This window comes from Aulonocara sp. 'chitande type north' Nkhata Bay, linkage group LG3 (genome assembly GCF_057382095.1).
Source record: "Aulonocara sp. 'chitande type north' Nkhata Bay isolate Kocher_YH1m ecotype deep benthic linkage group LG3, A_spYH_male_GT1.1, whole genome shotgun sequence".
Taxonomy (NCBI): domain Eukaryota; kingdom Metazoa; phylum Chordata; class Actinopteri; order Cichliformes; family Cichlidae; genus Aulonocara; species Aulonocara sp. 'chitande type north' Nkhata Bay.
The window spans coordinates 41,990,895-42,237,798 of NC_141346.1; the positions used below are offsets into that span (position 1 = coordinate 41,990,895).

The following is a 246,904-nucleotide window of genomic DNA, read 5'->3' on the forward strand; positions in this document are numbered from 1 at the left end:
ATCCCCCACACCATCACGCCAGCAGCAGCCCGAACTGTTCATAAACAGCAGGATGGATCCATGCTTTCAGATTCTGACCCTCCCATCTGAATGTCACAACAGAAATTAAGACAACATTTTTCTAATCTTCTGTTGTCGAATTCTGGTTATTCTGTGTTAAATGTAATACTAATGGATTGGATTTATATAGCGCTTTTCAAGGCACCCAAAGCGCTTTACAATGCCACTATTCATTCACTCCCACATTCACACACTGGTGGAGGCAGCTACAGTTGTAGCCACAGCTGCCCTGGGGCAGACTAACAGAAGCGAGGCTGCCATATCGCGCCATCGGCCCCTCTGGCCAACACCAGTAGGCGGTAGGTGAAGTGTCTTGCCCAAGGACACAATGACCAGGACAGAGAGCCCAGGGATCGAACCGGCGACCTTCCGGTTACAGATGCAATTCCCACCCCCTGAGCCACGGTCGCCCTAGCTTTGGTTTCCTGTTCTTAGCTGACAGGAGTGCCACTAAGTGTGGTCTTCTGCTGCTGTAGTCCATTCAAAGATGCTCTTCTGCATACTATGGATGTAATGAGTGGTTATTTGAGTTACTGTTGCATTCCCATCAGCCTTTCTCCTCTAAACTCTAACATCAAGACATTTTCACCCACACACACCTGCTGCTCACTGGATATTTTCTCTTTTTCTCGTATTCTCTTAAAAACCTTTGAGATGGTTGTGTGGGGAAAACCCAGCAGACCAGCCTGTCTGTGAACAATGAACAACATAAATCAACTATATTTTGAAGACTTGATCTTCACATCAGCAGCTGTCATCTCGCTGATATATTTGATGATACAGATACTGGAATGATATATTGGAGCATTCATGTTTATTTCCACTTTCTGTGCATTTAAATAGCTCTGAAGTTTCAAAGGGTCATTTCTGCCATCTGCACACTTATGAAGACAGTCGAATCACCTTTTTAAAGTTAAAGCCCTGACGCAGTTCAAACGCTGTGAAACATCGACGTGACTTCCTCCCTTTAGTCCCATCTGTTTCCCCCCAAAAAAATTTTAAAAAGGAAAGGAAATAAAAGAAGTTTCTCCCCCTGAGCTCCGTCCTCTTGGCTGATAGCCAGAGACAAAGATAAGATGTAGGGCACTTAGCCTGGCATCAGCATGGGAGCCCTGTCGCCCGGAGGCCTGAATAATTCAGCGCCTGAGATAAATTTACTGCTCATGAAGTCATGCAGAAAAGACATATCAGAGCAGCGTTATTACCTTTACTCTCTTTATTTGAATACCTAATTAGGAGATTTCCTTTTTTTGTTTGTTTTGTTGGTGTGAAAACCTCGCAGAGACCGAACCTCGACTCTAATAGCAAAAGTAAACACACATGCAACAGGAGTCCATATTTGTGCTCTTGTGCAGCTTACTCGCATTTTGCACCGTCATGCACAACCTTCCTGACAGGTTTAACACTCTGAAGGCATCTTTGTGCTTTGCGTTTATCAAGGGCGGGTTAGCTTTGAGTCATGACTCCAGTGTAGTTCCGTTTCGTTCCTTCCCACCACCACACTGTAAACATCTCCGGTCGCTGTCAACAGCCAGAAAGTCAGTCGTCAATCCAGCGCTGTCGAGCGGCAACAACGTGTCACCCAGAAGCCTCGTTTAATCACATCCTGGCTGTTGTTCGGAGTGAAGTTATAACCTGAATTAACAGATTTGTATCTTTTTCCTCAGCTCTCCTGTGCCCTTTCTTTTAAGGTCACCAGCTCGGGCATCCTTTGTGTCTTTTTTGCACGACCTAACCCGATAAGACTCAGAAGGTCAAGAGGAGACAAAAAAAAAAAAAAAAAAAAAAAAAAAAAAAAGGAGTCGAGCATTGTTAATCCTCCGTCTAGCGCTCAAAACACCCCTCCATCTCCATCTCATCTCCATTATGTGGAAATAATATGATAGAGAGCCGGAGGTCGACAGACTACCTCCTTGAGATGAATAAGACAAATCATCTTTTCATTACGGCGCCGAAAAAGAGAGAGAGAGGGGCAGTGAGCAAAGAAGGAAATGAGACAGAATAGGATATGAAGACGGATGGTTCAGTCGCACGAGGGAAGGGGAGGGAGACGTCAGCCTGCAGGTCAGCGGACACTGGCTTTAATCATTGCAATGCGGCGGCGATGCAGTGCAGGACAACACAAAAAGAGGCGACTTCATGGTTTAAAATGTGTTAGTCGATTTTATTTTTGTCTTTGTACAATGAGGAAAAAAGACAGACCCATAATATCAAGAACAAAAAGTGCATGCATGTTTAAAAGAAATAAATAAATAAAAAATGAAATGGGTGACACATCTGCATGGCTCTCCACTCAGGGGAGGGACTTTTGCTTTCTGGTTTTAGTCACGGTCTAAAAACTGAAAGATGACGTCACACTGACAACAAGTAGGCAAACAAACTTTTATGTCTACAACTGGTGGAATTACCCTTTAAAATGTGCTTAAACCACCACATGAATCAGCTGTTACGTGGTAATCGTAGAAAAAGTAAAAAAATTACAACCTTTACTGTGTATTTCTGTTTAAGATCTTCTAGGAATAACCTTTGAAGTTCATCTTCATCAGAAGATAGCGAGAGTGTTCTCTGCCTCTGCAGCGACCCTTGGAAACTATTCTAAATGTCATCAAACTACAGCTTTATTGTTGCACACTGAGGTGTCAGACGTTGTCATTAAAGGTACAGGGGAGCTTATAAAATGTCTTTATGGGGTAAAAAGAATAACTTAACACATCCTTCAGTAGTTCAGCTTCTCCCCGGGTTGTATGATTAAACTTTGGGTGCAGTCAGTGATGCTGACTAGATGGGAAACCTTTGACTTGGGTGAGACCAATACTGGAGTTTTGGGGCAGCTGCATATTTTTGAAGTAAAAAATAAGTTGGTGTTAGTTCAGGGGCCAATCCAGCAGTAAATTCTGAAACTAGCAAAAAGCTTAAACTGCGTCCACAAAGGACGCAACCGGCTCATCACTTTGAAGCTGATCATTGGTCACAAGCAGTAATTTCAGGATATGGTTACCCGGGTAACCCCCTAATGTCTTTGCTACCAGGAAGTATGTCAGTCATAGGTATTCTTTATTCTCATTGGTAGTTGTTTCAGTTGCTCACCTGCATCTTTTGCGTGTAATCTCCTGAAGTTGCCAAGTAGCATTCACTTTCTACAGTTTTTGGTCGTCACGTCGCTGCTAATTGCTTCCAGTCTGCACACAACTCAACTGGAGCGATCGCTCGTCTCTGAGCCTCTACTGTCACGCTGTCCTGCAACATGAGCTGCAGATGCTGCTGAGACTGTTGTAAATACTAAATCACTGACACCTGCATCATCTTCAATACGATTTAGAAAAGATGAAAAAAATCTAGACTTTAACTGAAACATCTCTGATACGAACATTGTTGCTATAGGACTACATCAGGTGCTAAACATCAGCCAATCAATACAACAGTTTTAACCACAGGGGAAAACGTCTCAATAATAATAACATCTTTCTTTAAGGGGCGTCCACACAGGAAGTGACTAAAAGTGACGTGGAGATGAGAGACGACTGAAAGTCAAAGACACATTGAAAAGTTGGCGGGTCCTGAGTTAAACTTTTCTCTGCCTGGACATTAGCGAGAGAAGCGACTACCAATGAGAGCACAGGAAACGGCTGACTGACATTAGATAAGTTAGGTAACCCTGTTGTATGTTTTTACTAAGCAACAGGAGCCTGGAACGGCTGCTCATGACCAACTGTTGTGGCGAGCACTTCCTGTGACACCGCTTAACCTTCATGTAAGCACTTTTTTCTATGCTTAAGTGCTTTTAACCTTATTTAAGGGGAACTCGGGGTTCAGCATCCTGTCCAAGGATACTTTTACCTCCAGACCAGTAGAGCCGAGGATAGAACCGCCAACCATCTGATTGGTACATGACCAGGATCACCATTACAGAATCACGATGGAAAAGCGTTACATTTACATTTTTCAAATATTGTATTTGATGACATAACAGCATCATATGAAACTCTGATATAACATCATATTTACGCTGATCTACGTTAGTGCAATGTTCCAGAGACGTCTTTGGTTTGGTGACCACAGAGCAAACCTGCCGAAATTATGGCCACAAGCAACATGATCCACTGTGTTTATAGGCTTTTTGCCCACTTCCTTAGAGGTTAAGAGCAAAGTTAGCATGGCCACAAAAGTGATAGGATAAAGAGTGAAAATGAGTACACACCTCATCTTGCATCAGCCCATGGCACTAGGCCATCCTCACGTACTCACTTTAAGAGGTTACATTCACAATAAGACTATTTCCTTAAAGATGTAACTCACTCAGTACTCTGCTCTACACAGTAAACGATTCTTGATACAGTAAACAGAATGAATCACAGCACCTACCATCTGACCTTTGCCTCGACACACCTGTGCGAGCACAAGCACGTTTAGAAACGAAAGGCACATCTCATTAGAAAGAGAAAATAAGGCTTACATCCTGGTGGGCCTGCTGATAACATAATCCACAATGGATTAAACCATTTGTGCAGTATCTGCTCTCAGGATGGAATATAATAAAGGCAGCTCACGCTACAATACAATAAATCCAGGCTAAATTAAAAAAAAAAAAAAAAAAGGCTTTGATAAATTAAGTCAAGGCAGAACGAAGTCGATAAGAAAACAAACAGCCTCATAAAAACCAACAGTTCATACTGAGGCTCACTACATCACAGCGTCGCCCTTTTTACTTTAATGTGTTTACAAAAGGTTTTAACTCAGAATGTGTTTCATACGTGTTCTCTACGCTAATATAACACAACACTGATATAAACTGTATTTTTGTTATTAAGGATACACTATAGCACAAAAAAACAAATCTAGAGTGGGACCAGTGCAGTATGTGTATCAGCTGCTTTCAGTTTGTCTTTTAGGTTTTGCTTTTTCATTTTAATTCTCTGTCACGGTGGTGGAGACCAAAAACGGAGCTAAAAGGAGTGATTACCAGGCTAGACTCCAAATGTATGCTAATATCTTCCAAGTTGAATGTATTAGCAGGATGCTGCACAGGACAAAAAAGAACAGAAAAAACAGACTAACAGAAAACATCCAGCGAGCGGCTCGTGTCTGAATATTTGAACCGATTTGCTCTTTGACCCGGAGTTCTTATTAAAAGGGACGATCAGGTTGACATGCACTGTGAGGACAGTTTGTCATCCTGTTCATATGATTACAGGATGTGAGAACCTTGCTTTGGTCACGCCTGCTAATGTTCCCGTTTAGCGTCTGGCCACGATATAGTCCTTCCTGTTTGGTTAATGATGACCTGAACTGGTTCACAGACCTGTTCCTGGGATTTAGTTCTACAAATAAACCAAGTAATACGTGTTTAAAACCTCCTTGTGAAACTGTAATGCACAAGCATCACGGACCAGTTGCTTTTTGAGGAGTACGGCTGTAGTTTTTGGGAGGGACAGCGCTGGTCGAGCCTCCATCGTTACATCAAGCAGTTGCCCGGCTTTTTTTTTCCATTTACTTTTTGACACTCCTGGGCGAGGCACTGCTGTCCAGCTACCATTTCAAGTAGACACACCTGAGCCATCTCTACTTGTAAAATCACCACCACCATCAGCAGCAGCAGCGCATCACTCCTTGTGGAGCGACAGGACAGGGGGACGATTCCCGGATCCATCTGTCCCTCCTGCACTGATGTTGAAAGTTCTTATTTGGGTTTAAAAAGTGTCCAGATGTTGCTCCTCTTCTCCTTTTTTAATAGCTGTAAGAAATATAAAAGAATATGTAAACAGCTCTGAAAAATTAAGACACGCGTGCAGCCGATGCAAACACACTTTACCTGGTTTTCTATCGTTTCCCCTGGTCCACGCTGTCTGTCTGCTCCTGGTAGAGAGAAAAATACACAGACTAATTTACACATTGAACAAATAAAATAATAAAAAATTATAAAATCCATCCAAGAAAGGTAAAAGTCAACATGAAAGCTGACAGAAAATGAAACAAACACAAAGACCTTTATCAGCAGGAAAAACTGTAGAATTTATGAAAATACAGTTAAATGTTACAAATTTATACCCTCTTTCACATTTCCAAAGCTGTCCGCTGGGACAGAATGGAGTCTTTCCTGGGCCAATCCTGGCCCCGGGCCCTTATGTTTGACACCTTCTAGTTTAGTGCTTTGTGAAGTAGCCCTCATGTCTCGTTCATCAGCATGTGCAGCCAGTTTTAAAGAATGATCGTACTCAAAGACTTCAAAACAAAAAAGTGTTGAGGACTGTGCACTCAGTGTGTGGCGAGTTCACCGATCCACTAATGCAGAAGGAGAAAACCTCTCTCCTTTTCATCTCTGGCGTTGCCTCTGCAGCTGATATTGATATTTCTGCACTTTTGTGTCTCTGGCAACATTTCTCAGAGAGTGCATTGTCTGTATATGGCTGTAAATATACAGAACATATACGTAGCTTTCTTTTTTAAACAGCAACTTGAGCCAACTGCCCCCCGTCAGAGCTGGTTACCCGTCCAGTTCTCATGGTCTGCTGCCAACCTCAATGCTACTGGAGTAGAGAACAACTCGTCAGGTTGCTGTTCATGTTTAGGCACATCGCTTTGAAGCCGATCCTCGGTCACTAGCAGACATTCCAGTCTCTGGTTGCCTGTAAAGTATTTACCACCCATGTCATATGTCACTCGGCGGTATCTTTCACTCTCACTGGTTTTGCAAACGAGCAAAAAAACAAAAACACAGCCATGTAAAACAGAGTCGTGTGACGATTAGCTGTTTACGGCTAGCATCCATCAAGAAGAAATGCTCACATGTGTGAATGAACATTAAATGTGATGATCAAGGATTCACCTTGATGGCTAATTTCACAGCAGGAGCACCACCCACCCGATTTCTCTAAAGACCTTTGCCGTTTGCTGCAAAGCGCCTGAAAGCACCTTTTTTTGTTGTTCACTGTTTGTTTTTGTTTGAAGAATATGAAAACACGTTATCTGCGAGGAAATTTCTGTTGTTTAACGGCAGCAACAGGACGACGCAGCTTCCTGTTCCTGTAAACACTAAATTAGACATCGAAAAGAGACGAGTGGATGCTGCTCACGATCACCTGGAGCACAGCATTTCATAAACCAGACTTCCTGTGATGTAAACAGAAGACAGCAGGCCGGAGGCCGGTCTTCTTTTTTTCTCCAGCTCTGCATGATGAATTTTTTAAAGACTCGTTTATTCGTTTTTTCTTACAGCCACTGCAATAAACAGCATCAGTGAACAGAAACTAAAAACTACTGTCCATGAATGCAGCTTTTACTCCATCTCATTTATTCTTATTGAAAATACTAGAAGTAATATTTCTCTTGTGCCATGTGTTTATATTTATTCACTAGAAGTCTCCATCTGGACCTGAGTGTTTGCAGACTTCTACTTTAAGTGTTGCAGGCATTTTACTGACTTGTTACCTAAAAGCACAAAGTTTAGAGCCGAAATGACAGGTCGCGTGTAGTTCAGTACCTTCAGGCATTTTCTAAAGCTTTCCACAAGGGTTAGGAGTGTTTATGGGAATTTTTTACTGTTCTTCCAGAAGCACATTTGTGAGGTCAGACACTGATGTTGGATAAGAAGGCCTGTCTCTACTCTAATTCACCCCAAAGGTGTTGGATCAGGATGAGGTCAGGACTCTGTGCAGGCCAGTCAAGGTCTTCCACACCAAATTCTCTTATGTCTTTATGAACCTTTCTTTGGTGCACTGGTGTGCAGTGATGTTGGAACAGGAAAGGGTCATCCCCAAACCGTTCCCACAAAGTTGGGAGCGTGAAATTGTCCAAGATATCTCGCTATGCTGAAACATTAAAGGGCTGAGACCAACTGCTGAAAATCAGCCCCACACCATAGCAGTGATTTTATAAACCTTTGGTTATTGAAGTGACTGAAACAACTAAATGCAATGATGTGGATGGTTGAGTAATATAGTGCATATTATAAAGAGGAATGTGAGATATGTGCACGCATAGATATTTATGGATACATAAGAAACGGAGCTCTTCTGCAGGGAAGACAAAAGCAGAAACAGGTAACATTTTCATCACACACACACACACCTGAGGGGACTTGGATGTTGGTCGACTGTTCGGCTCCACCGCTGTGGGCGATGCGGGGACGCTCCCATTAGAGTCTAATATCAGCAGAGTTCGCCGCTCCCTGGCTGGTTTTTCACACTTTGTCACGCGGAACCTGAGAACGATAGAAGGGTTTGAATGTTTGTGCAGCCTGCGATCCAAATGAGAGAGCTGGTCCAGGTCGCAGGGCTGGCTCAAACCCCTGTTCTTAAGCAGCTGACATGACAATGACTACATATATACAGTAGAGTGTATGAAGAATCATATTTTTACCTAAAAATAAAAGAGAATTTAGGTGGCACTTCATAAATATTATATTTACATGGAAAAATGACCAAGTTAAAAACAGAAAATGGTCTGTTATTGAGTGATCTAGGACAGAAACTCAGGTCATAAGCCATTCTTAGAGCCACACACACACACACACACACACACACTCTTTCTTGGTTTCTTACTCACCTAAACATGACATCTCTCTCATCCGCCCACTCTAAAGCTTTAATTAAATCAGCAAATGAATATTTGTATCCAGGTCATGCTGACCCCTGTGCATACGGCGCCATTCATCTAAGTGCGCAAATGAAAAGAAACCTCTTCGCATCCCAATCAGCTCTCAGCGGGACATTGAGGAAGGCTGCGTGACGGCGAAGAGGCTGCACACTTTCCCGGCCTCACTGGTGGATTGAGAAATGGTCTCTTTACTTTAAACTGGATCTAGGACACAGCGGCACTAGATTTATGATGGGAGTACACTGCCAGGATTTAATTCTCACTGTGGTGAATTCTTCTTATAATTACTGAAACTAAAAGTCTGGACATTGAACACAAACACAAGAAGAACCAGAAAAATTCCTGCACACTGCAGGATCATTGGGTTGATGATGAGGGTGTCCAAATTCCCTGCACAGACATTGTAAAAGATGGACATAGCTGAACCCGGTGGAGAAGTGCCTTAAAGCTGCATGCTTTGCCCTCATGACCAGTAGGGGGCGACTTGTCCGCCTCAACAGCCCTCGGCTCTCTTTCTGATTACATTATGCGCTCAGTTGCCAGTTTCAGGTCAATGCCAGAGCCAGAAAATAGGATTATGTTCATTGACGAACAATTTTTCAATCAAAAGTTGTTCGCCAATGAACATGCAGTGTCTATGGTTTCTCACAGCTCAGTCAGAGCAGCTCCTTGCCATGTCCAGTTTCTAAACAACAAGCAGGCAACAGCGAAAATGCTTGATACTTTTACTTTTTTTTTTTTTTTAAAATAAGACACTAACCAGTGACATCACTGTGATTACACCGTTTTATCTGTCTATGGTACCCTCACATTTGTTGCAACATTGTCCGCTGGTTTAAGAAAGCATTTTTGCTAACACCATTTTATTTGCAAAAAACAAATGTGATGGAGAGGGGCGGGTCGCTCGCTTAAAAATGACTTGTCAGCCACAACTCATCAGCCAATAAGCATGTGATATCAGAAACTAATTTTCTTACACACTTCTACAGGACCAGAACTCTTTTTGGAACCACAGCTATCGCCATCTGGTGGCTTTAAGAGAGAATGCAGGTACTTCGGGATTGGCTTTTCCAACCTGAAGCTAGGTCATGTTTTATACTGATTTTCTACAAGGGGACCAAATACACATGCTTTCTGCAAGCAGCTTGATGTCTATTAAATTGTAAGAATAGCTCCTGTCATCGATTAATGCTTTAGAGTTGAGTGAACACTCACTAGTCAACATGACAGTCCTGGTGATATCCTGAATAAGATATTAGAAGTCTGCTTATTAATGTTCGTGTCTCGGTTTTGTGAGGACCTGTGCTGTTAACAGTGGCACGTGGAGCAGTCTGACCACAAGTTTCTGACCTCCCAGTGTGGTATCAAAGTGCATGAGATGCTTGTGCCTTTTAAATGAAGTGTGAATATTTTCAAGAGTTAATGTTTGATTGTTAGCGCCGTGTGTGTGTCTGTGTGCACTCAAGCCTAGTGTCCCTCTGGGGCAAACAGTGTGTCATTTTTCATTTACTTCTGCTAATTAAACCACCTCGTGATGCGATTCTGAGAACATTTTAAAGGCAGGAAAATCATCAAAAGGCAGTAATACACCCAGGCTTGTCCTTCAGTTATGATTCAAACACACACACACACACACACACACACACACACACACACACACGCCCACCTGCCTACAGCCAGGACTGTGACCTCCACACAGTTACTGTGCCGCAGCTCTGCTTTGCGGGCTGACGGCTTCCTCATTAGCGGCCATTTCTTCTGGTTGCAGCGGGTGCAGATGTTCTTGTTGCCTCCCAGGCCCCCGATGGTGTGCAGGTGGTTACAGGTGTGCTTGGCTGCTCCCGGGGGCGCCCCCGGCGATACAGGTGTCATTGGAGGAGTGGGAGTGCCGGGGGAGGTGGGGGTGAGCGGAGGACTTGAAGATAAAGGAGGAGAAATGTGTGATCCTCGCAGCTCTTTCTTCAGATTGCCACTTTTTAAAAGCCTTCATGAATTAATTACACAATATTATTGTGAAATGAACTAAGAAATCTTTTATAGATCAACAACTGTAAACATCCAAAATGTGAGGTAAGAGGAACAAACCCCAACACGAGCTAAAGACTTCGGCCCATTTTACCCAGAGCATTTAAGCTCGCTGGATTCTGCAGTGCTTCCCTTATCGCAGCCCGCCGCTGCAGAAATGACACATCAATATTTCATACTTCAAAACAATTACTGACAAGCTCTTTGAGAACAATCACCCTCAGTGATTATCTTTAAAGTAAAAATGGAAGCAGTTTACTGCGGCTGCAGGTGAAGTTTCAGACACAACATAAGTAAACAATTAGATAAGCCCACAAATAGAAGCAACGCAGACGCGAAGGGTGTCGCGTCACATGATGTTTGTCTCCAGCTTCCTCCTCTGAGAGTTTCTTCTTCATTCACTCCCCGTGTGTTCACACACCACTTTGCATTTAATCATTAGTTATTATTAATCTCTGGCTCTCTTCCACAGTGTGACTTTTGTCCTCCCTCCCCTCACACCCAGCCCGTCGCCTCAGATAGCTGCTCCTCCCTGAGCCTGGTTCTGCTAGAGCTTTTAAAAGTAGTTTTTCCTTTCAACTGTCACCAAGTGCTGCTCAAAGGAGGCCATCTTTGTTGAGGGTTTTTTTCTAATACTGTGGAGTCTTTACCAGTGCTGGAACAAAGTTACATATTTGAGTAATGCAGTATTGTAATGCGTTATCTTACTAAATTCAGTAATCATGCTACAGTTAAAATTACGTTGTGACCTGTATTACAAAGATTATCCGTGCCTGGCAAATAGAAAAGAAAAAAAAACATGTGTACTTGCTACAATCAGCTGATTTCAGTTCATGTGTGTCCAGGACAGGAACAGCTGCATTCCACTGCTTCAGCTCTTTGCAAGCCTCTGCACAGACAGCACGCTAACACTAAGCTAGCCAAGAACCCAGAGTGATGGTAAAGCCGAGCACATGCAGACCCCAGCCCAGCAGCCAGAGCCTGAACTTCAACAGGTAACAAAGGCAGTGATGAAGCTTAAAGCCTCAGCTTCTACCTCTTCATGTTTCTATAGTAGAATCAATCGTCATCTTTGCTTTGTGCTGATACCTGCGCTCATGGCTCTGGTAGCTATGATAGCTGGGATAGGCTTCAGCCCCCCCCAGGACACTGATAAGGACAGCGGAAGAGAATAGATGGATAAAAAAGGGTCTTTAGACGAGAGTTGTTATTGTTGATGTTGATACTGCACTATATAAATAAAATTTAATTTAATTTAATTTAATGAGCACTATGTACTTTTAAGCCTCAACAAATCTGGTTATTGGGACATTGAAAGCCTTTAATGCCTTTTAAAAATTATTCCAAGAAATGTGACAGCTCATAAACATATGCAGCCACTGCAGATTGAGTCATTGGCCAATAATAGGGTACAAAATGTGATTTTGGTCCACCGGAAGAACAAAAGACGTGATGTTGGCGATAAAGTGACGAGAACAGGAACTGCTGTGGAAAGATGATGAGAGGGACTAAAGGACGGTAGAGAGGTGGTGGAGGACTGATGGCAGGAGAACGGAAGTTAAGCACTGAAGCTGGAGAGGCAGATAGTGAGCTCTGGCGACACTACAGTCAGTCACTCTCCTCCTTGAAGCCTTTTCTCCATCCCTCTCTCCTGCTTCCTCCCTCTCTCCTTCCCCAAGTATCCAATAAATTACCCCCACCGATATCCTTTCTTCCCCTCCTATTCTGCCATCTCTAAGTGATCCACTGGCAGGCTGCCCATCCTGGCTGAGAGCGCGCGAGAGAGAAAGACAGATGTGGGACATAACAGCAGGAGAAACTACCACAGAGAGCCATCTGAACAAAATGAAAAAGCGAAAGGCAAACTAGGGGTGGAAATATGTGAAGGAAAACATTTGGAGAGAGAACTGAAGAAGTGAGACACATGAAAGTGACGCTGGGGATTGTGTGTGAATTCACAGTTTTCTAGTTTTTTTCCCTTTTATGTATTTATATGTTTGTTACAGGACACTCTGTGTGACACAGCAGAATACCTCAGTACCTAATCCTTGGCAGATGCAACACGGCTACCATTTATCCACACTGTTTTCTCCCAACAAAAGAAAACACCTTTCCTCTCTTATCTCCTTTCCGCCCAGCACAATATGAAGCGGAGAGAGAAAGATGACAGCAGGAGAGAGAGAGATACAGAGAGGGGGGAAACATACTCCACTAACTCGATTTACTTAGACTCCTACTGTCACAAGCATCTCCTCCTCTAATCCATCTATCTGCCCAACTCCTTCTCCCCCTGTATTAGAGGCAAAGCACCACTACACTTGTTAATGTGCACTCCTCTGCTCATGGCTCTGTATGGACGGAGGTGGGACGGTGAGCGGTGTTTCCCCTGCACCGATTTTCTCTGTTTGAGGTATGATTGCTCCAAGGAGTAAAGACATTAAGTTACAGGCTTGCATGCGACCTCACCAAAATACGTCTGCTAGATTATAGAGGAGTATTAGGCCAAAGCCCATCATCCTGTGTTTGCTGGTTGGGGGAGTCCAGTTGCAACGCTATCAGCAGGAGAGCTACTGGTGCTCTAGCCGTGGCTTGTTTCCCTGCTATCAGCAGCTTTTATTGCACTTAAAGCTACACAATAAGCTCTTATGAACCCCCAGTAATGTCTTTACGTCACCTCCACGCTCCACCGTGTCATAGCTCTTTTACGGGTGGTGGGAGACACTCCATATGCATTCAGGCCATCGGGTTTTATACTACTGGGTGATCCTGGCCACAGGCAGCAAGCTAAAGCTGCTTTAGCTCATAACTGCCCAGTTTTCACATGGTATGCTAGACATGCCATTTAATCTCAAGAGCAGCTATTAGAAGTGATTTAATGTAATAATTCTTGTCACATTCTGTATATAGTGTGATTTCTAGCAGACCAACAGCTTCGTGTTTTGTTAGCCGCAACACACGTTTAACATGGAGACCTGCTATTCAATGAATAATGATAATCTTATGATAAAAAAAAAAAAAAGTATGTAGCAGAAATATATCTTTTACCACCATCTACATTGTAAAAGTGAGTGATGAATACACAACAGTATTCTTTCCACATTTACTGGTCAAAACATCTTAGGAAAAACATTTTGAATGTTATTTGAGGCAGCTCAGATCAAATGGCTAAACAAGTTTTGACTGCCGATTCTTTAGATATAGCTTTTATGCTGTGGTGACCTTCAAAAGTAAAGTTAATTCAAATAGTCCAAAATGACCACCAAATAAGGAACTTCAGGTATTTCATAGCACTGCTAAGTGGCAAGACTCAAAGGACTTTAGCTAGCCAACTTAAGCTAACTTAAGCTAGTTAGCATTATGTTATATAAGTTTCTTTGTATTTTCAACTGACCCTAAAACAACTTAAAGGTTTTTAAAACGGGAACTAGATTTCTTTGTTTGCGACATCAAGCTAAAGCTAATACCAAACAAAAGTTTAAATCAGATTGGAGTTTGCTTGGCAGCCTGATTTACACACAAGGGGAACCACAAACAAAGGTAACATCACATTTCAGATTAGAATGGCCCTTTACTATCATTGTACATGTGCAACAAAATCTAATATTTATTCTATTCTATTTTCAAACTACTTTTTATAGAAAAGACATTTATGATGATCAGTTTAGTTGTCATAAAACTGTTTTAATAATGCTACATATTACACTTTTTTTTTTAACTGTATAAATTACAAAAGTTATACAGCCAATATGCTAATAACTCAGTTTAACAGATTAGACACTATATATATTAAATACCTTCTAAGGTTCACTAACTTCAAAAGTTACTCTCACTTATTTTGTCAGTTAATTTAATTTAGTTCAATACCATTTTATTTATATAAAGTCAATTCACATCAATAAACACATCAAGATGCTTTGTATTGCTTAGTCAAGTCCCTTCGATACCAGAGAGAAAATCCCAACAATCCCTTTTGGCCAAGCACTTGGTGACAGTGGGGAAGAAGAACTTACCTTTAAGAGGAAGAAACTTCCAGCAGACCCAGGCTAAGAGCGAGGCAGCCATCTGCTAAGGCCAAGTTTTTGTTAACCAACAATTAACTGTGGATTTGATCTATAAATGTCTATAGTTCGATATTTGACCAGAAGTTCAAAGTCTATAGTGAACATTATTCTTCTAACAAGTGATAAGTGGCTCGACTGACTAACCATCCAAAGCTTCTGCTGTTCTTAAGCCTCCAGCATTTCTTATATTTTCACTCTGTTTAATTACTTGATTTTACAGCCAAGAATCTTATGAGGAAATATGTCAGCAGCTCCAGTTACTATGTTTTAATAATCCCACAATACAGTGAAGTGGCGCACAGTGGCTTTTTGGGAATGGTCTCCAGCTACGTGTCCCCAATCGGACCCTGCCAATGTGGATAGGATCAGGAGGAAACTGTGGCCTCATTGCCTTGACTCTTCTTGTCCTGCTCTGCATGCTCTCAGTTCAGACACACTCAGACACAGAGTCTCAAGGAGGCTTATGGTGCCACCTGGTGGTCAAACCAGTTAGTACACAGAGTCTTTGCCCAATTAATTTAAGATGAGCCCAACAAAGACAGAAAGCCTTTTTAATAACAGATGGACTTGTTCTTCACAGCGTGAGATCACACTTACCCATCCGAATCAATGCTGTTTTCATGAATCATGGCATTTAGGGCATCAGAGTTTGCTAAAGAGGGAGAGAGAGAGAGAAAGTTATACGCTTATAAAGACGGGGGAAAAAAAGGGAGAGAGACGGAGGGAGATAAAAGTCGTGTTTGGAATTAGTGAGGAGTACGCTCCAGTGACTTCAAAAACAGAGCGCTTATTGAAAGATGGCTCGAGCAGATTAACTCTTTAACACAGCGAAACGGCACATCACATGCAATCACTGAACACATAACAACTGTACACAGAAGACCTCGGGCTGGGTGGGAGGAATCTGCCAGACCGTGAAAACTTTTGTCTGGAGCAAAGTTGCTTCAGAGTGTTACTCGGAAAAGTTTCAAACTTCCACATAACCGTCGAGAATGCAGCCTTCGGAGGTAAAGTTTGAAAAATTCTCACAGTGCGCACGATCAACAGCGCCCGACCTCTGCTTGCAGACAAAGTAGCTCAGGCGTGGATTTACATAATTTGCTCCCAGAGACACATTTCCCCAAGGCCAGGCCTCGATGCATTCACTGACTTCACTAACACACCGCTGTGTACACAGATAAAGAAATCTGTGCAGAGTTTGTGACAAATGAGCTGCACACACACAAACAAACACAGATGACTCATGTAGGTGGGCGTAGGAGTTTCATGTTAAGATTTCACATCAGCGTTCACAAACGTCTGCCTCAAACTTCCTCCTCGTGTCATGAAGGAAGCCTCGGTGAACGGATGTTAATTTTAGTGCAAAAACATTATCTACTTGTTTTTGCCAGAAGAAGGCCCTAACATGAGTAGTGGTCAGAAGAAAGAAAATAAAATGTTGGCATATTGTTGGTTCATGCACAGCTCTCTTAATTTCAGTCCTTCCTTTTCTTTTTCAGTCATTCTGTTGTAGATTTGCTACTGTGCGATCATAGTGCATGACCAGTTTGAGCCAAGCTTTAGCTGTCAGACAGACGGCCTCGCATTAGAATAATTTGGTATTCAGAGGAGTTCTTGGTCGACTCAGTGGCTGCCAGGTGTCCGGGTCCTGTGGCTGCAAAACAAGCCCAAATCATCACCCCTGCTCCACCGTGCTTCACAGCTGGTATGAGGTGTTTGTGGTGATATGGTCGATTTGGTTTCCTCCAAACATAGCGCTAGCTAGGTCTTGTGGTTTTTTAAGATGCAACTTTACAAAGTTAAACATTGTTGTCATGTGCTTTTTAGAAAGAAGAGGGTTTCCCCTGGCAACCTGTTCTGTTTTTCTATTGTAACTAATTGTAATTGTGTTGTCATGAACTTTAACATTTAACATGCCAACTGAGGCCTGTAGAGTCACAGATACAGCTTCTGGGTTTTTGTTTCTCTGAGGGTCTGACCTCAGACTGAATGACTGACAGCTGAATGTTTTCCATTTGTTAATAATCTTTGATGGATATCAAATTGTTTGGAAATGCCCTCATAACCCTTCTCAGACGGATGGACAGGAACAGTTGCTTCTTTAAAATCGTCATCCTTCCTCCTTGCTACTGTGCTAACAAATAGTTAAACACACCTGATGTGCTCCAGAGCAGCAAACTATCAAAACCTCTGCTTTTATAGAGGCGCTCACACTTGCTGATGGTAAATTAATCATGTGTATTTGACTAGCAGCAGTTGGCTAACCTCTAAACTCGTGGAAGTAGTGAACTGTGTACTGCTCCTGAATTTTAGCTTAATTTTTGCTAACTAAATAATGACACCCACTCTGGAAACCAAGTGAAACTAACCTGGAAAAAGGGGTCACTATGTCATCACTTTAGAAACGGATAATGTTCCTTTACGTCTTTTACAAAGTAAACTTTTGGATGAAAAAGGATAATTTTGAGGAAATTATTTTTTTTGTAACCCTTTACAAAACATTCCCTGAAGATCATTGTGAAGATTTCAACTTCAAAGGCAACTTTCCCTGAAAGACTTTCTGAAATATTCCTAGAACATAATCTTGAGGTTAAAAACATGCAGTTATGTGCCTAAATGTGAGGTAAGGTATGTGACACTGCCGAAGCAAACTGCAGTAAACATTTCAGCAACTCTTTAGCTTTCAAACTCTCAAACATCTTCTTCTCTTCTTTACTTGTCTTAATAGTATAGCTGAGTGGTTCTTAAACTGTGGAGTGGGACCCACTACTGGGCGTGGAAAACCAGGTGGAAAATATAAAGTAAAATTAACTTCAAATAATGAAGAACTTTACTTTTAAATGATATCTGACCAACAATACCAATAAAAATGAGTAAAGTTTTTCCACACTGTACATGTTCAAGTACTTCCCACTGGTTGCAAACATGGTAGTGACTTTTCCTTTGTTTGATCAGTAGAGGGCAGTGTTTTCCTTTGTCTGATCAGCCATCAGAGCGGTGCACGCTATAGCATTCAATTCCTCCTCTCTTTATATAGACTGAAACGGCTGTTGCTGCAAAAATGTTGAGTGGACACAACAACTTCCTGTTTTCATTAGAGAGAGAGGGGGAAAAAAACAGCTACAGAGATTTCTTTTTTAAATCTTAACCATCGGCCAAGTTTCCATCAGTTGAGCAATGTTGAAGGGTGAGAGAAGGTGTAGTAAAACAGATATTTATAAATAGAGAGCACAATGACATGCTGACTCCACAGCAGACTGACACAGGCGAGTCACGATAATCAGAATCCTACGAGCATGACTGCTTCATAAAACAGCCGTGAATCAGCTCAGAGCAAACGTACAGCTCAGGACAATGATGGCCAGTCACCAACATGGGACGATACAGCCTTTGTGTATCACAGGATTGGGTCAAAGTGCAATATTGAATTACACTTAAAGAATCAATAGTGACATGGCACATTTTCAACTCTTATATGATATAACTTCTTATAGATGGGTGCTATACGGCAGCGGTTCCCAACCTTTTCTGCACCATGGACCGGTTTAATGTCAGACAATATTTTCACAGGCCTTTAAGGTGTCGCGGATAAATACAGCAAATTAAAATGATACGACCAAGACAAAAACTGTGGTATTTTGTAAATATAATAATAAACGTCATTTCACTGTGTAACTGTGTAACTTTATTAACAGTGTCCTCCAACAACATTGAGAGTAACATCCTCCTCTCTGCCCCTTAATGCTCTCTGGTCGCTATGGTAACGTGTAAATATTTCTTTAAAATAAGACGCACAGCTACAATTCGGGAAAAGACCCAGGGAAACCGAGTTAACAATAAAAACCGTGAAAACCATAAATTTCACGCCTCAACTCTCGAGACTCACGGACTGGTACCGGTCTGTGGCCCGGGGATTGCTATTTATAAATTCTCTATACAGAGCTTACATTTAGTAAACAACCTGTCATAAAACCAATAAAACAGAAATATTTTACAAGCCTGTCAAAAACTTCTTTAAAACAAAAAATCATATTACAGTGGAACCCCGACTTACGAAATTAATTCGTTCCCGAGGGTCTTTCGTAAGTCGAAGCACCCATCGCCCGTTTTGACTGAGGCGATGCTGAACGATAGGCTATAGGTTAATTGCTAGCTAGAACAACAATACGTCGTCTAAGTGGAACAGCGAAGCGCAAGTACTGAAGCCAAGGGGTTGTCACATGATTCGGAAGGCATTGTGGGCATTGTAGGCTCAGCCAATCAGAACCAGCAGATTTTGTTACACGGGCATTTTGCCGTAACACAGGCAAAAATATTGCCGCTCAGTGCCTTCGTAACTTGAATTTTTCGTGAAACGGGGTATTCGTAAGTCGGCGTTCCACTGTATTATTATTATTCATTAGGCAAATATGCATTTTATATCAAATTTGAGCCGGCACACTGGAATTCTTGTCAGTAATTAATTAAGCACAACATTAAACCAGTAAGACTAATTTTTCGCGTTCGAGAATTCAAGTAAATAATTGTCTCAGTTATGGTGGCGCTCTGATAAATGTGTTAAGCGCTGTGTCCTGCTACCAGTACGTTTGGACAGTGGTGTGAGGTAACAGTGTTGGTGGAAAGTTTGAGCAGCGCTGTCAAAGACCGAGTCCTCTGTCTGCCCTCAACCCTCCAAACACCGGGGTGAACAGCTACTTTTCCAGCCTCTTAGACTACACACGGCCTCCTAACAGCTGGTGCAGAACGCTGCTAACTTTTACTGTATAATCTTCAAAGTATAACCGTCTCTTTCTTCTCTTTCCTCTCCTGCCTCAGTATAATTCTCTGCCTTAGCATTTAAAAGCCTGTTTTGACTCTTAGTTTGTACAGACATATATCCTGAACTCAGACTGGGCTCCGCAAAAAGACTTGAATAAATCCTTTTGTCCTCCTCCGCTGCAAGAGGTAGTGCCACTTCTGTGTTAAACACCTAATTCTTAAAATGCTGATCAGAGCTAACGGCAAATAAATGTCTCAGTCGGTCTGTTTGTAGCAGGAGAGAAAAAAAAAAATAGAAAACCTATGAAGTAAATATTTCGTTTGAAAAGTTCCAGATTAAAAATGACCTAAAACTGAACTTTAGACTGAGTCATCTGCATTTTTTCAACTTTTTAAAAAGACCATATCGTGAAAAAAAAAAAACCAAACAACCCCAAAACATTTTTGTTCCTTTGCCCTGTGGTGCTAGTTGCCATCCATAGATCGGTGTGAGATGCCAAGTTTTGGAGCCATCAGCTGTCTTCTCTTTAACATAATGGAACTAAATGACACCTTTCTTGCAGCAATGTCTCCTTGCAGAAGCCATGACCTGGTTACTAAATATATAGGAACTGCTGTCTTTCACCAGTCATGTCACTGTGCACAAGAAAGCGTCCATCTACCTGTGAAACGAGGCTCAAGCTGTGACAGGATGGAAACACTGCTCAGTCCAAAAAAAGGAAAATAATGCTATCGCTACCTTGTGCATTTCTTTTTTCCTGAGTAATGGGGTCGTGACTTCTTGAAGAGATGCTGTTTTCTTGAGCACAACAACGCAAAGTGCTCCTGCAATTTAGTTTCATTTTATTCACAAGCAGGCAAACATCTACAGCCAGTATTTACAAAACCGGAGCAACTCAAAACTAAATAATCAAGATGGATAAACTGCTCTGCAGGCCAGTGGAAAAAAAATGTGCATATTTGACTTTGGTGGGGGTGAACAAGTGGAACAGGGCGTCTTCTATTACACGAAAGCATCCTCTCTTAAGGAGTCAAGTCACAGACAGCTGTTACCCTTCTTTAAATTCAACATCGCTTCACAGTTATGGGAAGTTTATTGGTGCTGTGGAAAACAATCCACACTGTCAGTAAAGACCTACGATGCCACAAATCAAGCTGGTTTGTGTTTCGCACAATGCTGCCATCGATCCTCGTCTCTGCTGCTGCCGCGTTTGAACGCGGCTCAACAAAGGATTACAGAGGATAACACGCTACAAAGCGTTTGCAGTGATTTATCATGAATTTAGCTTCCTGCAAAGGGAAGGAATGGGATGAAATCGCAGATGAAACACTCGTGTGACTTGTACTCAAAAGCGTGAAAACCCCTACGTCATAACAAATGGTCTCAGATTCTTCTGCCGTTGTCCTGAATGTGAACTTCCACTAAAAGCTTCATTTCTGAGCCAGACTCGTCTGAGAAAACACGCACGGCTCAGAGTCCACAACTGACTTCCTTCCCGAGTAGCGTGTGACAATGTACCAAACAATAATGCCAGCTGTAATCGCTTCAGGGAAGGAGGACAAACAGGGGCCATTTCCCTGAAGTCACAGGTTCACACCTTCAACCAGAAATGACAGGTGCTCTTATGTAAAAAACAAACACAAAGCCTTGAATACATACCTTCATTTTTCATGATGTAGTGGACAATCTGTCCAACTGTGTCATTGTAGTCACTGAAGGTGTCATTGAGCTCTGGAAAAACAAACACACACGAATAGAAACATCAGTATTATTAAGCACTGAGCTGAAGGGTCGCCCGCTACAGAAACATGATACATGTTGAAAGAAAGTCAGCCTCACACAACTATGCCAGGCACTGAGGAGCAAACAACTCCTGCAGATTTCCACTGTTTAGTTTTCTACATCAGTGAAAACAGAAAAAATCTCCAAAGTGAAAATCCTAATCTTAATCGGACACTTAAATCACCCTCACCCAGAATTTTAACAAAGGCAACGTGGCTGAAGCTAAAGCTATCCAGAGCTCAGAGCTAGCCACAAGCAGCCTCGGTATGAGCAAACGATCAAAGCAGTTTTAAGGAAAATTATGGAGACGAGCAGAAAAGAGAAACTGGTCCATGTAAGTGAGTAGTGACAGCTGGGGCAGGCGGCATCCTTGAGTTGGATCAGAGGACAAAAAACAGATGGCGCTTCAGTAAATTTTCATATAAAAGCTGGTATTTAAATCGTGGGTAAGTAGTGGTCAGCAATATACAAATCAAGGCTGGTAAAAGCACAGCACCAGTTCAGTCAGTGCAGTCTCCTGCTCATGCTGCACTGAACTAATTCCAGTCACTTTCTCCTTTACTTTACTGTACTATACACATTACACACTACAATGTTGTGTGTAGAGTATGCATAGAGAGAATTAGAAGCGCAGACTTTAGTAAAAATACTCTCTTCATGCATGTTCTTCTATTCTTGGCTTTACAGGATGGCACAGAGAGAAGTTAGTGGATTTCTATAACTTCTCAGGAATAAAGCTTTACGTTTGGAAGAAGAAGAAGAAGAAGAAGAAAAAAGAAGAAGAAAGTCTGCTTAAAGGGGAAGGTGGCCTTAAAGGAAAAGGAGCATTCAAAACAGCAAAGTAAAGCCGAGCTGATGCTAAAAGCCTCCGTACAGCTAAAGGGACGGGGAAAATTCACAGTGGATTTTTTGTGGCCCTTATACCGTATCGCACTTTGATCCATTGTTGACATCAGAAATATGTTTTAGCACAACTATAACGCTTCTGTGGCAGATGTTTATCGATCACACACAGAGCTAAAATGTTCCTTTTGAGTGATTATTGCCAGGAAGAATCAATGACTGTCCCTCGCTCACGCCGTCCCCGGACGTTACTTCCTGCCATTTCTCAAAAGGAAATTGTCGGATTTCTATAATATTGCAAATTCGTCGCAGTAATCATTCAACTATGCAGAACAAATCCACTGGTCAGCACACACCCCTGTGAGGCACTTCCTGGAGTTTCCTTTTGATTGCTTCCTCAGTTCTTCCTCGCTACTGATAAACGTAAATTGGAATCCTCTGGTATGCAGAGGCTGACTGCGAGCAGGAAACCTGACACTGAGGAGGAAAAAAAAGGGAACGCTTGACTGACTGACCGAGCGAGGCCGCAACACAAAGCAGTGTTGTGTTTTTGTTCTAACGTACGATAGGGTAGGGCTTTTTGAAGAAACAAACACACACAAACAAATAGATGGCCGGGAAAAACCCTAATGGACTCATGACTATTGTGCTGCCAGCAGCAGGAGTTTGCACTTACTCAATGAGCGAAACCCGCTTCACGCCTGTACTTTCCAATACCAGCTCTTGACATAAGAAACTGAGTTGTAATTCACACAGTTAACTGGAAAGATTAATGGGAATGGTGGGGACATCATATGTAAGGGAAAACACTGGCGTGCGGTGCATTGCGTGATGGCAGGAAGTTGGACAGCGCAGCGTAAACAGCTTATTCTTTCCATAACATTTCTCATGCCTGCGACAGAGCCAGGGTGATTGCAGAGATTTCACATATGCGCTCAAGAATTACTAGAACGACAGACGAGCAGGCACGGCAGATGTAGAAGGAGGGAAACTGAGTGAAGTGCGCACACAAATCCCACAGTAATTACGTTTCACCTCACTGAACTCCACATGAATGGATGAAGGGAATGCTAAAAGTCTTCCTGGTTTCTGCTTTCCTGCTTCCAAATAAAATGACAGCCCTTCTAAAAATGCACCCCAACCTCCAAAAGAGCATTCCTAAGCTCACGTTTGTCTATTTCATCTTCTGAACGCATAAACACCGAATAACGTAAAGTTCAGTCTGTTTGTCTGTTATACAGGAAGAGCTTGAAATGCTATTGCTTTGAGATGCCATTCACGTCACACGCCACCGCCTGCGTCTACGTTAAGTAACACACACAAGGTAATTAGATTCAGGAATGTAGTCTAGGGTTGAAAGCACCAGAACGAAGGTGATTTCTGCCTTCTAGACGTCTTATTACCACATGACAGGCAAATGGAAAAGATCACATGGGCCGATGACTAATTTGGAAACTCGTGCAAAAAAAAAAAAAAAAAAAAAAAAAAAAAAAAAAATCATCTGCTGTGCGACAGCATCGCAGTGGATTTACTGAGACGTGGACAGGCGTGATCATAAATACTTTAAATCCTTTAGATTATGAAACAGTTAACGATAGCATTTATGACGAGCAATGCGTATTTACGCAGTGCCTCGAATCATGTGGACGTTGGATGAGTAAGGGATTTGAGGTAAACAATGCACACAATTGAGCCTCTCAGCTCTAATCGCGCTGCCAGCTCAACATGTCATGAGACCTGAATCACAGTCTCAAGCTGGAAATGGAGCGTCAGCGGGGTCCAAAAAGATGACAAATGTTTAAAACAAAAGAAAGGGGAAACAGAGACAGTGGGTGAAGAGAACTGATTTCATTGTTTTCTCGGTTGTGCAGAGGCTAAGCTAAAGGACCGACAACACTGACACTGCCTGCAGGAGGCCGGGTACGCCTGGATCTGCATCATAGTCATGTTCTGCTACTGAAACTGTGAAGCCAGGTCCCAGTTTTGAATTTGGGAGACAGACACAATCTCTACATTTAAGATTAGGCTTGAAACTTTCTTCTTTGATAAAACTGACAGTCAGGGCTGAATCAGAAGCCTCCCTTTGTTATGCTGCGACAGGCTCGGTCCGCTGCGGGACTTCACGTGACACACCGAGCGGTACTCCTCCATCAACCTCTTCAAACTGCCCGCGTGTTTATGCATCGCTGCAACATATCATTACATTTTTGCCCTCTGTCTCCCTCAGTCTGGGTTTTGTCCCGTCTCCCTGCGCTCTCTTTTGTCTTCTTTTTTTCCCCCTCGTTTTCCCCGCATCCGCCAAATGATCGAGGCCCTCGCTGAGACTGGTTTTGCTGGAGGTTTCTTCCTGTTAAAACTGGGTCAAAACTAAATTGAATCTGTAAGGCTTGTTTTAATTTAACCGGTCCTATCTTTGACAATGAACTGGGGTTACCTTGGCTTGCCTTATTTAAAGAAGAAAAAAAGGCCCTTTTTTTCTGAGAAGACACATCAGCAACACAACGACACGTCCACTTGGATTAATATGAGCCTGGCTGTGGGATAATCTTTGGCTTGTATTGTATATAGGCGATGGATGATTTAAGCCTTAGACTCAATAAAAACATAAATCCAACGATACTGTCAAATTTCTCAGAACCTCCAATGACCTCCCAGAATCTCTGAAACCTTACCTCCGCCCAGCTCGGGATCTTTGACCTCTTCCTTACACTCCTCCTCGTCATCATGGTCTGTGGTGCACCGGTAGCCCTTCCTTTTCAGCACATGACAGATCACCACACCGAGCAGGCCCAGAAGGAAGAGAATAGGCACCAGCACAAAGGCGATGTAGTACGGATTGGTCCCGCCGCTCGTTCCAGCACTGTCACCAGCTAGAGGATGAGAAACAATTTAAATAAAAAAAAAAAAAAAAAAAAGCAGTAATTCAATACATTTTTGTAAGGCGGCGCAGAAAAACAAAACCCTTTTTAGTTTCTGTCTTCGACTGTTTTTTTTCCCCCTTTTATTGATTTATTTCTGAGTGAGGGAGGAGAGCAGGCACTCCTGTAAACCAGCTTTACAAGGGTCCCATAAACTGTGATAGCAGTCAGTCACATGTTTTATTTAAGGTGACTTTAATGCATGTTAAACATAACAGATGTAACCCAACCTGGGCGTAGCGGGCGGTTACATCATCAGACAGACGACAGCAGAAAGCAGACGCAAGGACCACAAACATCTCACCATTTTAGCTCAATCTGCCTCTGCTCCCACTCCTACCTGCCTACCCGGGGGTCTAAAGTCCAGATTATTGGATTGGGTACAATAAACATCTCCTGGGCTCCAAATCCTGTACTTTCAATTAAAACAACAAAAATATATTTTGAAGATAAAAAAAAAAAAATTCAGGAGGTCTTGCCACTGTCATCCAGGGATGTCAAACTCACTTTACATCATGGGCAACACACAGCCTACTTTGATCTCAACTGGGCCAAACCAATTTACTACACATTCAAACCCTGAGACGTCTCCATATCAGAAAAAAAGAAGTGCACTTTCAACAGAATGTCTCCGTTTTTCTACATGACAAAGAAATATTGCTGCAGTAAATCAAGGAAACCTGTCAGCAGGCCTTGCACATGTATTTCTTACATTTAAATTGTAAGAAATAAATGTGCAAAATTTAAGAAGATGCGCTGGTAGCTCGATGCCCAGATTTTCAAGTAATTATAAAACAGAAAGTTTTTGTTCTTCACAAAAACAAAAAAAAAGTCCTTTTTCCCAAAACTGTGGACTTATTGTAAAAAACAAACATTTCTAAAGTAGATTGTGAAAAACAGGCACCTATCTGTCATTTAGTTGTGTATCCATTACTTAATTACTTTGTTAAAAGACACAAAGATACCACATTTCCTCAAACAGTAACATTTACCTTAGTGGTGGTAGGCCTGTACTTAAAGCAGGTAAACAGTGTTAATGTTTACCTGATCTAAGTAAGTTTTTACTGTAGTATTCACATGATAGCAAGTGATGACTCTTCCACCGAATGAACTTATAAGCTCACCCAACCCATATGGAAAAGAAATAGTAAAAACTTATATGATTTACTCATGAAAGTGGCCACTTTCATGAGTTTTAATGAGTTTCATTATATAATTTTTCAAGGGATCTTATATCTGTTTTCACTCTTATATGCTTTTCATACAAGTTTCACACAAGACAGATACAAACTTTATAAGATTTATATATATCTTTTCCATATGGGAAAGCTCATGGGGAAAAAAATTGCTTAAAAATCATAATTCATTGTATTTACGCTGCACGGTCAACAGAGGACTGCTTGCACTAATCTGTGACAGCAGGGATGCTCATCAAACCAGCCACCCACTGCACCCATGGTGTCACCGCTAATTATGATAAATAAAACACACCATGAGCAAATTAACTTTTAACCTGACTTCCATTAGATTTGCTGTTGCAAGTACAAAACAAGTCCCTTCAATTCAACTCAACTCAGCTTATATAGCACCAGTTTACAACAGCAGTCACTTCAAGGTTTTTATTATATCGTAAAGGTAAAGACGCTACAATAATAGATAGAAACACCGGCGGTCACATCACCCCCTATGAGCAAGCAGTAAGAAACCTCCGGCAAAACTAGGCTCAGGAAGGGACAGCCATCTGCCACAACCGGTTGGGGTTGATGGGAGGGGGAAGCGAGCACAGAGAAGAACAGGACAAAAGACACACTATGCGTGACAGAGCCACAGTTGAGTAATGAATAACTGCAATACTGGTGTATAATACAACAGAGAGTGAAAAAGAAATGCTCACTGCATCATGGGGCAACCCCAGCAACCTAGGCCTATTACAGTAAAGTAATATCACCACCTTAACTACTCCACTCCCCATTTTAAGCCATGGAGGAAATATGAAGTGTCAATAATGCTACTGATGCCAATATTTTCAGAACACAACTTTTGTAAAACTGTAAAATGACTAAAACTGTAAATGTTTGAATGTAAAAACACAAACAAAAAAAAAAGCGTAAGTGTGAATAAATCAGATGATACTATGAAATATTACATTTTGAACCAAACATCTCGATCAGGTCAAAGTTCAAAGGTGAGGTACCACATGACGCATTCCAGCTCTACAAACAAGAGAGCTTTTGTCTGCTCAGGTCTGTGTGTGCACAGCACAAAGAGACTCGGGGTGGGTCTGATAGAGAGACGCAGCACGACAGCTAATCTGCACGAACTATAGAACAGCACCACGCGCGGAGACATGTATCTAAATACTAGCTTATGTGCACCCGATGCATAAACACATTAGTGCTCCTCCATTGTCCCAGTTCCCTGGTGCCCAAACCTGAACACACTGATCATTGTCTGCTGACTGACCAGCCTGTTACCAAAAGTTGCATGTCTATGAGCTTGCAATAACAGTGACAACCACACTGTTGGAACAGCACGGTCCTGTGCGCCTCTAAAATGACTCAGAAGTAATCACGGGCCAATTAGATGACTGTTTTAAAATAAAATAAGACTGGAGACTAGCAAATGGCTTGAACGGGGTCACTGAGGAGTTTCTGAATTGGAGCCAGACATCTTTTCTGTAACCACAGCTGGTGCTGTGGTGGAGCTCCTATAAAAGAGAGAGAACTACAAACTAAAGCTAGAGACATGAGCACTTCACAGAAGGGGATTAACAAAATGAATTTAAACGGCAACAACAGCGGGGCGGCGGTTACATTAGTTTCCAGCTACAACTTCTAAGAAACATTTGGACTTTTTGGATTTTCTGTTGAACGAAGAGGTTGTTTTCTTTTCGTTCTTGACTAAAGTTGCAGTTTTGTGAGCTTTTTTTTTTTTTTAAATTACTGATAAAATATCAGCAGTGATAACCATTTCCAAGAACCCAAGCTGATATCTAAAAGTTTCTCCTTTTATCCAACCGCTGTGCAGACCAAAACATATTCAATTTTCATGATTAATGGTGCAGATGTGGAGGGCAACGAGAGACCAAGAACAGGCCATTAAATTGGGGTCATTTGTACAAAAGAGCAGCACGCCGGCTGTCGCTGCATTCTTTGAGCCCTGCTAATCACATGGGCTGATTTTTAGTTTCATTTTAGTTTTTCGTTTTAACGTCAAACTCTGTGAGTCACTTCTTGGCAACTGGGCATTAAAAAGTGTAAGCTAGGGAATCGGAGACGGCTGCAAGATTTAAAGCACTCAGCTACATTCAGTTAGTAATCTGACCCTTTGTGTGCAACACCATCACACGGGTGGAAATGTAAAGTGCATGTCATCTGATCGCTGACCCTTGTTCGGCTTGTGAACATCCACTAAAACAGGTGGATCCATGACAGACTTTAAAGTAGTGCTGTAATTGCAGCCACCTTGGAAGTCTATGGAGCACACTCTGCTGATAGAGATAACTCTATTGTATGTAATATTGTAGCATTAATTAATAGCAAGACTTTGTTGAACAGCCTAAGAGACACGTGGATCATTACAGGAAGAAATGATTGAAGTTAGTTAAGAAAGCTCCCTAGGAGAGAAAGAGTCTAAAGAGACATTTAATGATGTCTTTTTGAGTTCTTCAGCTTTGTTGTTAAGCAGCAGGGACTAAACCTTGAGAAAAACATTAAAACCGTGTCTATGAAGCACTCAGAGTATCCCAGACTTTATGCTGACGTGTTAGTTTAATTTTTAAACTTTACCAACCCTGCTATCGCAGCTCCTGCCGAGTCACTTTTGTCTTGCCTTTTATTGATGCTCACCTCTTCCTCAATTTTCCAGCTGTTTTCGTGTCTCATCAGTGTGCTGCACTCTTAATTTTCCCTGCTCCTTCCACCTGTTCACTCTCCTGTCCTGATTGCAAACACAATGCAATCAGCATGCACCAATCAAACTCTATCCAAATCTCCCATTTCTGATGTCATGATTGGGTTTTTAAACAAGTATTTACTTTATATATTGACTCAACCAAGAATTCAAACACCTCAATAAATATCAGATTGCGAAAAAGCACATTATTAAAGCACTTTTCATGCCATTTATGGATATTCACACTATTGGATGCCAGCTACAGGGAAATATTTACGGCAGGCGACCACATGCAATAATCAGCCTTCTGTTGCTATTTATTCCTGTGGATTCGGTGCCCTTTCAGTCCAATGACGTTTACTCCACATCGCTTCCTCTTTGCATTTTGTCTATGTTTGATGATTCATTGTATTCAGAAGTCCACAGGATTTCGTGAAAACACAATGAGTAAGGAGCACAACGTTGTACATTAACTTTTAAATATCCTCTCTTTCAATGGGGGAAATTCCACAGATTGCACTCAAATTGATTCATTTGGTTTTCCTAAATAGTCTCATACGTTTATTGGAGTAAATAAAAATGCACCATATGTAATGATTCCTCACTAGGTTTCGGTCCTGAGTTACTGACATGCATGGACATAATCGCCTGAGACCATAAACATGGTTACTTACTCTTTTTCTTTGGACATTGGCTGCATTTTCAGTCCATCATCCATCATTTTAAGAGGAACGCTTGTTTATTAAACCACTTAACACTGACCTGTAAATCATTCAAGTATTAAAAGGTCACCTTAACTCAACAGATGACTCAGTGTTGTGTCTACACATAAGAGACAACTTAGCACACACACACACACACACACACACACACACACACACAATTTCACCAAAATCTCATATCCCGGTATAAGACATTTATCATTTATCGACAGCCTTCGTCGCCTGGCTGTGACGTAATCGGCCTTCAAATGCGGCCTCCGGAGGATGCAGCCGACGTTTTGGGACTGTCACAAACAAGTGGACAGCGGAGCCATGCGATGGTGTTACCGTCGTTGTGGCTAACGACAACACGTGAAAACAGGCTCTTGTTCGTCCATAGTGTGGTTATATTAAATATAAGAGAAAGAGAGAACTTTAAGAAATTAATATAGCCACTGCAGTGACCATCAAAACGATGAAAAAAAATATTGCTGTAAACTGTGTATTTTACGACACCACGAAACAAACGATAGCGTAAAATGAAATGATAGACGTTTTTATATCGTCATCTGATATATATTGTTTTGCCCGAGATTCACAGAATTTACAGAAAAATATTACATTTTTGTGATTTATATCGTTGTCAGGACGATAAATGTCTTATGTGGATATGAGATTTTGGTCATATCGCACAGCCCTACCATGTATGTTTGTACAAGTTTTAACAAATGTGGAAACTATTTCCCATTTTCCCAGCAAAATAAAGAAAGAGCACAGTACTGCTACTGTTCAGGAAATTAAAGAGACAGAACTTTATGTATCCCTCGGATAAGTTACGGGAAATAGGTTTTCAACTGAATGCGATGCAGTTCTGTTCACTGTGGCTTCTCATTTCCACATACTCAGGAAAATGCATGACTGTCCACACAGGAAGTGACAAGCTGCGATGTGGCAACCAGACAGCGACAGATGATAATGAAATTTAGCAACTTGTATTGATGAACTTGTTTAATGTTTAACACACAAAAAATGCATTTGTTGTTCCTCACCTAACTCCTTGACACCAAAGTGTTTAAAAAAAAAAAGAAGCTTCTAGCTGACCAAAAGTCACTCTTTCCAACATCTTGGCTCAAGCTTACCCAGCTGGATTGAAGGATGCTCTTCGTTGACATGTGAAGAGACGATAAATACACTGGAGGGTTGCCTCATTGTCCCTGAGCCACTCTTTCACAATTTAAGCCCGATGAATCCCGGCAATTACACCACAATAATATGGCTGACGGAAAAACTTGGTCATTCAGTATATTCAGGCAGTCAGCTGACCACATTTTTCAAGCACACAACAACATAACATTACCCAAACTTAGACCTCCAAACCAGTGGAAGGGTTTAAGTATTTGCTTAGTTAAATCCAGGTGGTGACATTTGTGTGTGTGTGTGTGTGTGTGTGTGTGTGTGTGTGTGTGTGTGTGTGTGTGTGTGTGTGTGTGTGTGTGTGTGGGGGGGGGGGGTAATCTTCTCTGATGTACGTGGCTAGAGACCAGCTATGTAGTACAACTTATAAGTCACTTTTAATTTGAAAGATCACTAAGAGGTCGTTTAAACTCTGTGGCTGACAGCGAGAAGAGCCACCTCGACAGGACAACACTCAACTCTCAGGTGTACTCAACACTGTACACCTGCACCTAAAGGGTAAAGGTCACACGTTTGAGTTTGCCAGTGTTCACATTTTAGCCCGAGAAGACCAACGGTGTGAAAGAGGAGTAAAGAAGGCAATCTATGTGGAGCAAGGTGTCACAATGGTTTCACTCCAAACCTCTGGTGGTGATTACCCACGCTTTTGTTTGCACACCCTGGCTCATGTGAGGACACAAATGATTAATTAAATCAAGTTCAGTTAAAGAAGAAAAAAAAAAAGAAATAAAGAAACCTCTTGGGTGAGAGGTGAAACATCTTCAAAAACCTAAAAAAAAAAAGTCCAGTTTCGTTTTTTCCTTCTAGCTTTTGAGACAAACTTTTCTTTTCTTTGAATCGCTTTGGGGGAGTTTGCTCGACTAAACTGGGAACCACTCTCAGACTCACACACCAGTGACTGCCTGAGTGTCCAGCTGAAACTGGAGTGAGTTTACATTCTGCCTGGTAATTAGGAAAGGATTACTGCACACTCACACATAAACAAACACATGTGATACGAGTGTTTTCCTGTCTCCAAATTAAGGGACTGGATGAGTGGGTCTAATTGAATGAGCTTTGGCCTTCTTCAAGCCACAGACCTCTCATGGAAAGATGGAAATAGTCCCCACTTTTTAAAGGTTATGAAGACATCGGCTGGAACTAAATGAGCGAGACTGACACTACAGTACTCTGTCGTTCAACAGGCATCGCAATAATCACTGCTTATAAGTTATTCATCTCCATCGATCCTCATATAAAAACAGAATACTATCAGAGTTAGCATAATGAAATGCACAGATCAGATTGTGAAGACATAAAGTGACAAAAACAAAAACCCAAGCTCATTATCTGTCTAAGGAAATGCCTCAGAAGCTGTTGCAGTCAAACAGTCAATATTTTAAAGATTATACATAAAGGTTTATGTAAGACAGATCAGCTGTTTTCTTCCTACTCACATCTAGTCTCTGACACTGTAAATAAGGAGCTTCATGGTTGTACACAGTGTTGGAGGATAGTGAACTGCACATCTGATTTGTATCAGGGTTTGGTGCCGTTTTGTGTGTTTTCATCTAACGTCAAAAACTATAAATGATGTGGAACAAAAAGAATAAAAACTGCCTACTGTAACTGAACCCTCCTTGTGGCTGTGACTGCAAGCCCGAACAAAGCTTCAATCAGGCGGTCAGCGCCACACTTATGTAAGGCAACTTCAGAGGGGTGAAGTCAGCAAGCATATAACAACAGAGATCCATTTTAAAAGCACAGATTATTGGTATATGCTAACAAATTCGGATAAAGTTCAGAGAAGCAGCTGCACATTGATCTAGGGGCAACCTACTAACTAAGCACTCCTGCTTGCTGCAAAGCTCCCACCTGGACTTTCTGGTCTTTCTGGAAGGCGTGGTAACCATCTCAGTCATGGGCACAAACCCAAGCACTGATATTCACTGAAATTTCCCACAGGTAGAAAGGTATTTATCAATCTATTTTTTATTTTGTTTAATGAACTATTACCAATTTTTCTAAACAGCTTTGGTTAACCAAATGAGATGTCTTCCTATGTTGCCCAATATTACGGGTAGAGATGGGAACTGAGAACCAGTTCTTACAGAGAGCCAATTTCTATCTACTTAGCACTTTTAATTCTTATTTTTATATCTATTTAAGCGTTTATGACAGTATGTTTACACTAAGCACCACAGCAATTTCCTAATGTTGTAAACCTGCTCAACATTTGGCAATAAAACCCTTTCTGATTCTGATTCCAGTAGCTCAGTTCCTTGGAATTGTAAGTTTGCCTGCCTATTGATTCGAGGAAAATCGGGGCACAGTCTGCAGCGTGCATATGGACATTTATATTTTGTTGCATAAAAGGAGGACAGAGTAATTTTATAGTGCAAACATCCAAGACAGAAACAGCTGCATTATGCTGTTAATACAAAATCAGCTCTTTGCAAGCACCTTGCACAGATAGCATGCTAATGCTAAGCTAGCCAAAAACCCAGAGCAAAAGTCGAGTAAAAGCCGACCGCTGCCCAGCAGCCAGACCATGAACTTCAACAGGTAACAAACTGATGAGCAGTCAGGCATCTATTTCTACCCGTCTATGTTTCTAAGGTAGAATCACCATGGAGATCACTTTGAAGTCTCTGTGCTCGTTTTCATTTTTCCTTTTTGTTGTCGGCTTTGTGCTCATACCTAAGTACTAAGAGAAAGAGTGTGTCCTCGTTAGCATAGGGATTTATGTTAGTGGTAATTGTGCATAATGCTTTTCAGGTTATTTTATGGCGAAACATGAGAGTAATCTAAGGAGTAATACATTTATAGACTTTGTCCTGGGAGAAATTAAGTAAGGTACTGCGCTATTTTTTTAAAAAGAAAAAGCATTTTGTGTAGTAATGACTCCAACACTGATCACAACACAGAGGGGAAATATTGCCAACATGCACAAACATTTTACTACGTGCAAATTATTTAAGCGAATGTAATGTCTTTATATGCTGCTTAGAAACTCTGAAAGCACCCATCCCTTTTGCAGCAATGATTTATATTTGCCCCGAATACTCTTTTGTTTTTACAGAAAATAATCCAACAATAATTGCTTCGGTTTATTTAGATGTGACGGCGTCGCACTGATGGCAGTTCAGTGTTGATCTCAGCCCTCAAACATCCAGGGTGAGCCTGGCTCTGCTTTTGAGCTTTTAAAGCAACCTTCACACATTTAGGCACAGACATTCTGACATAAAATTAAACTTGATGCACTTTTGGAGAAGCAGCTGACATTTATGGTTAATATTTCTTAATCTGCTGATTATTACAGTAAACCACAAAACTCATGCTTTTCTGTTTTATACCAGAAGAAGAAATAAATAAACATTTTCTCACGGGAAGCAGTAAAGCGTGATCTGACATTGTGAAACCGTTATTAACATAGCTCGAAGAGTCCTTATCTGATGAGCAAATATTCAACTGCACACTCAGTTTATCAGTACTCAGTTTAATCTTACAGGTTATTCAGTCGGCTTTGAGTTTTGTGATGGAAAATCTGCAGCAGGACAAACAGTGAGTACATTTAAATGGTAAATGTATAGCGCTTTACTTGGTCCTAAGGACCCCAAAGCTTTACACTATACACAGTCATCCACCCATTCACACACTGGTGATGGCAAGCTACATTGTAGCCACAGCCGCCCTGGGGCGCACTGACAGAGGCTGCCGGATACTGGCGCCACCGGGCCCTCTGACCACCACCAGTAGGCAGCGGGTGAAGTGTCTTGCCCAAGGACCGAGACTGTCGGAGCCGGGGCTCGAACCGGCAACCTTCCAATTACAAGACGAACTCTTGAGCCACGATCGCCCCCTTACATCTTGAAAGAGCTATTATATTAAAAAGCAGAATAGGTCAAGTAATACAAAGAGTTAACTTAACATAACACGTTAACTTTGCAAGCGCCGTAATGATGCCGAAATACCACAAACCTGCAAAAACATATTTCAATCGCTCAAACCCAAAGTTTAACAGTCTTTCTGTGACAATGGGACAGCATGTAAGTCATTATAACTAAATAAAGCTTAATAAGGTGTGTCTGATTATTCAAAAGCAATAGTTTTCCCAAAGCCTCTAACGAGACTCTACTAACTTTTCCTTTTCCTCTGCCCTGCAGCGCATCTGATGTAGGTGCGCAATATCCTCCTGAAACTTTACACGCGGGCTTAACAAGTTCGTTTTCCAGGAAGGCTGACATCAATGTCACGACATGGAAAACTACAGAGGTCTTTTCGCAATATATGTACCATATACCATGAACTGCAGCGGTGAAACACGGTTTCATCCCCACACAAGTTATAGAAAGCTCAGAAACCAACCGTCAGAAGCGGTCGTGTTGCTCATCGCTGGGCTGATATCCAGCAGGCTGGTGTCGGTGTCGATGTTCTAGGCAGCCGCTGACGGTCAGCACTACGGAGCGATTACACTGATCAAAATAAAGCGGAGAGTTGCAGCGAATATCAACGTGTTTCCTGATTCTCAGAGAGCGGATACGCCCTGTAGTGTCCCCGACAGAGAGTCGAGCTGGAGCGAGAGCACTCACTCACCGACACTTCCGCGTTCGTTGCCGCCTTAAGCGATGCCGTGCCTGATTGCACATTTTTTAAAATGCCGATACCAATAACTACTGATGTGTCATGATTTATGAGATGAATCATCATCAGTTTGCAAGCTTTAAACACACTTAGTGACCACAAAATCACTAGTTTATTTTTCCCCACAATTATTAGTTAACACAACAAAACGCACCTTTCAGCTTTTCGTGTATTTTGAAACTGGGTTTGTTGTTGTTTTTTTTTGTTTGTTGTAAAACCTGAAATGTAAATGTGCCTGTCGCTGAAGCACTTTGGGTCAACTTATGCTGTTTAAATGTGTTGTTTGCTGCAAATAAAAAAAAGATGGGTCACAAAAACAATACAAAAAGGTTAAAAAAAATGTTCACAATGCATGTTTGAGGTTAAAAAAAAAAATTTCATTTCACAAAATGTGACAGATGTGTGGCCCCTGGCTCAGCTGCAGAGGAGGGGTGTCCGTGAGTTTAAGAGGCGGTGCCAGGCAGGTGAGAGAACAGGTGGTGGTGATGGCACTGAGAAGCTCTCTACTGCTTTTAGTGAAGCTGGAGTGGAGAGGATGGGAGGTTTTTCCTTCAGAACGCCGGAAGAAAGCTAAAGTCAGAAGTGTGTTCCAACCCAAAAAGGATTGCAATAAAGCAAAATCCTCAGTACACTGTGTGTGTGTGTTTTATTTTTTTGGAGAGTGACTACTAAGTGACTACTTTTTATTTTTATTTTAATTTAAACATACTTATTTCTGTTCAATTATCAGTCATACACTTACTATCACTTACTATAATAAGTCTCCATCAACTACCTATACCAGAGCACTTTTAATTAACATTTACACACACTCCACCAATAAATGTATGCATGTAGAAAGAGTTGCTATCTTTTTCTAACTCCTGTGGTTACTAGATAAATGTGGAATATTCTGATGACTTATTTTTATGATGGTAATTTTAGGTTCAACATGATTTATTTTTTGAAGTTAGCTGTGAGTGCCAGTTAGCTAAAACAGCTGAAGGCTGTTACATAAACTGACAGAATCTTTCAACAACTGTACAGGTAGAAAGGAATAGTTTAAGACTCTAATAAAAGTCCCGATCTCTTAATTTATGTTTTACTTCCACCTTTAGATTTCAGTGGAGGAAGAGCCCAAGTTGTAGACTTATTTTTACTGTTGAGTACAAACGCTAACGTTAGCCTCTGAAAACAGTTGGAAAAGTAAAGCACATTTGGGGCGATCGTGGCTCAAGAGTTGGGAGTTCGCCTTGTAATCGGAAGGTTGCCGGTTCGAGCCCCGGCTTGGACAGTCTCGGTCGTTGTGTCCTTGGGCAAGACACTTCACCCGTTGCCTACTGGTGGTGGTCAGAGGGCCCGGTGGCGCCAGTGTCCGGCAGCCTCGCCTCTGTCAGTGCGCCCCAGGGTGGCTGTGGCTACAATGTAGCTTGCCATCACCAGTGTGTGAATGTGTGTGTGAATGGGTGGATGACAGGATGTAGTGTAAAGCGCTTTGGGGTCCTTAGGGACTAGAAAAGCGCTATACAAATACAGGCCATTTACCATTTATAATTGCGTACATATTGAAACAGATAGGAAGGATTAGTTAGTATTTGCAGACATACATTAGCTGAGTCCCAATTCATAGGCCTTCTAAGACTGCCAATAACACGAATGCCAAAAGTGAGAGGTACATGAGACGGTCTAGCCTTCAGATTTGCATCACCTGCTGTTCCCAACTGTAATAATCAAAATAATGATTTACACATAAAATCTTTTTTTAAAGAACCAGAACAGCAACATTCATAATGATGACAAGAATAAAACAATTTCTGTTATTTTCCACTTTTTCCTTCAACAGGCCGGACCACTGTACTGCAGGATTAAAGTGAGTGTCCCAGTCCTGGACAGATTTTTTAATAATGAGGACACTAGACCTGATTTTCGCCTGAGCAGGGAGTCTCTAAAAGTGTTGCTGAATCTGATTAACCAGGATGGGACACATGGTTGGGGTGCCACAATTGAGGTCTTGTTTTTCTTTTCTGACTGACACGTGGAGCGTCCTACAGAGTTGTTTCCATAGCTCCATAGCTCCAGCAATAGCTCATTACACAGTTCACTGCATCATCCACAGGGTCATAGACGGGGGTGGTATGCTGTTCGTCATCGGGTCATCCGCCTCCCTCGGAAACCTGAAGAACTAGATGTCGTGTCTCATGGGTTAGCAGGGCTGGCAAGACACAGAGTCTTTTTGAAAGCTGCTGGTGCAATTGACGGCTGCCATGTCTGCATCAAGCCTCCCAGTGGCCCTGATGGTCAGTGCTACAGGAACAGGAAATTGTTCCCCTCCATAATCCTGCGGGCAGTTTGTGACCATCAGGGCTGCTTCGTGGATACATATGTGGGCTGGCCTGGTTTTGCCTCCTGGGTCAGTGCATGACTCCAGGGTGCTCCGCAACATCCCACTGTACCATTAGGTCCGTCACCCTCTTCCAGGTCATTTCATCCTTGCAGATGGAGCCAATTTTCTTTACTACTATCAAACACAACCTGTTTAATCAGTTTTTGATTTAGTTTTTCAGGCATTTTGTTTTTGTTAGAAACTCCTTATACTTTTATTAACTGCAGTTAAGTGCTTATTACTCATCCTCGTACACATCCACAGTGTCTCTATAGGCACATGCATGTAGAAAACCACCTGAAAATAAATCATAAATGTACAGAAGATCTGACCGAATGTGCATAATTCTGCTGTTCATTTCTGGCTTTCAGTGGTGGAAAGAGTATAGAAATCCATCAAGCACATACATGAACTCATGTGCTTTGCATGTGTTCCTCTGAGTTGCAGGTCAAGAGCCTGTTTTGTGTTCAAAAACTCAAATTAGCCTTATTGTGCAAGATTGGGACACACTGGTCCAGAATGTAAATTGGGTATCGGTGACAATGAGTCAATGCACTCTGTTCATCTCTGTGTTGTTCCCCACATGACAGTAACAGTTAGTGACGGGTAGATGACGCCTCGTGGAGTTTGTGGCACATTCCCCATGCTGTGTCGACACTGTGTTGGTGTGCCGCTCAAGAGCGACATCTGCAGGATTTCAAAAACCACTGCAGGCAACCTGGATAAAGAGCATGGGGAGAGACTGAACTACCGGTAAGTTCATTCATTCTGATGTCTGGACACCAAATGAGTGATGAATGCTTCACATTACCAGGTTGTGATGAAGTGCTATATTGTGTCTATATTCCAGTGAATTTGATCTTAACAAAAAATATATAATTGACTAACATAGCAATTTACAAAAAAAAAAACCCCCATCTTTGCAAGGAAGTTAAAGTGAAAAACGTGAAATATAAGTTCTCGTGACAGTGGGAGTGCTTGTGTACATGTATGTGAGAGCAGGGTTTATGTATATTAAGGATGAGCGGTTTGAATGAGTTAAAATTAAGTTTATTTGTGTGATATAGTAAAATGAATAATCAATTAATAATAAACTAAATAACAATATTCCTTCCTGAAGATTCCTTCAGGGAGGAATTGGAACATAATTCACTCCAAAGACAAGTGAGCAAAAATGGAAACAGGAAAGGGAAAACACTGACCTAATTTGGCATTATGAGATCAAAATGTTTACAGATTGATGAAAATGTCCTTTTTCTTGGAGGTTCTATTGTACAGTGCCAAAAATGTAAACACACAAACAGCACCAAAGACAGTCCCCCCCCCCCCTTCCCCTGAGCACAAATGCAAATGGGTTGAAAGTTCCCCTTTCCAATAAACATAATTTGGTACCTCGCAACTGTACACATCAGTCAATGATCTACCTAAAAATTTTGGTCCACACAGACACTTCAGTTTTGTTTAACCGATCACTAAAAAAGCCCAACCCCGATCCAATGAGCATAAACGATCCCTTCTAATGTTCATTTTCAAATAGAACTGCACATGACTGTACACAAGATGGCGCACTTTACCCATAATGAATGAACACTGAAAAGGGTACTTAAACTAAACAGCAGAATAAACAGAACCGATGCGGTTATTACTTCATTTACAGATTCTTTTATTTAAAAAAATACAATCAGCATTTCTTAACAAGAAATAAAACACAATGCAGATTTGCTCTGTGTGATAACATGGTGTTTTGTCAGTTGCACATATCTGACACATATTTACATGCAAATTTAAAGCACTGACTCCAAATACGTGATGCAGTAAGAGAGCAGCTGGTTGCAGCACTTGGAAAACTGACTATTTGACCGTATCTTGAATTTAAACAACCAATTACAATTCACGTTTAATTAATTAGTAATGAACTGCAGTGCCTCCCAAGGGGCTGGGTCTGGGTATACAGTAGGTTTGTGAAAGCAGCAGAAAAGTCATTTTTAGTAACCTGACTTCCATTTCTGGTACATTATGGCGTAAGATGAACTCTGAAGATGTTAGATATACGTACACGTGCACAATTTGAAACAGAAGTATTAGACCACCAACACGTTACACCTCCAGGAGCTTTTTATGACATCCTTTCCATTTCCAGCTGTAAGGGAGGCGAGATACTTCTAGCTGGGGTTATGTCTGGAATGTCTCTGCTTATGTTCAAAACTTTCTGCACATTCAGGACATGTGAGTCAAATCTGTGGCTTGAAATAAGTATCTTTGGGAACATTTACATTTGTTTTGAATAAATAAAGCTTTAGTTTTGGTGGGCTCCGTCAGATTTTTAATTGGCCTCCGCATTATTCACTTTGGCAATGGCTTTCTTAAATCCACAGATTTCAGTACTTCCGCCGTTCACTTTAATACTTCCGGTTACTCAAAGCGAGAGCTAGCATTCACTTGTTGCTAACAACACATTCGGTTATTTTGTGCTGTAATTAGCGGCTTTACCTATTCGAGGATGATATCGTGTTCAAGGTGTGCTGTTATCGGCTGCCCTAGTAATTCAAGAAAACTGAAAAACGCGTTAGAAATATTTTGCTTAGAGCATCAACAACTTCGAAAGGCCTGTCCGTGCCCAGCGCCATACCCACTGCACGCTATGCCTCGGAAGGAGGATCGGAAACTAGCGTGGCTGGAAGCCTTAGACTCAAACACCCTCCGAAGAGAATCGAGAACACATCCGGGAATTTTTCGCGTTCTTGGAACAGTACTTGGTCTCCGACTGATGACGTATCACGAGTACACGTGAACGCAAGTACGCCAAGTACGTACGAGACAGCCCCTATGTTTGCTCCCTTCATTTTATAGGGCTTTGAGCGTGACGTCGCGGGAGGGGGCGTGGATAGGAGTTTTGGTTGAGGCGCCATTTGTGTAGGCCAAACAAAGTGCTAACAATTGAGAGAAGCTAAAGCACACGAATAACATCAGCCATGGTTCGTACTTGCTGTGTGGTCTTCTGTAATGTTCGATCGCATGACCGACAAGGAAATAAGCTTGAAAATGGGCTTTCTTTTCATTCTTTCCCCGCCTGGAAGCAAAATGAGGGAGCTCATGTATCGGATGTTACCAAAAGAAGGCGTCTAGCATGGATAGCAGCTGTGGGACGAGCGGATATCCAATTCTCTGCCATCCCCAGATATCTGCTGGTGTGTTCCAGACATTTTCATTCGGGTAAGTTCTAAATAAGTACTCTTTATAGCCTAATGGTTTTATTTTCGATGCGCTCCGAGGTCATAGCAAATTAGAACAACGAATGACTATTTTCGCAGAACGACGTTCTATTTATAGAGTTGCTAATTATTTGGCATTATTGCAGGCAAACCAGCCTATGAAATGGATGAAACTAATCCTGACTGGGTTCCAACGCTACGCATGGGGCACTCTGAAATCCCTGCTTCAAGCTTGGACCGGCACCGTCGGCGAATGCAACGAAAACAACAAAGAGCAGCAGTCGGAGGAAAATACAAACCCCCCACTTCAAAGATAGAGAAAATTCTCTCACTGTCCGGTAATCAGCATATAGCTTTTTGACGATTCATGCACTTTTCATTGGACTTCTGGTGAACATTTACCTCATATGTTTGCACTCATTGTGTCTCACAGGCTTTGGTAATGAAGCAGCAGAGTCTGAGGGTAAGGCCTGCGCACAAGAGCTGCCAGAGATGGACATGATAGAAGACCAACACCATAATCACCACGTGATGGAGGCTGTGGGCAAGAGTTGTGTTGGACAAGTGGAGGCAGAGGTAGTAGCAGCAACTCAGCATTGTCTGGGCTATGATCGGCCCCCACCTAAGAAAAGAAGAAAGCTCACTCAGACCACTGTGAGTCAGACAGCTTCCAGCAACACAAACAAAGACACAGAATCTTTACCTGGTGAGTGTAAATGTGGTGTGTCCACGTTTCACATTTTAATCATGCAATTCTAATTCTCCTAAATAGTAGGCTATGGTGAATGGCGTTAGTCGGCACTAGCTGGTTATAGTAACAAGTGTGTTAGGTTGGATGTTAGCAGGTTATTAGCAGCTAATTCTTAATTTTAAAGAAAGTTTAGGCCCATGGTTAGTAATTAAGACCAGCCGCATGCTGACAGAACTATGTCTTCATTTATTTGTCCCATAGACATTAGCCCCAATGGCCTTGAAAGTCTCAGGTTTGGGTTTATAAAGAACATGCTAATGAGTTATTAGAGGCAGTTATTTTATCATGTATTTAAAGCAACTGCAACTGTATGAAAACCAAGTAAAATAATTTAAATGCAACCTTTGCAAACCAAAGTTTGTGATTTTTTTTATTTTCATTTAAAAATGAAAACTAAAATTCTGACACATTTTCAGGGACTTATAAATGTAAACAAAATGTTTCTGATTTTCCGTGTGTGAGAGATTATAGAATGAGAAATTCCCCTCAAAAATATAATACGTGCGACTCGACAGTTTCTCTTATTGCTTACAGGTTTTTTTTTGAGTGCACATCTGATTGTATTTTTGTGTTATTCAGACTGCGCAGTGGCACCTTCAGTCATCTTAGACCAGGCCAGCATCTCCAAACAACCCCCTGAGCTACATGTGCACTCAGTCCACACACAGTGGGAGGATCCTTCACAACAAGATCACCAATACTGCAACAGGTCTCCCAGAAAAGAAGTGCAGGATAAGATGACTCAGTGTGATGAAGTTGCATATTTCATTCTTCAAAATGATGCAGACGCTTTGCTGTACACTGGGATAGCCTTGGAAACATTTAACATTCTTGTGTCGACACTGGAAGGATGTGACGACAATGAATTTACAATGCCTGTGCGAGATCAAGTCCTCATGACTCTGATGAAATTAAAGAGTAACCGTGTAATAGGTGACCTAAGCCGCCAGTTTCGTATATCACAGAGCATGGCCAGCAAGATCATCTTACACTGGTTGGACAAACTGGAGGAGGTTTTCCGGCCATTAATTCCATGGCTGCCAAAAGAAACTATTAAAGCAACTATGCCTGCAGCCTTCAAGAAGACCTTTCCAAATACTACGTGCATTGTAGACTGCAGTGAGACCTTTTTGCAGAAACCCAGAAATCTGGACTCAAGAAGGCGATCGTACAGCCATTACTACTCATGCAACACGGTCAAATATTTGGTTGCTGTTGCACCATCTGGTCTAATCATGTTTGTGTCTGCAGCATATGGCAGTCAATGTAGTGAGAAATTTATCACAATGGACTCTGGAATGTTAACATACCTTAAACCTGGTGATGAAGTCATGACAGGTGGAGATTTAACATTAAAAGACTTGCTCTTTGAGAGAGAAGTTGGATTAGTAATACCCTCTTTCACAAAAAAACGTGGACAACTAACTAAGGAACAGGTAACAGACACGCGTCGGATTGCAAATGTAAGAATCCACGTTGAACGAGCAATCAGACGTTTGAAAGTCTACAAAATACTCTCACAAATCGTTCCCATAAGCATGGCTCCTAAAATAGGAAAGATTCTAAGGATATGTGCTGCTCTAGTCAACTTACGAGAGGATATCATCCGTGATACAGAATAACTGTGCATGTTGTAAACGAGCGTAAACTCAGGGATATCAAGATTGTTACCCAATGTAATTTTATTTTAAGGTAGAAATTTGATGTACATATTTGGAGGGAGTAAATGATTCCAGGTCTGTTTTTATCTTCTGTTCTACACGATGTAAATATTTTTGTAGAAGAAAGGTTACGTGTTTAAAAAGTGCACATATAGTGCAATCAACTGAACAATTAGTGCTTTTTTTTTTATTCAACCACAATGTGCTCTTCAAGTGGAAACAAATGTTTTTCTCAAAGCTACAATAATTAGTTGTGCATTCTTGACATTTTGTTATTGTCTTGGAAAATTACAGAAATACAGAACTATTTTCAACAGTAAATGTTGTCAGTTTGGTATTTATATTCCACCATGTGTTAAAATGTAGTTGTTGTTGCCACTGAATGACAAAATGAAAGACCCAGTTTTACGACCTACTGAACGACCCATTGACCCAATCACTGAACTGAATTTGGTGGTGAAAAATGTTTCTTATGTTAATTTAAGAGCAGTTAAAACTGACGGGGAGCGACCAGTGGAACAGAGACGGTGGTTTACGACAACGGTTGTCTGCCATCTAGAATCCAGTTTTGAGATCCCTTCCCAGATGCCTTAGCGCCCACTCACATCCTGGGCCATTTGACCCGATAAGTCAAATGATAGGGTGGGGCTCGGTTTCACAATGGGTTCACCCGAAACCATGGCTGATTGTGACCCACGCTCGTTTTCATACCTTGGCTCATGTGATTAGGTTGAGGATCATTAGGGGGTCCGTTGTCCCTCTCAGGTGGACAGTCCCACAGGCTGTAATCTGGGGCTCTTCACCATTTGACCCTAGAACCGAAGAAGCTTCTCAGATGAGGTGAAACGTCTTCAAGCCACCTAAAGGTATCCAGATGCTTTTCTTTCCAATGTCTCCTTTCATTCACAAGACAGACCAAACTCTGCCATCATGTTAGTGTTTATCCCGTTTATAGTTGTCACATGAGCAAATGTGCATTAAAGCTTGCCTATTATTTTGAAATATCTCTCATTTAACTGAAACCTGCTGTGTAATCCTCTACAAGTTGAGATAAGAAACATGAGAAGTAAAACCCTCTTAAGGGCTTTACTTGTTCCTTTACAGATGCCTCATTATGTTGCACTGTAAATGAAACATGCTCACTAGCACACAAAGCATTGTACACTGCACTTCCATGTAATAGCCTCTGCTGCCAGTTTTCTGCAGCTGCAGATCTCCATCTACCAGTTTGATATCGCTGCACTTCTGGCTAAGCTGCTCAGTGAGCGAAGGATGGGTCGGCACTGGACATTTTATTTCTATCAGCTCATCTGAGTCAATGACCCCGTCAGGACTAGCAGAGCGCAATGGCTCCTGGATGCTGATAACACTACCCATGTGAGGAATGTTCATGCCCTGTTCTTTCAGCTGATGACAATTTCTAACTTCATTTTCTTTACCATGGTTGCTCTTCAGAAATTTGAAAGATAGAACGCCCTGAATGGATTACAGATTAGTTCATAACTGTGTGCTTGGTGAGGCTGAAAAAAATGCTTATCAACTTTACTGCTGCAGTGGTTTCATTGGTGTTTTGCCCACACTGTCTTGTGTGTGTAAGGTGATATTATGTGCTAGGGAGAGTTTGTGTCACTGCAGTCTGGGAGTTCACGTTGTACTGTTGCTCTACCCTGTGATGTCTGAAGTTTATCTGGCTTAGACGTTTGGGTTCAAGGTTCTTTGCTGTCCCTGCATTCCACCTTTCTCACTGTCAATCCTCGAGATTTAACATAATGAGGAAATGTACACTAACAGAAGTACTACAGTGTCTGTTTATATCAGTGTTGGACAAAGGGCCAGTGTCCTGCATGATTTAGATATGACCTTGGGTCAACACACCTGAATCATAGCTAAACCACTGAAATAAAAACACTGGCAAAGTCACTCATATTTTTCAAATTTCATTGATGCAGAAAAAAACATCCACATTCTGTAATTTTTGGCTCATAAGGTGTCAGTGCAATCTGAATGGAATGGTGAAGCGTGTTGTCAGTCAGTGAGCGAGAGCTGCTGAGTTCATGTGTGAAAAGCTTGATTCACGCGTGTACGTTGACCCAAACATACTGAGGATGACGACTGCTACTTTCTTAACGTTAGGGAACTGCTGTGTATTGACATCAGTCCAAAACTTTGCAGGTCCGTTAGTGCGAAGATCCTGTGCCATGGCTAAGGATGACTGCATGTCAACAACTTCAAGTATGAACTTCCCCTCGTCAGTGGAAGGGACCACTTCCTTTGCTCTGATGGAGTCGCCTTCTGTTGAAACACTAAATGGGTCTCTGGCAAAACTCATCACCTCTGTGGGTAAAGCAAGTCCATCTAGTCGACCAGAAAAGTTCTCTTTCAACTAGGGCTGCCACAAACGATTATTTTGATAGTCGACTAGTCACCGATTATTTTTGCGATTAGTCGACTAATCAGATCGTGCATCCATTGGATGTAAAACGTACAGCTTATTGCACCAGCATGCGTCTGCTCTTTTAGACCTATCATTAGCTTACAGCTATAAGTGTTTAAGGTATGTGAAACTAAAAATAAAGACAAGATAATAGTTTATTAGACTTTTAATGAAATTTCTAGTTTGAAGCAAACCGAAAACAAATATAACAAAATAGCATTTTGTGCTCAGTCCTCACAACTATATTGAACTTTGGGACTATATAGTCAGTATAGCAATCTACACGAGATTATTGTTCATAGCCAGGAAAGTTAGCTTTTCTACATGTTCTGCAGAAAGGCTTGCTCTCTTTTGAGTGTAGATGTTCCCTGCTGTGGAGAAGATCCGCTCCGATGGGGTGGAGGTTGCAGGAATGCACAGAAAAGATTTAGCTAGCTTTGATAGTGTGGGGAAACGTCCCTCATTTTCGCTCCACCATTTAAGAGGATCATCCTTTTTATAAAGTGTGGCTTCTTTAAAGTACAGCTGAACTTCACTTCTAACAACTTGGACATCTTGGTCCTCCTTAGATGCTTCTTCCTCATTGTCACCCTGACTGTCTGTGTCAGACTCAAGGAGGTTGTCCAGAGCAGTCTTTTCAATTCTACCTGAACCATTGACTGTCTGCATTTTTGGATGCTCATGTGTTTGCTTTTTTGACAGCAAGCACTTCAACAGTCCCCTGCACTCTGATGACATCTTCAGGAGCCAAAAACTTCAACTTTCTGTATCTGGGGTCCAAGCCAGCTGCGAGAATAACAGGGTTTTCTTTGTCTGCTGAGAAAGTGCATATATTCCCACATCTCTGTGTTATGCCTTTTTCTGCACTGGCAATGAAAGATTTTCCTGAGCTCGTCTCCAGGTGGCTTTGGTGTACAGCCCGTGTCAGCCCTTTGACCACCTGTGGAAGACCTGAAACAGTTGTGTACTGCTGTCCACTAAGGTAAACAGTAGCAGTCTCAAAAGGTGCCAAACCTTGTTTCAGTTCTTCAAGCAGCACCCACTGCTCTGGCTTCAAGTCGAAGTAGTGTTTCCCCCTTGGTGTTACCTCGGGATCTGAAAGAGTGGCAGTGAGAGGCCAGCGCTGTTCGAGGAGTCTCTCTATCATGTGGAATGTACTATTCCATCTTGTACTGACATCTTGGATCAGTGTATTTTCTTCACATTCATTTGCTCCCGTTTCATTTTTAGTCTTGTACTAGCCAGCTCGCTTCTCTTAAAGTGCTCCACTAGCTGCCTAGCAGCACCTAGTGCTCTGCTGATGGTGGTTTCTTTGAGAGCAGTATCGACTATGAGCTGGAGTGTGTGTCCAGCACAGCGGATAGAGGCCCATCCATGTTTTTCTTCAAGCAGTCGCATTGCTGCCACCATATTGGAACCACTGTCATGTACTACTGCTTTTATTTTGGCAGGCAAGATGTCAAGCTTTGTTAGCACCTCTTCCATCCATGTCACTATATTGGCACCAGTATGCCTCTCCTCAAGAGGCATGGTATCAAGGATGAAGCTCTTCATCTTCCAATCTGTTGCAAGACTGGTCCAGATATCAGCAGTCAGGGTGAAGAAACCTTTGACACCACCAAGGGTCTGCTTTACCTAAAGATATGAGATGATTTGGAACAATAGTAAGCATTAGTGAAATATATTACAGTATATTTTTTCATTATTAATAATGCTTGTCAGTTTATGCATCAAGATTTAAATTTACCAATTGAATAATTCATTTACATCAAATACAGTTACGTATGTTAAACAATAAACATTCAACATATCAGTAAAAAACAAAAAACAACAACTTTCCATTACATGCTTTAACCAAGATTAATTTATTGGTTGCTCAGTCAGCAAGCTCTTAATATTATTTCATCATGAAATGTATTAAATTCTAATACAAATTGCTATTTTGTGTTTGTGGTGTGAGAGAGTGGAGAGAAAGAGAGACCAACCTTCTCAAAGGTAGCATCATATTTCTTTTCCATCAATTTGGTGAAGTGGGATCGGCCTGGTAGGTAGTTAGCATGTTAATCTGGGTTGAACTGCTCGATCATCTCTTTGAAACCTTGATCATCAACCATAGACAGGGGTCTCATGTCCGTCACCAACATGTTCAAGATTGATTCAGTCAGGACATCTGCTTGTCGAGGTGTACATGTTGTTGGCTTAGTGACAAAGTCGTCCACTGAAGACGAACGTATTTTTTTAGCAGTCCTGTAACGTCTCAGCGTTAATCTCGTCAATACGATGTTAACGCGGCAAATCCCCGTTAGCTCAACAACGCGGTGCGAGGGCTGCACGGGACTCGCTAACGGGGATTTGTCGCGTTAATGCGGTTATGGCGTTAACATCATATTAACGAGATTAACGCTGACAGCACAAATAATTAGCTTGTTGTTTACGATAATGTTAGCAGCTAACTAGCCAATTAGCTTACCAAGATGACTGTACCACTTCGTCGTCGGATGCCACGACGTGCTTCTTTTTTAGATGCTCGTGCATCGCCGTCGTACTGCCATGGAAGGCAAGTTCCATTTTGCAGATTTTGCACTGGACCTTCTTTTCTTTTGTTTTGTCAAAATGCTCCCAGACTTTCGAGTTCTGTTGCTGAGTAGCCATGATAACGGAGACTGCTTCTTCTTCGTCTTTGGCGTTTAACGGTATCCTTGTAGATGCATTTCGGCCATCTTCTGTTTCAGTCTGTTATTACACTCTTGAATCCTACTGTTATTCCTGCACCTTTCAGGATTTTACGGCATTTAAACGACGCGTCGACTACTAAATTAGGCGTCGACGTAATCGTGACTAGTCGACTAATCGTGGCAGCCCTACTTTCAACCTCGCAATGAAATCAGTCATCACATCCGTGATTTGTGTCGGTGATGAGATGCATTTGCGGAGTGTTGGAAAATGCAGCAACCGGCCTGCGCTCAAGTCAGTTTAGAAAAGGTTCAACTTGACTTGGAATGCACGCATCTGTTCCACAAGTTCAGTGACAGTTTTGCCTCTGTTTCGTAGTCCCACACTGAGGTCATTCATGTGTTTGAATATGTCAGTCAGAAAGCAGACATTGGCCATGAAGCTGTTGTCCATTATGCGATTCAAGTATGTTTCTGCTTTTTTTTTTGCCTGCTGTTGCAGAGGAAAGCTGTGATCGCCTCTTTGAGATCACAGAAACGCTCGAGTGCCCTGCCTTTGGACAGCCACCTGACATCATTGTGCAGTAGCAGCTCATGGTGCTCACCAGACATTTCTGAGAGCAGCATGCGGAATAAGCGGTGCTGGAGGCTTGATGCTGAGCGAATAAAATTAATTGTAGCCATCACGGTGTCCATTGTCGTTTTGAGCTCTGCGCTTAGTTTCGTGCACAACACAGTCTGATGAACAATGCAGTGTAAGGTTCTCATCTGAGGTGCAACAGCCAACCACCGCGCTGCCAAACCACTCACTTTTCCTGCCATGGATGGAGCCCCATCCGTCACAAGCATACAGACACGCTTCAAATATCCAGACCAAAGCTGAAATCTTCTCAAACATTATTTCGCCAGTTGTGTGTCCCTCTAGTGGCAGTAAGCCGAGCAGTTCCTCTTGGAAGCATTTGCCATCAAAAAAATGGACATATATGCACAACTGTGCATTATCAGTTCTGTCTGTGGACTCATCTACTGCTATAGACATTACATCAGTTTTCTCCAGGTCATCTAAGGCTACGTTCACACTGCAGGTCTTAAAGCTCAATTCCGATTTTTTGATCAAATCCGATTTTTTTGTCTGCTTGTTCACACTACAAATAAAATGCGACAGCAAACGTGCTCTAGTGTGAACCCTCAAAGCGGCCCGCATGCGCAAAAGAAGACGTCACACACAACGCGCTCTGTTTTGACCCAGACCAAACAGTATTGTTTGACTGATGGCCTTAATATAAAGACTTCGGACTTCATGTTTCCCAATTTTTGCTTTAAGTTATTTTGTTATTTACATAACAATGTAATTAACCTAATAATTATCCTTATTGCTGTTTTAGAGAGGAGCGTTGCTTCAAAGGATAGCTGCAGATTTCTGTCAGAATCTGCAGATTATACAGTACAAATAAAATGTTCACGTTTCTCCAACGTTGTCTTCCCAACAGTTTCACTGACATCTACACTGGATGGCCAGGAAGCGTTCGCGATGTCTTCTCCGGCGCTTCTCCTGGAGCTGATAATTGGCGTCTGTCTTGTGTCAGTGACGTAAAAGATGGGTTTAATGCGACATGACCGTTCAAACAGCAGTCGCCTTCTAAAACATCAGATATGTGTCGGATTCAGTACCACATACGAAAGTGACCCAGATGGGATTTGAAAATATCGGATTTGTGCCGTTCACACTGTCATACCATGATCGGATATGGGTCGCATAGGGTCAAAAAAATCGGATTTGATGCGCTTTCGCCTGCTGTGTGAACGTAGCCTAACAGCATTTCAAACACATATGAAGCCAGAACTTCAATCCTACGAATATTTGAACTGTCTGACAGGGGCACATTTTCAATAGCAGATGTCACACTCACTTTAATTTTTTCGTCGTTTATCACCTCATCCACCACGGCCAGTATGCACTCTTTCAGAATCTGTGTAACGTCTTTTCTTCTTTGCCAGGATCCAGCAAACACGAAGGGAAGCTGCTGCAGCTCTCTCTTGGGCTGTACATGACCTCACCATGGTAGTACAGCTCTGGTTGTAAGATGCAATTAAACTCCGTACTTTTGCAGCTCTCTTCTGAGATCCCTCTGGAAAGTTTTTGCAGAAAGTCTGGTGTTTGTCATTGTGGTGTCTTCGTAAATTGTAATCTTTAAGTACCACAACACACTCACTGCAAATTAAACACATTGGTTTGGCATTTGGATTTTGCGGTAAAATGAATAAGTACTTGTCAGTCCAGGCAGGGTTAAACCGACGGTTTTCATTGTCAATTTAACGCTTGTGGATTGAAAACGACATGCTGTTGTCGCATCATACATTACGATGATAGCTTGATATGTTTACAACACAGTGCATTGTGGGTGGAATATTGCTAGGCTACTAGGAGTGTTGCATTCATAGTCCACACTATGCTGTATTTTCTATATATATATTTTTGTTTTCTCTGTGTTTCTGCTAGGACCATGGGCAGGGCCACTCGGAGGTTGCTTCTGGGCCGCATGTGGCCCGCAGGCCACCATTTGTATATGGATAATAGCAAACACTGAAATACATTTTTTGCACGCAGCAATGAATTTTGTTCACTCAAATTTAGCTTTTCTTTGCTCAAAATAAATTTCTCCTTAAAATGCAACACTTACACCTGAAATTTTTTTTACGTGGGCTCACATTTTTTTTCACGTGCGTTCAGAATTTTTTTATTTTTATTTAACCTTTATTTAACCAGGAATGTCCCGTTGAGATCAAAGACCTCTTTTTCAAGCGAGTCCTGGCCAAGAGGCAGCACATTTCAAGACAAATACATACGAACAAACAAAGTTAAAATTACACAAAACAATTACACATTATTGAGGCAGCCTGTAGGCCTTTGAGTTTAGTTTTAAAAACATTTAAAGACAACAATTCAGTTAGTTTCCAGTCTTTCTGTAACATGTTCCACGAAAAAGGCGCAGAGTGGACAAAGGCTTTCTTACCCAGCTCTGTGCGGACAAGGGGAACAGACAACAGCAGCTGATCATTTGAGCGCAAGGAGTAAGAACCACTATTTGTCCTTGTGACCAAAGTACAAATATAAGGAGGCAGCAATCCAAGCATAGCTTTGTAAATAAAAGTGTACCAATGCCCCTGTCTTCTAATGGCCAAAGAAGGCCATTTTACTCTTAAGTACAAATCACAGTGATGGGTCAGGTATTTACAATTGGTAATAAACCTCAAGGAAGCATGATACATCGTGTCCAACATTAGAAGACATGAAGAAGAAGCGTTCATATACAGAATGTCACCATAATCTAACACAGATAAAAAGGTTGCAGTGATAAGACGTTTTTTTACTGCAAAAGAAAAGCACTGTTTATTACGGAAGAAAAAACGAAGTTTAAGTCTCAGTTTCTTTACTAGTCTCTCTATATGTGGTTTAAAGGTGAAGGAGTCATCAATCCAGACACCAAGGTATTTATATTCATGAACTATCTCTATGACATTTCCTTCAAGGGTGGACACCACTGGAATAGGCTCCGGGACCTTCTTTGACTTGGAAAACAACATTAGCTTAGTCTTGTCAGCATTGAGAACTAATTTTAGCTGAATAAGTGAATGCTGGAAAGCAACAAAGGCTTTCTGTAAAGTTTCAATGGCCTGAGCAAGAGATGATCCATAACAGTAAATAACTGTGTCGTCAGCATAAAAATGCAAATTTGTGCATGTTCTGACAATCCAAGGCTGAGCAGTCTGTTTTTTAGGACTGCATGATCAACAGTGTCAAAAGCTTTTGAGAGGTCAATAAAGAGTGACGCACAGTACAATTTCTTATCAAGTGCCACAATAATATCATTTATCACTTTCATAGTGGCAGTGTTAGTACTGTGTTTTTTCCTGAAGCCTGACTGAAATTTGGAGACAATATCATTAGAGTACAAAAACTCTTTCAACTGGTCACAAACTAGAGATTCCAGGATTTTGGATAAAACACACAAATTTGATATTGGCCTATAATTAGTCAACACCGATGGATCACCTCCTTTCAATAAAGGCAAAACGAAAGCTGATTTCCAAACCGATGGAATTTCTTTGGTTTTAATTGAAAAATTAAATAGAATTGAGAGTGGTTCTGCAATAAAATCAGCTGCCAACTTCAAAAAATAAGGTTCCATCAAGTCTGGACCAGGAGGTTTTCTGTGATCCAAAGCCTTTAAAGCTTTATGCACTTCATAAACACTAAAAGGTACAAAGTTAAAACAGTCTCCAGAAAACATAGAGAGTTCTGGGCAAGTATTTGTTAAAAAAGTTTCTGCAGAAGCAAACAAGGAACCCACTGATAGAAAGTGTTCATTAAAACAATTCAAAATTTCAGTTTTATCATTAATTGAGACTGAATCTTTTACAACAGATTTAGGAAAGGTTTGAGTCATTTTATTGGCGGAAAAAGACTTGATTACTTTCCAAAATTTCTGTGGATCATTGAGGTTCTCAGTGGTGACAGACAAAAAGTATTCAGATTTGGCCTTTTTAATAAGAGAAGTACATTTATTTCTAAGCTGTTTGAAAACAGACCAATCAGTGGAAGTATCTGTTTGTCTCGCCTTGTCCCATGCTCTATTACGCTTGTGTATGCTATCTGCGAGTGTCTGCGAAAACCAAGGATTTTCTCGACCTTTAATTCTAACTTTCCGTAAGGGGGCATGTTTATTAACAATTCCCATAAAACTTTCCTTAAAATATGTCCAAGCTAGCTCTACATCTGGTAATAGTCCGATTTTTTCCCAATTAACTAATGACAAATCATGATGAAAAGCCTGTTCATTAAATTGTTTAAGATTCCTTTTGCACACTATGCGTGGCTTACATTTTGGAATTTTAGCATTTCTGCAAACAGCAACAACACAGTGATCACTTAGGTCATTACAGAAAACACCAAGTGAAGAGAATTTATGAGGTACATTTGTTAAAACCAAATCAATTAATGTAGACTTTTCAGGGCATTTAAGATTTGGCCTGGTAGGAAGATAGACTAGCTGGGTAAGATTAATTGAATCGCAGAATTCTTTAAATTCACCAGAAGTTGCATTTAGCCAGTCCCAGTTCAAGTCTCCAGCCATTAGTAGTTCAGTATAATTTAGTTTAGCCAAAAGGTGCTTTAATGAAGATAATGCCTCTTTTGAAGTAGATGGGGGCCTGTAACACCCAGCAATGGTTATCGAAAAAGTATTAGCAATATCTACATTCAAGGCCAAAAACTCCATTTGTTTGCATATCGATTGGGACAGAACAATCGAAGCATTAAATCTTGATTTGACATAAATAGCTACACCGCCTCCTTTTTTTGGCCTATCAGTGCGATATACATTGTACCCATATATGTTAATGTCTTCATTAGTAATAGATTTAGTTAACCAAGTTTCAGAAATTATAACAACATCTGTATCTGTAGATTTAACCCAAATTTTGACCATGTCCATCTTCGGTAGTAGGCTGCGCACATTAAGATGAATATATTTGACACCAGACATTATTTTAAAATCAGAAGGAGTCTGGGAATATTGCAGTTCAGGGCCAGGATTTGGTTGCACATTTCCTGACAAAAGTAGAAGCAAGACAATCAACAACCTCTGTTTCGCCTTTGATTTGGGTTCAATGCTTTGATATGTTGAACCCGAGCTGAAACCTCCATTAAATGGGCAAATGAAATAAGTATGCAAGGCCAGAATAGACTGAAGTTTAGGTAAGTCTCTGGGCAAAACATGCATGAAACTAATGTCATGATCCAACTGAGTTGATAACTGCTCTGATTTTTGCAACATTATAGAGCGTGTTCCTTTTTCAAAATTCTCTTGTAGATAAAAATCATTTTCAGAGGTTCCCCTGCTATGTGTCCATGAGCAATTGCTTATCCGAGGGTCCAAAAAGGCCAAGAGGCAAATTAGAATAGTAAATACTGCGGAAATACTGTGGAATCAGAATAGAGGCACAAAAATAACGCCACACTACTGAACTGTCCTTACTGCTTTTAAAACATCTCTGTGTATCCACCAACCATGTGTTGCCATTGATGCTGAGTAAAAGAAACTGCAGTGAGAGAAACCTTTATCGACAGTGAAGGTGTAACCCCGCAATTGTCAACAATAACGCAAGTGGAAGTAAAAAGCCATCTTCTGCTATGAATCAGGGGTAATGGTGCGAACTTAGGAATACTGTGGATAAGAAAAGACAAATCTTTATTACTTCCACGCGTGGAAAATTTCTTGTTCATGGCAGAAAGTACAAGTTAAAGAGCAGTAAAAGTTAAGAAAAACATAATAGAATAAGATAAAATAGAATAACAGACTTTACAACATTAATAAAATACTGTATAAAATAAAATTAAACAGTAACTGTTATAGCAGGAAAAATAAACGCGCTTGGTATTGGACCTAATATTGCATACAAGGGAGACTGGGCGAAGGCTATCATGGTGTATTGGATGTTTGTGTGTGTTGCACATGTGTGGTCATCTGCAGAGACCATGTTGTAGAATCTGACAGCAGTTGGAAGGAAAAAGGGAGAGAGAGAGATGACACTGTGGAATCAGAACAAAAAAATACACAATTGTTCCAAGAGAAGGAAGACCGGGAGGCAATACAACAACAGATGCACTGCAAGCTTCAAGACATTGAAGCTATACACCAAGAGGTGCATTGCAAACTCCAAGCCACAGAGAAAAAATAGTGAAAGGCTTGAGAGTAATGTTGGATGAAGCGACAAAATACACAAACACTGAAAGACAAAGAACAGCAGGAGGCAACATGCCAGCTGATGAAGTACAAAATTCAAGAAATGGAAGCTGTAAATCAAGAGATGCAATGCAAGCTCCAACACATGGAAAAGAAAAATCAAGGCTTTCACACAATGTTTGATGCAGCTCGTCAAAAAAAATTCACAAATGCTGAAAGAGAAGGAAAAGCAAGAGGCAACACAGCAAGATGAAGACATGGAGAAAAAAATATGAACAATGTGATGTTTGATGAAGCACTCAGAAGAAACAGAGATGTTGAAAGAGAAGGAACAACTGGAAGAGACACAGAGAGAGATGCAGGATCTTCTCCACGACTTTGACAAGAAAAATTCTGACTTTGAGGTATTTTATAATGAAGGAGAAAAACATTGGATTTGAGCAGAGAAACAACTGGAGACAAAATGCACAGAAATTGAGTGCAATACCCAAGAAATGGTGACCTAAAATACACATTTGCAAGGACTCTATGATAAAGTCAGTACACAAATACTGAAATGTGGGAGGAGAAACAATGTCAGGAGAAAAAACATAAAGACATGCTTGAAGAAATGCAGAAGAGACGTCAGAAATTACAAGCCATGCATGAGAAATTACAACTAAAAAATGACAACATCAAAGAAAGCACAGGATAAGAATTATAAAGAACTGGAAGAAAAACAAAGAACTTCAAGAAAAGGACCAAGAGAAGCAAGAAGCACTGAAAGAACTGGAGAAACGGTCCCACACACTGGAGCTGCAGCATGAGGAACTTTTCAGTGAGATGACCAACCTCAGTACAGAACAAAGATCTGCAGGAACGGTGCCTGAAAAAGAAGAGAAAGTGCTTTGGGCTTTTCCGGAAGAAGACTCTGCTGCTTCGTCACTTCAGCTCCTGAGCCTAAAATCTCCTAACCCTAAAAGATGTACCTGAGAAAGAACCCGGAAAACGGAGGTTTTCCGTTTTCATTTTAAAAAAGAATCCCGTCCACACGTAAACGCAAAAATGAAGCAAAAACGCTGCTAGGAACATGCCAAAGCAACAGGTGGCGATATATTCCTAACCGTGTAGAAATGTTGGCCAATCAGAAGTCTAGAAGCCTCAGTGGGAAATAGTAAACAAAGATGGGGCATAGAAGCAGAACCGAGTCGTATGTGTGGAGGGACAGTGTGTGTATATGTAAGCATTTAAACACTGCAGAGAGTACATTGATGGATTGATTGATTGGTAATTTATTTCAACATGTGAACAATATACAAGTACATTTAGAAAAGAAAATAAGAGAGAAAAAAATACTATACAAATTACATACAAAAAAAACGTTCTGATTAATTTACACGTTGAAAAGGAGTGGGAAGAAGTAAACACTTATTTAATCCCACCCATTTGCCATAAATTATCAGTTAATATTTAGTCAGCTTCCTTACTGATATAATTTGTAATAAAAATAGTGAACAGATTTCTGATATACTATATACTATAATATCACATCATGAGTTTTTTTGTGTTTGTTTTTAAATAGAGACATTTACTTAATTTAAATAGTTTCCTTTTCTTTATAGTTCAAGAAGATCATATTTTTATAACTCTTTTTGAACAGTTTTATGTTTGGACATTGCTTTAATTCCATATTCAGACTGTTCCATAGTTTCACTCCATGAACTGAAACACAAAAGCCTTTTCTTGTAGTACGTACCTTCATTGTTTTGAAGTTACAAAAACCCCTTAAATTATAACTTCCTTCTTTCAAAAAAAAAAGTTCTTTATTTTTTGCTTTGAATAGAATTTGTGCTGTTTGGAATTTCACTAGATCGTCAATTTTCAATATTTCAGACTGCAAAAATAGTGAGTTTGTATGTTCCCTATAACCTGCATTGTGGATGATTCGAATTGCCTTTTTTTTTGAAGAGTAAAAAGTGAATGTAATGTGGTTTTATAGTTATTGCCCCAGACCTCTGCACAATAGCTTAAGTATGGTGAAACCAGTGAACAGTATTCGGTCGTTAAGTGATGACGTGACGAATCCTACTTCCGGGCCTAAAGTAGTCTGCGTTTAATATGGCTTTTGTGTTGTTAACATGTTTAATGCTTTGTATTTTCTTCTATTTAATCTCAAAAAGCTCCTAAAACAGTCAGTGATCACTGTTGACCTCCCTCGGCTTTTATTACCGCTAATCATTTATTTAAGCTCAGTTTTTAAAACCTTAGGATGTAACTACCCATATGGAAAAGATATATATAAATCTTATAAAGTTTGTATCTGTCTTGTGTAGGGATGGGTATCGTTTAGGTTTTATCCGATACCGGTGCCAAATCGGTACTTTTGAAACGGTGCCGGTGCTTAAAGAATGGAGAACACAAAATTGGTCCAAAAACCTCTCATATTCAGCTGGTTTTTTGTAAAAAGATAACAATGTTAGCCTTCTCTGCAGCTATGGGGCATATATGGTATCACTCTTGGCTGGAAGCAGTGCTTAAACAATGGAAAAAATACAAACTTCATCCAAAAACCTCTCATGTTTAACTGTTTCCCTCATTTTCTTTGGTCATTTTAGCCTTTTTGGCCAGGGTGAAGGGAGCATCTGCCATCAAACAAGAAGACAGCCGCATGTAGCTATGATGATGTTTGCTAGTTCACCTTACATGCATTAATGTAATAACGTGGTTAGCCTACTCAACGTAAATTACACTGGAACAACATTAAGCTGCTCACGCAGAGAAGAACGGCTGCTGCTGCCATCAAATACAGCGCATTTCTCGGCTTTAAAAAAAAAACGCTATGCGTCGCCAGGTGTTTCATCAGATTTGAGGTGTTACCTCCTTTGACAGTATCACAGTATCAGCTTAAAGCACTTGTTGCAGGCTGCTGAGTTTGCATATTTTGCTGTGAAGTACAGCCAGAGTTTTGACCGCTTCGCCTTGGACATTTTTAATCTGTAGCTCTGCTCTAAAGGAACGTACGTACCTGGCCCCGCCTACTATCCTCGGAAACATAAAATGATTGGCTAGAAGTGTATCACAGCTCAGGAAAAAAAAGCACCGAAATAAAGCACCGAAATGTGCGCTGCTTTTCGGTCTGGTTACTACCGTTTATGTCAGAACACCGGTACCCATCCCTAATCTTGTGTGAAACTTGTATGAAAAGCACATAAGAGTGAAAACAGATATAAGATCCCTTGAAAAATTATATAATGAAACTTGTATGTTTTGGATTCTTACTAAAACAATGTATGAAAGTAATGAGAAAGTGGCCACTTTCATGAGTAATCACATATAAGTTTTTACTATTTCTTTTCCATATGGGTACAGCCCAGCCCATGCAGCAGTATATGAATGACTAACCTCGTATTGTGGATGGATTATCTCAGTTGGTCTCCTGGCTGAAGTTTGGTCCTTTTACAGCATCCTGCCATGCGATTACATTTGTTCCTGACCACCGAGAACACTTTTATCGAGTGGAAAAAAAGTTAGCTTGTTTATATTATGCTAACATAGCTGTGTCGCTAGCGGTCACGTAGCACATCATTATATACCAGCTAGCCAAACTTCAGTAACCCTACAAACATCACTGCTGTTTAGTTTTCTGTCTTCATTTATGTTGGAAGTGATAAGAAAGCTGTACGTTTTAATTTGTTTCCAAAACCCCGCAGTCAGGACATGCTATATTGTATTTAGATAGAAGCTAGCGAGCTAACTCCCTGCTAACTTCTAACTCCGTTAAATGTCATAAATTCCGTTTTCATGGATGCCTGGATGTTAAACTCAATTCTTACACCTGGTAGAACAGAACGCTGATCATTTTATTAAAGATGAAAGACTTTAGACAGTGTTTCAACTCTCAGTAATGCCATAGTGATCGTTTGATATATGGACCTGCAGCGGAGTTTAGGCCCAGACACGGCTAGTGACGTCAGACTGAACAACCGGATTGGTGTAAAAGTGTACCATGTTGACAAACAGAAATGATTTGGTAACACGTGGGATTTGGTTATGTAGGAAGGGGGGAAAGCTTTGGTAATAACATTTTCATACTCAGTTTTAATCTTTCTGTGTGATTTCATATCAGTTGTGTTAATTCAGCATGTCATTGAAAAAATAACTGTAAATTCAGACGTGAGATTGTGCTGAAAAGAATGATACCAAACGAGGCAGGGACAACAAAAATTAAAGGTGAAATACAAAGGTAAAATCAAAAATAGCCAAAATTTTGAAATAAAACACTCACACTGAATTTATTTGTATTTTCTTTGCAGCAATATAAAGACTTCAGAGAGTCTGGACACAGATCTGCAGCAACACATTTCTTTCTTCTTTTTTTTTTTTACGTACACCACCTCTTTGAGGTAACACCAGCCAAGAAAAAGGCTGGGCCAAAGGAATAAATAAAAGATTTCATCATTTGCTGAAAGAGACTGTCTCTGAGGTTATTTATTAATGACATTACTATTTTTAAGACTGTGTACACCCACAGACCACTTTATTAGGTATACCTGTCTATTGTTCATTATGTCTCAACAGCCAGTCACATGGCATCAACCTAACGTATTTAGCTATGTGTGTGTATATATTATAGTGTTCTGTGCAATATGTGTATATTACACAGAACACTTTTCTTAAAATAATGCATTACATCACTTAATTACACACAGGAGAAAGACATCTGTTATGTTTTCTTCATGTTACTATGTAAAATGATTTGAAACACACTGTCTCATAATTACCACATAACAACATAAACCTACAGGCTACAGCCTCACACACCAACACAAACCCCTATCCTAATGGATGTGCAGCCAACAAAGCAACTGCGAGATGCTATCCTGTCAACATGGACCAAATCTCAGAGGAATCTTTCCAGCAACTTGTTAAATCTGTGCCATGAAGCATCAAAACACTTCTGTAGGGACAAGGGGGTCTAGTATGACGGTAGCACAGTGTACCTGATAAAGTCCCTGGTAAGTGCTTATACTTCTAAAAAGTATGTTGATGTTACTGGTTCAGTGCTTCTTGGAGTTTTTACTCATACATTATAATTGTTATGCATCGCTGCCCTCTGTAGGACACATTCCTAGTTGCATTTGGTTGTGAGGAATCAGATTTATTTGCAAATCTAAAGCGATGGAGGCCAGACTGAAACTCTTGCTGCTGCAGTGCAACGCTGACGGCCACAGTCTGGGAAATATAAAAACATTATAAATAAAACCTCAGTGGAATCAAATAAATCTGTTGCTGATATGTAACATACAGAAGAGCCCTCGTGAATGCATATTTAATATAGGTATACGGCACGCCGTTCTGCTGCTCTCTCCAGCTGCACAGCCCCTCTGACGTTCCCAGCAAATGAGCTCACACAGGACATGTGCATGTTTCTTTCCACCAGAGGCAGCCAGGCAGAGAGGCCAACTAAACCAGTGACTGAGAAAGAAAAGTGGAGCATTTCAACAGCAGGATTGTGTGGGGGGTTGTTGATCTGTGCAATGCACAAAGGTGTAACTTGTATTAAAATACATTCTTTCAGTTGTATTAAAGATCCATTTTAAACTGTCTAACTGAGCTATGAAGATAAGGGTAGTAAATTAATATTTAGATACATTTTCCATAAGAAGATGTGATAAATATGATGTTAAAGCCTTAATACACTGTTTGTTGCTTGTTTACTAATAATCTGAGTGACACCACTAGATGAAGGGCTCTGTCTGATTTTTTGTAAATACTGTGTAAATGATAGCTTTTTGCATGGGGTGGGAGTGGTCGAGTGGTCACTGGTCAGCAGCAAGCTGTTCTGGTGACATGTAAAGTCTCACTTACACGCTTTATCGTGTGTTTTCCTTTGAATTCGTCTCTGATTTATGGGAGCTGCACACGGACCTGTGCCCTACATTTGCGCTGTTTACAGACATCGACACACCATCCCGCAGCCTCGTGCCGCTGGAGAGAACATACGGAGCGAATGACGTCATCGTCCATGGAGCACGTTGAAGTGTACATGTCTGGGCCTTGCCGCAGCCGTAAATACGAAACAAAAGCGCACCATGAAAGGCGATTCGCGTTTCTCAGCGTTGGGTGCAAATAACTTGGGCAGTTAAACTTTTATTGCATCTTTTCTATATTTGCACAGGTAGAATTATTGCTCAGCTCGGGCTGTCAGTGGTTTATAATTCATTTGCCAAGTCATTTGAATATTCGCCTGCAATCTGACAAAACAAACAACAAAGCTGAATCTTTTTTTTTTTTTAGTTTTGTGGCGACACTTTCATAAATAAATATTTTATTAGATGCTCCACTATAGCCTGGACTTTGTTTGATCTGCTGGTCAAAGTTCATTATGACTTAAATATAGATATGATGTTATTGATTGATACCGGATAAAAGTAACTTGGGTTGTCTGTTTCCAGGATTAAGCGGTATTGACTGTAGGGCTGAACTCTTCACAGAAAAACCTACGGATAAAAAGTAGTTGTAAATAAGTAACTTTCATAGTATAACAAAAAATATATCTAAATATAATAAGAATATAAAACTACTACTACACAGATGCCTACAGATGATGAGGAATAATTTCTGTTGGTAGCAGCAGTGAATTTAATAAACAATTACAAAAAATCACAAACATAATATTTCTGGAACTACACAAAATTACTTATTAAAAACAGGTAATCTCTTAACCAGCTGCGTGCTGAAACTATAATTGCGCTGCTACGGCATCCATTACGGCCAACTGCACCAACTGTGGGCAGTGGCTACGCCCTCTCGTGTTCCAATGTGTTTTTTGAAAGGAACTCAGGACCACTCACTCTGCAACGTGACCGCCAGGCCCCGTGCCGCTAACCACGCCCCTCATAACCAATCATATCGAGCCGAGGCGGGCTTTGGGCGGAGAAACCGTCACCTGTTGTCCAATCACAACGGCTATTTCAATATTACTTACCAGACCATGTACTTGCACGTGTGTCCCTGCGTGTAAACTACAGTTGGGGGAAGAATAAAAAAAATGTCTGGACATTCAGTACAGACCACTAAGCGAAGGCTGTCGTTGCTACCTGGATTTATACCGTCTCTTTCAAGAATTTTGAGTTCCCCACCGCGGGATATTGAAGCACTTGCGTTATTTTGAAGCATATTTAAGGTAAGCTGGCGCCTTTGGCACTTTGTTTTACAAGAGTTTGGATCTTTGTAGCTAGCATATAAGCTGTTTTTGTGATTACTGAGCATCAGTGTACAAATTGGAGAGATGAATACATTTAACTGCCTCACATTATAGCTACAGTACATAACTTAATATCAACTACAGTCTGTTCATCTCACAGATCATACGCGAGCTTTTTTCTTTTAACCTCCTCTGTTAACTTGATGTGAACTGATGACTTCGCAGTGTAAATGTATTTAGAAGAAGATGCCAACACTTTGAACTAATGTAACACAGCAGTAATCTACATCTACTACATCCCACCCAGTTTCCAAGACCTATTTTTCGTGAACTGTGTGAAACTAGCCCCTTTGGTTTGTGCGTGGTGGACTTGCATACACGAATATTGCACCGTGTGCTAAGAGGGGAGGAAATTTGCCCCCATGTGTTTACGATATGCTTGCTAGCGATGGGGCATTTATTGTTTTTCAGATATATTGTGACCGATCATCAGTTTAATCAGTTCATTAACTACCCATATTTTCATGATTCCCAAAGTAACCCCCCTCCTTTTTTTATTACTTTAAGGGAGGGGTTTGTGACGTGCGGTGATCGTCTGGCAGACATGTTAGTTATGTTAAGCATTGCGTTTGGACTCTGATTGAGGTACTAAAGCAACATAGCAAATGTTTACTCTGTGTTTTAGCCAGACTAGTGTAAACTGCACGTCCAGCTAAAAGGGATTCTTAGAGGCCTCTCTCCTAATGTACACATACTGTTCTTGGTGCTGGCAGATTTTTACTGAAAGCCAAACACAGTTTTTACAGCTCTGCTCTCATTTGATGTAGGACTATTTGACTTGTGCATTCACTGTAGACAATTGCATGCCACTGCTCCTGTGACTGAACAGTGGTGATCCACTCATGCCTGTGAATTGTATTTTGTCGCCCCCAGAGGCTGCATAACTTTGTCATTGCATCATAATAATATAAGAAACCATCACACGGCGTTGGTGTTTTCACTCAACCAGTTTCAGTTGACACCTGTGCCAAAATCTTGTGACATTTGCGATGGTGTCCTGTTCCAGGCTTGTAATCCCCTCTGAGTGGCAGTTTTACAGTAAATCTTCCATAAACAGTGTGGCGCACCGCAGAGGCTTGAGGGTTAAACATGAGCCTGCACAAATGCAAGCCTGCAGCTTCTTTGCACTCTTACCCTCCTGAGTGACTGAGAATGCAAAGAAGCTGCACAGAATCTACTCTGAGCCGCTCCCTTATTCACAAGGGGTTGCCATAGTGGGTAGATTTTTATATGGAATGCCCTTTATGACACAACCTTAAAAGGATTGGTGTCTCTTTCCAGGATCAAACCAGGAATCTTTTGCTTTTTAGGAAAACGTGTCAACTACTTATTATTACAGAAGAAACTGTAGAGAAAGAAGACTCCAAAGTCAATGTCTTTCACCCAATAAGTGACCTATCAGAAAGTCTGAGAGCGGACCATGGATGGGCAGGAAACAATGACTCTCCTAGCTCATAAAGAAAAGTCAAACTTGATTTCTGGCAGCAGCGAGCTGTGCTAATGTTGCACAAGGTTGATAGAGGCAGAGACATGCAGTGGCAGCAGGGGTAATTTTCTTCGTGCTGCAATCATTTGATCACATATATGTGGGGTAATGACTCAACTCATGAGACAAGTAAACAATCTTTAGTTTCCCTCGCAGTGATACATCAAAGCACGAATGACTAATTTACCAGCGGTTTAGTCAGCAGAAACAGAGCACCACGTTCTTCCCGTTATGACTTCACAAAAAATAAAAATGTTTGAGATGAATCTTTAGTTCGATGTAAGTTATTTCTTTATTTGAACTATATACTTTTAAAATGGTCAGGTATGTTTGGAAAGACAAAGAGGGTTTGGATATGAGCAGATAGAGGGACCGTGTCTGTCTTAGTTTTGGATAAGAGAAGAAAAAACAAAAAACATCAAGGTTACCAGACTGACCGCAAACTGCTGGGAAATGTCTCAGGTTTTCTTTTTAAATGTCTCTGTTTCTGATTTGGTTTTGAGGTTTTACACTCAAAGCTGCCATTGCCTCGCAGGGTTTTTTTCACTCTTGTATTACATGTTCATTGTTAAAAGTTTCCAGCTGAACTTGTTACAGAGGATGTTCACAACAGACACGTGGACAAGTCTGTGGATGTAGGGTTTTTTACCTGCTTCTTACAGGCTTTTATTTTACCCTCTTCAGGAGCTTATGTGCTGAGGTTTGTTGGCAGGCGGTCCAGAGTGTGTGCAGTCATGCATATATTCATGCAACCGGTGCTGTTATTAAATGATCAAGTTGCCACATGTTGATGTCTGAATGTAGTAATTTACACCACACACTTGATTTTTTTTAATGTTAGCCAGTGACACTAATGAAAAGCATTTTTGTTTTGGGGATTTAAGTGGACCTATTGTGCTTTTCCTTATTTTCTGTCACATATAGGTTGTTACAATGGAGGATGCTCATATTAAACATGGCCAGAATTTAATGATGATGATGGATGTGGATGTAATCACTGTGAACCAAAAGCTTGGGCTTCAGACCGTACTTAACACATGGATTGAGTCTGTTTCTATTTTTGTTTTTTTTACTCTTTGCTCTGTGTGATGTCAGACAGAGGGGATATCCTTTATATGGTCCTGTGTAGGAGTATGACAACCCCACCACCTGCTGTTAAAATCTTATGTTTTCCAGCAGGAAGAAAGTTCAGAGAATGAACTGAGGGACTGGATCAAGGCCAGGAATATGAGTGAGAATTATTTTGAGATGTGTATCATGCAAAAAAGACAATAATAGAGTCCAAGAATTAAAAAAATCAATAGCATTTGTACCTTAAGGATCACCTTTCTGCATAGAAACACTGGGAACCTGCAGTAACACCATCAGCAAGAAGGATTTAAGGCAGGCTGGATTTGTTTCTGGAAAACCTCAAGACTCTCTTTTTGGGTTGTTATAAAATTTATTTTCAAAAGCGTCTTAGCTCATAAATGGAAATATTTCCAGCTGAATCTAGGCCGCAGATCACTGCATGGAAGATTTACTGAAATCCATGAACAAGTGTTTGGCAATCAATTTTGTTAGATAAAGGGGCCCAGATTTGATGTTAAGGCTGCAAAACTTAGACTTATGACATTTTCTTTGTCTTCTTTTTATGTACATTTTTGTGAAAGTTTGCTTGGAAAGGGTAATGGAGTCATAAAAAAGTACATGTTGATTCTGTGCAGTACTGCTCTATTATTTTGCAGTATTTGATTCCAACTAGTCCCATTCCATGTTTTTACTGTCATGACCCCCATACACAGTTTGACTTATTTGTAGGTCTAAGCAGAGATATCTCAGATCATACTTTGTGCCATTGTGCCATGAATCAACCCACAGGCTACTTCCTGTGTACACCAGTGTGCATAATTGGTTAATGTGATAGCTTTGGCCATTATTGCCATCAGCTCTTCTGAAAACAGTGTTTTAAAATGAAAACCTGTTCATGCAGATGCAGTTTGAGAAAGTTCATGGCTGGCTGTTGTTGTGTTTTTTTATTTTATTTGGTTGGCACATATTATATTAGAGGCAAAGATACTAGTAGTACAGGTGTGGTCCGGCATAATAAGAACACGAGCCTTCTTTGTGGTTGGGTAGTACTAGCCAAAACAACGAGTGCTAATTGAGCTTCCTGCCATTTGTTGACAATAGACTGACAGTATCTTGGAGAATGATGAAGCTTGCAATGTAAGCAAGACCCAGTGAGAAAGTAGCCAGATGTTGTGCATGTAATGCCAAGATGAAAAAGAAAATAAGCAGAAGGAAAATCAAACTAGTTTACAGAATATTTATCAGGCTTTATTGCCATTTGTTCAGCTGTTGCTGAACCACTTTATTGCACATTTATAACCTTCCAACTAGGTTATTGCAACATAGGTTTGCACAGCTTAAATTTGAAAGTCCCCTGCAGGCTTTGCAGCTTGGAAATGCAGTCCGAATATACCTTTCGATTATAGGCTCAACCTGAAAGGTTTTTTATTATTTTATGTTGTTGCTGTTGTTTAAATCAGCTAATGGTGAAATAAGTTTATTAAATAAACATACTTCAAGAGGTACAGCAAATGTAAATAAACATAATGAAAGCCCATATTTCTGTATTATTAGTGTAATGAAGTTATTATATTATAATGCGATCGTGTGGCAGTGATGTGAAGGGGCGTGCCCGTCTCACAGATGTACACCATGTACTTTATTACTGTCGCTCATAACCGCTGGTCTAGAATCGGCTCGCGCGTCTGCTCGCAGCGTTGCACATTTAATAGGCAAACCTATGTGGGCGGAGCTGAGACCAGTGTCTGGCAGGCCGTGTGGGAGCCCGGACTCCCTACGCTGCAGCCCAGCCTCTGAGTAGCGCGCTCTGCGATTGGTCGAGCGAGCAGACCAATCAGCGGTCGGCGAGACCTGCGGAAAACACCGCCGTGTACACGTGCCGCATGTACACAGAAAAGCCAAGAGAAGCGGGGATGCTGAGCCAGCGCTGTCACACTGCACTGTGCTGAGATGTGGAGCAGTGGGCGCTCATGCCGGTGAGGGGAAATTGAACTAACACACTTGTTTAACGCGCTCGCTGGGTTTGCAGTGATGGAGCTGTTAGCTTGAGCCCAGAGGAGTAGTTCACACATGTCCGTGCACGGAGCGTCGCCACACCTTCCTGCAGCCTCCATCTGTGCTTTACAGCAGGGAAGTATTTCATGTTACTGCCAGCTTGCGTCAGGTGGCTGTTGTTTGGTAGATACGCTGGTCTGTGTCTTCTGATATTGTCCCAGTGCATAGCTTGGAGTGTCATATAGTTTGGTTAATATACAGCATCAGAGGTTCTCATGCACGTTAGAGCTGCTGGCTTAATTTGAGGAGTTTTATAGAGTCTTTAGGATATGAATTTTCTCTCCATAGTCTACTGTTGGAAAACAGTAATGCAGTTACAAGAACAAGTGCTGATTTTTTTTTTCTTTGTTTAGTTAAAATGACAGAAAAATGGTAAACATTTTCTATGAAGCTGACAGTTTCAGATTGTTAGTTTGGTGCAGGCAGGCATCCAAATGAGCAAATATTCACATTTGAGGAGGAGCAAGCATTGAGCTGTGTGCATTTCTTTTCCCTTAAATCCGGTTTGTTGTAGATAATTATTGTTTCAGTTTGAACTTCAACCTGCACCATACCCTACCTGCAGTGCACTTCATGAATGCAACAAAGAAGCCTCCTCTGGTGTTCAGTTTCAGGCTCAACACATTGTTGTCAACTGTTTGCTTTTACAGCCCCAGGTGTTAAACATTTGCAGGTTTCATTAGAGATGTGATTAGATGTTTTAGGCAGCTTATCTTGTTCAGATGTCCAAAGTGTGAGATTGTTGTGCTGATGCTTCAAATAAGAATTTGGATAGCATCTGATGCATTTATTTCTTTATTCATTCTCCATATGAATAAATAAATCTTTGTCATAAAAGCTACAGACAGGTTTATGGTTTGACATGTCAGTGTGTCTTTAGTGTTAAGCCTTACAGTTACAGTGTTTGAATCAGATCACTTGCTTCATTACCATCACAGTGAACAGATTTATGGCCAACTGTTGGAGCAGAGCCCAGCCAGTGTCAAGTGGAGAAGTGCTGTTTTACTGGCAGGAAAGCTGCAACGCTCCTTTCATTGGCTGATCTATATTTGTCACCATAGTGAGCGTGTGGTGTATTTATCCCGTGCAGACATGAGTTCTTTGCATTTTTGTTTACAGTTTATCATTAGCAGTTATTTTCTGCCCGAGCACTTTGCCTGAAGGATTGTGAACACAGCCATGCTGTCTGTTAGGTGACATCTCAGAAGTATTTTTGTTGGTCCAAACATCAAAGGTGATCAATGTGCAGTGATTTAAGACAGAGAAAAGCAACTGAGAAATTCAAATTAGGGTGTGTCTGACATTTTCTCCTACTTTCTCTTCAGCATGTGTCCTGTTCAGAGCAGTCCCAGTAGGATTAATGCTGTACTTTAAGGTCTGGTTATGTAACGCTGTGTGAATGAAGATAAATGCAAACTGTTGAATACCAACACTTCTGCATTTCCAGATCCTGGACATTCTTGTGTCTTTTTATCTGTCATGCCACTTGACAGGTACTAGGTCAGGACATGCTAGTTCACCTAAATTGGACAGGAAATTACGCAGAAACAAGTGCTGCTGTGATTATTATCACACTTTTCGAGCTTTACCTGTCATTCAAAGCGATTGTTCATCTGATATAATGTGGTGACTGCCGGCCTTCACAGTAGGTGTGCACCAGTATATCAGCCGAACATTGTTACTGGCCTGTCAGCAAATGCAGCTTTTGATTCATAAAAATCTGGGACGACGTAGTTTCTGCTTTGCGCTGTGGTTAACTAATATGTTTACATATAAAAATAAAGCAGATTTAAAAAAAAGAAAAGAAAAAAAAAGAAGTATATCTGCATATCATTTGCATTTGACAGAAATCTAAATTAAATGAATCTCATCCCACCTCCTATGACCCGGCTCTGGATGTCTTAGAGACTCGGGTCTCACAGGGGTAGGCGAGTGATTTTTGCCTCTGTGTCACGCAGACAGAGACAGAATGATTCATTTAACCTTTCTGCTAAATGTGTACAACACAGGGCAGTCGTGAGCAGCGCAAATCAGATACAGAAAATAAGAAGAAACCGAAGACATGTTTTTTTCCAAGTAACGTGTTAGTCCTGTAGTCAGCACGCCTTGTTACATATTCTTTCCCACAGCACGACAGACATATCTTGCATAATCAGAGCTTGGTCCTACAGCGTGTATTTCCTGTGAATAATTCGAAAAAGGTGGGCGGCATACTGGTTCAGTGGTTTTTTGCAGCGTTAGCTAGTGGTCATGGGTTCAAAAGCGATCTAACATTGCGGTGTGGAGTTTGCATGTTATTCTCGTGTCTGCGTGGGTTTTTGCTTTCCTCCCACAGTCCAAAGCCATGCATGCGCCCCAATCCTGACTCTCTATCAGCCTGTGTTTTTACTCGGCATCTGATTGGCTGCGGAAACAGAGCTGAGGTTTAAAGCTGAGCTTTAAAGAGTCCACCGAGTGGACTGGGATGGTGCAGGCAGGTACTGTAATAGCCTGAGAACAGTTCTTCACCACCACCTTTGCGTGCGTCTCTGCCATCACCTGTGGAAGCATGCATGGATGCCAGCCTGCCTCACACCCACTCACTCCCTGCTTGCATATTTCTTCATCATAATTGGTCCCTTCCCTCCGCCCAGTCTGGCCATAGCACATACAGATTGTCATGTGCAAGTGTGCATCATCCATCTGACCAAACATAATGCTGATTAGCATTTCATGCCCAGAAAGGAGGGAGCTTAGGCGCAGCGCATGAATTTGTTAATCTCCTCTCCCCAACCACTGTTTGTTGCGTTTTAAGTTATTTATGAGTTACCCTCGTCACAGGCCCTGACTTGTTATCGCCTCCTGTCCCCTCAGCTGTAAAGGGCCATTGCGTCAGCACAGGTATATCTGAGCATATTTAAAGCCGTCCTGAACAAATGCAGCATCACTGCACACCTGTCGGAGGCAGGTAAAGAGGGTTGTGGGGCAGCCAGGTGTATAAAGTTGAGAGGATTGGCGACTGAATATGAGGCTGTGTCGTCTTTTAGTTGCGTCTGCCGGTCTTAAAGGATTAAGGGGTATCACCTTTGCTCAAGGAATAAATAGCACTAGACTCTCACTTGCGTAGGTGGGCCGTATATATATACTTGGAGTTACCTTTCCCAATTATTCTTAGCGCTCTCTGATGTGAGCTTTGTTCTCTCCTCCCAGCCAGTGTTTGTTTTGACTGTCCCAGGGGTAAAAAGAGACTGAGCTTTGACGAGCGACCAGTGTCCTATGTCACACTTTGGCACCAGCACAAGTTCACCTGATCTATATTCAGATCTATGCGTACGCACTTGGAGCATACAAATAGAGACAGGAGATTACTGTTATTCCGTGGGCAGGATGAGGAGATTGTTTTTGTTTCCCAGATAATCTGAGTAAAAGGAGAACAGCTGGGCCCTAAACAAGAGCACACTCTTCTATCCTGACACGCAGCCCGCATCGCTCGGCAGGGAGAATATTTCACGCCGTATTTGATTCGTCTTCTGAGGTTGACATGATGATAAACTGATGATAAGCTTTTTAAAGCCGCAGTCCTGGAGAGATGCTTGAGAGAGACCATGACAACCAAGTGTTTTATAATCCTAATATTGCTGTCCTTTCTCCCCCTCTCCCTCTCTCTGTCCATCTCGCTCTTTTTCTTTCATTTCAGGTGGCCTTTAGCGCCTAGAGCACCACATCTCTAAAGAAGGGAGAAAACCAGACACTGAGTGAAAGGAATGTTTTTTGCTCTCACCGAGAGCTGTTTTTCTCACTCTCCCTCACAATCTCTCATCCCATCTGTTGGAGCATTTATGCCAAGGCTGTTTCATAACCACAAATTCATGTCTTGTCTGCAGCGCTTTGAGTGACACTTTTTTTTCCCGAGATAATTACTGTTCTGTTTGTTTAGAAAGGCAGCTTTGTAGCAGCCTGCACCTTTTTTTTTTTCTTCCTGAAAATTCTCAAAGAGGGGTCTACAGCGCGCGCACCCCCCCCCCCCCCCCCACACACACACACACACACACCCAAAAAACCAAACCAAACAATGATATGCTCTCTGTTTGATTTGTTAAACTAACAGCCAACAACTATGATTCACATGTGCATACGTAGTAGTCCCACTTAAAGCAAAGTTCAATTTTTTTTGTTTCGCCTTGGCTGACTCCCTCAATCAAGCTGTACCAGCCTCATCCTACTCTAGTATGAGTTATGACAACTCTAAATCAATGCCTAGCAGCAGCAGTCGGGGGCGATTGGCAGGGGCCAACGGGAAAGACCCCGAAGCGGATTCACAGGGGTTAAATGTGCACGAAATCTGCAGCAGTGGTCAGCTTGGTGCCAGTGTCACCCACAAGGACCAGGAGAGCGGAGGGGGAGGAGGTTCATCCCCCAGCGACGGATCTCAGTCTGGAGGTTCGTCCAGAGATCAGAGGTGTCCGACTTCAGACGATATGGATGGAATCTCAAGCGGAAACGACTCCGGGGAGAGGGAGAGCGAGGGCGGGATGGAGAGGGAGAGCAGGTCTCGCGGACATCAGTCCGCACGCAGCTCCCACAGCTCTTCAAATGGCAAGGACTCTGGCATGATACTGGAGACTACAGAGAGCAACAAGAGGTAAGAGAAGTCACCCACAGCTCATTTTTTGTGTGTGTGTGTGTGTGTTCAGGGTGAAATCAGTATGATCTTAGTCAGATTACAATGAATGAAATGAGTGGCTGCACCAAGGCCAGGCCTAAAGAGTCTAAGAGTAAAAGCTGGAAATGAGTAGAGAAAGATTAAGATGGTAGATAGCTGGATGCTTTTATTATAAGACAGATGTCAGCATTAGTAATGCTGACGATTACCACTCTGGTTTAACTGAGCGTGTACGGTGGCTGGCGAGGACCAACGTTGTGTGGCATGCAGAAAGGATGTTTCAGCTTTTATTGCACCTGTTTTCAATGTAAGTGCTTTAAAATCAGAAATGTAATTGTATTATTCATGTTTGCCATAAAAGTGCCACAACATTAAAACTGCCTGCCTAATATTGCTCAGGTGCCCCTTTCGAATAATGGCATGGACACAGGACCCCCGAGGGTGTCCTGTGGCGTCGGCTTGTGGCAGAGTGTGGGTTGCAGAGTCGAGCCTCGGAGGATCGAGCTTGTTCCGGGGCATCCCACTGTTGCCTTATTGGACTGCTGTCTGGGGAGTTTGGAGGCTGGGTGCACACTTTGGGCTCTTTGTTACGGTAGTCGAACTGGCTGTGAGCAATTTTTGCGGTGTTGCAGGGCGCATTGTCCTGCCGGGAGAGACGGCTGCCATTGGGAGTTTCGTTGCCATGGGGGGGTGCGCCCTGGAATAGGTGAAGTTGTCGAGAAACCTCTTCTCTGCTTATACCCATTTTCATCTGAAAAGCTTCTTCTAGCTGTCAGAGTGGACACCAGTAGCCGAAACTACCTATTTAAAATAGTTTCTTTGGATTTTTTTTAAATTTATTGACACTTATGTCTGCCTGGTCGGCAGCAGCAGTGTTCACGCACTCACCTCTCACTTTCTGAATAATCATTGTCTGAAACTGTCCTCCTTACCCAGCTCCAACTCCCAGAGCCTGTCACCTCCCAGCGGGTCCCTGGTCTACAGCCTGCCATCGTCCAGCTCGGAGCACGACCCCCTCTCCACCTCCGGTTGCAGCAGCAACCAGTCAGCCAGGGTCCAGACCCAGAAGGAGCTCATGAAGGCCATCAAAGAGCTCAAGCTCCGACTGCCAGCTGAGCGCAAGGCCAAGGGCCACTTCAGCACTCTGAATGCACTCAAATATGCTCTGCAGTGTGTCAAACAAGTCCGAGGTGAGGGTCTTTTTTTTTTTCTTTTCTAAGAAGGTGGCTGTTCTTATGTGGGAGGCAAAACACAGATGATGAATTTTAGGCCCATCTTAACTGAGAAATGTTCAATGTTTCCAGCTAACAAGGAGTACTATCACCAGTGGAGTGTGGAGGAGTGTCACGGCTGCAGTCTGGACTTGTCCACCTTCACGATTGAGGAGCTGGATAATATCACCTCAGAGTACACCCTCAAAAACACTGTGAGTTTAAATTCGTATCCACTTCTTCCTGCATCTTAAAACTACTCTTAAAGGCTTTTAAAGGAGTGGGGCTAGTACACTATTACTGTTGTTAATGAGCCATGGGCATTATTGTTTTATGACTTTCGGTACCTCAGAGTTTAACACGTAACTCAGAGGAAAGGAGGGTTGCCTCCTGGTTACTGTCAGAGCATTTGATAAATCTACGCTATCCAGAAACTGAAGAAGCATCTGAATGTCCTTCAAGGCACACTACTGATTTTAAACTGAGATTTAGAGGTTCAGTCGACCCTCAATGAAACTACTACACAGGCGGTTTGGGGTACTGGGGCAGATGTTTAGATTTGTGCTGATGTTTGAGGACAACCAGTACATACAGGCATGAAATTTCACAGGATTAGTAGCCCAGAGCTAAATGAATTTGAAGATGGGTGTGGCCTTCAGCTTTGTGCTTGTGTTCAAAAATATCCATTTTCACAGTTTTTTTCCTGAAACAGGAATTGAAATGCGCCCCAATGAAAGATCCCAGATTGTTGGAGAAGATGGCTCATTAAATTCCTTCTGTTTTCTCCAGGACACATTCTCCATGGCAGTATCATTCTTGTCAGGGAAGGTTGTGTACATATCGCCCCAGGGCTCATCCGTGCTGCGTTGTAAGCCTGAGTGTCTCCAAGGAACCATATTCTCTGACCTTTTGGCTCCGCAAGATGTCAGCACCTTCTACAGCAGCACGGCACCCTGCCGCCTGCCCCAATGGGCCTCCTGCATCGGCTCTGGTGAGCACACGCTGACTGAAAGCGCGAGCAAGTTTAGCTATGTTTCCTTATGTTTCCTGTGCTGACTGACTCCGGTCTCCTCCAGCATCTCCTCCAGTTGACTGCACCCAGGAGAAGTCCATGTTCTGTCGGCTCAGTGCTGACCGGCCGCAGGGCGGCGAGATGCGCTACTACCCATTTCGCCTCACGCCCTACCAGCTCACCATCAGAGACTCGGATGCTGCTGAGCCACAGCCCTGCTGCCTGCTGATCGCAGAGAGGGTCCACTCTGGATATGAAGGTATTTGATACGATCCCCTGTTGTCTGTAATAAACAAGTGTTTGTGTATATATGAGTTAAAATTACACCATCATCAATTTGACACTGAGAGTCACACAAGCTAAAGAGATGTAACATAGCATTTTAATTATATCGACACTTTTTACACTGTTCTTTCCTTACTGTTTGGACTGATTATGTGAGGTGATGTATGAATATGATTCTTGTAACCAGGCAGGCCCCACCTGTTTGAGTAGAGTAGCAGAACGCAGGGCAGCTTTTGGTATCAGAGTCGCTTCAGGTCTGACATGTGACAGGTTACTAGTTTGGTTTCAGAGCGCGTGTTTGTTTTGGTGAGACAGGATGAGTGGGCGGTGCGTTGGTGTTAACTCTGTGGCAGGATGTTTCAGTGGAAAACAAAGCAAGCGAGCCTGGGGTTATCAGAAAAGAGCGAGAGAGTCTAGTTTGTGTAGTTGCACTCTAACAGGTGCAAAGTCTGCTTCCACTATAGCTCTGGAGGAAATATAATGAAAGAGACTGGAATACCATATTCCTTTGAATATGGATAATGTAGACCGTTGATACTGCATGACTGTCAGAACAGTGTCAGACACAAAGTCTGTTTCACCCTCCAAACATGCTCCTCATCTGTTCTGTTTGTGTCCTCTGTGCCCATCAGCTCCTCGCATCCCACCCGACAAGAGGATCTTCACCACCAGTCACACTCCCAGCTGCCTCTTCCAGGAAGTTGATGAAAGGTCAGTTATCTTTGCTCTGACCCCATGCTTACTGCTGTGTCGCCTTCTGGTAATTGGTGTTTTAAGCTTAAGGCGTGCGATCGACTCATCGTTTCACTGTGGATTTGGAGACGGTTGTTAAAAATAAACAGCTATAACATGTTTTGCGATTTCACTTCTCTGAATGTTAAGGTGTGTGTGTAAAATGATAACTCTCAGTGTGGAAATGTGATGTGTTTGCAGGGCAGTGCCACTGTTGGGTTACCTCCCTCAGGACTTGGTCGGGACACCGATCCTGCTCTGCATCCACCCTGAGGACAGGCCCATTATGGTGGCTATACATGAGAAGAGTAAGCCTATTTAAGCCTTTCTTCAAAATGTAATCACGACCAAATTCACACAGGGCTAATGTAAAAAACACACTTTAGCTCGAATAACAGGCTTGTTAGCAGAAGACCAATTAATTGGGAACCTGTGCAGTAGGAGAGAAACGTGGACGTTAATCTGCTGATGTAACGACAGCTGCTGTTAAAATGTATAAAACCTAAGCAACCAGGTTCTCTGTGCACTGTGTGTGTCAGAGCTGCAGGTGGTGTGCACATAGACACACAAAGGCAGCTACAGGGGACAGGGTGACGCCTACATTAATCCAGCAGAGGCAATAATGATCATTTATTATGTGATCTTTCTCTCTTCTTTTACTTCTGGAAAAAATAAGGGTCCTCATTTTGACGTTCTAGTTTTGTGGCTGTTGCCGCCTGTATCTGGGGATGTTTTTGGTAGGAGCTTATGTCACACAGAAGCGTAAGGGCTGTGTAAACCGTTCATGGCTTTCATATGTTTTATTTTGTTCTTTCACAACTCAGGAAACTCACATGTGTGCTTTGTCATCTCTCTTCAGTCTTTCAGTTTGCTGGGCAGCCGGTCGACTACTCGCCCCTGCGGATGTGCGCCCGCAGCGGGGAGTATGTCACCATGGACACCAGCTGGTCTTCCTTTGTTAACCCCTGGAGTAGAAAGGTGGCGTTCATCGTGGGGCGGCACAAAGTCAGAACGTAAGCGTTTTCTGTCTCACTTCACCAAAAGTTTTATGTAATTGTTCAAACTTTGTGCGTCGGTCATCTGTCCTTAAAGCTCATTAGATGCACGTTTAATACTGCCTTTAGTGACTAAACAAGGATCTTCTTAAAAAGTGGCACTTTTAGAAGACCTAAAAAAAACCACAGATAAAGAGTTTGTTTCTATTATAAACAAACTCTCCTTGTCTCCAGGAGCCCGCTGAATGAAGACGTGTTCACCGCGCCGCAGGACTGTGAGAATCGGGTCACCACGCCCGACATCGTCCACCTGAGCGAGCAGATCCACAGACTCCTGGTGCAGCCGGTGCACAGCAGCAGCTCTCAGGGCTACAGCTCTCTTGGGTCCAGCGGCTCACGGGGCTCCCACCGCTCCAACCAACAGCACCTCAGTGCCTCGGCCGCCTCGTCCAGCGACAGCAACAGTCCCGTTGTAGATGAGGCCGCAGGTGCATTCCACAAACCTGTGAGTCTGAGAAAGAAGTGCTTTTGTGTTGTTGTTTTTTTTAGTTATATAACCACAGTACAACCAGCTTTGCAATCAGTTGAGTTTAATCCTCTGATTGCAAAGAGGCACATCATAGACACACGAGAAGAGCCAGAGTATAAAATTCATTCATTCTAGCTCGTTACCTGATCCAGTCTGTCTGGCAGGTTTTTTTGGATAAAGGTTGCCTTGTGATTGAAAGTGGCTGCCGAGAGGTTGGTCACTGCAGCTGCTGAAACTTCAGTTGTCACCAGGCAACCACCAGTGTTTTGTTTCCTAGCTGCAAGGGGGTTGCTGTCCTTTTACTGTAGTGTGGCTAAATGATAAAATATCTGGATTCAGACATTAGATGACTAAAGGGGCTGCATAGAGGGTTAGACTAATAAGGATTCTTTTTAACTATGAATCATGTAAGGCTACTCAAACAAAAAAAGAAATCCATCTGAAAATGCGCACAACATGTCCCGCTTTGTGAAATGCTTTCTCACAAGATTGTTTATCCCCTTGTTTTTGATACAGCCGCATTTTCCTGGGTACTGTTGCATCACATTTAGACTGTAGTGTTACGCACGAACAATATGACAGGTTGGCAGAAGATTCAGTGCAGTGTCATTCTCTCGTTGGTTAGCTGTGATGTTTCTGGTCTTCGTTTTTCTCTAGATGACGTTTCAGCAGATTTGCAAAGACGTCCATATGGTGAAAACAAACGGGCAGCAGGTTTTCATCGAGTCTCGTAACCGCCCACTTCCGAGGAAAAACACCAGCACGGGTAAGAGGCTGGAGTTGTATTTGAACTCAGAATGTCACGGGAGAGTAAATAGTTTGGTTTTTTTAATAGTTTTAGTATTCCAGGAAAGAAAAAGGCATAAAAGAAAGTTTTTTTAATAATAACAATAATGTCCAAAAGCCTTCACAGAGGACGATTTTAATTTCTTGAACCTGTTTGTATCTGATCCAGACACGGCGGCTGTCAGAGCGATCAACAGCGATCCAGTCAGAAGTTTGATAGCAGACATGACAAAGCCATCCAAAAGTTTGGTCCCTGCACCGCTTGTACCCAAGGAACCATCTACGAGCTACTCCTACCAGCAGATCAACTGTCTGGACAGCGTCATTAGGTTTGTACACAAACCTGAAGTCGTTTCTGTGTCGACATTTGCCCTTTGACCTCCCACTTACCCAGCGATTTCTCACACAGGTACTTGGACAGCTGTAACATTCCCAATACAGTCAAAAGGAAGTGTGGTTCCTACTCCTGCACTGCCTCCTCAGCATCTGATGACGACAAACAGGAGCCCAACGGCAACAGCAAAGGTATTTCACTATGATCTGGAATTGATTAAGTTGTTAGGTAGGTAATGATGCAGCTAACTAGGTAGAAGACAACAAACCTGGTTGATGTTGTGTCTGTGCGACTAAATTTCTGACCGTATTGTCTCTCCAGGTGGTTCAGTTAACCTCGTAGGTGAACCACCTCCTCTGCCTCCTCTGACCATGGCCACAAAGGCAGAAAGTGTAGCCTCAGTTACGTCTCAGTGTAGCTTCAGCAGCACCATCGTCCATGTTGGAGACAAGAAGCCTCCCGAGTCAGGTGGGCCTCGTTAACACTCACGCTCTCCTTCCTGGAAGTTGCAGGACGAGTTCCTTGCACACCCTGAATGGAGTTCTTTTTTTTGTTTTTCATGTTTAACAGTGGCGTTCAAGTTGTGCTTTTTATGTGTTTGTTTTGCAATTAAACTCGCTTTTGTTGCAGGCATACTACCTGGAACATTTCTGGTTTGATGTGATGTGTTTCATTCTTCTCCTGTGCACACTGTTTTACATATTGTAATTGTTTTTTTTTTTCAGTGAATGTTAAACTTTAATGACACAACAGCTCTAGCAAACACGAGGCTTCAGCTAACAAACTCGTGTTTATCTGCAGCTGTAGATTGTATAAGATATATACGTGTATGTATGTATACCTGAATCTTTTGGTCCTACCTGCCTAATGACAGCACTGAATTGTGTCAGTTAATTGCAAAAAGAGTGATCTTTATTTCTTCTTTATATCGTTACATCCCGCCTTCTTGTCCTCTTCTCCTCTTCTTCTCTTCTCACAGACATCGTCATGGAGGAAGCTCCTACAACTCCCACACCGGCTGCACAGACTCCTCTCGACACCACCCCGACTCCTCCCGCAAGCAGCTTAGAGCTTCCCGCTAACATCGCGCCTCCTCCACCTCCTCCTCCGCCACCTCCTCCTCTCCCTCAAGCCAGCCAGCCTGATAGGGACAGCCGGAGAAGCGGAAGTGTAGGAGCCGGAGCAGCGGGAGGTGGAGGTAGCAGGCTGGGTCTTACCAAGGAGGTGCTGTCCGCCCACACTCAGCAGGAGGAGCAGGCCTTCCTCGACCGCTTCAAGGACCTCAGCAAGCTGCGCGTTGTCGATCAGACGGTGTCTTCAACTGTGCGCTGCCACGCCGCAGCTGTCAACCCCCTGTCACGAGGTAGGAGCACACTGTCACAGTCTTAGAAATGGTTTTGTATTGAATAGCTGTTTTGCAAAGTGAAGAAGTATATTTGAACTTCATCTTTGGGAACCTGTATCACCTTCGATACACTAACGTCTGTGAAACTGTTGGTGTGAAAGCTTCAGAATATTTTATGTGAAGCACCAAACTGATTGTAGGGCGTCTTCTATCTTTTGCAGGGGTGCGTTGTTCCCGTGACTACCCAGCTGCAGGAGGTAGCAGTGGTCACAGACGCGGCCGTGGCGGTAAGAGACTCAAGCACCAGGAGTCTTCTGACCAGCACAGCTCTCTGGGCCTGAGCGGGGGTCGTCAGGACCTCAGAAGCAGCACTGCTCCCATGCCCCTCAACATGCCTCTCGGCCCTCCAACAACCTCATCCTCCTGGCCTTCTGTAGGTTCCCAGGCTAGCATGCCACCCGCTGCTTTTCCCCCTGGTATGCTTCCAATCTACCCCATCTACCCACCTCTTACTCAGCCCTTACCCGTCCCAGATCCATCACGTTTCCCCCCCACCCAGATGGTTCCTCCCATGATGGCCTTCGTTCTGCCCAACTACATGTTCCCGCAGATGGGAGTGCCCATGTGTCAGCCAGGCTCCACCCCTGGACCATTTTACAATCCCAACTTCGGTTACCAAGGGGTCCCCACAGCCGCTGTCCCCACAGCCGCTGTCCCCACAGCCGCTGTCCCCATTACAGTTTCCAACCCCATGCCCACACCAGGCACATGTGCCCTGTCTCGCAGCAGCACGCCACAGTCTTACACTCAGACGCCAGCTGATCGCGAAGGCGCGGAGTCACCCCTCTTCCAATCCCGATGCTCCTCCCCTCTCAACTTGCTTCAGCTGGAAGAGTCGCCGAGCAACCGGTTAGAGGTCGCCACGGCACTAGCAGCATCTCAGCAGGCATCGCCTTCGGTGCAGGGTGGGGCAGCCAGGGGGCAAAGTTCCACCAATCAGAGGAGCTCAGATGACACCTCCAAGGAAAATGAGAATGTAAGTGTTCAGGATAGGATGTCTGACCTAAAAATGTAGCAATTGCTCACAAAAGACTTAAAAAAAAATTAACATTAATGTTTTCCCCATTAGGGTGAAGCTAATGAGTCCAACAACGATGCCATGTCCACCTCCAGCGACCTGCTGGACTTGCTGCTCCAAGAAGACTCGCGCTCAGGCACCGGATCAGCTGCCTCTGGTTCAGGGTCTTCGGGAACAAGATCCTCGGGTTCGGGCTCCGGTTCCAACGGCTGCAGCTCCTCTGGCACCAGCGGCACCAGTCAGTAGATTTAAATCATTAGTGCCATTTAAAAAAATAAAAAAAACATCTTGTTCTCGGCTGTTGATGGAATTCTTTTTAGTTTAATGGTTTCTATCAGGGACGCAGAGTTCTGGGGCACTCTGACATTTAATTTAGTTGATCGTGATATGACTGTTATTAGTAAAGTGAGATGATACCAGATGAAATAAATCAGATGAACTCTAAAAGTTGCAGTAAAAAAAAAAATGTTTTGATTGAGATTGTCTCTAATTAACACTGTGATGGTCTTTAATTCTCAAGTACAGACTGAAAACTCTTCTAAACTTTTTGTGTTTTTCCCATCTAGTCAGCAGCCAGGGCAGCCACACCAGCAAGTACTTCGGCAGCATCGACTCATCGGAGAATGACCATTCCCGCAAACAGCCAGCAGGGGGCAGCAGCAGCGCGGGAGGAGACGGTGGAGAGGAGCAGTTCATCAAGTGTGTGCTGCAGGACCCCATCTGGCTGCTGATGGCCAACACAGACGACAAGGTCATGATGACCTATCAGCTGCCTGTCAGGTACAGCACTGGGCAAAATAACATACACGACTTTGATTCACTCATTCAGCTCTCAGATGACAAACTGGTTTAGAAAAAGTGAGGATTGTTTTGTTTCTCAAGACATGAAGTATAAGTGGGACCGATCTAGTCATACTGTAGAGAAATACAAGCAGCTGTTAGTCCAGAAAGGCAGCAGCTTAATACTTGTCCACTTTATTTGTCTTCGTCAACAGGGACTTGGAGACGGTTCTGCGAGAGGATCGTGAGTCCTTGAGGAACATGCAGAAACACCAGCCACGCTTCACAGAGGAGCAGAAGAGGGAGCTGAGCCAGGTCCATCCCTGGATCCGCACCGGACGCCTGCCGCGAGCCATCAACATCTCCGTGAGTACAACAGATCCACCCTGTACCATGTCAACGTGCGATGTACGATCTGTTTTGTGGCAGAAAATACAGGAAGTCGCTTCTCTCTGTGTTTTCAGGGCTGTACCGGCTGCAAGTCTCCCCCCGCTGTGCCCCCCGCCGCCCCATTCGACGTGGAGATCCACGACATGGAGCTGTGCAGCGTGCTCAAGGCCGAGGAGGAGAGCGCCGGCGAGGTGATGAAAAGCCTCACAGAGGCGGCTCACCCTGAGGACGAAGAAGAGGAGGAAGGAGTTGAAGATAAAGGAACAGAAAAACAGGACAGCAGCCAAGACATGGCGGCAGAGGAGGAGGGAGCGAGGTCAGACACTGTGGAAGGAAAAAGTGAGACTTAGCCACTGGAGTCTGACGGGACTCACCTCGCAGGTGGCCCAAAATGAAAAGCACTAGCGCCAATCATGAGCTTCATCATGAGACAATATGCGCCGTCCAGGACTTCCTGTGCTCAAAGCATCATTACAGAGGCTGTAATCCAATGAGCTTGCGCTGGGATGCTGAGGTGCGTACTGATGCAGACGACTGCCGTTTATTGTCGGACAGCAGGTCAGGCGGGACACGTTGATTCTTTGAGTCTGATTTCGATGTCAGCGGTCCAGGCACCCACTGGAACTGATAATTAAATGCCTTGGACACCACCGGACACGCACACTCAGTTTTAGAGAGTGAATTTGTCCTGTTTTCTTTCTTTTTGTCTATTTTTTTTTATTTTATTTTAATTGTCCTTGTAGTTCATGTTATATTTATTTAAGTTGTAAAATAATCAAAGGAGACTAAGGTTAAAAAGTGCACCTTTACATAAAGATGGATGTGCTTCACTTGTGTTTTCATCTCTCCTGCCCAGAGTTCTCAATCCTCACTTTTTCTTCTTCTTCTTTTCTTCTTTTGTATGAATTGTGACCCCAAATAATTAAACTACTTTCACCTGATAGAGGAAAATGTACAGTGAGAACCAAGTAATTTTGTAAGCATTGTGTATATTTTTATAATTTGATGCACTGCAGATGGAGAACACCCAAAAGAGGGTGTGTACTGTAAAAAAAAAAAAAAACAACAAAAAATGTGTTTAAAAAGCTATTTGTTATACGATAGATCGCACTTTTTGGAAATGGAGACAGTGTTTGTGACTCGGCAGTCGAGTTGCTTTACTTGTGGACGAGCGTGGAAATCAGCGGGAGTCTGACCCACACCTTTTAAAAGGCTTCTCATCTGCCAGGCATTAGTTTGAGCACGACAACAGTGAACAAACACTACAGACAGCGTTTCCCAAATTATCAACCCCCCTACGGACCCTGCAGCGCTTCTGTGTTGCTCGTGGTGGTGAGAAGATTTGGAAAAAGGTGGATGTAACTCTTAAAAAGTCCTCAGAGTTCGAAGAGTGTTTTACTATCTTCTCTATTCCACTCTGTCCCTTTTCCCTGTCTCTTCTCTGTGGCACTGTTCTGGTCATGTGATATCCTTTGCTTCATGGCGTCAGTGGTGTCTGCAACAGTTTAATATTTTTGAAGTTCTTTGTATAAAAAAAAAGACAATAAAATGACTTTAAATGGGTTTAAATGCGAAGTCAGATTTTTCTTCTTTTCCACCTCATGATTACATCTCTTTGCAGTCTATTTTTGTTGTCAGTTGGCGTGGATACACAGAAGCGTCCAGAGCGAGCTGGAAGCAGAGAGCGGATCGGGGCAGCTGCTTTCTTACCCGACCGCAGTCTCCTGCTGTTCTGCTGTGGTTTCTACCCAAAGTGGTCACCGCAGCTTAAAAAAGACAAAAGGCACGTCCTCGTTCAGACAGGCTCAAAGTGGTGAAGCTGACTTCAGTGCATATTATGATTATAACAATGGCAGCAATGATTGTAATGTGCGTGGGTCTGCTGGCAGACCGGCTGGTATTAATAACACAGCTGAAGATGCTCCATCTTTTATTATGCAACAATAAAAATGAGTCTTACTGTTGTAATAAAACATTTTACTGTAGAGTTCAGCATAACTCACGTTTTTAATAATTGCTTTTACGAGCCCTGTATGATTTTTATTCTGGTTCCTGCAGTTTTTTAAGCTTTCCTGTGCTTACACTGGATCGTTTTGTGAGGCGAGGTTAATTCTGTGGAAAGAATTTAATCTTTTTAATGAACCGTCACCTAAATTGTGCTTGTGTGCCCATGATCTTTAAAAACAGCAGTCAGGATCCACGCTGGCAGCTGTGAGATCGCAGCAGTACAGAAGTAAATGCTAAATTTGCATGCTAATGTGTGAGCCAAAAGAGGGACTACCATTATATTGAGATTTAAACACCGCAATACAAGTGCTGTTACAAGAAATTTTATTATATGTGGGAAATAGAAACCAATTAATGATAACAAGAAGAAAGATCCACCAGTCCTGATAAGATTAAGCTAGCAAACAAGAGGACAGACAGAAGCTGCACCACAGTTTGGGCCATGATTAGAATTACCACTCCCCCTGACCAAGTGATCACACTCAAACATCAATACACTCAACTGCATTAAAGTTACCCCAAGGGTGCACACCGGCTGCCATCAGAAAATCCTGTGAAAGACACACCAAGAGAAAGCTACATCCTCCAAGCTCCTCCTTCTTATTCCTCTTTCGGCCGATCACCAACTATCTGCATATCCTCCCTCCTTCGCTATATCCATAAATCCTCTGTGGTCTTTTCCTCCTGCGTGGCACCTCCATCTTCAACATCTGCTTCACCCTGTCTGCAGTTTCCTCTTCACCTTTCCTTTGCACTGTCTATTGCGTTGTATGGTTAACCTTATGTATTCAAACTCGTCTACTTTTACTACATCTATTACTTGCATGTTCACCTTTCCACCTGTTTCCCTCTCATTCACACACATGTAATCTGCCTTGCTTCTCCAGTGCACACCTCCATCTCTCCAGGCTGTCCTCCACCTGCTTTCCACTCTTGCTACAGATCACAGAGTCATCTGCAAACATCACGGTCCTTTGCTAGTCCGCATTTCACGAGCTTGTACAACCAACTTTTCATTTCTTTATCAGTCTCTCACATGGTTATGGAGGAATTTTGGGAATCCTTTACAGCCCATTGAGGTTTATTCACAGTTGTTTTAAAGTCCCACCACAGCATTTCGGTCGAGCTGAATTCTTGACTAAAAGTCCAACATGTAAACCTGATGGTTCCAGATGAAGATGGCGAACAAAAGCACGGCTTGTAGCCGGCAGCGCTGTGAAGTGGTCATTATACATGCTACAACACAGGCCCTCTGTAAGCACACGCCTACAGAAACTTACCTTCTGCATATACTTCATTAGTCTACCTGTTAATGAGCAACACAAGCACACTGTACAGATCCACTCTGGCTGTGAATCAGTGTAAACAACACTTTTTACTGCTAGTCACCTGCATTAACCAACTTCATTCACGCACCCTTGCCTTTCTTCGCCTTCCCTCCGTAACACCCCACCATCCAACCATCACTTCCCCTCCTCTCCCTGCCTCCCCTCCCCTTCCCAAAACCTTACCCCTCTCCACGCCTCTGCGCTGCTTCTCCCTCCTTCTTTCCCTTCTGCACTCTCGTCTTTCCCAATCCGGGAGGACAGCAGGATGGAGGACTGGGTGTGGACCCCCATGTGCCTTCTTGTCATTTTGTCCTTGGGATGGACTGATGCTCAGACTAATGACACTAACGCAAGGTAAGGTGTGCGCAGCAAAGTTATTCTGTATGTATGAGCTGTCAATGTGCCCTTTGTGAACCAATTTTCTTTTCAGTATGTGCACATGTGGCAAGCAATTTTCAAGCCCACATCAGTCTGGATTAACTACTGTGCATGTGTGAGACTGTTTCCTCTCCTGGTCGCAGTATTGTGATTACCGAAAGTTCGGTAGAAATAGAAGGGTGTAGCGTTAGAAAGATGTGGTCGGCATCCCATAAACACACAGACAGGCAGGCGGACACATAATGACAGCGTGCTGTAATTTATTGTGATTAAATCTGGGTAGATGTACCAGCAGCAGTGCTCTCGTGTCATATAGTTTGTTTTTCTTGTTGCAGCTGAGAAGTAAATCTTCCTGAAATTCTTTGTTTGTGCAGAGTTCCACACAAACAAGGTGTAAATTGAACATGAGAGACAAACAAATGCCTGTGGCCTGCTAAGCTCCTGAGGGTCAGAAGGGAGGGGACTCCAAAACTGGAATATTTTGGCCAAGTGTGGCCTTAGAGTACCACAAGAGACACACCATGCATGCCTGGAGAACTTGAGAGACAGAAAAACAGCTCTGTAATGTAAGGGATTGTAAATTTTGCCTCACTGGCTGCTATGGAGTAAAATTTAAACCTAATTTCCAGCTGCAGAGTTTCTGGAGGAAAACCAGATGCCAGATCAGCCAACATCTAAATTAACGAGTCTGGGCCTGGCCCGCACGGCAAAATTAAAAGTTGAAGCTGGCGCTGCTTTGATGTGTGTTTATCCGAGTGCGAAAGAGTGGGTGTGTGTGCCACCAAACCGTGTGTGATTGGGCTGCTGTGCGGCGGTGTTTGCAAAGCGAACGCGTACAGTTTTCTTGCGGTGCAGTCAGAGTGTGGCGATAACACATATACTGTGTATTAACAGTCCTGGCTTGGTTTGGCCAACTTCTATGAAAAAAAAAACATACCATGAGAGTTTACTGGGAACTTTCCCAGCCTTGGAGAACAGAGAAAGACTGTGTTTTTCACATCTAAACGTGTGTGTGTGTGCAGGTTTTTGCCTCAATGCTCTTCAGTATAGCTGCATAAGCAAAAGCAGCATTTCCTGAAGCCCACGGCACATGAAGTGAAGGGCAGGATTTATTTTTCTCTTTCTCTTTCAGGCCAGTCTTCCACTGTGGAGGCCACCTGGTCATAGACTCCGGCATCGTGGCCAGTGAAGGTTTTCCCAGCTTGTACAAACCCAACAGCAAATGCACCTGGTACATCACTGTGAGTCACTGAAAGTAGCTGTGATGTTTCAGTCTGGGACACGGGGATAGCGAAACAGTGGTAGCACCTATGTAGATGACTAAATGTTTTGAACTGAAGCCAAATCATTGTAGTGCCAAAAGGATGTGATTGCTGTGTGGCACTAGAAAACTAAAGAAAATGTGATTTAGAAAAAAATAGAAAAACATTTAATGAAAGCAAGGTCAGGTTGACTACAGTGCTCTCAGATCAGTATACAATCTGTGCTGCCTCCTGAGCCACAGCCGCCCCAAAAATGATCAAACCACCAACAACAGGCTCATATTAAGTTGCCTTCATCATCCTACTATAAACCAGCTTGGCCCAAACTGGACCGTACCATCTCCTCATAGCTACAGGGGGAGCCAGACTGTTAGAAAGTGCTTCAACAGCACAGAAACAAGAAGCAAAACATTAATTTACAGTTCCTCTGTGAGTCCTGACAACTATTGGTTCATCCACATGTAAATAAACATGTTTCAAGAACTCCATTCCATTTACTGAAATTCAATTCAGTTTTATTTAAATGGCTCCAAGGCTCAAGGAGCTTTCTGTAGTAAAGTAAAGACAGCAGCACGGAGAAAGCCCCAACGATCAGACGACCCCCTATGACAGCGGTGTCGATCTCCAGGCCTCGGGGCCGGTGTCCTGCAGGTTTCAGATGTGTCCTTGATCCAACACAGCTGATTTAAATGACTAAATTTCCTCCTCAACATGTCTTGAAGTTGTCCAGATGTCTGGTAATGAACTAATCATTTGATTCAGGTGTGTTGACCCTGGGTGTTATCTAAAACCTGCAGTTCGGCACCCCTGCCCTATGAGCAAGCATTTGGCAACAGTGGGAAGGAAAAACTCCCTTTAAACAGGAAAAAAACCTCCGGCAGGACAAGGCTCAAGGAGGAGCAGCCATCTGCTGTGACTGGTTGGGGGTGAGGGGAGGAAACAGGAAATAGTGAAATGGGACTTTTTGGGGAGAAGAAAAAACAAACACTGCAGTGTTTCCTTTTGTGTTGATAATTCAAGTAACACCTGTGCTATTCCCTTTTTTTTTGTCATTTTAACTGTGAAATATATTATTTATTTTTATTTAATCGGCAGGTCCCTCGAGGATAACATCTACTTTTCAGATCTGGCCAACAAGCCACATTATTACAATGTTACAAATTCAGATATAACATCAAACCACATGAAACAAAATAAAACAAGTCAGAGTCAAAATAATACAAATACGAGCTCGGGGTTGTGAATAACAGTTGCATAGATGATCATTTTCAATGAAAGGACATTTTCAAATCTGGTTATTTTATTTTGGTAATCTATTTTCTTCTGGATCTATTTCCTTCAAAAACACATCTGTAGTTTTTACTCATTATTGATATGCTTCACTTTCAGCATTTTCTTGCTGTTTTCAGAGTAACACAAGCAGTATCAATGTTGAAGAAATAATCTGCCTTACATAACAAAAAACCAGGTTGTTCCTGTGTGTGGGTCATACTGAGTCTGTTGTCCCCTCCAGGTCCCCGAGGATCATGTGGTCATGCTGTCTTTCCGCCTCTTTGACTTAGAGGCTGACCCCATCTGCCGCTATGACTACCTGGACGTCTACAACGGTCACTCCCGCCTAGTGCAGAAGTTAGGTCGATTCTGCGGGACCTTCAGGCCCGGTGCCCTCATCTCCACCTCCAACACCATGATGCTGGAGATGGTGACGGATGAAGCCACTGGTGGAAGAGGATTTCTGGCTTCTTTCAATGCAGGGAAGCCACATATGGAAGGTGAGGACAAGTAATCCTGCAAATATTTTACTGGGGCTCCAGGACACAGTTTTGTTATTCTCCTGCAAACACAGGGCAGCCTCATGCTTTTATTGTATCACCTGGCTTTTGTCTCACCTTAACATATTGTAGCACACTCTTATTTTTTAACTCCATCTTCTTTTTCATATTTCCACAGAGAACCAGTTCTGTGGAGGACGACTGACCAAATCACAGGGCTCCGTAAAGACGCCCAACTGGCCCAACTCCAATTACCCAGCAGGCATCAGCTGCTCGTGGCACATCTCCGTAGAGCCGAGCAATGTAAGCTGATCACACTACACTTCATACAGATTGAGAGCGGTTCACATCCGAATTTCTGTTATTATTATTATTAGATTCCTAATGATCGAGTAGCATTAAAGACCTGCTCGCTTATATTAAAGAAAGCTGAATTTATCATTTTATTTATTTATAGCATATCAGTGCCTTAATATTAGTTTATCTGTCAAATTATTGTGACACGTTTAAGTGAATATTTTTACCATTTTACCGTATTTTTTTTCCCGTTATTTATACGAAGAAATTAAACCGCAGATATCCAAATATTAAGTTATGTGTAATAATGAGAAATGACACAGAAAAAAATATCAAAAACGCTTACTGAAATGTATTTAATGCTTCATACAAAAGCCTTTGATGACACCTTCAAGACGCCTCCTTTATGGAGAAACTATAGTCACATGCATTGCTCAGGCATGATTTTGGCTCATTTTTCCACACAGTCTTCAAATCCTGAAGACACCTTTATGAACTCTGAGCATCAGAGCTTTCCATAGATTTTCAGTTAGATTCAGGTCAGGTGGTTGGCTGGGTCATTCTACCAGCTTTATTTTAATCTGTGAAACCAGCTGAGTTTCCTTGGATGTGTTGGGCTCATCGTCTTGCTGAGATGTCAAACCCTCGTGTCGTCTTCATCATCCTGTTAGATTTTTATCAGGTATGTGAAGGGTGCCCGCGCCATATGCTGAAAAACAGCCCTACATCAGGATGTTGCCACCTCCAAACTTCACTGGAACCTTCAGTAGTTTAGAAATTCTTCTGTAACCAATGCCATCGGTATGTTTTGCATAATAAGGCTGCGACGGTCTTAAGAAAGCTCATTGATTTTACCCTTCATTAGATGTTTCTTGTTGACACCTTGGTAATGAGACACCTTTTTATTGGGACTGAACCACCTGATATTAATTTGCAATAAGTGGAAGGATTGCTTTCTGATTACTGAAGATTTCAGCTGGTGTCCTTACTTTTTGTACCTCCTTTTCTTCATGCGTTCAATACTTTTTCTCTTTGTCATTATTACACATAACTTAATTCATGGACTATGGTTTGATTTCTTTGCATGTGTGGATTTGATAGGTTGTTACCGACATCGGGTCAATTTCATGTCAATAGCACCTTTAGAATAATATTTACTTAGAAAACTGCTGATGTGTTCAATACTTATTTTACCCGCTGTACATATATCTAGAATGAAGCATCAACATGTTGAAAAAAAAAAGTCAGATATCTACTGTTCCCCACATGGCCCACATATCTCTTTTGGTTATGTCACCCTAATTAACATATTAATTTGAATTCTGACATTTTCTACAGCCATGCCTAAAAGTGGCATTCTTCACATTCATATGCATTTGAAAAGACTGTAAAATATGTTGATTTTTGTGGCTATTCTGAACTTGTAAGTTAAATACCACAAATTAGGCCGTCTACAGATAGTTATTGACAAGAACACAAATTAGAAAACGAAGTGACATAAGTGGAAAGTAACATCAGAGCGGAAATAAGGACACGTGTAGGACTGGTTCACTAGCTAGGCTAGCTAGCATAAATTTTCCCGGTGGAAAAATTTGACAGCATGATGTTGCACTGAGGAACAAATGCTAAGGAATATACGCTGTACATAGCCTTCCAACTAGCGTAAAAAAAGAGAGCAATTAATCCACCTTATAGGGTTTATTTTCCAAGGGTTAAAATGTTGTACCTGGCAGCTAAAAGCACCTAATTGTTAGCAAACACCAAACATGTATTACCTACTCACGCAGGAAAGTGCCCAGTCAAATAGTTTAGATTGAATGATTTATAAATACTCTAGTTTGTCAGTGGGTGCTTCAGTCAGTTTAATAATAAAATCCAAAGGTGTTTTCTGTATCTTCAACACTTTAAATAGTTAACTCTATAAAAACGAATAATATAGCCAATATTTCCAATCAAAGAACAAATAGATTCTTGTGGATCTAATCTACATAACCAGTGAAGCTGACAATGCACCAGGAATGCAATAACCTCAAAACAAAAAAATTTGCACATGAACTGGGCTTAAATCTTTGTGAAATATACAATTAGAAAATATGCACGGGCGCTGAGGTATCATTTTAATTTGTATTTCTATAATTTACGTGCACCAAATATTAGTCAAAATCAAATTTCAATTGACTGCATGTGCAGTTGAGTATGTTAAATGCCTTGTGTTGGAAATAAATGGCAGTAAAGGGGCCCATCACAAGGAAATGTACTTTCCTTGTAGGATACTTAATGCAGTTATCGTGTATGAGTGTGACAGCGGCCTTGTGCCGAAGTTAAAATGAAAGACCTCTTTGAGTCCCTGCAGGCGTGATCATGTGTGCCAAGAGATTGAACTAAAAGAAGGAGGGAAGGAAGCAAGGGCAAGAGAGGGAGTAAATGCACCTCTGTGTTTCAGAACTCCACCACCACCTCCTGATGGCTGCACTGTACACGGCTCATGAAAATTAGTCAGAAGTAAACATGTGCTAGCGCCATGCCCTGCCAAGACTTTCATAGCTTTCTGTTTCCACCTATTTTCCAGGTGATTGAGGTACAGTTTGAGAAACTGGATCTGGAGCCTGACATGTATTGTCGTTATGACTATGTGGCCTTATTTAATGGGGGAGAAACGGATGACTCGAGGAGGATAGGGAAATTCTGCGGAGACAAGCCACCAGGGTGAGATACTGTTCAGATATAAGCTACTTTGAATTAAGCTAAATACATGTATACATACCTTACAGCAGAGCTTTGCTGACGTGTTTATACTGTCACGTCCCGTTTCTTCCACGTGTCTGTCGCTTTATCCTTTCTTTCTACTTTCCCTGTTCCTTTCATAGCACTATAGTGACAAATGGGAACGAGCTGCTTCTCCAGTTTGTGTCTGACCTCAGCGTGACCTCAGATGGATTCATGGCCCACTACTCCAGCGTGCCTCGTGGGTCCCGCACACCCACTGCAGGAGGAGACTTTATCCACAGACCTCAGATAACCTCCACGACAAAAATACCCACCAAACCCACCCCCAAACCAGTTCCCAAACTCAGACCAAGCCCCAAGCCCAAACCCACCCCCAAACCAGTTCCCAAACTCAGACCAAGCCCCAAGCCCAAACCCACCCCCAAACCAGTTCCCAAACTCAGACCAAGCCCCAAGCCCAAACCCACCCCCAAACCAGTTCCCAAACTCAGACCAAGCCCCAAGCCCAAACCCACCCCCAAACCACCCAAAAGGCAACCAGGAAGGCCACCGCTAGTAAAGAAACCTCCACTAAACAGACCCACTACTACTAACATCAAACCCACATCTAAACCTAAACCTACACCTAAGCCTAAACCTAAACCTGAAATTAAACCAACACTAAAGCCTAAACCTAAACCTGGAGTTAAAACTACACCAAAGCCCAAACCTACACCTAAACCCAAGGTCATTAAACCAACTCTTAAACCAAGAGTCAAGGTTAAACCCACACCTAAGCCCAGTATAAAACCCAAAGTGAAACCAGTGAAGCCAACCACTAAGGCAGGAGTTAAACCAACAGTCAAACCTAAGATGAAACCCACAGCATCATCTCAACCAGGAGTAACCAAAGCAGTGACCAAGAAACCCAATGTGAGCAAGAAACGTAAGTACAATAAAATGAGTGTTGAATTTTTAACCTGCTTTTTACCCCCATGTATGTATTTGTGTTTACTTGTACTAGAAAGTGTTTGTTGCCGCATGTTTTTCCTACAGCTTTACCACTGAACCCACTGTGTACACAACCCTGTAAGCGGACTGGAACCCTCCAAACCAGCTTCTGCCCTCATGACTTTGGTGAGCTACAAAACAAGCTGCAGTCTGGGCTTTGCATAACTCCTCTCCATCTATTTTCACACCTTTACACCTACAAAATGTCACTTGGTTCTACACATTTTCTCCCCATTGAAACATGCCTTTTTTGTGATTCTAGCCCACTCTACAACTAAGTGCTTTCTAACATTCAGACACATTTATACTCAGACGAATGCATCTGAGAGCAACTTGTGGTTAGTGTCTTTCCCAGTCTTTGGCATGAAGACTGGGGCACCCAGAGGTCAAACCACCAATCTTCAAATTAGTAGCGACCACTTTAGGGTGGCTTTTTAGCAATGGATATTTCACTCATAAGCAGATTCCTCAGATAATCACTCAGAAAGTCTTAAATTTTTGACCAAAGTTTAAAGAAGTCTAAACACCTTGCAATGATAACTTTTAAAAAAATCTTAAATTGTTTCCCTTAGTGACCACATCTTTCTTTTTTCTTTATTTTAGTGATTACGGGTAAGGTTACGTTTATAGATCCTGGTCCAAGGGGCTCAGCAACCATCGAGGTGTCACTGATCAAGGCGTATAAGACAGGAAGCCTCACCGTCACCAAATCAGGACCCGCCAAAACAGTCACACTGACTTCTACCTGCAAGAAATGCCCAGGACTAATCAAAGGTAAAAAAATGAGACAGTTTTCTTGCTCTCCATCTTACAGAAATATTGCCACATAATACAGTTAGAGCAGGTTTTCAAACGTCTGTAAATACTGTGTACAAACTGGAATTTCTTAATGATGGCTTTCTATGTTTCGGGTACTACCAGTGCTAAAATCCAGTTCAATGTCAAACTGTATGCAGATGATATGATTTTGTATTTAACCAATAAAAGTCAGCGATTAAAGGCAATAATGTAGATAATAAAACCATATAGAGGTGTCATATTGCAGCATATATCATTGGTGCCTCTGGGATTATTGTAAATAAATAACCACTACATAAAGAATAGGAGTAAAACAGAGTTCTGGATTGGTATGTTATTTAACAGGAATTGTTCATTTTCAGTGTTGTTCCTTTAAATGTTTCCCTTTAAAAATCACAAGCTGCTCTGATGTAAATGATAACAACTTGCTCTGTATTTCTTCATTGTCTCTTGTCCAGGCCGTAACTACGTGTTGATGGGAAAAGTGGACACAGAGGGCAATGGCCATTTGAGCCCCTCCAGCTTCACCCTCCTCTTTAAGCCCGTTCATTCAAAAGCACTGGATGTCCTTTCTCGCAAATCATGCTGACATCGTGGCCTAAACCACCAATCAAACTGACAGCCTTGACTCTTTAGAAAATGTAACATTGCATAAAGAGTGAAAATATTATAAACAATATCCTGCAGAATTTTTTTCATATTACAATATGGTTGTGAGAAGGAGTTACATTTTAAACATACGATATTAACATATTACTTTTGTATTTTCTATGTAAATTATAAAGTTTCTGTGTTAAAAGATACATAATAAACACAGTTTGGGGGTAATTTTAGTCTCGACTATCCATTACTTTCCCTGGTACACTGAAGTGCTATACAACATAAAGATCTTAGAGACCATAAAACAAATATGACATTTATCACCAGCAGCAACATGACACATGATTGTGAGGGACTGTTGTCCTACATGATGACCTCCTGAAAAGCTTGCAATGGCCTTCATATATCAACCATGCTGTCACAGATGCCACTTTAGTGCGAAGGCAGCAAATCGAACAAAGTGCTGGTCTTCAGTGATTTTGGTCCATATTAACATCACACAGTTGCTGCAGCTTTTTCAGTTGCTCATTCATGATGAAATATTTTGTTCTATCACATCCTGAAGGTGTTTTATAGTAATGAGATCTGGTGATTGTGGAGGCCATTTGAATACAACAAACTCATTGTCATGTTCAAGAAACCGGTTTGAGATGATCCCATGAACTTTGCAAAACATGGTTTGTCATCCTGCTGAAAACAGTCATCAGAAGATGGGACCACTGTGACCATAAAGGGACATGATCAGCAACAACACTCAGGTAGGCTGTGGCTTTTAAATGATGCTCATTAGTACTAAGTGACCCAAATTGTGCCAATATCCCCCACATCATTAAACCACAACCACTAACATTAACTGTTAATATAAGGCAGGGTGTATCAGTGCTTTCATCTTGTTTATGTCAAATTTTGAACATATCTTCCAAATGTTGCAGCAGAAATCGCGACACATTAGACCATTTGACAATTCAATTTTGTAGCCTCAATTTTTGCTTCCACTGCTTCAAGGTTTGACATGTCGTGTGTTCAGAGATGCTCTTCTACATAGCGTGGTTAACAAGCGGTTGTTTGAATTACTTCTGCCTTCCTATCAGCTCAAAGGAAGGCATTCTCCTGGCATAAACGAGTCATTTTCACCTAGAAAACTGCTGCTCACAGGATATTTTCTGTCCATCTGACCATAGAGATGTGTGAAAATCTCAGTAGATGAGCATTTAAAAAAAAAAGAAAAAAAAAAGACTCAGACCAGTTGTCACGTTAATGGGTCTGTTGACCCAGCGTTTTAAGTTTTAGTTTATTTATGTTGATGTTTATGTTTAAGTTTTTTAGGTTAGCTAAGTTCATTTGTTTATCAGATTCCCTTTGTGTTTTTCTACCCCTAAATTTAAGTTTCCCTCACCCTTTATGTGTTTCATGTCTTATGTTGTCAAGTTCGTATTGCCATGTCTGCGTCTCATGTTTCCTGTTTTATTTTGAAGGTCTGTGTCCTGTGTCAGTGTAGTCGGCTTTGCTTCCTTCATCTCGTAATGTCAGCTTAGTGTTAGCAGTTTCCCCATGTGTTTCCACTTCCCCTAATCACCCTTGTGTGTATTTAGTCTGTGTGTTTCTTTTTGCTCATTGTCAGGTCGTCTGTTGTCCTTTCTGCTATGTTTCCAGGGTCCAGGTACCTTTGTGTCCATGTCGGGTTTCATGTTTTGATTTTTTTTAAGTTTATCTTTAGTTTCCACAGTTTAGATTATCGTTTAGCTTCATATTCATCAGTTTTGTTTTGTAATATTTTACCTGCCTTAATAAACGGCTCGCTTTATGTTAACATTCAAGTTTTATTCCACGTCCATTTGTGTCTGCATTTTGGGTCCTCTTCGTCACTCTATACACTCTGCCTGTGCCAGACTGTGACACCAGCCCATTTAGCAGTAAAAAGCATTCAAAGTCCCTTAAATTACTTTTCTTCTCCATTCTGATGCCAGATTTGAAATTCTGTAGATCAGCTTGACCACGACAACATGCTGAAATGCACAGAGTGGCTGAAGTGATCGAACGATTGCATATTTGTATTAATGAAAAGTTGAACATGTCTACCTAATAAACTGGTGATCAAAGTAGGAAAACCTGAGATACAGTGCCATCCATAATGTTTAGGACACCATTTTTGTAGTTTTGCCTCTGTACACCATCAAACAATCAATATTTGACTGAAGTACAGATTTTTAGCTTTAAGGGGTTTCACAAAAACTTTGTAGGATTTAGTTAAGAATTACAACCATTTCACATCCCCCATCTTCAGAGATTGTCACAGTGGTTTTTTTTTAAATTGGGCTTCCACACTAGCTGTCTTACTGTGTAATATATTTTGTTATTAAGATTGGATTATGAGGTATTTCAGGGTATATTTTCTGTCAACATCTTTGAAAAACAATTTCACAACTCATTTTTGTACTTTTTTGCTTCTTTATTCTCATATTTGCAAAAAGAGGATGAAGTGCTGGGATTTTCTGAGATAAAGTACGCAGGTCTAAAAAACTGAAAGCATTTTAGGTGATTCAGGAGTGGAAGTGAAAAAGCTACAGTTATGATGGACAGCCTCCTTAAGCTTCCCGTCATGATATATACAGAAAACATTTACATTAAACAAGTTTATTCAGCTTCTGCACCTTCTCTGGTAACTTTCCCTGGGCACATGTGAAACAGCCTGAACTTTATAAAACGAAAAGCCTGTTTTTGTTTTCCTCTCATTTTTAATGACTCTTCTCTGAGGTGTTTTTGTGTTTGTTTTAGCCGCATGAGATTTGAGTTTCTTCAAAATGCATAATTCCTGTTTTCAGTTCTCTCATTATGAAACAGAACAAACCCACCATGGATTGGAAACTTCTAAATGAACACTGTTTCAGAGGGATTTCTTTAGAATACAATACTGTGCAAAAACTTAGAGCAACCCCTGATTTCTTTATATTTTGGAAATAGGTGGAGTGATTTTTAACTGTACAATCATATGATGGAAATGGTCAAAGGAGCTTGCAAAGAAAAGCGTCTGGACTTCTTTAAGTTGCTTGAAGACGTTTCACCTCTCATCCGAGAAGCTTCTTCAGTTCTAAGGTCAAATGGTGGAGAGTCCCAGATATAAACCTAGTGGGAGTTTCCCCCCACAGAGGGACAAAAGGACCCCCTGATGATCCTCTAATCGCCTGAGCCAAGGTGTGAAACTGGGTGTGGGTCCCAATCAGCCAGAGTTTCGGGTGAGTTCATTGTGAAACCTGGCCCCACCTTATCATGCGAATTTCTGAGGTCAGATGGCCCAGGACGTGAGTGGGCGTTAAGGCGTCTGGGAAGGGATCTCAAAACTGGATTATAGATGGCAGAGAGTTGGTGTCGTAAACCCCCGCCTCTGTTCAAAGATGGTCGCTCACAGTGGACATAGATGGCTTCTTTCACTCCTCTGGATGGTTTGAAAGAGGAGTGAAAGAAGCCATCTGTCCACTGTGAGCGACCATCTTTGAACAGAGGCGGGGGTTTACGACACCAACTCTCTGCCATCTATAATCCAGTTTTGAGATCCCTTCCCAGACGCCTTAACGCCCACTCACGTCCTGGGCCATCTGACCTCAGAAATTCGCATGATAAGGTGGGGCCAGGTTTCACAATGAACTCACCCGAAACTCTGGCTGATTGGGACCCACACCCAGTTTCACACCTTGGCTCAGGCGATTAGAGGATCATCAGGGGGTCCTTTTGTCCCTTTGTGGGGGGTTACTCCCACTAGGTTTATATCTGGGACTCTCCACCATTTGACCTTAGAACTGAAGAAGCTTCTCGGATGAGAGGTGAAACATCTTCAAGTAACTTACACAAGTCCAGACGCTTTTCTTTGCAAACTCCTTTGACTACGATGACCTGGATGACTGAGAACCTTCACAGACATATGATGGAAATGCAGTATATAAAGAAAAAAGTGTTTCTACAGTTACTAACAAGCTTGGAAGTCCATATTTGCTGTGACTGCGTTTAATCCTTAATCACAAATATGACAAACTTTGTCATTTCTGTAAGAAATCTTCAGGAATAGATCTCCAGACATCTTGAAGGACATTCAAAGCTCTTCTTTGGATGTTTCTGCCTTCTGTTCTGTTCTCTGTCAAACTGATCTCACACTGCTTCAATAATGTTGAGATGTGTGCAGATGCACTCTCACCTGCCTGCTGCCACTCCTGAGCCGCCACTGCACTGGTGGCACTGATCCCATAGCTGACGATCCTGGTGCTTGCTGGACTTTCTTGGGTGACCTGAAGCCTTTTTCACAACAATTAAACCTGTTTCCTAAAAGTTCTTGATGATCCGACAAAAGGTTAATTTAGGTGAAATCTCAGTTGCAACCACCTCCTTGCCTGTCAAACCCTTTTTATGCAACGCAATGATGAATAAGAAGAATGATTTCAAGAATCCCCTTTTAACACATCCAGTGTGCTATTCCAACTCAATCAGCATGACATGATCTCTAGCCTTGTGCTCATCAACCTTCTTTCCTGTGCTACCGAGAAGATTATTGAAGCGGTCTACTTTTATGCCAGCGATGAAATGCAGTGGAAGTGGGTTTTTTGGGATTAAGTTCATTTTCATGACAGAGATGAATTTTGCAATTCATCTAATCACTCTTCATAACATTCGAGAGTATATGCAAATTGCCATCATAAAAACTGAAGCAGCATTTGGCCACGACTCCACTGCTCAAGACCACTTTAAAAAAAACAAAAAAAACAAAAACAAAAAAAACTCTGGTTGCTTGGAAGCCAAATATGAAGAAACGATGGGTGGCTAAAGACTTTTGCACATGAACATTCAGAAAGTAAACAAGCATTTTGATACACAACCAATTTACCCTCTGACTAAACAGCTCTATCCAATAAATATTCTGTTTTGAGCTATTTTAAATATTCTTGTTCATTATTTTGCCTAACATTATATATATTATTAAAAACATCCAGTCAAATGTTTAGATAACAGAAATCTGCCGTGAAAATAATAATAATAAAAAAAAGATTAAACATTTTCCACTAAACTTTGTATTTTACCTGTAAATTGTGACATTTCTCTGAAAAGAAAAAAGTGTGTTGTGTTATTAAAAGCTCTAAACATATATAAGACACATATCAAAGCCAAATTCCAACATGTTCAAAGCTTCATTTTTTATTTATTAGTTTTCTTTTCATCCACGCAGCAGACTCCGAGTGTTATCATCATCAGCCTCTCGTTGCTTACGACAGCAATAGGACAAGAGGAGCACACCTAACAGGATGTAGGTCAGGTTGGTGCTCCAAAATGCAAACAGGTAGAGCGTCTTGTTGCAGTATGGATCGGCTTTTGTTGTGTTTTTATTGTAGTTCGGTTCGTAAATGGAGTAGATCATCACATTACCTGGAGAAATATTAAACAAAAGAGACTCAAAGGTGCTTGCTCACTAAGAAAATAGTGCTGTAATGCATTAATTCTCATGCCACGAAAAAATCAATTTGCTCCACAACATTAACAGCTTCTCAAATGTGCTAACTCATTATTTTTTGCTTTGGTGTTTAAAGCTGCACAAATCCATTTCTGGCCCCATGAGAGGGGCTGAAAACCCCTCTTTATTTCTCTGTTGTGAATGATCTATTTTAACTTTTAAATCAGTGAACCAGTTATTAAATGTCAGTCAACGGATCTGTGCAGAGCTGAAGTTTTCACGTACTTGAAATAAAATAAGGAAATAGCTCCTCTTTAAATTTCTTTTGAATAAGCATGTCTTACACTTCCAGTAAACAAAGGGAAACGATAATATAAGACTCAACAATTAATTTTTATTCTTTGTCAGAGACACGAGTCTGAAACCTCTATGTCACGTATCCATTCATGCAATCAATATGAGTACTACTGTACTATCATGGGGACATTCAGGACTTTCTGTTGATACCACATTTGTGCGGGTTGTGCTAACAGAGCACATGGACTTTGCAGCTTCCACATTTCATGGCCACAGCTGTCATGATTCTATTGCAGAAACTGTCTTTATCAGTTCAGTTTCAACTGTACTGAAATTACCTTCAATTTATTTATTTATTTATTTTTTTAAATTTACATAACACGAAACATGAAAACAACACAGCCGCCACAAACATGTGGTCCTCTGATTACATCTCACAGAAAACAGACAACCAGGTTTTAGGAAATAAAAATTCAGAGCACACAAACCAGAGGGAGGCGCTCATTTCTGAAGGTATCATTAAAACTGAAACCATTCTTCAGCATATATGTGGTCACAGCATTGCTACCTCAGGCTACCTAAGATATGAATTTACTGGTTTAAGCAGATTCTTGAAGATTAGGCTCTCTAGAAAGCCCAAACTCTTTTAAACAGAATGCAACAAGGCTGCCTCGGTCTGTAAGACCACGGAAAGATCATTGATTTAACAGGCTGGTGTGCTGCAATATATCGTTACGTTACACCCTTCTGTGATCAAACAAGACCTGATGCATCACACGTCTAAAGATGATAAGGAACAAATAAATAATAATAAATTTTAAAAAAATGATGGAACATGTTTCTTTCAAACACAATACTTACATTACCTTCAAAAATCTAAATCTCAAAATATGTTTTTCTGGCTCTCAGGAGGTTAATCTTATTTTCCCCCACATGCACTGATAGATGGTTCCTTAACAATCGTATTATTAGCTCTAGTTTTTATTTTAGATTTGCAACATCAGCTACTCTTTTGCTCTTTTGTTTTGCTACTCATCTAACTTGGTTGGGAAATAAACAAAAAACAAAATAAAATCTGCTTTGCTTGTGCAGGCTGTCTGTAATATTTCTAAAATCAGCTGACTTTTGCTGTTAAGAAACTGGATTCAGCTCTCAAAGCTCACCTGTGATGAACCAGCAAACATAGAAGATGATGGCCACAGAGCACAGAACGATGTTGCAACAGTTGTAGCACCAGCTCAGTGCCAACAAGATGGGTACGAGTATGAAAAAACACATATAGACGGGGATGAAGGGCTGCCTCGGACAGTCGGTGCTGTACACCAATCCTACAGGGCACAAGAATAAAGATGAGTGTCTTTATTAAACACCTTTGATTATTTGATTTTTCAAACTTTGTTTCCAGCATATAAATTAAATTCAAACATCAGTAGATTCATCTCTCACTTACCAACTACCCCTTGAGCAATGAATATGATATCGAAAATCACCAAGGTACAATCTGAAGGAAGGCAGTGATACTTTTAGTCATAAATGACACCATGCAGCAGCTGCAGATGTGCAAAAATGTTTCAAATTACTCTCTTACTTAATATTACTGCCCAAGGCCGGCAGATGTGTTGTGACCTGTTGCTGTCTGGCATTATGCCTGGAAAGAAATCAAACATACGAAGACACAAAGAGAGCCACATGATATTCCTCCGCCAGTCGTCTCCATTTCTCAGTTACGTAGCAAAAGAAAAGATTTGTTGAAGGACCAGCTCACCAAAGAAAAGTTTCATTTAAAACTTATTTATCACTGCAAGATCTAAACGCGTGTCAGTATAGTCAGGGAATGAAACTTAAATTATGTGAAAGAATTAAAGTGAGATTTTTTTGCAGGCCTACCTGTTTGTGTGTCACCGGACTCCTTTGGAAACATGACAAGGACTGTTGTTAAAACTTGGTGACATTTAATGTGGCTATGTGGGCAAGAGCGTATTGTCAAACTTCCTTTTACAGCGTTTTCACGTTAGTGTATGCCTCTTTGTGTTCCCTTTCCATTATTGTTATATAAATTTCACAGATTTTAGAGTTATTGGGTTTTTTGGTGTATGGGTTTCTATAAGCTTCACGTTGGATAGAAGAGCTCACAGAAACATTTGCTTACATTATCACAAAGCTTCTGATAATTATTCCTTATTTATAGTTTTCCTTTTGCTGTGTGTTTCTCAGCAGAAATGAAATCGTTTGCTTTCCCAAATCGCACTTTCTGTTTTCAGTTCCCAGGCCGATGTTCTGTGTTTTTTTAAAATATTGGTTTAGTATGTGAAATAAAAATATTTTTCCCCGATGCAACAATTAACAGGAAGTGAAAAAGATGCAGTAAGCTATTAAACTGGACGTCTTTTTAAAATCATCTATTTTGAAATGTAAAAAACAAAAAGCCAAAACGCCACAGATATTGAAAAATTAACACACTAGAACAGGGGTGAACAACTCCAGTGTCCCTGCAGGTTTTAGATGTGTCTTTGAACCAACACAGCTGATTTAAATGGCTAAATTAGCTCCTGCAGTTCTCCAGAGGCCTGGTAACGAACTAATCATGTGATTCCGGTGTATTGACCCAAGGTGAGATCTAAAACCTGCAGGACACCGGCCCTCAGGGCCTGGAAATGCCCACCCCTGCACTAGAACATGGAGTGTATGTAAATAGCCTTAATAGTAGTCTAAACTATAAAAAGATGGCAAACGGTAGTTTGTAAAATAATTCAGTTGAATATTTTATTGAACAATTAATTATTAAATCAGAATATGGTCATCTGTGTCAAGGTTTGACTGAACAGACTCAAACGCAGGACTCAGAAGTGCAAGTTTAGTTAGTTTACTTACAGTGAGGGGAACATTGTGCTATTATAAGTCTTTCAGCAGTTCTTAGGCAGCAATTTTGTTTTTCTGATCTTTAGCGTTTTCCAAAAAAAGACTCCTCTCTCCACTATGCAAAACACTCTCTCACAGGGGCTCACAGGGTGGGCCGTCTTAAACAGAGGAAAGGATACATTGGAAATCTTTGTCATGATAACAGGGAATGAGACTTACAGACAAGCGAGGCGAATACTACTGCAGTCAGACCACACTCAAATGAAGACTGAAGGTCAGGTCTCAGCTTAAATAGTAGTCTGCTGATTGCCAGATGATTCACAGGTGCTTGATTGCTTCAGGTGCCTCAGGGAGAGGGTGGACATCCCAGGAGGATCCTGGCCTTGCAAGGTAAGTGAACACATACACAGTAACCCCGCCTTAACAGGAGCCTCCCGGGGACCCTCCGGGTTTATGTGGATGACTATGATAGAAGTCCCAGAGCATGGTCTTATCCAGAACTACCGACTGAGGGATCCAGGAATGCTCTACTGGACATACACCTCTCAGTGCACCAGATACTGAAGAGCCCTCCCACAATGTCTGACATCCATGATGCGTCTCACCGAGTAGGATATGGGATATGGGACAAAAAGGCTTGGGCCACGGTTGGGGAATTGGTGATGCTAAAGGGCTTGACCAAGTACTCGAAGTGGCCCTGATGGGTGTTAAATCTTTCCACTGTCCCCCCCTCTCGTATCAGAACCAGGTGATAGGCGTCACGGAGATCCAGTTTTGTGAACACGGCTGCTACTTGTAGTAGCTCGAAAACAAAATTGTGAAAAGGCAAAGGGACTGGAGGACCATGGCGGTGTCCAAATTCAGGGGTTGTATCCTTTGAAGGCTGCAATTTCAGGCCGATTAAGTCACAGCAAAATGGCTAGGACTTTCCAAATTCTCTATATCAGTCATCCACCAAGGACATAGCTGCTACTGTTTTCGTTGCTAGACAATTCACGGCCTTCGAAGGACTCGGTCTTACATTGTGTACTTAAATAGAAGTACAAATACTACTGTTAAAAAAATACTCCAGTAGAAGTTGAAGTACTGTAAAGAGTAGCTCTTTGGAGGATGTTTCTATTTTTTGGTGAAAAGCTAACTGAACTTTGTGCTTTATCAACATAATGATAAATAATATCAGTAGATAGGAATAAAAACTTTAGTCTATTTTTTTTATTCTAATCTTCTCAGCTTGAATCTGATAAAGGGGATGAAGGAAAATTAAAAATATATTTGTATTTTCTGTTGCCTCCAGTTTAGAGGACTTTGCCTCTGAACAGAAAAATGTGTACAGTCAGGGGTTTGGTGGATTTAGCAGGTGGGGAAAACTGGTTTTAATCGATCAGTGTGGGGAAAAAAAAAATCATAACTCACATTAATTTGTACTGAGAGCTCGAGTAGATTTGCAGGCTGTGATCAGCTGACCTGCTGCTCTTTGAGGATGTAAACACCTGAATTATACCTGATGTGAGCAGATGTTTCATGAGTTGTCCTGGCTGATTTCCATCCTCTACACTGCCAGTAAACTGTTTATGCCATCTTTTTTCTACATGGTATGAAGGTGGAATTCATTGAATGAATTCAAGGAACTTCAGCTAAAATTCAGAAGAATCTCTGCTGAATCTCAGTTGACGTGACTTCACTCTGAGCATGAAACCACAGCCACTATGTACCTGACACTTAAAAAACGTCACTCCCTTTATCCTCGCTCCTCCTCAGTAGGGTTAGCTAGATGCTTAAATACTGCAACTTACAGATACCAGCCGTCATTCCTTTGTGGTGACAAAAACAAAACAAACAACAAAAACACGCGGTCCCACTTTTAACCCCTGACTTTGGTCTTCCATGTGTTTCTGTTCAGGCTCAAATTAAAGGCTCAAAGGCTTCAATTCCTCTTTCACTCCCTGATTTGTAGTTAGATACTAAGTTGTTCCCGCACAGAGCTCAGAGATCTGCAGAAAAGGTAAGACAGATATTTTATACTAACGAGCAGCTTAAAAGAGTCAGTAATCTTTGAACTCATGACACTTTGGTATAAGTGTTATCAGGAAGACGTGCAGCTGCAATGATGGATACATTATTAATATTATTATTATTATACTTCAACTGCAGTAACAAAATAAGCGGACTTAATGATGCATGTCACTTAGGCTGGATGCTAAATAAAAATATCCATCACCGTAGAAGTGACAGCTTACATCTGTTTTACTTTCTGTGTTTGAAACAGTGTTCTTCTGGTATTTAATATGTTATATAATTTTGATATAGCATTTTACATTTCTGGCTTCCTCAAAATGCTGTATCATTTTCAAAATGCTGCTTTCAGTTTGTGTGAGTTGTGTTTTTAAGCAAGTCACATCAGGCCTCTCCACGCCATCTTGTGGAGAGGCCTGAGGTTACTTCACCTGCTCTGCCTATTTCTGAAGTGATCGGCCATGAATTTGAATTTTGGCATCAAAGTTCAGACCTACGTGCACAATTACAGCAGGTTTTATTACTGCAAAATGCATTTTTAAATAGTCAAAAACTTCAATTTAGTTTTATTTATATACTGCAAAATCACAGTCACAGCTTTCTCAAAATGCTCATGTGGCCATTAAGTTCTGCATAGTGACGTATCTATTGTTCAGTTGCACTCTTAAAGTATAAAACACATACTAACATCTGTATTTCACTGGCAGCTCATTCAGTTATTATAAGGTTATAAACACCACATAGACTTTATCAGACACCAGTTTTAAAGATGCAAAGAACACATGCATGGCCTTTATGTATGTATATATATATATATATATATATATATATATATATATTCTTAGTAGTTTCTTGCACAGTGAACTTTTTTGTCTGTACTGCACATAAATAAAATGTGCCTCTGGTCTGAGGTCTTCATAGTGCTTTACATGAAGCTAAAGATCCTGTTATCTGTATCTGTATTTGTGATTTATCTCCTCCAGCCATGGCTGTCCGACAGCAGCCCACCCAGGTGATGACAACTGCCAGTGCTGGGCAGTGGACCACCGGCCTTTGTGAATGTTGTGTTGATATGGAGACCTGTAAGTCAACCAACCTATTTCTGCAAACAGCAGCGATTAGTGCATCAACCGTCTCCTTAGACTTTGCTTCAGGCCTTCTTTGCAATCATTTAGCAGAGAGTCTAAAGTCAGCAAATATTCAAGAATTTCTAAAAGCATTGAGACTATCTCACCAGAATGTCCAGGTAGTAGTATTATAGAGCAACAAAGTTTAAGTTGCTTTAATGGGAACAGGAATTTAAATGTTAAAACTGACCTAATCTGGTCTCTTTGTGGTTTCACTCGGGGAAATCTGAAATAGCTCCCCCTGGAGGATGCCAAAAACATCACAATGGTACACCAGTGCAAAATTTAAAGTGGATCAAACTCAGTGGAGACCTTCATGTCACAGTGTCACACAGGGACATACGTAACTGTGCTCTTCAACATGTTTTTTTTAATGGATTATTATATCTCTGTATGTATGTTTTAAGATCTTCTTTCCTTTTTTACAATCAGGTAAAACATTTGGAAAAAAAAAAGAAAGAACATTAAAAGATTTAAACAACATATCAATTTTTTCCCCAAAGTGACTTTTTTAAAATCAAAGACAATAAAACAAAAGATACAAGATTTTTCATTTGATGTGATCACATTCATGAGACTTTAGAAAACTTCTTGTAAAATCTACTAGCGTTAACATTCATAATGCCACACACATAAATGCTGTGGTGGAGGTGTTTCTGCAGGTAGACAAGCAAAAGAAGAAATGCTGCCCTGCTTCCTTGGTACTCTCACAGAGGAGCATCAAAGGACAATTTGACTGACTGGAAACTGGAACAAAAGCATGCAGTCAAAATATGAAGAAATAGCCACTGAAACTTTCATAATGTACAATGAGCCATGCAAAACATGATGTAGACATGAGAAGAGGAAGATGGGCAACAAACAGACAAACTGACAGCACGGAGAAGGAGAAGTGCTAAACAATGAACTCTCCATGTCTTTATAAAACAGATTGAAATAGTAAAAATCTATGTTGTTTGCATTGTGATTTAAAACATAGTTATTATATATGAAACGTGGACATTTTATATATAATAACTCTGTACGTGTTTCTCGTCAAAGGTTGCTGTGGCTTTTGGTGTTTCCCCTGCATGCAGTGTGATGCAGCCAGTAAACATGGATGGTGCTGCGCACTGCCACTGCTGGATGTTTGTGGTGTGGTGTCCTGCTTACTCCGTGGGTCCATCAGAGAGCGCCACAACATTGTTGTAAGACTGCTTTCAGATGGAGGACACTGTTACAAACTACATTTAAAAGATAGATGAGGTCACTGGAGGAGGTGCAGTTTTAAGACTTCCTAAAAGTCCTGGAGGTTTCTGCTTGGAGTAATAAGTTATGATATTTTCAGAATATAGTAAAAGTCCTGAGATTGGTCTTTATTATTGAATGTGTGTATTTCAGATGTGGTTCTAAAATGAAATTCATTGCATAAAATGTGGGAAGGAACCTGCACATGTGGCTGCAACTCTCAGATATTTGGTTACCAGCTCCACACAGCATTTTTAAAGGACATGTTACTCTCAGTGCTGACGCCAGCCTGTTGTAACAGTTAGCTGTAGCAGGTTCCTGCCAGCATCAAAAAGCTGATAGTTAGTGAATATAGTGGAGCTTTTAGCAGATAAGGAGAAAGAGACTGTCGTCATTCATTTACGTCTTTATTGTTAGTAAAAACAGATGAATGTTGAATGTTGTGATGTGAAATTTACTGTCTGGAAATCACAGGAAAACCTCCTCTGCATGTTTCTGTTACTATTCATGTTGGTTTGAGTTCAGAATAATCAGTGCCGTACCTACACAGTGGCAACCACGACAGCACAATAATATTTGTTTTTATATAGCGCCAAATCACAACAGCAGTGGCCTGAAAGTGCTTTATATTGTAAGGTGAGGAAGCTGAAATACTGCAGAGACCCCGTAACTCCTGCTGCTTCATCCTCTCTTTCTGCTTCTTCTCCTCCATCCTGCAGGGCTCGTTCTGTGATGACTGCTGTAAAGTGTGCTGGTGTTACCCGTGCGTTTGGTGCCAGATGCATCGTGAGCTGAAGATCAGGCAGTAATAGCAGCCCGCCACCTCGACTGCTGCCAGCACGTCTGTGGATGCAAACATTTCGGCTGTGTGTTGAGGGCCTATGTCACTGCTGAAGAAAAATGCTTTAAATTTGTTGTCATATTAATGTGTCGAATCCTATTTGACTTTTTCAGGCCAATAAAATCCTTTAATTTTATACAACATCATGTGTGAGATTAATTGTCCCAGTGTTCAGATATAAACTAGTCGTATTCACTAATATATGCAGATGAAGTAATTGTTTGTAATAGTGGAACCTGTCGGGCTGAAACTGTGTTTTTCTGTTGTGCTTAATTCATTATAACATTGCATCATATAATGCTGCTGTATTAGAGCATTACTACTTCATTTAGATTTATTTGACCTAAAACATTTGAAAGAAAATCCACTGCTTCTGTAACAGTACTTTATCACCTTATATTATTTTTCCCTTAGAAAATTTGTTAGAAAAATAAAAGTGCGCCATGCAAAATAAATAAAAATATCTAGCAATGAAACCAAGAGTACCCGAAATCATAAACATTTGAGTTCTTTGTCTAGTAAATCTTTGAGATTGGGTTCTTCTTATTCTGATGTGCCTAAAGCTTTGCAGCATATCGTTGCTTCCAGTTGCCTGAGGCCTCTCTTCTTGCTACACTGATGTAAGCAAACGGTGGACCAGTACACTGACACTGTAGATGTAGTCCCATTCGATACCTGATCTTTGTTTACTCTTGCTGCCTGGGTGAAAATGTGTAGCGAAGAATCGCTGCAATAGTACTTATCGGCCACTACATGCCCCCTTAATGCCTCTACATCACAGAACTCATGGCTAAACAACAAATCTGAGATTCATATTTTTTGACCAGATCATGCATGTACACAACAACGAAGCCTTGACTGCCTTAGTAAAGGTAAACACTGAAAGGTAAACACTCTTATTTTTGCCTACCTTATTTAATTACTAAATACTACAAACTGTTCTATTCACTTCATTTACACAAAGTTGTGTCCAAGGCAAAAATATGAAGAGTTCAAGAAGTTATTGGGTATCCAGATTTTTACAGACCCAAAATGGGACCTAAAATTCCCAAACTGTAAAATAATGCTTAACCTTTCACATGAGGCATACTGAGCGTCAGCTGAACAATATGAAACTGAGGCTACAATTTGATATTCTGGTGTGACGAGTCTCGATTTCTGCCAAAACATTCAGATGTTAGGTTCAGAGTTTGCTGTAAACATTATGAAAATATGGATCCATGCTCCATTGTATCAACAGTTCAGGCTGGTGATGGTGTGAAGATGCTGGTGATATTTTTTTTGGCACACTTTGGGTCCCTTAGTACTAACTAGCATGCTAGTAGTTAGGACTAGCATCATTTAAACACCAGAGCCTAACTGACCATTGTTATGAGATGTCAGAGGCTAACCTCCACTGAGGAAGTGTCGATAGAAATATAACACAGAATTCAACAACAAGTATAACTGTATTTGAATTTGCTGAAGCTAATCTTTGTAGGAGCAAAGATATATTTTATTCGATGTAACAAACATACATATTTTGTTCGATGTAGTGAATAAGCAGAAAAGTACAAAATGTGTTGATTCTGAATACTGAAGTGTCATCTGAGTTCTGAGTTAGGCAACCGGATGAGCCATGGGGCATCTGCAGGGTTAGGGGGGGTTACTGTATTTATAAGTAAATATTAGGAGGTATTTCAGGGTTTAAAGCATGTGATTTCTTGGCCAGCATCATCTGCCTGATTCCAAGTACAAATTTCGTAAGTCATGCCATGTACGCAGTTTGCAGATTTCTTGCTTCCTCATTTTCATGTTGCCGATGTGCATGTTACACAGATGTTACAACAGACAGTTTCTCATCATATTGTGTATTAGAAACATTCAGGTTACTATAGACAAGTTTATTGAGCTTTTACCCTCTTTGATAATTATTCCTTACATTTTTGTGGTATTTTGTTGTTATGAATTCTGAACAAGTTAGTACATTTCAAACAGGCATTTGGGATCAAACATTTTTTGGAGATTCAGAACAGTTCCCTTTTTGAGGTTTGGTTTCTCTTTTTTTGTTTTTCTCAGCGTCTTAAGATCCTCTTTTCAAAAACTCAAACTCAAACTCAAACTCAAAAGAAACATAAATAATAAAACAGAATACAATTTTAGATTTTTTGTAGAGCAAGTCCAAGTGGAACTGATAAGGAGGATCGGCAGGCAGACTAACAATTCCAAGGAAATGATCTACTGGTGCGCAATTCCCATCCCTAGACAGGACTATTTATACACATCCAGTACCTCACTACAACACCTGCCTTACTTCACATAAAAAACTTCTAAAGTATGTAAGCAGATACAAGTGACCATAATATTTTTTACTGCAGTAATGCATTGCTCCTTTTATTATTGTTTTGGTGACGGTTCACAGAGAGGCAAAAACAAAATGGTCTTCTCTGATAAATGAACCATTCATGATGCCATGGTAGAAGCAGCAGACAGAGAGGTCTTCACTGACACATGTGCTTTCATCGCAGTTAACCTTTAATGATATGATTTACATTCGTTTTGATTCGCTCAAAACTAGACGAAAACTATTTTTTTTGTTTGGGAGTTCTCCCTCTACATTTTTACATCTCTCTTGATCTATAAAGGCCTGACCGGAGGACAGGAGACAGTTGCCATGGTGAAGTGGGAAGAGTGGTCTTCTTATTACAGAGAGAAGTTTGTGCCATAAAGGGCGAAAGATAAACCAAGTGCAGTTCTATTATAATGCATAATAGAACTGTTTACTGCCTGGGTGTTGTGCTCTTTGTTCGTTTAGGTTTGCTAAATGAAGTAAGAGACACGGTGCTGTTAGTAACTCTCACCTTTAACTGTCTAATAAATTTAAGAAACGTGTACTTTGAGTTTATGTTGTCTTCTCTCATAAAGAACCTGACAATACTTCAGATACTGTTATCTTCTGCCAAGACATCAGCTGCCTTGTCCTTCCATACCTGAGAATAGAAGCTAACTGTTGTGTTGAGCTTCTTCTTTAATCACTTACATGTAAAATCTACAAATGTGATGACTTGGTCCTCACGTTTCACTAGCTTTACACCAGATGTGTGCGCTGTGTGTACTCATTCCTGGAGCTGTCAGTAAAAATCGAACATGGTGACCTATTCTGAGTTTATACTTACACGGTTACACCGTGTAACAGATTGCAACTACCTGAGATTTCGTTAGTTTTATTGAGTTTTGGTCTCACCTTCTAATTCATTGTGATACCCGTGCAACCCATGCAGGACATACACTAGTTATGTACTTTACTGTCTGGGCCAAAAACATAAAAAACCAGCTTTGACAGCACGACACTGCCTGTGAAATCAACTAAAGACCCAAGCTAGCTCGTTAGCAGCTAAAAATGGCATCTTGTTAATTTAATTAAACTGACAACAACTGTCTTGTTTCTTCAGACTTTAATCATCTTCAATAAATATCCTTACAAATGTGACACTGTTTAAGGGGAACTAACAGCAATATTTATAACAGCAAGATTTATTCCCAGGAAGCATTTTTACAGCAAAGAAATAATCAACCAAACACAAATTTCCTCATCTTCATGTAAATATCCAGCAGCTCCATTTAAAAAAGCAGACATCCCTCCAGCCATAACAGTAAATAAGTGAAATAAATTGTGGTAAAAATACAGATAAAAATACATTTGAGCTAAGTCATCTTGTTTCCTTTCCCAGAAGAATTTGACTCCTGAAATGTCAAGAGAAAAACCTGAGGTAGTGACCAGTTTATAAAATACTACATCATCTCTTGGACATTTACATTTTTTGGTTGATGGTGTAGTATTCAGTCCATAAGAATGCATTAATATGCAGGGTTGGTTCTTCTCCAATCTACATGTTACTATTATTATGATTATTATTATTAGCAGTCGTATTACACGTTGAAGTATCATCGGTGCACTTACTAAGCCTCAGGTTGCCCTAGGTGTGTCCATCAGAGTATGTGTCATGGTCCTGCGACCATGACTCAGTGACTTTATGTTTATGTACTTTTTGTTATTACTTTCATTATTATTCATGGCTGTTTTGGGATGGTTTGTGTTTGGGATTTTAGACACTGGGTTCTGGGTTTGTGCTCCCTCTGTTGGTCCCTGGTGTTAGTGTTCCCCTGTCTCGTCAGGTTAATCAGGTCCAGCTGTTTCCCCCATCTGTGTGTGATTTCCCAGTGTCTCTTTGTGTATTTATAGCGTGTGATTTCCTCTGCTCCTCGTCGCGTCGTCTGTGTTCCTACCTGGTGTAATCCTCTGCGTGTTCTCCCTGCTGTTCTCCCTTCATGTTCAGGTTTGCCCCTCCTCTGTGTAGTTTATCCCAGTTTAGTTTCGTCCTTAGTTCTGTTTGCCATCTCCACTTTGTGTTTGTTATTAACAATAAATCACCCTCACACCTGAATAAGTGCTGCATTTTGGGTCCTCCTTCCACTTTCCACACGGCCGCTGCCCCGGACCGTGACAGTATGAGTGTGAATGTGGGACAAGGTGCAATGGAACAGTAAAAAGCAGTGTTTGGATGTGTTTATGTAGTAAAGAAACACTAAGTACTCAGAGTAGAAAAGCAATATATAAGTACCAGTCCATTTGGCTTTCAAATGTCAGTGTAAGTACTCTTAGACCTGCTGGTGACCAAATGTTTGGCTAAAGTACAGACTTTCTGCACTTAAGTACAAATAATACTGTTAAAAAATACTCCAGTAAAACTTGAACAACTGATTCAACTTCTTTACTCAAGTAAAAGTAAAAAAGTACAAGCTCTGAAATGTACTCAGAGTAAGAAAGTAAAAAGTATCCCTTTGGAGGAAGTTTCTATTTTGTGTGCAGAGCTAAGTGAACCGTGTGCTTTATTGCAACCGCCCCCCAAAAAACACACACAAAAAAACACAGTCCCACTTTTAACCCAGACTTTGGCACAGTCATCTCTTGTTATGCAACATCCTCGGGTCATTTATAAAAAAAGCCTGTCATATGTTTCTGTTTAGGCTCAAATTAGTTCGATGTTTGGAGGCTCACAGTGACAGAACTGCGTTAAAGCAAAAGTAACTTTTTTACAAAATGTAAGGTGTAGAAAGTACAGATATATGTAGTAAAAAGTAATCACTAAAAAAACACTACTCAAGTACAGTACAGATACCTGGAGTACAGTAATAAAGTATTTGTACTTCCCACCTCTGGTGTCAAGTGTGTTTGGATTGACAGCAGAAGTACTGATGGATTCATAGAATAAGTCTTGTTGCTGCTCATCGGTTAAGCAGTGTGTTTTCCTTTCCCAGCACTGAAGCAGGGGCTCAGTGAATTCCTAAACATTCGTCATAGCAGTTACTGTGCATCATTACAGTGATTGGTGTGGACTTCCCATCAGGCTCAGCCCTCCGCGGCTCTTGAGTAATCCGTGTGTGTGCGTACTCTCGGCACCTCCCCTTCCTGTTATTGGTCTGTGCTTAAATGCTGGTGTTTCCAAACTTTTTCTCTTGTTTTGAAAGCTCAGAGAACCAGAGAAGACAAAAGAAGGTAAGAAAAACATTTTACACTGATGAACAGCTTAAGAGAATCAGAAATCTTTGTAAAATCATGAATGTAATACGTGGCAACATTTTTCTGAGGAAGTCAGAGATAATAAATCTGTGCTTAAAACCGGTGTCAGCTCTTTTGTCTGGGCCGTACATAAATCATTTGTACAGCTGGCCAAAGGTATTTGTTGTCATTTATATGAACCAGGAATCATCCTGTTATAACATGTATCAAAACCAGTCTTTCACCTTTTTCATGTTGAATTTCTCTAACCAGATAACCACTACAGCATTTCAATCTGTGTGTGTGTTTCCTTCAGCATGGTGTTTCCTACAGGCACGGCTGTCCACAAGCAGCCCACCCAGGTGGTGACAGTCGTCAGGACCGTTGAAAACTCTGGCCAATGGAGCACCGACCTCTGTGATTGCTGCTCTGATATGGAGAGCTGTAAGTAAACCCAGGAAACCCTACAAACAGCAGTGATTTCTGCATGAGCGATCTCCTCAGACTTTGTTTGCAACAAGCTAACCGAGTGTTTGAAGTCAGTAAAAAATCAAGAATGAATGAACTATCTGAGACTACATGATAGCAATGATCATTTAGCAGCATTATGGAGTTTTTCATTATTTTACATTTTTCACCAGAAAACCAAGTTTTCGCAATTGGAGTGGAAATGTCGCAATAAGTTGTGAGATGTGATGATTCATGTGCTGAGGTGTCTGCTGAGGTGTCTGTCTGTCTGTAAAATAACTCTGTACCTGTTTCTCCCCAAAGGTTGCTGTGGCCTTTGCTGTTTCCCCTGCATGCAGTGTGATGCAGCCAATAAACATGGATGGTGCTGTGCAATGCCACTCCTGGATGTTTGTGGTGTGGTGTCCTGCTTACTCCGTGGATCCATCAGAGAGCGCCACAACATTGAAGTAAGGCTGGATTAGAGATGGAGGACACTGTTACAAACTACACTTAAAAGATAGATGCGGTCACTAGAGGAAGTGCACTTTTATAACTTCTGCACTGGCTTCACTTTTAAGCCCTGGAGGTTTCTGCGAGTTGAATGTGTGTCTTTGTGATGTGGTTCTAAAATTAACTGACGTAAAATCTAAATTTTATGAGATTCATATAAAATGCACACAAATTGTGCTTTGTGCAGATCCTTCTCACTCACCGTCACCTCTTCAGTAGCTCCCAGATGTCTCTGTGTCCTCATTATTTGTTTATAAGTAACCACATCATGTAGTGCCACCATAAAAGTGACCTGGATAAAACTTGTGGTATTTTACAATCCGTGGAAATTATAAAGGAGTAGCTTGAGTTGAGAAAGAGGAACTGTAAAGTTCTTCAAATCTGAAATCTCTTGCCCTCATCGTGGGAAAAAAGTTGAGGTTGCTTGTTTTGACAAACTCTCAGATATTTGGTTACCCAGCTCTACACAGGGACACAGCTGCCGGATGAGGGGATGACAACACCCCACTAAACTTTTATGTCTGAGGGGTAACAACAGTAACTCCTGCTGCTTCATCCTCTGTCTATCTGCTTCTTCTTCTCCATCCTGCAGGGCTCGTTCACTGATGACTGCTGTAAAGTGTGCTTTTGTTACCCGTGTGTTTGGGGCCAGATGCATCGTGAGGTGAAGATCAGGGAAAACAAGTAGCCCACCACCTCGACTGTGATCAGCACGCAAGTTGTCTGTGGATATGATGCAAACATTTTGGCTGTGTAATGAGAGGCTATGACTTTTTCAGGCAAATAAAATCCTTTAATTTTATACATCATCTGTGAGATTAATTGTCCTCTTCTGCAAAACAGAGTTTAACCATTTTTCAGATATAAACTAGTCATATTCACTAATTGTGAACTTTGATAGGATAGTGAGAAAGACATTAGCTTTTCTGAGTTGGCCAGACATCTGGGCTATATTCTCAGCAGCATATTAAACATATCAGGTCCCCATAAGGAGAATCATGTGCTAACCGCTGTCTAAATGACTCGGGTAAAGTTTGTAGCATGCATGCTTGTTGTTTTTGTCTGCTTCCACTTGTCTTTGCACTAGGATGATGTCGGCGTAAATGTGCAGTCATATTCTTTGTGTTCCCACTAGTGCTGTCAGCGTTAATCTCGTTAAAATGACGTTAACGCCGCAACACGGCAAATCTCCGTTTGCGAGCTACCGCGGATCGCCCCGTGCGTGGGGCTGGACGGCGTCAACACGTTAACAAGCTAACTGCGCTAACGCACTAGTTCCTACCAATTGAGCATTGCTTGGCACATCCGACATACTGTTTTACTTTTGTCCATGACGCACTTACCTTCAGGGTCATACTTCACATGAAAACCAAGATAGTTCCAAAGGCCAGATCTGAATGAGGATGGGGGAGGTTCAATTTCGGGTAGCGTTGAGGCAGTTGCCATGTTGCAACGAGCTTAGCTTCTGTCTTGCTAGCCTGTGCTGCGCTCAGTGGATCTGCACTCGACAGTGCAGCCTATAGTCGAACGCAGATTCACTGAGTGCACAAGACAGACAGCATCGTCAGAAGAAAAGTTGATAAAATAAATAAAAAAATTTGTATTGTTTGATACATATGCGTACCGAACCGAAAGCACTGTATCGAACGGTTCAATATCGATACGAGTATTGTTGCACTATGTAGGGGTGCAACAATACTCGTACTTGGACGTACACAACAATAAAGCCTTGACTGTCTTTATAAGGGTAAACACTCTCATTTTTTGCCTTCTTCTTTTTGTCTGGTGAGTTGTTCAGACGAAATCAACCAACAAATGGTCAGAATTATAGATAATTGATAAAACAGGAATTAAATACCCCCCCCCCCCCCCCCAAAAAAAACCAAACAAACAAAAAAAACAAAAACACAAAACTAAATAAAAATGTTTGAAGTTTAGTCTTCCTACTGTTCTATGCATTTGTAATAGTTGTGTCCAAGAGGTAAGTAAGAAAAGTTTAAGAAGTTCTTGGGAATATTGTCTCCAGATTTTTACAGACCCAAAATGGGACCTAAAATTCCCAAACTGTAAAATAATGCTTAACCTTTCACATGAGGCATACTGAGTGTCAGCTAAGCAATGGAAACTGAGGCTACAATTTGATATTCTGGTGTGACGAGTCTCGATTTCTGCAAAAACATTCAGATGTTAGGGTCAGTGTTTGCTGTAAACATGAAAATATAGAAAATATCAACAGTTCAGGCTGGTGATGGCGCGATGATGCTGGTGATATTTTTTAGGCACACTTTGGGTCCCGTAATACTGACTAGCATGCTAGTATTTAGGACTAGCATCATTTAAACACCAGAGCCTAACTGACCATTGTTATGAGCATTGTTATCACCTCCACTGACTAAGTGACTAAGTGATGATAGAAATATAACACAGAGTTCAACAACAAGTATAGCTGTATGTGAATTTGCTGAAGCTAATCTTTTTAGGAGCAAAGATATATTTCATTCGATGTAACAAATATACATATTTTGTTTGATGTAGTGAATAAGCAGAAAAGTTTCAAATTAAAATGTGTTGATTCTGAATACTGAAGTGTCATCTGAGTTGCTGAGTTAGGCAACCGGATGTGTGAGCCATAGGGCATCTGCTCAAGAGAAGGACAGAGAGATGGTAAAATCACGGAAAAATATATATAGTTGTGGTCGGACGTTTGTATCCACTCATCATTGGTCATTGGTCAAGGCCAAAATCACTCATTGGTGATTTTGGTCTTTTAATTATTTCATCCACTGTTCTTTTGCCAGCATAGAATAATTGCACAGCACACATCTTTGATGACTTTGAAAACTAAAAGTTGTGTGCATAAATTTTAATTTATAGTTTGCAGATTTCTTGCTTCCTCATTTTCATGTTGCCGATGTGCATGTTACACAGATGTTACAACAGACAGTTTCTCATCATATTGTGTATTAGAAACATTCAGGTTACTATAGACAAGTTTATTGAGCTTTTACCCTCTTTGATAATTATTTGTTACACTTTTGTGGTATTTTCTTGTTATCAATTCTGAACAAGTTAGTACATTTCAAACAGGCATTTGGGATCAAACATTTTTTAGAGATTCAGAACAGTTCCCTTTTTGAGGATTGGTTTCTCTTTTTTTGTTTTTCTCAGCGTCTTAAGATCCGCTTTTCCAAAACTCAAACTCAAAAGAAACATAAATAATAAAAAAGAATACAATTTTAGATTTTTTGTAGAGCAAGTCCAAGTGGAACTGATAAGGAGGATCGATAGGCAGGCAGACTAACAATTCCAAGGAAATGATCTACTGGTGCGCAATTCCCATCCCTAGACAGGACTATTTATACACATCCAGTACGATTGATCACCTGTTGCAAAAATGGTAGAGTTTATACTTACACGGTTACACCGTGCAACAGATTGCAACTACCTGAGATTTCGTTAGTTTTATTGAGTTTTGGTCTCACCTTCTAATTCATTGTGATACCCGTGCAACCCATGCAGGACATACACTAGTTATGTACTTTACTGTCTGGGCCAAAAACATAAAAAACCAGCTTTGACAGCACGACACTGCCTGTGAAATCAACTAAAGACCCAAGCTAGCTCGTTAGCAGCTAAAAATGGCATCTTGTTAATTTAATTAAACTGACAACAACTGTCTTGTTTCTTCAGACTTTAATCATCTTCAATAAATATCCTTACAAATGTGACACTGTTTAAGGGGAACTAACAGCAATATTTATAACAGCAAGATTTATTCCCAGGAAGCATTTTTACGGCAAAGAAATAATCAACCAAACACAAATTTACTCATCTTCATGTAAATATCCAGCAGCTCCATTTAAAAAAGCAGACATCCCTCCAGCCATAACAGTAAATAAGTGAAATAAATTGTGGTAAAAATACAGATAAAAATACATTTGAGCTAAGTCATCTTGTTTCCTTTCCCAGAAGAATTTGACTCATGAAATGTCAAGAGAAAAACCTGAGGTAGTGACCAGTTTATAAAATACTACATCATCTCTTGGACATTTACATTTTTTGGTTGATGGTGTAGTATTCAGTCCATAAGAATGCATTAATATGCAGGGTTGGTTCTTCTCCAATCTACATGTTACTATTATTATGATTATTATTATTAGCAGTCGTATTACACGTTGAAGTATCATCGGTGCACTTACTAAGCCTCCGCCCCCCAAAAAACACACACAAAAAAACACAGTCCCACTTTTAACCCAGACTTTGGCACAGTCATCTCTTGTTATGCAACATCCTCGGGTCATTTATAAAAAAGCCTGTCATATGTTTCTGTTTAGGCTCAAATTAGTTCGATGTTTGGAGGCTCACAGTGACAGAACTGCGTTAAAGCAAAAGTAACTTTTTTACAAAATGTAAGGTGTAGAAAGTACAGATATATGTAGTAAAAAGTAATCACTAAAAAAACACTACTCAAGTACAGTACAGATACCTGGAGTACAGTAATAAAGTATTTGTACTTCCCACCTCTGGTGTCAAGTGTGTTTGGATTGACAGCAGAAGTACTGATGGATTCATAGAATAAGTCTTGTTGCTGCTCATCGGTTAAGCAGTGTGTTTTCCTTTCCCAGCACTGAAGCAGGGGCTCAGTGAATTCCTAAACATTCGTCATAGCAGTTACTGTGCATCATTACAGTGATTGGTGTGGACTTCCCATCAGGCTCAGCCCTCCGCGGCTCTTGAGTAATCCGTGTGTGTGCGTACTCTCGGCACCTCCCCTTCCTGTTATTGGTCTGTGCTTAAATGCTGGTGTTTCCAAACTTTTTCTCTTGTTTTGAAAGCTCAGAGAACCAGAGAAGACAAAAGAAGGTAAGAAAAACATTTTACACTGATGAACAGCTTAAGAGAATCAGAAATCTTTGTAAAATCATGAATGTAATACGTGGTAACATTTTTCTGAGGAAGTCAGAGATAATAAATCTGTGCTTAAAACCGGTGTCAGCTCTTTTGTCTGGGCCGTACATAAATCATTTGTACAGCTGGCCAAAGGTATTTGTTGTCATTTATATGAACCAGGAATCATCCTGTTATAACATGGATCAAAACCAGTCTTTTACCTTTTTCATGTTGAATTTCTCTAACCAGATAACCACTACAGCATTTCAATCTGTGTCTGTGTTTCCTTCAGCATGGTGATTCCTACAGGCACGGCTGTCCACAAGCAGCCCACCCAGGTGGTGACAGTCGTCAGGACCGTTGAAAACTCTGGCCAATGGAGCACCGACCTCTGTGATTGCTGCTCTGATATGGAGAGCTGTAAGTAAACCCAGGAAACCCTACAAACAGCAGTGATTTCTGCATGAGCGATCTCCTCAGACTTTGTTTGCAACAAGCTAACCGAGTGTTTGAAGTCAGTAAAAAATCAAGAATGAATGAACTATCTGAGACTACATGATAGCAATGATCATTTAGCAGCATTATGGAGTTTTTGATTATTTTACATTTTTCACCAGAAAACCAAGTTTTCGTAATTGGAGTGGAAATGTCGCAATACGTTGTGAGATGTGATGATTCATGTGCTGAGGTGTCTGCTGAGGTGTCTGTCTGTCTGTAAAATAACTCTGTACCTGTTTCTCCCCAAAGGTTGCTGTGGCCTTTGCTGTTTCCCCTGCATGCAGTGTGATGCAGCCAATAAACATGGATGGTGCTGTGCAATGCCACTCCTGGATGTTTGTGGTGTGGTGTCCTGCTTACTCCGTGGATCCATCAGAGAGCGCCACAACATTGAAGTAAGGCTGGATTCAAGATGGAGGACACTGTTACAAACTACACTTAAAAGATAGATGTGGTCACTAGAGGAAGTGCACTTTTATAACTTCTGCACTGGCTTCATTTTTTGAATTAAAGCGAGTTGAATGTGTGTCTTTGTGATGTGGTTGTAAAATGAACTGACGTAAAATCTAAATGTAAATTTTATGAGATTCATATAAAATGCACACAAATTGTGCTTTGTGCAGATCCTTCTCACTCACCGTCACCTCTTCAATAGCTCCCAGATGTCTCTGTGTCCTCATTATTTGTTTATAAGTAACCACATCATGCAGTGCCATCATAAAAGTGACCTGGATAAAACTTGTGGTATTTTGCAAACCGTAGAATTTATAATGGAGAAGCTTGAGTTGAGAAAGAGGAAGAGTAAAGTTCTTCAAATCTGAAATCTCTTGCCCTCATCGTGGGAAAAAAAGTTGAGGTCTCTTGTTTTGACAAACTCTCAGATATTTGGTTACCCAGCTCTACACAGGGACACAGCTGCCAGATGAGGGGATGACAACACCCCACTAAACTTTTATGTCTGAGGGGTAACAACAGTAACTCCTGCTGCTTCATCCTCTGTCTATCTGCTTCTTCTTCTCCATCCTGCAGGGCTCGTTCACTGATGACTGCTGTAAGGTGTGCTTTTGTTACCCGTGTGTTTGGGGCCAGATGCATCGTGAGCTGAAGATCAGGGAAAACAAGTAGCCCACCACCTCGACTGTGATCAGCACGCAAGTTGTCTGTGGATACGATGCAAACATTTTGGCTGTGTGATGAGAGGCTATGACTTTTTCAGGCAAATAAAATCCTTTAATTTTATACATCATCTGTGAGATTAATTGTCCTCTTCTGCAAAACAGAGTTTAACCATTGTTCAGATATAAACTAGTCATATTCACTAATTGTGAACTTAGATAGGATAGTGAGAAAGACATTGTGAGATCACACTGTCCACTCACATTACTTTTCACAGTATTATAATATATGCAAATGAAATAATTGTGTATGATGGTGGAACCTGGCAGGGTGACGCTGATCCTTAACAACAAGGAAACAGACCACAGACACATAGACGTCTGAATGTCAGTAAGTGCATCTCTCACCAACATGAACATTGATCATAATGAAAAAGACCAGCATGGTACAGCCTGAAGAAAGCCAGACACCATGTGGCGCTTTTACAAATGACAGCTGCAGATGTGTGCAAAGAACTCTACGTGTGGGGAACAATAATGTGACTCAAAGCATCTGTTATGTGTATCTGCTGTCCAAGTAGGTTAAACAACATTAGCCAACATCAGAGTTAATAAGCTCATTTTAGCTCTGTGAGGCACTGGTCTGCTGCCATGTCGTTTCTAGACAAAAAGCTGACGTACTTTATTGTCATAGTTGATAAAGTTTCTTCATCAAGCTTTAACATTTACAGAACAGCTCAAGATCCAGATGAGAGCAAGTCAAATGGACATGTTATGGCCCGTCTAGGCGCGGCCAGACCACAACATAAAGGGTGATCCATCCCCGTCCAACCCCAAGCAGCACGTCACACACTTAATATTTTGTGACAGTGATTTATTTACAACAAGGTGCAGTTAAACCTAGGAAGGGAGCATCATAACTTCAGGGTGAACCCAAGGCCAAAACAACAAACAAAAGTAACCTATCTCAGGAATAAACGCAACTTAGGGGAGACCGGGGATAGTTCTAACGTGGGTCAGTTGTAACACTTCCAATTTCTCCAATCAGGGCTAAGTTTCAAATGATGTGACTCATCCTGTGCATGCCCAATTCAGTTCTGCTATCACATGTGAAAAATCAGCACATTTCGTCAAACACAGACAATTTAACACGAAAAAAAGTGATTTGTATGCCAAAAAGTAAGTTTTTCTTCTTTATTTCAATTTCTAATAGCATTATTTGCTTTGCAGTTAAACTCATCAAACTTAAATTATGTTATTTGTATGTCTATGGGGATATATTCTGTGTAGGTCTTTAGTGCTAATGTTTTAGCCGTTGGCTGTAATGTTAGCTAGTTCATGGCTATAGGAGTCTGGGTCAGTTGTAACAGCAACAGTCTGGGTTAGTTGTAACAATAATGCAGATGTTACAACTTACCACACTATTAATTTAACTTATATTAAACAAGTTGGGGCGACGACATCAGCAGAGAGAGGTTCACTGGTCGCATTTGTATGCGGTTAATGCCATTGGCAACACAATTACTTCACTGTTTGTGTTCCCCACACATACATTATGCAGACCACTGTGTCAGAGATGGACCAGTAGGAAGTACTGGTAGTGGAACTAAATCAGGACGGGTGCAAGAAACAGATTTCCTCATCTTTCTGAAGCACTCTGAAAACCACACCAAGGTAAACCAGGATAAAAAGTAATGGAATTGCGATGTTGGTGAACAACTACATTTTTTCAGCTTCATTGTTATGTTTAAAATTGGTGCAAGAGCTGTAGGTTATAATGCCCACTGAGCCAATGAGGCCAAACTCAAGGAAGACCAACCAAAATTAATGAAATATTCAGTTGCAGAAAATTCCATAATTTGTCTTTTTTGGGGGGTTGGAATATGTTCAAAAGCTAGATTTCTGCATTCTGTCACACACACACACACACACACACACACACACACACACACACACACACACACACACACACACACACACACACACACACACACACACAGAGCTACATTAATGGCTCTAAGTGCATTCATGTGTTGAATAAACAAAGATTACATGTTAATATTTTGTTAGTACCCTTATTTCATTGTGTTACATTTCACCCCAGGATATGTTACAACTAACCCAGACTATGGGGTTAATTGTAACATTTCACTCTTTGTGTTTGAGGCCACACCATGCAATGGGTAATTGTGCTGCAGAGAAAATAGCTGCACTATTTAATAGCCGAGACATGTAAATACTTTCCATTACATTTTGAAACCACTACCTTAAAAGAGCTCCAATTTACAGACAGAAATGTCAAATGGACTTCCCATCAGGCTCAGCCCTCCGCGGCTCTTGAGTAATCCATGTGTGTGTGCGTATCTCGCCACCTCCCCTTCCTGTTATTGGTCTGTGCTTAAATGCTGGTGCTTCCAAACTTTTTCTCTTGTTTTGAAAGCTCAGAGAACCAGTGAAGACAAAAGAAGGTAAGAAAAACATTTTACACTGATGAACAGCTTAAGAGAATCAGAAATCTTTGTAAAATCATGAATGTAATATGTGGTAACATGTTTCTGAGGAAGTCAGAGATAATAAATCTGTGCATAAAAACGGTGCCAGCTCTTTTGTCTGGGCCGTACATAAATCATTTGTACAGCTGGCCAAAGGTATTTGTTGTCATTTATATGAACCAGGAATCATCCTGTTATAACATGGATCAAAACCAGTCTTTTACCTTTTTCATGTTGAATTTCTCTAACCAGATAACCACTACAGCATTTCAATCTGTGTCTGTGTTTCCTTCAGCATGGTGATTCCTACAGGCACGGCTGTCCACAAGCAGCCCACCCAGGTGGTGACAGTCGTCAGGACCGTTGAAAACTCTGGCCAATGGAGCACCGACCTCTGTGATTGCTGCTCTGATATGGAGAGCTGTAAGTAAACCCAGGAAACCCTACAAACAGCAGTGATTTCTCCATGAGCGATCTCCTCAGACTTTGTTTGCAACAAGCTAACCGAGTGTTTGAAGTCAGTAAAAAATCAAGAATGAATGAACTATCTGAGACTACATGATAGCAATGATCATTTAGTAGCATTATGGAGTTTTTCATTATTTTACATTTTTCACCAGAAAACCAAGTTTTCGTAATTGGAGTGGAAATGTCGCAATACGTTGTGAGATGTGATGATTCATGTGCTGAGGTGTCTGCTGAGGTGTCTGTCTGTCTGTAAAATAACTCTGTACCTGTTTCTCCCCAAAGGTTGCTGTGGCCTTTGCTGTTTTCCCTGCATGCAGTGTGATGCAGCCAATAAAGATGGATGGTGCTGTGCAGTGCCACTCCTGGACGTTTGTGGTGTGGTGTCCTGCTTACTCCATCAGTCCATCAGAGAGCGCCACAACATTGAAGTAAGGCTGGATTAGAGATGGAGGACACTGTTACAAACTACACTTAAAAGATAGATGCGGTCACTAGAGGAAGTGCACTTTTATAACTTCTGCACTGGCTTCATTTTTAAGCCCTGGAGGTTTCTGCTAGGAGAATAGAGTTGAATGTGTGTCTTTGTGATGTGGTTGTAAAATGAACTGACGTAAAATCTAAATGTAAATTTTATGAGATTCATATAAAATGCACACAAATTGTGCTTTGTGCAGATCCTTCTCACTCACCGTCACCTCTTCAATAGCTCCCAGATGTCTCTGTGTCCTCATTATTTGTTTATAAGTAACCACATCATGTAGTGCCATCATAAACGTGACCTGGATAAAACTTGTGGTATTTTGCAATCCGTGGAAGTTATAAAGGAGCAGCTTGAGTTGAGAAAGAGGAAGAGTAAAGTTCTTCAAATCTGAAATCTCTTGCCCTCACTGTGTGCCAAGAGATTTACAGGGAGTGCAGAATTATTAGGCAAATGAGTATTTTGTCCACATCATCCTCTTCATGCATGTTGTCTTACTCCAAGCTGTATAGGCTCGAAAGCCTACTACCAATTAAGCATATTAGGTGATGTGCTTCTCTGTAATGAGAAGGGGTGTGGTCTAATGACATCAACACCCTATATCAGGTGTGCATAATTATTAGGCAACGTCCTTTGCTTTGGCAAAATGGGTCAAAAGAAGGACTTGACAGGCTCAGAAAAGTCAAAAATAGTGAGATATCTTGCAGAGGGATGCAGCAGTCTCAAAATTGCAAAGCTTCTGAAGCGTGATCATCGAACAATCAAGCGTTTCATTCAAAATAGTCAACAGGGTCGCAGGAAGCGTGTGGAAAAACCAAGGCGCAAAATAACTGCCCATGAACTGAGAAAAGTCAAGCGTGCAGCTGCCAAGATGCCACTTGCCACCAGTTTGGCCATATTTCAGAGCTGCAACATCACTGGAGTGCCCAAAAGCACAAGGTGTGCAATACTCAGAGACATGGCCAAGGTAAGAAAGGCTGAAAGACAACCACCACTGAACAAGACACACAAGCTGAAATGTCAAGACTGGGCCAAGAAATATCTCAAGACTGGTTTTTCTAAGGTTTTATGGACTGATGAAATGAGAGTGAGTCTTGATGGGCCAGATGGATGGGCCCGTGGCTGGATTGGTAAAGGGCAGAGAGCTCCAGTCCGACTCAGACGCCAGCAAGGTGGAGGTGGAGTACTGGTTTGGGCTGGTATCATCAAAGATGAGCTTGTGAGGCCTTTTCGGGTTGAGGATGGAGTCAAGCTCAACTCCCAGTCCTACTGCCAGTTTCTGGAAGACACCTTCTTCAAGCAGTGGTACAGGAAGAAGTCTGCATCCTTCAAGAAAAACATGATTTTCATGCAGGACAATGCTCCATCACACGCGTCCAAGTACTCCACAGCGTGGCTGGCAAGAAAGGGTATAAAAGAAGAAAAACTAATGACATGGCCTCCTTGTTCACCTTGTCTGAACCCCATTGAGAACCTGTGGTCCATCGCCTCTGTCAGTGCGCCCCAGGGTGGCTGTGGCTACATTGTAGCTTGCCATCACCAGTGTGTGAATGTGTGTGTGAATGGGTGGATGACAGGTTGTGTAAAGCGCTTTGGGGTCCTTAGGGACTAGAAAAGCGCTATACAAATACAGGCCATTTACCATTACCAGGCCATCATCAAATGTGAGATTTAGAAGGAGGGAAAACAGTACACCTCTCTGAACAGTGTCTGGGAGGCTGTGGTTGCTGCTGCACGCAATGTTGATGGTGAACAGATCAAAACACTGACAGAATCCATGGATGGCAGGCTTTTGAGTGTCCTTGCAAAGACAGGTGGCTATATTGGTCGCTGATTTGTTTTTGTTTTGTTTTTGAATGTCAGAAATGTATATTTGTGAATGTGGAGATGTTATATTGGTTTCACTGGTAAAAATAAATAATTGAAATGGGTATATATTTGTTTTTTGTTAAGTTGCCTAATAATTATGCACAGTAATAGTCACCTGCACACACAGATATCCCCCTAAAATAGCTAAAACTAAAAACAAACTAAAAACTACTTCCAAAAACATTCAGCTTTGATATTAATGAGTTTTTTGGTTTCATTGAGAACATGGTTGTTGTTCAATAATAAAATTATCCCTCAAAAATACAACTTGCCTAATAATTCTGCACTCCCTGTATTCTAAATGACACTTCTTCAGCTGAGAGTCTAAGAGGAGAAAACACACAAACAGACGCTGCAGTTTTAACTTGCAAGGGCATTTCGCAGAGCGCCCACATCAGAGTGGGGGCCCTGTGAAATGCGCCCTCTGTTCTTGCAATTGTCTTTATTTATACACAAGAAAAATGAATACATTTGTTCAGTGACGTGAGCATGTGCGTATGTGATTGTGTGTGTGTGTGTGTGTGCGCGAGGTCAGAACTGCTTGTTTGACTTCTTACTGTCGCTGTGGGAAGATTCAGATACAAATATCAGAACATGTTTCATAAAGAACAATCAGTTCTAAGCAGCGAAAAGGTCATCATGCAGTATTCTATCACATGTAAACTTATATCATTAAAAGCTCATACTGACTACTAAGTACAATTTTCCCTTAACATTCCCTCCTGTTGTCAGTATAACCTTTAAGTGAGATATCAGTATGTAACATCTTGTTGTACATTGTCTGGTATGTAAGTGCAGCAGGCGTTGTTGAAGAGGACGCAAAGTCCCCCTTTCTCTGCTAGTATCATGTCCAAAGCTACTCGATGTTGCATCACTGCGATCTGTAATGCATTGATTTCCTGATTCTGCTGATCGTTGATCTTGCACGAAGCATTCAAGAAGAGTCCAAAGCGGTAGTCCAGAGTCTCGATCCTCAGCATGTTTTTTTCCGGTTCCCACCCAGGGGAACAATGTGTGGAGTACTTTCTGTCCGGTAGTCCACAGTTTGAATTCCTCGGTTACGTTGCTTCCCCATATTGGGTCATGTGGTTGAAGTTTGGGGAACGTAGATCTTCTATTCCGGCGTGCTGTAGAAGTGGTGTTTACTGCGGTCATCCTGAAAGTGTGGTCTGACAGGAATATAGGAGCACATGTTCCTGTCCAGCCTGGGGACAGTATGAAATATGGCCGTTGTCCACATAGCCAGGCCATTCCTTGCACCCAGTACATGCTGTTAGAAGGTCCACTCATATTCACAGGAGCGCCCTCTCCGTGGCCTGCAGTTTGGACACAGTTTGTCGTGTTTCCAACGGGTGTGTTACCTTTCTCTTGTTGATAACACATGGAGTGGTTCCTCCCTGGGAGTTGGTCCAGAAACACTGGGAAGTGGATGGATGTATTCCGGTTTGTCACGTTGAAATCGATCCAGAAGAGTTGATCACATGTTCCATTACTAAGTCCAACAGCGTGCGGGATTGTGTCGTTGGTGATGATTCGGCTGTGTTGGAATCCAATGCCAGCGAAGCTGGCTGCACACTTTGCTTGAGTGTTGTTCATATATTCACCATATAGTGTGGGGTGTGTTGATGTGCTGGGCATATGAGAACAGACATAACAGTCTGTATTTGCCGATTCCGCCTTGGTTCTGTCTTAGATATAACGGTACCAGGCATTGTTCATCCAAGGGTGTATGTGGTCTTGCGTCATGTCTCTTAGGTGGGAGTTGTCGTGCGTCCTGTCTGCCTCGTGGTTCAGCTGTTGTTGGCGTCAGCTGGGGTCCTGTAAGGGTGAGCGTCGTAGTCAAGGTAACCAAGAGGGTCCACCTTCCCATGGTTGCACACAGGTCCGTCACACCTCACACTTGGTTGCCCTAGAGTTGATCAGAGGCTGGAGGTTGAAGTGCGAGCTTACCCTACGGGGGCCCAATCAGCACTCCCCCCTCACGACTGAAGCAACCAAGTGTGGGCTAATGTGCTGTCTTGGGGGTGCCGGGGTTTCCTGGGACCTCAACCTTTTTGCAGTGGCTCTGATGTATCCAGGAGGGTCTCTCCGCAATTTTGCAGGCAGTTGGAGTGGTCAAAAGCACTTGGTATGGACCCTCCCACTGCGGCGAGCTCCAGTTTTTCCTTTGGAGTACTCGGACAAGGATCCAATCACCTGGCTTCAATCTGCGAGAAATAGGTGAAAAAGAGTCTTGCGGCAGTTTATTGTTCAAAACGACTTCTCTGTTTGTCAACAATTGAGTCATCCAATCTGCCAGAGTGGTTTCACAGATTGATTTATCTATTGGCTCGCTAATAACTGGCAATGGAAAAGGTCGCCCATGTATAATTTCAAATGGGGACAGTTTGTTATTTCCTTGTGTCATTCTCATCCACATTTTGACTAGGCCTACACATTCTGGCCAAGGTCTGCTAGTTTCTTCCATTGTTTTTCTGAGCCTTTGTTTTATAGTGCCATTTGTTCTCTCCACTAATCCTGCACTCTGTGGATGGTAGGTACAACGGTGTTTTAAACTGAAACCTAGTGCTTCAGATACTTTGCTGATCACGTCATTTACAAAATGGGTTCCATTATCTGATCTCATCAGAGTAGGAATTCCATATGTTGGAATGAAATGGTTGCATGGACACTTTGCAACTGAGATTGCGTCTGCTTTTTTAACTGGGTAGATTTCTGGCCATTTTGAGAAAACATCTATGATTACTAGAGCGTATTTTGAGCCCTCATTCAATTCAATGAAGTCCATGTGAATTGTATGAAATGGGTGAGGTGGTGTAGGAAAATGTCCTCTTTTTGGCCTTAAGTTACCTTGGGTATTGTGTTTTTGGCAGGTCATACATGTCCTCACATATTCTTTTGCTGAAGTTTCAAAATTTATAGTGTAAAGTTGTCGGGATTCCTCAGATTATCCTTCCTGATGAGCCATGGCTCAAAACTATGGCTCACTAGAGCGGCTGTTTTGTGTAACAATTTGGGAAGAATGGGTTTTCCTGTTATCTTCATTATGTCATCAGTGTCTAGTACTGCTCCGTGTATTAGCCATTGTTTTTGTTCTTTTGGTGGTGCTGCTTTTTGTTCATCCTGCAGTACAGACAGTGGAATAGTGTGAATTTCATGAGTTGTTAGTAAGACTGTGGTTGCTATAGCTGCTGCTTTTGCAGTTTTGTCAGCAAAATTGTTTCCCTTTGTAATTTCAGAGTCATCCTTCTGATGTGCTGCACATTTGCAAATTGCTAAATGTCACATCACATGAGGAGTTTCCTTCCATGTAAACAGATGTGTGCCATGATAAAACCTTCCTCCACACACTAGAAATAAGAAACTAATTTCAACCCTTGTTACATCTTATTCGCTTATTTTATAATCCATTCATTTTTCCAAATCTAGTATCAATTAACTAGTTTGCATATCAGCTTATAATGCGCTAAGTTGACAGGTCAACAGAAATGCATGTTCAAAATATTATCACAAAAAAGAATTTCCTTCATACAAAAAAAAGTTGAGGTTGCTTGTTTTGACAAACTCTCAGATATTTGGTTACCCAGCTCTACACAGGGACACAGCTGCCAGATGAGGGGATGACAACACCCCACTAAACTTTTATGTCTGAGGGGTAACAACAGTAACTCCTGCTGCTTCATCCTCTGTCTATCTGCTTCTTCTTCTCCATCCTGCAGGGCTCGTTCACTGATGACTGCTGTAAAGTGTGCTTTTGTTACCCGTGTGTTTGGGGCCAGATGCATCGTGAGCTGAAGATCAGGGAAAACAAGTAGCCCGCCACCTCTACTGTGATCAGCACGCAAGTTGTCTGTGGATACGATGCAAACATTTTGGCTGTGTGATGAGAGGCTATGACTTTTTCAGGCAAATAAAATCGTTTAATTTTTTACATCATGTGTGAGATTAATTGTCCTCTTCTGCAAAACAGAGTTTAACCATTTTTCAGATATAAACTAGTCATATTCACTAATTGTGAACTTTGATAGGATAGTGAGAAAGACATTGGCTTTTCTGAGTTGGCCAGACATCTGAGCTATATTCTCAGCGGCATATTAAACATATCAGGTCCCCATAAGGAGAATCATGTGCTAACGGCTGTCTAAATGACTCGGGTAAAGTTTGTATCATGCGTGCTTGTTGTTTTTGTCTGATTCCACTTGTCTTTGCACTAGAATGATGTCGGCGTAAATGTCCAGTCATATTCATTTTGTTCCCACTAGTGCTGTCAGCGTTAATCTCGTTGAAATGACCTTAACGCCACAACACGGCAAATCTCCGTTGGTAGCTTGCCCTGCGCTCAGTGAATCTGCGTTCGACTACTCCGCCTAGGCTGCACTGTCGAGCGCAGATCCACTCAACACAGACAGCATCGTCAGAAGGAAAGTTGATAAAATAAATTAAAAATTTTGTATTGTTCGATACATATGCGTACCGAACCGAAAGCACTGTATCAAACGGTTCAATATCGATACGAGTATCGTTGCACCCCTAATATATATATATATATAAATGTGTGTATATATATATATATATATATATATATATATATATATATATAAACACCCAGCACGCCCCTGCGGGCAGTTTATCCTTCAAGCTTGGGTCCTCTACCAGAGGCCTGGGAGCTTGAGGGTCCTGCGCAGTATCTTAGCTGTTCCCAGGACTGCGCTCTTCTGGACAGAGATCTCCGATGTTGTTCCCGGGATCTGCTGGAGCCACTCGCCTAGCTTGGGAGTCACCTAGTGCTCCGATTACCACGGAGACCACCGTTACCTTCACCCTCCACATCCTCTTGAGCTCTTCTCTGAGCCCTCGGTATTTCTCCAGCTTCTCGTGTTCCTTCTTCCTGATATTGCTGTCATTCGGAACCGCTACATCGATCACTATATATATATATATATATATATATATATATATATATATATATATATATATATATATATATGTAAAAGGCAGCATATATATATATATATATATATATATATATATATATATATATATATATATATGCAACAATACTCGTACTTGGACGTACACAACAATAAAGCCTTGACTGTCTTTATAAGGGTAAACACTCATTTTTTGCCTTCTTCTTTTTGTCTGGTGAGTTGTTCAGACAAAATCAACCAACAAATGGTCAGAATTATAGATAATTGAGAAAACAGGAATTAAATACCCCCCCCCCCCCAAAAAAAAATAAAAAACAACAACAAAAAAAACAAACTAAATAAAAATGTTTGAGGTTTAGTCTTCCTACTGTTCTATGCATTTGTAATAGTTGTGTCCAAGAGGTAAGGAAGAAAAGTTTAAGAAGTTCTTGGGAATATTGTCTCCAGATTTTTACAGACCCAAAATGGGACCTAAAATTCCCAAACTGTAAAACAATGCTTAACCTTTCACATGAGGCATACTGAGTGTCAGCTAAGCAATGGAAACTGAGGCTACAATTTGATATTCTGGTGTGACGAGTCTCGATTTCTGCAAAAACATTCAGATGTTAGGGTCAGTGTTTGCTGTAAACATGAAAATATAGAAAATATCAACAGTTCAGGCTGGTGATGGCGCGATGATGCTGGTGATATTTTTAGGCACACTTTGGGTCCCTTAGTACTAACTAGCACGCTAGTATTTAGGACTAGCATCATTTAAACACCAGAGCCTAACTGACCATTGTTATGAGCATTGTTATCACCTCCACTGACTAAGTGACTAAGTGATGATAGAAATATAACACAGAGTTCAACAACAAGTATAGCTGTATGTGAATTTGCTGAAGCTAATCTTTTTAGGAGCAAAGATATATTTCATTCGATGTAACAAATATACATATTTTGTTTGATGTAGTGAATAAGCAGAAAAGTTTCAAATTAAAATGTGTTGATTCTGAATACTGAAGTGTCATCTGAGTTGCTGAGTTAGGCAACCGGATGTGTGAGCCATAGGGCATCTGCTCAAGAGAAGGACAGAGAGATGATAAAATCATGGAAAACTATATATAGTTGTGGTCGGACGTTTGTATCCACTCATCATTGGTCATTGGTCAAGGCCAAAATCACTCATTGGTGATTTTGGTCTTTTAATTATTTCATGCACTGTTCTTTTTCCAGCATAGAATAATTGCACAGCACACATCTTTGATGACTTTAAAAACTAAAAGTTGTGTGCATAAATTTTAATTTATTTTTCTACATGTCTTTTGACCTAACAAGATTGAGGCCTGTCAACTTCTTGTTGGTGATGATGATTGACTACAAGTGCAGCATAAAAGCATTTGGACTGATCAATACTTTGAAAAAAAGTAAAGCCCAAGAAAATCAGTGAAGATCTAAGAAGACAAGTTGTAGATTTACACAAGTTGATTGTTCATATAAGAGGGCAAAATAAAGAAAGCGATTCTTCTCGTGTAGATTTTTTCTTCTTTTATGAGCTACAGCTCTCACTGCTGTTACTGACAGTTTCTCAACTAGTGTGTGATCAACATCTACATTTCTGAGTAAATATTAGGAGGTATTTCAGGGTTTAAAGCATGTGATTTCTTGGCCAGCATCATCTGCCTGATTCCAAGTACAAATTTCGTAAGTCATGCCATAAACGGAGTTTGCAGATTTCTTGCTTCCTCATTTTCATGTTGCCGATGTGCATGTTACACAGATGTTACAACAGACAGTTTCTCATCATATTGTGTATTAGAAACATTCAGGTTACTATAGACAAGTTTATTGAGCTTTTACCCTCTTTGATAATTATTTGTTACACTTTTGTGGTATTTTGTTGTTATGAATTCTGAACAAGTTAGTACATTTCAAACAGGCATTTGGGATCAAACATTTTTTAGAGATTCAGAACAGTTCCCTTTTTGAGGTTTGGTTTCTCTTTTTTTGTTTTTCTCAGTGTCTTAAGATCCTCTTTTCCAAAACTCAAACTCAAAAGAAACATAAAAAATAAAACAGAATACGATTTTTGATTTTTTGTAGAGCAAGTCCAAGTGGAACTGATATGGAGGATCGGCAGGCAGACTAACAATTCCAAGGAAATGATCTACTGGTGCGCAATTCCCATCCCTAGACAGGACTATTTATACACATCCAGTACGATTGATCACCTGTTGCAAAAATGGTAGAGTTTATTCTTACATGGTTACACCGTGCAACAGATTGCAACTACCTGCGATTTTATTGGTTTTATTGACGTTTGATCTCACCTTGTAATTCATTGTGATACTCGTGCAACCCATGCAAGACATACACTAGTTATGTACCATATTGTCTGAGCCAAAAACTTAAAGAAGCAGCTTTGACAGCACGGCACTGCCTGTGAAATCAACTAAAGACACAAGCTAGCTCATTAGCAGCTAAAAATGGCATCTTGTTTGTTTAATTAAAGTGCCAACATGTCTTGTTTCTTTAATCATTTAATCATCTTCAATAATTTTCCTTACAAATGTGACACTATTTAAGGGGAACTAACAGTAAAAAAGATTAATTCTCCATTAAAGAAAACAGACATTCCTCCAGTCATAACAAGTATCATCGGTGCACCTACTAAACTGTAGTGCAGCTGCATAGTCATATTCTAAAGATGTCGGACTCGGCTGAAGCGAGTGGCTGTTTTATGAAATGGACATATTCCCGTCTCTTCACTTTTGTGAAACAAGCAGACAAGAACATTACAGTAATATGTAAAAACTATCGGCTGCTGTTAATAGCGCGAGTAATCTACTGAAGCGCCTGACACGAGAGCATAGACGAACACTTCTGAGTGACCCTTGTTCATCATCCACGGATAACACCGCGGCAACTCCTGCTAAGCAGGCAAAGCTTGATTTTACTTCAGCAGCACAGAAATCGTCTGAAGGTGAGCTTAAAAAATGATTGCAGGCTACATTGTGGAAGAGCTGCTACCGCTGCGTACTGTAGAGTCTACGTCTTTTATAAAAAATTATTTATTATTTAAAGAGTTTAATTTCTATTGTTTGTCCACTCAAGGATTATAGGGATTTAAAAAAGTATTTAGTTAAATTACTTATTAAGTAATTAAGTTACTTTTCAGACACAGTAATTAGATAAGTATTTTAAATACAATATTGATTAAGTAATTAGTACTTAATTACTTTTTAAAAGTAACTTACTCAACACTGGTTACTTCCCACCTCTTGTGTCAAGACTGATAGAATAAGTCTTGTTGCTGCTCACTGGTTAAGCAGTGTTTCCATTTCACAGCACTGAAGCAGAGACCCAGTGAACTCTTGACCCTTCATCGTAGCAGTTACTGGAAAGTCATTAGAGGAACTGTGTGGAATTTCCTTCAGGCTCAGCCCTCTGCAGTTCACGAGCAACCGAAAAACATCTGACAATCCACCACTCACTACAATACTTGCCTTACTTGTGCTTTATTAACATAATGATAAAATAATATCAGTAGATGGGAATACAAACTTTAAAAAAAATCTAATTATACTCAGCTTGAAGCTGAAGAAAAGAAGGAAACTAAAAAGTATTTCTATTTACCGTTGTCCACATTGTAGAGGGTGACTTTTCCTCTAAACAGGAGAATGTGTCAGTCAGTCAGATGAGCAGTCCTTACCTTTAAATCTACCCTCTCTTCTTCCTCTCTCTGTTTGTGAGCTGATAGTAACACTGCATTTAAAATGACCTGACACTTAAAAAACGTCACTCCCTTTATGCTCGCTCCTCTTCAGTACCACAAGCTAGATGCTGAAGTACCACAACTTACAGACACCTGCAGTTGTTCCGGTGTTGTGCAAAAACAAAACAAACACAGTCCCACTTTTAACCCCAGACTTTGGCACAGTCATCTCTTTTTACGTGACATCCTCTGGCGGTTAATAAACAGCCTGCCATATGTTTCTGTTTAGGCTGAAATTAGTTTCATGTTTGGAGCCTTACAATGACAGAACTGCATTAAGCAAACGTAACAAGCCTTTTTACAAAATGTAAGGAGTACAAAGTACAGATATTTGTAGTACAAAATAGTCAGAAAAAAAAGCAACCCAAAAACATCTGCCAGTACAATACAAATTAGGAGTGTGTGTGCGTATCTCGGCACCTCCCCTTCCTGTTATTGGTCTGTGCTTAAATGCTGGTGTTTCCTAACGTTTTCTGTTGTTTTGAAAGCTCAGAGAACCAGCAAAAGTAACAAGCCTTTTTACACAATGGAGTAGAAAGTACAGATATTTGTAGTAAAAAGTAATCACTAAAAAAACACTACTTAAGTACAGTACAGATACCTGAAGTACAGTAATGAAGTATTTGTACTTTGTTACTTTCCACCTCTGGTGTCAAGTGTGTTTGGATTGACAGCAGAAGTACTGATGGATTCATAGAATAAGTCTTGTTGCTGCTCATCGGTTAAGCAGTGTGTTTTCCTTTCACAGCACTGAAGCAGGGGCTCAGTGAATTCATAAACATTCGTCATAGCAGTTACTGTGTGTGTGGACTTCCCATCAAGCTCAGCCCTCCGCGGCTCATAAGTAATCCCAAAACATCTGGCAATCCAGTAAAACTTAGATGTGTGCGTACTCTCGGCACCTCCCCTTCCTGTTATTGGTCTGTGCTTAAATGCTGGTGTTTCCAAACTTTTTCTCTTGTTTTGAAAGCTCAGAGAACCAGAGAAGACAAAAGAAGGTAAGAAAAACATTTTACACTGATGAACAGCTTAAGAGAATCAGAAATCTTTTTGAAATCATGAATGTAATACGTGGTAACATGTTTCTGAGGAAGTCAGAGATAATAAATCTGTGCATAAAACCGGTGTCAGCTCTTTTGTCTGGGCCGTACATAAATCATTTGTACAGCTGGCCAAAGGTATTTGTTGTCATCCTGTTATACTTATAACATGTATCAAAATCAATCTTTTACCTTTTTCATAATCTAGCATTAAATTTCTCTTTTCACAAGATAACCACTACAGCGTTTCAATCTGTGTCTGTGTTTCCTACAGGCATGGCCGTCCACCAGCAGCCCACCCAGGTGGTGACAGTCATCAGGACCATTGAAAACTCTGGCCAATGGAGCACCGACCTCTGTGATTGCTGCTCTGATATGGAGACCTGTAAGTAAACTCAGGAAACCCTACAAACAGCAGTGATTTCTGCATGAACGATCTCCTCAGACTTTGTTTGCAATAAGCTAACCGAGTGTTTAAAGTCAGTAAAAAATCAAGAATGAATGAACTATCTGAGACTACATGATAGCAATGATCATTTAGTAGCATTATGGAGTTTTTCATTATTTTACATTTTTCACCAGAAAACTGACTTTTCGTAATTGGAGTGGAAATGTCTCAAATGTTCAACTTAAACTTAATGACTCCTTTTATGATAGCATAGAAAATCAGACTTAGAGTGTCCCAAATATATTTTTTTACTATCAATAAATAATAACAACAACAATAATAATAATAATAATAATAATAATAATAATAATAATAATAATAATAATAATAATAACAATAAAATAGAAGTCCAGTCTCTCTGTGGTTGGATTCAGGGAAAGTTGAAATAGCAAAAATTCAAAGTTTTTTTGCTCCCCTGGAACATCCAGGTTGGTTGGTTTGTTGTAGTTAATAAAAAAATAGTAAATAATATATATACATAAATATTTATTTATATATGTATATATTTCTCCCCAAAGGTTGCTGTGGCCTTTGCTGTTTCCCCTGCATGCAGTGTGATGCAGCCAATAAACATGGATGGTGCTGTGCAATGCCACTCCTGGACGTTTGTGGTGTGGTGTCCTGCTTACTCCGTCAGTCTATCAGAGAGCGCCACAACATCTATGTAAGGCTGGGTTAGAGATGGAGGATATTGTTACAAACTACATTTAAAAGATAGATGCGGTCACTAGAGGAAGTGCACTTTTATAACTTCTGCACTGGCTTCATTTTTAAGCCCTGGAGGTTTCTGCTTGTAAAATGAACTAACATAACATCTAAATGTAAATTTTATGAGATTCAAAAAATGCACACAAATTGTGCTTTGTGCAGATCCTTCTCACTCACCCTCACCTCTCATGGTCAATCTGAGATAAAGTAACCACATCATGCAGTGCCATCATAAAAGTGACCTGGATAAAACTTGTGGTATTTTGCAATCCGTAGAGTTTATAATGGAGAAGCTTGAGTTGAGAAAGAGGAAGTGTAAAGTTCTTCAAATCTGAACTCTCTTGCCCTCACTGTGGGGGAAAAAGCTGCGGCTTCTTGTTTTGACAAACTCTCAGATATTTGGTTACCCAGCTCTACACAGGGACACAGCTGCCGGATGAGGGGATGACAACACCCCACTAAACTTTTATGTCTGAGGGGTAACAACAGTAACTCCTGCTGCTTCATCCTCTGTCTATCTGCTTCTTCTTCTCCATCCTGCAGGGCTCGTTCACTGATGACTGCTGTAAGGTGTGCTTTTGTTACCCGTGTGTTTGGTGCCAGATGCATCGTGAGCTGAAGCTCAGGCAATACCATTAGCCCGCCACCTCGACTGTGATCAGCACGCAAGTCGTCTGTGGATATGATGCAAACGTTTTGGCTGTGTGATGAGGGCTTATGTCACTGCTGAACCAAAGTGCTTTAAATCTGTTGTCATATAATATGTTGAACGCCTATGTGACTTTTTCAGGCCAATAAAATCCTGTAATTCTATGCAACATCATGTGTGAGATTAATTGTCCTCTTCTGCAGAGTTGAGTTTAACCAGTGTTCAGATAAAGACTTGTCATATTCATTAATTGTTAACTTTGATAGGATACAGAGAAGGACATTGTAAGGTCACACTGTCCATTCATATAACTTTTCACAGTATTATAATATTTGTAAATGAAATACAGTGGCTTGCAAAAGTATTCGGCCCCCTTGAACTTTCCACATTTTGTCACATTACAGCCACAAACATGAATCAATTTTATTGGAATTCCACGTGATAGACCAATACAAAGTGGTGCACACGTGAGAAGTGGAACGAAAATCATACATGATTCCAAACATTTTTTACAAATAAATAACTGAAAAGTGGGGTGTGCGTAATTATTCAGCCCCCTGAGTCAATACTTTGTAGAACCACCTTTTGCTGCAATTACAGCTGCCAGTCTTTTAGGGTATGTCTCTACCAGCTTTCCACATCTAGAGACTGAAATCCTTGCCCATTCTTCTTTGCAAAACAGCTCCGGCTCAGTCAGATTAGATGGACAGCGTTTGTGAACAGCAGTTGTCAGATCTTGCCACAGATTCTCGATTGGATTTAGATCTGGACTTTGACTCGGCCATTCTAACACATGGATATGTGTTAGCCACCTGGCCTGGAGCCCAGTTAGCCACCCGGCCCGGAGCCCAGTTAGCCACCTGGCCTGTAGTTCAGTCGCCAACTCCACTACCATTTTCACCTCAACTTCAGTCGCCCCCTGTTCAGTTTTCTGTGTCGTCGCTAGCCCAGTCCCCTGTTCAGTTGCCGCTAGCTCAGTCTTCACCTCCACCACAATCAGCCCTGCTATCTTTAGCTCAGTCTTCAGCCCCGTCAGCCACTCAGCCACTATCACAATCAGAATCACTACAACCTTTGTTACAGTCCATAACTCAGTCAGTACCTGAGTTAGTAGCGCAGTCATTAGCTTTGTCACCAGTTCAGACTCCAGTGTTGTCACCCATCCAGTCAGTCACTCATCTACACCTTTAGCCAGGGACCTCAACGCCTTCTGGCCATGCATCAGCTCCTGCTGGAAGCTCGAGTGAGCCAATCCAGCATTTCGTGGCTCCCACGCCGCTGTCTGTCTCAGCTGGCAGTTCAGGAGAACTGATTCAGCAGTCTGCCTCTGCGTCCAGTCGTCTTGTGTTTTAGTTGGGGGTTCAGGAGAACCCGGCCAGCATCAAGCCACGTCAGCTGGGGGTTCTGGAGAACCCGGGGCCATCTGCTGCACTGGTTGGGGTGAGGGGAGGAACACAGGAAAAAAGACATGCTGTGGAAGAGAGCCAGAGATTAAAAATAAGTAATGATTCAATTCATAGAGGTCTATTAAGGATATATAAAGTTGGGTTTCATCGGCTTTTGGTCTATATGAGTAACTTATCATGACCAAACATTTGATGATTGTCTTTGCATCATTCAAGCAAAACTTAAATTTTATTAAGGGTCACACACATCAACCATAACATGCCAGCTAATGTGAACCTGATCAGATGTTGTGGTTTTGAAAACACAGAAGCTCTTTTTGCTGTTACATGATGTTACTTATAAGTAACAGAATACACCAGTAAGTAGCAGACAGGTCTGGCCCGAATCTGGTGTCAAGCCGGCACTGCTGGCTGACTTGTGGCATGGTAAGTGGTATGTCATCCAGATACGGGCCAGGCCCGGCGTAGATGGCACTGTTTATGCGGTGGCATGCCACATCTGGCCCAATTGTGGTTTGGTTTATGTGGCCCAGGCTCATAGAAAACAGGTCTGAGTAACTGGTGTCATGGCAGGGTGTATGTCAACCAGATGTGGGCCAGTTCTGGCAATGATGCCCCTATTTATGTTCCTATTTTGCTACTTTAGTTTGAAGACCCAAATGCCATGTTGCAATCCAATACTGCTATGGTAGCCAATGCTTCAAATGCAGGTTTGTGAGTGTACACTTTATCCAAAACCTAGTGAGGGCTTACTCATGTGTACCACTGGTTGGCTGTAGCTCAGGAGGTAGAGCAGGTCACCTCCTGACTGGAAGATTTGTGGTTCGATCCCTGGCTTCTCTACTCTGCATGTCAAAAGTGTCAATGTAGTTAAGAAGTGTGCAATTTAGAGAAAGTGTGTGACTGATTGAATGTGGCTTGTTGTATAGATCACTTTGAGTAATCTGGGAGAGTAGAAAAGCACTATATAAGAATCAGTCCATTCATTTTCTGAACAGAGTTTTGTCGTGGTACTTTTGCACTATTATATTCTGGCACATGTTGTTATTACATGGCTTGATTAAGGTACACATTAGGCTGACATCTTGGGCCAGAGCTGAAACTGTTCTGGGCCAGCACAGGGCCAGCAGTGTGTCTGCAACTGGCCTTGTGCTGGCCCATGTGTGGGCCACCTCTGGCAAACCAGATCTGGGCCACCAAAGGGCCGTCATTCTTTGCGGCATGTGGGCCATGTGTAAGCACATTGTGTGGACTAGATCCAGGCCATACCAATTTGGCTATGTGGGATGTAACAGCATTTTTGTGACCTACAACACTATTTCCACATGGATAAGTAAATATTTATCTATGTACATGTGCATTATTATCCAGTTAATCTCCTCTAGCAGCTCATTTAGTCATGGCTTCCAAGCATTCTTTTGTCTGTATGTCAGTAAATGTAGTGAAAGACTGACATATTGGGGCCAAATGTTTATGAATGTAACCAGTTTAGTTTGTTTGAGTGTGTGTGTTTGGAATGATCGCAGAAGTATTAACAGACTGGCACAAGGGGGTTTAAGATTTCACTCCTACCTCTATGTTCGCAAAATAAAAAAGTAGCCCAGCTACATCATGGCAGAATAGTAATATATTAAAAAACAGCATTTTCTATAGACTTTGTCTTCTTGACCATTTGTCTGTGAGGGTCTGGGCAGGCTGGGGCTGGTTCTGTTTTTAGTTTATGCTTGGTATGCTGTGGGCGGAGCTGCAGGGGCTGAGGTTTGTTCCACTCAGCTGTGTTTGAGCTCTGTCATTGGGGCGGCGTATTAAGAAGAAGCCAGAGTGGGAGTTATTATTGCAGCATTTGTGGTAACATTTAAACATTTAAGGCTCTCTGATGTTTGGCCCTGCTGCTGTAACTGCTGTAACAAGGTTACAACTGTAACAAGTTGTAACCTTGTTTGCTGTGATCTTTCACTCATCTGGCCGGATCACGCCACCATATTTGGATTCTCAGAGAAATATTAAGCTTCCTGGATTAAACTACAGTGTGACAAGTAAGCAGTATTCATTTGTTCCCATTTATTAATTTAGTTACAGCCAGATTTAGAGTTATTTATCTCTAACTTCTCTTTTCTCCCTCTTTCTTTTTTTTAAACCTGTCGTGTCAGGCACTTTTAGTAAAAACATGGTCTGAATGCTTTGTTGAGCCAAACACATTTGCTTTGCCAAGAGGAGCGCTGTAGACTCTGTATAGGCTCCTATTGGTACTCATTTCAGTTTATTTTATTATTCACATTATTATCAGACTGGTTATTATGCCAGGGCTGATAGGGGGTGAGGGCCAGGTTGGCAAAAGACAGAAGAAGAGATGATAATAAAGACAAGAAGGAGGAGGGATCGAAAAAGAAACGAAACAGAAAGAGAGAGAGAAAGAGAAAGAGGGGAGGGAATGGATGCCCATAGTCAAAAGGCAAGAGCCCCAGACAACCAGACGCAATGGGCAGTCCACCCTGGCAGAGGACAGTGGCCATGGCACGAGCCGAGGAAAAGTCAGATGGGGTGGCTGTGCGCTAAAGAGGTACAAAACATCCCAACTGCATCCCCTGAGGGCACAGGCCAGAAATCATGCCACAACACCTTGTCAGGTGCTCTGGAGCTACACGTCCAGTATTGGTCGTTGTAACAACGAGTGGGGAGCAGCAGGGAGGGGAACTCACCCTCCATAACAATGTCCCACAGGGAGAACCCCAGATCCAGGCATAGCAACACACACACACAACACACACACATCTGTGTAGTTTCTCCGCCTGTCAGGGTTCCTGGGTCGTTGACCCAGCATTTTCAGTTCATGTTCACTGTTTATTTTCCACATTTTTCATTTCCTGTTTCATTATGTTCAGCTGTGTACTCACCGGTCTCTCATTATCATCCTCATCAGTCCCTGTATTAAAACCCTCAGTTTCTCTCTGTTCTGGGTTGTGTCATTGTCGATGTGATGTTGTCGTTTCCGTGTGTGCTTTCAGTTCAGCCAGTCAGCGTTCGTTCACGTTCTGTTGATCTATTTTGTATAATAAACGCCATTCTCATCTTCAATCAAGCCACGAGTCCTTGTCCTCTCTTCCTCTCATCCACACACAAACCCCTGACACCGTCATCTAGGTCATGGTAATCTAACGAGGTTGGAATGAAAGCGACTGGACTTCTTTAAGTTTCTTAAAGATTTAACATCTTATCCATAAAACTTCTTCAGTTCTATGATCAAATAGTGGTGAGTCCCAGGTATTTAAATCCTAGCAGGAGTGTCCCTTAAGAGGGTCGATCACGTGCCTCATCACATGTGCCAAGGTGTGACAAAAGGCGTTGACTGAGTCTCATCTCTTCCATGTTGTGCCATGCGTTTACGAAGTGGCTCTTTGGTTTCTCCAATGTAGAAGTCTGAGCTCTCCTCGCTGCATTGCAGAGCAAATACCACATTGTTTAGTTGGTGTTTGGGAGTTTTGTCCTTGGGATGAACCAGTTTTTGTCTGTGTTTCTGGGTTTGAAGTTTGCTGGGATGCTGTGCTTGGAGAAGATTCTCTGATAAGCTTGCTACAGAAGGAATCACAATGTTGCTGACATGCCATGTTTGTATGAAAACTAGAGCACTATTAACACTGAGATGTGGCAGGAGCACATGACTGCTGCTCAGTAGTGCTCATCCACACCTTCCCCATCTCCCTCTTTAAGATGAGCACACGAAATCTGCACTCATCACCTCATTTAAGTTGCTATTTTCACTGTAAATAAAATCCTTTCACTGTTGTATGAGTCTGCTCTTTGGGTCCTGCTTTTGGCTCATCCTCATATTGTCTCCATTGTTCAAATCCTTATTTTATGTTTAGGTAATTAATAGTTCATTGGTTGTGGGGGGGCTAGAGCCTATTCCAGCTACTGCAGGGCAGGCTACACCCACCAGTCTAACAAAAGGACTAACTTTATTGATATTTACATAAAACAAAGAAATTAAAAACTAATTTATAAATGAATTTATTAAGGCACACTTTATTGCACACTTAATTATTACATTTACATTTTGATGTCTGCGACTCTCCTGGTCCTCCTGTGTGTGTGTGTGTGTGTGTGTGTGTGTGTGTGTGTGTGTGTTCAGGATCTCTGTTACAATGTTACTGTTTTGGTTGTGCTGCATGAAAGACGTTGAGTGTGTATTAGGGAAGGTTAGTTACCGGAGCTGGAGAGTGAGTTATTCAGGCGAACTCTCAACAGCATGTGTGTGCACGGAGCCCTTAACAGACTTGACCTCCACTTTCACTTCCTCTTTCTGATTTGTGGAAAGATGCTGAGTTTCCCAAACGTCTCATTTTGTTTTTTCTCAGAGAAAGAGAGAAGAAGAAGAAGGTGAGACATTCTTTCTTAAACTGATGAAGTGAATCATTGTGAACTCATGAATGTAATATTTGATGTAATTTTTCTCAGGAAGACATAGTTGCAATACATCAATGTAAATATGATGTAATTTGCATGGTGAACTCTTTCCTCTGTACTGTACACAAATCAGTGTTACAGCTGGTCCAAGGTATTTATAGATTTCCTTTGTCATATTTTCATATTCTAGCACTAAATGTCTTCATACACAAGAGCTATAACCACTAAAACATTTCAGTCTGCGTCTTCATTTCTGTCTTGTTTCCTACAGTCATGGCTACCATCCACCAGCAGACCACCGAGGTGGTGACAGTCACCAGGGCTTTTCAAAACTCTAGCCAATGGAGCACCGACCTCTGTGACTGCTGCTCTGATATGGACACCTGTAAGTGAACCCAGCAAACTCTACAAACAGCAGGGATTTCAACATGAGCGATTTCCTCAGCTTTGTTTCAGACTTTGTTTGCAGTAAGGTAGCAGAGAGTCTGATGTCAGTAAAAAATCAAGAAGATAAAATATCTGAGACTGTCTCATAACAATAACCATTTAGTAGCATTATGGAGTCAGAGTGCTCTAAGCGAACTGGGAAACTAGTCTCTGAACACTTTAATGTTTAGTTTAACCTTCTGAAATTTAATGAACGCCATAACATGACTGACCTAACATGTAATGACATTATCAACAGTGTGGAGGCATAAATGCTGTGGTGAAGGTGTTTCTGCAGGTAGAAGCAAATATCTTTTCATTGGTTGAGTAAGAAAGGCTGCGAGGCTGAGGAGCCAAACACTGGACCTACAGGCAGGTTTTTAAAAGGACTATTTTAATTTTAGCTGACTGGAAACTGGAGCAAACTCATGCCATCCACCAAAAAAAGTTAAAAAAAAATGGTAGCTGAAAACTTCAAATGAACCAATCAATGAGGTGACCAAACAGAACACATGCAGATCATGTGATGTGAAGAGGAAGCACGTGCACAGGGAACACACAAATTGAAAGCAAGAATGAGAAGTGTTTAAATACCCAGAGAACTAATTGAAACCTCACATGAAGGCAACATTCTCAGGGTTTGGCATTTCTTCTCTTTCTTCCTGTCTTTTGGTTTCTACCAAAGCTACCAAAAAACATGACAAGGGTGAACTAAAGCAGCAAAGTTGTCATGATCCTGGGTCGGTGACTCAGTGTTTTGTGTTTTGAATTATTTATAGTCTTTGCTTCATTATTGCCATGACAAAAGTATGTGTTTTAGTAAACACTGCTATTTGACACATTAAATATAATTTCATACAATTTCATAATTTATTTAGAGCAGCTCACCTGTAATGAAAGTGGTAGTTTTGTTGTGCATGTATGCCTGACATCATTGGCCTGCTCCCAGATCTGGACCAGGGCATCTCTGAGCTCCTGGATAGTCTGAGGTGCAACCTGGCACTGTCAGATGGACCGAAACATAATGTCCCAAAGGTACTTCACAGGATTAGGTCAGGTATGAACTTCAACATCCTGCATACTTTCGGTACGAGGCCAAGCATTGTCGTGGACCAAATGCACCAGCGTAAGGTCTAACAGTGAGTCCATGGTTTCATCCTAATGACAGTCAGGGTGTCGGGTCTGTGTGTCCCTCCATGGATATCCCTCCCCAGGCCATCACTGACCCACCAGCAAACCACTCATGCTGAAAGATGTTACACCAGCATAACGTTCTCCATGGCTTCACCAGATCCTTTCACATCTGTCACATAAGCTCACAGTGAACTTGCTCTCAGGGCACCCTCATGAAGTCTGTTTCTGATTGTTCAGTCAGAGACTTTTACACTAGCTGGTGGTCATTTATAGCTTTGGCAATGCTCATCCTGTTCCTCCTTGCATAAAGGAACAGATACGTGTCCTTCTGATGGATAAGCGGCCTTCTGTGGGGGTTGTCTCATTGTTGTTTCTCTTGTGCAGCTATTCTTAATTTCGTTAACATCAAAGTACCTGAAACTGATAACCAACCGTCTCTGCTGCTTAACTGACCACATCAATATCCAGGCGATTTAACTGAGTGGATGTGATAATCTGACTGAAAAGTGCTCCTTACATTTTTTGTTGTGCAGTTTAAATCTGTATATTTTTTTATCTGAAGGTTGCTGCGGCTTTTGGTGCTTCCCCTGCATGCAGTGCATGACAGTTAGTAAACATGGATGGTGCTGCTGCGCACCACTCCTGGATATTTGCGGCGTGGTGTCCTGCTTACTCCGCCAGTCCATCAGAGAGCAACACAACATCGAAGTAAGGCTGGGTTAGAGATGGAGGGGCTATGTTACAGACAAGATTTAAAAGATGGAGGTGGCCACTAGAGGAAGTGAAGTTTTGAGTCTTCCACATTGGCTTCACTTTTAAACCTTGGAGGTTGCTGCTTGATTTTCTTTCTAGTCACGTTGGTTTGGGTCCAGAATAATGAAAAATCTGTGTGTCTTAATTGACTGGATGCCAGCGCTGTTGCTTATTTTGTTCTTCTCCACCCTGCAGGGTTCTGGCTGTGAGGACTGGTGCACAGTACTTTTCTGTTACCCCTGTGCCTGGTGCCAGATGCATCGTGAGCAGAAGATCAGGGAGAACCAGCCCGCCAGCGCAACTGTGATCACCACACAGGTCATTCGTGGATATGGTACAACCAGTTTGGCTGTTGGCTAAGGGCTTATGTCACCGCTGAAGCCATATTTTTTTTACTTTTGCTGACTTATTAATGTGCTGAATGGTATATGAGGAAAGGTGTCTGGCCATAAAAATACTTTTTTACACAATATTGTGGCTGTTATTGTAATAGTTTTCTTCTACAGAGCTGAGTTTAACCAGTGTTCAAATAAAAACTATTCAAATTCACTATTGTGATATGACAGTGATAAGGACATCGTAAGTAAGACCTTCCATACTTCTCTTTATATACTCATAGTAAATGTACTGTACAGTGGGTGATGGTCATTATCCATTGCTTGTTTTGATGCACTTCCCAAATCACACAACACTTTAGAGCAGCGGTCTCCAACCTTTTTTGCGCCACGGACCGGTTTATGCCCGACAATATTTCCACGGACCGGCCTTTAAGGTGTCGCGGATAAATACAACAAAATAAAACTAGTACCGGTACTGAAAAAAGAAGATTTATTCATAACACACGTGAAAAGACCCAGGGAAACAGAGTTAACGATAAAAACGGTAACAAAATAACGCTGAAAACCGATAAAAACCCTGAAAACTATACATTTCACACCTGAGCCTCAACTCTCGCGGCCCGGTACCAAACGATTCACGGACCGGTACCGGTCCGAGGCCCGGGGGTTGGGGACCGCTGTTTTAGAGTATTGGATGAAACTGCTTTGTGCTTATTCTTTGACAGCTTTTACATCTATCTTTGTGTTCCTGCCATCATCAGTATAAACAAGGTGACTTCCATCCACAAACTCATGATTGTAGTTAGTTTCAGCACTTCACTGTAACGTGCTTCCTTCTACTTTCTTTTTCTCATGATTGGTCCTGAATATAAAGTAATGAGGGCTGGGTCAAGACATCTGCACAGTACTGTATCTGTTTTATTTGAAAGTTGAAATTATTATCCATCCATCTTCATCCGCTTTATCCGAGGCCGGGTCGCAGGGGCAGCAGCCTAAGCAAAGAGGCCCAGACCTCCCTCTCCCCAGCCACCTCCTCCAGCTTGTCCGGGGGAATACCAAGGCGTTCCCAGGCCAGCCGAGAGATATAATCTCTCCAGCGTGTCCTGGGTCTGCCCGGGGCCTCCTCCCAGTGGGACATGCCTGGAACACCTCACCCAGGAGGCGCCCAGGGGGCATCCTTGTCAGATGCCCGAACCACCTCAGCTGGCTCCTTTCGATGTGGAGCAGCAGCTGCTCTACTCTGAGCCCCTCCCGGATGGCCGAACTTCTCACCCTATCTCTAAGGGAGAGGCCAGCCACCCTTCGGAGGAAGCTCATTTCTGCTGCTTGTATCCGCGATCTCTTTCTTTCGGTCACTACCCACAGCTCGTGGCCATAGGTGAGGGTAGGGACGTAGATCGACCGGTAAATTGAAATTATTAAACTGATTAAATGATTCAAAGTGCTTGAAGTGCTTTTACCTCCGGTTTCTTTAAACCAGCTTTCTGAGTGGCTGTCAATCGCAAACAGAACGTGAAGCTTTAAATATTTTCTACATTTGGCAAAATAATTATTAAATAAAATTGAAATGTATTAAGTGAGAGAATTAAACAGTTTGTTAGGGCTATCATTTAGTGTCTGACAGGACTTTAACTGTTAACGGTAAGAAGATTTGGTCACATGTAAATGCCTTCGTGAATCAGTCACAATTCAGTGATTAAATCATTTCTCTATGACAAATCTACCTTTACATCATTTGTTTGTCAGCTATATCACATAAAAAGTACAAAGTCAAATTACTGAGAAAGTGGAACATAAGAAATGTTTTACTTCTTTTAGAAATGTGAAACTATAGGATCTGGCAGAGAATGAACCGTCCACGTTTCTCTCTAGTACTGTCGTATGCAAAACTAGTGTGGCACCAGGGGTGGTAAGAGATTATTTTAGGGTGGTCCATGCCATCCGTGCAGATCCGCCCCTGTCTGCATCACACATGTTGGTTAGCAAGAGGAAATTCCTCTTTTATGAAACGGAATCACGGAAGGCTAATGACCGATCTTAGAGAAGTAAAAGCAGACCAGCATGCGCCTGACTCTGGTCTCCCCTCGGTTTACCATTAAAGACCAGAGGTTTACCGAAAATGTGCATGCGCAAACCTCCAGAAACTAGTTACTGGCCACTCAGCTTGCTGTAAACAGGACACAGACGCCTTTAAACACAAGGTGGCAGTATTGTACAGCATGAACGCAAACAGGTGAGGAGCCTCATGACAGTGCGGTCTTTAAAGGAACTTTGCCTACTATAAGAAACCATTAAAATGCATATAAGCTTCTCACCAAAATGCACATGTAATTGTATTTAATAAGGTCTGTACTGTAAACTATGTATGCTTCAATGAGGTCATTTCACTCAAAGTTCTTAGTGAAGAAACATCACTTTGTCACCCTTATGAGTACTTTTAAATGTGTGACGCCAACTAGTAATCTCCTTCAAGCCAAGACCTTAATAAAATAAATGCGTGCATTAGAATTCACATAGTCTATTCCACAGTGATTTATAGGTACCTGATATGTTAATAGCAAAACTCAAGTGTTTGAGTCTCATTATCGTCATCAGAACAAAAAAAGAGATGCAGGTCTGTGACCAGGATGCAGGTCTAGTTGGTGTTTCAAAATGCAAACAGACAGAGCGTCTCGCTGCAGTAGACAGTGGCTTTGGTTGTGCTCTTGTTGCATTTGGGTTTAAAATTGTAGTAGAGCCACAGATTACCTGTAAAAAAAATTTAAGATGCTACTTTAAGGCATTCATTTTCCAAATGTAATAAATAAATGTATATATACACAGTCTATATGTTGTTGGTTATTCTGGCAGTGCAGTCTGTAAATAATATTTTTAAAGCAGGTATCTACTGCTGTTGATATGTTTTTCTTTCTTCTTCTTCTTCTTTTTTTTTTTTTAGCAAGGAACCAGCAACAGCAGAACACAATCGGGATTGAGCAAAAGACAATGTTGCACCATTTGGCGCTGCAGTCTTGGAGCTGTGCACACGCTCAGTGCCATGAATGCAGACATGATTCAGTAACTGAGGATGCACATGGGAGTAAAGGACTCTTCTTGACATACATCAGTTTTGGAAGCTATCAGGAACAAGAACAAAAGAAAATAGTGTCACTGAATCGGCTTAAAGAAACAAGCATGCTAAAAATTCAATTTAAAAAACCCTGAAGACTTTATGCATGTGTCAAAATAGTAAGCAAATGAAAGTGTATTATGTGAAAGTTTTAAATAGATTGTAACAGACTGACCTGTTTGTGTGTCTGACCGGACACATTTGAAGATACAGAAAAGGACTGTCGCAAGAACATGAGCACAGAGATTGTGGCCGTGTGGTCATGATATTGTTTCAACTTCCTGTTACAGTGTTTCACGTTACTACTTGTTCTCTTTTTGCCTTACCTTCCCATTACAGTTATATCATTTGATCATTAGTAAGTACAGCCACTTACTCTTTTAAATAATTCTTTATTTGAAAAATTGCAAATATATTTTCCTTGCTTCAGTTTTTTAAGAAACTGTAAGCTGTTTTCTTCTAGTATTAGTTTAAGGTTTTAAACGTAGTTTAGGTTTCAGGTTCCTAAAGAACTGTTTGCGTCACAGATCAGTGCAAAAACGTGGCCAACCACCAACAATGTCTCTGTCAAGGAAAAACAGTAGGTCATGGTTCTTCTTTTCTCATAAATTTACTATCAGCAGAAGACGTTGCAGACACAACAGCTTCTGTAAATACAAACACACTTTTGACAGGCTTTTGTTTTAAGATAACAACACTTCCTCTCAATTGCCCTAACCCACTCGGACCTCTACCTCAAGAATTTAATGCCACGTGTTTCTCAGCAGCGCAAAGTTTGCTTTTATAAAATGCATCTCCTGCTTTTATTGTGAAAATTGTCATTTCATATTATTCAGGAAGCAGGCTGGAAAAGACGGCATCAGCCAATAAAAGGACAGGAAATATTGATATAATGTTTCATTCGTTTTTATTTAAAGACAATAAATTAACATAGATACATTTTTAGTCTGTGCAAAAGACTTGAGCCACCCCTCATGTTTAAAAAACTTTTCCCAAGGAGCCAGACTTTTAATTGTAATTTTTAAGGTGGTCTTGAGAAATAGTTCTCCAGGTTTTCTGAAGGTCTTTCATTGGCTGCTTTTTCACTCATTTTCAGTGCAGTCCCTGTATCTGTCAGATAGGGTATCTGACAGAAAACCATGCTTGACGATGGTGATCATGATAATATGACAACAACAGTGACCTATAAATCATCCAACCAACATCCAAAGAAGAGCTTGGAATCCAAGAAGCCTGGAGAACTATTCCTGAAGACTACTTGAAGAAATACTAAGAAAGTTTGACTGAGAGATTGCAGACTGACGAATGCTGACGAATAAAGATGATCACACCAAATATTGACTTTATACAGATTCTGTTTTTACCTTATATGCTGTATTTCTATGTATGTTTGCATGTCTTAATAAACATATTAATGCAAACAAAAAGGGGTGGCTCAAGACTCCTGCACAGCACGATATGTTAATGATAAAGAACACGGGGAGAAACTGTTTCATGACTTATTTGCAAACACAATGCTGCTCTTTCTGCACCAGGACAGTAAGTGGTTTGTGTCCAGCCACAGACACATCTTCCCGTTTCATAGAGTTGTGCTCAACTCTAAAACTTGCTTTATCCAAGGATATTTTTACATATTAAGAGAGTGTTGTGGAATGCACATGGTATATACCCTGACACACAGGAAAACTGTCTTTAAATGCACCATCTGCCATAATTGTTGTCTTGTTTTAATTATCTCTATTTAATTACAGCACAAGTCTTTGAGTGTCATTGTCACCATCGGGCTGTCGTTGTCTACAACAGCAGAAAGCTAAAAAGAGCAGTGCTAACAGGATGTAGGTCACAACGGTGAAACAAAACGCGAACAGGTAGAGCGTCGTGTTGCAGTAGACATCAGGCTGTGTCATATTCTTGTTGTAGTTGGGTTCATAAATGGAGTAGATGACTATATTACCTGGAAGAATATAAAAAATGATCTCAAATTAGAATGAGAGTGATGGACCTGCACGGCCTCTACATAAATGCAGAACTGGCTTCAAGATTTTTTCAAAATGCTGCTGTGATTAGTTTATTTTAAAAATGTAAAAAAAAAAAAAAAAATCCAAGGAACAACAAGAAAAATTTATTTCTGTTAAATTCAATTCAGTTTTATTAGCAAAAAATTACAACAGCACTTGGTCATTTAACATTGTGTATTCTCCTTATATATCCAAAAACAGCTAGTACTGCGTGACGTATATGATCAGTTTAATTTACAAATAAATCGACTGATTTACTGATAAGACCTGACAAATGAAGCAGACATAAAATTGTTATATTGTTTATGTTTTGTTATAGCTGTTCACTGTAATTTTAAATATGAGGGCAGATAAATCTTAGTGCAAGTGAGGGAGGTCATTGTTAGGTAGAATAATCAAAAATGCCAAAATGCCTAAAACTAAAGTGCACGATGACAGAAACTTCTAACCAAGTCGAGGAATTTTACATATGTGACCTTATTATTTAAAAGGTTTGCTCGTGTTTTTGTCTCCCTGTACTCACAAGGAAAATGTCCAGGCCTTGTAGTGAAATTCTCAATTTTTTCAAACTAATCTTCTTATTATTTACTTTTCCTGCTCTGTTTACTGTGGTGTTAGAAAAATTTGAAGTTTACCCGCAAGTAACCAGCCACACAGGAAGATGATGGTCATGGACCAACAGAAAGTGTTGCACCAGTTGTGCCATAAGCTCAGTGCCAGGAAGACCGGTATGATCCCATACAGGGACATGTAGAATGGGATAAAAGTCTGTCTGGGACAGTTATAGAGTCCTGAACCTATGGGGCACAAAAATAAATAAAACTAAAACACAGCATCTGAAATATTATTTAATTTTTCAATTATTTTTGTGACACGTCTTGATGCATGCTCAGTCATCCAGGTAAAGAAATCCCAGAAGGTTGATTCTGTTTATCTGGACGTAGTGTTTTCAGTAGGAGAAACGTTTCCTCACTCATCCAGGTGACTTCTTCATTCTCAGCTGACTGCAGGTTTCCCCAACCTTATAGTACAGGGTGGGCCATTTATATGGATGCACCGTAATAACATGGGAATGGTTGGTGATATTAAAGTCCTGTTTGTGGCACATTAGTATATGTGAGGGGGCAAACTCCTCAAGATGGGTGGTGACCATGGTGACCATTTAGAAGTCGGCCATCTTGGATACAACTTTTGTTTTTCCAATAGGAAGAGGGCCATGTGACACATCAAACTTATTGGTAATGTCACAAGAAAAACAATGGTGTGCTTGGTTTCAACGTAACTTTATTCTTTCATGACTTATTTACAAGTTTCTCTTTGTTCACAGCCATTGACATGTCGAAGAGGTTAACACATGAGGAGCGGATCAAAATTGTGTTGATATCTGGTGAACGCAGTAACCGGGTCATTGCAGCAGATTTCAATGCAAGACACCCTACGAGTCCACCCATCTCCCATGTTACAGTTAGCAAACTGCTTGCTAAGTTTCGTGAAACTGGTTCAGTGTTGGATTTGCCAAAATGTGGACGCAAGAAAACTGTCACTAATGAAGAAACATCAGCGGCTGTCCTAGCTTCATTCAGCAAGAGCCCACAGCGTAGCACTCGCCGCATGTCACTGGAGAGTGGCATTAGTTGAACATCCCTTCGGCGGATATTAGCTACTCACAAATGGCACCCTTACAAACTCCAGCTACTGCAGCATCTCAACGAGGATGACCCAGATCGGCGCACAGAATTTGCAGAACGGGCAAAACAAAAACTGGAACAGGACCCTCAGTTCACACAGAAGATTTTGTTCAGTGATGAGGCAAACTTTTATGTGAAGTTAACTAACACAACCACCGCTATTGGTCTGACACTAACCCACATTGGATGGGTCCCTCCAAGACTGTTGGAACAACAAAAGTGATGGTTTGGTGTGGTATATGGGGTACAACCATAGTGGGTCCATTCGTCATCAATGGAAACCTCAAGGCCACTGGATATTTGAAATTGCTACATGATGATGTGTTTCCCTCTTTATGCACTGAAGCTGGCACGTTCCCTGAGTTTTTCCAGCAAGATGGTGCACCACCACATTATGGGTGCAGGTCTGAGCATTCCTAGCTGAACAGTTTCCTGGAAAGTGGATTGGTCGTCGTGGGCCAGTTGAATGGCCCCCAAGGTCTCCCAATCTGACCCCCTTAGACTTTTATCTTTGGGGTCATCTGAAGGCAATTGTCTATGGTGTGAAGATACGAGATGTGCAGCACCTGAAACTACGGATACTGGATGCCTGTGCTGGCATTTCTCCTGCGGTGTTGCTATCAGTGTGTGAAGAGTGGGAGAAGAGGGTTGCATTGACAATCCAACACAATGGGCAGCACATTGAACACATTTTATAAGTGGTCAGAAACTTGTAAATAACTCATGACAGAATAAAGTTACGTTGAAACCAAGCACACCATTGTTTTTCTTGTGACATTACCAATAAGTTTGATGTGTCACATGACCCTCTTCCTATTGAAAAAACAAAGTTGTATCCAAGATGGCCGACTTCTAAATGGCCACCATGGTCACCACCCATCTTGAGGAGTTTGCCCCCTCACATATACTAATGTGCCACAAACAGGACTTTAATATCACCAACCATTCCCATGTTATTACGGTGTATCCATATAAATGGCCCACCCTGTACATTTGCATAATGACTGAAACTAGCACCACTGAATAAACAATGGGCTGGGAGCTCAGTTCCTTGCTCCATTGGGAACAACCTCTGGTGATGCGGATGGCACAACACAGAAGAGCTACCTTGTCAGGCCAGGACTCTGCAGTCTATTTACACCTACAGGCCAGTGGACACTCTTTCAATGATGAGGATGTACACATCCTGGACAGGGAGGAACGCTGGTTTGAGCGCAGAGTGAAGGAGGCCATTTACGTGAAAAGGGAAAGACCATCTCTGAATTGAGGAGGGGGCTTAAGGGTACATCTTTCGCCATCTTACAATGCTATGATTGCAGCCATCCCCCAACTCTCTGTGAATGGTACTCATGGCCATTGATCAGTGGGCTTTGGTCAATGATCATGATGTTAATGATCAAGGAACTGACCTCCCAGCCCAGTGTTCCTTCAGTGGGCTGGTTTCAGTCATTATGCAAATGTACTGTTTATAAGATTGGGGAAACCTGCAGTCAGCTGAGACTGAAGAAGTCACTTGGATGAGTCACAAAACGTTTCTCCAACTGAAAACGCTACGTCCAGATGAACAGAATCAACCTTTTGGGATTTTTGTGACACATAAAAATACATTCGCATGAATCTGATCTGAACATTGCAATAACAATATCTCTTACTTACCAAGTATTCCTTGAGCAACAAATGTGAAGGAGAAAATGATCAAGGTACATCCTGGAGGCAGATACAGCGCTTTGTCAGTCACAAATCGCAGTGTGCACCATCTACACATGTGCAAAGATTTTCAACTCTCTCACCTATTACTATGTTTCGAAGTCCACACACGGATTGTGGTCTCTGACTCCCTGGCATGATAACTATTAGTCGAACCTACAAAGACACAAAGATAGCCACGAGATAACCTCCAGCTGTTAATATTTGTCTGTCTGTCAATGTTTTTCCATCTTTTTAAACCAGGCACTGAATTTTATCGTTTACAATTTAAGGAAATGCCCATGAACTTCCTTTCCTGTGTTAAAATAATTAGCAAATTAAAGTGTATTATGTTAAAGCATTAAATAGATTGTTACAGACCGACCTGTTTGTGTGTCTGACCGGACACATTTGAAGATACAGAAAAGGACTGTTGCAAGTACGTGGCCACATAAACAGCAATGTGCACATGATATTGTTTCAACTTCCTCTTACACTGTCTCACTTTAACGCCTGTTCTCTTTTTGCCTGCCCATCCCATTACAGTTATATCATGTAATCATAAGTAAGTACAGCCATTTCCATGGTAATTAAACATGTGAATCACTTTTACATAAAGCAAATTAACAATGAAAAAATATCTGTTTTCTGTTTTCGTTTATTTTCTTGTTTGTTTTTGTATATTTAAGGAAATGTGGGGTAAAGCTCAGGGTTTGCAGAAAATTCACTGTATCCTTTTTCCAGTGTTAGTTTTCAGTTTTCCAAAGGTCTCTTTTGTGTTCACAGATCAGAGCACAAACGTAAACACCTCTGTTGAAGAAAACCCCAGACTCTTAGGTAGGCCATGGTTCTTCTTTTCTAACTGACAGTTTTACTCCCAGAAGAAGTTTCCATCAGCCTCCCCTCGTATTCGCATAAACATTGTTGTAGACAGAGTATAAGTGCACTTCCTGTGCCGGACGAGGTCTTTCTGCTTCTTGTGAAATACACGCCCTGTTCTCAGTTCCAACACCACTCTCTTTTATTTTTAATAATTTAATTTCACTGATGGTTGAGTGTAGAAAAAAAATCATGTCAAAAGGCAAAATAGGATATATATTAATAATGCAAAGAAAATGAATAATGTTGAGAAAATTTGTTATTCGAGATTCAGTCATAACAATTATTTACTGCATGATGTAGAGGCATTAGGGGGACATCTAGTGGCCTCAAATATTACTGCAGGCGATTCCTTGCCCCACAGGGTAGAAGTGTGTTTTCTCATAGAGCATAGAGCATAGAGCAAAGCAAAAATAAAATAAAATAAAATAAAATAAAATAAAATAAAATAAAATAAAATAAAATAAAATAAAATAAAATAAAATAAAATAAAATAAAAAAGGGGTGTTTAGCATAATAAACAATTAGGAAATGTAATAGTGCTCTGGTGTTAACTTACAAACTAGCGGAGGTACAAGAGAAGTTTGAAGCAGCTTAAATCTACACCACACATCAATGATCAAAGCTGCTGTCTCAAAACAACAAGAACCAATCAACAACAGGTTGTCCTGTTGTCCTAACCCATTTTATTTATTTATTTACTTACAATTAAAAAGAAGAAGAAGAAAGAAACAGCATGGATATTGGAAAATAAATAAAATCACACATTTAATAAAACAAAATATATTCGTTTGTTAAACAGGGAAGATCATGATCATTTATTCTGCTATGATGAGTCATCTGTATGACTTGTTAATAGTAAGATTTCTCTAACAAAAGATCAAAAGCTGCATGTTGCTGTATTAACCAACATTAAATGTATTATGTTCTGTATATAAGCACACATGAAAATATTTGTATAATATTTGGTCTGTTGTTTGCTTGTGATTTTATTACAGCCAGCATCATTATTATTATTAGTATATGTCCATTATAGTTTGATATATTTGATATGATATATATTATTGTGAAACCATTTTAATCTGTTTCATCAGTATTGGTCCACTGGTCTAAGAGGAGGTGGGGAACACACAAACGTACACACTTTCATATGATTAGCTCCACAGCAGTGGCCGATCCTCATCATCGTAAACCATCTGGTTGGTGCAGCGAGCAAAAAAATAAGTGAAAGCATAAACACCTGTCAGGACGTAGGTCAGGGTGATGCAACAAAATGCAGACAGGTAGAGCGTCTTGTTGCAGTAGTGATCGGTTTCTGTAGTGTTCTTGTTGTAGTCGGGTTCATAGATGGAGTAGACGATTATGCTACCTGGAAAAATGTAAATAAGATCTCAGAAAATAAGGTCTGATCATGCTTGGCAACAACAAATATTGCTGTAATGCATTTATTCTTGTTAGTTCTAGTTTAATTTTTTAAGAAATACATTTCATTTTTCACAAAAAAAAAAAAATCCTGCTCATTCTTGTGTCTTTCTTTAATACCAACTTCCAGCTTTAGATTTTTATTCCACTGAAGTTGATATACATCATTAACACTTTTAAATAATGCTGATTCGTTTTATATTCTGCTTCTTGCAGCCTCTCAGTTCATCTTTTGTCTGCAACTAGAGGTTTTGATTCAAATTCAAATAACTGTATTGATCCCAAAACGGCAATTTGTTCACAGCTTACAAACACTACCTACTCACATGGTCAAACTCACACAACCTATACTCTTTAAAGACCCAACACAAGCACTGTTACCGATATCAGATAACAGACAATGAGGTTCAGGGGGAAATCAAATATTAAAAATAAATAATTAGAATAACAGGGTCACATGCATGTCTTTGGCTCCTCTTGTTCTAAGACAATTTCCTCTGATTGGCTACCTCTCATAAACTGACAGTTTGAACTGTAGGTGGCGTGTTTTTGCTGTACAGAGCCAACAGTAGAAAAAATCATAAAGTGAGCATTTAGAGCAGTTTGGAGGATGAAGTGTGTTAAATATCAACACTTCACCGAGTTCTTTTGATTCCTCAGAGGCAGCTGATGGAAGACAAAACACTGCTCAGCAGACCATTTAACACTTTAATTCTCTTTCACAATACTTCTAGAAGAGACAAGCTTCCTGCATGACACGTTGCCGCGGATCTCAAATTGGTGGTGTGCCCCTAACAGTTTTATTACCAGCTCTCTCACTTTAGTCTAAACAACAGTGTCTCAGTAACTTTCCAGTAGAGATGGTCCCCTGTTATCTACTTTTTCCCAGGCAAGCGTGAGCGAGAGTCTGCATAGTCTAATGCCTTTATTTTTCAGGGCTGTGTCCACTTAATACTACACTATATGACTTCATAACACTTATTAATAAAAAGCATAGCATTATTGCAAATTCTTTAATCCCAACAAGTGACAGGCTTACATTTTCAGCAAGCACGGGGCAATAATTGTATCATTTTTCAAAAATAATTTTGCTTTAAGTTTTGTTTTTGGTCTAATTTCAGTCATGAGAAGCTGCACTTGGCCTTTGAGAAATACAACATTTGTCACCACCATGTTGCTAATCACATCAGGTATGTACTGCAGTGCCTGGCTGTGTATTACAACAGCAACCTTCACTGTTAAGAAGCTGAATATAACTTCAAGCTTACTGCCACAATCTGACGATACACACTTTGTGGAGTTATACTTGTGGACCCAAATGTAGAAGCGTGGAACAAAACTTGATTTTAACAGAAAGTGAGCTGTTTAATAAGGCTGCTCAAAACAAAGTTCCTCAAAATGCTGGGTCAAGTGATCCAGAACCAGGATACTTACTGATGATGAATATGGCAAAATCGAGGATAAAGAGCAGACAGTCGAAGAAAATATTGCACATGTTCAAAAACCGGCTCAATCCCCAGGAGACAGGTATGAATCCACAAAAAACCATAAAGATGGGAATGGAGGGCGCCCTTGGACAGTCATTAAAGTACACAGATCCTACAGAGCACAAGCATGAAAATGAAGACAACTGTCAAGTCATTGTTGCATAGTTCTTGTTATTTGATTTTTCAAATTTTCCTTCCAACACATAAATGAATGTAGATAAATTCAGTCTGTATATAGAGCCACTCACACTTACCAACTATCCCCTCAACAATAAACATGATGAGAAAAATCCCATAGATACACCCTGAAGGAAGGCAGACATGGCTTCAGTTACAAATGACACAGCAGCTGCAGATGTGTGCAAAACTGTTCAAAATCACTTTCTTACTTATTACTCGAGGTATCCAAGTGTGTTGAGGTCTATCGCTCTCTGGCATCGTGACTAGTTAGAAATGAAACCTACAGAGACACAAAGGAAGCTGTGAGACGAGCTCAGGTTGTCTTTAACTGTCAGGCAAATGACAAATGAACAGAGAAACAAGGCAGATCACAAACAGTGTTCACAAGTCTGTGAAAGAGAAATAATATGTGCCAAACCCAGCATGTAATATCAAAAAAAAGAAGAAGAAAGATTTAAACTTTGTTTGTTTCATACTTTACAAATAAAACAGATGTATTATATGACAGCAATAAAAAGCGTGTTAGTTTAAATAGTTTGTTGCAGCCCTACCTGCCTGTGTGTCTTGTTTGAAGGGCAAGAAGAGAATGTTTGCACGAGAACTTGGCAATGTGTTCACACATGAATGTGTTGTTGTTGTCTGAACTTCCTGTTACAGAGTCTCATTGCGCTGAAAGGACTTGAGGATTCACAAGCCATTTACTCAGACAATCGTTTGTATAACAGTGATATTACCACAAATAAAAACTACAAAGAACTTTTTTAAAAAGTTCCCATTCTTTGACTTCACTCTGATGGCAGCCTCAGCTCCTCTTCATCACTGAATGATAGAAATGTTGAGCTATCCTGTAGAAGAGAGGTTCTACTGGGCACCAAGGTTCCCATAGTGGTTCCCAAGTAACCCAAGGTGTGTGTGTGTGTGTGTGTGTGTGTGTGTGTGTGTGTGTGTGTGTGTGTGTGTATTCACATGTATGCTTGCTTTCTTGCAAATGTACATGTGACAAACTCAGTTATTTACACTAATTGTTGTCTCTCCTATTAGTTTCGAATGATTGGATATTTTTGTCCAGCAAAGCCAAGAGTGTAGAAATGTTGAATAAAACACACAAAATTGTGTGCAGATTAATCAGATTTGTTTTTTGCATTGAAATCCTCTTTGTGGACAAATCGTAGGTCAGTCTGATCAAATTAGCTTAATTTTTCAAAGATAAAACTTTTAAATCGGCTTTCAGCCTCGACGACATGTCCGTGCCAGCGAGGCTGAAAGCTGACATCTTTTTGCAGAATCCGTGTACCTGATCTCATTTACTGTTTTAGCTGTTTGGTGGTTTTTGTGAGATTTAACCTGAGATTCTGACATTTCGGGGAAAATATTTTAAAATCGATCCAGGATTTTAATGAATCTATATTGTGTTATAGATTTTAATCCACAACTGGTCCTTTAATGAAATTGACAACCTCTTCTCGATGAGAAGCCTGGGCTTGGGAGAGCCCGATTGTTCTGAGGAGACATTTGCTATCGGATACTCGATGGTCGGCTGTGGCGTATGTTTGGTGACACTCTCAATGGAGGACATTGAACGACATCTACCAATTTGGAACCATGATAACAGAGTTCTGGCTGATTGGAGCTGGTTCGGACCTGGCTTCAAGCCAATAGCATACATCACCATCAAGTGCAGGATTTTTTGCAATTTGGTGCCAGGACTTGTAGCAGCATGTTAGGACATCCTGTCATCAAACTGTCAGTTACATATTGAAAAAAACATTCCCCAGCTGATTTAGCAACTAGTGTGCGTGTGTGCTGTTTCCATTTGCCACATCTTGTACATTGAATTCTTGTTTAGATCTACAGCAATGCAGTGCTACAGCATTCCTGTAAAGCAATAAATCACCACTGTCTTTGTGTTGATGGATTTGGTCGATATTTTTATCTTTTTATAACTTTCAGTAAAAAAAATTTTATAATTTAACCTTTGTTTATGCAGGTTGTCCCTTTGAGACTCAGTGTCTCAATGTTCCCAGTGATGATTTCACAAAAACCTTTGTACATCTTTTGAAGTCTGCAAGTGAAATCCACTGAGAGTTTCAAATCCTTTTGCAATTTACTCAGTGAACAAGGGCAGAAAATGAGAACACCTTCTTCCCAAGATCTGCACGAACTGATGGAGGGGTGAATGTAATGATGTCCTGACACAGTCAGTGACTAAACTGTGTAGTTTGTGTAACATGTACTCTGTTAAATAACAAGGCAGTAAACCAGTAATAGATTTATAGATAAAGTGATACCAATGAACCATCCTGTGTAAGGCCATTGAGGACAAGTCAACCAGAAAATATAGAGTACAGTGGTGTGTTAAAGGTTTACAGCCTGTTGTAAATCTTAATGCTCCATGATAGACAGAATCCAACAGATGAAGAGAGTGAGCAGAGGCATTCATGTAAATTATGTCACTGTAATCCAGGAGGGGTAAAGAGGTGGCAGCAACAAGACTTTTCCTCGTGGTGAAAGAGAGACATGATCCGTTTCTGAAAAAGAGTTTCTAAGTTAGTTTCTTTAATACTGGATCAATGCGTGGCTTAAAGGAAAGATTTTCTTCAATCACAATACCTAAGTATCTCTATGAGGCCACAGGGAAGCAGTTACAGTACTGTGCAGTTTCCTAAAACCAAATTGGAAAGGAGATAAAATGCTATTTTCATCCAGATAACTTTTAAACTATATGCTCATGTAAAGCTGTAAACCTGAGGAGCACGAGCCAAACAATTTCATTATGGATAAATGTGGATACACTGTTTATCCGTACATGACAATAAAATGTGAAATTTGAAACTTGAAAACTTGAAATTAATCATTAAAAAGTTTGTCATGAACCTTAGCTGAGATACAGAGTTTGGAAACTGGCCTGTAATCATTAACCATTGAAGAACCACCTTTCAGTAGGGGGAGAACAAAGGCACGCTTACACATCTCTGGTGTTCTGTTGTATAGAAAGATTAAAACTATAACACACTGGCTCAGTAATCAGATTCATGTGAGCTTTTAGTGAACATGAGAAAAGATGGACTCTGAATTCCATGAATTACACGAAATGAAATGAAAAGTCTTACATATCAAAAATAACAAAATAACATGAACACCAGCATATAAGACTTTAATATTACCGTTATTATGTCAGTTTGTACACATGAAATGAGCAAGAAAGCAAGCAAGTGGCTGAACTTTTGCACAGAGAGTAACTGAGCAGAAACCAAAACTCTGAATAAACCAGTATTACCAGTCAAACATATTTTTACTATCAAGATGTTTCTGCTGTTGTCCTCCAAGTTCTTCCCTTTCACTTTTCATGGAAAGTTCAGTGAATTATGACTAACCACATATGTATGACCTGTTTGATTGATAGACTCCTTTTTGACACAGTACACTGGGTGATGAATGCTGACATGAGCTAATTGTCCTCCTGCTAATGGAGACCAATTTGCACAAACTACACTGTGAAAAGTATTACCTCTCACTGTCCTTATCTTCTCTATACGTATACATTCCCAAACTGGGTGGAGAAACACAATAAATCATATTATTTACATATTTACAGCCTCTGCTTTGCTTTAACATTAGTGTAGTAATATTTCATGTCACAGATGAAGCTTTCTTCTGGAGAAATGTAGCATCCATAAAATCAATAAGTCATTATTGAGACAAAAACAATCACTCCATGATTAAACACAATGTGTCTGATAACTCTACAATACAAACTACCATGCTTCTGTCTCCCAGTAAAACACAAGCTTTGTTTTCTTTTTTCAAGAAATTGTTAACAAGGAAAGACTTTACAACCTGTAGTTTAGTCATTAGGTTATCAAAACTGCTGTAAGGTGAGACTTTCTTTCTCACAGCTCCCAAAGTCACATCTGCCCAGTCCTCCTATTCTCTCTTCACTAAAAGTTGTTGCAAAGAATGTATTTTCAGTTATATAGCTAGCTTAAACTTTATATTCCCCAGCACTGCATCCTCCAAGGAACAGATGCTGTGTTGTATTTGGGAAGATTTAACGATAGGAAATGTCGTCACACTGTCTTGACGTTCTGATGACAAAGGGAAAAAAACTCTGCTCTGCATAAGCAGGGTCTCTCGCATCCCCTGGGGCGGATGAGGTTTGCCCTGAGTTCTTGAAGGCTCTGGATGTTGTAGGGCTGTCTTGGTTGACACACCTCTGCAATGTTGTGTGGAGATCAGGGGTGGTACCTCTGGATTGGCAGACAGGATGGTCGTTCCCATGTTCAAGAAAGGGGACTGGAGGATGTGCTTTAACTATATGGGGTGCTTGGTCTATGTAGCTGTCAACAAGTTGGACTCGTTTCCGCTGGGTTTTGGACTCGGCCAGGCCTGCCCTTTGTCATCGATTCTGTTCAAATCCACTTGGGCAAAATAAGAATCTCATCTTAGCTTTTTTGCATATGATGTGGTTCTGTCGGCTTCACCAGGCCGTCACCTGATGTGTGAAAGGCGCTCGCCTTCGTTTTTATTCATAAAGTGTTTTACAAATAAACCCAAAGATTACAGCTAACAGCTGGATTTCCGGTTTGAGTGCAGCTAGCCAAACAGGAAATAGCCACTTACTGTTAAAGAGACTGATAGTGGACAGCATTACCTTGGTTTCTTAAGCCTTGGCAGCACAAAAGTGATCCCCTTAAACAGATTTTTTTAGCTTTAGTGTCCTTATGTTCCTCTGAGTTATCGATTCTGACACTTGTTAGCTAAGATAAATGTTATTCTATTAGCCCCAACCAACCACATGACATCATAGTCTATACTGACAGAAGTATGTTTTAAATCTTTAACTTTAAGCACTTATTTCTTAAATCCAACTTCACAGACAGAGTCACATCTAGGTCAGTATTTGAGAGCAGAGCTCTGTGATGTAAATTAGCCTGTATGTGTTAAGCGTTTCATGCACCCTTTAATAACAGTCCACATTATTATCAACAGCTACATTCACCCTGGGGGGAAAACTTGTGAAGGAGACCATCAGGACCAAGCTGGGTTTCCTGGGTTCAGATGTTATTTTATTTCAATTTCTTTCATTGCAGCTGTCCTGTGCCAGATGTTCTGTTGACACACTGACAGAGAGACATCATTTCAGAAACATCAGGAAGAGTAAAGGTCGTAACAGGGATCAAGCAGGACTCATAGTCTTCTTCAGACCTCCACTGTAGGATGAGAAGACAGGAAAAGATGGACAAACCCAGCACTTCATTAACAGTGTGATACGGATATTCAGAGAGTTCTGAGAGGCTGTGGACTGTTACACAATGATAATAGTCCTGTAGAAAGTTGTGTATTTAAAAATGTATTATCCTTTCTGGTTGCTCTGATATGAATGACTCTGAATTACTTTGTGGTAAATTACACACCATTGGAAAAACACAGTGTGAAAGAATTCCAGATTAAAGTTTTTAGTTCAGCCATCAAGTGACGACCTTTGACCTTCCATTAGGCTTTTTTTTTAATGCTGTCAGAGAAAATCTCATCTTCATGCAGCTGACTACATTCAGTGTTAAAAACAGACGCTCTGCAGGTCTGAGATGAACAACTTTCTGAAACACCAAACAAAGGTACTGTTTATGTTCCTGTATAGTGACTCAGTTACATGGATGATTAATTCCTTTGATGTTTTCTCTTTAACTTTATCAATAAAACAGCTGCACATCATGTGGAATTTTTTTTCTTTCCTTTTCTAATGTTTTTATCAGTTAATTTTGGAGTTACCACAATAAGTGAACATATAGGATGATTTGTCTCTTTGAGTGATCGTGGCTCAAAGAGTTGGCAGTTCGTCTTGTCAACCGGAAGGTTGCTGGTTCAAGCCCCGGCTCGGACAGTCTCGGTCGTTGTGTCCTTGGGCAAGACACTTCACCTACTGGTGATGGCCAGAGGGGCCGATGGCGCGATATGGCAGCCTCGCTTCTGTCAGTCTGCCCCAGGGCAGCTGTGGCTACAACTGTAGCTGCCTCCACCAGTGTGTGAATGTGAGAGTGAATGAATAGTGGTATTGTAATGTGCTTTGAGGGCCCCGAAAAGCGCTATATAAATGCGATCCATTATTGTCACTGGGTGGTGCTGAGGTCTGAATCTGAGAGCAGGTCCTTTTAATATAGACCAGGCTAGCTCGTCTATTAAAACCCACCACCACCTATGGCTCAGAAGTAAAAGTTAACTTTACTTTGATTAAATTAAAAGATGGTCTCAGGATGAAAAAATGGATCAGTGGCTGCTTCAATCTTAACTTATATATTGATTGGTTATTATATAAGTTATTTATGTTGGGCTCAGTACTTCTCACCACAGTACAAATGCTTAGAAAAACACCAAGGTTGAGACCAACATCTGCATTTAAGCGTAACATTGCATGTAGGTAATCTCAGTCTCTCACTGAACCTGCTCCATGTGACTGGCCAGAACGTCACGGAGCGGGTGGGATGTATTGTCCAGTATTGTCCTTATCATGAACAACATCTGCCTCTCCCACATCACCTTAAGGGAGTCTGGCTCCATCCCCACAACATTAGTCGCCTTGCAGATCAGTTTATTCAGTCTGTTGGCATCTGCAACCCTCAACGTGCTGTCCCAGCATGCAACAGCATAGAGGATAGCACTGACTACAGCAGACTCCGGAGCATTGTGCTGTTGTCCAAACCCACTGAGCCTTTCCTGTCTGACATGTGTTTCTTTGAAGCACGAAATCTCTGCTCTTCCAAAATACTTCTCCTACTTTTTAGTTCCCACATTTGTTTCTGTTTAGTTCATTGTGAAAAAAATATATATATCAATTTATTCAATTTATTGTTGACAAAAAATTGCAGAAGATGTAACGGGGTAATAAAAAGGGCAGCCTTTTATTTATTTATTTATTTATTTATTTTTGTTGACTTAAAATTAAACAAAAAAGAAACGGCATGAATGTTGGCAAATAAACAAAATCACACATTTCATTAACACAAAACTTGTTAAACAGGGAAAATCATGATCATTTACTCTGCCATGATGGGTCATCAGTGTCTTAACCGAATTCTGTATCTCAATAAGTCATGTTCACTTCTTCCTTAAATGTATGATGTTCTAAATAAAGAACAGATTAAAATATTAATATAATATTTGGTCTGTTGTTTGCTTATGATTTTATTTCAGTCCGTGCCATTAGTATTATTATTAGTAGTAGTAGTAGCATATGTTCATACAGTGTGATATATTTTATTGTGGCACCATTCTAATCTGTTTCATCAGTATTGGTCTACGTACACACTTTCATATGATTAGCTCCACAGCAGTGGCCGATCCTCATCATCGTAAACCATCTGGTTGGTGCAGAGAGCAAAAAAATAAGTGAAAACATAAACACCTGTCAGGACGTAGGTCAGGGTGATGCAACAAAATGCAGACAGGTAGAGCGTCTTGTTGCAGTAGTGATCGGTGTCTGTAGTGTTCTTGTTGTAGTCGGGTTCATAGATGGAGTAGATGATTATGCTACCTGGAAAAATGTAAATAAGATCTCAGAAAATAAGGTCTGATCATGCTTGGCAACAACAAATATTGCCGTAATGCATTTATTCTTGCATTAAAAAACTTTCATTTAGTAAACCTTAATATAAATGACTTTTCAGACAAGATGTTTGAACTCCAGGTTATCATTGATCTCTATTTGTGTTTAAAAGCTGCATGACTTAATTTAATCTCATTCTAGAGTGGCTAATTATTCATAATGATCTAGTTTAATTTTCAAACAGCCAACTTTCTTCTGATTGGCTACCTCTCATAAACTGACAGTTTGTGCTGTACAGAGCCAACAGTAGAAAAAATCATAAAGTGAGCATTGAGAGCAGTTTGGAGGCTGAAGTGGCAGGTTTGCATTTTCAGCAACCACAGGGCAATAATGGTATCATTTTTCCAAAAATAATTTAGCTTTAAGTTTTGTTTTTGGTCTAATTTTAGTCATGAGTTCATTAGTCATTAGTCAAGCTTTACTTGGCCTTTGAGAAATACAGCATTTGTCACCACCATGTTGCTAATCACATCAGGTATGTACTGCAGTGCCTGGCTGTGTATTACAACAGCAACCTTCACTGTTAAGAAGCTGAATATAACTTCAAGCTTACTGCCACAATCTGACGATACACACTTTGTGGAGTTATACTTGTGGACCCAAATGTAGAAGCGTGGAACAAAACTTTATTTTATCAGAAAGTGAGCTGTTTAATAAGGCTGCTCAAAACAAAGTTCCTCAAAATGCTGGGTCAAGTGATCCAGAACCAGGATACTTACCGATAATGAACCAGGCAAAAAAGAGGTAGAGGAACAGACAGTCGAAGAAAATATTGCACCTGTTCAAAAACCGGCTCAATCCCCACAAGACAGGTATGAATCCACAAAAAACCAGAATGACGGGAATGGAGGGCGCCCTTGGACAGTCATTAAAGTACACAGATCCTACAGAGCACAAGCATGAAAATGAAGACAACTGTCAAGTCGTTGTTGCATAGTTCTTGTTATCTGATTTTTCAAATTTTCCTTCCAACACATAAATGAATGTAGATGAATTCAGTCTGTATATAGAGCCACTCACACTTACCAACTATCGCTTGAACACTAAACAGGATGAAGAAAATCCCATAGATACACCCTGAAGGAAGGCAGACATGGTTTCAGTTACAAATGACACACAGCAGCTGCAGATGTGTGCAAAACTGTTCAAAATCACTTTCTTACTTATTACTCGAGGTATCCAAGTGTGTTGAGGTCTATCGCTCTCTGGCATCGTGACTAGTTAGAAATGAAACCTACAGAGACACAAAGGAAGCTGTGAGACGAGCTCAGGTTGTCTTTAACTGTCAGGCAAATGACAAATGAACAGAGAAACAAGGCAGATCACAAACAGTGTTCACAAGTCAGTGAAAGAGAAATCAGAAGGTCGGTGGTTCGATCCCACGCTGCCTCCTGGCTGCATGCCAAATATCCTTGGGCAAGATACTTACCCCATGTTTACCTACTGGTGGTGGACAGAGGGCCCGGTGGCACCAGTGTCCGGCAGCCACGCGTCTGTCAGTGCGCCCAGGGCAGCTGTGGCTACAACGTAGCTTGCCATTGCCAGTGTGTGAATGGGTGAATGACTGAATGTAGTGTAAAGCGCTTTGGGGTCCTTAGGGACTGAGTAAAGCGCTATACAAATGCAGGCCATTTACCAATACGTGCCAAAGCCAACATGTAATAGACAAAAAAGAAAGGTTTAAACTTTATGTGTGTTTCATGTAGTTAAAAACCCCCCAAACAGATGTATTATATGACAGCAATAAAAGGCGTGTTAGTTTAAATAGTTTGTTGCAGCCCTACCTGCCTGTGTGTCTTGTTTGAAGGGCACGAAGAGAATGTTTGCACGAGAACTTGGCAACGTGTTCACACATGAATGTGTTGTTGTCTGAACTTCCTGTTACAGAGTCTCATTGCGCTGGGAGAACTTGCCATGAGGATTCACAAGCCATTTACTCAGATAATCGTTTGTATAACAGTGATATTACCACGAATAAAAGCACTTTTTAAAAAAATGTTTCGGACATTTTAGCCTTTATGTTCAACAAAACAATAGAAAGCAGAGACCGTGACATGGTGGAAATCCCCCCACAGCTCTGTTTTTGATCAAAACTAAGATCCAAAATACGGATCGCAGTATGCAGAATGTTTCTGATTTAACCATGTCTTTGGTGTCTTTCTAGGTTACCTCCTTCCAGTTGCTGTGCTAAAACTGTTTCCCCTCCAGGTTGGTCAAACTTATCACTACGGTTTTGAGAGATTCTTGGGTACGGCACATTCTGCTGGTCCTGTGTTAATCCTGATGACATTTTAAGCTAAAAGCCAAACTTGATTCTCAGGTGGGAAAAGTTCCCTTTTTTTAAACTTAAATCTGACAGCAGCCTCAGCTCCTCTTCATCACTGAATTCTTCCTCATCAGTCATTTCTTGGTCAGATTATATTCTGTCAGTTTCCTGGCCTCTCTCCTCCTCACCAGTGTAGTGATCAAATACATAGAGTCTCACTTAAGGTGTATTGACCTGCTATGATGGTGCCACACAGTGACCTGTGAGCTATTCCTGTAGAAGAGAGGCTCTCCTGGGCACTAAGGTTCGCGTAGTGTTTCCCAAGTAACCCAAGGTGTCTGTATGTGTGTATGTGTGTGTGTTTATGCACATGTATAGGTGCTTGCTTGCAAGTGTACATGTGACAAATGTGCATGTACCTGTACTCAGTTATTTACGCTAATTGCCTCTCCCATTAATTTTTAATGACCGGCTTTTTTTGACCGGGAAAACCAAGAGTGTAGAAATGTTGAATAAAACACACAAAGTTGGATGCAGATGGATCTAATTTATATTTTGTGTTGAAATCCTCTTTGTGGACAAAGTCATGGAATCTTAGGTCAGTCTAATCAAATTAGGTACGTAAAACTTTTAAATCAGTCAAATTTGACACAACATGACAGTTAAAGGAATTAAAAACTAACATAGGTGGAGAGATTTAATTAAAAAGTGATGACGGCAAACAAAGACTGAAATATTTTTATTTTTCTCTTATGAAGGGAACCAGTTACAACGTGGTAGTTTATTGTTCCCATGATATAGTTCGTTGAAAGTTCACACTTCCTATCTTTGCATCTAGCACAGTGACATTAATATCTTTGATATCTGTTGATATTTTCTGCACTCAATTCATGGCACAGGGGGAGACTAATGTAAAGACAGAGCTCTACACATGCAAACAAGTCAAACCAATAAGAGGTTACTGAGCTTGTGCCCCCGACTGTTAAAATTCAGCCCATCCTAGCAGTATGTAAATGTGGGTCGCTGATCTCAAGTCTGCACCATAAAATATTTTGTGTATGTATTTTAATCTTCACCACACAGAGTCCACGGACAACAGGTACAGAAAAGCAAAAAGCCGAACAGGACGTAGGTCATGTTGGTGGTCCAGAAGGCAAACAGGTAGAGCGTCTTGTTGCAGTACACATCCCTGCTTACTGTCTTATTGTAGTTGGGCTCATAGACGGAGTAGATCCACACATTTCCTGAAAGACAGAGCAAAAATAAAATGTTTAATATAGCAGTGAAGAGTTTCATGAGCAGTGTGCATTCATCTGATTCGTACTGAACCCACTTTTTTACTCAAGTATAAGTAAAAAAGTACAGGCTCTGAAAGTAGGAAAGTAAGTAGTAGCTCTTTGAATCACAATTCTACTAATCATTTATATGCACAGGTAACAGGGCCTCCTGTTATATTAATATATTAATAGAATAATATTAGTAGATGAGAGTATAGTTGTTATTCAAATCTAAACTGTAAGCAGTAAAAGAGGGGTGGAGGAGCACTAAGATCTGTTGTCGTGGCTCAAGGTGACACAAATATTCACAACTGACAATAATTTCTGATCAGCTTCAGTAGATTTTCTTAGCGTGCAGCCTGTGATCAGCTGACCTGCTGCTCTTTGTAGATTTACACAACTGAATTTAACAAGATGTCAGCAGATGTTTTATATTATTGTGAAGCACTTTGTGGTTTTCTATCCTGTGAAGAGTGCTCTATAAATCAATAAAGTTAAAGTAAAGATGCTTCACCCTACTGTACGTTGTCTTTATACTAGACAACATAAGGTTGGTAAAAAGGTTGATTTCAACCAATAAATCTAAGTGTCGTCATCTTAAATGTAAATTAATCTCTGCTACACTTAATGTAACCTAACACAGCCACTGTGCACTGGTCCAACACAGTGATCTACTGTGAATGAACCACATTAACGGAAGCTAACCTGTTTATCCTGCACAAAACTGCTCAGTATCTTCATGCAACCTTTGAGTAACACAAAGCTAGTATAGCTTAGTTTACGTTGCAGGACGTTTCACAATATAAAAATACGTCATTTATCAAAACACATTATAATAAAAGTAAAAGGTTGTCAGAAAAATAAATACTCAAGTAAAGTATTAGTTCCCACCTCTGGAAATTATGTCCCAATAAAATTATGGTACACCTAATATACTTGTCTTTTTCAAAAGTGATGGAAAATGTTTTCTGCAGTTGCTTTATTTGAATAGTTATATATGTAGAAAATTAGGTCACTGAGATGTCCTAGAGTGAAACCAAACTTTAAAGCTACAGGTTATAACCAAAAACAAACAGGAGAACTGAAACATGGGTCGCTGTGAGTTCATCACCGATATCAGGAACTTTGATACATGAAAACAATGGTTTTTATATGTTTTTGAACAATCACACATTTTTTTATTTGCCTCTGTTCACCAGCAGAGTGAATTTAAAATGAAACTATCAAGATGTGACTGAAGTGCAGACTTTCAGTCTCAGACAACAAGCTCTTACTTCCTAATTAATCAAAATCCAATGTCAGTTTACTGTAACAACACACATACATAGTGTGGTCTGATGGAGATAACTAAGGAAACCAATAGAAGTAACATATGAGTAACAATAGCAGGAAGTAACTGTGTGAACACGTCTGAAGGTTTTACCTACGTGCTGACTCTGACATTTGCTTTCTGGAAAGCAAAAAAAGAAAAGCTGCTTTCTGCTCGTAGAAATTGGGTTTGCTTAGTTTGCCCACAGATTGGTCAGCCATCTGACTCTTTCAGCTTACCAGCAATGAACCAGCAGAAGAAGAAGAGTGAGACGAGGCAGGTCCAGGCGCCGCTGTGGCTGCCGAAGCCTGCGGAACACGGAAGGATGGAGAGCAGAGCCAGCAGCATGAAGACCACTCCCATCACCAGCAGGTAGATGGGAATGTAGGGCTGCCTGGGGCAGTCAAACTGGTACAACGCTCCTTTATGACAAATGAAACATTACTGAACTCTGCACTTCATAAATTCATAAAAAATGTGTACATCTTGGTAACAGTGAGTGCACCTGTGCTTACCAATGATGAACTGAGCAATGGGCATGATGCACAAAATCACCTGGAAACATCCTGAAGCAAAAACAGAAAACATGTTAAAGTCATCAGGAGCGTCTGCTCATGTGAGGTCAGTGTGGCACCACTTCTTACCTACAACCACACATGGAGGTTTAGGTCTGCGGATGTGCCGAATCGTGTCAGTGTCAGGCATCGTCACCAATGATAACTTTAAAAGGAAAAGACACAGAAGCTCCAGCTCTGTTCACAACAATCACAACACTGCACACAGAAAGCTGTCAGGCGGGTGATATTTGAAAACAAGTGTTACAATTTTTTCATGATATATGAAATACCAACAAAGACATTGTAGTATAATTTTAGGTAAATTTCATGTTATTTTTTTTAACAACTACACTAGTGTAAACATGAACAGTCGCAGTAAATCTGACCAGATAACCAAGCAAACTTTAAACTGAGCCATTTTCACTGGGAAGACGTTTTCAGATGAGTTAGTCGTAAATAATGGTAAAAATGTCGTAAAGGTGATGCTGTACCTTCTTCTTCTGAGTCCCTCTTCCTCCAACCTTGTCTATGAAAATTAGAAGAACATCTGGGGATTAAGAAGAGTTCACGTCATTTAAATACTGGTCTTAACTTTGGAATTCAGTGACTTTTTTTTCCTGATTTCTCTTCTCGTTTTTAATCCTGAGCTCATTTGTATTTTCTCAGCAAAGATATAATTGACTTCCTATTTCATTTTGACTTCTGCTTATGCATGAACATTTTTACTTGCTCCTGATGCAGGTTCTCTATATTATATTTAATAGTTTTCAGTAGGAGTGAAAAGGGGATCGAATTAATCAAATCAAAACAATCTGACTGAACCCAGATGTGAAGGCGTAAATGCAACATTCAGACTGTTGGAGGTCAAAACAAGTTTACCTGAGGAAATTTAAAGTCAAAGCGTCAAAGCGCTAAGTCTGCTGTTCACTAGTGGGGAGACGAGAGAGTGACAGGCGGATTGTGGTAGCTGCAGTAGTGATACGGTCGCTGTACAGGTCCTTTATGTTAAAGAGAGCTGAGTAAAGGAGCAAAGCTGTCAATTTACTGGTCGACCTACAACCTCACCTGTGGTCATAAGTTTTGGGCAGTTACTAAAAGAATTAAAGCGGTGGAAATGATCTTTGTCTGAAGGATGGATATCCTCTTACTTAGAGACAGAGGAATAATTTCAGTCATTTTGGAGGGGCTCAAAGTAGAGCCACTGCTGCTCCACATTGAAAGGAGCCATCAGTTCAGGATTTGTAGAAATCCAGAGTCAAGAAACAATCAGGCAACATCACTGCAGACCCAGAACCAGCACTCTGGTCACAACCTGTTCCAACTCGTCCTTCCTGGCAGGCGCTGCAGAGCACTGTACAACAAAACCAGCAGACATCTGTTTCTTTCCACAGGCTGTCACTCTAATAAAAGGCTTAGGACACTCGCATATTGAAACATGCACCACAGCATCAGAGCATGCTGCATATGCTGTTTTGTTCTGTTATATACATTTAAACAAAACAAATTTCGCACCTGAGGCAGCCGCTGGTCTGATGTCAGGTGAACTGAACTTCAGGTAAGAAGTTAAGACCTGCAGTCTATCTGAGTCAGATATAAACCAAGTTTAGGTGCAGTTTATTTTCGTTGTGCTGACTTTTTACAGTCAGTTACAATAACTCGTACTGCGTACTAGCTAGCATGACGGTGTTTACACACTGCTGAGTGGGTGCTATGATGTTACTGATAGTGAATTTTATTTTATTCCTAAGCTTAGTTATTAGAGTTGCCAAACATCCCATAAAAAACGGTATTCAGAGAAAATATTACGCGTTTTGTATTCTTCCAAAATGGAACAGTTTGTCCCGGACTTTAACTACAGTGAAAAAGACACAAAGCTGGAGTTATTCCGCGTCTTTACGCTGCAGCTGCCTCTTCTTCTCTCATTCTCTCCCCCTCCCTCTCCTGTTGCTACTTCAATCATGAAACTGATCAGTGATCAGCTGATCAGCTTTTCTGGCGCAAGTCCTGTCTCTTGTTTGTTTATCGTTTACTTTTTGCCAGAAGGAAGAAACCAGCGGAGGTCGCGTTAAACAACAGCGGCACGTTTAAGCTTTATCAGATGTTTGTTTAAAGTATTAACAAATTCCTTTTACAAGGAGTGTTTAATAAGTACCAAAGCATTTGCATTATATACAGTTTATTTTTATGAGTATCAAGTTTTATTGTGAAGAGTTCATGAATGTAAGAGGAAGTGAGTGTGGTTGTGATCGATAGCTGGACTGAGAGAAGTACAAGTGTATGAACTGGACTATGTGTTCAACAGTCTGTGTCGATGCCACATTTTGCAAACTAACTGTGAGAAGCTGGGCACATTTCTGCAACAAATCCACCGTGTAGGTGTTCGCTTTTGTTTTAGGAGAAGTCTGCTGGTCGCTCTGCTTTCCTTCACATGTAACTGTTTCTGTACAGAAAACATGTCCTCCACCCTCTGGAAACATGGGACTCTTTCTGCAATGATCCAGTAAAATAACTGGTCAAAGGTTTTATTTACAATAGAAAATGTTTTCCATTTCATTAAAGGTAAAGCAATTCAGTTATAACATCAACATAATTACAGTATAATATACAGTAGAATTACTTTCCAAATTTAATATTTGAACTCACAGCCAGCTTAATATTTATTCTTACTCAGTTTGAAGCTCCATTTTAGGGACTTGGAAGCAAAAACACTGGGAAATTTCTGTTTGTGAAAATTCTGCTTCTGCATTTCTCTATAATGAATCTCTAAGCTATAAGTTTCTTGAATAGCTTTAACAAAACACTGACCACATACATAGTGAACATTTGTGCACTCTGCTTAAATATCAGGGCTGTATCAGAGAACCAAACATGTTAAATGAAGGAAGTAAAAAGAACAGAAATCATTAAAACCACCAGAGTGCCACAACAAATGGTATACTGAAAAATAATGAGCTACATTTCTTATTGTGGCAAGTCGAAGGTTGGCTCTTGTTGGGGACTGCAGCAATCTGCTTGCATCCAAAGGAAACACAAGGTTTTTGGTCCAGCACGGTTTCATCTAGCAACTGCCTCCAACCTCTCGCAACCAACTGCCTGGAGGTTTCCAGGGGTCATCAACAAGTCTCTAGACCTTTTGCTTCTCAAGTCTCAGTCAAAAGATTTAGAGACTTCTTGTTAATTCTGCTGTGTTCAATTTTGCGTTTGCATCTAAAAATAAAAAATTCATTGGAGTCTTTCTCAATTTATGTTATTTCAGTGTTTTGTAGTTTTCTTACTGTCCTTTTGAACTTGCTGGTTGATGGTGGAACAGTGTTTATGAAAGAAGAAAATCAAATTAGACCTGACTCCATCATTATAAGATCACATGGGCCTTTGCTATGCAATGTTTGTTGTTGTTATTACAAATGGTAGGACAGTCCCTATTACATTTTACATGATGTAGTCTAATATAAATTGTATATATAGTGTAAGAGCACAATTAAATAGTTAAATTCTCATGATGCACATTCAGGGTCACAGGAGGACTGGAGCCTATCCCAGCTGTCATAGGGCGAGAGGCAGGGACGCACAACAATATATTTCATAATAAAAATGTAAAAAAAAAAAAAAAAAAAAAGTGAGATTAAGCCACTACATCATATGGCTAGCTACCCTCAAAGTAAAGGATTTTTCCCACCTCTAAAATACCTGGAAATTACCAACTAAAATTTCTTTCATTATAATTACTTTTTCCTCCAAAGTCTTGAATTATTCTTCCCCTGATCTGCTGTTTCTAATGCTAAGTTTTTGTTGGTAAATATATTTCAACTTTAAGTTCAAGCGAAATACACAGGAATTTGGTCAAATACAATACAGTAGTAATTACCTGGTATCAACAGTGGTTATACATAAGTAACATTACATGGATGTATTTAAAAACAGCACAGAAACTGGTAATAATGTAGAAACAAACATTTTTCTACGAGGCAAAACCAATTAAGAAGCATATAGTAATAGTTTTGTTGCAATATGATAACCTGAATTTTTAAAAGTGCATACATTAGACTATACGGTGAACCATAGGATCCTAGTGTGGTAATGCTGGACGAGTATTTGAGCCTCATCTTCGTCTTCAGGCTCTTGTCGTTTACAACACCAAAAAGTGATGAACAGCAGCCCCAACAGGCCGTAGGTCAGGTTGGTGCTCCAAAATGCAAACAGGTAGAAAGTCTTGTTGCAGTAGATAATGTCTGTGGTTACGCTCTTATTGAAGTTGGGTTTCACATCCGAGTACATGAACACATTAACTGTAAAAATATTTAAAATACTGCTGTAGTGCATTGTTAAAAACAACAACAGTAATTCATTCATTGAAGATCAATATAAACTAAAAACCTGTTGTTTTTTTTATTACTATTCAGAGTATAACTTGCCTGTACTTTTTCTCTTTTACTTAAGTAAAGAAATTATATGAGTACTTCAACATTTACTGGAGCTTTTCAAAACACAGGTATCTGTACTTCTACATAATTAAAAATGTCTGTACCAGTAGGGACACTGACGCTCCCCAAATGAAAAAATTTACTAAGAATCAGCCACAAAAGATGAGAAGGGAAAAATTAAAAACCAAAAATGAAACCAATTATTTTGAGAAAAACTATAACACCAAACCAGATTAAAACTGATTAGCAACGCCCCATGCTGCTTAACTAACCAGATCAGAGCTGCTTATTTCCAGAAGCTTAATCGACTTGATGCTACACTCTGATTAAAAAGTGTTTCTTTTTGAGCAGCGTTTATGACAGGAAAAACAGAAAAAACAACTCATGATTTAAGCAATTTCAACAGCAGCTCTGCGTTTTCTTTTGTTTTGTTTTTGGTCACCATGTAATTTGATTTTTCTCAGTTGTTGCTTATTCCATCTTTCAATATTTCTTAAAACAGGTGTGTGCTGCTGTTAGAACATTTTTAAAGCTTACCACCAAGGTAAAAGAAACAGACGACGAGGAGGGGCACAGAGCAACAGCCTATGTTGCACCACTTGCACCGCCCTCGGTGCAGCAGGTACAGCAACTGCTTTCTTGGTGTAATTGGAAACTGCTGCATTCTTTTCGCTGTGCACATGCTCAGTGCCAGAAATACAGATATGAATCCATAATTGTAGATGCATATGGGGATGTAGAACTCTGCTTTGCATTCATCAGTTGCTAAAGCTGTGGTGTACGGGGATAAAACAGAAACAAATGTCAAAATAAAATTCTGATGAATTTAAACTGATCATTACAATAACAGTGTCTGTCACTTACCAGCTATCACTTGAGCAATGAACAGGATGCAGGAAATCACCAGGATACACCCTGAAGAAGAGCAGATACAGTGAGTCCCATATAGCACTACGCACCGTCTGCACATGTGTGGAAGAATTTCCACATCAGCCTCTCACCTAATATTGTTGTTCGTGGTTCGGAGGTGCATCGTGGTCGATCACTCTCCGGCATTATTACTAGTTTTATATCTCTCCTAAAAAGACACAAAGGAAACGATCAGCTATTTGTGCTGTTTTTCCATCTGTTAAATGGCAAATAAAAACATCTAGACTGAAAAAAGACACTGAATTTTACTTTTTTTTAAATTCTTTTTATAGTGTAAGTCTACTAGAAGGATGTGTAACTAGTTTTGAATCAAACCTATAACAAAACAAAGAAAGCCACAAGATATTCTCCACTTTATATTTCTGTTATTCTGTTAAGTGATAAATGAAAAGGTACCATGATATAACACTTGAATAAAATTACAATATATGATTTAAAATGAAGGAAAAAACTGATAATGGAAAAGCATGTTACCTACTTTTTACTGATTGTCTTTTGCAGCGTACAGAAGAATTTAAGTCACAAATAAAGAGAAAAGAGAAAATTATTAATGCTAACTGCTAAATTCTTAGAGATTAACCAAAACAGTTCAACAAAAAGACAATTCTACAAGAAATCCACTTTAGAAAGCTTGTAAACCTCATGCATATGTCAAAATAGTTAGCAAATTAAAGTGTGAAAGTGTTATGTAGGCTGTTGCAGACCAACCTGTTTGTGTGTCTGGCAGGACTTCCTAGAAAAGGACTGTTGCAGGAACATGGCCACATATAACATGGGCATGTCAGCATGTTGTTTCAACTTCCTTTTACAGCGTCTTTCACTTTGTTTTTTTGTTTAAGTTTTCTTTTTTCATCCAGCCATTTACTGAGGTGATTTTGTATTGTAATCACTTGTTTGTATGTCAGCAACATTACATAAAAACTACAAAATCTTTGTATTTGTTTTTCTTTTCCTAAGGAGCTCTTTTGCATTCACAGACAAGAGAAAAAGACATAACTGACAATGTGTCTGTCACAGCAAAACCTCATGAGAGGAACACTTCCTCTCATTTGTCCTAACCCACTAAGACCTCGCTACATAAACATCTTTATGTCGTATTTCTCCACAGGATGAGGTTTGCCTGCTTTTCTAAAATACATTCCCTGTTTCCATTCCCACAGTGACATTTTTACAATTGATTGTTGAGTGCGAAAAATACTATGACAGTGTCATTCTTCCAACAGGTGCCCAGGATTAGAAAAGATGGTGTCAGATACGGACAGGAATTTTTAAAAAATAATTTTTTATTCATGTTAATTTTAGGACAGCATGCATTTTGTAACATTAACATAGACTTAATGCATTCAATGACAACAAATAATTCAGCACTGTATTAAAGTCTTCAGCCATGCCTCATTTCTTTTTCCAAGCAGTCAGAATTTGTTGTAATTTGCTAATGCTGTCTTGAGCTCTCTTTCGATATCGGCTTCTTTTTCATTTATTTTCATTCCTTTTACATTTAGAGATGATTTTGTTTTGTTTATTGAGCTACTTAACACTGGCCTGTGAGTCATTCAAGCTTGAAAAATGCTGCGTCGTGTCTACACCAGACTGATTACTTTTTTCGTTTCGTTACCAGCGTTTAAAGCTTGGAAGTACTGACATTACTATGAGTTTGAGTCCGCAAAAATTTACAAAAACATTAGTGTCCGCTGTACACTCTGCGTGGGAAGAAAACTTCTTTCTACAGCGAAAAATTAAACTTTAAATCTGAGCAAGCACCTAGCAAGCCAAAACGGGAATGTGAAATTCACAGAGAAACATCCAGATCCCCCAACTGACATGGCCCCTGCGGCACCGGGCAAACCTCCACCAGCCCCCACTCCTGCTAAACAGGTGAGCAACAGGACTTAGTGCTGCTGAATCTTTGATTTCATTTTTTTTTACTGTGTTTTACTTCCATCTATTTGAAAGTGTAAGTGTAAACACAAATAAATATTTTATTTTATATTCTGCAATATGCAGAAAATAGGTTTAAATGTTAAAGATTGTTGCATATAATTAAATTTTTGCTTGATGCATTGTGCATGAAGTTAAAAGATTAAAACTCATAAAACAAATTTTAAAAAGAGACTTTTTTCCATTTGATTCAGTTTTATATGATGGATTATACAGAAAAAATAGAATTGGGCTGAAAGGTCTATTGCTTTATTACGCATTTAGGTTGTGTATTATATTTTTAAAAGGTAATTTATTAATAAAGTAACAAATTACTTTTGAAAAAACATAATAGGTAAAGTAACGGGATTGCTTTTTTGGAGAAGTAATCAGTAATTAATAACTAATTGCTATTTTCAACTAACTTGACCAACACTGGTCTACACATAACAATAAACTCGACAGAGAACAATCTTTATGCACTTTTGTTTTACTAGGAGCCAGCCACACAAACACATGAATGATTTCAATTTTTTTAAGATGAATCTAATAAAAATACCAAGGACACAACAGTTTGACAGATATAAAATGGTATTTTTGCACCAATGACATGTGTTACTTATGATTAATAATCATTACATTTAAGACTGTGCATTCTCTGACTGTTGAGATTGATCAAAAAATATATTTTCTAAAGGTATTTTTGCATCAACAAGGGGGATACAATCATCTTGACAGAAAAAAAGAACAAAGGGCAGCTTTGAATGTCCTTGAAGAAGCCTGGAGAACTATTCCTGAAGACTACTTAAAGAAATGTCAAGAAAACTGCTGGAGAGCTCAGCCCATGTTGAAGAATAAAGGTGATCATATCAAATATTGACCTTCAAGCTCGTTAGGACTATAAAAACTTTTTTGCTTTGGATACTGTCTGTTTCCTTGTATGTTTGTACATTTTAATAAATGCCTTCACCTATTTCTGATCTTCCTGGAGAAATGTGAAGGCATATAAATGGCTGAAGACTCAAGATGCCTAGTACAGTACACTTTACACTGACATTTTTATGTACATGTATTACTTATGATTAATGATCATTTCACTCAAGACTCCGGGCTTTCTCTGATTTTGTTACTGGATCAAAAAATATATTCTCTAAGTGTTTCTATGATGTTTCCTCAGTATTCAGCCTCACACATTTGGTATTTCTGTGCTCACAAGCTTATAAAATTGACCTATTAGAGAATCAATGGGATGAAAAAAAGGATATTATTCATATCTAAGGATGTCATTATGTAACAGAGTACTGCTGCAAAAGTATTTAAAAAGAGTACCCCCCAAGTTTAATTACTTAGAATATAAATTTTTGCATTTCTCTGATAAAAGATCAAACATGTACATTGCTCATTAGAACATTTGATTATATCTACATAAGACAAACAGGAAAACTGCCTTTAAATGCATTATTTGCCCGCATTTACCTTACAGTGTATGTTTATCTTTTTAATTAAGTTTGCTTCGTCTCTATTTATTACCGCACAAGTGTTTGAGTCTCATTATCACTATCGGCCTCTCGTTGTCTACAACAGCAACACGATAAAAAGAGCAGTGCTAACAGCATGTAGGTCACGTTGGTGAGCCAAAATGCACACAGGTAGAAAGCCTTGTTGCAGTAGAGATCAGGCTGCGCTGTAGTCTTGTCGTAGTTGGGTTCATAAATGGAGTAGATGACAATACTACCTGTAAAAATAAATAAATAAAGATTCATTGTCTCAGATAATAAATTTAGTGTTGCAGACCTGCACGTCCTCTTCATAAATACAGAACTGGATTTAAGCTTTTTTTTTTTTTCAAAATTGCTGAAATACATTTATTTAAAAAAAAAAAACAACTCAAAAGAAAAGCATAAAAGACCTTTAAAATCAAGACTTTTTTTGGGGGGGGGGGGCGCATCTGTGCTAACAGTCACATCTGTGTGCCTGAGATGACCCTTTTAAGGGTATCCCAAGTCTCATACATACACGGTGGGCCATTTTTATGGATACACCGTAATAAAATGGGAATGGTTGGTGATATTAAAGTCCTGTTTGTGGCACATTAGTATATGTGAGGGGGCAAACTCATCAAGATGGGTGGTGACCATGGTGGCCATATAGAAGTCGGCCATCTTGGATACAACTTTTGTTTTTCCAATAGGAAGAGGGCCATGTGACACATCAAACTTATTGGTAATGTCACAAGACAAACAATGGTGTGCTTGGTTTCAACGTAACTTTATTCTTTCATGAGTTATTTACAAGTTTCTCTTTGTTGAAATTGAAATTGTGTTGATATCTGGTGAACGCAGTAACCGGGTCATTGCAGCAGATATCAATGCAAGACACCCTACGAGACCACCCATCTCCATGCTACAGTCAGCAAACTGCTTGCTAAGTTTCATGAAAATCGTTCAGTGTTAGATTTGCCAAAATGTGGACGCAAGAAAACTGTCACTAATGAAGAAACATCAGCGGCTGTCCTAGCTTCATTCAGCAAGAGCCCACAGCGTAGCACTCGCCGCATGTCACTGGAGAGTGGCATTAGTTGAACATCCCTTCGGCAGATATTAGCTACTCACGAATGGCACCCTTACAAACTCCAGCTACTGCAGCATCTCAACGAGGATGACCCAGATCGGCGCACAGAATTTGCAGAATGGGCACCACCACATTATGGGTGCCAGGTCCGAGCATTCCTAGATGAACAGTTTCCTGGAAAGTGGATTGGTCGTCGTGGGCCAGTTGAATGGCCCCCAAGGTCTCCCGATCGGACCCCCTTAGACTTTTATCTTTGGGGTCATCTGAAGGCAGTTGTCTATGGTGTGAAGATACGAGATGTGCAGCACCTGAAACTACGGATACTGGATGCCTGTGCTGGCATTTCTCCTGCGGTGTTGCTATCAGTGTGTGAAGAGTGGGAGAAGAGGGTTGCATTGACAATCCAACACAATGGGCAGCACATTGAACACATTTTATAAGTGGTGAGAAACTTGTAAATAACTCATGAAAGAATAAAGTTATGTTGAAACCAAGCACACCACTGTTTTTCTTGTGACATTACCAATAAGTTTGATGTGTCACATGGCCCTCTTCCTATTGGACAAACAAAAGTTGTATCTAAGATGGCCGACTTCTAAATGGCCACCATGGTCACCACCCATCTTGAGGAGTTTGCCCCCTCACATATACTAATGTGCCACAAACAGGACTTTAATATCACCAACCATTCCCATGTTATTACGGTGTATCCATAGAAATGGCCCACCCTGTACAATTGAAAAAAAAATGCATTAGAATCTGTAGTTTATGTTGTTTATGTTTTCTCTAAACTCATGGGGGAAATCAATAAAACATGTTAAATTTGGGGGGTTTTGGAGTAAGAAACCATCTTGTTCTCACTCCAGCCAAGACTGTGAGCTAATAATTTGCAAAAATTGACACTTTTTTTTTAAAGCTTACCAGCAATTAACCAGCAACAGAAGAAGATGGTGGTTACAGACCAACAGACACTGTTGCACCAGTTACACCATAAGCTCAGTGCCAAGAAGACCGGTATGATCCCATACAGGGACATGTAGAGGGAGATAAAAGGCTGTCTGGGACATTGAAACACACCTGAACCTGTGGGGTGCAAAGATAAAGATTTGATTTTTTTCAAACATTGTCTGGCTCATAAAAATAAATTCACATAAATTCAATCTCCGAATGGGAATATGAGCATCTCTTGCTTACCAATCGCCCCTTGGCCAATGAATATTAAGTAAAAAAGAAACAAAATAAGCCCTGAAGGAGGCAAATACAGCATGTTTTCAGTCCCAAATCAGTATCCACCAACTTTAAATGTCTGCAAAAACTTAACACATCACTCTCTCACCTATTGTTATGCATCTCAGTCCACAGATGAATTGTGGTCTCTGACTCCCCTGCATTGTAACTAGTTTTGAATCTAACCTATAAAGACACAAAGTGAGCCACAAGATAGCCTCCTAATGTTTCCATTCCTGTTATTCTGATTAGGTTATAAATGAAAATGATTTACAAAGAAAAATAAGAAAATGTAAAGGTAGAAAGTTATTTACTTTTTACTTACTCTTTAGAGTGCAAGGCTATCAGAAAATTTTTTAATCATAGATATTAGTTTGTAAAAGAGAAATTATGAATGCTTTCTTACCGGATAACAAAAGCAGCTCAACAAACAGATGTTTCTACAAGAAATTAGCATGTTAAAAAACAACTTCATGTGTATTTCAAAATAGTTACAAATTAAAATCCATTATGTGAAAGCATTAAGCAGATAGTTGCAGACCTACCTGTTTGTGTGTCTGTCTGGACTGCTTTAAAGATAGAGAACATGGCCACATGTAACATGGGCATGTGAACACGTTTCAACTTCCTTTTACAGCGTCTTTCACTAGTGCTTGCTCTCAATCTTCCCTTTCCACTAATGTTATTTGGGTGAGGAGTACAGTGATTCACTGGGATAATTATATTTTTACTCATGTGTATGTCAGCAACATTACATAAAAACTAAAAGGTTAAATTAATAACAAGAAGGGAAAAAAAACATTGTTTTATTGTTCATTTGTTTGTCTTTTTGTGTCAGAAATATGAAGCGTACAGCGTTTTCAGACTATATATCTGAATTTTCTTGTAGTATTACTTGAGGAATTCAGGTTTTGGACTTCAAACAGCTCTTTGTATGGTTCATATTGAGCTACCAGTGTTAAGTAGCTCAATTCGTATGGTCCCTGAATCGCCTCTGTTACTTAAATGATCAGATTAGTAGCCAAGAAGTTTAACTGACTTGATGCTATGCTCTTCCTTTATTTTTTATCAGTATACTTTGATTAAGAAAGTTTAATTTGAAGATGATGAGTTGAATCAGTGCTCAGTGTTAGATACCAAATATGTAGAGGACATCTAAACTGCCATAGAGGGTTTTTTTTCTCGTCCAGCTTGGCTTCCTTTTTAAGAAGCCAGTGGTTTGAGGATGAGGATCCTTCCCCAACACTACGTCTCATCCTCCTCTGCTGGTCCCCAGTTCCTCTGTCTCAGCCACTGGCCTCCCAGCGGGCCTCCAGATTTCCTCGATCTGCGTTGCTAAGGCCCCGGCAAGCTTACTTCACCACCAGACCTGCACACTCAGTTCAGTCTTGCCCCATAGACAGACAAACTCTTGGTATCAACTCTGAATCAGTATAGATACTTTGCAAACAGGCTGTGTGGGTTTTCATCCCAGATCATGGTAGTCTGAGAAGCTTGGACAGAAAGTTTAAGTTTCACAAAAAGAAGTCCAGTCACTTTCTTTCAAAGCTCCCTATACATTTCAAGCAGACCAAACTTCTAGGATAAAATTACTTTGAGAAGTGAATTTACGAGCACTTCCCCTTATTTGGTCTAAACCACTGAGTCTTCCCTGTCTGAGGTTTTTTTCACTGGTTTTGAGGCAGCACGAGATTTGTCTGCTTTTCCAAAATACTTTCCCTGTTTTCAGTTTCCATATTGACACATTTTTTGGTTCAGTTAAAAAAATATTATGCCAATTAATTAAATTGACAAAGAATAAAGAAGCTACAGCACTGTACTAAACTATGAAATAAAAAATAGGACGATTACATGAATTTTTGTTTTTTATTTAATTTATTTTTTCAGATAAACAAAAAGTTAATAGCTGGGATATTCCCAAATTAAGAAGCTCACATATGGATTTCATTAAGCTATGATTTATATCACACAACATTTTTGTTTACATTCAGAAAACTTTAAACGAAAGGAGGGAAAGTTCCGATTATTTATTCTCAACAACAAAATGCCGGCACTGTATTCGCAATAATCCTCTGAAATCACTGAGAACATGGTCAAAGAAGTCAAACATAAAAAGTAGTTTCCTCTTAATGTAACATAACCGTTTAATGAACATTTTGACTGAAGACTTCTTGCTTTGTCTGCATGACTTCATCAAATTAATATTCTCTATATGTTGTTTTCTAGTTTCTGACAGTTCAGCCTGACATACTCATACTTTTGGGAAACTCCAGGAGCTCTAAGTTTGTAACAACTTAAACAATAATGGAAAAACACAGCAACCACCAAGCCTGACAAACAATAAAAATAATATTTATAATACCCGATGATGTTTGAGAATCATTTGAGGAGATTAAATGTAAAAACATTAATTGCTAAACCTCACTGTGATATTTCTCTAAAAGATCAACAGATCAAACGCATGTTCCTGTAATATGTTTGCTAAAAGTACATAAGACACAAATCCATTGAACTTGAGTGGAACAACAGAATTCATTGTTTTGAATGGGTGAGTGAACACTTTTGACAATATACCGTACATGGAACACGCATGGAAAAACACTCACTACAGTTTTTCTCCATCACTTCGGCACAAAGGAAAGTCATTCTCAGCACTCTTTATGCACTTCTGAGTTTCATAACACAGAGTCACTAAAACAAATAAAACCTTTTTCAAATATGTCAAAACATGAAGAGTCAGTGAATCACTTCAACTCTGTGATGAATGAATAAAAACTTTTTACTATTTCTGTACTTGTAAGTGTGTGTAGAAACAATCAGATTAGGCATTAAGCTATCATGTGTGGGGGAAATGTATTACAAATTTGAGAAGTGCATTAAGAGTAGTGAAAATAACATTTCTGGTTTGATTTTGCACCAAAGTGATCAGTAAAAATCATAATACCACCAAACATGCTGATTGTGATCCGCTGTGTGTGCCTATGTTTTCATGTCAGCCATCTTTATTCTTTTCTTTTTATCTCCGCAGCAGAGCCTCATTATCATCAGCCGGTTTTTCCTTACAGCAGCAACAAATGTAAACGAGTGCAGCAAACAGCACGTAGGTCAGGATGGTGCTCCAAAATGCAAACAGGTAGAGCGATTTGTTGCAGTACGAATCAGTTTTTGTTGTGTTCTTGTTGTAGTTTGGTTCATAAATGGAGAAGATCGCGATCACATTACCTGTAGAAATAAAGTAAAAAAGATCTCAGATAGTAATGTTTGGTTAGGCTAAAAAATAGTGAAATGAAGCTGAAAAAGTTGTATTGTCATAACTTAACAAAAATCATTTCATTCAGTAAATCAGAACATAAACTAATTTCCAAATGAGATGTTTTAGCTCAGGACCAAGTCTTTATAGATTATGTATCTATTTAAAGCTGCATAAAAAATTACAGCTTTAAACAGATACATAATCTTTAAACAGATACCAAGGACAAAGTATCACCAGAACTGACTACACTGCCTGATACACTCATTATTTGTTACATTGCTCTGTTTTTTCTCAATAACTGTATTTCTAATCTACTTAGTTTTACATTTATGCTGTAATGGATAAAGACGAGTTCCCCAACATCATCACTAAGTAAACACAATAAGAATGCATTTTGTTTGATAAAGTGTATTAATTATTTCTTTGGCTTTTTTTAATGAATGCTGAGGAAAATAACACACCATGAAAAGCATAACATGTGTCACGATTTTTCTTGATTGTCTTGTTGCAATTCTCAAAGGAGAAAGGTCATGATAAGCACTCTTAATGGTGTTCTTAAATCAGTATTGCATTTCCACACCTACATGAGCCTTTCGCATTGTTTTTATACACACTTTTACTGTAATTATGGATGATTTGCTACTAAAGATATTTATTACTGTGTTGATGCACTTCTTACTCGTTGTCAAAAACTGACTCAAGTGCAGATTCGGAGTAAAGGGCAAAGGTTTCTTTACAAACAAAAAACACCACAAGCGAGAGACAAGGAAAAAACAATAACTAATACATGTAGCCTCACTGAGCCAGCCGGGTAGACACAGGGACCATGACACTTGTATGTGATGACTCATCAAAACAGTTTGTGTTGGATGTTTGCCCAGCTTGTTGGCATCTTGCACCTTGGATTATCTCTGGACAGCCTGCACCTGGGGTTCTGGATTGTGTGTTTCTTTTGGGGTTTTTTTATATCAGTCACTCCTTCTATCTGTTGCTTGTATGGTTGTAGGTGGCTGCCTCTCCATGATGGTTCTTCTCCTTGCTTTTCTTCTTTCTGCTGTATGAGGTGTTCACTAAATGTGCACGGTCAGGAGCTTCCTTTTTCTGCTGGGCCTGCCGGCCTCTGTCTCTTCCTATAGCCCACTTATTATCCCAGCAGGGTACCTGATCACTGGGGTATGTGTCGATTGCCCGGATCTTGTTCTTCCGGTTCAGCTGACTCCTCAGGGCTTGCCTGACCCTCTGCAGGTGGTTGTAGTTTTCCTAGCGGCCTCTTCATGGTTCATGGTTCTTCATGGTTTTTATGATGAAGTCTTTCACATTCTCATTGTTTCTCCACATACTTCACTACTATTTGGTTACTATGTTAACGCACTTCTCAGTTTAAGATGCTGCGGAAAGCTGATTGGTTTATTTGAATTACTGTAATGAGCAGTAGAGCAGGTGTACCTAATAAAGTTGGTTGGCGCTGTGTTCTCAGATTGTTTATTTTTCCTTTGGTTTTTTTTTTATGCAAATAGTTTAATTTGACTCTATTTTGCTTTTCTTCATTTTATTTATTTAGTAAAAAATTTTTGTTTTGTTTTTTTTAAATCCTTCACATTTAATTTTTGTTTCTGAAAATTATTTATTCTGCATTAGCTATATTCATGTTTTGACAAATGTGAAAAAGGTTTTGATTGTTTTAGTATATTATATACAGGTGAGTCTGTCTAATGAAAAATGCCTTTTAGAGAACTGCTTTGAGAGTGAAGAGAACGACTTCCCCTGTAAGAAAAACTGACCAAACCAAAGAGCAAACCATCAAACAGTGTCATCTGCTTTCAGTTTCACGAGTCAGTTCTTATTTCCCTGCTAATGTTTCCAGACTGATAGTAAAAAGATGAAGTGTGCTGGTGTGAAAAGCTGGCACAGCATGTTACATGCCACAACAGATAGTTTCCATAAGCTCCCATCAAATTATATACAGAAACATTATTTTACACACATTTACACCATCTGAGATAGTTATTCTTTAAACTTTTGTGGTGTTTCATCTCTGAACAAACGGGTACATTTCAAACAGGCCAAACTTTAACTTTCTCCCTCATTTTCTCTGTTTTCAGTTCCACTGTCTTTTTAAATTGTTTAAAAATGTATTGAGCAATTTCCTTTGGTTTTTCAGGGGGAAAAATCACACTAATGAGTGTATGATTAGGGGTGGGTTTTGATAATCGATTTATCCATTAACCAGCCCATGGTGTTTAATATTAGCTTCTGTAAATTGCAGAATAAGAACATGAGTGTGCATCATAAACTGCCAGCGCAGACAGAAGGTCATCAGAAAATAACTTGTTCCCTTTTGCGTCTTTTCTACAATCCATTGAAGTTAATGATTTGATCTACATTTGCTAACATATAATACCAAGAATAATTTTTAAATAATAGAATTAATTAAATCTTGAAAATCATTTTTTTAACCCTGGCTTTTCATTCGAGTTCCGCTTAAGTACCATCAGATTTTTTTATGTTGTTTATGTTGTCACAATATAATGTATTTGCGTCTAGGGGTGGGTTTTTATAATCGATTTATCAATTAAAATCTATTCTGGCTTGGATAACGTGGAATCGATTTTTTTGATTTTAATTTATTTTGCCCAAAACGCCAGAATCTCAGGTTAAACCTCACAAAATTTCGACAACCACCAAACATTTAAAACAGTAAATGAGAGCAGCTTCTGCACAAAGACGTAAACACAAAGCGCAGACCCGCGGATCAGAATCAGTGAGATGTCGCCTTTCTCACCCGACCGCCTGGACACGGTCGGGGCTGAAAGCCGACAGCTCGCAGATTCTGATGTTTCAGCGGGTCCGCGCTTTGTGTTTACGCCCTTTTTGCACTGATTCTAAAGCTGTTAGTTTGATCTCTCTCCAAACATTATTGACCGAACCAGCAGCAAAAGAAGATCCAAACTAAGCTTCACATAAACATCGTCATGAATTCCCTCTGACTTTTGCTGTTTTGTTTCCACCACGATAAAATCACACTTCATGCACAGCTCTCTCTTTCTCAGTATACTTCAAGAACAGTTTCCAGTCTAAAAATCTGTTTTCTGCATTATTCGCTTGCTTGTTACCACATGTCTACCATTGTTTACAGCGCTGTCGGCCGATGTTTTTTTTTTCTTTTACTTACTTCCGAAAATAAAGCCTCATTTCTGCTGGTCAATAGGCTTCTAAACAAATGTAAACTTTTTAAAATTATGCAAAATGCAAAACGCTTAGCTGTGTCTGTAATAAAACCGCTGTAACGTCAGAGGTAATGTTCATATGTTGATTAATGGTTTTCTTTTGTTTTTGATGTACTGCAGAATATTTTTATAAAATCCCAGGCCAGAAAATCACCTTCATGTTTTTCTCTGTTTTATCTTCAGCTACTTTGACACAAAGGCACCTGCTGTGATGCTCACACTTTTGATAAAGTCTCGAAAGTATCAGCTTCCTTTTTATAGATACAAAAATATGTAAATGTACTGATCTGAATTATAATATTTCTGACTGTCTGAGGCAAAATTTCCCAGATTCAAATTGAATCGAATCGAATCGATTCGGGACCTTGTGAATCGGAATTGAATCGATTCTAGAAATCAGTGACGATACCCAGCCCTATGTATGATCTGTATGCATAAAATATGAAATATGAAAACTGAAGAAGATACAATAAGGCTAATAAAACAACGTTATGTTATTCTTATTTTCTTTTATTTACAAGTAAATAAAACATAACTCACACATGGATATCATTAACATACATAAAAATTACAGCATATATACTTTTCAAAGGAAAGAGGGCTAGATAAATTGGGGGTGGGGGGGGGTGACTAGACATAAATCATTAGTTGGTAATTACATGGTAATTGCAAACGTTTCAGGTTTCAAGTTTTAGTATTGTGAGGTCTTTATGATACAGAGCACTTTAGCTGTTTTTACTATTGTTGTGAATTGGCTGTATATAAGTTAAAGTAAGTGAATTATGATTTCGATTCAGTCATGTTTAGGTTGCTCTTGAAAATAGAGACCTCATGTCTCAATGAGATTTACCTCTGAAAAAAATTAACTATAAACATTGCATTATTTTGGTTATCCCCAAGCAGCGTTTGAGCCTCACTGTCATCACTTTCTATCAGAAAATAAACAGCTAAAGAATATGAGAAAAAAAGAACAGCTAAGAGGACAAAGGCCAGGTTGGTGGTCCAAAATGCAAACAGGTAGAGCGTCTTGTCGCAGTAATGATCGGGATCTTTAGTGTTCTTGTTGTAGTCAGGTTGATAAACGGAGTAGATGTGAATGGTACCTGGGGAAATATAAAGGAATCAGTTAAGAAAGCTTGATCATGATTGGCTACCGTCATGGTCTTTGTGCAGGAGGCAGGAAAAGAAGACACAAATGCGCGCACACAGGGTACGACAAGACGATGAGCAGGGAAAGACGCAGACACTAAATACAAGTGGTGAACAAGAGGTAACAGCTGGGAGACACGGCTGACATGTCTTTTTTGAGGTGGGCAAAACAGGACATTACGCACCCCGACGGGAGACTGTCAAAATAAAACAGGAAGCAGAGAAGCAGATTTGACACAGCGACGTGGACACGACAGGTTTAGGGAGGCACAAAAACAGACCATGGAGCACAGAGACAAGAGTGACAAGGAAGAAACGGAACAGAGGGAGCATGGAATCAATTATTCAATTATTTATTTCTATTTAGTTTCAAAGCTCTTCTTCTTAAAAGCTGCACCAGTGAATTTCAGCCACTTGAAAGCAGCAGAAAACAACACATCACAGTTTGTGAATTGTGACTCTTCTTTTGTATTAGCATTCATTACAGCCTGAAGCCTGACCTTCAGTCATATTAATCTCATGAAGATTATTTGCATCTACAATAACTTTATTATTTAAAACTGTGATCATGTAAAAGGAAATAAGAGTGATGGGAACTTCTTACACTTCAAGCAAGCACAAAGCAGCAATAGGGATATTTCACCAATAATCACCAATAATTTTACTCTTGTGAAAAATCTCTGGGTTTTCGTGTTGCTATTTTTTTATGCTATGCAGACTATGTGTAATATTTCTCAGTACTGCACTGTTAAGAAACTGTATAATTTATAACGCTTACCCATGATGAACCACATAAAGACAATGGCGATGGATGCAGACCAAAGGATGATACCACACCACCTCTTAGACCACAACCAGAACACGGCTATGAATCCATAACCAGACAGATAGACGGGGATGAAGGGGTCGATTCGACAATCATCAATGTGCACCAATCCTGCAAACCACAAGTATGAAAATAAAGACGGTCAAATGGTTATTACATCATTTTGGTTATTTCATTTTTTTAAACATTGTTTTCATAAAATACATTTAAAAGGAATGCAATCTGAATATGGAGCGTCTGTCACTTACCAGTGATCGCCTGAAGAAAAAACATGATGTGGTAAACCAGCAAGGTGCAAGCTGAAGGAAGGCAGACACAAAGTGATTTCAGTCACAAATGACTCCAAGCTGCAGCCGCAGACGTGTGCAAAAACATTTTAAATCATTCTCTCACCTATTGTTTGACGTATCCAGGTGAAATAAGGTCTTTCACTCTCTGGCATTATGACTAATTATAAATGGACCTACAAAGACACAAACAAGGCTGTGAGATATGCTCAAGCTGTCTATATGTCCGGTAAAAGAAACGATAAGTCTAGAATAAGTATGACAAATTATAAACAGTTATTCGTTAGTCTGTGAAAATGAAATGATACTGAACATACAGCATGTCGAAAATCTGAATAACAAATGGATATAAATGTATATCAAATAGTTATCAAATAAACCTTAAATGTATTAAGTGATTGGATTAAGGCCTACCTGTTTGCACGACTGACAGGTCTTTGTCTTTGAAGAGAGAGAGTTTCATGAGAACTTGGCAATATATAGTGCAGTCAGATTGAAAGTGTTGCTGTCTACACTTCCTTTTACAGTGACTTTCACTTTAATACTTGTTCTTCAGCCATATTCCTTAAAGAACAACACCCCAAACTGTTTTTGGTGTTGTTGGCTCTGTGCAGCAAATGTCAAACAGTTCAAAATTCCAGGATAATTCCTCCTACTTTAGGTACATTTTCATTTTATCGTGAGTATGAATGAAAACTGCACGAAATCAGTCTTTTTTTTCTGAATTACAGTTACTGTTTTTGAAATTTTAAAAAATGGATAAGTGACGAGCAGACATCAGCGAAGATACACAGATACCATGACAGAGACTAAGGCAAAGTTTTGAGTCATTGTGATAGTGTGCGTCAGCATCCGCATCACTGGGAACACAAGACTGAAACCAGTGGCAATCGCTACAACGCTCGCCCTGACAGAGGTGGAGTTTGGATGGTAATACCTGCCTGCAGTCCTGACCTCAAACCCACTGAACACTTGGATCAGCTTTGGTGTGCTGTTTGTGCCAGAGCGACTAACACAACCACACTGGCTGACTTACAAAGAAGGAGACGCCAACAGTAGAAACAATAGGTTTGTATACCAAACTCTACTTTTTAGGATACCAACCGTCTGTACTAATAAATCAGCTGGTGTCAAACTTTGGTACCAGAACACGTCTGGATTAGAGGAAGAACAAGAGTTTCAGAGGAGTGAGCAGCGATCTTCGGATGTGTTGAAGACCAACAAACAAAGATGGCAAGACAACGGTGGTGAGCTGCAAGTTGTCTCATGCGTGTTTAAACTTTTCATAACTTGACAAAGCTCTCAGAAATAACCATGGCAACACATAAAACCTGATAAAGCACCCGGTCAATCAGAAAATATATCTAAAACCTGAAGAGTGTACAGTAGTTGAGCCTGAAATCCAAATTCACTGACAGAGCTGCAGCTAGCATCAGCAATGGAGGATGATGATGAAAAGCAAGACATCCACATCTTCTTCAGGTCATCAGGCACTAACTGAGCATTTTTACACTGGGTACACTCAGATTTCTTATTGGCATGTTACAGTAAATAAACCTTATGTGACATGGCCCATCTGTTGAGAAGTTTTTATTCATTTTGCCAAACAAAATTTGAAATTTTTGACACAAGTTTGAAGTTATTATTCAAAATTGCTGTGAAGGAATTTATTATTCCTTCGCAGCAACATCTTTCATTGGCAGATGTGATATTTCCCACAGGTGAGCTCTTTGAGAGATCACGCAAAGTTTTTTTTAATGTATTAAACTAAAGAAATTAAGCCAACTTTTTGACTTTCAAATATTGGGATCTGCTACCCAAAGAAGTAAGCACCATCAGAGCTTAACGGCTATTAACCAGCTACCCTCACATCACATCTGGTGAAGGTGCTGGAGTGGCTAAACCACCCAAGACTCCAGGTAAAAACATCTCTGATGCTCTGCAGGACAAATCTGTCAGTGGATGATGCAATCATCTGCTTGTTACTAGAGTTATTGATCACCTTTGATTCCTCAAATACGTTTAACTAGATTCAGATGCTGCTACTGAGAGGAGGACAACAGGAAGTGTCAGTAAACACGTGCACCATCTCATGGATTACTGACTATCTGACAAACTGGACACAGTGTGTGAGGCTGGGCAGAGCACTCGCTGATTTGGTGATGTGCAGTAAGAGCCGTGAGCCTTAAACATGTGCAGCAAAGTGATGTTGATTTTCCATCAGTCAGCTGTGGTGAGCACAGCGTACTTTACTGTGGTCTGCTGGGGGATCAGCACTGGAGCTGGATAAACTGATCAGGAAGGAGTAATAATGTTTAATTTTATTCTTATCAGTAGTAGTAGTAATGCTATCATCCTTTCAAGTACAGTAACAACAGCCACGATGAAGGCTGGTGTGATAAATAAAACAAAACAAAATAAATTAAAATAAAATAAAATAAATGCTTAATATCAAAAATGAAGCATTAAGGGCTGTGTGATTTGAGGCATTAGGGGGACATCTAGTGGTCTTTGAATGTTATTGCAGTCAGTTCTTTGCTGGACTTGGAAGAAGTGGCGCAAATGACTTGAAGAAAAATGTGCTGTCTTGAAGTCAGATTTGAGTTCTTTTTGTTCTGCACATTTTATTTCTTTTTATTGTAGGTGTTGCTATGATCGCACGTAAATATACCCCAAAAACTGGTGGATAGAGTCCTATATGTGACATCGCTGTAACCAGTGTTTCTAAGAGGAATCTGCAATCAGCCACTCCTTTAGCTAAATCCTAACTTTGTCATCGAGAGGATTATTTTCTATTTCTCAGTTACTTGTTCATTTAGTCTGTTCATTTAGCAACAGAAAATATTGCACCAGTTCTTCAAACAGCTCAGTACAGAGAAGACGATTATGAGACCACAGAGGAACATATAGATGGGGATGAATGGCGCCTCGGACAGTTATTAATGTGCACAAATCCTACAAACACGAAAATGAGGAGTGTCAAGTTGCTGTTCCACAGTTCATTATTTCATTATGTTATTTCAATTTTCAAGTTTTATTTCCAACACATTAAATGAATGTAGATAAATTCATTCTGATTATAGTGCCTCTCTCACTTACCAACTATCCCCTGAACAACAAACATGATGAAGAATACCATGGAGATCAAATCTGACGGACAGCAGACACGATATGGTTTCATTCACAAATGACACCATGCAGCAGCAGCAGATGTGTGCAAAACTGTTCAAAATCACTTTCTTACTTATTGGTTGAGGTATGCAAGTGTGTTGAGGTCTATCACTCTCTGGCATCATGACGAGCTAGTAATGAAGCCTACAGAGACACAAAGGAAGCCGTGAGACGAGCTCAGGTTGTCTGTATATGTCAGATAAATCAAAGATAAGAGTGTCAGAAGGATGACAAATCAGAAAATGCGAAGTGTGTGAAAGTATTACTTAACATACAAATCAAGCTTAAAATAATACAACAGCATACAAGGACATAAATGTCTTTACTTTCATATTCTCACATGAAAGGAACCTGTTAACACATCAGCCAATGATGAACGTGTCATATTACGACATGACGTAAGATAACTTTTTAAATCGTTATTCAATATAAACCACCATCCACAGTATTCATTGCTTTTTGTTTATTCACCATAGGGTAAAGGCAAAACAAAAAAGCACGAGCAACAGGGACAGAAGAGCGAGAAGCCTAAAAGGATGTAGTTCAGGTTCATGGTCCAGAAGGCAAACAGGTAGAGTGTTTTGTCGCAGTACATATGCGGGCTCGCTGTCTTATTGTAGTTGGGCTCATAGACGGAGTAGATCCACACGTTTCCTGAAAGACAGAGCAAAAATAAAATGTTTAATATAGAAGTGAAGAGTTTCATGACTATTATTTATTTTCTTTCTCCAGTGCACTTGTGTGATTCATTAACATAACGCTGATGAATGTTTGTTATTATGGTACACCTACCATATCTGTTTCTCTCACATGCTTTATTGGTTTTTTGGTGCTGCCCATACCAAGAACTTTCATACATGAAATCAATGGGTTCCACATTATTTTATTTACCTCTGTTCACCAGCAGAGTGAATTTAAAATCAAACAATCAAGATTTGACTGAAGTGCAGACAGTGTTAGTTTATTTAACAATGCAGCAACACACATAAATAGTGTGGTCTGGAGGAGGTAACCAAGGCAACCAGTGGAAGTAACATATGAGCAGTAAGATCAGGAAGTAATTGGGTGCGAATGTCTGAAGGTTTTACCTACATGCTGAGTCTTACATTTGCTTTCTGGGAAGCAAACAAACAAAACAAAACTGCTTTCTTCCATTTTTCAGCTTACCAGCAATGAACCAGCAGAAGACGAAGAGTGAAACGAGGCAGCTCCAGGCGCTCCTGCAGTTGCGGAGACACTGAAGGATGGAGAACAGCAAGGTCACCACTCCAACCACCAGCAGGTAGATGGGAATAAAGGGCTCCCTGGGACAGTCATGGAGGTTCAATGCTCCTTTTAGGACACAGAAAAATACCTAACTGTATACATTTATGAAAATGTCTACATCTGTCTAACAGTGAGTGCACCTGTGCTTACCCATGATGAGCTGAGCAATGTGCATGACAAACAAAATCACCTGGAAACATCCTGAGACAAAAACAGAACACATATTAAAGTCATCTGTCTGATGATGGTCCTGCTGAGGTCAGCGTGGCACCAGTTCTTACCTACGACCACAAATGGAGGTCTACGTCTGTAGACGTATGTCAGTGTGTACGTTTCAAGCATCGTCTCCAATGAAAACTTCAAAAGATAAAGACACAGAAGTTCAGCTTTGTTCACGACTATCACAAGACTCAAGTGACTCAAGAATCACAGAAGCAGTAAATCTAACCAGGTGACCAAGCAAACTTTAAACAAAAAGTTGAAATTTCTTCGCTATTAAACAGCAGACATTACGCTTTCTTGTGGAGGTCATTTTTGAAAAACAAAAACAAAAACAAAAACAGTAGCCGACAGCACTGTACATAACTTGTGCGTAATAAGCCAACGAATAATGCAGAAAACAGATTTGAGACAGAAAACTGTTCTTGAAGTATACTGAGAGAGAGAGCAGCTGTGCCAGATGTGCTTTTGGTGGAAGCAAAACAGCAAAAGTAAGAGGGAATTCGTGACGATGTTTATCAAATGTGAAGCATAGTTTGGATCTTTTTTTGCTGCTGGTTCAGTCAGTTTTGGTTGGAGATCGAAAAAAAACCTGCAGCATCAGAATCTAGCGCAAAAAAAGTGACGTAAACACAAAGACCGGATCTGTGCTTTCGACTTTCAGCGTGTCCGTGTACGTGCCGTTAGGTCAGAAAACCGACATCTCGCTGATTCTGACGTTTTTATGTCGAATCCGTTAACCTGCTCTCATTTACCGTTTTAGCTGTTTGGTGGTTGTTGAAATAGTTTTGTGAGCTTTAACCTGAGATTCTGGCGTTTCTGTCAAAAATACGTTTATACTTAAAAGTCGATTCAGGATTTAATGAATCGATATTGCGTTAATCACGCTACTCACCTCCCTCTATCCGCCGCACTTTCAAATGTAGACAAGAAGAGCTACAGAAATATCTGGACCACGGCCAATCAGAGAAGTCCCGCCCCTGACTATCTCTGATTGGTTTAGACCATGATATGGGCATAATGTGTGTTTGTTGTTGTTGATTACATGGAGACTATCAGAGTGCGGAGACTTTTGTTTTTTTGTTTTTGCCGAATGGGGCCATTCGATTTTTGATTTTTTGATTTTATTTTATTTTTTATTTTATTTTTTGCACTGTTGAGAAATTGGTCGAACTCTAGAGCCCCGCCTTTTCACTCAAATGATGCTGCTGCTCAACCCATTTGTTGGTTGGGCAGCAGAGTTGAGTGCGATGTTTGTGCCCATGAAAAACTTACCAAATCTTCTCTGCCAATGCCGAACAGTTTCTTTTGCTCCTGTTTTGCAATTCTGATTGGCTACCTGTTTTGTGCCATGTTTGACTGATCTGAAGAGGGCCTATGGCACAGTTTGGAGCAAGCCCTTGTACCATCTCCATATTAAAGGCCAAGCCCCATGGGCTACAACCACACTGAAAAAAGGCCGAACTGGAAGACCAACACAGAGGCTGGATGATAAGAGGCATTAGGGGGACATCTAGTGGCGTTTGAATATTATTGCAGTCAGCCAAGTGTGTTTTCTCTCAGGCACAGTGTGTAAATGTTATAAATCTAAAAAGAAAAGGCTCAGCCAGATGAAAGCTACAGTATGTTTCAGTACTTGAGCTGTTGCACTAAATAAGAAAAAACAGTCAGTTTTACTTCTCTCAGTTAGTTTGAGGACTTTAATTTGTTTACTCATGCCAGGATTAGTGACCTCCAATTAGTGCAGGTGATGACATAATTTACAGTCTCACTAATTCTAAAAGTCCAGTAAATAACCCTCTGCAGTTTGATCTTTTTGACTCCGAAAGTCAAAGCAGTGCCTGCACACATACCTGAAAGTAAGAAGGTAGTCCTCCCACCTAAAGAACTGCAGACCACATCTGCAGAATCCCATAATTTCAAACAGTACAGACTCACGGTGATTAAGAAATATCAACAGCAACATTAAAACATTCAAAGTTTACCATGTTCCTACTTTTTGCAGCTCAACATCTTGAGGTTAATGTGAAGTCTAACAGGGCAGAGGTAAGACTTGTTGGCGACAGCTACATCTGCCTATAGCTCAGAGGACTCACACTCGAGCGGAGAACTCAGCGGAGGAACTCGGTGAAGAAGAGAGAAGGTTAGTTTATATTTCCTGGTAATGATTTGCAAACTTGGTGGATAAAGGAAAGAGCAATCATGCTTGTAGAGTGGGGTTCATGTAGCACGTCTGCTTCAGGTTAGGCAATCTCAAACACGAGTACAAAGAGGAGGAAGTCAGAAGATTTTCTCCTCCTTGTACATGTTTCTGTTGCTCTTCAAGTCACTGACTTTAGCTGAATACTGGCTGCATACTGAACGTATGTTCACGACTCTTACCCAAGGCACTCCAGCTCCCACTGGGAGAGGAGGTTTTTGCAGGGGGGCAAAGACTTTGAGATCCACTCAGCCTCCTGCTGGACACAGTCTTCCTCGACTTCAAGCTAGTCAGTGCTGACGTGTCTGTGATAGAAAGTCAAAAACAGTGCAGCCACAGACATGAAACCACAGATGTACAGGAGGTGAACACAAACATCAACATGATGTTTGAAATCAGCTCAAAGCAGGAGCAAACACTGAAAGGATCTCACAGTGACGAATACACAGGAGAATAAGCACAAAGCAATCAATGAGCTTCAAACAGCTTCATTTTTAAGATGAGCTTTTGACTGTTTTGGTTACAAATAATGGTTTGTTCAGAGCTGCTTCTCTGCAGTGTCACCTTACAAAAAGCCCATCCAGTGAACTGATGGGAGTTTACACCTCTGACAGCATCAGCCTCTCTAATTTATAGATCCATAAGAGATAAATTTACTGAATTTTCCAGAGGAACCCACCCGAGGGATTTATAGTTCTATCTAAATAAGTTGATGAAGAAAATGTCCCAACATGATGATGTAAATCAAACATGCTTTCAGAGTGAGTCTCCAACACGTGAGGAAAACGGGAATCAAGTGAAAATCTGGACTTTCCTAATGAAAGTTTGTCAAACACGATTCCAAATCACTGACTTCCTTTTAAAGTCTCCACAAATAAGTCACTGCCATCTTGCGGCCACAAGATGGCAGTGACGTAAAGGTTGGCTGCAAAGAGGGAGACAGAAGCTGTTTAATATGAAAGCAGAGAGAGCTTTACTTGTTAATTCATGTGTAACTTAAAACTAAGTCATCCTGGACAAAACTGCCTTTTTTCCAGGCTTCTGAGACTGAGTGGCTCCAGTCTGCTCATTCGATCAGTTTTGATTGGTGGAATCCTGCAGAAATGATCGTCCTCCTGGAAGGCTCTCCTCTCTCCACAGAGCAACGTCGGAGCTCTGTTACAGTGACCATCAGGTTCTTGGTCACCTCCCTGACTGGTCAGGCAGAGAGCTCTAAGAAGAGTCCTGCTGGTTTACAAACGTCTTCCCTTTAGAGATGAAGCTGCTGAGTTCACTGGGACCTCCACGCCTTGATACAATCCTGTCACAGAGATCAGCAGACAATTCACTGGACTTATTGTGTGCAGAATTTTGAGATGAAAAGTGAATTTAATCCATTTTGGAGTAAGACTGAAATGACAAAATATGACACAATGGCTGAGAATACTTTCCAGATGCATTCCAAGTTTCTCCATTCAATTTACATTTTATTAGCAGGAAAACTGAATGCTGCTATCAGATTTATAAGTGCCTGAAATAATAATTACTAAACGTAGATGCTGATTTAAAAAAGACAAAACAATTTTATAGTAAAACTTTTATTCGGTTTTTTCAAGTCAAAAACAAAGAACAGATACAGAATGAGATCATGACTTGATTTCTATACAGTGGCAACTTTAATTTAAACCTTCCTTTGCCCACACATGTAAAGTCATTCCTCAGCTTTACACTCTGCATCACCCTTCATTCACTCACGCACACACTCCCATTCATTCATTCGCACTGGGAGTCCCGATGACCTGCATTGAGAGAACAGCACATATTTAAGACTACAGGATTGGATGCAGACATAGCGTCCACCGAGATATTTACTGAGTGCAGTCACCAAACCTGGGTTCTGTCAAAGGCCAGAGGGATGCAGTCCTTTAAATTCAACACCCATTGGGGAAGCAGTGTTTTACAAAAGTAGACATTTGAAGATTTTCAGAACAAAACCCAACCGATGCCTCGGGACTCCCAATCACATCCAACACCTGCTCTCCTCCCTATGATTCCCCTCGTCACAGGTACACTTGTAGAAAGAAAAAAAACAAACACTGATTTTCAGAAATGAGGATCACTCATGGATGAAGAGGGAAAAGGGAAGGGGATCCAGCAAGTCCAAAATATTCAGATGAGTTTTTCCATCAGGGTACAGACTGTTCCCTGACATCATCAAAGCACGAGAGAAAGCACCCGCACTGAAAAGAAAGCTCACACTAATGTAGTGGGTAACAGTGTTTTAAAGAGAGGCCAAAGGCGCCGTTTCTCTGGACGATCTCCGCTTTCAAAGAAAAAACAAAATCGTTACTCTTACCGAGGACAAAATAAAAATAAGTTCAACCTTTCCTCTTTCACAACCTGGTGACATCGGTCAAAATGCGATACAGCTGAGAGTGAACAGAAAAGTAAGTCGTGAGTGGGAGAAAAATGTAAAAATAAAGCACTCCTCCTTCACCCCCTGCCCTCTTCATCCACAGTGTGTGAACATGAGCCTCCTGGAAACAGGTTTATAAAAATCACCAAAAGCAAACAAGTGAAAAGCCAAAAAGAAGTCTTACTTTGTCTCTATTCACACAGAATAGTAGTTAACTTTCTTTCTTAAATAGTCCAAATAAACCTGTGTACAAATCAACTATCAGAGATGGGACAATGATTAGTGAAAAGCCAGATGGATGTGGGAAAAAAATGCTCAAACTAAAGCTTGATCAAAATGTATCAACATGTGTTACTCATGCAAACAGTGACAGAAGCAGCAATGCCAAACTAGTATCCCTCATCCACGGCTGCCCCATTTCCTCCTGAACTCAAAAGTAAAGACAATCCTTCTATTTTATTTAATAGAAATCTTTAAATTCTCCCGCATCAGGGGAAGATCATTTGGAAAAGTTTTCTTCTTTTTCTTGCTTTTGATGCACAAGTCTCCAAAATAGCAGAGGACAATAGGATGCTGGCGGGTGTTTATGACATCATTCAGCGCTCTGGGGTGTGAAGGAGGAAGAGTGCGAGGCCGATGGGTACATACGCTTATGCAGTCGAAGATGCTCTGAATGAGAAGCGTCTTTTTTTGTATAAACTGCATGCCAGTTTCTCTCTCCTGTAATGGATGCGTTAATGGAGACGACATGTTTTAATGTAATTGCACTCGAGCCCCCAAAACAACTGGCAGCAAGTGTTCTTCTACAAAAGCAGGAGGGGAAAAAAAAAAAAAAAAAAAAAATTGGGCAGGGGGTCTCACAAGACACACCTCGGTGAAATGTGCAGTAAACAAAAAGGCGCAGGCTAACCCTCCTCGATTTTCCTTCCAGCTTATGCTTTTGGTGATGAATACAATCTGCTTAGCTTTTCGGAAAAGGCTTTTGGCAATATGTACGCGTTCCAGGAACCAAAAAAAAACAAAAAACAACCATTTAATTAATAAGAGCAAGAGAGAGAGACTGGATGCAGGACACTATAAAGTTAAAAAGAGACTCATTTCCCCCTCCACAGTTTAAATATTCACCACATCTTCCTCTCCTTTTCATCCTCTTGAGGGATTCTCAGTTTTGCTTCAACACCCCAAGTGAAAATTAAAAAACTATTTCAAAAAGGCAGCCTTTTTTCCTTCAGGCAAAGCAGTTCAAGTCTTTCACATAATAGTTTTGAACTTTTTTTTTTTGGGGGGGGGGGGGGGGGGGGGGGGGGTTAAAGATGAGGGGGTGGCAGCTCCTTCGGATGGTCCCAGGCTTGAGTTTTCCTCACAGGAAATGATCACAGCTGGGACCCTCCAGTGGCTAAAAGCTCCGTCACCTCCAGCTGTTTAAAGATGCTGTCCGTTTAGTTGTCTCCCACGAGGCGATGGAGCTTCGTCCCCGTTCTGTTATTTCTTTTAGCCGCCTCCCCTTCTCCTGCGCAGCTCATCAGTTGTTCTCCTCGTCGCTGTCGTCAGGGCTGATGGCCGGGCTGTAGGTGGGGGAGGTGGGGCTGTATCCAGGGGAGGTGGGGCTGTATGTCGAGCCTTTGGGACTAGTCGGCGAGTACGTGGGAGATGTGGGTGAGTATTTGGGTGAAGTTGGGGAGTAAGTGGGGGATGTAGGAGAGTATTTGGGGCTGGTGGGGGTATAGGTGGGGGAGGTGGGGGAGTAGGTGGGAGAGGTGGGGCTGTATTTTGGAGTCGTCGGAGAGTAAGTAGGAGAAGTGGGAGAGTACTTCGGCGATGTTGGGGAGTACTTGGGTGACGTGGGAGAATATTTGGGGGAGGTGGGAGTGTACTCTGGGGAGCTGGGGCTGTATGAAGGCGAGGTCGGAGTATATTTGGGTGAGGTGGGGGAGTAAGAGGGCGAGCTGGGGCTGTATGATGGTGAGCTGGGCGTATAAGTGGGCGACTGCGGGGTGTAGCGTGGACTGGAAGGCGAGTATGACGGAGAGGTGGGTGAGTACGAGGGAGAAGTGGGTGAGTAGTTGGGGCTGGTCGGGGTGTAGTTGGGAGAAGTCGGGGAGTAAGATGGCGATGTCGGGGAGTAAGATGGGGAGGTAGGGGAGTAACTGGGTGAGGTGGGGGTGTAGTTTGGTGATGTGGGGCTGTAGCTCGGGCTGGTCGGCGAGTAGGAAGGAGACGTGGGGGAGTACGAAGGGGAGGTGGGCGAATAGGATGGAGAGGTGGGGGAGTAAGAAGGCGAGGTGGGAGAGTAAGACGGTGAGGTGGGTGAATAGCTGGGCGACGTCGGGCTGTAGCTCGGCGACGTCGGACTATAGCTGGGCGAAGTGGGAGAGTAGGAGGGGGAGGTGGGAGAGTAGGAGGGAGAGGTGGGGGAGTAGGAGGGAGAGGTGGGGGAGTAGGAAGGAGACGTGGGCGAATAGGAAGGAGAAGTTGGGGAGTAACTGGGCGAGGTGGGCGAGTAGGAAGGAGATGTCGGGCTGTAGTTGGGGCTGGTGGGAGAGTAAGAGGGAGAGGTGGGGGAGTAGGACGGAGAGGTAGGGGAGTAGCCCGGGCTCTGTGGGGTGTAGCCACCTGGGGAACGAGGCTCGTAGGCGGGGGAAGTGGGGGAGTAGTTTGGTGACATGGCTCCACCTAAAGAAGAAGAGACATTTTAGAGATGAGTAAGAAACCATCCAGGATGAGTCTTTGACTTTAATGCATGCAGATTTAACACAACACAACAAATGGATCTAAAGACATTATGAAGCGTGTATCCAAGGTAACTGCCCAAACAAGAGATCAAATGTGCCCAGTCAGTATCTAACCTGGAGATGGGATGTATGGGCTGGCAGGTCCCGGAGATCCTGGAGAGCCAGGAGTGGGAGACCAAGCAGGGGAGTAACCAGGAGAAAAGCCACTTGCGTCTGATGCTGCACTGGGGGAGAACCCTGCTCCTCCAGGGGTCATGCCGCTGCCTGGAGGGTAAATTAAAAATCAAACATCAGTAAATGAAGAACAAAATTAAAAAACAAACAAGAAAAAAAAAAACCCGCCCACAAAGCAATGTAGGCGCTCACACACACTTACCAACACTGGGAGACCAAGCGCCATAGGCTGGGGTAGCTCCGGTGTTCCATGGGGTCATAGCAGGGGACATGCCGCTCATGGGACTGGGCACAGTGCCGAAGAACATTCCCGTGGCTGCAAATCGGATGGAGACGGAACATAAATATCGTATAAAGAAAAAAGAAAAAGTAAAAAATAAATAAATAAATCTGCAATACAAACGATCCCTGGTTCTATCCAACAGACTTTCCCCCACTTACGTCCAGCCACGCTGATGCCGGGTATGTTTGTGGGAATCTCCATGCCGTATTTGCACTTCTCAGCGTCCAGCAGTAGGTCGAAGCAGCCCGTCCCCGCTGGTGCTAGCTGGCCAAGCATGATATTCTCTGACACACCCTTCATGGGATCGCACTCTCCATGGGATGACGCCTCCATCAACACATCCACCTAAACAGAAAATAAAAGAACATAACTATGAGGACAAAATCTTCATGATTCAGATTAAAAATAATTCAGTAGTTAGTTCTCATACCGTCTCCTCGAAGGAACACTTCATGAGCGGTCCCGTGTCTTGGCGGTTGATGCCGTGACGGGTGATGGCCATCAGGTGACCTCGGCAGGTCATGGTGTCACAGAGCAGAGCCAAGTGGCGGTAGTTGACGTAGGAACCGTCGAAGGAGATGACGTGGTACAACTCCCTCTCCAGAGCCTTTCGCACAGCCTCAATTCCCAAGACCTAACAGAGAGAAAAAGCAGGAGAGGAGAGGGGAAAGTAAATAACAAGGACAACAAAAACAAACAAAAAACAACAGTATTTTGCTCCACTGAGATAAAACCATTTTTATGCTTTTGTACCGTGAATATCTCCACAATGTCGTTGGAGGTGGTCCTGACGGGGTCGACGTCTTTCTCGCTGAGCACTCTCATGAGACTCACTCCGTCCGTCTCAAGGATCCACTCCTGCAGGGCTTTGAACTCACCGTCCTCTGTGATGATGATCTTCTTCTTGTTGTCAGTCTGGGGCAAGTGCATGTACACCTGAAGGAGAGGAGGTGCGCCTTTAACTTATAATCAGGCTTTAGGGAGGAGTTTGAGAACATTAACTTTCCTGCAGCAATCATTAAAATGTGCGTTATCCATTACCTTGCTGATCTGCTCGATGCCCTGCAGAGTCATGTCTGTCAGCATGTTGGACTCGATGCACCTCAGGAAGACGTCGTCATCCATCTTGTCCACCACCTCCTCGTCCTAGGCAAGAAACAAAAAATTAAAAATAAAGAAAATGAATAAATATAAAATCTGACTAGAGTGAATTTACTGTTATTAAAATCATCACTGCTGCTCACCTCCTGGAACTTGTTTTCATCACTGTTCATGATTCTGATTCGCAGCACCAGCTTCTCAGCGTTGTCGTCGTTGAAGATGCAGTTGAGGTCTTCTCCAAAACCTGACAGAGACGCCACAGTTACATTATGGTAAATTCATTCCGAAAAGGGAAAAAGAAAGAAAAGAAAATGTGCGTCCACACCCCACCTGCATTGATCTTCTCTGCAATCTGCTCCATAGTCAGTTTGCGATCTGTCATGTGCTTCCGGTCGAGCTCGATGCGCAGGAGCCACGGCGAAATTCGTGTCACATCGAAGTCGGGCATCTCGTAGTAGACGTTCACCCACTCCTGGTCCTCGGCCACCACCGTGTTCTGTGGGTTGGGATCGTAGTAGATGGCGGTGTTGGCCGTCACCTGAGAGAAAAAGAATCCAGCTTGTACATTAGGACCGAACAATTTTCTGAAAAATGACACTTCCTGTGGCTTCCTCTAGATCCCATCAAAATAAAGGTACATACAATGACTTCCTCTTACTTTTCTCAGTGTTGTGTGCTCCAGCCGACAGAGGATATCTTTGGCCCTCTCTGCGTCACGTGCCGCCTGACCCAGAAGGAAAACAGTCAGTGAAGGCGTCTTTGGCCTCTTCGAAATGTTGATCAACTCCTTCAGACGGGGCACACCGAGTGTTACGTTCTTGGCCGACACGCCGGCGTAGTGGAAAGTGTTCAGGGTCATCTGAGTGGCTGGCTCTCCCAGAGACTGAGCAGCCAGAGCACCCACCATCTCACCGGGGTGAGCCTGGAAAAGGAGGTGCAGGAAAACAAAATGTGATGTTCAGCTGTTCAGAAGCCTAAAAACGCTTAAACCCCTCGCGTCAATGTGCTAAACTCACAATAGACTGGTTGAACTTGGTCTCAATCTCTCCCAGCAGCCAATCGAAAGCCTCGGTGGACAGCCGGAACTCCTCGGTCATGCGCTTGGAGCACAGTGTGGAGCGCAGGTGGATGTTAAAGAGCAAGGTGGCGTTCTGCTGGGCCTGTCTACTCAGAGGGTCGTCGCCATTCACAATCACCAGCTTCTTACTCAGGTCGTGAACACCTGAGGATGCAAATGCACAAAGACTGAAATTTTGTCTACAGTGGTGTACGCTACAGAAAAAATAAACACCTTTCCTCCCTGTCAGAACACTGGAGCTATGTTGATCTAATCATTCCGCTTGTTATATAACCGGCAGGAATTCACCAAGTGGCTTTACAAAGCTTTAAGAAGCACCTGAGGCCAGGTCATGATCTCTCAGCTCCAACAGCCTCCACACGCACAATTCATCCTTGAACATAAAGAGCTGCAGCTTCAGTGAGATTTCTTATTTTTCAGCTTACCCTCGACCACTCTGAGAGGATGGAGGTCTGTCGGAGTTCGAGGGTTGATTCGGAAGATCTTCTGAGCGTTCCAGATCATTCTGGCAAGGTTGCACGGCAGCACCACCTGCAGGTGAAGCAGCATAGCAGAATGAGTATTTCTGCATTCTCAGTAGTCAAGCTGACCAGTTGTCCCACTTTATGTGGGACAATTCAGTCAGCGTCCCACATTTTGACTGGCTCCGGTTATAAAAGTGAAGACATCTCTCAGAGGAAATCTGTGGCCCATTAAAAAGAAATATGCTGATCTATGTATTTATTCTCACGAATGATTAGCAGACAGAAACATGGCCGAAAGAAAAGTGGGTGCACAAAGGTCCACAGACACTCCAGCTTTATTAATTAGTTTAATAAAAATGTGTGAATCATCTGTGCAACATGAGATTTATACCAGACGTCTAACGTCCATAGTTTTGTTTTTAGATGCATTCATGTTTACTACCTTTAGGGTTTTTGGGGGGCAGTGGAGTTAGAGAGCAGACACATCTATTACTGTGATCTCACACACCTTACTGTCACCAGTAGGGAAAATTGCTCGCAGGATCTCCCTGTCCTCCTTCATCTTATCAAACTCCCTTTCCAAGGTGCCCTGGACATGAGCATTGGTCATCACGTCTTTCACCACGTCTTCTTGCAGCGTTCGCCTCAGTGCTCGCTCATTTGTGCAATCAAACTTGAACCTGGAAATACCAGATGAGGCATGTTAACCACTTCAAAAAAAATGAATAAAATGCTCAGCACAGATCTTAAAATCATTTTAAAACACCACTTCTGTGATTGAACACATGCAGGTGTCAGGTGCGTGACTCACTTCTTTTCGAAGGCTTTGTGCGAGGGTTTCACTGTTGCCAGATTTTGGAACTCTACATTCTCTCCTGCCAGGCCGTCCTCACCGTATCGCAGCTGCACCACCTGATTGATGGAGTTCCGCACTGTGCCATCATACTTCACCATCACAGACTCCATAGACTTGATCAGACGACGCTGGATGTAACCTATAAATGGGGCAATTTTTTTTTTCCTTAAACATCTTGTCCTGCGTTTAAATTTTATTCTCCATTTTTTGGTCAGACTGCACAGACTTACCAGTCTCAGCTGTCTTGACAGCTGTATCAATCAGACCCTCTCTGCCTCCCATGGCGTGGAAGAAGAATTCTGTTGGTGTCAGGCCGGCCAGGTAGGAGTTCTCCACAAAACCTCTGCTCTCAGGACCGTAGTCATCCTTGATGAAGTGAGGCAATGTGCGATGTTTGAAGCCAAACGGGATTCTCTTACCCTCCACGTTCTGCTGCCCCACCACAGCAATAACCTGAATAAGGAGGAAAGACAAGTCGAGTGTCTCGAACTCCAATCAAATCCAATTACTCTAATGCAAGGTGGTAAGGAGGACTCCTTTACCTGTGAGATGTTAATCTTTGAGCCCTTAGATCCAGCCACCACCATGGACTTGAAGTTGTTGTACTCGGACAAAGACTTCTGGGCAGAGGATCCCGTTTTGTCTCGAGCATCGTTAAGGATGCGATTCACCTGGTTCTCAAAGGTCTGCCTCAGTGTGTTACCAGGGGTCGGCTCCAGCTCGTTGTTATGAGCTTTCTCAATGACCTGGCAGACAGAGAGTCAAAGAAATTATTTTCCTGTATAAAATTTCACTCTATTATCTGCAAAAACTGGTGAACCAGCTGAATAAGAATCAGCCTCGAGTTTGAGACGTTTATGAAACATTGTTCTTACTTCTATCACATCCTGTTTGGCTTTCTTGATCGTATTCTGGATGTCAAGGTACGTCTTGGCATCAGCAATGGAGTCACCAATACCAATGGAATGACCTGTTAAAATAGAAGGGCTTATTATGAAAACAATCAATTTGGGAATATTTATTTAATGTCTATTCAGAAATATAGCGATAAAGCTCCACTTCTGATTTCGTACCCTCGATGAGCAGCCAGTTGTTGACCACAGTCTGAATGTTGGAGTAGAAGAGTCGGGTGATATCATGGCCCATTTCCAGGTAGGAGATGTGGACGAGGGAGCCAGCTGATGTTCCCAGGGACTTCTTACACAGGATGCCCATGATCAGCTCACCATTCTCCACTATAACCTGATGAAAGAGATCATAAATAGTTTACTTATAGTGTAATAAGTTTCCAGTCTGTAACTGATACACAGACGGTCTGGCCTTTGTACCTTAGTGTCGCCGGGTGATATGTGCTTATAAGGACCGCTGTCCTCGTCGTCAGGGTGGGTGCTGTGTGTGCGGATCACATTAATGTGTCCTGGAATGATAAGACTGAAGATCTGCTTGCCAGTCCACAGAGGACGAGGTTTGAGAATGGCCGGCTGAGGCATTTTCCCATCCCAGGTGGAGAGGAACATGAGGAGATTCATCACTTCACCCTGTAACGGGGATAAAAGAATTAAATGAGTGCAAAAGGCACTGTGCATTTAGGATCCTTTAAGAGAAAGAACTGCTGGTGATGAAACGAATCTCCTTACCCTCTCCAAGAAGACGTCCCTTTTGGTGAATTTGCGAACAGCAGTCAGAGTGTCCTGCACGATACCCATGACGGGCCTGTTGGACTGCGGTGTGACGATCATACGAGGCACCATGGCCAACTCTTGAATCTCTGCCCTCGTCTCCAGCGACTGTGGCAGGTGGAGGTTCATTTCATCGCCGTCAAAGTCAGCATTGTAGGGCGTGGTGACACTGGATGGAGACGAAATGTTAGAAACGCTAAAACACTTGTATTACAGCTATTTGCAACTGACAGCGTTAGGAACTGCTAATAACAAATATAGTAAAAGATTTACTAAACATAACGAATTCAAGATACTCAGATTACTTTCAAGACAAGAAGATGAGTCAATGAGTACCTGAGGTTGAGTCGAAATGTGGACCACGGCAGAATCCGCACCCTGTGCCCCATCATAGACATTTTATGTAGTGTAGGTTGTCGGTTGAAAATGACAATGTCCCCGTCACACATGTGTCTCTCCACCTACACAGAAAATAGTGCTTTTTAGTCTGAACACATACACAGGATTGCAAATCAAGTCAGGCTTTAATTATGTATTTTTTCCTTCTTACCTTGTAGCCAATTTGCAGATGAAGATCACTTGGTTTTGGGTGAAATCGCAGGTCAATTCTGTCTCCATTGTCGCGGATGATGTATTTGGCTCCGGGATACTGGCTGTTTCCTCGTCGTACCAGTTCTTGCAATCTGATAGACATAATCCGAACGAATTAGCTGACACAAGTTCACTTCAAATTAAAAAATTCTTGAAGGCACAAATCATTACGTTAAATGAAAATGTACCTGTCTATATTGAAAGGTGTGACAATTTCTGGGAAGGTCATGTTGGCAGCAATGGATCGTGGTACGCCCACTTGGTCAATTTGCAGGTTGGGATCTGGGGTGATGACGGTTCGAGCTGAGAAGTCCACACGCTTCCCCATCAGGTTACCTCGCACTCTCCCCTCCTTCCCCTTTAGACGCTGTTTTATGGACTTGAGAGGGCGGCCAGACTTTTGCATCGCCTGATGTAGAAAAACATTGGTTATAGCAGATGATAATGAGCTCACGTGAATGTTTATCTGTTTCGTTATGGTGCCAGAAAGTACACACATACTCTTGGCAAGCCTGGCAATTCATTGTCCACCATAGTGGCAACATGAAACTGAAGCAGCTTCACATCTTCAGCTATGACGTGAGCAGCCGCACCACTCTGCTCGTTTCTTTTAAGCTGGTTGTTGATTTTGACGATGTCGGCCAGTTTGTGGGTCAAGTCATCCTTTAAAACAGAAGTTAAGTAAGTCATGATGATTTAGGATGCTCTCACATATATGGGAGGGGGAAAAAAAAAGTCTCGGTTGTCCTTTACCTGGTTGCGAGCTGAGCCCTGCATCACTACAGCAGGCCTTACAGACAGTGGAGGCACAGGCAGCACAGTTACAATCATCCACTCTGGTCGGGCGAACTTGGGGTCCATGCCCAAGATGATGTCTTCTTCATCAGCGATGCGCTTGAAGATCTCATGCACACGCTCAGGACTCAGCAAGATTTTCTTCTCCTGCGAGTCCTCATTAACGTGTTTCCACTCAGCATACAACTCCAAGCCGGAGCGTTTAATGCGTGGTTGATAGCGTCCACAGCCCCCGTGACCCTATGTAAACCATAAGGGAAGGATGAGGTTAAATAGCTGAGCCATTCCACGAATGTTTGTACACGGTGACTAAAAGGCCCCACCCAAATACCTTCTCCTTGGTGAGATCCTCCTCCGTCTCCTGCTGCTCCATTCCAAATTTGTTGTCCATCTCCTCTCCGCCTTCACAGATGTTTTTTCCTTTGCACAACTCGTAGACGTGGGTCAAACGCTTCCTGGGTTGTCCTTTGGATTTTGCGAGGATGTCTTTGATCTTGGGATTGTTCTATAGGTTAACAGTAATGGATTAAGGTGTTTTAAGAATCCAAACTTGAAACATCAGGACAGAAATAAGATTTTTTTTTCTAGTGAAACGTCAGTACTGTATTATTACTACTTACTGAATCCACTAGCAGCTTGGAGCAAAAGAAGCAGACACACCGAAGAACCTTCATAATCTTTGATATGAAGCCAACGTGGAAAACTGGTTTTGCTAGTTCTATGTGGCCAAAGTGACCTGGACATTCAGTCATGTTGCCTGAAGAAAGAGAAGCAATGTAAACAATATGACATCATGGCCCACCTTTAAAAGAGTATATAGGGACAATAAATGCTAAATTGACAATACCTGCACATGTCTGACATCTCCCAGTTCGCTCTATGACCCCTTGTCTCGGATCCATAAGGCCACTAAGTTTCGGACGTCCTCCTTCTGTTGTTTCGGGGTACTTGATTCCCCATTCTGTGACGGACATCCGTCTCTGGGGAGAAAACAAAGCAAAGTAAATTACTTTCTTCACATTACTGATCATGTCTCAAAAATCGATACATATTCATTTTGTAAGTTCTTTCAATAATGTAATAATGTAAAATATAATAAAGTAAAAAGTAACACGTGTACACACCACGTAACACGTGTTGTTTCGCTAACAACTGTGCGTGAAAAACATGAATCTCTGCCCACGATAACTTCATATTGAAATTTTAGCTATATGAAAAAAAAAAAAAATCACCAAAAATGCAAACCAAGAAACTGATCAACTATCAGTCATGTCACGCTTAAAAAACAACCTTCAGGTTTAAAAATGCTCTGAATTTATTGAAGTAACGATGCCTTTATTGTGCATACAGTGTTAAAATTCAAACACGCAATGAACACATCAAAGAGCTTCACAGACACCAAAATACCATCTCCACACTGGGCCCAGTTATCAATACGCCTTAATAAAATGGGGTTTCATTCATGTGATAGCATAGATTTATTTAAATAATGATGTTCTTTAAGTTCACAAACTTCCTGCAACATGCTAGTTAGCTCAAGCTACTTACTTACTGTTAGCTAGCTAGGCTACGCTAACAATAGGATTTCCCCATTGTAAACGGAACCATGTCGTTGCCCCATATTTTAAATTACACTATAACGGAAGACACTAATGTAACGTATGTGATATGTAATATAATTTAAAATACGAAAATCCCACCCTCCATAAATAAAACCTACAAGTTCATCTGGGCTGATGATGCCGAATTGAACTCTCTTGATCGTGCGCAATGGGCATGCGCTGTCGCCGGAGGGCGGTCCGTGCATCCTGTCTATTCAAAGAGACGCGTCCTTCCTCGGCACGCCGCTTTGTGAGCAGGAACAGCCTTTAAATTGTCACCACGACTCTGGTCAGGCCGCCAACGGTGACCGGAAAGTCTCCGAAGGCGATAGTCCAGGGACCTCTGCTGTCGGTTGCCTTTAAAGCCGAGTTAATTTTGTTTAATCATATATAAGCTGACTACCAACTGTTCCCCTCCCTTTTTTTGATCCACACTCTGGAGCGCTCTAAGCGCTACTGAATGTTGAGAGGTCCAACGCTTGCTTATATAGATTGAGTCTTACTACGGGTTGGCCCACTCACAAAGACAGGGGCTGACTCTTCGGAAGGTGGGACGTGGATACCCGTAGTAAAACGCTCATTGGCCATTCAAGCCAGTTAAATGAATAATCTATTTTATTGCACGTAAAACCAATTGGAGGGCACGCTTGTTTTTGTCAGCGAATGAAAGCTAAAGGCGGGCGTTGATTTAATCCAAGCTAATTCCTATTGGCTACATCAAGCAAGAATAGGCGGTGTTGAGCATATTTTACATCCAAAATGTGAATATTCAATTTAAAGCCTTCGGATTCGTTCTTTTTCTCGTTAATATTTAGTAGCTGAAAAGAGTTGACCAATGGCTGCGAAGATATGAAGCTTCTTATAATAATTTCACCAAAACCCGCCTCGTTTCCGATGTTTGCCGAATGTTGCCGATGTGAATTTCTTCCCTCTGAGCAAAAATAAAAAAAATCTCTCTTCCCTCGTTCGTCTCGCTGTGGATCAGCCTGGGCTCTAAGAAAAGAGGCTCAGAGCTGAGGCCTGTAAATGTCTGTAGTGAAACAGGGAAAATAGTCGACAAATATTACATTTTCACTTCAGAAACATTGTTTATTGGATTATATTTCGATCTCTTTTAAGAAATGCGTCGACGTTTTGGCTTTTTGACTTGTGCATTTTTGGATCTCTGGGACTTTGAATGCAAGCCTCAGACTCGACTGCGAGGGATGGCTGCATATTGAACTGGATTTTCCCGCACGCCCTTTAGGAAAGTCTCGGGGAAGCCTCAACTGCTTATTTAACACCTGCTTCTCACCGGATTTTGACTATTTTCACTTATATCTGTAATATGCTCGCTTTGTATTGAATCATAATGTTAAATTGTTGATTCGCTTTAAAATATTTTTGTTAAAACGAGAAACCCTACAAAGGCCACGTTTCGAAAGCAGGCTGAAATGGCGGTTAAGTTGCATTATTTGGCCACTAATTTTACCGACGAACGGCGAGTGTTATTTAAAGTGTAATGGTTGCAACTCGTTTACAAGCCCGCTGATTCCATTTTTAAATTTCTAGAGTTATTATTTGGCTTTCTTGGGTAAAGCAGTCGATTGGTTAGCTTAACGTCGGACTATTTACCAGCAATGACGGTATGTTCCCTGATGTTTTTTGCCCTGCTATTTCACGTACCATCAACAGTTTATTATATTTATCCCATAATGGTATTATTATATCGTAGTGTTAAAAAGTGCCGTTAACGTGAGGCTCCCTGTGTTTTAGCCTTCTTCGGTTTAGCCCTGTATTTGCCATAATGGCACAAAACGATGTTTACCGGTTAATTACTGGCTAATGGTACCATGCTTGTTTACATGCTGAGGTTGTTGAAAACGCGTTGATTTACTATACCACCTTTATTTTTGCTTTTCAAACGCTACCGTGAGGAATATAATTAAGGCTATCACAGTTAGCGCTCAACATGGCGGTTGTATGCTTCTTGTTGTGAACGAGAAAAGATGGAGGTCTGGAATATTCTTGTTGGCTAACTTGACCAGTCAAATACCCACGTATTTGTTTTTATATTAAACCGCCGAACACAGTATTAAAATGAGCCCTGTGAATATTTTAGCTTTACTTTTAAATCGTTAGGTTATTTCAGAGGTAGAAAGTGCTCGTTTACGTTTGCCAGTGACGATTTGAACACTGTCGACTCTTCGTCGGTGGAGAAAGTTGAAGCCATTTTGCTAACAACGTGCATATTAGTCTGTTATAGAAGAGGAAATCTCTCTGTTTAGTCTGTATGCGGATGTATAACCCTGAATTTACTGTAATTAGAACAATGGGGTCTTAACCAGCATGTATTAGAGTCAAACTGAGGTAAGCGTGTTAGAGCTAAAATATTATAAGTGTCTTCAGTAGCTAAGAATTGTCTTCAGCATAAACAATAGATTATGCTCAAAGGAATCGACCGAAGTGACCAGTGTTTCCTGAGCAAAATGATACAATGTCTTAAATGTAAGCTCTTTGACAGCCACCAATCCCATTTGTCCCATAAAAGCAACAGAGGGTTGTTTGGCAGTAGGTGCTCAGTATTCGGTATAGACCCTTTTACACATTTTGTCTTCGTTTTGTCAAAAGAAGGTGGGAGTAAACGCCACAAGCAGTGTTTAAATCCTTGTGTGGTTGCATAATCTAAATCTGGTGTAGTGTTTTTACTGCATGTAATGCTGTTGAAGCATTGTATCAGGTTCTCCTGCCCATTTTCCTTTTTTTCTAAATAAAGAAACATTTTTGAAACAACAGTATGGACTGTTAAGTTTTATTTTTACATCCCACATTTTCTTGTTAAAAAAAAATACCACATGCATGTTGCTGAATGGGACCAAATACCAGCACTGTGAACATGCCTGTTTGCCATCATCTGTTCTGTTTTTTGGCAGATCCATCAGAGGAGAGCATCACTGAAGCTCAGAAGCAAGGTCAGATCTGCTGTATCCACATGGAGTCAAAACATGCTCCGAGTGATGGTGATGACACGTTTTGAAATGTACATAGGAATGTGACAGTAGATCACTTTGTTCACCATGTGCCATGCTATACCATGACTATACAAAGGATTCATTGTTGACCAGTTGGCTCCCTCCTCTGGCTTGTAGTGAGAATGATCAGCTTTGCAAAGGCATTGCACAACCACATTTTCAATGCGGAACCGGCTCCCAGAAGACTGTCAAAAGTGCTCCCTCTGCTGTTCCGAGGAGGTTAGTGCATATAGCCCCATAGTGTCAGCATAGTATCAAAAGCAGTCACCTCTGCTTTCCTAAGCATGAAAGAATCAAATGTGTATAGATCAGACTGGTTCAGGAGTAGGAACGTCCTGTAGGCCTGGTGTGTACGGCCCTTGACTGGATTATTTAAAGAAGATTTCAATGTAAAAACACACTAAAGTTGTGCAATTACTGTAACTTTATGTATATGATTCACTTTTTTTGCTGTTATTGAGTACTTTTTAGTTTTACATACACCTTGTAAATGTAATAGGTAATATCAAATTTCTAAATGGGTAATTACAGCTATGAGATTATGCTGACAAGCAGTTGTAAGTATATATAGAAATATACACTATAATACTTTAAAAGAAGGACAGAGACTATGAATGAAAATTTGAATGCATACATTTACTAGTAATGCATTTTAAATGTTAATAATAGTACCTTTACTCTAATGAGGCATGTGATTGCATATAATGTGAACTTCTTTCAAACTGAAGTTGGAAAATATTTATATTTAATGATAATGATTAATCATTACATGTAGTGAATTCAGCTTTAGAAGTCTGACAGACTGCGGTACTGTCCGCTGCTCAATGTGGCTTAGCTTCTCATACTTTTAAGGTTGCTTCAGTTTATGTTTCTCAGTCATGTTTGCCGCTCAGTTTCACTTTAGAAAATAGATTGGAAGAAAATCCGGACTCTGTGAATGCTGGTGGTTTTGGCAGCTGGATGTTTCCTTCAGTAGCCATGGTTGACTTAAGTTTGATGTTTTAGAGAAGGCCAGTTGGTGACGGTGGCCTGGTTGTTGATGTGTCTGTTAAAACCAGGAGCAAAGTCTCGCTTCGGTTAGAGGGGAATGGTTGTTTGATTTGGCTGCTGTCGGTATAGGAGAGCGTCTGTTTGTTCCTGTAAGGACTGAAGATTGGTGTATCCAGGGGGAGCTCTTGTCTGTCGAGAGCGCGTGTGTGTTGTTAGGGGTCAGTGAGTTTGTGGTGGGGTTATAGCACAGTATAGCAAAAAAACAAAGCAGAGACTTAATTTTTTCAGTCAGATTTACAGTGAGCTTAAACTATAACGTTCGCCTCCATCCCTGTAGAAAAATTGTATTGTTATTGAATGACATCAGCCAGTGAGTCACTGCACAGCACAAGATCACTGTTTCTTGACAAAGTGAAAGGCAGCATGTCCTGGAGGCTGTGTTGCTGCTCCCTGGATAAAACTGCTGAACATGAAATGGAGAATTTGTGTGCCTCAGTAAAGTTTGAGAAAATGGGCGGTTGTTGGAAAAACTACAAATCCCAGTGTGCAGGGGTCATCACGCTGAGCACCAGGATCAAACAGGCAAGACTCAGTATTTAATGTCAGGTTCGTGCGATTATTGGAACAAAGAAAAAGAAAACCTTTCGTTCTCTTACATTAGGGACCAGGATGTTAATAAAAAATGGTTGACGCACGTTCAGAGGCGTGCTCCGAGAGCCCATCTGAACAGGCCAGCCCATTTCTGCCCGCTACAGAATGTCCTGTTCTTTGACTGTTTGTTTTGGCTGATGTCAGCCTCTGCCAAGCGTCTTCATCTTTTCTTTCATCCTTCCTTTTATCATCCAAACACTCTTTCAAGCCTTCCAGGTCCCTCATCTGCCGTCTTTTTTACCCAGGATTCCTTTCAGGCAGCTCATTTGCAGACACAAGCAGGAATGTTAAGTCAGCTAGTATTTGACTCGGAGGAGTTTTTGCGGGAGATCTGTGTTTTGTTAAGGCTCTTTCAGCCTTTTCCTGGAATGATCTGGGTGCTAAATTAATTGCTCCTGATCCCACCTCGCGTTGCAATCAGCTTAGCGCTAATCTCGGGTTCTCAGAGCAGCCAAGTCTCGTCTGGGCGACGCTGCTGCAACGAGCTGTCCATTGCTCGCTTCTTCCAGGGTTTTGACCCCTGGCACTGTCCTTTTCACTCATTGTTAAGCTTTTGGGGGGCTTCTTTTTGTACGCCTTTCATTCTCAATCAGCTTGGCCTATTTACCTTTTCATACGGTCGCATGATTGCTTTCGGTCCCCCTCAAAGAGCTGTCTGCCAACTAACTGAACAACTTGAACATATTTCTCTATGTCTTAAGTTTTCATCTTCGCTTTCTTGCGTCATTGGCTTCGTCTGCCTCGCTCATAGTCTCAGAGATGGCCACATGTTGTCTGCGGTGTCCCTTCTTATCCATTTTTTTGTGTTAAGTTTCTCTCCTGTGCTGCTGTTGTGTTTCCCCTGGCTGAATGCCACTGACCAGACCATCTGCCTCATTTTCTTTTTTTTTCCCTTTCTTTCCCTTTAATTCTTAATGTCAGCTCAACAGTTGGGTTTCTTTTTTCCACCCTTTCTACATTTTATTTTTGATTACAGGATACGTTTACCTCATATTTTCCTAACTCAAAAAAAAAAAAGAAATCCCTGTATCTATCTCTTTTGTCTTTCCAAGACGGCTTCCCGTCTTTCCGGGAGGCTCTGATTGAAGTGCCTGCGTGCTATTTAAAGAGGCGTGGATGAAAGCGGGGTTGTTTACAGTGCCCTCAAAATACAGCCTGTCTAGAAACAGGAAGTACCATCGCCATGAAGCGCAGCAGCACACGGCGTCAGCCAACATGCAGCTACTTCCTCCTCCTCCTCCTCCTCCTCCTCCTCACGGCTGAGCAGCAGCTCCAGCAAAACAACCCTCCTGCTTATCAGAGAATTATGCACCCCTCCCCTCTCCTGCTCCTCCTGAATGGCGCACATACACAGCAGGCTTTTCACCCCCTCCACCATGTCCTATCTCGCTTTCTCCCGTTTTCTTCTGCCTAATGCCCCCCACCCCTTCCAACTGCCTCTCTTTGCCAGTACAGCATGCCTGAGTAGCTGCCTGGAGATGAAGGAGCTAATTAATTTGATTTAGCCGTCCCCTCTCTCTCCCTCTCTCTTTCTGGCAGTGGAAAAACCAGCCGTCCACCTCCCTCCCTCTCTCTTCCACACCATATCAAGCACCCCTCCCAGATGATTTTCCAACTATCCTTTCTAGTCTCCTTTAGCAACATCCTTGCTTCCTCTCCTCCTCTTCTTTTTCTGCTCTTTTCCCCCGTGTTACACAACCATATTTTGCCAGCGGTTTATTGCATATCAAATTGTAAATTAGATGCCAGCCTTAACTCTCTTGCGCGGCCTGCGCCCATGTAATTCCAGTTTTCGACATTTTATCTCCCGTGTGCCCGGGGAGAGTTTGTGTGACTCAGCAGTCTCGCTGCTGAGTCACACAAACATGCTCGTTATAGCTCGGTGTGCCTGCTTCAGGGACCTAGAACAGGCCTGTTAGACTTTGGGTGGATAAAGGCTCGTTTCTGTCATTTGATACTCCGATGGATCCGCCTATTGAGTTATATCAGGCAAGTCCAGCAATGCACTATAACTGTCGAACATAACTTGTCAGCGTAGCTCGATGAAACCTTTCCTGTGCTTTCATCGTGCCTGTGGGACATCCTCTGAGCTTAGCAGCGTGCAGGTTGTGGACATCTGCTGAGGACAGGCTCTTTGTCGTGTGTGTGTGTGTGTGTATTTCTGGCTGTGAGCATGGTGTAGAGTTGAACCTGCTAACTCCTCTGCCGAGACTTCAGAAGTTTTAAGCATTCTCAGCTCAAGAAAAAAGGGGGAATATGTCTTCCATCTTCCATTTTTAATCCGATTACATGAAAATTATTTCATGATCATTGTTGTTGTGTTAGCAACTAAAATATTTCCGCTGTTTTGTGCCTACCTGCAGTTGGTTTAATAGGTCTGACAGCTGTGAGAAGTTCAAGTAAAAGTGTGAAATTACCCAATAATTCTTGAAGAAACAAAACGAAGACAGGAGTTTGAAAACAATACTTTCAGATTTCGATCCTAGTCTGTCATAGCTCGACCTTTGTGATGATACAAAAGCAGTTTCACCTTTATGCTATGCACGGTTCTGTGGTTGTACCCTTTTAACCTTGAAGCATCCAGTCGTAGCCTCTGTATAGACGTAGAATAAATGTTGTGTTGTGGCACTTCTGACCTGATTATTCAAAGTTTCTTCTGTCTTCCAACCCTGTGGTTTTACGAGTTTTCGAGAGGCTGCTGGCACAGTTATGTTTACATTCTTACAGGTTGGTTGAAAAATGTGTAACTCATACAGCATTTCATTAGATGCCTTTTTTCCCTACTCAGTGACACGTCAGGGGAATATTTTAAGATAAAGCAGGAAAAAATAGGTTTGTCTAATTATAGCTGTAGAATTACAGTCATGTGAAAAAGCTTTCCCAGTGCAATAGCCTGTTAAAGCCAACATTAGCTAAACTGATTCACGCTGGTCTTGTCTGTCCAAAGGACATTGTTACAAAAGGTTTGTTTAAATCAGTGGTTCCTAAAGTGGGGGCGCGCCCCTTAGGGGGGCACAGAGCCATTGCAGGGGGGGCGCAGTATGAATAAAAAAACGAATGCTTGGACACTGATAGCATAATGGACAGGTTTTTGGCAGGGCTCCCACACAAATACAAAGCAGAAGATGAAGTATCGCCACATATGCTTCCAAACCAAAGACTAGAAAAAATGATGAAGCATATTTTGCCTTTGGCTTTACCTGCACAACGGTGGCGCCAAGGTAGGTATCCCGATCAGAATTTGTTTCCCCTGCATCGGGAGCACCCGCTGGGCTGTCCAAATCCCGGACAAACAGTATCCCACAGTTGTTTATGTTTGCACAGAGAGGCATTTTGTGAAAAATGTATTGATAGCAATATTGACTATTCTTACACAGTAACAAAAAACTACACGTATAATAATTACACCATAAAGATGGTTTGTTTTTCTGTTATTTAAAAGTGTTGGTAGTTTATTTTATTGTAACCTCTAATTTATTGCAGTTTACTTTCATTTTTTTTAATGTTTACTAAAGGTTTGAGGTGTGAAATAAACTGCAATGGAGTTTATATGCAAAATATGGGCGTGTGTGGTTGGAGGATGCGTTTGTGCCAGGGGGGCACAAAGATTTTCTTGTAAAACAAAGGGGGGCCCAGCAAAGAAAGTTTGGGAACCACTGGTTTAAATGCAGTTCTGCAAACGTAAGCTTTTTTTGGTAGCGTCTCTGAGCTTTGCACAGTCTGACCTTGGGGTGAATTTGCTGGGATGTCGACTCCTGGGAAGATTGGCAGACGTCTTCAGTATCTTTCACTTGTGAATAATCTTTCTTACCGGAGAGTGATGGACTTCAGATTGTTCTGAAATGGCCTTATAACCCTTCCCATATTAATGGACAACAGCAATTGCTTCTCTAAGATTTTTCCTCATTTCCTCATTGGTATTGTATTACCACCACACTGTAAAAACTTCTGCTTGTAAAAAGGTGCTCATATTTGTTGACGATTGGTTAATCAAGTGTAGTAGATCAGCAGCTCCTGGCGGTTACTTTCCCTTTTATTTCCTGTGGAAGCAGCAAAGGTGTACTTAGTTATTCACCTATTGCACTTTTGCTTTTGTTAAGAAATTAATGACATGATATATAATCTTTTTCTAGTTTTAAGACTAATAGGGAGCAAGTGAATTTTATTATGTCCTAATATATAAAACCTTAGACTTTAAAGAGGGTGTACTTTCTTTTTGACTGTGTGTTGTAAACTGGGCTTTATGATGGTGTTTATCTGTAGGTCTGAGTAGTCTGTGGAAGAGCTGTTAAACCAGTTAAATGGTGGTTTCTGCTGTTAACTTCATCATGTGGGAGCCGTTTGTTGCGTGGATTTTCTGTTCCATATTACCGGCTTCCTGCACTGATTTTGTTTTTTTGTAAACAGCAGAGACGTGTTTGCAGAGGACAGGCTGCAGCACGCTCATCTCTCTCCCTACGTCTACCGAGGTTTCATCAAATTACTCACAGCACCGCCCCTCTCTCTGTGAGATAAAACTGAAGGATTCAACACCCAATCGTGTACAGATGTAAACACATGTAAAGCTCATTATTAGCCCGCACGCTTGCAGAAAATGTATATGCTGCGCTTTCACTGCTTTCCTGAGAAACGCAGAAACTTGCTGCGTCGTCCTCTTAAAGCTGCTGCTTCCTCTTTAAGAAGGCACTGACATTTGAACTCCTGGAACGTTGTTTGACTTCCCACTTTGATCAGAGTCCAAGTCAGCTGGAGAGCAGGTTAGTCATCCCTTCTCTGAGATCACTGAGGATGTTTTCTAACCCATGAACGGGCCTCGGGTTATATGCACACCAGTGTCCGGGTTAGCAGAAACACAAAGTGAATGTTAAGAGGAAACAAGCAAAGAGAGTGACTGATTCCTATCTCATAACTCTTTTTTTTTTATTTTTTTATTCAACTACAAACAACTGACCGAATAAACACCAAGAACTAAGGATCTGATGCTTGACAAGTCTGGTAAGCAGTAAGCAAGCACGTTTAGAGTTCAGGTGCACTAAAACTCAAACTGACTGCAGGTGTGACTCTGCATATCGTGGATCTGACAGAGATGACGACCTTTCCCTTTCTTCTCAGATACAAGATCCTAAGCTCACTCAAGTGTTTATACTGGAACAACAAGCCTCGTTCAGCATGTCTTTAAGAGATAGACTCGAGCTCTCAGTTGTCTTCATTTAAAGAAAAAAGTCAGACTTCTGGATAAAACGCACTGTGTGTTTCCTTAAAGCGGGTATGAACAGCATGTTTTGTTTTTAATTTTAAGAATAGCATGGGGGGTTTATAATCACAAACTACATTGTTGAGGCTACACTGAGCCTTACTGCTCGGATGATGCCATTTCTGGTGCCTCAGTCAGCAGAGTTAGTGACTAGCTGATGAACATAATGTAGCATTTAAAGATTAAAGACTCATATTTCCCCCAGGAGTTAGCTAAGACTAAAAAAAGAAAAGAAATGAGCGCAAACTTGAGACAATGGATCAAAACATGTTTCAGATGAGTGCTTAATGTGATTAAGATGGCTTAATTTGATAACTATTTGCTAAATTTAAGCTAGTGAAAGTTTAAGACAGCATGTCGAGGTATTTTTACTACTTCACAAACTACTTGCATTTTGAGTACATAGTTTATATCAGCTTCATATCATGGTTAGAACAGTGTTGCTACACAGTGTTAAGATTTATGCTTTATTTTAGCATGTGCATCCGTGTCCTCATGCACAAGCTGACAGACCCTGAAAAACAAACAAGGACGCACCTACCAAAGGTTTCCTCCATAATTCAGCCAGACTGCGTAGGGTCCTTTTGATTGCACAGCTGGTATAGTGCTGAGTGAAAACAACAAAAACATTTTAGTTCAGTCCGACCGTACATGTAGAATTAATTCCTTTTAATTTTCTAAAGAAATCTATTTGAGCTTCAACATCCCGTGTGCGCCCGAGACGAAATCCAAGACTGACGCCGCGACTCAGATAAACACTTTTTTGTTTTCTTCTTCCTTTGGTTAAATATTGAAAGACTTGGTGTGTTAATGGTTTAAATTTTCCACCGACATGGCTTTCTAAGTTTCTCTATCTCTGTGTATTCAGATGTGCGTGTCGCTTGGTAGCACAGCATGAAAAGATATGATCACGTCTGGCCTAACAGCCATGAATAGGGATTGACGGACAACGGGGTGCCTCTGAATGTAGAGTTGGTGGCCGGCTGCAGCCACGGGACAATGCAGGTGCACATGCGTGGACCGAGTGGCTGCACTCCTGTAACACACACTCACTCTCACACACATTGTCTCCGCATCACGCATGCATGAGCTCATTTTCATGACAGACATAATTTTTCACTTTCCAGTTCTCTCTCACATACACACACTTTGCTTTAAAAACGTGCACGAGTGAGGATGGAGGGTGCAGGAAAAAAAAAAAAGTTCACTCAACTCCAAGAGCTCGAGAGGTCACAGGAACAACACCCAATCCCAGAGCGGTTCCCATGGAGACAAGTGTGGCAGCGTACAATGAGGGTGAGAGAGACTGATGAAAGAGGGAAAGGGCAGGGGAAGAGTAGGAGGAGGAGGGTGGGTTGTTGGCGTCAAGGTTCAGTTGGTGGGTACCGGAGGGGGGTGGGCGGGGGGTCTCTCCACTCAAAAGGACAGTGGGAAGTATGATGGTGCTGTAGCATAACAGTACCAGAACATTCTTCCACCCCAGCTCGCATTTTTCTTCCTTCTTGTTCCAGCTGAGAGAATACCTCCTGATCTGAGGCCGCAGAGTGGCTCATGGCTGTCGGAGGAATTTCTACCGACCGCGACACGCAAGGCCGAGAGCAGCGAGGGCGAAGGCAGTTTCTGTTGTGAGGCATTTTGCATGGCTATGCACGAATCAGTGCTCAGATGCAGCTGCAGACCTTGATTAAAGTTGTGCTGCCAAACAAAACTGAGAGTTGTGCCCAGTAGATTTCAGAGTATCCCCCAGATACCCCAGCTGACCTAAAAGCCCTTAATTGACAGGAGCAGCGCCATCGACGGTAGCACTTGAACCGTTTTAGCTGAGGGCACGGACAATGGAATGGTGTCCCTGCCCCGGGGTTTGTGGCGCTCTCTCAGCCTTTGGCCACGTTCTCATTTAAAGACGAGTCTGAAAAATTTCGTGCACTGGCCGCTACTCTGGGACAGCACTCTGGTTTTATACCAGAAAAGATTTGATCCAGTTTCATAAAATGTGAAGTTTCCTTGTCCCTCAAATCTTAAAATATAAACTAGACCAATACATTAGCCTATGATGGAAAAGAAGTATTTAGGCATAGTGAGCGACAACGGCACACAAATAGCCCTAAAGGGAGCTCTGCACGAGTCCCCAAACAGCAAAGATGGAAGATGTCTTTGTCGTTGCAGGGTTGCACGTGGACAGTAGAGGTTCGCAACAGTTTTGTTGCTACTCAGTGTGACAGAAAAGGGTGTTGGCAGTGCAGTGGTTAGCACTGTTGCCTCACAGTAGAAGGTCCTGGGTTCAACTCCACCATCTGGCTGGGCCTTTTTTGTGTGGAGTTTGTTCTCTCCAGACACTCTGGCTTCCTCCCAGTCCAAAGACACGCAGTTAGTGGGTTTAGGTTAATTGGTGGATTTAAAATTGAGAATGGTTGGCCCTACAGCAGACTGGGAACTTGTCCTAGGTGTACCCTGTCTCTTGTCCTATGACCACTGGGATAAGCTCCAGCTCCCCTCATGTTGGTTCTCTGGACTGTGCCGTTAATGAGATGTAGTCAAAAATCTGAGTTCTGTTTCTACACATCTGTTGAAATTAAAGTTAGACTGGAGCTTCAAATAACTGCCCAAGTAGGTCCTCAGTTGGGGCTCCAAAGATGTACGCAGAGCACCAAGACTTGCTGCTAGAAAGACTTTGTTTGGTTGATCGGCCTTTCCTCCCACCTTATCCCTGTCACTGAGCTTTGCATCCATCCATGCAGCTCTCCATACTCTCACCGATGAATGGTGGTGCCATCACTTCCTTCCAGCAACAGCTGTTTACTTTGCAAACGTCAGGACGCAGGACTGAATTATTGTGGCTGTGCCGTCTTTCCAAAGTTGTAAAATTCTTTATGACACCACTGTAAAGCGCGCTTGGCCCTTGCACTCGTCGGTCTGACCGGCCTTCCTGGTTGGCGGTGAATTGTTTTGGTACTTGGAGGAACACGCCTCCACCTACGCAGCCTGTTGCATTGTTTTCACACATGCTATTTTAAATCTGAACACCCTTCATGGTTAGCAAGTGAGGTCACGAAGCATGAAAGACATGGGCATCTGCCAGGCAGGGAGAGCATGAGTTTAAGTTGCATCATGGGAAATGTAGGGTTTGGCATTTTTGTTTCTGGGGGGTTGTTTTGAGCTTTGCTTAAAGTTGGGGACGTTCCGGCACCTGCTGAATCAATTTTAGCTGTTCTCTTTTCAAAGTGTCTCTTCCGAATCCCAAAACTTCATCGAAGTGGCGTGCTGAATGGTTGGAGTACCCCCCCCCACACACACACACACACACACACACAACACCCTTTATAATGTCTGAGTTTTCCCCCACTGAACTTCACTTGTTTCACAGAGTGCTCCCATCCGCCATTTGACTACCACCAGCCTTGTGCTCTCTCTGTCTCTCTCTCTCTCCCCGTCGGTCTCACTTTCTCGCTGTCTCTCTCCCTCGTTCTCCTCTCACTGTCCCTCCGTCTGTCTGTCCTGGTGCCCAGGTTTTTTGAGTTGGCGTGGTTCCTGTTTGTTTTCAGCCATTTTGGGGACTTGCAGTGCTCGTAACAAACTGCTTAAATGGCGTCCTCTTGCTTGCTTGCTCTCCCACTCTGTCTCCCTCTGCCTCTCTCCCTCCCTCTCCCTATCACTGGGCTTTGTGTATATAAAGTAGTGTGTGTGTGTGTGTATGCGTGTGTGTCTGTGCATGTGTGTTAGAGAGGGAAAGGGGGGGGGGAGGACAACACTTCCAAATAAAAGGAAGATTGGATTCAGTGAGGTTGGGGTGGAAGTGGTGGTGGGTCAGTTGAGGGGGTGCAGAGGGATTCACTTGCCGGAGAAGAAGAAGAAAAGAGCAAAAACACTAAGAATCGTGTGTCAGAGGCAAAAAAAACTGGAGTGAGACAGGAGAGAGAGCAAGAAAAGGGGGGAGTGAGCGAGTGAGAGCAAGCAAGTTCGAGTGTGAGAATCGCTCCTGCCCTCTGTCTTCACACACTGCTGCCTGTATGTGTGTGCATGCGTGTGTGCGCCGCCTCTCCCTCCGCTCACTCTCTCTCTCTCTCTCTCCCTCTCTCGCACACACTCCGACGTGCGCATACACAGACCAAAGGGGGAGAGAGAGAGAGAGAGAGGGAGTGTGAGGGGAAAGAACACATCGCAGCAGAGATGCAGCAGGAGGTTTTCCGAGGTACGTTCTCTTGTATGCTTGCCTTGCTGAGAGACAGACAGAGAGAATAAGAGGAAGAGAGGCTGAAATCTGTTGTTTTCCTGCTTGTTTTTCCGCTTCACTCTGCTGCTGTGGCGGTGATTGCTCCGCGCGTGAAGAAGGAGGAAAAGGTTTTTATTTTACTGTGCGCGTGCTGGGGCGTGAGTCCTGTGGTGGGTGTGTGCGCTTATGCAGTGTGTGTTTATGGTAGGGTATTTATATGTGTGTATGTGTGTGTGTGTGCGCGCTGGATCTGTGCGTGTGCGTGTGCCAGTAACAGGCCTCGTCCCTCGTCTCCCTCATCCTCTGTCGCTGGCGCACCACGCAGTTCTTTTTCAAGAGCGATGACTCGTTCTGAGATTGTGATGAAACTTTTAATTTATCTCGCGTCTCGGCGAGTCACTGCAGGTCAGGGACTCGAGGGGAGAGGGAGCGAGCGGTGGCGGTCAGCCCGCACCGGTCGGGAAAAGGCGTCAAACACGCGATGCAAGGTTTGTTTTGAGGGGGTCTCTTAAACATGGTGGGCCGGTCCCCCACCTCCTGCATGTGAACTCGCCAACAACATTAGAGGAAGTGTTCTGGTGAGTTTAAATGTCGGATGTAGGCGATGGTAAACATCTCCGGTCCCATCAACAGGTTCTGTCTCTTATTTCGTTTTTTTGGGCCGCCCAGTTTGTCCTCCATTTTACCAGCCTGGTGTTGTGCTGGAGGTTGCCTCACATAGAGCGGTAGAGGGCATGTTGATGTCCCCAGCCCAGCATAAGCCTTACTTTTTTCTTTTTTTTTTTTCCAAAACAACAGAGCATCTGCTGCCAGCTACTCCCAACATTCCTCGTTCCCCTCCTGGATGCCGAGACAGGTCCCCGAGCTCGGCATGTGGAAAATATGACCCATACTGCCACGGGGTGAGAGGTCATAGGTCAGACAATAGGAAGTGTAGTTCCTCTGCAGCTCTGTTGTGTTGAAAAAAAAAAGAAATAAAAGAAGATGATGATGTTGATAGCGGCGGTTTGCTATTTTAAATGTGGCTGAGTCACACATTAGATGAATTAAGTGCCTTTGAGGCGTTTTTCTGCGCTGGACATTAAAGTGCTGAGATGAAAAGCGTTACCGTCTTTGACTTGGTTAGCTGTGTTTACATAAATGTTTTTGTTTTTTTTCTCACATGCTGCAAACTTAAAAGGATGTGGACAAGCTCAGGAAGCTGGTGCAGCGCTTTGCTGCTCACCCTGCCATGGGTGTACTTGCTGTTCATGGTGACAAACCGCTTTGCTAATACTCGCATGTTAAGAACTTAAATGAGGTTTTCACGCCTTCAGCAGGGACTGCGCATGAAATTGAAAATGATTTGGGGGTGGGGGGAATTACCTCAACAAAGGTCACCGATGCATTGCCGCCGCTCTCCAGAGCTGGGGTTTTTTTTTTCCCTTCTTCATGTTTTTTTGGGTCTCGCTGCTTCCTAATGCCTCCCATGATTCTGTTGCAGCAAGCAGAATTATGGGAATTACGTGCTGGGCTGGGAGCTAACAGAGCGTGGAGAGTGGTGCGTTTTAGACACGGGCAGGTTTGCCGGTGCGTGCAGTGGCATTCGAAAACACCATGATACGACAGTTTACACACAGGGTGGGGGCACGCAGTCAGTCACACTGAGGGATTGCACGAGGGGGGGATATGAAAGACGAGGAAACCGTAAAATGTGAACACGGGATGGATGTGTTTGAAGTCTCCCCTCTAGTCCCCCCACGCCCCCACTCACACCACCATAACCACTCCCCGAACCATGCCAACTTCCCCTTACCTCCTCCCTCCTGCTCTATCCCATCTGGCTGGCTCCACCACGCCCTCTTGGCCGGGGGGTTGTCGGGAGTTCAGTAGCTGTTCTTGCTAACGATGCCCCCCACCCCACCAACCCACCCACACTCACAACATTATGCACACACACAAACACTCATCTTTGCAGACCTACTGCTGCTTCGATGCCTGGGCCCCTCTGGCTGACCTTCCACAGGGGAGGGCGCCCAGCTACACCTTCGTCTTCCCACATGCTCCTCGCCGCTGGCTCGCCGGCTGGAACACACAGGCCCCCCACATTCACCCTCGCAGGCACTCCTCTTAACCTATCACACACACACAAATACACGCACGAGCACTGATACCATGATTACTTTCAGTAATAATAACATTGCAGTCAGCAGCCTAATTGCTGAGTGCAATGTTATTATCACGCCACAAATAAAGGGATATCCTGAAAAAGGATTGCAAAGAAGGAAAAACATAAGTCACACACACACACACACAGACTTCCTGGTTCAGCTGTGACCTGTAGTTACTGTCAGGTTACTGCCGCTGGTTACAGTTTCCTATTTTATAAGAAACGCATCAAACTCATCCGCTGCATTCAGGGTCAGAGTAAACTCAAACTAAACTCGGTCCGTCACGGCCTGTTTGATCGTCAAGCTGCTTCTATTTTTTTTTTCCCAGGCGTGCAAGTTATCGAAGATATCCTGTTGTTGTGTTGCAGTTGTGTAAATATGATGGCCTAAACTGTGGAAATAAAAAGAAGTTTTAATCAAGGCCTAATTTGGGAGGGTGAATGGCAAAGAGTGAATACCCAGAGGTGAAGTTAATCATTTAAGCACTATTAGTTCAAAATTTAAAGGAGCCATAGGTGCAAGTGTTAGCTGTTTGCACTATATTGATTGTGCCACATTAAGAGGCGCTAAAGCAGCATTAAATCTAATTTGCTTTAATCAGACCTTTTAATATTCAATTATAAGAAGTATTGTTGTGAAAGAGCTGTAAAGGGTTTCCTTTTTATGTCGTTTTCCCTTTGAAGATTAAAAAAAAATCTCAACACTGGTGGTTTGATTTTTGAGAGTGTTTCTGTAAGATGGTTAAAAAAAAACATGGTAACTGAATCCCACCAGTTATTTGTCTATCAGCATGAGTACCAGTTTCAGTGCGGAATAAACAGATTGCTCAACGTCTGGTTCAAGGCCTCGAGCTGGTGCACCAGCCAAACTCCTCTGCCGTCCTGCCTTCTGTTATACAAGGCCAGTTTAGCGGCGATGTTCCCGGTGACTGATTGTCCGTTGCAAATCATACAATTATAAGGGAAAAGTTAAAGTTCTCCACATTTTTCTCCTGCCAAGAGAAAAAAGACCCCAAAGTCAATAAGTCAAACTTGGAGTCCAAGCAGGTCCAAGTTATTTGTTGTGCTGGATAGCACTTTTAATTTCCTAAAGTTAAGGAGTTTAAAGGTTAATGAGAGGAGTACGGTCAGGTAGGCTTTGTTACTTACGGATCAGCGTTTCCCGTAAAACCCTCTCACCTCCATCAAGTGAATTCCTCTGTCTGAGGTTTCTCCTTGCTTTACTCACGCTGCGTGTCATGCTTCCTCTTCGCGCTACTGTGCCTCCTCCCACTTATTTGCCAATCACAGTTTCCACTGTGGCTCTATTTCTTCCAGTGTCCCTCATTTCAGTTACCTGGGGAAAGCGACTGATAGCAGTAGTGAAAAACAAAAAACGAGCCTTAATTTTCCCTGAAGATTTCCTGCTCGGTGGCATACAGGGGTTGCGCAGTGAATACCAGACCCGATTGGGCCCCCATCTGTATCCCCCTAATGGTGTCATGCGTTGGTCATACGTGTTGGCCATGCCGTTACAATGTGCAGTCAACGTTTAATTTGTAATTATAATCAAAACGAGGAACTTTATTGTCACTTTAAATGCACCGATCTTCAACTTTGTGCTATTTTTAAGGTTTTAAAGAATAAAATCCTCCTAATCAAAACCGCTGATGTTTACTTTCTCTTCATATTTGTCATTTGATGTGGAAAACAAACTGAATCATGCTCAAAGTCTGCCTTTGATCCCTCTGCCTGTCAGCCCAGCGTCTCTGTCTTTACGTGAAAGCCGACGCGTTTGCTATAATGCGCGTCGTGTTTACGTGAGCCCGCTCCGTAATTTGGCCCGCACCGGCTGAGCACCTGCTCTCGATGCGCGGTTTTTGTAGTGCCACGAGCATAAATAGACGAACGCTTCACAGGCCGGGCGACGTGTTTATTTGTGCAGAACATCCTGTTGCAGAGAGGTGTGGGAACAGGGTTGCTGTTTATTTTGATTTTTGCCTGGGGACTCTCATGGTCACATTTGTCTGTGCGCCGAGTGTCGAGGTGTTTGTCCACTCATCTGTGTGTGTGTGTGTGTGTGTGTGTGTGTGTGTGTGTGTGTGTGTGTGTGTGTGTGGAGATAAAGTTGGGACTTTTAAAAGGCAGCCTGTCACAGTCAGGCTGCGTGTTGTGCAGGCTCTGCTTGCACAGTGGCTCCGTGCGTCATAGGGAGATGAAGAGAAAGAGCGAGGGGGCGTCGTACGCATTTTCCTGTCCGCGACGCAAGAATCAGATGAGGGGATGAAATTTTTAGCCTTGGCGCTGTCTCTCAGCGCGTCCGCCCACTTGTAGCAGCCTGGCGCTTGCCATAAGGGATTTCCTGCACAACATCTATCGCTCAGCAAATGTGAGCGACAACGGAGGCCCGTTTCAGTACTGAGCACTGATTCGTGCACCCTTGCTCTGATTTAGATCTGAAAGCCGGCATGAACCGCTTTATTGTCCCTTGCATAACAAAGAGCATGTGCCGCTGCTTGCACCCAGTATGTGATTAAAAGACACTTCTGTTTTCCTTCCGTTGGCTACATGTCACTCCAGCTGCATCCTCAGTGTTAGGCCACTGTGCACTCAGATTCACCCTTTGGTTTTGAATATCATTTACAAGCAGGCCCTTCCATGTTGAACTGCTTTGTTTATGCCGGCCTGTCTTGCCTGTGGGTGAGAGTGTATGCAGAGTGCACGTATGTGCTCTGCGTGTGTGTGTGGTAGCATTAGCCTGGGCTCCTGTTTATCTGACGGTGCCGTGTGTCTGACTGTTCCTATATTAACCCCCCCCCCCCCCCTTTTTCACTAACCCACACACTCTTTCTGTCTCCCTTTTTTTCTGTCACCCTTTCACTCTCCCTCATCCTCACCCTCTTTTCTCCTTCTCTGTCTCTCCCTCCTCTTTCCTCTGCAATAACAGTGCTGACCTAGTTTCTGCCTGTTCAGGGCTGCCTGTGGAATTTTACAGCGGCCTGCCTTCCTGGCTGCTTTGCTGCTCGAAACGAAGGCAGAAAAGCATGACTGAGGATTTTTCTCCTCGTCACATCATTACGGCCCAATCCCGTCTCTGCCCCCCCCCAAAATCTGCAGACCTAAACAAATGAACCCGCAATAAATAAGTGATAACAGCGAGCTGACTGCCGGTACGCGATTCTGCTGCTTTCTCATTTATGGGACATTTTTGCAGTGGCACTGCAACCGCCACCGTAGCAGGCGAATTAGGATGGAAATGAGGATAGCCTGTCGCTCATCTTCTCCGGCTTAGCCGAGATTGTACCGGATGCAGAGGGCAGAAAAACACCCCTTCTCTGTGCACATGCATGCAATCTCCCTTCCCCCCCCCCCCCCCATCCCCGCCTTCACAAATAAATGGTTAGAGTCATGCCTGGCAAATACTAGCCACTGCCAGGAATGGCTAACAAGGCTCTTGCTCACATATAAAGAGAGAGCGGGACTATTTTTATGCGTGTTGGGGCCACGAATCTAAGTCAGCAATTTATTCCGCGGGAATCTTGATTAAATCTGAACGCCTTCCAATTAGGCATAGGGAATGTTGTGTCACAGCCTAGAGAGAGAGATGGATCGCTGGAATGCGTTTCTGAAAGCTTGGCTGTGGCACGCTGAAATCTAAACCAGCACTGCCGCAGATTCATTCCTTCCCCCTCTGCCCTCTCCCTCCCTGCACTCACCATTCCTGCCTGAGCAGTCGGGAGTTCAGCATAGCTGGGCATTTAGTCTTCTCCACCGTTTGTCATGATTGCGTCTGCAAAAGTTTTGGGTGTAATGTCCATTTTCTACCTTATGTATGTTTTGTACATATACCATGGTATGCTTATAATGCTAATACCTTCTTTCTGATTTTTTTTCTTTCAGATTTCGGGGGGTGGTCATGGTGTCCGGTGAGGTGTGGGACCCCCTCCGTGTGGGCCATATTCCGTCACGTCTGAGTGAACAACGCCCGGCTTCCCTCTGCAAACCCGCACGGACTGCAGCTAAGGACCCCACCTCACACCAAAGTCAGCGACTGTCCCCTTTGTCTTCCCCGCCGCCGCTGCCAGTGGTTCGAAACACCCTTCACCCAGCTCGAGCTTCCTCCTTGCATCCGCCTGTCAGTTTGTACGGCTCAAACAAGGTCAAAGGACTACACAAACCAGTACACCGTCCTGGTGTGACTTCCCAGTCTGAAGAAGAAAAAGAAGAGGAGGGGGAGGAAGGGGAAGCTGAGCGCTTGGAGATGAAGGGTAAAAGGCTCGGAGGCCGGGGAGAGACCACAATGGAGGACAGGTTAGAGGATATGGGTGATGGACCTAAAAATGCAAAAATCACCCTAAGCTTCCCGCTCAGTGCAGCCCCCCTTCCGACCTCTCTGACATCACCAAACCACTGTCATGGCTCCTCCTCCTCATCTTCCCCTTCCCCCCACCGACGGCGACCGTCGTCCAAAAGCTCAGACAAGGGGTCGCTGTGGAAACTGGATGCCACCATGGACGTAAAGCACAGACCTTTTAAACCCCCAAGACACGACAGCTCTCCGTCCTCTTCGCCCTCCTCCTCCTCATCTCCCATGACTGTTCATGCACTCATCAGAAAGGACATCAAATCGCCACCTCCTCTAAAGTGCTCCAAGCTCAGTTCAGAGACTCAGTTTCACAGGTCGCCACCAAGATCCTCCACCGGGCCTTTTGGGGGATGTTATGCTAGAGATGGATGGGATGAAAGGCACAGGGCGGCCAACGGTACAGCCTCCCCCTCACAGACTGCTCAGATCCTCTTCAGTCTGGGCACATCAGCCTATCAGAGAGGCGGGGATGCAGAGAGACGAGAGAAAATAACAGGAAGGCCATCTGGGAAAGCTGGGAGCCCTCACGGACCAAGTCTTCACCCACCCACCCTCCATCTCCCTCCCCCTTTACCACCACCACCTCCTCCTCCCTCCGAGGGCCTCACCGCACCCCCACACTCATCCTCCTACTCCCCTACTGACAGCCTGAAGCCCGAACTGATTTGTGGCGTGTGCCATCGGCTGTTTAGCTCAGCCTCCTCCCTCACGGTCCACATGCGGCTGCATCGTGGCAGCCGCGCCCTTTGCTGCCGTTACTGTGGCAAGGTCTTTATCCACAGCAAGAGACTGCAATCCCACGAGGCCTCCTGCAGGGTGCCAGGCCTGCCCTCTAATAGCCTTCGCCCTCCTTCTCTCACTATACAGCCAAAGGAGGAGCCGCTGGAGGAGGGCGAGGTGAGAGTGGAGGGGGGAATGATTGTGGGAGAGACAGACATCAGCAAGGCACGGCCAGGGAAGAAAGCACGAAGCCTCCTGGCGCGTATCCAAGGTGATGATGCAGCAGGCACAGAGGTGCTGGCGGGTGATGAGAACCATTTTGTGAAGGTGGTAGACGGCAATGTCATCTACTTCTGCTCTGTGTGCGAGCGCTCCTACATGACCCTCTCCAGCCTGAAGCGTCACTCTAATGTGCACTCCTGGCGCCGCAAATATCCGTGCCATTTCTGCGACAAGGTCTTTGCCCTGGCCGAGTACCGCACAAAGCATGAGGTGTGGCACACAGGAGAGCGCCGCTACCAGTGCATCTTCTGCTGGGATGCCTTCGCCACGTACTACAATCTCAAAACCCATCAGAAGACCATCCATGGGATTAATCCCAGCCTCATCTCCAGTGAGAAGACAGCTAACGGGGGTTATAAGCAGAAAGCTAACGCCCTCAAACTGTACCGTCTTCTTCCCATGCGCTCCCAGAAGAGACCCTACAAGACTTACAGTGACAGTTTGCATAACGGCCTGCTCCTGCCACCAACCGAAACACCTCCCCTCTCCCTGCCAGGTCTGGGCTGTGCTCTGGGCCCCGGGGACCTGCAAAGCCTAATCAGTGGGGCCCACCCTCAGAGTCTAAAGCCTGACCCAGATGCCTTCCCTGATGGATTCCCTGATGGATTCCCTGTCTCTGTGACTGCTGAGCACAGGGACCTCTCTGCACTAACACCCCTCCCCCAGGTAGATATGTCCCAGGTTAGAAAACATGAGAGTGAAGACATTGAGTCAGAGCAGGGGAGAGGTAGTGGCAGCTTCAAAATGTCCAACAGCAGTAAAACCAAAAGTCTCAAGAGTGGTAGAGGCACAGAGACGAGCATGCCTTCTGTGATAACATATGGCCATACAAAGCCCTCCGTCATAGTTCACGGGACAGCTGTGTCATCCTCTGTCATTGTGCATAGCAATCAGGTCACGTCTGGAAGCGAGAAAAGCCCAGTGAACAGCCCATCCCCCGAAAACAGTGACAGTCAGACTGTAGTCAAGGGCCCGTCTCGGCCCATCAAAAAGCAAAGGGACAGCATAGATAATCACAGAAAGAGGTCAAGAGACAGTTCAGATACGGCAGAGGAGGGCTCGAGAGGCAGGCAGGACAGAGAGACAGGCAGATTATTTCACAAATCACGCAAGTCCCACAGCAAGAGTGATATCTCTAACTCAAAGCAGCTGTCAGCATCTGTAGGGTCACAGGTCAAAGAGGCAGGGCCACTGTGTCAGATTACTGTACGTATTGGTGAGGAGGCCATAGTGAAGCGCAGTATATCTGAGACAGACCTCAGGAGAGATAAGAGCCTTTCTCCCCCCAAAACCAAACGCAGTGAAACATCATCTGTGCGGGACGCCAAGGAACCACGCCACTCTCACTCCCACCACCACCACCACAGACACCGCCTCCAAAGCAGAGCCAGCATGGAAGCAGAGGGCAATAAGGAAGGTGGAGACTCTGAGGAGGAGGAGGAAGAAGAAGAAGTGGTCAGGAAAAAGAGCCCCAAATCCCCCAGTGAAGTGAGGGAGTACTACTTTCGTCAGGAGGTGCGCGAGCTCGAGAGCGACCATGACACAGAGGACAATTTATGGCGACCTTACTACTCCTATAAGCCCAAGAGAAAGGCCCAAGCACATCTACAGAGGGTAAAGAGCTGGCAGAGGAAGCTAAAGTACAAGCGCTCCATCCGGCTGAAGAGGAGGGCAGAGAGGCTTAAGAACCTTTCAAATAAAGAAACAGAGAAATCACAAGATGAAGAAGAGGATGCAACAACTGAGGAGGCTGAAAAACTGCCAAAAGCTAACAGAGACAAGGGAGAGGGGGAAAAGAAAGATAAAAATAAAGAGGCTGAAGAAGAGGTTAAGGAAACCCGCCATGAGGTTTCCACCTCTCCTGTGCACTCTCCAAAACCTCCTCAGTCTACCTCAGTGGCTCCTACAGGAATAAAAAGGCGGCCGTGGACTAACGGGAACGCAGCTGAGTGTGGTACGTGCGGCCGCTGGTTCTCGAGCCCCAGAAAACGAGACAAACATGAGCTGAGCCACCTGCTGGAGTTTGTTTGCCTTTTCTGTCGAGCCACTTTCCCCTCGAGGGATAAGCTGGAAGACCACCAGAGAGCCCAGCATCCCAAACCTACTGAAGCCCCCTGTGCACCTCTCAAAGCTGCTCACGAACAAGTAGAAGGGGTCAAACCTGTGCCAGAGATTTCAAAATATGATGAAGATAAGGGGGGACAGGGTGGCCTGGGAGGGAGTCACTCTAGTCCAACTCGTCTAAGTAGAAGGGCCTTATCACGACACACGTGCCCACAGTGTCACAAGGTGTGCAAGACATCCTCAGCTCTGAATCGACACATCCGACGCCACGAGCTCAGCAGTTCTCCAGAGAGAGAAAGAGAAGATAAAGACACAGAGCCAAAAACAGCAGAGACAGTTGCTGACATTCTTAGCAGAGAGAATGAAAAAGCAGAGCTTCCCAGTGCTCTCTCTGTTTCAGTCATCAGCTATTCGACGCCAGAGCCGCCCAGCAGTGGCGAGTGCTTGGCGTCGCAGCAGCCTGAGGAGCACCTCTGTGAGCTCACAGATCATCAGGTGTCAGAAACCAGTGACAAACCTGAACTAACAGAGCCCACACTTCCAGCTCCAGAGAGAGAGCCACCAAAAGCTGCAGACCCTCCGTTAGACGCCCCAGTAAACCTTACACCCACCAACCACAAATTAACATCTGCCACGCCCTCCACCCTCCAGACCGTGCTCGTCATGAACGGATCTGAATGTCTTGACTACCGCACTCCCAGCAAAAAGCACCTAGATAGTCAGATCCACAGAATACCCAGCCCTGTGCACGCTGTGGCATCCGCCAACACCTCCCCAAATGTGCCCATGACATCACAGACCAGAATAACCACTGCTGCTCCTCCTGTTTCCATGACAACATGTTCCAGCTCCGAGGGGGGATTCATGAAACGGGATGGGGTCATTATGGACAGAGAGAGACAGGGTGGGAGCAGTTTATTTCTACACGCCGGCTACGAGGAGCCGCCTCTGGTGCAAGATCTCAGAGTCCAGTCCCTGTCCCGCAGTCCCTCTCCCAATGAAGCACAAGACCTGACCATGTCCTCAATACTAGCTCGCGAGAGGGAGATAGAGAGGCAAAGGGAGAAAGAGAGGGAGCTGGAGAGACAGAGAGAGCGGGAGAGGGAGAAAGAAATTGTGAGGGAGAGAGAAAAAGAACTAGAGAGGGTCCACCAAGTCAGTAGAGCTGCTCACATCCCAGAGGACCAGATCACACTTTTGGTCCCCAAAGAGGAGCCCTTGAGCCCCGTCCCATCTCCCCAACATATCCCCACTCAAACCACTATGAATGGACCCTCATCACACAGGCACACTCCCAAATCCCCCTGCCGGTCACCTTCGACCATTGGACTGATAGCTCAAACCAACCACCAGGTTCACTCCAGTTCACAAGGACTTGACAGGCTTACGCTGCCCACTGGAGCAGCTGGTGCCGGCGACCGCCCCTCTGCCCACGCTCTGCTTCTCCCCCGAGCCCCACAGCCACCTGAACCGGAGCACCAGGATACCGTTTCTTCTAGAGATTCCCAGCAAGGTAACACCACCCCAGTGGGTTACCCCTCCCAGGATTATCCACTACCCCTCATTGTGCCGGACAGCTACCGCTCTGGTAAGAAGCAGGAGGAAAACCTGCTCATGTCCTCCTACCCGCCTGGAACGCTTCCCTTTGGCCCCTTGGGAAAAGTGATGGTCCCTAATGGCGGGGACCTGGCCAAGCTGCCATTCTATCCGGACCCCTACCAGCTGCTGTATGGGCCCCAGTTCCTGGCCTATCCCTACAACTTGGCAGCGCTGCCCGTGGCTCTGAATATGATGGCACCGGGGGGAGACAAAGTGGAGCCTCTGCCCTTCCTCCCTGCCATCTTCAACTACGCAGCAACTGCCGGGCCTTACATGGGGGCGGCCCCCCATCCCCTCGTGGCAAACCCAAGCCTCTACAGCGGCAGCAGCGGCAGCAGCAAAAAGCAACGGGACAACAGCAGCAGCAAACCCTAGGACAGCCACGCATTAAAAGGAATATAATTCAAAGGGGACAGCCTCATGTGTTCAGGCTGGGAGCGGGAGGAGTGCATACACTGGCACGGCACCCCTGCCTCTCTTTAATCCAGCAGAGATCAGAGTTAGGAAGCAAAAGTGTGAAGGGAGGAGAAGAAGCAAAGAAACTCTCCTGCCTTTACTCCTGCTCGCCTCTCTCCGCATCTCTCCCGCCCAGCTGTAGCGTGTTATAGATCTAGAGCTCGATTAATCTTCCTCTTTGACTCATTATATTATCTATAATATAAGAATTAAGAACTGCTAACAGGGTGTGTGTTTTGTGAAAAAAAGAAAAAAAATTAGTTCAGTCTACTTCCCTTTATAGTCACCGCATAACGAGGATAAAGGCTCTTCAGGGAAGGCTTGTGTGGGCAAGGATGAGGCAGAGGAGTCCTTATTCAACACGGCTGGAGGTGGTGAAGCATTAAACGACTCAAACCTTTTGCGTGCGTTTGTACGAGTGAGCGAGTGAGAACAGCAGGCGTGTCCCGCTGGTGTAAAAGTGTCCACGAGAGGTATATATGTGAGCTTTTACATGAACATGTACAGCAGGTAGGGATGTGTGCATGCAGGGGTTGAGCATTAACTGCATATGTGCGAAAGTGTGTGAGTTTGGGTGTGTGGGAATAAGATCATTCCGTTTGAGACGCACACAGCATTCCTACTCTAGTCGGAAAAGCTACCGTAGGTCAATGTGTAGAAGTGCATTTAGAAGCGATTCTTCATATCCAAATCATTAAGAAGTCGAAGCTGTGGCTGGACGCGAGTCTATGACAATGACAGATCAGCTGAGCTTCTGAGGTCTGTCAGCGAACCTGGCGACTCCGAGGGCCAGATGACACTGTAGGATCTGTATAGCATTCACCATAGTTTATACCTTATGTGCACAAACAAGAAAAGTAGTGGTCACTTAAAAGGGACACTTGTAGCTGCTTTGGAAATGTAGCTGGCCACTGGGTAAGAATTAAAGGCTGGTAGACCATTGCACTTCTGTTTTTTCATCTCATTTCCTTCACTTAAAAACTTAAAAAGAAAAAAAAAACTGAAAATACTACTAAAAAAAAAAAAAGAAAGGTCAGCCTTCATGTTGCGTAGCTTTTTCCCCTCTTTGACTGGAAGAGGAAAAGGCTCCATTTTCTAAGCCAGGAAGAAGAGAGCAAAGAATGAGGGGGGAGAAAGAGAAATGAATTCAGGGTATTGAGTTGTTTCTGAAGAGGAAAGAGAAATATATGGGCACAAAACTGCTGGACTCTGAACAGAAGTGCTCCGTAGAAATGACGCTGCGGACGAAAAATGTTGTCCTGCTCCATAACTGTGAGGAGATTGGAAAAAGAAAAAAAAAGTCTGAACTATTCCCTTCCTGCCTTGTGTTATTAGCGAGAGGTAGGAAAAGGCCAAAAAGCGGTGGCCGACACTCTCCAGACGCCCTCGCGGTGGGGCCTTTTTGTTAAGTGTAATGTTATCTCTCTATATGTTTGTTCCGTTGAAAAGATGTTGTTGTTTATGTTGTTTAGCCCTACCAGGTGGGGAAAGTGGCTTCGGCGGAAAAGAGGGGAGGGTAAAAACTTCAAAATATGAATGTAAATTTAGTCATGAGGTTAATGAAGTACAGCTACATTAATGGTAGAGTTGTTTTTTTGTTTTTTGTTTTTTTGTTTTTTCCAAGTTCCTGTTTTGTTTTCTGTTTTGACACAAATAACCTGTTAAAAGAACCGTATAACGTCTGGTATGCATATATACAGTAGTCCTAGGAACATGTCAGTAAACTTTGGTTCTGTATCCACAAAGCATGAGCAACACTCGCTTCCTAACCGTTTATATCCTCGGCAAATCTGGCATTGTGCGCACAGCTTCTGTTTTGTTTCCTTTTATATATATTTTTTCTGGTCTCTAAATCATCCATATCTGTTATGTTTTTGATGTATTATTTGGAAGAATTCCACAAAAATTAGTCGCCGCTTTTCTTTTTTTTTTTACTTCTCACGGTCACTTTGTAGGCGCTATTTTAATCCCGCCCCCTCCCCGCCCCTCTCCCCCTCGAGCATACACTCGCTCGCTGCACCTTCTTTTGTTTTTGTTACTGGTGTTGTTGTTCTGAGTGACGACGTTTCGGTGTGTGATGGTACTCGGGCACCTTTTTGGTCCAGGTGGGAGTGTTGAAAACACTGTGTGACCGACTGCAGGGGTGCACAGGCGTCCCCCTTGGGTGTGGTTACAAGCCTTTTTATTTTTAAATGTTTTTTTTTTATTTGTTTTTTTGTATGTTTGGGGTACGTGTTGTGTACGAGAGCGAGCGGCTGCGTGACGTGAATAAGAAAACCAAAATAAATCTGCCTAAGCAGCATATCCCTTGGCAGTATATGGGCCACCTGTTTTGTTTTTCTTTTCTGTGGGTTAGTTTCAGTGTAAAATAAAAAGCCTTTCTGTCTCCAATACACTATCTCAAGCCATTCCTGTAGACGGACATGTTTGTGTTTCGCGGGGGTGTTTTTGGACCATAGTTTCTTATGCCATAGTTTGCTCTCATGGTTATCATACAGACCAAAAGCATGCAAATCGACGTATTGTAGTGACTGGACTGGAATCTGGAGGTTTAAAAAATCAAACTAAACAAAACAACTATTTACTGTATGTTTTAGTTTCAATGAATGTGCCTCTGCTTTGATATTTAAATAATTATAGTAAGATGTGGATCTGCCAGATTTCAACTGTTAAAGGTGCCTTGTTATGGCATAAGAAATTTGAATTAGCATTTTTTTTTCCTTGAGAAATGATGATTTGGAGATAGAGTTCTTGGCTTTGTTTGCTACGAAGCTGTTCATAGATGTAGGAGTGTGGCTAAACTGTTTTGGTATCGTGTACATGTCTAGGGTAATACTGTGCCATATAGAGCCCACAGAATATGTTATTGTTATTTTTAAAAGATGTTTTAATGTTGCCTGATGACTTTGTCTTTAGATTTGATACAAAGGCTTGTAGCCACAGCTCTCCCAAAGTCTGTAGTTTCCTCTCTCCGACATTCTACTTCTCCTCCACCCCAACCCCACCCCGTTTCCGTCTCCCTTTCTTTCTCTTTGCTGCAATCAAACAAAATAAAGTATTAACCTGATGACCCAGCGAAATCAGCTCTAGCTTGGTGCTGCGTGTGTTGTTTTGTGGTTGTTCTTGTTCATGTTGATGATGTGTCCAATCTGTACAAGTTGATCAAGCGCCCTTAATACGAACCATGTGTTTAAAGTCAGCAGATGTCTGCTTTTGCATTGTTTGTGAAATGTGCGTTTAATATTTAGCAGATCGGGGGGAAAAAGCTTTGTTTTAAAGACGCATGTCATCTCTCCCCTCCAAAAACTCAGAATGTATGGATTTTTCTTCTGGCCTGTGCTGATTTTTATCCTCCAAGATTGTTTTGGTGCGAATTGCCCAGTTTGGGAGATATCAGCTGTAAGCTGAGACGTCTGCCTTCTTCTATTCAATATAATGGAACCAGATGGCTCTCGCTTTACTGTGCTGAGAGTGCCAAAAAACAAAAAAACAAAACAAACAAAGAAAAAGATGCATCGGAAAAGCGAAGAAGGAAAAGTAGAAATTCATTCAGCTATTTCTGAGTAGGAGGAGAAATATGTGGGCACGAATCATGAAGTGAATACTCAAAAATCTTGTTATGAGCAGTTTCATCAGGAGCTTTGACTGCATGAGCCAGCTAACATGACAGCTCAGCTGATCCATTGTAATATTTGCATCCTGTCACGCTGTCACAAGCACGATCTCTGGATACGGCTGGCCGACGTGGTTCACTTGGAAAGAAAATATCTGAAACAGCTGAACAACTCGCAGCAAACCAAACTAGGTCACATGTGGATAAAATATGGCCCGAGGTCCAAAACGGGCCCGTGGATCATCTAGAGCTGGCCCCTGACGTTCTAAGAGGAAAACTAAGCGCACAACCATAAAAATACCAATAAAAAGCAGCACTGTGATAACAGATATTGAGGCGAAGGACTGTTATAAGTCTGCACTGCTCAATTTCAACTTAAAGCACTCCACTTTTTTGTAATGATCTATAACAGTTTTACTCTAATGGTAAATGAGGCCGTATTTATGTAGATGCAACAATTCAACAAGTTTTCCTTTGCTTAGTGTGAAAAAAACTTGACCTGCCCTCATCTAAAGGAATAAATCTTCTTATTTTGTATCCAAACATGCCATTTCTAAAAAATCTTTAATCTAGGAATTTTTGTCTTAGTTTCAGTAATCAATTGGGGAGCGTTTCTAATATGTGTCAGTTACCATTGTTTACTTGTGAATAGTGGTTTCAGAGGGTCAGAGGCAAAGATTGATTAATATGATCAACATGGGCATCTGATCAGATTTAAGAACAGACCAAGTGCTTTAAGCTTTATTTCTCACTTTATATTAAATGCATGTTTAAAAAAGACACGTGGACTGTAATGCAAGCCAAAGCAATATGAGCCTTTTGTTTTATTACACTTCTCTAAAAGGTTGGGGGTTTTTTTTTGGGGGGGGGGGGGGGTACTCAGAGAGAGAAACCAGTTTATTTTCTATATTGTGATTGTTTTTAATCAGGGCTTCATATATCATCCAAGGCCTGTATAACAGAACATTCTACTGCTAAAAACACACCTGCTGACGGTGTTTTCCTCGACAAACCCCCTCTGTAGAAACGTTTGATCCTAACGTCCCGACAAAATAAAAGCAAATGCTGAAATCTGCATTTGTGGAAAAGGTGAAACAAAGAATTCATCATAAAGTAAGACTTTACCGTTCACCTGTAGCGTCTCTGCTTAATCATTCGTGTCAGCTTAGTTGGTTGCTGAGAAAGAAACCTGAGCCTGATCACAGATTACCATCACCGAATGAGCACTAGTGACACTCAGTGGATTATCCAGGAACAGCCAGTCCTAAAACGTGAGGTAACAGATGAATTGCCTTTGAACATATTAAAGGGACAGATCACTCCAACATCAAAATGACATGTTTTGACCTCTGATCCGTAGCTCCAATTATCCTTCTAGATCAGGGGTATCAAACATGCAGCCCAGGGGCCAAATCCCGGCCCGTCAAAGGATCCCCCTGCCCCACTGTGCGGCTTCAGAAGGTGGGAAATAAAAATGCTTTGAATTCATTAATAAAGTATTTCTATCTTTTAAAGTTGTTAGGATTATAAAGAATTTAAATACTCTTTGTTGTTTCACACTGAAGGTTTTGTACTTTTGTACGTCAGCTGTGATCCCTAGATTTTAACACACGTGCAATGACAGTAGCTCATGACTGTTGGAAAAACAGACCTGCAGGTACGAGTCTGACTTCATTCACTCCGTTTATTTTGTAATGTTGCCTGTAGGTGATATTAACACTGAGATGCATTTAACTGTTGATTGGGACATGTGTGTTTCGTGCTGAAATAAACAGCACTTTTTCTTATCACTGTAAGAAAATCACACAGACCTGGTCCCTTTATGAACTTTGGACCTGTTTCCATCCTGACTGATACGCTCCCCAGTGTTCATAAGTTTCTCCTTTTAAATCACTTTTAAATGAAATGAGTTACTCTGAGGGTAAACACATGCTTGCACCTGTCTGAGTTGGTGCAAAATTGGACACATTTGCTTATTTTTTACAAAACAACATCAATTGATGTTGTTTTCCAGCAAGCAACTTCGATTACCTTACACTGATAAGTAAGATGTATGTAGGTATACTCTAGTTTCCCCTGAGCTGATCCGTGGTATGTCACAGAAACACACAGGTATGAGGGCAGATGGAGGGCAGTTATTTTAAATTCATCAAAAATATGTGTATGCATTTGAATCAACTGGAGATAGCAGCCTTTCCCCACTGAGGTCTTTTAATCTTGCCAAATTGTATGTTTTGCCAGCAGGCAGCGGAGACCACTCACTGAAAAGGAGGAATCTATGGATGGTAAAATGGTAAATGGCCTGTATTTGTATAGCGCTTTACTCGTCCCTAAGGACCCCAAAGCGCTTTACATATCCAGTCATCCACCCATTCACACACACATTCACACACTGGTGATGGCAGCTACATTGTAGCCACAGCCACCCTGGGGCGCACTGACAGAGGCGATGCAACTAGAGGCGGGCGGATCGATATCAGTACCAGTGCTAGTATTGGTATGGGATCAATACTAAGTTATACTCTGTTTCTACCCTCTAAATTCCGTGTGTAGTTCACTGAACATTTTACATTTTTTTGTTGTTTGTTACGGTGTTTGTTCCCAGAAATAAAAAAAAGAACTCAAACGTGCACTATGAATAATATCTTAACCTTTTTTCGTGTTGACTGTTTTATTTATAACCTATAATACATTTAAAGAACAGAAGCTGACAAAAAAATAGTTTCAAAATACATAAAAATCTGAAAGTTGTACTTTGTTGTGTTAACTAATAATTGTGGAAAGTAAACATCACAATGGTCATTAAAATTGATGATGATTAATCTCATAATTCATGCTTTCCCCTGAATAAGCTGATTTTTATAGGTTAAAAGTATCGGTATTGGCAACACTGCTGGGGAATGCGCAAATAAATATCACCAGTTAACCTAAAACCTAGTTAAACTGGAACACCATTAACACCGGTGTGTGACGAGTATCCTCCGACCTGCACAGTTCAGGGTCTCGTTATCATGTGGAGGGCGGAGGCGAGCAGGCGAGAAAGCTGCTCGCAGACGTCCTGCTGCCTGCCTACAGCAATGACTCATTGGTCACGTGATAGTCACAGTCATGCCTTCTGATTGGTCCAGAATCTAACGCAGACGACCAATCATCCTGCGATGCGGAAATAACGTCTCCAAAACGACAACAACGTAGCGGGAAATTGAAAGGAGAAGCAGCTGGTAACAGTGCACAGTTTCTGCAACTTTAGGTTCTAAGTTAATTTACAGTTTAAAATGGTATCTTTAGAGCTTTAAGCGATGTTTCCTGGTTTTCTCTGTGGACGCGGTATGTTGCCGCTAGTTTAGTGTTTCCTCGTAAAATCTCGTAAAAGTATTGACTGCAATGAACGCTGTATTTATTTTGACATGTTGCTCAAAAAGGCTGTAAATCTGTGACTTAGCAGTTCCCTGTCCTCTCTATCAGCCATTCCAACTTCTTGTTTCGCAGGAGTCACCGATGCAAGTCATCTGCCTCCATCCTCCTCCTCTGTCATACCAACCCTCTACAGATCCACTTACACTACATCCATGAATCTCCTCTGTGGTCTTCCTCTTTTCCTCCTGCCTGGCAGCTCCATCTTCAACATCCTTTGTCCAGTATATCCACCGTCCCACCTCTGCACATGTCCAAACCATCTCAGCCTGAGCTGTCCGTCTGATGCACACATTTTCAGTCTTTCTATCAGTCCCACCATCTCCAAATTATACATCACAGCAGATCTCTCTACCATCTTGTAAACCTCCCTGTCACTCTTGTTGTTATCCTCCTGTCACAAATCACCCTGAAACTTTTCTCCACCCGCTCCGCCCTGCCTGTGCTCTCTTTCACGTGCACACTGTCTTTTGCTTTCGATGGATGATCTCAGGTATCCAGTGGAGCAGAACCACTGGATCATCATAGTGCAGGGTTTTGGGTGACAACATGTCCCTATTTATGTGGGACTGCACTTGTCCCCCTATGCCACACCTGGAGACAATAACCCACATTTTGATTGGCTCTGCAGAACATGCACTGTTCCAAAATCTGTCTTTTTTTTATAATACTCAGGAAAAGATTGTCTAATGCCATACTCATCAGGGAAAGTTACACGTCACTAAAATGTCACAAGCTAGCAGATTATGTTCAGTATGATGGAAAGAACTGCAGAAAAATGAAGCAGCAGTATGTACTGAAAAATGGAGTAATGAAATAACAGTGAAATAAAAGGAATTTATTGGAATATATAAATACTGTTGCGTGAGACCATAAGAACAAGCTTAAGCTTCCTTTTATCCTCATTGTGTTTACCTAGCAAGAGAGTTGGAAGTGTGTTAGATTTGACCTCTGTATGCTAAATAAATCTGGGAAAATGTACGTTTTAGTGTACTGTACAAACATTTCAGGCGACCTCTCAACTATGTTGACATGTCCCACTTCACCCCAGTCACACACAGCGTTTGCCCTACATTTAGTTTGTTGGGATCTGGTCAAACTTGTAGGTGGCAAAGTTACAGAAGATGCCTTTAACTATTCTCTGGTCATCATAATAAGAGGATACAGAAGGAGAGCAGAAAATAATTCATTCCTAATTTCTGTCTAGAAGCAGCACACAAAGAGGTTCCAAAGAAATCTGAGTAGTAAAATAAAAAACAGTTCTGTTAATCGGAGTGGTATTTTTCAAGATTTTTTCTTTTTTAATCAAATGGTCAAAAACAAAACGTAAAAAACATGAAGTTAACTTTTTATTACTGTAGTTTACATTCACCCGAGGGCTCACCCCGCCTCCACTTGCAGCATCATTTCAGACGTAGTGCAGAAGCTACAGGCGCTCTCTCCTGACGCACCAAACTTTATAATGGGGGGTTTTAACCATGTCTCTCTTAAATCAACTTTGGACAATCTGTATCAATATGTATCCTGTCCTACCAGACGGGATAAAATGTTGGGCCTTTGTTACGGATTGGTGAAGAATGCTTATAAATCCCTCCCGCTTCCTCCTCTGGGATCTGCAGACCATAACTGTGCATCTTCTGCCCATCTATAAAACTGTCTTAAAACGAGAGAAGACAAAGACTAAGGATGTTGACTTATGGTCAGAAGAATCTATGCTTAGCTTGCAGGAATGTTTTAAGTGTACAGATTGGGAAGTTTTTATTCAGTCTTGTGGAGATGATCTCGACGCTCTGGTGGATGTTACTAGCTCTTATGCAGTATTTTGTAAAGACATGATTATACCCCGTAAGCGCGTTAAGGTCTACGCTAACAATAAGCCATGGGTCACTAAAAGCGTCAAATCCTGTTTAAGGAAAAAGAGACAGGCCTTTAAAGAGGGGGCTGTTACTGATTTTCAGACAGCCACCAAGGAACTGAAAATCGAGATCTTGAAGGCAAAACAGAGCTACAAAAACCTTCTTGAAAGCAAATTTGCTGCAAGAAATTTTGGGTCTGCCTGGACTTGTATGAAAACCATAGCAGGGTTTCAAAACCCCCAGAGCAGCAGTCAGGTCATTTTAGATGGTTTTAATTCAGACAGAGATTTTGCAAATGCTTTAAACATGTTTTATGCTCGTTTTAGTTCTTCTGATTTTAGCGAGGATATTTTGGAACTGAAACAGAAACTGAGAGATACTCAGCACTTTATCATTGAACTCAGCGATGTTAAAAAGGCCTTTCATACAGTCAATGTGAACAAGAGCCAGGGTCCTGATAATATTAGTGGCCGCCTAATTAAATCTTGTGCTGATGAACTCAGTCCTATATTTCAGGTTATTTTTAACAAATCCTTGCAAACACAACATGTGCCCTCTCTTTGGAAAGAAGCAGTCGTGGTTCCTGTCCCTAAATCTAGTCGTCCAAAAATTCTAAATGACTTCAGGCCTGTTGCCCTCACTTCAGTTGTCATGAAAGTCTTTGAAAAAATCATCAGAAATGTGATTATGAAAGAGACTGAAGGTCAGCTGGATCCAAATCAGTTTGCCTATAGGCCCAACAGAGGAGTGGAGGACGCACTTTTGACTTTGTTAAATCTGATTCTTAAACATGTAGAGAGTAAAGGGACTTTTGCAAGACTTCTTTTCATTGATTTTTCTTCGGCTTTTAATACAATACAGCCCCATATTTTAAT

The 246,904-nt window shown here is 41.6% G+C and overlaps 21 protein-coding genes and 2 pseudogenes across 31 annotated transcripts; 10 read left to right on the top strand and 13 right to left on the bottom strand.

Annotated features, from left to right (window-relative positions):
- Positions 1–2,198: 2,198 nt before the first annotated feature.
- rell1 (RELT like 1) lies at positions 2,199–35,382 on the bottom strand. Its single transcript, XM_086281333.1, has 8 exons — positions 35,177–35,382; positions 24,795–24,992; positions 21,157–21,228; positions 15,336–15,390; positions 10,319–10,567; positions 8,125–8,257; positions 5,870–5,913; positions 2,199–5,791 (listed from the first exon to the last, which is right to left on the bottom strand). The coding sequence occupies exons 1-7, from the start codon at positions 35,199–35,201 to the stop codon at positions 5,878–5,880; spliced, it is 768 nt and encodes a 255-aa protein (XP_086137459.1). The 5' UTR covers positions 35,202–35,382; the 3' UTR covers positions 2,199–5,791; positions 5,870–5,877.
- A 4,693-nt stretch (positions 35,383–40,075) lies between these two features.
- On the top strand, positions 40,076–43,735 carry LOC147335711 (uncharacterized). Its single transcript, XM_086281322.1, has 4 exons — positions 40,076–41,027; positions 41,173–41,364; positions 41,460–41,732; positions 42,357–43,735. The coding sequence occupies exons 1-4, from the start codon at positions 40,787–40,789 to the stop codon at positions 43,397–43,399; spliced, it is 1,749 nt and encodes a 582-aa protein (XP_086137448.1). The 5' UTR covers positions 40,076–40,786; the 3' UTR covers positions 43,400–43,735.
- A 2,416-nt stretch (positions 43,736–46,151) lies between these two features.
- Positions 46,152–48,524, bottom strand: LOC147335712 (E3 SUMO-protein ligase ZBED1-like; annotated as a pseudogene).
- A 13,750-nt stretch (positions 48,525–62,274) lies between these two features.
- On the top strand, positions 62,275–82,836 carry per1b (period circadian clock 1b). 3 transcript variants are annotated; one of them, XM_086281344.1, is made up of 20 exons: positions 62,275–62,455; positions 70,825–71,769; positions 72,727–72,980; positions 73,095–73,216; positions 73,791–73,992; positions 74,078–74,272; positions 74,931–75,009; positions 75,232–75,338; positions 75,890–76,043; positions 76,260–76,530; positions 77,212–77,320; positions 77,510–77,669; positions 77,750–77,865; positions 77,996–78,142; positions 78,654–79,037; positions 79,241–80,055; positions 80,149–80,335; positions 80,664–80,877; positions 81,093–81,243; positions 81,342–82,836. In XM_086281344.1, the coding sequence occupies exons 2-20, from the start codon at positions 71,357–71,359 to the stop codon at positions 81,615–81,617; spliced, it is 4,356 nt and encodes a 1,451-aa protein (XP_086137470.1). In that variant the 5' UTR covers positions 62,275–62,455; positions 70,825–71,356; the 3' UTR covers positions 81,618–82,836. The 3 variants fall into 3 exon arrangements, with proteins under 3 accessions (XP_086137470.1, XP_086137474.1, XP_086137483.1); XM_086281348.1 differs by lacking the exon at positions 62,275–62,455 and adding an exon at positions 66,847–67,069; XM_086281357.1 differs by lacking the exons at positions 62,275–62,455; positions 70,825–71,769 and adding exons at positions 71,770–72,097; positions 72,190–72,496.
- A 1,998-nt stretch (positions 82,837–84,834) lies between these two features.
- pcolceb (procollagen C-endopeptidase enhancer b) lies at positions 84,835–93,645 on the top strand. The gene is made up of 9 exons (XM_086287526.1): positions 84,835–84,956; positions 86,113–86,221; positions 87,756–88,014; positions 88,193–88,317; positions 90,881–91,017; positions 91,179–91,963; positions 92,074–92,154; positions 92,632–92,802; positions 93,285–93,645. The coding sequence occupies exons 1-9, from the start codon at positions 84,868–84,870 to the stop codon at positions 93,413–93,415; spliced, it is 1,887 nt and encodes a 628-aa protein (XP_086143652.1). The 5' UTR covers positions 84,835–84,867; the 3' UTR covers positions 93,416–93,645.
- A 4,943-nt stretch (positions 93,646–98,588) lies between these two features.
- Positions 98,589–102,264, bottom strand: LOC147335715 (transmembrane protein 272-like). The gene is made up of 5 exons (XM_086287527.1): positions 102,233–102,264; positions 100,743–100,802; positions 100,605–100,655; positions 100,318–100,482; positions 98,589–98,832 (listed from the first exon to the last, which is right to left on the bottom strand). Exons 2-5 carry the CDS (start codon positions 100,795–100,797, stop codon positions 98,624–98,626), a joined length of 480 nt encoding a protein of 159 aa, XP_086143653.1. The 5' UTR covers positions 100,798–100,802; positions 102,233–102,264; the 3' UTR covers positions 98,589–98,623.
- Positions 102,265–103,843: 1,579 nt separating this feature from the next.
- LOC147335716 (cornifelin homolog B-like) lies at positions 103,844–107,658 on the top strand. Its single transcript, XM_086287528.1, has 4 exons — positions 103,844–104,015; positions 105,010–105,108; positions 106,195–106,340; positions 107,100–107,658. The coding sequence occupies exons 2-4, from the start codon at positions 105,012–105,014 to the stop codon at positions 107,187–107,189; spliced, it is 333 nt and encodes a 110-aa protein (XP_086143654.1). The 5' UTR covers positions 103,844–104,015; positions 105,010–105,011; the 3' UTR covers positions 107,190–107,658.
- Positions 107,659–112,629: 4,971 nt separating this feature from the next.
- On the top strand, positions 112,630–114,522 carry LOC147335717 (cornifelin homolog B-like). The gene is made up of 4 exons (XM_086281417.1): positions 112,630–112,757; positions 113,077–113,204; positions 113,532–113,677; positions 114,313–114,522. Exons 2-4 carry the CDS (start codon positions 113,078–113,080, stop codon positions 114,406–114,408), a joined length of 369 nt encoding a protein of 122 aa, XP_086137543.1. The 5' UTR covers positions 112,630–112,757; position 113,077; the 3' UTR covers positions 114,409–114,522.
- A 3,403-nt stretch (positions 114,523–117,925) lies between these two features.
- LOC147335718 (cornifelin homolog B-like) lies at positions 117,926–120,347 on the top strand. The gene is made up of 4 exons (XM_086281429.1): positions 117,926–118,583; positions 118,903–119,030; positions 119,358–119,503; positions 120,138–120,347. The coding sequence occupies exons 2-4, from the start codon at positions 118,904–118,906 to the stop codon at positions 120,231–120,233; spliced, it is 369 nt and encodes a 122-aa protein (XP_086137555.1). The 5' UTR covers positions 117,926–118,583; position 118,903; the 3' UTR covers positions 120,234–120,347.
- A 1,912-nt stretch (positions 120,348–122,259) lies between these two features.
- Positions 122,260–129,461, top strand: LOC147335719 (cornifelin-like). The gene is made up of 4 exons (XM_086281384.1): positions 122,260–122,691; positions 123,011–123,138; positions 123,466–123,611; positions 129,250–129,461. Exons 1-4 carry the CDS (start codon positions 122,519–122,521, stop codon positions 129,343–129,345), a joined length of 543 nt encoding a protein of 180 aa, XP_086137510.1. The 5' UTR covers positions 122,260–122,518; the 3' UTR covers positions 129,346–129,461.
- On the bottom strand, positions 126,612–129,991 carry LOC147335720 (uncharacterized; annotated as a pseudogene).
- Positions 129,992–135,024: 5,033 nt separating this feature from the next.
- On the top strand, positions 135,025–137,232 carry LOC147335721 (cornifelin homolog B-like). Its single transcript, XM_086281443.1, has 4 exons — positions 135,025–135,216; positions 135,533–135,643; positions 136,225–136,370; positions 136,958–137,232. The coding sequence occupies exons 2-4, from the start codon at positions 135,535–135,537 to the stop codon at positions 137,051–137,053; spliced, it is 351 nt and encodes a 116-aa protein (XP_086137569.1). The 5' UTR covers positions 135,025–135,216; positions 135,533–135,534; the 3' UTR covers positions 137,054–137,232.
- Positions 137,233–139,570: 2,338 nt separating this feature from the next.
- Positions 139,571–150,109, top strand: LOC147335722 (uncharacterized). Its single transcript, XM_086281453.1, has 5 exons — positions 139,571–143,024; positions 143,145–143,258; positions 144,996–145,141; positions 145,382–145,520; positions 148,463–150,109. The coding sequence occupies exons 1-5, from the start codon at positions 142,970–142,972 to the stop codon at positions 148,726–148,728; spliced, it is 720 nt and encodes a 239-aa protein (XP_086137579.1). The 5' UTR covers positions 139,571–142,969; the 3' UTR covers positions 148,729–150,109.
- LOC147335723 (uncharacterized) lies at positions 149,507–154,728 on the bottom strand. The gene is made up of 5 exons (XM_086281370.1): positions 154,411–154,728; positions 154,130–154,202; positions 153,996–154,046; positions 151,287–151,448; positions 149,507–150,587 (listed from the first exon to the last, which is right to left on the bottom strand). The coding sequence occupies exons 1-5, from the start codon at positions 154,564–154,566 to the stop codon at positions 150,379–150,381; spliced, it is 651 nt and encodes a 216-aa protein (XP_086137496.1). The 5' UTR covers positions 154,567–154,728; the 3' UTR covers positions 149,507–150,378.
- Positions 154,729–154,869: 141 nt separating this feature from the next.
- Positions 154,870–158,561, bottom strand: LOC147335724 (uncharacterized). Its single transcript, XM_086281405.1, has 4 exons — positions 158,203–158,561; positions 158,068–158,118; positions 157,761–157,925; positions 154,870–156,273 (listed from the first exon to the last, which is right to left on the bottom strand). The coding sequence occupies exons 1-4, from the start codon at positions 158,249–158,251 to the stop codon at positions 156,059–156,061; spliced, it is 480 nt and encodes a 159-aa protein (XP_086137531.1). The 5' UTR covers positions 158,252–158,561; the 3' UTR covers positions 154,870–156,058.
- A 6,442-nt stretch (positions 158,562–165,003) lies between these two features.
- LOC147335725 (transmembrane protein 272-like) lies at positions 165,004–167,363 on the bottom strand. Its single transcript, XM_086281393.1, has 4 exons — positions 166,757–167,363; positions 166,620–166,670; positions 166,313–166,477; positions 165,004–165,521 (listed from the first exon to the last, which is right to left on the bottom strand). Exons 1-4 carry the CDS (start codon positions 166,803–166,805, stop codon positions 165,307–165,309), a joined length of 480 nt encoding a protein of 159 aa, XP_086137519.1. The 5' UTR covers positions 166,806–167,363; the 3' UTR covers positions 165,004–165,306.
- Positions 167,364–168,408: 1,045 nt separating this feature from the next.
- Positions 168,409–171,736, bottom strand: LOC147335726 (transmembrane protein 272-like). Its single transcript, XM_086287529.1, has 4 exons — positions 171,090–171,736; positions 170,961–171,011; positions 170,685–170,867; positions 168,409–169,103 (listed from the first exon to the last, which is right to left on the bottom strand). The coding sequence occupies exons 1-4, from the start codon at positions 171,148–171,150 to the stop codon at positions 168,925–168,927; spliced, it is 474 nt and encodes a 157-aa protein (XP_086143655.1). The 5' UTR covers positions 171,151–171,736; the 3' UTR covers positions 168,409–168,924.
- Positions 171,737–174,728: 2,992 nt separating this feature from the next.
- Positions 174,729–176,495, bottom strand: LOC147335727 (uncharacterized). The gene is made up of 4 exons (XM_086287530.1): positions 176,425–176,495; positions 176,288–176,338; positions 175,961–176,194; positions 174,729–175,288 (listed from the first exon to the last, which is right to left on the bottom strand). Exons 1-4 carry the CDS (start codon positions 176,477–176,479, stop codon positions 175,047–175,049), a joined length of 582 nt encoding a protein of 193 aa, XP_086143656.1. The 5' UTR covers positions 176,480–176,495; the 3' UTR covers positions 174,729–175,046.
- A 2,149-nt stretch (positions 176,496–178,644) lies between these two features.
- Positions 178,645–182,510, bottom strand: LOC147335728 (uncharacterized). The gene is made up of 5 exons (XM_086287531.1): positions 182,475–182,510; positions 182,178–182,254; positions 182,036–182,086; positions 181,763–181,924; positions 178,645–180,005 (listed from the first exon to the last, which is right to left on the bottom strand). Exons 2-5 carry the CDS (start codon positions 182,230–182,232, stop codon positions 179,797–179,799), a joined length of 477 nt encoding a protein of 158 aa, XP_086143657.1. The 5' UTR covers positions 182,233–182,254; positions 182,475–182,510; the 3' UTR covers positions 178,645–179,796.
- A 6,582-nt stretch (positions 182,511–189,092) lies between these two features.
- Positions 189,093–191,409, bottom strand: LOC147335729 (transmembrane protein 272-like). Of its 2 annotated transcripts, XM_086287533.1 has the most exons (5): positions 191,225–191,284; positions 190,917–190,986; positions 190,772–190,822; positions 190,476–190,634; positions 189,093–189,651 (listed from the first exon to the last, which is right to left on the bottom strand). In XM_086287533.1, the coding sequence occupies exons 2-5, from the start codon at positions 190,963–190,965 to the stop codon at positions 189,395–189,397; spliced, it is 516 nt and encodes a 171-aa protein (XP_086143659.1). In that variant the 5' UTR covers positions 190,966–190,986; positions 191,225–191,284; the 3' UTR covers positions 189,093–189,394. The 2 variants fall into 2 exon arrangements, with proteins under 2 accessions (XP_086143659.1, XP_086143658.1); XM_086287532.1 differs by having other exon boundaries at positions 190,917–191,409.
- A 3,020-nt stretch (positions 191,410–194,429) lies between these two features.
- LOC147335730 (transmembrane protein 272-like) lies at positions 194,430–196,500 on the bottom strand. Of its 2 annotated transcripts, XM_086287534.1 has the most exons (5): positions 196,362–196,499; positions 195,529–195,604; positions 195,398–195,448; positions 195,149–195,313; positions 194,430–194,635 (listed from the first exon to the last, which is right to left on the bottom strand). In XM_086287534.1, the coding sequence occupies exons 2-5, from the start codon at positions 195,587–195,589 to the stop codon at positions 194,445–194,447; spliced, it is 468 nt and encodes a 155-aa protein (XP_086143660.1). In that variant the 5' UTR covers positions 195,590–195,604; positions 196,362–196,499; the 3' UTR covers positions 194,430–194,444. The 2 variants fall into 2 exon arrangements, with proteins under 2 accessions (XP_086143660.1, XP_086143661.1); XM_086287535.1 differs by lacking the exon at positions 195,529–195,604 and having other exon boundaries at positions 196,362–196,500.
- A 2,727-nt stretch (positions 196,501–199,227) lies between these two features.
- polr2a (RNA polymerase II subunit A) lies at positions 199,228–211,861 on the bottom strand. The gene is made up of 29 exons (XM_086281464.1): positions 211,535–211,861; positions 210,662–210,794; positions 210,435–210,571; positions 210,146–210,319; positions 209,773–210,054; positions 209,521–209,682; positions 209,208–209,428; positions 208,979–209,111; positions 208,765–208,889; positions 208,387–208,597; positions 208,078–208,287; positions 207,823–207,991; positions 207,625–207,719; positions 207,292–207,495; positions 206,980–207,202; positions 206,705–206,888; positions 206,402–206,573; positions 205,855–205,960; positions 205,368–205,573; positions 205,010–205,273; positions 204,682–204,889; positions 204,495–204,595; positions 204,292–204,396; positions 204,004–204,186; positions 203,681–203,884; positions 203,409–203,595; positions 203,170–203,283; positions 202,908–203,057; positions 199,228–202,734 (listed from the first exon to the last, which is right to left on the bottom strand). Exons 1-29 carry the CDS (start codon positions 211,619–211,621, stop codon positions 201,584–201,586), a joined length of 5,901 nt encoding a protein of 1,966 aa, XP_086137590.1. The 5' UTR covers positions 211,622–211,861; the 3' UTR covers positions 199,228–201,583.
- A 488-nt stretch (positions 211,862–212,349) lies between these two features.
- On the top strand, positions 212,350–241,582 carry zbtb4 (zinc finger and BTB domain containing 4). 7 transcript variants are annotated; one of them, XM_086281475.1, is made up of 4 exons: positions 212,350–213,040; positions 214,328–214,434; positions 214,544–214,645; positions 231,560–241,582. In XM_086281475.1, exons 1-4 carry the CDS (start codon positions 213,035–213,037, stop codon positions 237,063–237,065), a joined length of 5,721 nt encoding a protein of 1,906 aa, XP_086137601.1. In that variant the 5' UTR covers positions 212,350–213,034; the 3' UTR covers positions 237,066–241,582. The 7 variants fall into 7 exon arrangements, with proteins under 7 accessions (XP_086137601.1, XP_086137606.1, XP_086137608.1 ...); XM_086281480.1 differs by having other exon boundaries at positions 214,328–214,414; XM_086281482.1 differs by lacking the exons at positions 212,350–213,040; positions 214,328–214,434; positions 214,544–214,645 and adding an exon at positions 217,742–218,056.
- Positions 241,583–246,904: the final 5,322 nt, after the last annotated feature.

What these genes read in the sequence shown, in the direction of transcription:
- rell1 (XM_086281333.1), bottom strand. Translation starts at nt 35,201, where the DNA reads ATGAGCAACACGACCGCTTCTGACG. An exon ending in AGATCCCGAGCTGGGCGGAG is followed by an intron (nt 21,229 to 24,794) that starts GTAAGGTTTCAG and finishes TTGTTTTTCCAG; the next exon opens with AGCTCAATGACACCTTCAGT. An exon ending in ACAGTCCTGGCTGTAGGCAG is followed by an intron (nt 8,258 to 10,318) that starts GTGGGCGTGTGT and finishes TATCGTTCTCAG; the next exon opens with GTTCCGCGTGACAAAGTGTG.
- LOC147335711 (XM_086281322.1), top strand. Translation starts at nt 40,787, where the DNA reads ATGGTTCGTACTTGCTGTGTGGTCTTCTGTAATGTTCGATCGCATGAC. An exon ending in GAAAATTCTCTCACTGTCCG is followed by an intron (nt 41,365 to 41,459) that starts GTAATCAGCATA and finishes TGTGTCTCACAG; the next exon opens with GCTTTGGTAATGAAGCAGCA. An exon ending in AGACACAGAATCTTTACCTG is followed by an intron (nt 41,733 to 42,356) that starts GTGAGTGTAAAT and finishes TGTGTTATTCAG; the next exon opens with ACTGCGCAGTGGCACCTTCA.
- per1b (XM_086281344.1), top strand. Translation starts at nt 71,357, where the DNA reads ATGAGTTATGACAACTCTAAATCAATGCCTAGCAGCAGCAGTCGGGGG. An exon ending in GGCCTCCTGCATCGGCTCTG is followed by an intron (nt 73,993 to 74,077) that starts GTGAGCACACGC and finishes GGTCTCCTCCAG; the next exon opens with CATCTCCTCCAGTTGACTGC. An exon ending in CTCTGGCACCAGCGGCACCA is followed by an intron (nt 80,336 to 80,663) that starts GTCAGTAGATTT and finishes TTTCCCATCTAG; the next exon opens with TCAGCAGCCAGGGCAGCCAC.
- pcolceb (XM_086287526.1), top strand. Translation starts at nt 84,868, where the DNA reads ATGGAGGACTGGGTGTGGACCCCCATGTGCCTTCTTGTCATTTTGTCC. An exon ending in AATGCACCTGGTACATCACT is followed by an intron (nt 86,222 to 87,755) that starts GTGAGTCACTGA and finishes TGTCCCCTCCAG; the next exon opens with GTCCCCGAGGATCATGTGGT. An exon ending in TCTCCGTAGAGCCGAGCAAT is followed by an intron (nt 88,318 to 90,880) that starts GTAAGCTGATCA and finishes CCTATTTTCCAG; the next exon opens with GTGATTGAGGTACAGTTTGA.
- LOC147335715 (XM_086287527.1), bottom strand. Translation starts at nt 100,797, where the DNA reads ATGCCAGACAGCAACAGGTCACAACACATCTGCCGGCCTTGGGCAGTA. An exon ending in GCCTTGGGCAGTAATATTAA is followed by an intron (nt 100,656 to 100,742) that starts GTAAGAGAGTAA and finishes GCCTTCCTTCAG; the next exon opens with ATTGTACCTTGGTGATTTTC. An exon ending in CATTGCTCAAGGGGTAGTTG is followed by an intron (nt 100,483 to 100,604) that starts GTAAGTGAGAGA and finishes TGTGCCCTGTAG; the next exon opens with GATTGGTGTACAGCACCGAC.
- LOC147335716 (XM_086287528.1), top strand. Translation starts at nt 105,012, where the DNA reads ATGGCTGTCCGACAGCAGCCCACCCAGGTGATGACAACTGCCAGTGCT. An exon ending in TTGTGTTGATATGGAGACCT is followed by an intron (nt 105,109 to 106,194) that starts GTAAGTCAACCA and finishes TTCTCGTCAAAG; the next exon opens with GTTGCTGTGGCTTTTGGTGT. An exon ending in GAGAGCGCCACAACATTGTT is followed by an intron (nt 106,341 to 107,099) that starts GTAAGACTGCTT and finishes TCCATCCTGCAG; the next exon opens with GGCTCGTTCTGTGATGACTG.
- LOC147335717 (XM_086281417.1), top strand. Translation starts at nt 113,078, where the DNA reads ATGGTGTTTCCTACAGGCACGGCTGTCCACAAGCAGCCCACCCAGGTG. An exon ending in CTGCTCTGATATGGAGAGCT is followed by an intron (nt 113,205 to 113,531) that starts GTAAGTAAACCC and finishes TTCTCCCCAAAG; the next exon opens with GTTGCTGTGGCCTTTGCTGT. An exon ending in GAGAGCGCCACAACATTGAA is followed by an intron (nt 113,678 to 114,312) that starts GTAAGGCTGGAT and finishes TCCATCCTGCAG; the next exon opens with GGCTCGTTCACTGATGACTG.
- LOC147335718 (XM_086281429.1), top strand. Translation starts at nt 118,904, where the DNA reads ATGGTGATTCCTACAGGCACGGCTGTCCACAAGCAGCCCACCCAGGTG. An exon ending in CTGCTCTGATATGGAGAGCT is followed by an intron (nt 119,031 to 119,357) that starts GTAAGTAAACCC and finishes TTCTCCCCAAAG; the next exon opens with GTTGCTGTGGCCTTTGCTGT. An exon ending in GAGAGCGCCACAACATTGAA is followed by an intron (nt 119,504 to 120,137) that starts GTAAGGCTGGAT and finishes TCCATCCTGCAG; the next exon opens with GGCTCGTTCACTGATGACTG.
- LOC147335719 (XM_086281384.1), top strand. Translation starts at nt 122,519, where the DNA reads ATGTCAAATGGACTTCCCATCAGGCTCAGCCCTCCGCGGCTCTTGAGT. An exon ending in CTGCTCTGATATGGAGAGCT is followed by an intron (nt 123,139 to 123,465) that starts GTAAGTAAACCC and finishes TTCTCCCCAAAG; the next exon opens with GTTGCTGTGGCCTTTGCTGT. An exon ending in GAGAGCGCCACAACATTGAA is followed by an intron (nt 123,612 to 129,249) that starts GTAAGGCTGGAT and finishes TCCATCCTGCAG; the next exon opens with GGCTCGTTCACTGATGACTG.
- LOC147335721 (XM_086281443.1), top strand. Translation starts at nt 135,535, where the DNA reads ATGGCCGTCCACCAGCAGCCCACCCAGGTGGTGACAGTCATCAGGACC. An exon ending in CTGCTCTGATATGGAGACCT is followed by an intron (nt 135,644 to 136,224) that starts GTAAGTAAACTC and finishes TTCTCCCCAAAG; the next exon opens with GTTGCTGTGGCCTTTGCTGT. An exon ending in GAGAGCGCCACAACATCTAT is followed by an intron (nt 136,371 to 136,957) that starts GTAAGGCTGGGT and finishes TCCATCCTGCAG; the next exon opens with GGCTCGTTCACTGATGACTG.
- LOC147335722 (XM_086281453.1), top strand. Translation starts at nt 142,970, where the DNA reads ATGGTGAACTCTTTCCTCTGTACTGTACACAAATCAGTGTTACAGCTG. An exon ending in AGTGTTACAGCTGGTCCAAG is followed by an intron (nt 143,025 to 143,144) that starts GTATTTATAGAT and finishes TGTTTCCTACAG; the next exon opens with TCATGGCTACCATCCACCAG. An exon ending in GAGAGCAACACAACATCGAA is followed by an intron (nt 145,142 to 145,381) that starts GTAAGGCTGGGT and finishes TCCACCCTGCAG; the next exon opens with GGTTCTGGCTGTGAGGACTG.
- LOC147335723 (XM_086281370.1), bottom strand. Translation starts at nt 154,566, where the DNA reads ATGGGATGGGCAGGCAAAAAGAGAACAGGCGTTAAAGTGAGACAGTGT. An exon ending in CCGGTCAGACACACAAACAG is followed by an intron (nt 154,203 to 154,410) that starts GTCGGTCTGTAA and finishes GTGTCTTTGTAG; the next exon opens with GTTCGACTAATAGTTATCAT. An exon ending in TGTTGCTCAAGGAATACTTG is followed by an intron (nt 151,449 to 153,995) that starts GTAAGTAAGAGA and finishes TGTGCCCCATAG; the next exon opens with GTTCAGGACTCTATAACTGT.
- LOC147335724 (XM_086281405.1), bottom strand. Translation starts at nt 158,251, where the DNA reads ATGCCAGAGAGCGATAGACCTCAACACACTTGGATACCTCGAGTAATA. An exon ending in TTGGATACCTCGAGTAATAA is followed by an intron (nt 158,119 to 158,202) that starts GTAAGAAAGTGA and finishes GCCTTCCTTCAG; the next exon opens with GGTGTATCTATGGGATTTTT. An exon ending in TATTGTTGAGGGGATAGTTG is followed by an intron (nt 157,926 to 158,067) that starts GTAAGTGTGAGT and finishes TGTGCTCTGTAG; the next exon opens with GATCTGTGTACTTTAATGAC.
- LOC147335725 (XM_086281393.1), bottom strand. Translation starts at nt 166,805, where the DNA reads ATGCCAGAGAGCGATAGACCTCAACACACTTGGATACCTCGAGTAATA. An exon ending in TTGGATACCTCGAGTAATAA is followed by an intron (nt 166,671 to 166,756) that starts GTAAGAAAGTGA and finishes GCCTTCCTTCAG; the next exon opens with GGTGTATCTATGGGATTTTC. An exon ending in TAGTGTTCAAGCGATAGTTG is followed by an intron (nt 166,478 to 166,619) that starts GTAAGTGTGAGT and finishes TGTGCTCTGTAG; the next exon opens with GATCTGTGTACTTTAATGAC.
- LOC147335726 (XM_086287529.1), bottom strand. Translation starts at nt 171,150, where the DNA reads ATGCCTGACACTGACACGATTCGGCACATCCGCAGACCTAAACCTCCA. An exon ending in ACCTCCATGTGTGGTTGTAG is followed by an intron (nt 171,012 to 171,089) that starts GTAAGAAGTGGT and finishes TTTTTGCTTCAG; the next exon opens with GATGTTTCCAGGTGATTTTG. An exon ending in CTTCTGCTGGTTCATTGCTG is followed by an intron (nt 169,104 to 170,684) that starts GTAAGCTGAAAG and finishes TCTGTCTTTCAG; the next exon opens with GAAATGTGTGGATCTACTCC.
- LOC147335727 (XM_086287530.1), bottom strand. Translation starts at nt 176,479, where the DNA reads ATGCCGGAGAGTGATCGACCACGATGCACCTCCGAACCACGAACAACA. An exon ending in ACCACGAACAACAATATTAG is followed by an intron (nt 176,339 to 176,424) that starts GTGAGAGGCTGA and finishes GCTCTTCTTCAG; the next exon opens with GGTGTATCCTGGTGATTTCC. An exon ending in CTGTTTCTTTTACCTTGGTG is followed by an intron (nt 175,289 to 175,960) that starts GTAAGCTTTAAA and finishes ATATTTTTACAG; the next exon opens with TTAATGTGTTCATGTACTCG.
- LOC147335728 (XM_086287531.1), bottom strand. Translation starts at nt 182,232, where the DNA reads ATGCAGGGGAGTCAGAGACCACAATTCATCTGTGGACTGAGATGCATA. An exon ending in ACTGAGATGCATAACAATAG is followed by an intron (nt 182,087 to 182,177) that starts GTGAGAGAGTGA and finishes TGCCTCCTTCAG; the next exon opens with GGCTTATTTTGTTTCTTTTT. An exon ending in CATTGGCCAAGGGGCGATTG is followed by an intron (nt 181,925 to 182,035) that starts GTAAGCAAGAGA and finishes TGCACCCCACAG; the next exon opens with GTTCAGGTGTGTTTCAATGT.
- LOC147335729 (XM_086287532.1), bottom strand. Translation starts at nt 190,965, where the DNA reads ATGCCAGAGAGTGAAAGACCTTATTTCACCTGGATACGTCAAACAATA. An exon ending in CTGGATACGTCAAACAATAG is followed by an intron (nt 190,823 to 190,916) that starts GTGAGAGAATGA and finishes GCCTTCCTTCAG; the next exon opens with CTTGCACCTTGCTGGTTTAC. An exon ending in TTTTCTTCAGGCGATCACTG is followed by an intron (nt 190,635 to 190,771) that starts GTAAGTGACAGA and finishes TGTGGTTTGCAG; the next exon opens with GATTGGTGCACATTGATGAT.
- LOC147335730 (XM_086287535.1), bottom strand. Translation starts at nt 196,485, where the DNA reads ATGCCCATATCATGGTCTAAACCAATCAGAGATAGTCAGGGGCGGGAC. An exon ending in CATTGCTCAGCTCATCATGG is followed by an intron (nt 195,314 to 195,397) that starts GTAAGCACAGGT and finishes GTGTCCTAAAAG; the next exon opens with GAGCATTGAACCTCCATGAC. An exon ending in CTTCTGCTGGTTCATTGCTG is followed by an intron (nt 194,636 to 195,148) that starts GTAAGCTGAAAA and finishes TCTGTCTTTCAG; the next exon opens with GAAACGTGTGGATCTACTCC.
- polr2a (XM_086281464.1), bottom strand. Translation starts at nt 211,621, where the DNA reads ATGCACGGACCGCCCTCCGGCGACAGCGCATGCCCATTGCGCACGATC. An exon ending in ATCTGCAAATTGGCTACAAG is followed by an intron (nt 208,890 to 208,978) that starts GTAAGAAGGAAA and finishes TTTTCTGTGTAG; the next exon opens with GTGGAGAGACACATGTGTGA. An exon ending in CAAAGATTAACATCTCACAG is followed by an intron (nt 207,203 to 207,291) that starts GTAAAGGAGTCC and finishes CTCCTTATTCAG; the next exon opens with GTTATTGCTGTGGTGGGGCA.
- zbtb4 (XM_086281475.1), top strand. An exon ending in GTGATGACACGTTTTGAAAT is followed by an intron (nt 214,435 to 214,543) that starts GTACATAGGAAT and finishes TCTGGCTTGTAG; the next exon opens with TGAGAATGATCAGCTTTGCA. An exon ending in CCCTCTGCTGTTCCGAGGAG is followed by an intron (nt 214,646 to 231,559) that starts GTTAGTGCATAT and finishes TTTTTCTTTCAG; the next exon opens with ATTTCGGGGGGTGGTCATGG.